The 288,358-nt window shown below is 43.3% G+C and overlaps 3 protein-coding genes across 5 annotated transcripts; 1 reads left to right on the plus strand and 2 right to left on the minus strand.

The window, feature by feature from the left end:
• The first annotated feature begins 85,980 nt into the window (after positions 1-85,980).
• LOC147461949 (uncharacterized) lies at positions 85,981-89,946 on the plus strand. Of its 2 annotated transcripts, XM_086509410.1 has the most exons (5): positions 85,986-86,762; positions 86,917-87,298; positions 87,499-87,591; positions 88,100-88,167; positions 88,240-89,944. In XM_086509410.1, exons 1-5 carry the CDS (start codon positions 86,311-86,313, stop codon positions 88,367-88,369), a joined length of 1,125 nt encoding a protein of 374 aa, XP_086365536.1. In that variant the 5' UTR covers positions 85,986-86,310; the 3' UTR covers positions 88,370-89,944. The 2 variants fall into 2 exon arrangements, with proteins under 2 accessions (XP_086365537.1, XP_086365536.1); XM_086509411.1 differs by lacking the exon at positions 87,499-87,591 and having other exon boundaries at positions 85,981-86,762; positions 88,240-89,946.
• Positions 88,340-91,510, minus strand: LOC147461950 (uncharacterized). Its single transcript, XM_086509412.1, has 2 exons — positions 89,968-91,510; positions 88,340-88,473 (listed from the first exon to the last, which is right to left on the minus strand). The coding sequence occupies exons 1-2, from the start codon at positions 90,174-90,176 to the stop codon at positions 88,449-88,451; spliced, it is 234 nt and encodes a 77-aa protein (XP_086365538.1). The 5' UTR covers positions 90,177-91,510; the 3' UTR covers positions 88,340-88,448.
• A 2,516-nt stretch (positions 91,511-94,026) lies between these two features.
• Positions 94,027-219,596, minus strand: LOC147461951 (exocyst complex component SEC3A-like). 2 transcript variants are annotated; one of them, XM_086509414.1, is made up of 25 exons: positions 219,212-219,596; positions 165,257-165,330; positions 165,038-165,118; positions 164,784-164,851; positions 164,581-164,683; positions 163,626-163,771; positions 131,230-131,347; positions 131,045-131,149; positions 130,852-130,953; positions 130,609-130,746; positions 130,136-130,264; positions 129,961-130,041; positions 129,797-129,871; positions 129,501-129,680; positions 99,720-99,849; positions 99,575-99,646; positions 99,318-99,484; positions 99,110-99,189; positions 98,636-98,717; positions 95,939-96,036; positions 95,736-95,844; positions 95,566-95,634; positions 95,063-95,128; positions 94,497-94,586; positions 94,027-94,405 (listed from the first exon to the last, which is right to left on the minus strand). In XM_086509414.1, the coding sequence occupies exons 1-25, from the start codon at positions 219,375-219,377 to the stop codon at positions 94,289-94,291; spliced, it is 2,646 nt and encodes an 881-aa protein (XP_086365540.1). In that variant the 5' UTR covers positions 219,378-219,596; the 3' UTR covers positions 94,027-94,288. The 2 variants fall into 2 exon arrangements, with proteins under 2 accessions (XP_086365540.1, XP_086365539.1); XM_086509413.1 differs by having other exon boundaries at positions 99,318-99,488; positions 99,579-99,646; positions 219,212-219,594.
• Positions 219,597-288,358: the final 68,762 nt, after the last annotated feature.

The following is a 288,358-nucleotide window of genomic DNA, read 5'->3' on the forward strand; positions in this document are numbered from 1 at the left end:
CATAAACAGTGTTGTAGCCGAGATGTGATGGAGCCTAAGTAATAACATTATTCATCGCAAGCAATATTCATTCCATGATAGTCAAAATTACAACAAGGTCCACGTAACCTGACTGTAGGAATCTTTTTTCTTTGGTAGCAATGCCCACACATCTAGTGGGAGGTGATACAAAGTGTGTCGATAGCCTTTTCTCAGCGTCACATGGCCGCACTCGGGTGAAGGAGGACAAGTACTCAACCAATGAAGCTAACTCCCATCAGCTAACTGCAAAAAAATTAAGACAATACAACAAATGGCCACAAATAATTAAATTATTGGGGTACGATTTTGAAAGCTTTTTTTTTACCCGGGGGGGGGGGGGGGGGGGGGGGGGGGGGGGGGGGGGGGGGGGGGACTATAGCAAATTTCAGCACTCAGAGCGGACAATTAAGGTGGCAAATGGCGCGAACACACATGTGCAAGCTACATCGATGGTGGGTGGTAGGTGATGGAGGCATGTGACAGGCGGGTAACCAATGGTGAGGAATGCCATGGTGGCACCTGCCCCATAAGTTACACATGCGATGCAAGTGCTCAGGCGAGGTTGAAAGATTGGGTAGTGCAGCAGGCATGTGAGCAAGGAAGGCAAGCACACATGATGGCTATTCTTGTACAGTTTATGTCGCGTGAGAGGGTGAATTGGTTGGCGCATGAACCTTTGGCATTCACCCAAGAGTTTGTGTGTTTGAGTCCGATCGTTTTCTCAGTTCCAAGGGGTGAACCAGGAAAGATTTCCCAACAATTCTCCCTAATAGAAATTACGAACGCATTAGGTCTCCCCAATCTCAGAAAAATAAAAATTATTTCAAAACATATTAAGTAGGCACATTAGAAGGTTTTGAGCTTTAGAAAATTGAAATTTGAGTCACCTTCGATGTTAGGGCTTGTTTCCCTTTCAAGAACTCATTCAATAAGCCTTTTCTTATTTTTTTAAAAACAGTAACTGAGTCCAAAGGTTGTGCCTTGTTTCCAACCACTGTCGTGCCCTTAATCGGCATTTTCGAGATTGAAACTGGCACGCTATTAAGACGAGGCACAATTCCCCACAGACGCTGCTTTTTTGGAAACCCTTCTCCTCCAAGTGCTCGGGAAAATTCATCTCCCCGAGCATGCAAACTTCTTTCCACTGAGTTTGCCTAGAGGACATTTTAGGCTCGTCCTTTTGCTGTTTCTATGGTGTTCAACGCATGAGCATGGTGGGAACCCTAGACCACCAACACATACTCTTGGATCTAACTCAACTTGCCACCTCAAATTGCACAGGCTATGGACAAGAAGAGTATGAATGGATAAAGTGGGGGTACCCTTCATGATTAGTGTACCTTTTGAAGGAGTACGAGCGGAAGTGCGACGCGAGAGAGAATGCGAGAAGAAGAGCACGACGATATGGTGAACTCGCTCTACTGTAATGTGTAGAGCATAGTGAGTTCTTATTAGGTTTTTACAAAAGAATATGTGTACATACCTGGCGGCCCGTCCACTTACCTGGGCGACCACATTGGGCTTTATACCCCAACAACCTCCCACTTAAAGTCCAATGTGGTACTTTAAGTGTGAGAGAAGCTACTATACAAGCTAATATACAAGAGATGTAGAGAAGTGATGTACTACCCTACACCTAACTGCTTGCGAAAATGCCCAAAGCTCTCTGAGGGAAGTCCTTTTGTAAGTAGATCAGCAGGATTTTCTGTGGTGTGAACTTTGACAAGCTGAAGTTGCTTATCCTCGAGCATTTCCCTGATGAAATGATACTTTACATCCACATGCTTTGTCTTTGAGTGATAAACTGGATTGCGAGCCAATTGTATAGCACTTTGACTATCACAATATAACACAGGCATCTCTTCTTTGATTCCCAAATCTGTTACTAGTCGATTAAGCCAAATTGATTCTTTGCATGCCTCTGATGCTGCAACATATTCAGCCTCTGTAGTAGACTGAGTAACACAATCTTGTAATCTAGAACGCCATGATACTGCTCCACCAGCCAATGTAAAGACATACCCTGACGTAGACCTTCGGTTGTCTAAGTCACCTGCATAATCTGAGTCTGTAAAACCCTTTACACTTAGCTCCTGACTCCCATAGCATATACGCATACTCTTTGTAGCTTTCAGGTATCTCAATATTCCTTTCACTGCCTCCCAATGTTTCTTGCCTGGGTTTGACATGTATCGACTTACTACTCCCACTGCAAATGCAATGTCTGGGCGAGTAGCAATCATTGCATACATCAAACTACCCACTGCAGACGCATATGGAATCTTATCCATTTCAGCCTGTTCTTCCTCAGACACAGGACAATCTTGTTTGCTAAGTTTCACATATGGTGGCAATGGAACACTCAGTGCCTTTCCCTTCTCCATATTGAAACGTTGCAAAACCTTGTCAATATACTCTGTTTGAGATAACCAAATCAACTTCTTTGATCTGTCTCTCTCAATGCGCATACCAAGTATATGACTTGCCTCACCCATGTCTTTCATGTCAAACGATTTTGCCATCTTTGACTTCAAAGCTGAAATTTCTTCCAAGTGCTTGCCAGCAATCAACATGTCATCCACATACAAAATAAGGATCAGCCAACTACCATCCTTAGCCTTCTTTGTATATAGACAGTGATCGAACTCACTACGTTTGTAGCCTTGAGAAAGCATAAACTTGTGGAATTTATGGTACCATGCCCTCGGTGATTGTTTTAAGCCATAAAGACTCTTTAACAACTGGCATACCCAATCTTCCTTGCCTTTCTCAACAAACCCTTCTGGCTGCTGCATGTAAATTTCCACATCTAAATCACCATGCAAGAACGTTGTCTTGACATCCATTTGATGCAACACCAAATCTAATATGGCAACCAATGCAAGAAAGCATCTCAATGTAGTCATCTTGACCACCCGAGAGAAGACTTCATCAAAGTCAATGCCTTGTTCTTGCTTAAAGCCCTTGGCAACAAGCCTTGCTTTGTACTTTGGCTGACTATCAAGAGCGGTGATCTTATACCTGTAAACCCATTTACAAGGTAGAGCCTTTTTGCCATGTGGTAATTTAACCAGCTTCCATGTCTTGTTTTTATGCAGAGCTGTCATCTCTGACTGCATGGCCAATTGCCAATTCCCGGAGTCCTTCATTTGCACTGCTTCCTTGTAACATTTGCACTGCTTCCTTCATAGATGGAACAAACCTATCAGGAGGTCGCGTGACACGTCCAGATCTACGCACAATAGGTGGCTCAGGCTCAGCCACAACCTGTGGTTCCACTCTATCCTGTCCTTGCTCCTCTTGAGCCCTGACATTTTGTCTTGCACGTGCAGGTCCATCTTCTTGGAAGACAACTCTTCTAATCTCCTCAACCCTCTCTGGTTTAGAATGATATTTGGATTCATTAAAGTAAACATCATTGCTACGGACAACCTTTCTGGATTCGGGATCCCAAAGTCTGTACCCCATCTCACCAGAATTACCATAGCCTAGAAAGATGCACTTTCTACTCTTTGGCTCAAGTTTGTTCCTAAATTCCTTTGGAACGTGAGTATATGCCTCACAGCCAAAGACTCTGAGATGCTTGTATGAGGGCATTTTGCCTGACCATACCATCTCTAGCACTAAATCCTTCTGCAAAACCTTGCTAGGAGATCTATTTACAAGATGAACAGCTGTTGATACAGCTTCAGCCCAAAACCCATTTGGCAGTTGTGCATTAGACAACATACTTCTGACCTTCTCTTGTATGGTCCTATTCATCCTCTCAGCAACACCATTTTGAGGAGGATTGTAAGGAGCAGTAAGTTCACGTTTTATACCTTTTGACTCACAAAAGTCCTGAAAGGCCTTTGAAACATACTCTCCACCATTGTCAGTGCGTAAGCATTTAAGCTTCTTGCCACTCTGATTCTCCACAAGTGTCACAAACGTTTTGAAAACACTAAACGCTTCATCCTTGTGCTTGAGAAAGTAAACCCATACTTTCCTCGAGTAATCATCTATAAATGTCATAAAGTAAGAAGCTCCCCCTAGAGATAGGTTAGGCATAGGTCCACACAAATCACTATGAACAAGTGCCAACTGTGTATCTCTTCTACTGCTTCTATGCTTATGTGGCTGCTGTGTTTGCTTACCATACAGACAATGTTCACAGAATTCAAAATCATTAAATGAAAAGCCAGGCAAATAACCAGAACGAGACAAGATTTCCATTCCCTTCTTGGACATATGTCCTAACCGGCTATGCCACAAAGAAACGTTCGGCTGCTCGGTTACATTGATTACATTTTTAGAGACATTTGATACATAAATCATGTAAAGTCCTCCAGACTTTACTCCATGTGCTACTGTCATAGAACCCTTGGATATCTTCCACATGTTCTGTCCAAAAGTGGTGACGTAGCCAGCATCATCAAGTAAACCTGTGCTGATCAAGCTCTTTGTAATTGCGGGAACATGTCTCACATTCTTCAGCGTGAAAGAAGAGCCATTCTGAAACTTCAATTGAACATCTCCAACACCTAAGATCTCACATGTCTGCCCATTGCCTAGCCGAACATGATCTTTAGTGGTCACATAAGAGGTAAACCACTCCTTGTTTGGAGACACATGAAGTGATGCCCCTGAGTCTATAATCCAGTCACTCAGTGCATTTCCATCAGATGCTGTAAGAAGAGCTGAGTCCATTGTATTCTTCAAGAAGTAGATGTCTCCTGACACTAGACTGTCATCCTCTGCAACAGTGTTTGTCACATTTATTTCTTGAATCTTCACTGAGGACTTGTTCTTCTCACCATGGTCTTCAGCTTTCTCTTTGCCTTTTTCTGCTTTCCATTCTCTGCAGTCTCTTTTCATGTGACCCTTCTTGCCACAATGGTAGCATTCTATGTCACTCTTGCCTTTAGCACTGCGGGACTTGCTACGAGACTGATTCCTCTTTCCACCTTTGTACTTTTCTTTGGTCCTTCCCCTGACAACTAAGGCTGTTCCTTTGCCTTTGTCCATTGTCTTTCTATTGGTTTCTTCAGTAAGCAGACTTCCTTCTACACCTGCTATGTTCAAACCATCTGGAGGTGCAGAATTACTCAAAGCTGTGCGAAAAGTGTCCCAACTTTCCGGCAATGTGATCAACAGGAACATAGCTCTAACAGGTTCATCAAACTTGACACCTTGAGCTGACAACTGACTATAGATTGTGTTGAATTCATTCAGATGATTGGACATAGGTGTCCCTTCTTTCATCTTCAAGTCAACAAGCTTCTTAAGCCAGTATACCTGTGAAGCTGCACTCTGCTTCTCATAAAGATCACTCAGCTTTAACCATGCTTGATAAGCCGACATCTCGTCTGCTACATTGAAGTAAACGCTTTCTGCCAAAGTCAGCATAATGGTAGAAAGTGCCAATTCATCCATTTCGCTCCATTCATCTTCGTCCATATCTTCTGGTTTTATCCCCTTGAGCTTTATAGGTTTTATCTGCTTCTTTTGTACCAACACGTGCCAAATCTGCTTCTTCCACAATGGGAAATTGGTTCCATCCAGCTTCTTGATATTGTAAAGAGCAGTGTCCTGTGATCCAGCCATAGCTACGCTTCACAGTAGTTTACTTTCCTGGGAAAAATTCGGCAGAGTTTCCCCTGTAAACTGACCTCTGAACCAATATCAACCTGTCAAATGAACCAAGAAAGCTTCAGATTCTGCATAAATTTCAGCAGAGTCTCCTTTGTACAATGGCTCTGGTGTACTCAAAAAACAGACCAAAAAACAGCTCAAAAAACACTGTCTCTCTGACACTGTAAGCTGCGGGTAAACCTGTCCTTCACCTGTACTGTCTCTCACTGTCCTGTCATTGTCCTGTAAGCATAGACTGCGACAATGCCTCAACGGCAGTAAAGCAAAGATGCAATCCCAACTGTCTAACTCACAGTCAATACATCCTAGCTGCCTATCTAAGGGTGCTCGAGGGATCGCTCCAAGACCTGTATCACCGAAAGGATCTCAACATTCGAGAATCCCCCAGCTCAATAAAACCTCACTCGACCCTCAACAAAGGCTGTAGTAAATCTGACAGTATATAGACTTCCCACAAAGTCATACATCCACAAATTTCCCACTATATGTTGTAACCGTTGCGGCGGTTGTTTGCTGCGTGACTCACAGCCAGCAAACCCTCAACAAACATATATCATCTCTGACAATACATCCCATGTGGAAGTACCTGCAATGTCAGGATGAAATCTGGAATATCAAGCAGCAAACACAAGCTACCTGATGAACTAGTGGATGTCGCCTACAGTCTGTGTGTAGATGCGTCCGTGTCGTATGTGACACGCCTCCAAGAACTGTGAGCCATCCTTCGATGTGTAGACAGCCACAAATCAACACTCTGGGAGTGTCGATATCCTCAGCACCTACAGTCGTAGGCCGAAAACCCCAAATTTGCAGAGTCGGATCTGCACCCGCCGAGACCACGTAGTCGAAAATGGCCTGCGCAGACCTTTGTCGAAGCCGAACGGTGGCCGAGATGACCTCAGAATGAAATTCTGACAACACTAAGCCCTTCGGGAAATCCCACGAGATTTGGGGCCGTGTCTTCGCCTGTCGAATTTCACTCCAATATGAGGTGACTCTAGCCTCCTGCAATGCAGCCCCGAGCCTCGATCTGAGCTCTGATACCAGTTGAAGGAGTACGAGCGGAAGTGCGACGCAAGAGAGAGTGCGAGAAGAAGAGCACGATGATATGGTGAACTCGCTCTATTGTAATGTGTAGAGCATAGTGAGTTCTTATTAGGTTTTTACAAAAGAATATGTGTACATACCTGGCGGTCCGCCCACTTACCTAGGCGACCACATTGAGCTTTATACCCCAACACCTTTGTTCACTAGTTCATTAATGCCTTTGAATTTGATGCTCTCTTGCATGTGTTGAAATATGTGTCGAATCCATTTATGTGTCAAATCCATTTAATAGATCTCATAGTAGGTTAGCCTTAAGACTTAGTGAACGTTGAGAAAGAGAAGGGAGGATTGTAGTATATAAGTAGTGTTGATTGTAGTATATAATTAGTGTTGCTGCTGCAAAAATTTGTTCAAGACTACCCCTTTTCCTTATTGATCCTAAGATCCCTATGACTGTGTGAAGTATTGTTTCCATGAGCTTCTTTATCCTTTAGCTAAGAATGTTCTTTTCTCTTTGCTTCTTTTGAACACGTCAAGTAATAGTTGCGTGGATATTATTTGCCACCCTCTCTTAATATGACTGTCTCTTCCTCCTAGCGGAATCCACTCGATGGACATTACGTTGACTATGATGACAACGCAGAACCTATGTGCGATGAATCTAGTGATGTTCGCTCGATGAAGTTTAAAGATGGTGACTCAGTAGCTTGATAACTTATAGAAAATGCTTGATGTATGCTTGGCAATAATGCGAATTTGCTTTCTATTTTTTCAAAGTTAAACAAGATAGTGCACAGTGATACGGCTGCGTCATTGTTGGATCCCGATAGTAGCCTCATTCTTGATCATGTGCCTCCACTCCGCACGAGGAGGGCTTCAAGTCTGCCTAAGCTTGATGTTTCTTCTTCTCTTGGCATTGGGCCCAAATCCGTCAAGCGTGTGAATCAAAGTGGTGCGGTGGCACGTACACTTTTCAAGACTTGCGAGGCGACAGCGGCACCAAGTAAGGCTTGCTTGCGCCCCATAGATATTCTATTGTTGTGTCCAAGTTTTTTGTTGTGGTAGCCAAACCTTTTCTGGAGGGTTCATCGCTTGCAACTGCAAAAACTGAGAGCATTACAGAGGGTGCCAACCTAGATGAACATACTACTGAGTGTTACCATGAGGATGTGATTCTCGCCAGTTCATCTTCCCTTGTGCCTTATATTCCCACTAAAATCCCTCTATTGCGCATTGTTGACATCATTGAGAATTACCCTCGTTTTGCATTCGAGGGGTGCATACTGAACCGATATGGGACTTACAAACAAAGCCCAAAAGTCTCTAAGTATATGCACTACCTTAAGGTAGACCTAGTTGACCCACTCAACACTGACACCATCACTTGTGCTATTAGCGATCAATTTATTGCGCAATTCATTGGCACTCTTGTTGTAGGAGACTTTGTGCACATTGAGAATGTGACTGTGAAGAAAAAATAAGTCAGACAGTTGTACATCTACTTATGTACTATTCTTCAACGCTTCCACGGTTGTAGAAAGAAAAAGCCTTTTGAAGTCAACCTTAGTTTCTACCCAGAGAGCAAAGTACGTCAATTTTTGGATGAGGCACAGTCCTTGCATGCACAGGGCACTCGTACGCACTTTGGAATTGTAGCCTTTGTTGTTATACAGGGCCATGCTAGCACTTCAAAAACTGCTCTTTCCCAAGGTGATCTTGTTGTTGCGGATGGGCCAGCAGCTGAGGACCGTGCCACTGTAAGACTTCCTTATCTTTGCCCTTCTATATATTTGTTGCTTTCTAATATTTTCTCTCTCCTGCCATCATAGCTTAGCTTCGTGAATGCACGCAAAGATGATTACCACGCTATCCTTCGTGCTCTTGAGACCGATCTGCATCCTATGTTTCTTGCACGAAACATAGGTTCCTTCACAGGCCGAAGCAATACACTCTCAGTCTTGGATATTACTATCCTAGCACGCGTCAAAAGTTCTCGTCTCAAGCATCGTTTGGAGGAAGCATATAAGGCCCATATTCTTGATGTTCGTCACAATCAAGAAGAAAGTATTGATCTTGCTTTTCCTTTTTCACCGTAATAGCTCAAGAAAGCTCTAACTCGTCAAGTGGCTATACATAGGTGACTGGCACATTGCACTTTGTGAATGTGAACTCAATTTTGGTGGAACGTTTTTGTGGTCAATGCAAATCTACTAAGATTCATCACCAACAAGAGGCAGACTTTTGCTCTATCTGCTCAAAATCTACAACTGTTGTTTTGGTGCCCAAGCTCGAAGGAAAGATTTCAACCAACAAAGCTTCCCCAATTGACGTTTCCTTAGCTGGTGACGTAGTCGACAAAGTATTGCATCTTGACAAAAACTTTGTTGACTTATATGCTTCTGATGTATTGGATGCACGTGAGCTGCTAGCCTCCCTTGTCCGAATTGGCAAATTCACCGTCAACAAGTTAGGCATTGTCACATCTTTTGTCGAAGAGACAAAGTAGCACTCCTCCTCTACAACATTGAAGCTCCATCACCTCCACGCAGAAAAACACTCTTTATATTATATTGCTTTCATCCATTGCTCATGTTGTAAATTCCCATCTCTCTCTCTCTCTCTCTCTCTCTCTCTCTCTCTCTCTCTCTCTCAGTGTGTGTGTGTGTTTCATTTACTTGTCTTCCTCCCTCCCCATAGCCCAAGGGGGGGAAAAACTGCATGTACATGGGTTCCTCAAGCAACCAAAATGCATCTTTTGAACAACTCATTCAGAATGATATTGATAGTGCTTTCCTAGCTACTCACACATGGAATAATAATGTTTTCCTCGTGCTCAATAAAATAATAAAGTGTTGCTCGTCATTGCAAAAAGTTAACAATATCATTATCGTTGGAACAAACGCCAATGGTGACACCTTCTTTGGTGCATTTGGCTTCCAGTAGACATGATTCTTCCATTTTGACCCAAGTATTGAATAGCCACACATCATCTATTGGTATTGCGCTTGATATTATCCATGTATTCTCCTTTAGATTCAATATTGTATGTGATGTCCATATATTTACTGTGTGCCAATAACTTCACCCAAAACAACAACATTTAATAGTGGAACCGAACCAACAACATCATCATTGTTGATAGAAGTGGTTGCTTGTTTTTTTACTTGGGGGGCAACCAATGCTCGCACAAACGCAAGTATCGTACCTGGGACAAAGAAGAGACGGAAACATTGAAAGCTTTGCTTCTCCAGCAACCGAATGAACTCCCTGTCTCCATCGTGAGGCAATTTGCTTGCTTGGGTGATAGGACCATCCTAAAAATAGGTGCAATAATAGCAAAAATTAAAAAACTTAAAAAACAATTACACCCCACAGCTCCCTTGAACATAAACATTGAGCAAGCCTCCCCACCAAACAAAGCTATACAACAATACATAGAAACAACAAATGATGTTCCTATATATCAATGTTGTAAATGTGGCCATTTAATGTTTTTTTCACAATTAACTCAAAAAGGGCGTAGGTCGGCACTTGGGAGGTCTAAGAACAACGAGATACATGAAAACTATGTTTGTGCTTCATGCGGCCATAAAAGGTGAGATCATGGTGCACTACTCACCCGATTGAATTCCGTAGGATTTAACCTCCCCTTGCCTACAGTAGAGAAGTTAAATCATTTAGAAAGCCGCCTTGTTAGTGCCAGGCTACCTTTCGTCAAAATTAGGGAGCTTACATACGATGGTCAGTTTGGATTACGAGGTAGCGTTGTTAATGTTTTGGCATCCTTGGGGAGAACACAACAAATACTATCGAGGTTTATTCATGATGAAGCCTCAATACTAGTGGATATTAAACGTCGTCTACAGTATAATCATTGCTACCTTTCCGAGTTTGTTCGGCCATTGTTTACAATGAAAGCCACTGCTCAGCTATTGCAAACATCTTTATACAAGAATGAAAAAATTACTCTGAACAACGAGTGGCTAAGCCATTTCCATAGTCTGCATTGCCCTTTGCCTGATAATTCTGCCGACAACAATCAACCACCAGAAGAAGATGATCTAGCCACAAATGTCATGCTCCATGGAATTGAGTCATCACAACAAGTAGTCGATCACAATGACAAAATCTTCTTCGTAGCTCCTGCTAAGGGAAATAGTCCATTTATTTTCAAAGATGAATACTCTGAAGAACTTAGTTTCCCTACTATTTTCTACGGTGAGCCCCGTAAATACCATACACTTGCTAAGCATAAATATCAACATGTGGCTCAATGGAAACTTATGCACAATGACAGAAGATTCTCACTCAATATAGAGAATCGTTTTTTCAAAACAGTCAAAGTAATGACTCAAAAAATCCTAGGGTCCATCTGGATCTGTATGCGCAAAGGCAAGCTAAATCACAATACACTAGTGGCCGCACAAGTTGTTGGACATACTAACATTGAGAAGGTCTTGTCTTTCCAAATTTGGATATCGTGACTTTGAGGCATTGCAAACATCACCTGACTACAAGGAAAAATTGAAAAAAAACACCTTTGCTATGATTAGACAGCTCGGATCACCAATATTCTTCGTCACATTTTCTACAGCTGAGAAATGTTGGAAACCTTTGATTAGAGCACTTACTAAGCTCAACCCCGTCAGGCATGCAAGCACACAAACAGAAGCATCATACATACGAGATTTGGTCCAAGCCAACCCTGTAACAACAGCCCGATTTTACTTGAACCGGTTTAATGGGATGAAGAAATTGCTAGCCAAGGATATAACCATATTAGGAAAACTCAAAGATTACTTTTTTGTAACCGAGTTCCATAGCCGAGGTAGCCAGCATGATCATGGGCTACTATGGATAGAAAATGCTTCTATTTATGGGAAAGATCCCAATGAAGATGTTGTGGATTTCATTGATAAGTACATAACAACTGATTCCATGCTTCTTCCTATAGATTTACAAGAAATTCAAGCACACAAGCATAAGAAGTCTTGCTTCAAAAAACGCAACTAGGGATGCCGCTTTGACTTTCCTCACTACCCGATGCCTTTCACTATGATTTTAGAACCTTGTCATTCTCAACATAACAATATCCAATACAAAAGAAAGAAACACAAACAAATCAAAGATAACCTATTGCTACTAGATTATAAAGAAAATATTACATTCAGATAGTGGCTCCTATCTATGGACCTTCGATTTGAGGATCACATCCAAGCTATAGCATCCACAATCTCATGCCCAACACTTTTGTCGAAAAGAAATATCAAATATATCTACACAAATAATTTCAATCCAACCATTTCAAAGCTATGGGATGCGAATTCAGATATACATTACATTTTAAATGCACACGGAGCAGCTACCCATTGCACCTCATATATAACAAAATTTGATAACACACTCATCAAATCAATCAAAGAACAATTTGACTCTTGCATTCAAAACAACATAACTACATTTGATAGACTTCAAAAAATAGGAAACACAATACTAAACACACATCAACTAAGCTCACAACAAGCAATATATATTGCACTTTCTCTACCTCTCTACAGTGCAACTTGAGAATTTGTATTCATAAACACAAGCCCTCCCCATGAGAGAACAATGCTTCTCAAGTGAAAACACCTCCTGCAAAACATAGACCCATCTAGCACAGAAATCTTTTATGAGACAATCATAGACAAATACTGTACACATCCTACCCTGCTTAATGCCATATCATTGGCAGAATTTGCCTCCACATACACTACAACAAGCAACGCATACAAAAAAAGTACCAAACCAAAAATTATATGATATGTCAAATATAATGCCGCAAAGAACCGAGATAATTATTATAGAGAACAATGTCTTCTATTTCTACCATGGATAAATAATGAAACTCAACATCTAACAAATGGACTCACATGGAAAGATGTATACAATCAAAATAAACCTATCATTGATACAAATGAATCTAAATACAACAAAGCCACAACATTGAAAGAAAACCTTAACACCAACTCATTAGGCACCAGTTCACCTTCGACATCTACAATACTATCTAATATTTCCTCCCATATTCATGTTGACATCACACAAGACCTAAATATACAGCACCGCCAATTGCATACACACACTATACCAGCCATAAAAATAATGCTCCAACCAAACCATATATATTACAAGAGCATTCTACTGCTTAACGCCCAACAAAAGCTAGTATTCGATGATATTAAGCTGAAAAAACGTATATTCTCCACAAAACCAATCCACATTTTTCTGACTGGAGGCGCAGGCATAGGAAAATTTTTTACCCTCCAAGGGCTTCTAGGTTTCTATAACCACAGATCACATTCAGCCCAACAACTACAAAAGCTTTGCCAATGGCATACACGGGCAAGGCTGCTTTTAACATTGGTGGAACCACTATCCACTCGGCCCTCCACTTGCCACTACTCACATTATCTAACACTTTCCTATTGCCTCAGAGATTGAATGAACTGCGGCTGCTTTATCGAGACCTACAATTAGCCGTTTTCGATGAAGTCTCCTTGATTGGAACCAACGTCTTCGCTATGGCAAACTCGCAATAAAAAACAACTACGACCTTCCATTCGATGGTCTTGATGTTGTCTTGTGCGTGATCTTTGCCAAGCTAGTCTAGTACGCGACTCCTTGATTTTCTCCAAAAAACCTTAGTTGCTTGAAGCCATCTCACCCTCTTTATGGCATGACCGCATAAGGTGCTATGAGTTAACAAGCACCATGAGATAAACTAATAAGACATTCATCGACATACTCAATAGGATACGCGTTTCAAAACACCCCGACGAAGACATTTTGTTCCTCAATACGCATTACATGCGCACAGTACCTCATCCAACCATGGTGTCCTACCTTTATTATGTGAACAAAGATAAAGACCTACACAACCAACATATTTTCAACACCACCATAGGGACACCACTATTTATTGAAGCACAAGAGACAAGAGCATAAAGCCAGGCCTAGTCGTAGAACTTTGTGCTGGAAACATTGACATTCTAGATGGCCTAGTCAATGGAGCCGATGGTATATTCAAAGCAGTCACACAAAACTCCACAACTCAAACCATCTAGATTCACTTTCAAACCACTAAAGTAAGCCAAAAAACTAGATATAAAAACCAAAAACTATACATTACAACAATAGATAAACAATGGACACCAATCCAAAAAATAACACGTGAGTTTCGAATAGGAAAAAACGTCCTAAACACTATTACTAGAACATAATTCATAATTTAACCTGCAGCTGCTAGGACCATACACCGTGCCTAAGGCTTAACACTAGATACCTTGGCTTTTGATCCAACCAGCATTCGAAGTCACGGTTTTGTGTACACTGCCCTCTCCCGCATAGGAGATCCCAACAACCTTTACCTCCTGACAGAATTAACTTCCACCCATATTAAAGTAGACCAAACAGTTCTAGATGAGCTACACCGCCTCAAAAAACATGCCACTTGGCAACCTTCACAACTTGACCTCCACTCTTTGCCCGACAACCACTTGATAATACAATCTCTTAACATTGTGTCCCTTAAGAAACACTACAACAACCTTATTCATGATAATAACTTAATGGCTTCTGACATTCTTTGTCTCCAAGAAACAAAACTACACCATGCTAGCACAGTGGCCATACACGATCACACTCTCAACAAACTAGCCCCATGAGAGTATCCCTCTTCACATCAAAGAAAAACATACATCTACAACACCACAATATCATTTCCACGAATGAAATAGAATGCATTGCAACACTCCTCGATACACCACATGGTCCACCAATAACCCTGATAACATTATGCCGCAGACCCTTAAGTCCACTTCCCTTGCTCCTACAAACATTGACCACACTACTCACACCTCACTTCCAACACACCCCTACCATTTTACTCGGTCTTCAACATCAATGCTAAATACCAAACCCCTGAATACTTTGTTATTTCTAACCTTCTCTCCACACACAACATATAACCCACAGCACAACAATCTACAATTTAACTTTGGACCACATTTGGACTACAAGTTCCTTCACTAACATAACAACATGCACTAACTTCTCATTTTGATCAGACCACTCCATTATTTACTTATTGCTTCCACTAACTCCAAAAAAACATTTCAATGCCCCCTCTTCCTACTTCCTGAAAACACCTTCACAAATACTTCCATTGGCAGACCCTCATGATTCCTCACCTTGGTTTTCTTTTAGAGGACTAGTGTTAAACAACACCCCCCCCCCCCCCCCCTTTCTTTCCTCTTATTACTTGATTCAATTACAATTAAATTATAGAGTGAAAGTGACTCCAATATATCCATTTACTTTAGCATTTCCTGGCCCATTTGGGTTGGCTAAAACGACTCTTTGGCCATCCCAAAGGGCTAAGGCTATAGTGATGTGTTCCCTTTTTGTTAATGAAAAAGGAACGATTATTTTTTTAACATGTTTAATTTTTTAAAAAATACACAATTTTTGTGTCGGTTGTTCTTTTAATTATTAAATTTGTTAAGTAGATTACGCATACGCATCAAAGATATATGATGATGCAATATGAAGGGGCTCCAGTCATGATGAAAGATGAAATCTAAGGCAGACTAAAAAATGATGCAGTTCATGCGACGTTGACTCTTCAGTTCCTTGCAAGGCACTAATTGTAGGCTTCTTGATAAATTGATGGCTGCTATCTATGATTCATCGCCTAATCCTAGGCCTGTAAATCATTGCTCACGTACCTGTTGTTGCATAGACAAAATTCACAAGAAAACTCCAATAAGCTAATTTTACTCTGTCCAGCCAGCCTCCTAGCCTCTATTTCCCCTTCTGCATCTCCCATGCTACCCGCACCTGTATCTCTATTGCTCTCTTAAAGCATATGTAGCACCTACCTAGTTCTAATTGCATGGGCGATTTTGAAGAAACGTACTCCGTGTAGAGAAGAACCAAGGCGAGGTTGATCACCATCGAGCCATATCTTTCAAAGAAAGCACATAGCTTGTTGGTTATGAACATTGGTCTTCATTGATCAGAAGAAGCCTCTTAAGAGCTAATTTTTACTTGTCTACGTAGATAAGTTTATGGCCATTGAATGGAGGAAGGTGAAGAGCTACAGCCTGCAAGGATGGCTCCTTCCTTGCTCTACACTCATCTACTGCACTCAATTGCCCACGCCTGCCATTGCCTGCCATTGTCACCCTCGGCTGCGCTCCCAGCTCTGTCGGCCCATGACTGATGCAGATCAGCAATCCGCCCTTTGACCTGCACACATCTGCGCCACACCTGTGCCTAAGCCTTGTGCTCGTTGGGTGCCACGCTGCGCTCGCCCCTTGCTGTAGAAAAAAGAAAGTCCGCCATGTCCACAGTGTCAAGATTTTATGCGCCCTGTACGACCCCAAGCACCCCAAAACTGCCCTCAGACCGCCCAGGTCCGCCCTCTGATGCCCATTGCCCACCCTTAACTACACTTGCTTCTCCCCCTCCACAATGCCCATAACCTTCGTCGTCTGCACCTCCTCCCGGTTGATCCATGCTAGTATTGACCTCCCAATCTCGCCTCAAAGATCTGTTGTACGATGGTGGCTCATCCTTTGTTTAGCCCATGCCTCTGCTCGCTGACAAGCCTGCTCCCCCCTTGCAGAGCCCCACCTGCGCACTTCGTCGTGAGCTCCATCAACGTCGATGCCGCCCACTATCATCCTGGCGACCACCATCGTTTTGAGCCACTAGCTGTTGTCGCCACCCCAACCTCTTCCACAAACCCTTGCTAGGTTTCACACCCCAAATCCCACTATCATCCTGGCGACCACCAGCGTTTTGAGCCACTAGCTGCTGTCGCTGCCTCGACCTCCTCCACACTAGTCTACTGTTGATCTGGATTCTAAAGTATTTTGGCCTGCCCAAAGGGCTAAGGCCATAGTGATGTGTTCCCTTTTTGTTAGTGGAGAATCTCGGATGTATTTTAAAAAAATAAATTTTAAATGCACAATTTTTACTATTATTTAATTGGTGGATAGAGGTAATGGACATTTATTAGGTTGAGAGAATATCCAAACCATCATGCACTTAGACAAGAACTTCTCACATCAAAATTGAATCATCAAAAAGAGACTCACGGAGTCATGAGACTAACAGTAGGGTCAGGCCCCAGTTTCGAAACATTTAAAGTTTAGGTCTGTGTGCCCCCAATTTCAAAGTTTAGGTGCGCACTGCTCTCTCTCTCTCTCTCTCTCTCTCTCTGTGGAATTTGGATTTTACCCGGGACTCAGGAGTCTAATAATTAGAACGGGATGGTATGTTATGCTGCAATATTTCTACCAATTGCAGTATTCCCACTAGCTACTCATAGTTGAGCATCACTTAACCGCCAGTCTTGGCCGGCTTACGATAGAGCAGCCAAGACTTACAATAGAGCAGAGGGGAGACAACTCTAGGTTGCTTTTGATCATCCTTGTTGGTGAGAGGTAGGTAGCACGCTAGCCTTGATTTATCTACGCCTGATCTTGAAGCCCCTCACCACACTGGCTTACCCAAGAGCTCTATGGCATGGACATAGGCCTTAGTCTCAGCCCAAGTCTCCAATGCATCTTCGACTACTAGAAGCCCCTCTATCAAGCTTGCTACTAGTGCTATTGATTTCTTCAAAAAGGAGCCATTAGGGTAGGGCATCCCTAGAAGAGTAGGAGTCCCTGCCAGACGTTTGTTCTTCTCTCTCTCTCTCTCTCTCTCTCTCTCTCTCTCTCTCTCTCTCTCTCTCTGTGTGTGTGACCTTGTGGCGGTTGTGTAGAAGGCTCTTCGCCTTGTGTGTGTGTGTGTGTGTGTGTGTGTGTGTGTGTGTGAGAGAGAGAGAGAGAGAGAGAGAGAGAGAGAGAGAGAGACCCATCTGATGCCAGAAGAAGCCCCAGTGATGAGGACAACTCTTCCACGAGCACCTAAAGGGCCTTGTAAAATGCAGGTAGCCCCATGAAATAGGCGACAGAGAGTGAATGCACAGGGCTTGAGTATAAGCAGCAATGCGTTGAGCATCCATCCTACGAGTGTGCCAACCAATGAGCTATCTACCATCATTCTAGAGGTGCAAATTACGAGTAATCAAGACCTCGATAGTAGTAACGACAAATAGATAAGAAGAACTGCCTTTTGCCCTCCCAGCTTCTCTCTCTCTTCTCAAGCACACACACACACACACACACACCTCTTCCATAGCATCTACTCCATCTCTCTCCTGAAGCCCTTGACTAGCGATCTATCTTTGAGTGCCCCCCATGATCACCCGCACACACCTCTCTCCCACTACCAATGTGTTCTGATATCCCTGCATATCTCTCTAGGATTCTACCACGAGCATGGGGGCATTTCTTAGAGAGGGAGCAACAAAAAAAACCTTAAATTTTGTCGCACCAAGACTTTGCGTAGATGACTTCAAGTAAACACACACACACACACACATAGGGACGACAAGGCATCCTGCTCTATCAAGAGGCGCGCACACACTGCAAACGGAGGAGGGTAGTACCCAAGACAAGAGATTAACAGAAATCATGGACTAAAAAGCAAATCGATGCACAACATATCTACAAAAATGATGTGCTAGGAAGAGAAGGAAACGGTGTGTGTGCATATGCAGGAACAGAAATGGGGGAGTTTCCTTAGCGAATCTACTAAGCTAAGCTCTGCAACAGGATAAAAAAAGAAAGAGGATGGAACATGCGTTGGGATGGATAATGGGCGGTTGTTGGGGGAGGAGGGTGGGGCCGCGGCAACGGGGCACGGGCGCACAAACATAGATTGTTAGTAGAGGGCTTCTTGAGAGAGGTGCAAGAGGCTCAACACTTGTCATGTGCGAGCAAGGTAGGAGTAAGCTATGCACCATATATATTCTACTTGCAAAAAAGATTGTAGCTAAGAGTTTTTAATATTACTAATGAGGTGGCAATAGACTATGCACATTCTATAGGAATGTTGCACATGCACAAGTCAAGCGCACCAATCCGTAACAACTTGGAGAGAGAGAGAGAGAGAGAGAGAGAGAGAGAGAGAGAGAGAGAGAAGGGGGGGGGGGGGGATCACACCCGAGAGGGAGATTGGGGTTTGTTTTTGGGCAGCTTTTTATCCCCATTCAATTGTTACATCTCATTGTTGTTGGCAGGTCTCCTGATTTTATCACTTGTTGCTATTTTGAAGAGATGGAAGAAATTGGTTGGAGTCAAAAAGTGTGGTCATTAAAGGTGGAAAAGGGAGTGGTCATTGAAAATGATGGAGAAGATAGGGTTTCTTTTCCAAGGTCCTTAGTAGGCCGTGCCAATTTTGGTTTGAGGTTGATTAAGGGGTATCTAAGGAGATACCCTTTTGAATTGAATAGGAAAATGGAGTGGAAATGTGGAACCAGATGAGTGTTACAAACGTGGCAGGGTGTGAGCCAAGCAGGCCTGATTCGCGAAGTAGGAGATGAGTGTCAAAGATCTCCCTCTCTCTCAAAGTGCACACATGCACATATCTTGGTGGGCAAGGTGCGTAGTAATAAAGACGCAGACGAGATGGTGAGAGAAGAAGATTGTAGGCAAACAAAGAGAGAGACATGGCAGTGCACGCAGGTCTGTTCAATTGTGCTCACAAGTGGGAGGTGGGTGCCTAGAGGGTGTAGGTTGCAGGCATGTCTTTTGGATCGTGCTATCTCTCTGTGTCTGAGATCATGGCCAGAGAGAGGCATTCTCCTATGGGAGGTGATGTTGGTGCAGTGCTCATCTTTTGCATGCCAAAGTACTGTAAGGCATATCTAGAGGCAATCGAGAGAGATCAATAGTGGACACAGAAAGCAGAGGTGGAGAGTGAGCGAGACAGAGGGAAAGAGAGAGAGAAAGAGGAGCCATTGCCATGGCGAGGGAAGGCAAATGGGGGAATCAGAGTGCAGAGGTGAGGGGGCTCCAAAACACATGATGGCGACAGGGACGCAAAGAAGGGCTACGAGTTGAGCTTGCGAGGACTAGGATGCGCAACCAAAAGGGGCCTCGGAGTTGTGGGATGTTTCCCCCCCCCCCCCCCCCCCCTCTCTCTCTCTCTCTCTCTCTCTCTCTCCCCCCCCTTGTGCAATTGCCTTGCTGCGGAGATGGCAATGATGGTGATTGGCCAATGTGACAGAGGTAGAGGGTGCAGAGTACGACCGAGAGCATGGGGTGGATGTTGTGGGGAAGGCACATACATGCCGAGCCTATTGAGGGAGAAAGAGAGACTGGCTCGGTTTAGCAGCTTTGCAGACATGGAAGAGAGGGTGAAGACGCATAGAGAGAGAGAGAGAGAGAGAGAGAGAGAGAGAGAGAGAGATTTGCTTCAACCTCCACCCCCTTTTGCTTCAATTTTAAAGATTCCGAAGGAATCGAATATGAAAAATTAATACGTTTTTGTAGTGTGGAGCCATCAGGCTCTTGGGATATAGTTAATATGTATTCTTTGCTAATTCTTGAACAACTCAAAACCCAAGAGTGAAAGGGCTCTTTGGCCTTTGCCCTTTGGGCAAAGGCCCTATGGTCTGGATTCTTTCCCTCCTCAAGGTCCTCTCGTTTACTAGGAGACCCTCTCTCTCTCTCTCTCTCTCTCTCTCTCTCTCTCTATATATATATATATATATATATATATTATTATTTATTTATTTATATTTTTGTGTGTGCTAGTTGTTAGTTTGCATTCTTGACACTGAGTTACCTCATGGTCTTCGCCTCCACTTCGATTAAGCTTCACCAAGTCGATCAGGTTGTCTGTCTAGCCCTGCCTACTATGAGGTGTCGTTCTACCGATGGGTGTTGCCTCCTCTTCTTCCCCTCGACTGGCATTCCTCTGCAGCAATTTCTCTAGCTTGGCTTTCGCAAGAATGCAAACCCATTGTGTTTTTTGACAGACCAATGGTATCTCCTAAAGTGGGCAGCGATGTGTCGTCGAGAAGGCAAGGAGGAAGAGAATGTGAAGGCCTTATTCCAAAAAAGATGAAGTCTTTATGACTTTAAGCCTCTCTCATGAAATCTCACTCTCCCCTGAGTCCCCCCCAAATTCTCATTTTCCTCTCCCTCTCTTTGACTTTTCTACTCTCTCTCCTTTCTCTTTCTCTCTCTTCCTTCTTTCTGCCGCATGTGAGTCAGTGACCTCCTTTTCTCTCTCTCTCTCTCTCTCTCTCTCTCTCTCACCTGGATTTTCTTCCAAGCTCCACCATAGCCACCTTCTCCTTTGCATTACATCAACCTCCACTCGCTACCCCACAACATGCCCCACCTCCATACACCTGACTGTCTTGAGCTTGCGGTGCTAGACATCGCCCCTTCCCCGATTCTGAGCTTTCCTCAGTTGATGGTGAGTGAAGGGTGTTGCGTTGTAGAGAGAGAGAGAGAGACGCTTCAACTTGTTGATGCTTGAACTCATTATTGATGTAGGGTGTTACATTTATAGGAAGGGGTAGCATCACCCTTTCGATGCTGCATCTTCTCAGTTTTGATAATAAATTATTATTTCCAACATTGCCCATCTCTTGAGGGAAATATTGGTTAAATTTTTTTCACTTAAACAATGCTAAGAATCATAAACTTCTTCTTTTATGATGCCTGTAAGTGGATCTTTGAGATGCTCTTTTTATCCCCTTTCTCCACACTTTTTTGCACACCTCTTAAAAGCACAAAAATTATTTGTATTTCACCAATGAAGACCAAATTTTACATTTTCATTATCAGATTCATCCTCTTCTTCCCCGCCTTCCCCCCCGCCCCTCCTCTTACAAAGTGTGACTAGGCTAAAGCATTTGTGCGAGCTTTTTGTTTATTGAAGGCACGCTTCCAACAATCTTCCATGTAGTGTCCCAACTTAAAGCAATATGTGCATGTGATGTTCCTTGCTCGGGGTGAGGGCGATGGACTTCTTAAAGATCATTGTGATGATGGAGGATGGTTTGTAGATTGGGAAGAGGAAGCATGACCTCTCCAATATACACTTCTTCTTTGTAGGGAAGGTGAAGGTATTCTAGAACTTCCAGCATACATTACAAGCGGGGTAGTATTGCTATTGGTGGCTATAGAAGAGTAATCATTATTTATACGTATCTGGTCTTCTTGCGGGATATGGCCATAAGTACTAGCAATGTAAGGTGGTTAACATCCCTTGAGTTCTCACAAAGGAATTCCAAGAGTTGGGTAAGGCGCTCAAAAACATTGTGACTACTTGGGAGTCGTTAAAATGCAAGACGGCAATAATTGTCTCATTCAAAAGTGCTTGCCACTCTTCCAACAAAAAGGTGGAGATGGAAGTGAATTCTTTGAGGGTTAAATTGACTAGACGACGGTGGATAGACACTTGTGAGGCAATATCAGAGATTTGAATAGCCTTAAATGTAGGTAAGTTCATCCCTTGGAATCTTGGATAGCCTTCAAGCGGGCGTGGCATTTCTAAGTACGTACGTTGTGCAAGTGCAAAATTTAACTTAATAGAAGTAATTGAATTATGGAAGTAAGAGGTGAGAAGTTAGCTTAGGTGATTTGATCTGTAATGGAAATGGCCTATGAGAGTAGCGGAAATTAGAGAAAGTACTTTTGGGTAATTACTTTGAGAGCATAGCAGGTGAACGTAATTGATGGTAGCAACATAAACATAGCATTTAGTTAACTTGGCATGAACAATACTTTTGCAAGAGAGAGAGTTTAGAGAACATGACAACAGTTGAGGACCGGATTTATGTGGAGCCGGTCCCCCCTCCAATAGGCATTAGTATTATAGTTTCTCCCATCAAGAGAGACTTGTTACAATACAGTCTTTGTGTTCCTTGCTACCTAGGTGATGCAATGAAGATGGAAAAATTCATGTATCACGAGCATAACATAAACTTTGTGGAAAGCATTAACTATCCCAAGACTCAGTCCCAGGACCTCAAACACCTTCGAAGGTGGAGAGAGTTAGCAGGGAACGGGGGTAGGGAAGAGGAAGAACAAACATTTCATAGGAGAAATAATTAGCTTCCTGCTTATCATCACTCTTCTTGCTAGCATACATAATAGCATAGTAATGAAGATGGACAAGATGGCAAGCTTAAGCATTGAAGCATGGCTCTTGGTTGGATTTGCATTCCGTAGCCAAGAGTGTTGGTGTAGGGTCTCAACCTCTCTACTTGCTTGGAGAAGTAGAGGGAGCTCTTGCACTTTGCACACTGCACAATGAGAGAGAGAGAGAGAGAGAGAGAGAGAGAGAGTGCGTGTGTGTGTAGGAGAGTGTACCCCCCAAGAATGCCCCCTACTTGCTTTGGTTGATCCCCCCTTGTAGCTCATGCTTGAAGCTCATTGGACCCCTCAGGCCTAGCCAATCACAAGCAAGAGTCATACCAAGCAAGCATACTAGTCTTGGGACAAGTCTCCCATTTCCCCTTTGAGAGAGAGGACTTGATAGATGCAAAAATAACTAATTATATCTACTAATTTATCATTGGACCCCTTGGGTGGCCAACCAATAGGCTCTAGGCACACCATGAGGAAGGCAACATGAGGAGGAACTTGACAAGTGTCCCTTTTGATTTCTTTGTACAGAGCTTGCCTTGTGTGAGTGTGTATGTATTCTCTCTCATCCCCCCTCTTGTAGGGCTTGCCCCCTCCTGGTAGGGATTGATGATTAACTTTTGCACACCTTACCTCAAGCACCTTAGTCAGCAAGCATGACAAAGCACCTCAAGCTTGGGTGGTGTTTCCACTAGCACCTCAGGCTCCCTAGTTGGCAAGCACGACAAGCACCTCAAGCACCTTAGTTAGCAAGCACGTCAAGCACCTCAAGCATCTTAGTCAGCAAGCACCTCAAGCACCTTAGTCATCAAGCATGACAAGCACCTTAAGCTTGGGTCGGGTTCCCACCTCAAGCTCAGCCCTAGCTTACCTAAGGTCAAAGGACTTTTTAACACTAACTTTTGGAGGTGTTCAATGAAGCTTACCCTAAGTTATTTAAGCTCCATTGGTTAGCCTTGCTCTTTGACATACCATCTCTCATTTGGGCCCTTTTACCATTGGCCTCGTGTTCAGATAGATCTATAAGCACATGTCTATATCCTACGCTTGTTCCCGTTTATTCTCCCACATTAAATGATCAGTTTAAAATGAGAAAATCATTTGGGTTGATTAGATATTAGATTTTATGACATTACCTATCATAAAAACTAATATCTAATACTTCGAAATGATTTTCTCATGTTAAACTGATCATTTCATATAGGGAAGTACCAGGAAAGTAAAAGCTAGAATATTGGTAAGGCTGCAGACCGCCGGTCTCTGTAAGGGATCCGAAGGAGGGAAAATAGGGATCCAAAGGGGGATAGCCTGCAAAAGAGCAATGTGCTTCAATGGGGCATAAAGGACCTAAGGTTCAGCTCCATTAAGACTTCCATAGGCTAAGGTTCCAAAAATTAAACATTTTATCCAATGGCCAAAGCATAGGGGGAATGGATGGTCATGGGTAGACTAAAAAGTCTTTCCACATCCCTAGGAAGGAGGGGGAGAGCCCATTTTGTAGGGGATGAGAGAGAAACACACACACACACACTCCAAGGCTTCCTCTTTACACAAAGGGAATACTGGACATATGTTAAGCTCCTAGGCCAGTTGCCCCCAACCTCCCCTCAAATCCTATTGGATGGCCATAGAGGTGGACCAATGAGAATTAAGCTAGAGTAAATTTAGTCAAATCAATTTAAAAATTCTTAATAAAAGAATCAATAGAAATTAAGCTCCCTAGAAGACTATTGGAGAGTCTACCAAGGGGTCCAATGAGCATCCAGCAGCCCATTGGCTTGCCTGATTCCTACTGGCCAGAAGACAAAAAGGTCCAATGAGAATTTATATGAATTAATTAAACACCTAAAGCTCTCACAAAAGGGGAAAGGGGACACTTGTCAAAATGCTATCAACTATGCTTCTAATTTGTGATTGGCTAAGCTTTACATGAGCCAATGGGAGGCTAGCAAGAGCATTTAGCAAGAGGGGTCGACCAAGATGAGAGAAGGGGCTGGATTTTACTCTTACACAATGCTACACACACACACACACACACACACACAACTCATGTGTGCAAGAAGAACTCTATCTCCTTCTCCAAGCATTTAGAAGTAGAGGCTTGCACCAACAACTCTTGGCTATGGAATGCAAATCCGGCCAAGAGCCAAGCTTCAATGGCATGCTCATCTCCTCTACCATGCTAATTACTAAGCTAATCTATGCTATTAGAGTGATTACGTGAGGAGAATACTTCTTTCTCGTAAGATACCTCTTCTTCCTCTCAATCTATCCTCATTCCTTGATAGCTCTCACCATTTTTGAAGGTATGTGAGGTCTTGGACTAAGGCTAGGGACACTAGGTGTGTTTTTCAAGAATAATTTGGTGTATGAAGCTTCCATCTTCATTACGTCAACTAGTTTTATCAAGGAACAAAAGATTGTATTGTACCAAAGTCTTCTTTGATGGGAGAAGCTATAATACAAAGCCTTTATGGAGGGAGCACCGGCTCCATGTAGATCCGGTCCTCAATGTTATCAATTGTTCTATTTCTCTCTCTTTTCAAGTATTGTCAATGCAAAATTAGCTAGGTGTAAATTGCTATGTTGCTTTCTCAATTAAGTACTCTCTCTATGCTCATTAGGAACTTGTTCTTAATGAAATGCTCACTATGTTATCAATTTCCGTACACACAAGTTATTAGTGCATTAAATGTTACATTGGTATCAGAGCTATTGGTTTCTCTTTTCTTGCTCAAGAAGAGAGGTCATCAAGCTTGCTACAAATGGTTGGTGTTATTAATTGCAAAAGAGTAAGTAGAATAGGGATTTTTTATCCTTGAAGCACGCCTGCTTTTTATGCAGTTAACAGGGACACCGTCGAGAGCTATGGTCTTAATAATGGAGTCCTACGGGGCTTGCTTATGGCTTAACCATTATTGAGCTATTAGAAGCTTGACAAGAACCGGTGCCCTTTTGGCTCTGTTGAACCCTCTTTTCTATTCCTTGCAATTAATAATATTCGAGCCACGGGTATAGATGCTTGAGTGCTTATCTTTGAAAATAAAGAGGAGTAGCAACTAGGGCTTGAAGTGCCAAAGTACAAGTAAAAGTTTACACCTAAAATTTTCTAGTATGACTGACAAAGGAAAAGAGATTGAACTGAATGTTGATAGCTTTGATTTTGCTAACCAAAGAGCAACTAATGATGCCCCTATGCTTGTAAACTATCTTGTTTCTAGGCTACAACAACCCCTAGGCAACCCATCTCTCCAAGGTGAAGTGCTACAGTAATTGCGCACCCATGGTATTCTCCAAACTCCCCACCAAGAAGAGAGAGTACCTAGGAAGCCTCCTACTGAGACTTCCAAAGAGGACTCTCTTCGATAAGGGAAGAAGAAGAGGATCCGTACAAAGGGCTCAAATATCTACTACTCGATGACGCATCTCCTTCCCAAAGGAGAACTCAAGTTTCACTGGTAGAGTCCCCCATCAAAAGAACGAGAAAGAAGCGAGTCTCCTGCCACCTCGGTGGAGATGGCTTCACAAAGACGGTGGGAAAAACTCTCTCCAATACCCCCTAAACGGAGAAGACCATCGCACACTTCTCTATATCATAATTCAAAGAGGGACAAGAGAAAACAAGAGAAGAAAAAGGCGAGAAAGAGGTCACCCTCTTCTCCATCTTCTTCATCCTCTTCCTCTTTCTTCACAAGGAGGAACAAGGGAAGAAAAAGGCAAGAAAGAGGTCACCCTCTTCTCCATCGTCCTCGTACTCTTCCTCTTTTGAAGAAAGCGATGGTGCAGCTGTTGAACCACCTAAAAGAAGAGGTCATAGGAAATCCTATGCCGCGTGGAAGAGGTCGTCCAAGCTCAAAAATTTCAAAGAGGGAGGAAAGAACATCTCTTTCCTTACCTACGATGGCACCTTTGGTGATACGGACAAAGTCTTGGCCTTCATCCAACAATTCGATGCGGCGTTTGGAGATGAGGGCTTCACGGAGTCCTCTAAGCTACGTCATGTAGCTATGAACTTTCAAAAGTCCGCCAGGCAATGGTGGTCTAGCCTACGAGCAAACGGTGAAGCTCCACGAATGTGGAAAGCTTTAAGAGCTTCTATCATGAAGCAATTTTTGGCTATCGATGCCAAAGACAAAGTACTCACCAAATGGCGAAGCTTGAAGCTCTCTCCCTAGAATCTATTCATTAATATGTAGAAAAGTTTTGGGGTGTACATCTCAAAGCCACTGTCTTCAAAAAGATGGATTTTGGAGAGCAAAATCAACAGTTTTGTGTGGGTTTAACTGAGGATATGGCGGAGCATGTTAACTCCCAAAGGCCACATACCGTATATGTGGTCATACACCATACCATGGTGGCTTCACAAATCAATTTCCAACAAGGGGCTAAGAGAAATCTTAAGCCCACGGAAAACAAGGACCGTAACAAGCCTAAGGGAAAGTACAATGTCCAAAAGTCTCCCAAAGGCAACGCCAACAACAACAAAGCTAAGGAGAAGGGAGTTTATAAAGGCAAAAATAAACTCTCTCCTGAAGAGCTAGGGCATTATCAAAAAGATAACCGTTGTTTCAAGTGCGGGGAGCAAGGGCATGCCTATTGTGCTTTCCCCACAAGAATATACGTAATGAGCCTCTTAGAGCTACCTTGGTCGAAATTCAAGAAGAGGATGCTCATCACAAAGGATCTCCTGTATGCCATGCTTGGGAAAAGGTAAGAGAACATGATGCTTTTATTCTCTTTGACATTGGTTCGATTCACAATTTCATATCCAGAGAGTTGGCCACCAAGCTAGGCATCCAAGCCTATGAGATGGGAGATGTCATGCTAGATGGATGCAAGGCTTACAATTAAAGGATAACCTAAACCTTTTCAATGGTTACAATGGCTCCTAGGAATAAGCAAATATAAATATGTATAAATGAACAAAATTTTTGTCTTATAAGACTCTCTTTTTCTTTATTGTGCACAAATTTTAATAAGTATGCATGCTTAGGATCATGTTTGTGGAGACAACGTCTTCCGAACACCAAGTAGAGCTTGTCACTCTACTATGGAATATTGTTATGGACTAATGTGCAGACATGCTTGCAGCAACTAACGCTCTCAAGCACCAAATGGACTAGTCATCCATTCTGGGATGACGTCGTAGGGTAAAATAGGGGTCCTCTACCCGCCAGCAAACAGACTAATGACTATGCTTTATCTTCTAACCTCATAGTTGAGGACAACTATGATTTCAAGAGAGAGGTAATGTCATAAAAACTAATATCTATTACTCCCAAATGATTTTCTGATGTTAAATTGATCATTTAATATGGGGAAGTAACAAGAGAGTAAAAGCTAGAATATTGGTAAGGCTGCAGACTGCCGGTCTCTGTCAGGGATCCAAAGGAGGGAAAATAGGGATCCAAAGGGGGATAGCTTGCAAAAGAGCAATGTGCTTCAATGGGGCTTAAAAGATCTAACGCTCATCTTCATTAAGACTTCCATAGGCTAAGGTTCCAAAAATTAAACCTTTTATCCAATGGCCAAAGCATAGGGGGAATGGGTGGTCATGGGAAGACTAAAAAGTCTTCCCACATCCCTAGGAAGGAGGGGGCGAGCCCATTTTGTAGGGGATGAGAGAGAAACACACACAACACTCCAAGGCTTCCCCTTTACACAAAGGGAATACTAGACACATGTCAAGCTCCTAGGCTAGTTGTCCCCAACCTCCCCTAAAATCCTATTGGATGGCCATAGAGGTGGACCAATGAGAATTAGGCTAGAGTAAATTTAGTCTAATCAATTAAAAAATGCTTGATAAAAGAACCAATAGAGATTAAGCTCCCTAGAAGACTATTGGACAGTCTACCAAGGGGTCCAATGAGCATCCAACAGCCCAATGGCTTGCCAGATTCCTCTTGGCCCGAAGACAAAACGGTCCAAAGAGAGTTTAGATGAATTAATTAAATACCTAAAGCTCTCACAAAAGGGGAAAGGGAGACAATTGTTTAAAAGCATATCAACTATGCTTCTAATTTATGATTGGCTAAGCTTTACAGGAGCCAATGGGAGGTCAACAAGAGCATTTAGCAAGAGGGGCCGACCAAGATGAGAGAAGGGGCTGCATATTACTCTTACACAATGCTACACACACACACACACACACACACACACACACACACACACACACACACACACACACACACACACACACACACACACACACACACACACACACACACACACACACACATACACACACAACTCATGTGTGCAAGTAGAACTCCATCTCCTTCTCCAAGCATTGTAGAGGCCTGCACCAACAACTCTTGACTATGGAATGCAAATCCATCCAAGAGCCAAGCTTCACTGGCATGCTCATCTCCTCTACCATGCTAATTACTAAGCTAAGATATGCTATTAGAGTGATTATGCGAGGAGAATACTTCTTTCTCGTAAGATACCTCTTCTTCCTCTCAATCTATCCTCATTCCCTGCTAGCTCTCACCATTTTTGAAGGTGTGTGAGGTCTTGGGACTGAGTCTAGGGACACTAGGTGTGTTTTTCAAGCATAATTTGGTGTATGAAGCTTCCATATTCATTACACCAGCTAGTTTTATGAAGGAACACAAAGATTGTATTGTACAAAAGTCTCCTTTGATGGGAGAAGCTATAATACAAATCCTTTATGGAGGGAGCACCGGCTCCATGTAGATCCGGTCCTCAACTGTTGTCAATTGTTCGATTTCTCTCTCTTTTCAAGTATTGTGAATGGAAAATTAGCTAGGTGTAAATTGCTATGTTGCTTTCTCAATTAAGTACTCTCTCTATGCTCATTAGGAACTTGTTCTTAATGAAATGATCACTATGTTATCAATTTCCACTACACACAAGTTATTAGTGCATTAAATGTTACATTACCTCTCTCTTGAAATCATAGTCATCCTCGACTATGAGGTAGAAGAGATAAAGCCTTAGTCATTAGTCAATCTTGCTTAGAGGGTAGATGATCCCCTTTTACCCTACAACATCTTTCCAAGATGGATGAAAAATCCATTTGGTGCTTGGGAGACATAGCTGTTGCAAGCATGTCTGCTCTTTAGTCCATTTCTTTCTCCCAAAGTAGAGTGACAAATTCTACTTGGTGTTTGAGAGACGTCGTCATTACAAACATGATTCTAAGCATGCATACTATCAAAATTTGTGCACAAGGAAAAGAGAGCTAGTCTTATAAGACAAAATATTGGTCATTTAAAAGAAATTTGTACTTTTGCTTACTCTAATATAACATTGTAATCATTGACAGGGTTCATACTAGCCTTAAGTTGTATTCCTTGCATCCATCTAGCATCTTCAAAAAGATAATTTTGAACTTAATAAGATACCGTCGGATAATCTTACCATGTCGTAGTACCTTGTCTTCATGCCGAAGGACAGCATCGAGTTGTAGCACCTCTTCTTGGTCTTTAACTTTGGGAGGGTCTTCAATAATTGGTTCACTTGGTAGCTCTTCTTTGTAGGGCTTAAGTAGGCTCACATGAAAAGCATTGTGTATGAGCCAATGGTTGGGCAATTTGAGTTGGTAAGCATCTCATTGATGGGCTTTAAGAGTGTGTTACTTAGTGTCCAATGGAAAGATAGATAGCCCTAGAGTGATGGGCATATATACAATGCACGAGGGAAAAAACCTCCTAAAGAGGGAAAAAATGCCCCGGTGGTCCTAGTGTGTTCACACACATTGCTACCACCTGTATATGGTAACAAATCCCCCTTGGAGTGATGCAATGAACAAGAGCTGGCACATGAGTAAAGGGAAGTTCCATGCCATGAGGACATGATCAGTCCACAAACGAGAGTAAGCCCAAAGCTTTGCGGAAAGCTTCAAGATTCTCACAAGACAATGCCTTTGTGAAAAGATCTGCAAGGTTGTCCTATGTTGGCACATAAGCCAAGTTGATCTCTCATGCTGAGAGCCTCTCCCTGACATAGTGGTAATTCACCTCAATGTGCTTTGTGCGAGCATGAAAAACTGTGTTCCTCGCAACTGCCAATGCGCTCTGACTGTCAGTGTAGATAGTGTTGGCAGTGTCCTGTCCAACACCCAAATTAGCCATAAGGTGTCTGAGCCATACACACTCAACCGTAGCTGTGAAGACTGCCCTGTACTCAGCCTCACAACTAGAAGTGGCCACAGTAGGTTGCTTCTTGCTCAGCCATGATATGCATGAACTACCAAGCATGAAACAAAAACCACTTGTGGACACTCTCGTGTCAAAACAACCAACCCAATCTGAGTTCGAAAAAGCATGTAAGTCTGGCGGCAATGATCCCCCCTTGGGATAAAACAAGCCAAGATGTAAAGTGCCACTAAGGTAGCAAAATATCGTCTTGATAGCCTGCCAATGCATAAATCTGCTGACATGTGAGACTGCAAACTGAATATCCGGCCTCGAGTTGCATACGTAAATGAGGTAGCCAACAGTAGTTTGGTAAAGAGTGACATCAGCAGAATCACGAGCATCATGTAGACTCAACTTCAAAATTGTTTCCATGGGAGTGGCAATATGTTTGCAATACTCAAGTCCAAACTTACATAGCAATGTCTCTATGTAACTTTTTTGACACAAGGCAATACCACCATCACACTGCTTAAACTGCATACCCAAGTAATGATGCAACAGTCCCAGATCTTTCATCTTGAAAGTAGCATTCAAACCAGCCTTAAATTCAGCAATATGTCTCTCATTTGGTCCAGTGATCAGCAAATCATCAACATAAAGAACCACAATGGGAAGTACATCACCCTCATGCTTTACATACAATGTGCTTTCTGTTGGACTGTTACGAAAGCCTTGTTTGACCAAATGAGTGTCAGCTTTCTCATACCAAGCACGAGGAGATTGCTTCTACCCATACAAAGCCTTCTTACATCTACACACTTTTTCCTCTTGTCCTTTCTTGACAAAACCGCGAGGCTGCGTTACATAAACTTCCTCAAATATGTCACCATTCAAGAAAGCAGTAACAATGTCTGATTGATGTACATCCCAACCAAAATGAGCTGCCAATGCACATAGAAAACGCACAGTAGTCATACGACAGGTAATCTATGCCTTTTTGCTGTGCATAACCCTTTGCAACAAGTCGAGCCTTATGGCGACCGGTCTCACCATCTGGCTTGCATTTCAACTTGTAAACCCACTTCGTACCAATGGCCTTTTTGCCAGGAGGCAAATCACATGAAGTCCATGTGTCATTTTCTTTAAGTGCATCATATTCTCATGCATGGTAGCCATCCAATTTTTTGAATTATGTGCTTCATCAAAAGATAGAGGTTCCTCAACATCATGTAAGCTCAACACAGCCTAAGCATAACAATCTGATGCATAAGATGCATGGCGAGAGCCTGAACGAGTATGACTAGACAATGGTGCATCCAATTTACTATCACGCAATGTATGCACCAACCATTTTGGCATACCTCTAGCCTACTCATTTCAACCCTTTCCTCATCAAGTACATCTGCATCACTAATAGGTTGATCTGTAACATTTTCAAAAACCCCCATAGGCTGTACATTTGCCTCATTGGAATTTACATTCATATTTCCACCACTGAAAGAGGCAACAAAGTGTCATAAATTTTCTGTGAGCTTACATTACTGTCTCTAGTACATGACAGCAAGGACTGAACAGAATCTTTCACAAACACTACATCCCATGAAACCAGAATACACTTTGTTTGCGGATGATACAACCTATAACCTTTTCTTTCAACACTATAACCAACAAAAATACATTTGACAGCCTTATCGTCCAATTTTTTGCACTGTGTTTGTGGCACCAAAGCATAAGCCAAATAGCAAAAAACATGCATGTGCTCAATAGGCTTTCTATCATGCCATGTTTCATATGGAGTAGTAGACTGCAAAGCTTTCGTAGGACACCTGTTTATACATAAGTGGCACACATGATGGCCTCAAGCCAAAAATAATGCGGCATAGCTTGATTTTTGACCATACATCGTGCCATTTACGTAAGTGACCTGTTTTCCTCTCAGCAACACCATTTTGCTGAGGTGTATAAGGCACTGTACATTGAGGTTTTATCCCATGACTAGCGAGAAATGCATTATATTCATGAGACATATATCCCCCCCCTCGATCGGAATGGAGGGTGCCCATAGTACATTCCGAGACATTTTCAGCCATAGCCAAAAATTGTTTGAAGCACATTAAAACTTTGGACTTCGCTTTAAGTGGAAATACCCATGCATGCGTGGAGTAATCATCAATGAAACTCACAAAATAAAGGTAATTGCCCAAGGACGGAGTTTGATGGGCCCACAAACATCACTATGCACAAGCTGCAACCTGCATGTGGCCCTAACTGAACCATCCTTTGGAAACTTAGAACGTTGCAATTACCCAAAATACAGCCTTCACAAACATGTTTGATAGGTGCTTCAAGAGGCGGGAAAGAAGCAACCATATAAGATTTCTACAAATGCAGCAAACTGGCAAAATTCAGATGACCAAAACATGCATGTCAAAGTTTTGCATCTGAAATAGCCCTTGAATCTGCAACTACATTTGCAAAATTTTGTCCACACTTGTCATACAAAGTGAGCTTATACAACCCACAACACAAAAGGCCAGATGCAACAATTTCATCACCAAAACTGAGGTCATGAACTGTACATTTGTCATCCACAAATTTGACTACAAGTCCAAGTCTAGCAAGTGCGGATACAAACAAGAGATTCTTCTTGATCCCAGGTACATAAAGTGCATCAATAAGTGTGAAGGGACTACCATTTGCAGCACTGAGCACAATCTTTCCAACTCCCTGAACCGAATAAGACGCATTGTTGGCACAAGTGACTGAATTCCCATGAGGGATAGACTCAAGAGAGGTGAAAAATTCACAATGTGAGCTAATGTGCTTTGTAGCACCACTGACAAAATACCACACATGTGAATCTGCAGCAACTGACATGCATGCATCATGGACATCAGGATTGTAAGTGCACTCTACACTAAAAGCCCACTCTGCATCAACATCAGCAACACAGTCTCATTTCTCAGAAGACTCAACAATGGCTGCATTTGTAGTGGAACCTGGATTTGCATTGGAACCACCCTCTTTCTTCTTAGCCTCTTTGGCCTTCAACTTAGGACACTGCTTGATTAAGTGATCATTAGCTTTACAATAATGGTAATGCATCTTCTTTTTTCCCTTATCACCAAAATTTCCAGACGAAGTGTTGCCAGCAGAAGCATTGGGAACAGAAGTTTTACCACTTGCAGTAGAACCATAAGAAGTGGTTGCATTGTTGTTACCACCCTTTCTTTGAGAAGCAATAAAATCCTATTCAACTGCACGGTGTCTAGTCCTGTTTTTTATGGAAAGTGGCTCTTGCAACAACAATGTGCATAATGCATCAAACTTGGCAACTTTAGGATTTCCTTGTGTCATACGTCTCCAAGTACTAGCAAAAGTCTGGTAAGAATCTGGTAAGGCATCAAGAACAGTATGCACAAGGGAACTGTCAAAAATGACTTCACCTGCATAAATAAGCTGCTAATTAATATCCTTGACACTAGGAAGGAAAGTGTCCATATCATCTTCCTCATGCATAATCTTCGACTCCAACTCTTTCTGCAACAAAGCAATTTTAGCCTCATTGCGACTTGCATAAAGACTAGCCAAAATATCCCAAGCTTATTTTGCAGATTTTGCTGAACAAATCTGAGGAACAATGGTGCGCTTCATAGATAACGCAATCAATGCATGAGCCTGTGCATCCTTTACATCCCAATGAGATTGTTCTACCGTAGGCAAAACAACTCTAATAGCAGCAATTCTTGCAGCAAGACCTGCAACATCCTCAACATCGCCTACATCCTCAGAACCAGGACGTACATCAATGCCCTGCACAATATTCCAAACGCCCTTTGACACAAGAACATGTTGCATCATGTAAGCCCACATAGGGTAATTGTCCCCATCCAATCAACAACAAAAACATCTTGAATACATCTGTGTCGTTGTCAACCATGGTAAATGTTACACCTGATGTGAAAACTGCCCGAAAAGAGGAGAAACAAAGTGGGAACAACACGTGCTATATACCACAAGCCGTAGTGGACTGTAAGGCACCTGTTATGCAGAAAATGGCACTGATAGAAATTTTGCACAAAATGACAAAATATCTTGTGCAGTACTACCTGTAGTGGAAACGGAGGCCGAAATGAGCCCGAATAAAAAATCTGAGCAGACTAAGCTCTACGAGTGCTCTCAAAATTTTTGTCGACCTGCGAACGCTCGCCAAAGCTCACTAAAATCGAAGAAAATGAGCAGGCGTGTTCTGGAGCTGCTGGTGACTAAGCCCGAGAGGATGCAACCTACTCTGATACCAATTGTAGGAATTAGGGTTGTAGAGAAACGCACACAGCTTGGAGAAGATGAAGGAAGGTCAAGGCACACAATAGAGAGCATGTTACTTAGTGTGCAATGGAAAGATAGATAGCCCTAGAGTGATGGGTGTACATACAATGCACAGTGGAAAAAACCTCCTAAAGAGGGAAAAATACCCCGGCGGTCCTAGTGTGTTGACACACATCACTACCACATGTCTGGTAATACCTAGATTTTCAAAGAAACCTTTCCAAAAATTACTGGTCATTCTAGGATCTCTATATGACACAATGGATGCTGGTAATCCATGGTGTTTGAAAATCTATGATATGAAGAGAGTTGCCATTTGGTGTGCCTTGATAGTCTTTTTGATAGGAATAAAGTGTGGTCGCTTGCTAAACCTGTCGACTATTGTCCATATTCCCATATTCCCATGGATAGACTTGGGTAATCCAAAGATAAAATCCATGGATATACTCTCCCATGGTGAATTTGGGATAGGCAATGGCTAGAGTAATCCACGTTTCTTTTGTCTATCATACTTGGTCTTTTGGCATACTACACATTTTGAAACATACTCTTGTATTTCCACTTTCATGGTTGGCTAATAGAAGTATATTTCTACTCCTTGGAGAGTAGGTTGAATGCCTCTATGCCCCGCATAGGGAGGAGCATGGGATTCATACATGAATTTCTCACGAAGGGAGTGGGTAACACATAGACTATTACCGTGGAGAGGATAACCATCCTGCAAGGTGAATGGTTCCTCTTTATTCCCCAAAGCAAGGGCTGACATTATGTCTCTAAAATCAGGGTCACTAGAATACTCATCTATCATAGGAGATAGATCATTGCGAGTAGCTATAGACACCACATTGACTTTTGGTCGTCATGAAAGTGCATCGGCCACTTGATTGTGCTTACCAACAATGTGAGCAAGATGGAAATTAAATTGCAAAAGAAAATTTACCCACCTTATCTGTTTGTCGAAAAGATTGGTTTGCATCATGAAGTGCTTGAGACTTTGGTGGTCGATTAGTAGAATAAATGGAGTCCCCAATAAATAATGCTTCCATGTGTCTAGAACATGTAGAACATCTAAAAGCTCTTTCTCATAAATGCCTAAGACGTGTTCATCTGTATCGAACCTTCGGCTCTCATATGCTATGGCATTCCCTTCTTGAAGCAAAATTGCTCCAAGGCAATACCACAAGCATCACATTGGACCTCAAATGGCTTTGAGAGATCCGGAAGCATGAGGACTGGTTGGGAGGTAAGCTTCTCTTTGATCTTGTCAAAAGCATTATGCTCCTTATTAGCAGTCCATAAATACTTAACGTTCTTCTTAGTTAAGTCATGTAGTGGTCCTGCTATTTGAGAAAATTTTGCTATGAAGCGTCTATAGTATGCACACATACCAATAAATCTTCTTAGCTCATGTAGATTCTTGGATTAGGCCATGCTTTTATTACCTCTAACTTTGATGGATCCATACGGATACCATCTTGAGAGATGACCTAGGTATTGAATCTTTTGAAGGAAAAATTTGCTTTTCTTTTGGTTGAGAAAAAGCTTGTTCTCCCTCAATGCTTGAAAAATCACTTGGACATGTTGCTTATGTTCCTCCAAAGACTTGGAGTAGATGATGATATCATCAAAGAACACTCCAGTGAATTTGCGAAAGGGTCTAAAGATTTTCTCCACTAGATGATTGAACGTAACTGGTGCATTAGTCAAGCCAAAGGGCATGACTAAATATTCATAAAGACCAAATGTTGTGCAAAACACGATCTTTAGGATATCTTCATCCACTATCCTTATTTGATGATAGCCACTTTTAAGGTCAATCCTACTGAAGTAGGTGGAATCTTGTAGCTTATCAAACAGATCTTCTACCCGAGGCATGGGAAATCTATTTTTGATAGTGATATAGTTTATTGCTTGATAGTCCACACACATACGGTATGTACCATCTTTCTTTTGCACTAAAAGGACTGGAGAACAAAAGGGAGAGGATCTAGGGCTCACCATCCCCTTTTCAACCAATCCTTGTACTTGCCTCATGATATCCTCTTGTTGAGCTTGAGAAACTTGATAAGGAGGCTTGTTAGGTGGTGAGCTTTTAGGAACGAGCTCAATGTGATGGTCATCATCCCCTCATTTTGGAGGTAAGTCCATAGGGATCTCATTGATAAACACATCTTGGAATCCTTTTAGAAGATTAGACACGCCTAACCCTTCTTGATTCCTACCATTTACATTTGATGAAACATTAGGATCTTTTAGGGACTCTTTGACAAAAATCATGTAGGCAGAAACTGAGCTCTTTATTGATTTATCAAAAGCAGGAGGATTTATAAGTAGTATAGTACGACCACACTCACTAGCATTTATATACATGTTCTTTTCCCTATAGGTGAAGTAGATTCTCCTTTCAGGGAGCTTCATGTTGGTAGCCATGAAATCAAACCATGGCGCCCCTAGGATAGCATCCTCATGTTGGAGAGGAGAGATGAAAAGTCTTCTTTGCTGACATAGCTTTGGACATGAAGCCTCAACTTCCCAATCAAGGGAGTAACGGAGGCTTGCTATCCCTTGAAAGTTGTGTCAACAATTACAATATCTCCCATCTCAAAAGCTTGTATGCTCAACTTGGTGGCCAACTCCATTGATATGAAGTTGTGAGTAGAGCCAAGGTCAAACACGATGAAGGCATCATGCTCCCTTACCTTTCCCCAAGCATAGAAGAGAGATGATCCTTTGCAATGAGCATCCTCTTTTGGAGCTTCAATTGTGGAAGCCCTATGAGTCTCATTTTGAGTATTTTTCTTGGGGCAAGAACGATAGTCATGTCCTTGCTCCCCACAATTAAAACACTTATGGTCCTTGCGAAAAGCTTCAAGCTCTTCAGGAGAGAGGTTGTTTTTGCCTTTGTAAACTCCCTTCTCCTTGGACCGATTGTTGTTGTTGTTGGAAGTTCCTTGGGAAGAATTTTGGGCATTGGTTTTCCCCTTTGCATCATTTCTGTCTTTGTTTTCCATGGGCTTGACATTTTGTCTAGGCCCTTGTTGAACATTGATACGTAAAGCAACCATGGTGTGATGGATTACTTTTGGTGATAGAACCAGACTATTGAGAGTTGACGTATTTGGCCATCTCTCTAGGTAATCCCGCATAGAATTGTTGCTTTTGCTCGACGAAGTCTATCTTTTAGAAGACAGTAGCTTTGAGATGTAAGTCCCAAAACTTGTCTACGTATTTGTGGATAGACTCATGAGAGAGAACCTTCAAGTTGCACCATTCGGTGAGCACTTTGTTCTTTGCTAGCCCACCCTTGATGAGCCAATTTTTGGAAGTGCATAGCTACATGGTGTAGCTTGGAGGACTAGGTGAAGCCCTCATCTATAAAGGCCGCATCAAATTGCAAGGCCAATACTTTGTCGGTGGCACCAAAGGTGCCATCATAGGTGAGAAAAGCGATACTCTTTCCTCCCTCTTTGAACTTCTTGAGCTTTTGTGACCTTCGTCATGCAGGGTATGTTTTGCCATGTCCTCCCCTCTTGTATTCTCTAGGAGAATAGTCATAGCTTTTGTTGGAAGAGGAGGAAGGTGAAGAAGAAGGAGAAGAGGGTGACCTCTTTCTTGCCCTTTTCTTCCTTTTTTTCCTCTCTTCCCTTTTGGAATGAGGAGGAGAAGGACCGTGTGTTGATCTTTTCCTCTTGGGAGGAGTTGGCGATCATCTAGACCGCCATCTTCGTGGAGCCACATCTTCAAAGGAACTTAAAGTTTCATTGCTTTCTTGCTCTTTGGATTCCTCTTCTCGTATGGGAGAGAGGGGGGATATTTCCAGGAGAGCACTTTTTAGCGAGCACTTTTTAGGAATCAGGTGAGCAGATTCTTAAAAAGATTCTCTCTTCCTCCTTGTGGACTATCTCTATCTCAGAGAGAGAGAGAGAGAGAGAGAGAGAGAGAGAGAGAGAGTTGAGACATAGTCAAAGATATGGAAGCTAAAAAAATTGTTTCAAAAACAATAGGACAAGGGTACTTAAAACAAGAACACCCATTAATAATAAAAAAGTTACATTTTATTAAACTTGCATTACATAAGCAAGAAGTGTTCATCTTTTGGAAGGCCCGGTTTTAGGAGTTGATGTGCTCCCTTCGATTGGCATATTAAGATTCACCACGTTGCTTAGCTGCTGCCTCATTTCCTCCTCATCCTCCTCTGTGATGAGCCCAATCTTCTTCTAGCAAGAGAAAGCAAATTGTCCCGTCTCGTTCAAATTGATTAAGCTCCGCATATTGAGTTCCTTGCGACATTGATAGAGGTGATACACGTTGATGGTTGCCTTTAGAGCCTGACGAAAACAGTTGGCTCCATACAATGCCTCTCCGTTTGGAATGGCTTCCATGGCATCCCACGCAGACTTGATTTTACTCTCAAGATCATCGGACATCTGAAAGAAGGAGAGGTGTGCTAGGAAGCTAGTGGACGCTTTCACAAGATAACTCAAGCTATGGCAATTTATAGCCACTGTGGTAATATTATATTATTTTTACACGATTTGACACATAAACAACCAATACTCAAATATGAAAAATAGTTGCAAATGAATGTATCCAAATGTGGCCATCCTAAGATAAAATTAGAAAGTAGTACAGTTGTCTAGGTAAAGCATACTAAAAAAAGTGAGCATTGACAAATGCTATGCATCCATGCCTGGATAAGTCCGGCTTCGACTCAGTGCCCTGAAGATATCAACATCTGCCAGGATTGGCTGATGGATAAACATGTTCTCATTTTGGATTAAACCTAGCACACACAGATAAATAAAATACAAATGTTTACATGCAAGATATGGTTTTTGTTTTGACACCCGTTCCATGAAGTCTGGACATGTGCACGATGGCTGGTTGCTAATACAAACTTTGTACATCCCAACATGACCATCTTCACTTTTCGTCTCTACTTTGAAGACCTCACTAACACCATCTGCTGCACATATCTCTTCTACGACCTTCGCTCTCAGGGCTAGTGCTAGACTGATCTTGCGAGCAGCATCCTCGGAAATGGAAGTCTGATACCGTACACGCAGACCATCTCGCACTGTGGCTCTTGCACTGCGTTCAAGAGTGGATGTATCTTTTGACTTGAAAGGAGAGTTTGTCATATTTTGTTCTTGACCAACTGGCGTTACATTAGATACTCCTTCTTTGCTTAGCTCCACTTGATACCCCCCTTCATGCAATATTTGCACCTCATCTTCCGATAGGTTGGTGCCCACATGCACGGGCCAAGTGTGTGGTGGATGCTGAGACTGCGGCTCAATGTTCTGGTCTACTATATGGCAATGCAAGACATGATCCGGACAAAACCAAAACCATTGATGCACCACACCATTTGGATGTTTTCGATATCCTTCAAACGATGGGGCTGGTATACCACGGCTAGAACCTGCTATACTGCATCCACACCTGCGTCCTCCTCTTGGCGTGCTGCTACATGTGACCCTACTACCTTGTGGAGTTTGGCGTATGGCCCACATTGCCTCATTGACCTTGCGCTCAACTACATACTGCCCACCAGAACCTATACTTCATTTTGGGGTTGGTGATATCCCTTCTTCTGCAAAGTTGATCTTACGTGGTCTTCCACACTTCTTGCGATCTTTGGTGACCGAGTTGGATGCATCATCTTCCACGTTGGTGACCGAGTTGGTGGCCTATGTAATGCATCATCTTCCACGTTGATAACCTCATTTGGCTTCCGTTTTTGCCTTGATGTCTCCTTATCTCTTGTTAATGGAGTTGGTTGTTTATACATTGGAGTGCCCTCACTAGCCGCATTCACTGCTCTTATCACTTGGATAGGACGTTTCTCATGGCGTTCCATAAGCTTTTGTATTGATGGACCCTTCCCAATGTGTTTTCCATGGCTGTATGAAATGGCCTTTGTGCTCTATAAGATGGAATTCGCAAGGTCGGTTGTACATGCATCATATAATGAAATGCGTTTACGGAAACCCTCCCCTGCTAGACAGCTGCCATGCTTGCTCTCTGCAAGGTTAGTGCGTGGAGTGTTTGGTCTATCAGAGCTACTTTCTACGCATGTCAAAATGCCACCCCAATGTGCAATACGAATTTCCCACCAACTAAGCCATGAATCCATGTATGGAATGTTACGCTGTATGCAATGACCGTTACACCACCATTGGCGTATCAAACGAGCCTCTACTGTTGCAGCCTCTTTTGTTGGTGCTTGCCTCCACTTCTCACACATTTCTTTGTGTGTGTTGAGAAGCTTGCACCACATATTTCATTATGTGTTGATTCAAGATTTGCTTCCAATGGAAAAGACAAGAACGCTCGCGACCGCTCATTGTATTGGTCTGGTCACCACCATTGAAAACAATTCGAACTGCATTCCAATTTTCTTGAGCTTCATTAGCCATGTAGCCAAAGAAATTAGCTTTGTCACACCCACATGATATCATTACATCATTGAGGCACTCCCAAAACAAACATAGCGTTTCCATGTCTTGCTGTTTCATTTCACAAGTTGCAATAGTCAAAAGGTCCTGCATGCTGCAAACAAATTGTTTTAGAGAGAGTAAAAGGCAAGCCACAAAGCTCTTAAGATGCACCATGTACCTTGGATCATAGACATGACAGGCCATAGTCACCCAATCGTTAACACGTCTGGTGTGATCAAACTGAATCCACGCACGTCGAAGATCGCCATCCCGATCTTGTCTCATTCGGTTCACTAGGTCCACACCGGATGCTGGACCAATTGTGGACATTTTGAAGACATAACATTTCTCCCCCTCCATACCTTGACCAGGAAACCGGCTTCCATGGAAAAACTCATATGTGCAGTCTCGCTTCAGTTTTGGGAGTGCATCAATGCCAAAAGATTCTTTGTCAACCCCTCTACGTAAAATAGATACTAACCTCCGAAACCTGTCAATGTTAAAAGTGTTTAGATAAAAAAAAAATTTAGCATAGAGTTTTGCATCGAAATAAGAATCTAGGAAATGCTCATACCAGTTATCTTGCACCAATGGCCCCAACTCCTCAGCGATTGCAAATAGCTATTGCTCGCCTAAAATACCTTCGTTGGTGTTGTTGCGAAGAAATGTTGTACTTATAATTTCTTTTGCCAAACGCATTTGAACCTTCCTGGCTCCTGCGTGTGGGTCAACAATCAAAATCCTTTGCACCATCAGCTTGGTGTTGTCCGTTAGTGTTTTGGATGTGCCGCTGTGCACATCGTGTCGATGTGTGCCACGATGAATCATGACTCTAGTGGCAGTCTCATCGGATGGCACGACATAGTATACTACACAATCACATGTTGCAATACAGAAAGCAATTGCCTTACAAAAGTGGCATGTAAGGCTCTTATCTCCAATCTTACAATATTCCCTAGGTCCAGTTGCCTTTTGTATGTACCCGTAGAAATGACTTGTATTGGGAATATGATAATTAACCAAGCGGACACATTGTTCATTCATGCACTTGAGAGATCCTATGCAAGGACTAAGACGCACTACACCTGGAAAAACAATATTGGATGTAGTAGGCTTCGACCACAAATGAGGATCATACTTATGCTCCATCGCATCCATATGGTGCAACTTTCCCATGGTAGGTGGAAATTCTAGAACGAGATCTCCATTGTAAGACCTTGGAATCTCTGTAACTTGTTCCACTTCTTTTATTTGCATTAATAGCTTTGTCAATGTGCCCTTCTTTTCGGCCTGTAAGAGTTTTTGTCTTGTACTCCTTTTGAAGCTGTTTGAGGGCAAAACTTGAGGGGGGGTACATAGATCTATTAACTCCTTTTGACCGAATTGCATCTTTGACGGACTATCCACAATGGCAATGGGAATCATGCTAGGTGAGCCGGCATACTGGGTTTGATGGGATACGTTGACTTTGTATTTACGTGAAAGCTGCTCATCCAGTACATAGATGAATTCACCCAAATTGTTGAGAGTCCTCCCAAGAGACAAATTCATTTCAATATCATCTACTTTGATAACAACATCTAAAGTTGTAAATTGCATTGGAGAAATTAATTCTAAAAGAAATGATTCAGATATTATAAATTTACCATTGTAAAAAGGATAAGAAAACTCTTTACCCATGAAAAATAAAGAGCAAGCCATAATAATATACTAAGCAAATAATTAAGCACAATATCACATTGTATAAACTAAAACAAATTGTTTATATACTCAAGTCTAATAAGTAGCCGTTATAAATTTAAAATTAATATTATTTTACTAATTTGAAAAATTAATGTAAAAAAATAGCAAATATTTTGTTAAAAAAAAATTGTTACAAAATATTTGTTTGTGATTGTGTGATCACGTGAGCTTATTTATTTTTATTTCTTTTGTTAATGTTTGTGTAAAAGGGGATCCTAGAATGACCAGTAATTTCTGGAAGGGTCTCTTTGAGAATTTAGGAACAAGGCTAAACTTCTCTTCGGCCTATCATCCACAAACTGATGGCCAAAGTGAAATAGCTAACCTAACCATTCTTGATCTACTAAAAGCCTATGTAACGGAAGTAGATCAAAGATCCCAATGGGAGAAGTACTTACCCTTAGTAGAGTATGCTTACAATAACACTGTACATACTTCCACAGGAAAAGCACCTTTCGAGGTAATTGAGGGAAGATCAAAAAGTCCCTTGCTACTTAAGGTACATGGGAAGATCTTCGCTGCAGATGAGTATAGCCGAGACCTACAAGAATCTTTCCAAAAGATTAAGGATGCTATCTCTATCTCAGAGCAAAGGCAAAAGGCTGCTGCTGACAAGCACAGAAGAGCCCAAGCCTTTAAAGAAAACGATTGGGTCTTGTTAAAGTTTCCCAAGGCTCGATTAAGGCACACGACGGGCAAGAATCCTACGGGCCACCAAAAGTACTATGCTAAACTAGCAAAAAGGTATTATGGTCCCTTCCAGATTCTTAGGCCAATCAATGAGATGGCCTATCAACTTAAGTTGCCCAATCATTGGCTCATACACAATGCTTTTCATGTGAGCCTATTAAAGCCTTACAAACGAGAGCCACCTCAAGAACCAACTATTGAAGACCCACCGGAGATCGAGGACCACGAGGAGGTGCTGCAGCCCGAGTCCATTCTCCGACATGAAGACAAGGTATTAAGAGGCGGTAAGACTATCCGACGATATCTTATTAAGTTTAAGAATTATCCTTTTGAAGATGCTAGATGGATGCAAGGCATACAATTAAAGGATAACCTAAACCTTGTCAATGCTTACAATGCTTCCCAAGAGTAAGCAAATGTACAAAATGTTAAAAATGAACAAAATTTTTGTCTTATAAGATTCTCTTTTTCTTTATTTGTGCACAAAAATGCAGTAGTATGCATGCTTAGATCAAGTTTGCGGAGACGACGTCTCCCGAACACCAAGTAAAGCTTGTCACTCTACTATGGAAGAATGATAGGACTAATGTGCAGACATGCTTGCGGCAGCCTCAGGCTCTCAAGCGCCAAATGGACTAGTCATCCATTATGGAATGATGTCGTAGGGTAACATAGGGATCCTCTACCCGCTAAAGAAAAGGACTCATGCATATGCTTTATCTTCTCTACACCATAGTCGAGGACGACTATGATTTCAAGAGAGAGGTAATGTCATAATAATCAATATCTAATTCTCCTAAATGATTTTCTCATATTAAACTGATCATTTAATGTGGGGAAGTGCCAAGGGAGAAAAAGCTAGAATATTGGTTAAGCTAGCAGACCGGCCACAGTAGGGATCCAAAGGAGGGAAAATAGGGATCCAAAGGGGGGGCCATCTGCAAAAGAGCCATGTGAAACAATGGGCCAAAAAGACCCTAAGGTTCAGCCCATTAAGACTTCCAAAATGCTAAGGTTCCAAAATTCAAAGGTTGAGTCCAAAGGTCAACCCTAGGGAAAATTGGATGCTTTGTGTGTGCCCTAAAAGTCTTTGCACATCCCTACGTGGGAGGGGGCGAGCCCCAAAGGTAGGGGATGAGAGAGAAAGCCACACACACACACACAGGCTCCCTTTACACAAAGGGAATGAGGGACACATGTCAGCTCCCTAGGCCAGATGCCCACAAGGTGTGCCCAATTCCTATTGGAAGACCCTTGAAGTGGACCAATGAGAATTAAGCTAGAGTAAATGTAGTTTAATTAATTTAAAAACATTTAATAAAAGAAACCAATGAGAAATAAGTCTCCTAGAAGACTATTGGGCAGTCTCCCAAAGGGTCCAATGAGCATTCAGAAGCCTCATGGCTTGCCTGATTCCTATTGGCCAGGAGACAAAGGGGTCCAATGAGAGTTTTGTTTAATTATTTAATTACCTAAAGCTCTCACAAAAGGGGAAAGGGGGACACATGTCTGAAGGCTATCACTTATGCTGTTTAATTCCTATTGGCTTGACCTGGGGAGGTCCAATGAGGCAAAAGCCAGACCTAATTAGCAGCTAGGGCTCGCCCAAGAGAGAGGGAGGGCTGATTTTTGCTTGGCATTGACACACACACACTCACACTTGACCATGTGTGAAGGAAGAATACTCTATCTCCTCCCAAGCTTTAATGGAGAGCTCATCACCTACTCCAAGCTTGTGAGATAGAAGCCTACATCAACACTCTCTTGGCATGTGGATGCAAATCCAACCAAGAGCCAAGCTTCAATGCATGCTCATCTCCTCTACCAAGCTAATTACTAAGCTAAGCTATGCTAATATGAGTGATTATGTGAGGAGATGTACATCTTTCTCGTAAGATACTCCTTTTTCCTCTCAATCTACTCTCATACCCTGCTAGCTCTCACCATCTTCGAAGGTGTGTGAGGTCTTGGGTCTGAGAACGGGGATAATTCAAGTTGTGTTTGATTAAGTGTTTTGCTTGGTGTATGAAGCTTCCATCTTCATTGCACTAGCTAGTCTTGAAGGAACACAAAGAATTGTATTGTACAATGTCTCTCTTGATGGGAGAAACCATAATACAAAGCCTTTTGGAGGGGGGACCGGCTCCATGCAAATCCGGTCCTCAACTGTTGTCAATAGCTTGATTTCTCTCTCTTTTGAAAGTATTGTCGATGCTATCTAACTAGGTGTTATGCTTTTTGTTGCTCTCTCCACCCAAGCACTCTTGTAATTCTCATTAGGAATCTATTCTAATGAAATGCCCACTATGTTCATGCTAATTTCCGCTACACATAAGATTTTAGGCCATTAAATGTTACAAAGCGCCCATGGTCAGTGCGTTGGCCATGGGCGGGCACACGCTCCCACACGAAGGCGTATGCCCACCCATGGCCAACGCGCTGGCAATGGGCGCCTGTGTGTACTCTGCCTCTGGCCACGCGTTGGCCAGAGGCAGAGTACACACATGCACCCATGGCCGTGGCAGTCCACGTGGACACGCCGGCCCGCGTGTCCACGTGGACTCGCCACGTGTATCGTCGCTCGACGACAGTACATGTGGCCGCCCACGTGGCCACGCGCACTGCCACGTAGGCAGCGCGGCGGCCATGTGGCCTGCCACGGGTACTGTCGCCCAGCGTGGTAGGCCACGTGGCCGCCGCGTTGCCTGTGTGGCAGTGCGCGTGGCCACATAGCCGGCCACGTGTACTGTCGATTGACGACAGTAGATGTGGCACATCCACATGGACACGCGACGGCCCCTTGGCTAGCGTGTCCACGTGGACTGCCACGTGTGTGTGTGTGTCCACACACACACACACACACACACACACACAAAAAGCGTGTGTGTGTGGTGAACACACACACACACAAACGCACACACACACGCCTGCGTGCAGCGTGTGTGCACACACACACACACACACACAAATGCAGCACCTGCGTGTGTGTGAGTGTACACACACGCACACGCACATGCGTGCACGCGCACACACACGCGCAGACGCGTACGTGCACACACACACGCCACCACACACACACACACACACACACACACACACACACACACACACACACACGTACATGGCAACACACACACACACACTCCTCTCTCTCTAACACACACACAAGGACAAAATAAAATAATTAAAAAAATAAAATTACTAAAAAAATATGAAAGCTTTATAAAGTGATCTTCTCTTCTTCATTTTCTTCTTCTCTATTTTCTTTTGCTGCACAGATCTCTTTCTTTCTCTCTGTCAAATTTCCTTTTGTTCACATCTCAAACTCTAACCTACAAATTCTCATAAATCATCCTATATCTATTTCTCATAAATTATCCTTCTTTATCGCAAGCATGAGAACAAGAAATCAAACAAAAAATATTGGTGCCGTGGATGAGGTTGATGTTACTACGTCACAAGAAGTACCTCTGTTATGCACACAGAATACCCAAAAATCTCAAGCCTTGAGTTCTTTAGATTGCATTGTGTCCATTGTAACTGGAGTGGATGGAACATCACAATCAAGCACCGGACCCAGTCATCGTGTGGAAACAGGTACCACTATTGAAGATGTAAGAGATGAAGCGTTTGGAAACCTTGTCGACAAGCACATTTCATTGGGTTGGGTGGATTCTCATAGAGTACCATACGATGAAAAACTTCCACGATTGCCTCTATGTCGACTTCTCTCAAACCCCGCCATCCGCATGTATGATGAACATGTGGCCGATTTGCAATTCTCCATTGCAAACAAAAGCTACCAACCAACCATGGCAAGATTTATTGTTAGTGAACGAATTCCTAGGGAGGATCACAAACAATTTACTCATCGTGGTCACGCTGCGAGGGATCTTGCAATGTCATATGATTTGGATGAGGAGCTTCGTCAAATCCCCGAGCTTAGTCACATGGTCGAGAGGTACTTTGTGGTTTGGGATGGTAATCACCGATTGGAGGCATGGATGCGGTGGATGAACGAGAATGACATTCCAATTGAGAAGGCACCAAAGGTGGAGTGCGTTCTAGTTGACTTTCAGTCCCATGAGACATCGGAGTTTCTATTGGTTTTGGGTATTATCAATAGGTGAGCCCCTTTTTTTTTGCGAATGTAAATGCATCTTATTTTTAAACTATATAAATTACAATCGATTGTTAAACACGGCCACGAGGGTTTCAGTGCCTCACACAACTGCTCATGATATTTTCATGATGAGAAAGCTAGGGTTGGCGGACCCTACTTCACTTTTGCAAAAATTCCTCGAAAGAGCGCGTTTGGCAGTAGAAAGGGCTTTGAATTTTAGAGGTCCAAACAAGTCAAAGTGGCTAAAATTGCCAATGGCTGTCCTTGCGCAACTACTTTGGAAGGTATGTTTTAAACCAATTGTAAATGAGAATAGGTTTTGATTGCGAAATCTTATTATGTGTATTTTGATTGAGTCCTTGGAAAATGATAGGAAGAGTTCGATCATATGTTTAGTAATAAAACAGAAGGGCTGCGATCAAAAGAGAGTTTTGACTACGAGTTGGCACTTGACGCATACGAGGAAAGCATCAATTTAGCGCTATCTCAAACAGAGCAATACTTTACGCGCAAAGGGCTTGAGATAGCCACCATTGCAAATCCAGAGAATGGCAGCGATTTTTTCCAGAAATGTATATCATTTACAAGTTGGGACGAGAAGACCACGAAAATGACACCCTCGAGAGTGGCAGAGGTTGCACGTGCACGCATTAGCCCGACAGAGGAAGTAAAAGTCGTTTAAATCATTGGATATATTTCTCTTTTTATTATGTAGCAATAAAAAATAAGTCTCGCTTTTCCTTTGATAGGAAGTGCCGCTTGCTTGATTTGCTCAAAGGCGGTGATGCATCCTTGAAGGAGAAGGGCATCGGTTTGACGGAGAAAGCCTGGATCCAGTGGCTTCGATATCACGTGTACTGGTGGCAATTGGAAAGGTTAGATTTAGTGAACATCTGCACCAGCTAGCAATTTGTTGATAATGTAACTTGTGACTTATTATTTGCTGTTGCAGGAGAGTGCTTGAGATGGCCGAGAAAATGGAGGCCGAGAATCATGATGTTGCTATCCAACATGAGAAGGCTGAAGGTAGGCATGGTTGCACACTTGCCCACACATTATTGACATACAGACGCAAGCACTTTGAGAAGGCCTTCAAGAAGTGGAGTGCTTGGATCAAGTCCACACATGAACCCGAAGAGCAACCCCATTTTGCTTGTACGGCACGACGCTTGTTGTATAGGTTTGACATCTTTAATTGACAAATTAAGAATGTAGTAGGACACACTAATCTTTTTCTATGCAAATGAAAACATTGTGGTCTGTCTTGTAGATGGTGGAGAGATGCTCTTGTCTTTTCCATTCCCGAGCACCCCTGTGATGCATGGTGCAGGTCGGAGAGAGAGGAGACGGGCTTATATCCTGACGAGTGGATAGACGACTTGCGGCCAAAGGGAGCATGGCTCAAGTGTCCTTGGTGGCTGGACTACCCGTACAAGGAGTACCCACCGGAAGAGGAAGAGCTATACATAGGTATACCTCTATATAGTTTTTACCTTTGCCATGAAGCAATAGAATATGGGCTCAATAACTCTTCTTCTTTTAATTAATAGCAGAGCATAGTGCGTCACGGAAGAAAGCGCTTGTGATAGAGGATGCTCTATCTCCAAACACATCAAAGAAACCAGAGAAGAAGAAACAGACCTCAAGGAAAGACTCGCAAGCACAACCGGCTGACAAGCAACGTGGGAAGAGAAAGAAGAGGGTTGTAGTTTCCAGTGACAGTGAGAGTGAGCATGTGGTTGTGGAGTATTTTGTAGAAGTCAGCGATAGTGCTCATAGCCTTGGTGCTATGAGCCACAGTGTACTGACACTATCCTTCACTCCAAGACCAGTGGGGGGCATCCAGGAGTCCCCTCCATGTTCACCATCACATGGTAGGGCTGTAGAGGACCTATAAAACATGGCCAGAGTTGTGGGAGATAACCATCAAGGTACGTGAAAATGCTTAATGTTGTGTTGTTCTCTTTAGCATTGCTTGAAAGATATATTTGATCTTATGTGTTGTGCAATGACAGGTAAGACACGCTTATTTACAATCATAGTTATGTGCACAATTTTAGTGCTAACAAAGATTGCATGCAGTTCTATGCAGTCACTACGTAGATTCTTGGGCTCTCTATCAGGAACAATGCAGATGAACCCCAGCTTGAGATTGGGTGGCGTAAGTTTGGTGTACATGGCCTTTCCCTTATACACTAGGCCACATGCAACTAGCACGGGTGGGGTTCCTTTATGGAACCAATGGGATAGTGACCTTGTGGATGCTGCAGTCCTTCTAGCATCCAAGTTTCTTTTGGTTGATGGCATGATTGTGGTGACATGTCGTGCAGAACATCTTTCCATTGTCACTTCGAAGGCAGAGGGAGCTGGTTTCCAGTTGTTGAGGATATTGTACTTACGGCTACCGGAGGCTAGTTGTACAACTGTTCAGGACTATTTAGAGGGGGTATGTTTTTTTTTTTTTGATAATGAATAGTAAATTTGATGTTTGCGGGTCAAACAATAATGTTTTACTTGCTCCCCGTAGGTTGGTACTTTGTTGCTGGCCATTTTTTCACCCCCTAGAACTGGTGGGTGTCGGCTTCCGAGGTACGATCGAGCGGATGGAGAGATTGCAGTAAATGTACATGGCTTCTCTGCAGATGACGACATGTTGTGGGAGAAGCTACCAGGATCAGATTCCACACAGTGGACGCTTGATCGTATGGGCCGGCCTTATCGTAGAGGTGTTGAGAGGAGTCCAATGTTTGCCAGGTGGTAGAAACTTTTTGGTAGTTTTTTTTATTGTTCCTATAAAATTATAGGTATAATAAATCTAAAGGTTACTTTTTTTTTGTAGATGGCTACTAGGTACCTTCACAGACATGGGAGATGCTGTGTTGGATTGTTTTGCAGGAGTTGGGACATTGGCAGCACAATGTTTACTACTACATAGACATTGCATCAGTTGTGAGAAGGATTGGGCAGTTTTCAGTGCTTGTTTGGAGCCAGCTCAACGCCTACCTTCCAATTTAGGCTCGACATTGATGTTTCATAGGAGTGTCAGAGCTCAGGTAACAAAGCAACCAAAGCAGGTGTCCGAGCAGCTTCATCCGCTTGACCCACCGTTCTTGACACCACTTAGCAGTCAGGGTGGGGCAGTATCAGCACCATATCCCACTTTCACGGCCCCAGTTTTGGCATGGTGTGCAACTCGACTGTCTCCCAGTGCATTCATTGCCTCCACATTTGAGGCCCCACCCGGGGTTGATCCATTGCCTCTTTCACTACCTACAACCCCCCCCACATATAGTTCGTACCCTTTGCCATTTGGAGGAGTTCCCCCACCATTTGATGCACCGCCCCCGTTGGCACGACCTTTGTTTCCTCCCAGAGCATATGGACCCCCACCGCCCTTCTTTCCTCCACGTCACCCATGATGTATCACCCCCCATATGTATTTACTTTTGATGCAATGGAACACATAGATTTGGGGTTTGCTATTTGAAATAGACCGTAATTGTGTGTAAGGAACTTCTATTTCTCTTATTAATAGTGTATTGAATGATTCCATGGTGTTTTTTGTTTGAATGTAAGTTGGCGGTGAAATGACAATCAAATTTTAGGTAGAGAGAGAGAGAGAGAGAGAGAGAGAGAGAGAGAGGAAACAAAAGAGAGAGAGATGGGTAGATTGTCCCTTCTTTTGGAAATCCGCTTGCCCGATTCTTAAAAAGCGCTCGCTAGAAATTGCTCACCCAAAAATCGCGTCTGGGAGAGAGTCTTCTTTTGGGGGGTCTTCAAGAGGCCTCCGAAGCTCTCTCTCCTCTTGGAGAGAAAGAGAAATCCCATAAGTGTGAATTTGTTGAGTAACTTTGGCTTGCAAAGCAGGGTTGCCCATAACTCAACCTAGTAATGACATAATTGACAAACATGGGGGCATCACCATTAGCACCTTCATGTGCAAAATCAAATCTATCAATGTTCATTCTAGTCTCTTGGTTATTGTCAGCCATGTTAACAAAATTTGTGTACTTACTTAGTGTATTCTTTGCCAATTCAAAACCTTAGTTGCTACTCCTCTTAGCCTTTGAAAATTGGCACTTAAGTATCTACACCCACGACTCGAAGTGGTTAATTATAGAGAGTATTGGAGTGGGTCTAATATTGCAGAGTTGCCGAGGGCTAGCTCGTTTTGGACTTCTTATGGCTCACTAATGGTAAAGCCATAGGAAAGTCTAAAAAGACCCCATTATTAAGTCCAAAGCCCCCGAGGTGTGCGCCATATCCCACATAGTAGCCTCAACCAAATCAATAATAGATCCCAATCCCACTTACCCTAATATAAGTAACAAATCAACCATTTATAGGATACTTAAGGACCTCTCTTCTTAAGCACGAAAAGAGAAACCAAATACTATGATACCAATGTAATGGAAATGGCCTATTAACTTTGAAAGTAGCGGAAATTAGAGAAAGTACTTTAGGAAATTACTTTGAGAGCATAGCGGATGAACTTAATTGATGGTAGAAACATAAACATAGCATTTAGTTAACTTCGCATGAACAATACTTTTGCAAGAATGAGAGTTTAGAGAACATGACAACAATTGAGGACCGGATTTTATGTGGAGCCGGTCCGGCATTTGTGTTATAGTTTCTCCCATCAAGAGAGACTTGTTACAATACAATATTTGTGTTTCTTATGACCTAGGTGATGCAATGAAGATGGAAAGCTTCATGCATCACAAATATAACATAAACTTTGTGGAAAGCATTAACTATCCCAAGCCTCAGTCCCAAGAACTCAAACACCTTTGAAGGTGGAGAGAGCTAGTAGGGAATGAGGGTAGGGAAGAGGAAGAAGAAACACTTCATAGGAGAAAGAATTAGCTCCTTACTTATCATCACTCTTCTTGCTAGCATACATAATAGCATAGTAATGAAGATGGAGAAGATGGAAAGCTTAAGCATTGAAGCATGGCTCTTGGTTGGATTTACATTCCATAGCCAAGAATGTTGGTGTAGGCTCTCAACCTCTCTACTTGCTTGGAGAAGGAGAGGGTGCTCTTGCACTTTGCACACTACACAATGAGAGAGAGAGAGAGAGAGAGAGAGAGAGAGAGAGTATACCCCCAAGAATTTCCCCTACTTGCTTTGGTTGACACCCCTTACAGCTCATTCTTGAAGCTCATTGGACCCCTCAGGCCTAGCCAATCACAAGCAAGAGTCATACCAAGCAAGCATACTAGTCTTGGGACAAGTGTCCCCATTTCCCCTTTGAGAGAGAGGACTTGATAAATACAAAAATAATTAATTAAATCTACTAATTTATCATTAGACCTGGACCCCTTGGGTGGCCAACCATTAGGCTTTAGGCACTCCATGAGAGCAACATGAGGAGGAACTTGACAAGTGTCTCTTTTGCTTTCTTTTTACAAAGCTTGCCTTGTGTGAGTGTGTTTGTGTTCTCTTTCATGCCCCCTCTTGTAGGGCTCGCCCCCTCCTTCTAGGGATTGATGATTGACTTTTGCAGACCTTACCTTAAGCACCTTAGTCAGCAAGCATGACAAAGCACCTTGAGCTTGGGTGGTGTTCCCACAAGCACCTTGAGCTCCCTAGTCGGCAAGCACGACAAGCACCTCAAGCACCTTAGTCAACAAGCACGTCAAGCACCTCAAGTACCTTAGTCAGCAAGCACGACAAGCACCTCAAGCACCTTAGTCATCAAGCACGACAAGCACCTTAAGCTTGGGCCGGGTTCCCACCTCAAGCTCAGCCCTAGCTTACCTAAGGTCGAAGGACTTTTTAACACTAACTTTTTGAGGTCTTAAATGAAGCTTACCCTAATTTATTTAAGCTCCATTGGTTAGCCTTGCTCTTTGACAGACCATCTCTCATTTGGGCCCCTTTACCATTGGCCGTGTGTTGAGATAGATCTATAAGCACATGTCTATATCCTACCCTTGTTCCGGTTTATTCTCCCACATTAAATGATTAGTTTAATATGAGAAAATCATTTGGGTTGGTTAGATATTAGATTTTATGGCATGATCACTCCATTGATGATGAGTTTTTGCCGCTTGAAAGGGAAGAATAACAATGCCATAGTGTCTACGGGGATGTTGGCATGGGCAGGAAGTAATCGGTATGGGAACTATCGCCAACAAGGAGCCATAGTAGGGTTAGGTTATTAATAAAGGTTACGTTGAGTTGTTGCATGTACACATAGAAAAAGCGAACAAAAGAAGTAACTATTGTGAGCGGGAGCGAGATGGTGGGCGTGTTAGGCTGCCAAGAAACAGGCAAATGATACCATGTTGATGGTGAGTGAAGGGTGTTATACACACATATATAGAGAGAGATGGTTCCACACACACACACACGCACAGACAATGCTTCAACTCATTGATGTTTGAACTCATTATTGATGTGAGGGTGGTACATTTATAGGAAGGGGTGCTAGCACCCTTTTGGTGCTATGTCTCCTCACTTTAAATAATAAATTATCATTTCCAACATCCTCTACCCTCAATGTACTTTTAGGATCGTCTCTCTTCAAGCCCTTGTGTCTGTGCCATAGAACCTACGACCTTCACTGCTCCTATCTAATGCACATTGGTCACACTTGCCACACATGCTATGACTGCTCCATTGTTGCCCTGAATCTGCCCATTTTCACATTTGCAAGTGGATTCCCTTTGCATTCATAAGGAGCTTGCACCAAGGCCTCCCTCAATGAGTGATGTGTACAAGTTTCTCAAAGGGGCCTTGCCAATGCCTTCTCACCAAAAGGGGGATATGTATACAAGCCAAGGGGACCTACCACCAAGGGATCATCTTCTATATGAGATTCTCTCTCAACAATAACTTCTAGGGCTCAAATTTTGAAGCCGCCAACACCAACAAGAGCAATCTTGTTAGCCAGTTGTACTCGGCTATCGAGAGAGTCGTTGATTTGTACGATTGAGAGAAGATTGCAACAAGCATCTAATGCCTTTGTGATGTTCTCTTTTAGTCTTCGTATGTAGCAAAGACTATAGGAGGAAACCCTTTTATTTTGTATAGCATACTATAAGCAATATGTGTCAGGACATGGGTCCTCAAGCATCTCAACAAAGTCTGATACGATGGCTAGGTGGGTATGATCCCTAGGGCAAGGCAAAACCATGTGTCAATCATGTAGTCAAGGCGTCTCTAGGGCCAAGGGCTATATCTAGAGGATTGTTGGGTGGAGATTAGTATTCTTGACTATCAGAGACCTTTCACTGGTATCAGAGCGCAATTGAGGTCTTGTGGAGGGGAAGAATTAGGGGGTTGTAGAGTTTTGCCTTGCATGAGACTTGCATGTGCATGCTCTCTCTCTCTCTCTCTCTCTCTCTCTCTCTCTCTCTCTCTCTCTCTCTCTCTCTCTCATATGAGGCTATGCCAAGCTTGATGGGGTCATGAGCCGAGTGTGGGAAAGGCCTCTAACACACACAAGGGGGTTGTTTGACCTTGACTTAATGGAGACCAGAGGGGATGAACGGGCTTGCCTTGGCAACGGGAGCAAGATTTTCTTGTGTAGTGTGCTCGATGGAGACTTTAAAGAGGTGCTATTTTCCCATATTTCTCTCATGTGCCATCTTTGCTCACTCCACCAATTCTAAGAGCTTGGGTTCATATTTGGTGAAAGCTAAGGGCGCCCAAGTTGGCCAAAGAGGTCAACAAGGAGCCACTCCCACAACGGAGCAAGCCCCAAAGCATGGGACCTTGGGGAAAAAAAACTAAGGCATGGACGATCATTCAATCATGGAGCTTCGAAGCTCCAATTTGCAGATATAAAGAGTTTCACAATTCCCTCATGGTCTTAAGGACCAAACAAAGTGATCCACTCCTCTAAAAGGAGCCTATGCCCATGTAAACGAGGCTTCAAGCACCCATAACCTCACCGTTTTGGGCAAGCTCATCGAAAACCAATCTAAAAATGCTTTCGGCGGTAGGAGCTACACAAGTACCGAGTGAAACCAACAAGGAGATTTTTGCAACAAGCTCTTGACATGGAGATCTCAACAAGGAAGTTTTGGCATTAAAGAGATGTCGGCAAGAAAAATCATCGAAGGAATACTCTTTGTGAGTTGAACTATACCAATCGAGAAAAAATCAAGGCAATACAACTAAGCTTGGCACTCTTTTTTACTCATGGAAAACATAGTAGCCAAGGGCGAAGAAGTTGAGCTTTTGATTCAAATTCATGGAAAAACCATGGGCAAGAATTATGAGCTTTTGGAACTCTCTTTTGGACTTACCACATTTGATAAAGCGGGCTACATTTAGAGTTTGAAATCTTAAACATGATGAACTTTTTAAATTTTGGAACTCTCTTTTGGACTTACCACATATGGTAAAGCAGGCTACATTTCGAGTTTGAAATCTTAAACATGATGAACTTTTTAAATTTTGTAGAGCTCTCAAAAATTCAAGCGCAACATGCATCAATTTCTTGTGTATAGCAAGGCTTATATCTCCTGAGATTTTTTGGGGCATGTAAAGTTTACAGGCTACAAACCACAATCAATCATGCTGATTAAATTTACTTAGTAATGCTAATAGCATTCAATTTACTTAGTGATGCCTGACCGCACTATCTCCTTAGTGATGCTAATAGCCTATTAAGGCATTTTTTGAGTTCTTATGCAAGCCACTCAGAATGACAAGGTTTGATGTGCTTTGTTGTGCAGTAGCTAGTAGAAGTACTACACAATTGTTGGATTCTTTTAAGAATCTCATTTTGCGATGATTATTGGTCAAACTCAACGAGGCGATATCCACAAGATTTTGCAAATATGATATACATAATTTTTCAAATTTCATTTTTGATTTTTTCAAATTATGCAGTTGTCAGTTGTTTCAATGGAGCAAGGCTCAATGACAGAACATAACAATAGACAAAGGTTTTTATTACCTTGGGTACAAGGTACATTGCAATTTCCACATTCTATTTGCAAATCTGAGTTTACAGTATTTTGCTCTCAATATGGCTCTCACAGCTTGGCCCTTGAGAGTTTTATCATGCATGGCATCTGGAAACTCACAAGGCTCCAACTCGGCTCTGAGCACAGAAGCTCGATACGTGTTCATCTTTGAGATGTCATTATCTAAAGCAACACTTTAGTTTTCTAAATATGGATTTTTCACTTCCAAAGTTTGCAATATCAATAAACAGACTTGGGGAATTTGCAAGTGTTTATGAACAGCCATTCACTGAATGGCCGCAAAACCAAACTAAAGGGCTTACATGGTACAAAGGACCGCTCTAAGTATATTACAAGGATTGAAAAATCATTTTGAAATTCATTCCCAAGCTAGCATATACTTTTGGATTTTGAGACAATTCGTACCAGCGTTTTAATCTTTAATTTAGAAAGTATCATAACGTGCATCGTGAGGTGCTTTGAAGGTCATCATGGGGGGCAATGATTCTGCCCCATGTCCTGCTTGTTCAGTTGGGATCTACAACAAGGCACCTAGGACTGGGGAAATTGGCAAGTGATACAAGCTCACCTTTTACGCATGACAAGGTCAAATTGTAATGGACCGTATCAATGCCAGTTCTCAATAGGGAAAGTCACTTAAGGGTATCAAATAAAACTATTGAGATCCTCATTGTGGCCACTGGATAATCAATTTATTTTGACTAGCATGCAAGGTGTGCCTATATTTTAGACTTACTTCCACACAAGCAATTTTTTCGCTTTTGCTATGATGCAAGATACTTTGTGAAGGACATCGTTTCCACCTAACAGTCTGTTATTTGTTTGGTAATTACCAAGATAGATTCAAAGTAAGGTGGTATCTATTGGGAAGCATGTGCTAAACTGTAAGCACCCATAGTGTGAGTTAGACTATGGAGGATGGAGCCTTATCTTAGCCATGGTGCTAGGGTTAGGGTTAGAGAGATGGAGATTAGGGTTAGGCTATCCCAAGTTCAAGAGCATTAGGGTAGAGTATAGACACAAATGATAGAACTCAAAAGTGCAATTGATTCATTAGAGAATAGCCTCTTAAGTAGGTTTAGTGGTTTACAATTATTGGGTAGAGAGGTTGCATCCTCTTCCTATTGGACCACCTCATCATCCATCCTTTCCTAGGTGGCTAGAGAGCTTTCCCATATGAGCCACAATTTGAGCTTACCCCAAAAATCACCCCCTTAAGCCAAACTTGGGGTTTTACAAAGATTTCATGTCTTTTGGTTCATGTGTTCATGTCATGGTGTACTCCTATGCTATCATGATTCATCTACTTGATACATCATGGCGGTTCAATTTGACCCATCACCATGGTTCAATGTCTCATGATACATCATAGTGGTTCTCATTTGGATTCCTCACTATGGTTCACAAGTGAGACTTAGTAGCTTCACTAGTAGTCCTAGGTAATACAAATAATTCATTCATTCATGTTTGAAGAGGTCTCCATATGTGACCTCTTCAAAAGTTTCTTCATCTTGTTGTCGTTGTCGTCATCTTCATCTTTATGTTGTTGGCTTCATGTGTTGTCCTCATGTCATCATGTTGATCATTTTTCTTTATCATGTCATGATCTTCATTGGTCCAAAATGTCAAATGGTACAATCTTTGTGACCGATGATGCATAGTATACATACATTTCATTGTGTGTGCACATCATGTGTAGGAAGGTCTTACCATATCTTCTGATGGTAGTGTCTAGTCTCATGTGCATTGTGCTTTTGTACACAAGTATCACACACATTTCAAATGTGATTCATACATGGTAGAATGTGCAATCATGTGTGCTAGCTAAAGGTTAATTCTCTGTGAGAAACTAAAAAAGAAATCACCAAACGATGTGACCTTTACAAGCTATGTGTATTCTGCTCTACAATTGTGGGAATAGACCCTTAGGCAAATAGCACTTGTTTGTGAATACCTACATGAACAGAACCATGGCCTTGGAGGCTTGGCACTAGAGTTTCATGATAGCAATAATGCATGAGTGTGAATAGACTCTAGGGCTTTAGGCCTTGGAGGCTTGTGGCTCAAGGGCTTGAAGCTCCTGGAGAAGGGGGTTGTTAAGGATCCGTCGGCACATAGAGCTCATTTATCAAGGTGGCAAGGGGTTTCACTCCACAAGCCACAAGGAGAGAGAGATTGAGCTTTATGTGATCTCAAATAGAGAGATAACTAAGTCACTCTATTCACGGAAGATTGATGGAAGGTCATTGTTTTTATCATAACTTGAGCTAAAATACCCAAATTCAAAACCTTTATTTATCTAAAGGAAGCTCTCTTTGAGCTCTACGACTTTGTTGAAGAGCTCATTGACTAATTTGGAGTGTAGGTATGTCTAAACTCAAAAATATAGAGGCTATTATCTCAGGATAGAATGTGTATTCGAGTTGAATAAGAGAGGAGAGAGAGAAAAGATAGCTTCGTCTCAACTTGAACATCGAAAGCCTCAAGGACACACACAATGGAGTAGTGTGTGTGTGTGTGTGTGTGTGTGTGTGTGTGTGTGTGAGAGAGAGAGAGAGAGAGAGAGAGAGAGAGAGAGAGAGAGAGAGAGAGAGAGAGAGAGAGAGCCTGAAATGCATGAGCGAGAGCGTGTGTGTGTGTGTGTGTGCGTGCATCAATGGAGAAGAGAGAAGAAAGAGTAGCAACACTTCTTGTTCCTCCTTTTTCTCTACAAAAATCAGCAATGACTTGCTACACAAGCTCTATACAAGCTTAATACACATGCCTAAGCTCATATCTACAATTTGGGCTTCTATTGCATTGAAATCTATGTGCACAAAATGCCCATGTAGAAGCTTCCATGTACACGAGAAAAACCGCTCGCAAACTGTGATGCGCACACAATCATAGCCTTGGCCCTGATACCAGTTGAAATGCCCAAGCAAGAGTATGTGTGTGTGTGTGTGTGTGTGTGTGTGTGTGTGTGTGTGTGTGTGTGTGTGTGTGTGTGTGTGTGTGTGTGGAGTAGCAGAGAAGAGAGAAGAAGAGGAGACCTGTGTTTGCAAGGGCAAAAACTCACTATGAATATGTGAGCCCCCTTATTCTATTATGTACATAAAAGGATAAGTGTAGTGGACGAGCGCATGGCCTAACCGGTCACATGGGGCTTTACAAGTTTTTGCTGATTTTTGCAGGTAATTTTCTTATGGGATGCATTTTGAGCTTATTGCTCACTAAGTACTTGCGTATATGGTTATGCAATTTACACTCAATTGAGCTGTTTGTCCCATATTGTATGCCTGCAGATAACAGAGTGTGGATCTGGTTTTATGCATATGTGAGCATTAGTTTTGATGCATTTGATCATGGTTTTCATAATTGTGTAGTGGTCGAGTGATTTCCCACTCTGTTGCCAGTTTGGCATGGTCTATGGTTAACATTTTGCTTGAGTTTTTTGCTCATTTTACATGGAATATTTTGCCAGCTTTCTCCTAGGATTTCTCACCATAGTTTCTTGACATTCACTTATAGTTGTAGATATGTGTGACATTTTAGATTTGACAGTGAGATGACTGGTGAGAAACAAAAGTCTCCTAGTTGCCGACCCTTGCCTTGTTGGCATTGTGGTCACACATGGCACATGAGGTGCCGTTATTTTAGACGTATGAGACATCAACCGAGATCTATGCATGATGCATATTAGGTTTTGACACATGCTATAGCAATGGCTTCATATGCCAATGGCGATGATGCCATGTTTACCTTTAGCATTCCTCCTGCTTACATGTCTTTGAGAGGTGGCACTTCTCCACGTTGGTTGCTAGATGAGGATGCAGGTTTCCATGTCACACCATATCGTGAATGGTTTAGCACCTTCTTTAGTGGGAGCTTTGCTTGTCTACACTTGACTGATGGTTTGACGTTTAACGTTGCAGGTGTAGGAGATGTTTGCTTCTCATTGCCTAGTGGTGCGTGGTATACGCCATGACATGTGTGCTATGTTCCTCAACTGAGACAAAGTTTGATCTCAGTGAGACACTTAGCATATTGTGGGTGTCAGACATTGCTTAGAGACCAGTTTTTCTAAATGCATTACAGATCATTAATGATTGCTAGGGGAGTCTACAAGGGCTTGGTATATCCTATGCATGTATCTGAGGTACGAGATAGCATGGTCTCGGTTTTGTTGCTGGCATGCGTTGAGTGGGAGATCAGACGTGTCTCCTTCACGAGTGAGCTCCATCATGCTCACAAGACAAAGCATTTAGCTATATATAAGACATGCCAGCAGACTCTCTAGGGACACAGGTAGAGCAGTGGTACTCTAGTGAGACACAACAGGTGTTGTCAGATTTGGGGAGCGTCAATAGGTCAACAAATACTTTGGGAATTTTCATTTGGGCGTTTCGATTATAGGCATTTTGCATAGGCTATTTCATCATTTTGTACAGAATTTTTGTCAGTGTCGTTTTTTGCATATCAAGTTCCTTACAGTCTTCTACGGTTTTCTATATAACATATGCTATTACTGCTTTGTTTCTCCTCTTTTTGAGCAGTTTTCACATCAAGTGCAGGAATTTTCCATGGCTGACAACAACACAGATTTGTTCAAGATGTTTGTTGCTGAGAACAGATTGGATGGGGGCAATTACCCTATGTGGGCTTACATGATGCAACATGTCCTTGTGTCAAAGGGCATCTGGAATATTATGTAGGGCATTGATGTACATCCTAGTTCTCTGGATACATACAATATTGAGGATGTTGTAGGTTTTTCTGCAATGATTGCTTCTGTTAGGACTATTTTGCCTACGACTAAGCAAGCTTGTTGGGATATAAGAGATGCACAGGCTCATGCATTGATAGCATTGTCTGTGAATCGCACTATTACTCCTCACATTCGTTCAAAAAAATTTACACAGCAGGCTTGGGATATTATGGCTGGTTTTTATGCAAGTTGCAATGAGGGAAAAATTGCATTGTTGCGTAAAGAGCTGGAGTCGAAGATTATGCATGAGAAAGATGAAATGGACACTTTCCTTCCTAGTGTCAAGGATATAAATGAGCAATTTATTTTTGCAGGCGAAGTTATTTCTGATAGTTCCAGGTGCAGACTGTTCTTGATGTTTTGCCAAATTCGTACCAGACTTTTGCTAGTACTTGGAGACTTATGACCCAAAGAAATCCAAAAGTTGTCAAGTTTGATGCATTATACATATTGTTGTTGCAAGAGTCACTTTCCAAAAAAAAGGCTAAGCAGCGTGCAGTTGAATAGGCTTTTATTGTTGATCAAAGAAAAGGTAGTAACAACAATGTAACCACTTCTCATGGTTCTTTTGCGAGTGGAAAATCTTTTGTTCCTAATACTTCTACTGGCAACACTTCGTCTAGGAATTCTAGAGATAAGGGCAAAAAGAAGATTCGTTGCCATTATTGTAAAGCTAATGATCACTTGATCAAGCAGTGTCCAAATTGAAGGCAAAAGAGGCTAAGAAGAAAGAGGTTGGATCAACTACAGGGTCCATTACAAGTGCAGCTATTGTAGAGTCTTCTATGAAAGGAGATTGTGATGTTGGTGTAGATGCAAAGTGAGTTTTTAGTGTAGAGTGTACTTATGATCCTGATGTCCATGATGCATGCATGTCAATTGCTGCAGATTCACATGTGTGGTATTTTGACAGTGGTACAACAAAGCACATTACCTCACATTGTGATTTGTTTACCTCTCTTGAGTCTGTCCCTCATGGGAATACTGTCACTTGTGCCAACAATGCCTGTTATCAAGTTCAGGGAGTTGGAAAGATTGTGCTTACTGTTGCAAATGGGAGTTCTTTCACGCTTGTTGATGCATTGTATATACGTGGAATCAAGAAGAATCTTTTGTCTGTATCTGCTCTTGTTAGACTTGGTCTTGTAGTCAAATTTGTGATGACACATTATAGTACATGATCTTAGTTTCAATGATGAAATCATTTCATCTGGCATTTTATGTCGTGGGCTGCATAAGCTCACTTTGTATGACAAGTGTGGGCAAAATTTTGCAAATGCAGTTGTGGATTCAAAGACTATTTCAAATGCAAAACTTTGGCATGCACATTTTGGGCATTTGAATTTTGTCAGTTTATTGCGTTTGCAGAAATCTGATATGGTTTCTTCTTTGTCACCTCTTGAAGCACATGTCAAACATGTTTGTGAAGTTGTATTTTGGGTAAGATGCATTGTTCAAAATTTCCATTAAAAAACAAAAAAAAAGACCGGTTCGTAAAAAAGAGCCAAGGATGGTTCGGTTCGGGCCACATGCAGGGCACAAACTGTGCATACTGATGTTTGTGGGCCCATGTCAATTCCATCCTTGGAAAATTACCTTTACTTCGTGACTTTCATTGATGATTTCTCCAGACATGCATGGGTGTATCCGCTTAAAGCAAAGCCCGTAGTGTTTATGTGCTTCAATTTCTTTTTGCCTATGGCTAGAAATGTAAATGTCTCAAAATGTACTATGGCACCCTCCGTTCATATCGAGGTGGGGAGTATATGTCTCATGAATTTAATGCATTTTTGGATAATCGTGGGATAAAACACCAATGTACAGTGCTGTATATGCCTCAGCAAAATGGTGTTGTTGAGAGGAAAAACATGTCACTTACAAAAATGGCACGATGTAGGGTTAAAAGTCAAGATTACCACATTCGTTTTGGCTTGAGACCATCATGTGTGCCACTTATGTGCTTAGCAGGTGTCCTATGAAAGCTTTGTAGTCTATGACTCCTTATAAAGCATGGCATGATAGAAAGCCTTCTATGGAGTACGTGCACGTTTTTTATTGTTTTTTCTTATGCTTTGGTGCCACAAATGCAACACAAAGAATTGGATGATAAGGCTGTCGAATGCAAAAATAAATAAAATTATAGTGCTAAAAGAAAAGGTTACAGGTTGTATCATCCGCAAACAAAGCATATTTTGGTCTCACGGGATGTTGTGTTTGTGGAAGTTTTTGTTCAACCCTTGTTGTCATGTCTAAAGACAATGATGTAAGCTCACAAGACATTTATGACACTTTGTTGCCTCTTTGTAGTGGTGGAAGTTTGAATGTAAATTCCAATGAGGAAAATGTACAACCTATGGGGGTTTTTGAAAATGTTACAGATCAGCCTATTACTGATGCAGATGTACATGATGTACTTGATGAGGAAAGGGCTAAGAATGAGCAAGCTACAGGTATGCCAAAATTGCTGGTGCATACTTTGCGTAACAGTAAATTGGATGCACCCTTGTCTAGTCGTACTTGTTCAGGTTCTTGCTATGCATCTTATGCATTAGATTGGAAGCATAAAATTCAAAAAATCGGATGGCTACCATGCAATTAAAATATAATGCACTTCTAGAAAATGACACATGGACTTTATGTGATTTTCCTCCTGGCAAAAAGTCCATTGCTACGAAGTGGGTTTACAAGTTGAAATGCAAGTCCGATGGTGAGATTGATTGCTATAAGGCTCGACTTGTTGCAAAGGGTTATGCACACAAAAAAAGCATAGATTATGAAGAGACTTTTGCTCCCACTTGTCATATGACTACTATGTGTTTCTATGTGCATTGGCAGCTCATTTTTGTTGGGATGTACATCAGTCAAAAATTGTTGTTGCTTTCTTGAATGGTGACATATTTGAGGAAGTTTATGTAACACAGCCTCGTGGGTTTGTCATTAAAGGGTAGGAAGATAAAGTGTGCAGATGTAAGAAAGATTTTGTATGGGTTGAAGCAATCTCCTCATCCTTGGTAGGAGAAGGCTAACACTCATTTGGTCAAACGAGGCTTTTTGTAATAGTCCAACAGAAAGCACATTGTATTGCTAAATTTAAGGCTAATTTGGATGCTACTTTCAAGATAAAAAATTTGGGGCTAATGCATCATTTGGGCATACAATTTTAAGCAATGCAATGGTGGTATTTCCTTGTGTCAGACAAGTTACATAGAGACATTGCTATGTAAGTTTGGACTTAAGGATTGAAAACCTATTGCCACTCCCATGGAAACACGTTTGAAATTGAGTCTTCATGATGCTGATGATCCTACTGATGTCACTCTTTACCAAACTACTCTTGGCTGCCTTATTTATGTATGCAACACAAGGCCATATATTTAGTTTGTAGTCTCACACGTTAACGGGTTTATGCATAGCCCAGGGTCAAGAGGATTTTTTACTACTTGAGTGGCACTTTACATCTTGACTTATTTTATCCCAAAGGGGGATCATTGCCACCATATTAACATGTTTTTTGGACTCGGATTAGGTTGGTTTTTTTGACACACGAGTGTCTACAAGTGGTTTTTGTTTCATGCTCGGCAATTCATGTATCTCATAGTTGAGCAAGAAGCAAATTGTGGCCACTTCTAGTTGTGAGGCTGAGTACAAGGAAATCTCACAGCTATAGTTGAGTGTGTATGGCATAGACGCCTTATGGATGATATGGGTGTTGGACAGAACACTGCAAACACCATCTACACTGACAGTCCGCATTGGTTGTTGCGAGGAACCCAGTTTTTCATGCTCGCATAAAGAACATTGAAGTGCATTACCACTATGTCAGGGAGAGGCTCTCGGTAGGAGATATCAGCTTGGCTTATGTGCCAACACATGACATCCTTGCAGGTCTTTTCACAAAGGCATTGTCTCGTGAGAAGTTCAAAGCTTTCCGCAAAGGTTTGGGCTTACTCCCCTTTGTGGATTGATCATGTCCTCACAAGGCATGACACTTCCCTATACTCTATGCGCTAGCTCTTGTTCACCGCATCACTCCCAAGGGGGATTTGTTACCATATATACATGTGGTAGTGATGTGTGTGAACACACTTAGGACTATTGGGGCATTTATTCCCTCACTAGGAGGTATTTTCCCTCGTGCATTGTATTTACGCCCATCACTCTAGGGCTATCTTATCTTTCCATTGCACACTAAGTAATACACTCTCTGTTGTGTGCTTTGAGCTTCCTTCATTTTCTCCAAGAAATGTGTTTTTCCCTGTAAACCTAATTCCAACGATAGATAGAGCTAACGGACATGGAGATCTTTGATATGCTCATGCTAGAGGCTGGTGAGTTGATGCCAAGACACACAGTTTTGCCTATGGATGAAAAGGATGTAGCCATCCTAGTGTCGGCGATGACACATCTGTATGAGATGAGTAGTCTTGATGATGCAGTGCATCCAAATAGCACCAAGGAGGCTAGGACAACCAGCTTTGCATAGATTTTATCAGCTTTTGGATGTCTCATGTACAACCTACTAGTGGCGAGGCATGATCTAGCAGCTACAATGGAAGCATTTATTTGCAGCAAGGATTGTCAGTCCTACAGTGATTGACACTAGCATGATGCATTGTGGAGATTTTCAAACCATAAAATGTTGTCTATGGGATTTACATGCAGGCTCTAATGTGGATTTACACGCTCGCCTATCACTAGAGCCGATACGGCTCCATGTAGATTGACTGAGTGAGCCAGTGGGTGTAGGTTGAGAGACTCTCTCATCTGTTTTTTTGTACATACTAGTAGTTTAACTAGTAGCACCCACTTATTGACACATTTGTCTTTAAGTGGGAGATTGTTGGTGTAAAGGCGATGTACCTTTGCCCGGGGCCGGACGTCTGATGTCCGGCTGCCCACTGACCACACTAACCTTATTCATAATATACCAAAGAATAATGAGTTTCTCACATCTTGGATGCTTGCTCCATCCACACAGCACGCTTCTCCTCTCTCGCGCCGCATCGCTCATGCATGCATCCGTGCACAACACTCTTTCAAGAGCATCTCTAAATTGGACTCTCAAATTAGGGAATTTTGGACTCTCAATGGGACCTATAAGGACTTTGACTTTCTCCCTCTTGTTCAAAACATACGCACGGTAAAAATTTTACAAATGAAATCAAAACTTGTCGGACCCTTTGGAGTTATAATGTCTTCATCGAGATCTATCCACTGATATATAACATGCCATCAAATTTCTTATATTCTAGAAGATTCCATTTTTTAATGTAACAACTCCGTCTTATAAATGGAATCTCTTTCCACATTTCAGCTTCAATGGAACGGCCATAATTGCTACAATAACTCCAAATTTGTCGGAGTCTGGGATTTAGAACCTACTTTCTAAGATCTTTCCAATGATATGTTGGTTGATAGAGTTTGACAAAGCGTTTATGTACTTCATCGGGTTGCCTACTTTGGACAAGAGAGGCAAAGTCAAACCTCCTTATAGGGACCCTTTGAGAGTCCAAATTTTCCCTAATGAACACTTTCAACATCGGTGACTTTGACATAGTGAGAATGTAGCTCTCCGGTTGTGACCACACATAGAGAGATCAAGCATACGCCACCGGCCTCATTACAGGTCAGAGATGGAGATAGGGACATAGATAAATAGGCATACATGTTGTGTTTTAGTGGAGCATGATTGTCCCTTGGCTTGACTGAAATTTAACCGCATCTATGCTTGCTATGTTTTATGTATGCTTATTTGTGGTTATCAGGAGTTGATTATCCCTGATTTATACTCATAGTTGTGTTGGCTTACAAACAGGTGGAGTTACGAGTGTTATTTTCAATTAGCAACAATGTTTATGTGCTCACATGTGTTTTGAGCTTTCTATGTGTCTTAAGAGTGATTTGATTGTGCCATATGCATTTTGGGCATTATGTATACACTTGTGGTTTACTTTTGAGATTTTAATCTACATATCTCTAGATTTACAATTCTCTTACACTCACAGGGTCTACAAAAGATTGACATAGGTTTTTTTTTCATCATCTCAGTTTTAATGGGAGTTCCATACGTATGTTTTTTTTTTGTGTGATAGCACATGTTTAGCGTTGTGAGCTCTTTTGAGAGAGTTTTGCTTCCATACCTGTTAGCACTTGTTTATGTACATATCCTACACTTTGCATTGATTTTACAACTCTTCCATGTTGTGCTACAGATACTCCCTCCTATGTATGCCATTGTGGAGCCTATTTTGGATTGATTTGGCGGTTATGTGATCGTTTATGAGATTCAATCCGAAAGAGACCTTTCTTAGACTATGGCTAGTCGCTGAGTCTGCTAAACCTTTGGAGGGACGTGTGTGAGATTTTATTGAGCGGGGGTGTTCTTGGATATATGAGACACCTTCCACGATATAGGTTGCTGGAGACTCCCCTACTCATGGGCCTCACCATAGGACATGTATAGAGGTATGCAGATGCTCTTGATGCCTAGTTGGCAGTCTTTTGACAATGTTTCAAGCATCTAGAGAACCACCACTATTTCGGAGCTGTTGAGAGAGTAAGGGTTTGTGGAAGCTACGCCAAAGGTGGATCAACCCATTGGTCCATTTTCATAGAGGTATAAAACAAATCTTCCACAACTCTGTAGAATGGATGTCGATTCACAAGTGGCAAGGGCAAGAGAAACCATTTAAGAATTGGACTATACAAGACTGCAAGGGAACGTTGTATGAAGTGTGATAGATACACATATAAAGGCTTTGCTATCCCTAGAAGAAGACCTTGGGATAACTTCAATGTGAGGTGTCAAGGCCAAAGGAGGACATTGCGTATGAAGCATGCATGAAACCACGTGAATGTTTGAACTTCTCAAACTATGGCAAGTCTAGCCAATTTGATGATTGATTTGAACTTTCCAACATCCATCAAAATCCTATTTTTTGATACTGTATGTCCAAGAACTTTACCTTCTCAAACCATAAATAGACACTTCTCATCATTTAAATGAATCTTGTACAATTGGCACTTCTCAAAGACCTTCAGTAGATTGTTGAGTTGAGTGGAAAGCATGCCAAGCTGTTCATGTGCTACTCAAGCAAAGCACTATATTGCAGACGCAATGGAGCAAAGACAAAAACAAATATGGAAGACAAAAAAAGGCCCAAGGATCATATATTTATTTCTTTGTGGTCTTTTGAGTATTATTGGACTACTACACCTCATTTTGGGGGGGGGGGGGAGAGAGAGAGAGAGAGAGAGAGAGAGAGAGAGAGAGAGAGAGAGAGAGAGAGAGAGAGACGACTAGAACCTGCATCCAAAATAATAATCCCAATTCTCTTCTGGTGAGTTCAAGACTCTTCAAAATAATCTTTGAAGCCTCATCCACTACAACGCCTTTTGCAAACCACTACAGTTGCAGGTAACAATCTCCCGGATACTCACAATCAGGAAGATGATGACGCCAACGAGGAAATCAACAGCCAAAGCGTCACTGGACAATGGGAAGAAGAAGAAGAGGACAATGGATGCAAAATCCCCAGGAACATCGACACCCCAAATATGAGGGCTAGCAAGGGGGCCTCCTTTGTGGAGAGGGAGAAACCTGTTGTGTCCGTGGAGACTTCATTTAAGCCTGGGCCTCTTTTTGCCGATGATGAGACTCCATGGTCATCTACAACATCTAAAGGTAGGTGCTATGAGAGCTCTGCGTTTTCTGGTGATTTACCATTTTCTTCTCCATGCATGCAAGCTTCTGCATGTCTTTTATCTGATGAGGTTTGCATTTGCTTTTTTTGCATGCATCAAGTACATGTGCATGTTTGGGATTTTCTTAGGAATTTAGGGTTTAGGAAAGTTACAAAGTTACATGGATAAGCTGCTCTTTAGATTGCTAACTTGCATGCATGCAAGTGCAAAAATCAGTATATGTTGTGCATGAGCATAGCACAAAGTTGAAGCTCAGTAGGGCTGTCAGCATAACCAAATTTGGTACTAACCACTACCAAATTTGGCTCTGTACACAACTGAATTTTGCAATTTTCACCTGAATGAGATAAATTCATTTCATTCCATGTGTTTTGTTTTGCACAACTGAAATGAGGCATATAGGGTGAATAATCAGGTATTTGGACTGCTGGAATGAGGGCATGTCTTTACTTGCGTGTTGTTTCCACATCGCAAGAAAAAACAAGATGGAGGAGTACCCTATCTTGACAAAGTTGTGCTATACAGCACAAGAGCTTCATGATGAGTATGGATTGAGCATGGAGGGGGTGCTGCCAAAGGATCTTAGGGAAGATGACATCCCCGATGACTAGTGGCTCACTGTATTCAAGCATTCCAGCCAGAAGAAGACAAAGATTTACTTAAATCACGTGCAGCCACGGCTTCAGGATGAATGCAGGTTCCTGTTCCATAAGGTGCACCAAGCCCCACCATCATGTGGGGAGATCACTACAAAATTTTCCCGATGTTTTGCATATGAGAAGTGTCATGCAACCACGAAGGACCCTGCGGGCCACAGGGTTGCATGGGCCAGGTTTGGTGAGAGTGTACTCAACATGTGTTCCTCCCGACCAAGAGGCTTGGAAAAGAAGGTTGAGAATTGGCGAAAGGCAAACGGTGCGTCCCAAGGAGGCTACCCGTCAAATACCAAGAAGCCCCGACTTATGCCAGTCAGTAGTATGCCCCCTACACAGAAAGTCCCCCCACAGCGTCATGAGGAGAAGACACCTGATTATATTGCGGACCTTGAAGCTATGGTTGGGAGAGTCCCTCGGACATGTGTGGGGGTAGCCGATAGGGTGAAAGAGCTGACAATGTCTCTGAAGCAGAAGAAGGAAACACTCTTGAGGGCGGAGGGTTCCAATAAACTTGTCAAGCAGATTATGGATGACATCAAGGAATATGAGACCCAACTGGAAACACTGAGAGAGGCCAACACTGGCGATGACGTAGAAATCAATGTGATAGAAGTTGATTTGGCTGTCAGTCGAAGGATGCTACGCCGATACGGAATCAGTGAAGATACGTCATTGCTTGACAAGGAGATTCTAGAGCAACAGGTGCTAGTAGTTTTGGGAGTTTTCGGTAGAACTATTTATGCTTGGTTTGGTGGGATTGGTAGTGTTAGGTACTTATGGTAGAACTGTTTTTATTCTAGGTAGTTTATGGTTTCCTTTTGTCTTATGGTTTGGTATTTCTGGTACTATGAAGAAGTTTTGGTACTTTAAGGTACTTTTTGAAAGTGCTGCAAAAGGTGTTATGGTAGTTTTATTCTGATAGCTTTGGTAGTTTTGCTAGTTTTGGTACTTTTAGGTGCTATTTGAAAGTGCTGCAAAAGTGTAATTGGTAGTTTGATTTTGGTAATTTTGGTAGTTTTAGTACTTGAAGGTAGTTTTTGAAGTGCTGCAAAAAGTGTTTCTTTGGTAGTCTTGGTAGTTTTGGTTGTTTTGGATTTTGGTCGTTTTGGTACTTTTGGTACTTTTAGGTACTATTTGAAAGTGCTGCAAAAAGTGGTTTTGGTAGTTTGATTTTGGTAGTTTTGGTACTTTTATGTACTATTTGAAAGTGTTGTAAAAAGTGGCTTCTGTAGTTTGATTTGGTAGTTTTGGTACTTTTAGGTACTATTTGAAAGTGCTGCAAAAAGTGGCTTTGGTAGTTTGATTTTGATAGTTTTGGTACTTTTAGGTACTATTTGAAAGTGCTGCAAAAAGCTTGTTTGGTAGTTTGATTTTGATAGTTTTGGTAGTTTTGGTACTTTTAGGTACTATTTGAGAGTGCTGCAAAAAGTGGCCTTTGGTAGTTTGATTTTGGTAGTTTGGTACTTTTAGGTACTATTTGAAAGTGCTGCAAAAAGTGGCTTTTGGTAGTTTTGATAAGGTTTCGGTAGTTTAGTTCTGCATTGAGGGTATTTATATGGTTTTGGTACTATATGATTCCCGAGTTTGGTAGTTTTGGTGGTTTTGGTAGTTTGGGTTCTGTTTGGTAGTACAGTACTTAGAAGTACCAGTCTCGATATAACTTCGTGGTAGTTTTTGAAACTAATTGGGACCGCTGGTTGTCAACAGGATGAGTATGATACTCTGGAGAAAAAATGGAAGGAAGGTCAAGAGCATACCCTATTTGTGAAGGAGATGTTGTCTGATATCAGGCTTGGGAAGAGGTTCCTGTTATATCCTAGGCCCCAGGTTAATGATTCGGTAAATGTGATCCCGGTGTTTGGTATGTGTGTTGCATGCGGTGAGCCCTTGGAGTGCACACATGTAGTCGGAACCTTCATGCTAGAGTGCCGACACCAGTATCATCCCTTGTGTTTCAGTGCTCTGTTACAAAGCAGGGATCAGTGTGTCAAGCCGGGTTGTAATATGGTAATCTCTGATTTGGCAGAGTCCTGGGCCAGTGGGCTTCAAGTTGTCAAGAGTAAGTATGTGTGCATTTTTTAATACATATACGCACTTGCAACTCAGTGAGGTTTTCATACAAGTTAGTATGTGTTGTCTTTCTTTCTTTGTGTTTGCAGAGGAACAAGATGCTGCAATTGCTGACCAGCACGCCACAAAGTCGGCTGCAAGTCGAATATGGGAGGTGGATGAGGTGACAAGGGAGATATCAGATGTTCTCCATGATCTGAAGCAAGGTAATTCTGTAGCGAAAGACAATGTGATGGGGCAAAGATGTGAGGCAACAAGTGACAACGAAAGTAAAAGTGAGGAGGAGGCCAGAGATGATAAAAAGACAGGTGACAGCGAAAGTAAAAGTGAGGAGGAGGCCAGAGATGGTAAAAAGACTAAGGACAAGGAGGAAGGTAAAGTCCCTATTGTTGTGGAGCTGGATGCGGAGGAAAGCCAGGATGATTCCAACACAAAGCTCGATGATGCAACGGCCAAGAAGGGAGAGGAAGAACCCAAAGGGACGGAGGAAGAAGCCATGAAGGGGGATGTTGGGGAGGGGGTGGAAACCACAAAGGGGAGTGAAGGGGAGGCCAAAGAGGGGTCGGAAGGCAACAAAGATCGGAGGGAGGCCGAGGATGAGCAGGAAGAAGTACTTGCGAACGATATTGTTGTGGATAGCACCGACGGGGGCGTTGACTCTATTGCTGTCGATGCTGTTTCGAAGCGGAGAGATGATTCCCCTGATTCGGTGACCCTATACGAACTTTTCTGTTTGCAGAGAAAGAAGCGCAATCACGCCCGTGATCAATTATCCCGTGCATGCAAACTGTAGTCAGTGAGAATCTGTTGTATTCCGCACTATGTGCTTTTTAGTGACCGTGTCAACTTGATTTTTTGGCCCTGAGCTTTATCTGCTCCCTCTATCTGGTTCTGTGTTGGTATGTTACCTTTCGTTACATTACTGTTTCAGTTGTCCTCGCTATGTGCATTACAGTACAAAATTTGGTACTTTTTGGTACTGTTGAACTTAGGTGTACGTCTGTCCACTATTACAGTACCAATTTGGTAGTTATTGAACTTGCTGTTTCGGATAGTCCTTATCACTTGTGCAATACCGTACCAAATTTGGTAGTTTTTGGACCAGTTTTTTGTTTTAGATATGATGTTTGCACTGTGTATTTTTCCCCACTCATTATGTCTGTTGGTGCTGTAGTAAGTTGGTGGCTAGACGAGACACCGGCAAGCACATTGCTGCATCCTGATGTGGCTGCTAGACGCGGGCAAATGATTGTGCTTGATCTTAATGGCATGCTACTCAGCGAGATCCCTGAGGAACTTGAGTGCCTGCCAAAGGAGCACACGCCACGGGTAGTCTATCTCCAAAAGGATATAATTTGTCTTGTAAGGCTGAATGCGAAGCAGTTCATCCTACGGCTTAAACAGAAAGCCAGCCTAGTGTTGTGGTCCTGTTGTAGAAGGGAAAAACTGTTACACATGGTGAACGCGTGCTTCCCCAACCATAGAAGGCAAAAATATTTTGCAGGTAAAGCATGCCCACTTTGAATGTTGCACGACATAAGTTACGCATACCTCTAACCTCGTTTTTTGGCATTAGCAGATATTCTCTCCCAAGAGGACTGTGAAATATGGTGGCCTCGTATGTCGGAGGTGCCGGTTGTGCCCAAACACATGGGCGATAAGCCTGTTTTCCTGAAGAAGCTACGGATGTTGTGGGCAAGGCACTCAAAGTACGATGCCAGCAACACTATTCTTGTAGATGATTGTAGATACAAGTCTCTTAAAAATGACTATGAAAATTGTATGGCAATCCAATCATACGATCCCATGGTAGTAGGAACCGATTACCCGTTTTACTTGCTGGATTTTGTTTTGCCTTGGTTGCTCGGGTGGATAAGGGATCTGTACCCAACATCGTACACTCATAAAAACCCAGTCTTTGACACTGAAGACGATATTTCTGGGTACATTACTGATTACTTCATACAGATGGAGGGGTACTCCTATAAATTTGATCCCCCGAGGTAGGAGATTGCCATAATCATGTAAATAGTGGAATTTTGTAACCCGATGCTATACATAATGGAAAACCACTTTTGTTGTTCAGACTGTCTTGGTATCTTGATCTCTACTGTTGAAACCTTTGACTAATTCTATTGAAACCTCTTGGAGCTAACCAGGTTGCCCAACATTTTAATTTTTGAGCCAGATAGCATCTATGTTTGGCATACCTTTCATGTTATCAACATAGTTCTAGACATTGCTCAAGGTGGTCGTATCAAATACGAATAGATAAACTGAAAAATACCAAGAAATAAAGTAAACCATAAGTGATACAGCAAGTTCAAGAAGTACCAAATTGGTTTTGTAATAGTGGACAGACGTGCACCCAAGTTCAACAATACCAAAATGTACCAAATTTGGTACTGTAATAGTGGACAGTCGTGCACCCAAGTTCAACACAGTACCAAAAAGTACCAAATTTGGTACTGTAATAGTGGACAAACGTGCACCCAAGTTCAACAGTACCAAAAAGTAGAGATATAGTGAGGACAACTGAAACAGTAATGTAATGAAAGGTAACATACCAACACAGAACCAGATAGAGCAATAAAGTAAACCATAAGTGATACAACAAGTTCAAGCAGTTCCAAATTGGTACTGTTATAGTGGACAGACGTGCACCCAAGTTGAACAGTACCAAAAAGTACCAAATTTGGTACTGTAATAGTGGATAGACGTGCACCCAAGTTCAACAATACCAGAAAGTACCAAATTTGGTACTGTAGTAGTGGACAGAGAAGCACCCAAGTTCAACAGTACCAAAAAGTACCAAATATGGTACTTTAATGCACATTTAGTGAGGACAACTGAAACAGTAATGTAATGAAAGGTAACATACCAACACAGAACTAGATAGAGAGAACAGATAAATCTCAGGGCCAAAAAATCAAGTTGACTCAGTCACTAAAAAGCACATAGTGCGGAATACACTTGGTACTGTTGACTACCAAATTTGGTACTATTGACTATCGGATTCAGTTGTTCAATCAGGGCTTCTCATTGCCCTCAAGTAACATGGACTCACCTTCGTCGCTCTCATCATCATGATATGGCATGCTATTGTATATCCTCTCATATACTTCATTAGACAACTTGTATTGTAAAATTTGACCTAGGGATCCTGCAATAGGCTCCATCGGGAAATGTATGGCCCTAACAAGATGTGAGTAGATCATTACCGGAGATGTGTGATCCAATAGCCGGTATGTATCAGCTTTTCCTTCAACTTGGCCAAAAAAAACCTTCAACAACCTTCCCTCCTCTAACAATTTTGTTATGCCACTTATCCTTTTGTGCTTTCACCGTTTGGTACAACACTTCTATGCATTTGATAATGTAGAAGTCTTCGTTTGCCTCAACTGCTTTCATGCAAAATTATCCCCTATGGACAGCATGCCACTTAAAATTTCAGGGCATCCTTCATATAGTTGCAGGTTGGACACTTGGCTCATCGGAATCGATGTTGAATCTCCACCCTCCTCCTGGTCATCTGATTCGTCATCCCTAATTGTATCCCCGGACGTTGGCAATGGTTTGATGCCAACATATTTCCATTCTTCAATGTGCATTCTATTCCTGCATCTTCTCCACAACCCACACATACACGGATCACAAAATCATGAAAGTGATCGGAAGCATATGGCGGTGCGGTTGTCCTGTGAATAGCCATCAGCACAATGAAATGAGTGGGAGCCAACGTTGCACTCACAGTCCCATTGCAAATTGCGCTACACTTCATCCGTGCCAATAAGCCAAAATACTCTTTGCGTATTACACCTTTGAGACTGTTCTCTTGGCTGAAAAGTTGCTTTCAAAAAGTTGACAACATCGGCTGCACACTTCATACGCCAGCCATCTGGTTTCAATTACTCATGCGTCAAAGTTCTCTTGATGACTGCCCCTGCCCCATCATGCTCACCTTTTCCATGGCTGGATGCAGAGAAGTTATGCATCATGTGCAAGCCTGTCATTTGATAGTACCTGGCCACAAAATAGTAAGGTCTACGGGCCTTGAATTGTGAAGCAGCAGCATCTGACCAAACCCAATATTGTTGCAAAGAATGTCCTCGTTCTTTCAGCCACTTGTCATGCAGCAAGAAACAATGTTGTACAAACAATGTGTCATGTTGCTTGTCATCGATATGTAGAAGTGTAGCATCTTCTGTGTACCACCTGCTGCATTTCTTAAATAAGTGATGTGCACAAGTATTGTGACTTGGGTAGACCACCAATGCATTGACTGAATTTCATTCTGAACTTTAAAGGAATAATTCTTCGCAAAATCGATAACAGATACTACAACGCTGCTAGGAAAATTCTGCAAACAGTCCTTGAATTGTTGGGCTTGCCAGCGGAAGACAAAGTTGTGCCTGATGAAGCCTGTCAGATGGGCTGAAAATAGGCTAAGAAAAGTCCCACTTTTAATCCGTTGCACAATCAAGTCCTTTCTCTTCTTCTCACTCCCACCTTCGTGAACCTGTCCTGTTCCAACCTCCATGAAAACCTTCACAGAAACCTCCTTGCTATCCTCTGCTATCTCATCGGGACAAAATGTCAACCTCCGTACTCCACATTGTGAGCAGTCCCCCATCAAGCATTTCTTTGCATGGTATTCACAATTTGGAGACTTTGGGCACATGATGGGTTCCCACATAACGGTGATGTGCTGACACACTGCTTGGTTTGCAAAACACGTTCCTCTCTCATCACCTCTGCAACAAATGGAGCAAGTGCAAAGGTGACCTTTCCCGTGGTGCCCAAACTTGTTCTGCCGCATTTGATTAAGGGCCTCTTTGAAATAGAGCATCTGCACATGAACCACATAGCAACAAGTATTTCGGTCCTTCAACTTCCGTACAAAGTATGGCTTCAATGCCTCAAAGCATCTAAGAGACACTACCACTGTTGGGTGAGCCTTCTTGAATCTTTGGTACAGCTCAACCTATGGCACAAAAACAAACAAAAACCAACTTCATGGTACTGGTAAAATTCCACTACTACAGTAGTGCCAAAACTAGCTTTAGACAGTTCCAAATATGGTACTGTAATAGTGGATAGACATGCACCCAAGTTCAACAGTACCAAAAAGGACCAAATTTGGTACTGTAATAGTGGACAGACGTGCACCCAAGTTCAACAGTACCAAAAAGTACCAAATTTGGTACTGATAGTGGACAGACGTGCACCCAAGTTCAACAATACCAAAAAGTTCCAAATATGGTACCGTAGATTTGGTACTGTCGATAGGCTTTGGTACTCTATAGATATTATTTGGTACTCTACATATAGGCTTTGGTACTATCAGAAGTGTGGGGTCTGTAAATAGACTTTGGTCCTATATTGGTAGGCTTTGGTACTCTACAGATAGGATCTGGTACTCTTCAGAGAGGATTTGGTACTCTACAGATAGTCTTTGGTGGTATCCAATGAGTTTGGTACTCTACATATAGGCTTTGGTACTATCAGAAGTGTGGGGTACCCTGTTAATAGACTTTGGTCCTATAGTGGTAGGCTTTGGTACTCTACAGATAGGATCTGGTACTCTTCAGAGAGGATTTGGTGGTATCCGATGAGTTTGGTACTCTGTCAATAGACTTTGGTTCTCTATACATAGGCATTGGTACTGGATAAATAGGTTTTGGTACTCTGTCGAGAGGGTTTGAAACTCTATGGATAGGCTTTGGCACTCGATTGCTAGGATTTTGTGCTCGATATACCGGATTTGGTACTCTACAAATCTGAGTTGGTACTCCATGAATAGGCTTTGGTACTCGATATACCGGATTTGGTACTCTACATATGTGCTTTGGTACTTCATAGATAGCCTTTGGTACTCGATAGACAGTATTTGGTACTCTACATATAGGCTTTGGTATTATCAGAAGTGTGGGGTACCCTGTAAATAGACTTTGGTCCTATAGTGATAGGCTTTGGTACTCTACAGAGAATATTTGGTACTCTACAAATAGTCTTTGGTGGTATCCGATGAGTTTGGTACTCTGTAAATAGTTTTTGGTTCTCTATACATAGGCATTGGTACTGGATAAATAGGTATTGGTACTCTATCGAGAGGGTTTGAAACTCTATGGATAGGCTTTGGCACTCGATAGCTAGGATTTGGTACTTTATAGATATTCTTTGGTACTGTAAACACCCTCTGCCATACAGCAGACTACCAAATTTGGTACTGTCTGGACCAAATAAGCCTTAAGTAGAACCAAACAAGATGTACAATTACTAGAAGTTGTTGGTACCTGAGATTCATCAAGTATATGTATAGGATGTTTGACGACACTTTTCCTTCCAATTCTCATCTTGCATATGTCTTTCTTGTTGGGTGAAACTCTGCTCTCTGATGTCCAAAAGGCATATACCAAATCTCTTGTTTCATTGTAATAACGGTTCCTTGTGGCAATTGTCTCTCACAAGCACTCAATGGCAACACTTCATCTTCATCTTTATTCTCTAGGCGTGAGCTTGCTGCAGCTATATTCCTTCGATGGATCCCCAGGATACTAGCCATTCTAGATTGGTTTACTGATTGTGAGTTTGTACTATTGTTCAGAATCATTGCCAAAGAGCTTCTCTTTACAAAAAGTTCACTTGCTGAATGAGGAACCTTGATTTGAGTCAAAGTGTTGCGCACACCCGATACAACAGTGTCTTCGACTTTGCTGAAATTTGATGGTTGCAGCAAGGAAAATGTTTGGTGGTCCAGGAGTTGCCGGAATAATTCCTTCTGCTCATTCTTTGCAATCCCTATTGTTTGCTTGCGCCAACATCGAGCCACCGCTGCAAAAATGTTCTTTCTTGACCTGGCTTCTCGTAATCCAAGAGCAGACGTAGGATGTCTTTCCTTGCTTCTCTGTGCGCGTTTCTTTGCAGCCCAATAATCACGAAGAAAAGTCTGATTACCGGTACATGCAACTGGAATACAGTGCTAATGGAATTGATGTGCATCTGTTGAACAATGCTTGGGCCACCTTGTACCTCGTCAAAAGAGAGGAACTGTGCGTCACCTTCCATCTCGTCGATAGAGAGGAGCTGTGCATCACCTTCTACCTCGTTGAAAGAGAGGTCCTGAGCATCACCTTCTATCTCATCGAAAGAAAGGTCCTGAGCATCACCAAGCCAGTAATCTCCTATGCTACTATCCATTTGCAAAGAGAGAGAGAGAGAGAGAGAGAGAGAGAGAGAGAGAGAGAGAGAGAGAGAGAGATCTTGAACACAACAGCTCGGTGGCTATGGAGGTGGCAAGGAAGGCGAGAAGGTTCAAAACTGAGAGAGACACACAGGGAGAGGGACGTGCGAGGGAGGGAGGGAGGGAGAGAGAGGTGCTGGAGTGAAAGCTCCCAACCGTAACCCCACCCCCCGGCCCGGCCGTCACCCCACACCTCTTCTTAGGATTGCATGCTTCTAAAGTTTTAAAAAAGTCCACTTAAAAAATAAGTTTATTTGCCCTCCCCAATTCCAAAAAAATGCCCATGGTTTTTACACACAAGAATCACCAAGCATATGTTGTGTCAAGGACACTACTTTTTGTACCACCAAACCTTGCTTTGACCCTATTATTCTATATAACCAAAGAATGGAGATAAAGTTAGTAGGACGGTCAGTGATGGGTGTCCATCTAGTTGGCATGAACCCTAATACCTATGCCTTAAAAATTTATCTCCGGTATTGCAACTTTAGAATTTCGTGAGAGCTATCACTAAACGAGCTTGGAACAAGCAAAAAAAGTGAGCGAGGCCAAGAATTCAAGTGAAATGCCAAGTTTTAGGGGCTCAAGCAGCTTGGCTTTTTGGAGTTTGTTGTGCCTCAAAAAGGAAAATTTCCATTTAAATGTTCACATAACCATTGATATATGTATATTTGAAGCTATGAACATGAATGATAAAGTCATTGTCTCATGTGCTCTAAAATAGCTATTCCATCCATTGTAGATGTAGTCAAGTCAATCACTCTCTTCTTTGGCTTGAACCATACAACAACCCATCAACTCATTTGCTAGCTGGTTCAAGTTAGGACAAGTGCCATGTGTCCATCCATAAGAATTGTACTTTGCACTCCTTTAAATGGTTTATAGATCCACTATAGGCTATCAAAGAGATAAATTTAACTCATGTGAGGTGTGAATGTGTGACTAGCTTTCGTTGAAACATTTGGTTTTATATCCAATCCCAAATCAGTAAAGAACTTGTTAGCTCAATGTGATCCATGTGCCTCCTACCATGCTAGCTATATCCAACCCCAAATCAGTAAAGAACTTGTCAGCTCAATGTGATCCATGTGCCTCCTACCATGCTAGTTATCATTACAAACTTTTGCATTTTTCTCTTACCAATAAGGTCCAAAGTCCAATGGGGTTGCATGCTCTGTATGTTGTTCATTCTCCATCTCATTAGTTGCACTTTTGCAGTATCCACACAAATACTTTGTTCTCTGTTTGGGATCTAGGTTTATTGTATTTTTTAGTGCACTTAACCATTTTTTTCCCCATTGAAATTTGCATGGCCTTAAACTGATTATTTGGAGCACAAGTAGAGTATAAAGTATAAAGTATAAAATATTGGGAACACCAACTAGATTGGGCCTCATAACTCATAAACCCTTGAATGTCATCTTTCACCAAGGCGTTAGTAAACAATTTTCAAATTTAGCTTTAATATACTAACACTACATATTATTGCTATTGTTAGTAGCTCATGATATGCATAAATCTTACACATGGGTTTAGAGTGTGCACAATTCCTTCACATGATGAATATGATTAGAATGTATCTATTAACCACATTCATGAATCACATTAAGTAATTTTGAGCATTTTGTTCATGTCTCAAACACCATTGTCTACTTTCCATCACTGATTTGATTAGGGATTCGACTCTAGCATTCATCAAGTCATTACCACCCTCTAGCTATCCTTGATGAGAACTCTGGATAGATCTCCTCACGCAAGTTGAGATGCAAGTGAAACAAGAATTTTCCCAGAGTGATTTATATCCCAAGGTGGCTAGTCCTTGATCAAATCCTTTCAACCAAGACCTCAATTTGGTAGCATAAGGTGGAAGGGTCAACACTTGCTTATAAGGCCTATATGACCTCCTCTTCATTTTTGATAATAACTTTCTAATTAAACATTGGCGAATTGTGAATTCCGATCTAAGCCATGTGAAGGTCTTGTGCAAGGCACCGGCTTTCAAGGTGCAAGCATAGGTGCTTACATTTGGAGAAAGACCTTCTGTTTGCATTTGGTTAAAACATCCCAAAGCTTCCTTGCCATGGTTACGTTGTGCATATCCTACAATCAATGTGCTCCAAGAGATGATCTCTCTGAGAGGATTCCCATCAAGAAATTTTTGTGCTTTTGTGAGGATACCACAATTGGCATACATATCATCCAAAAGCACCTCCACAAATGGCATCATTCTCTAGCAGCCCTTGACTAGCAATCTCATCGTGATTTCTCACACCCTTGTGAGACACCTGTCAACGTCTTGCATAAGGCCACAAACCTTCAAGGTGCAAAGCATAGATGATTGCATCTAAAAATAAGCCTTCCCTTTGCATCTAATGAAAACATCATAGAACTTCCTTGCAACATCCATGTTGGGCATATCCTACAATCAACGCGTTCTAAGAGAAGATGTTTCAAACTGAATTTTCATCTCAATAACTTTTTTTCTTTTGCAAGTGCACCACATTTGACATACACATTGACCAATATAGCACCACCAAGAACAACATGTTCCTCCAACAACCCCTCTCTAGAAATCTCATTGTGAATTTTCTCACAAGCCTTCAAGATGTAAGCAAATGTGAATGCATTTGGAAAAAGGATTTCCCTTCGCATCTGGTTAAAACAACCCATTTGCCATAGCCATGTTGTGTCAAAGTCGATGATGCTGAAGCGTAGAGGACAGGGGGGGGGGGGGGGGGGGGGGGGGGGGGGGGAGAGAGAGAGAAGAGAGAGAGAGATCGAGAGAGATCAAAGAGAGAGAGTCTCATGAACCAATCAACCTTGGCAATGAATAACTGAATGTGTATACAATGGAGGCAAGGGGTTGCTTATATAGCAATCCCTGTAAATTACCCTACCCAAGACTTTGACAAATAAGTAAATTAAATAACTAAAAGCCAAACTAAATAATGAAATCAAGATGCCAAAACTTTAATACCCTCTCTGCAACTCATAGTGGACATCAATAGTGAGACCAAGTTGATGAAGAAGCTACCATGGACACCCCAGTAGTGGTCACCAAGTGGATACACCTCGATGTTGCTCTCCTCAACTTTGTACCTGAAAGTAATGCAATCTTGAGCATCGGTTGCCTTTGTAGAAACTTTGAACTGTAGACCATACTACGTTCAATAATCCCCATTTGTGAACTATGAACACATCATGTCCAAAATATAAAACTCCAAGATAATGAATTGTTGGAACACATCTTGTCCATAATCTGACCAACAACAATGAATTGGCTAGCCCATCCATAGTGTTTTAGACGTATGATTGATTCCTTGCCAGATGCATGTGCATTGAACTCCGACCTACGGGTCCAAACACCAATAACTTGAACTCCAACACAAGGGTCCAAATTAATTATAGGGAGCATTGCTTGCCCCTCTCTGCCACTCACAAGCCTCTCTCTGGCTAAAGCTAGTGGTGACATCTGTCATTTGACTAGAAATCTGACGTCGAGGCCATGTGGCCACCGCCACGTGTGCCATGTCAATCTCTCTGCCAAATCTTTATTACCTAATCTCTGTCCAGCTTGCCTTTATCCTTGTCTTCTTGTAAGTTCTTGCTTTTGCCTTCGCCTTCAAACTCTCGAGCCAAACAAAGCGTCGAGTCACATTCATGACAATTGTGATCGTACCTAGTGGGTACCGAGGCAACTGAGTACTACTACTTCCATCCTTGTCCAACTGACCTTTGCCATTGTCCTCTAGCAAACTCCGCCATTTTCTTTTGACTTCACAAACTCGAGCCAAACAATTTTTTGGGTTCCTTGAGAATTGTGTCAGTACCTAGGCCGCTAACTGGTGGATGGTTGACAATCCGTTATCCATAGCTTTTGGTTGTCTTTGGTCGATATCTTTGCGGGCGCTCAAGCAAGGGGGTGCCTTGTTGAAATTGCAAAACTTGGTATTTCGTACCTTCTCGCACTCCAATAGGCCACCAAAAATCTCCTCGCCGCTCCAAATTCCAAGCCGCAAGAACTCCAAGCTGTTGCCGATCCACAACAAGCTGTCCTTCTCTGCCTAGCGTTTTGAAACACCCTCGCCAATCCCCTTTAGTTGTTGGCATCTCAAGATGCTGCCACCGTCGCTTCTTCCAAGAGTGCTCCAAGAGCGTTTTAAAACGCTAGCAATGGCGGGCACGATGCTGTCAGGAGGCAGTTGGCGTCGGACTGCCATCAACACTTGCACGGTGAGCATGTCAAAATGCTAGCATTTGCAACGCCTAGGTCCGCCAGAAAAGGGCATGAAAAAAAAATGCCAAGAGTTTTGGAACGCAGGGGTCAGGGCTAGTGGAGCACTTGGAGCAGCGTTTCAAAATGCTAATTGCAGAGAGTGATGGCATTGGTAAGGAGCATGCAATGGTAGACGGTTCCCTTCATGGGTTCTCTTCTCCGGGCTGCCCCTCCACGCCAAGGGCTTCTTCGATCACCGAACTACACCAAGCTCTAATACCATGTCAAAGTCGACGACGCGGAAGTGTAGAGACTAAGGGGAGTGAGCACGAGAGAGAGAGAGAGAGAGAGAGAGAGAGAGAGAGAGAGAGAGAGAGAGAGAGAGAGAGAGAGAGAGAGAGAGTCTCCTGAACCAATCAACCTTGGCAATGAATAACTGAGTGTGTATACAATGGAGGGCAAGGGGTTGCTTATATAGCAATCCCAGTAAATTGCGCTACCCAAGACATTGACAAATAAGTAAAATAAATACCTAAAGCCAAACTAAATAATGGGATCACATTGGGCAGTTCACTTGAGATGCCAAAATTTTAACATGTTGGACATACACATCTTCCAAGTGACAATCCTGAGAGGATGCCCATCAAGAACTTTTTGTGCTTCTGTGAGGGTGCAACAGTTGCCATACATGTTGACCAAAGCACCACCTAGCACAACATCTTTCTCAAACAGCCCCTGACAAGCAATCTCATCATGGATTCTCTCACCCATGTCAATGTGTTACACAACGCCACATGCCTTCAAAGTGCCTTCCCTTCGCATCCAATGAAAACAGTGCAATGCTACCTTGCCACAGTCATATTGGGCATGTGCTACAAAAAAACTCGTTGCTTATGACTCTTTATCTTGCTCTTCATGTATGTGCTTGACTTGTGTAGCAAATAGTACTACTTCCTTAAATTTATTAGTGGGTTTGTTGCGAGTCTGTGGACATAAACTAGTGATGCTTACAAGATGTTCATCATCAATGAAAATTGAGAAAGAAAATTGTGTGTGAGTTTGTGCATGATATTGGGCATATCTCCTGCAAAATAACTCGTTGATTTTGACTCCTTATCTTGCTCTTCCTATCTATGCTTGACTTGTGTTGCAAATATTACTTCTTCCTTGAATTTATCAGTGGGTTTTCCGCTAGTGGTGAAGCTTATAAGATATTCATCAACCCTCAAAATTGAGAAAGAAAACCGTGTGTCTATGGGCACATGCGCGCGAGAGAGAGAGAGAGAGAGAGAGAGAGAGAGAGAGAGAGAGAGAGAGAGAGGCATTCCCATAGTCCCTCCAGATTGGAGGGCCCATCGTCACGTGGAGGGTCCTCAAACTCTGAAGCACAGCCTCATTCTTGACGAGCAACACAAGAACGAGGAGCAACACAAAAATTAGACCTCCAAACTGCCCGTTATCTAGCCAAATAAGAGGAAATTAGACACGATCAACTTAATGCAGCTTGTGAAAAGGCAATACTTGATGTAGGGGGTTTCAAGCACCCACTGTCAAAAAATCAAGGGCAGGCCTATCTTCCAAATGCAAATAGGTGTATGGTCATACTCACGAGGGCCCTCCATTTGCACGGTTAGGTTAGCTTAGCGGGAATAAACATACCCTTTTGACCCTTCATTTTTGTACACTTGAGTTTATGTCTTCAATGACCAATACAAGGAACGGTGATACAATGTGCAATCACCAATCGATGGAGCGGTGCAAAGACATCATCCTCGTAAAATTTCCAAAACTAAACTGTGATGAAGATATTGAGAAAGCTCATAACACCATAACTTGCATCTTGGACAGTCGATGAAGAAAAGCAGCCTTGCCCTTGCGTAAACGGGATATCCAAAGTAGAGAAAGAGACAGAGGCTAGAGACATTCACCCCCATGCCCATCATACAAAAGCACCCACAGAAATAGACCAAAGCGCAAGCAAAAGCAACAAGCAGCACAGACAACAAAGCCTCTGATCGATGGTTGTGCAAGAGAATGCTCACTGCTACTCATGGCCATTGGCCTCCCACCCACAAACGCGCGCGCGCGCACACACACACACACTTGATTATTAATTTTTTACAACATGGACGCATTCCTGTAATTGATAGCTGTGAAGCGCAGCTTAAGCTCGCATGATTTCAACTTTTTCAAGCTTTCAGGGAATAGGGAGTAAGGGATGGTAGGCCTAGGTGTCGCATGTGACATGTATGATGTAGCCAAAGTGGGAAACCCCAAAGCTTTGACCTGCACACCAACAACAACCAAAAGTCCAAAAGCCAACCATAGACTCATTGGGCTGCACCAATCAATCTCAAATTTCTTCATGCTTCAAACGTTTGGAATAATCGATTTTAATATTTTCATAAACTCCCCGCCCCTCTCTCTCTCTCTCTCTCTCTCTCTCTCTCTCTCTCTACAAAGACCCACTTCTCTCTGCTGATTAACTCATAACTCTGCGGGTAATCAAGGGGCTAACGATCACAAAAGATCAAATGGGTAGATGAATAAGCATCGACAAACTTGCTGCATGCGCGCATCAACTTATCCATCAACAGGCTTCTATTCAGTTATGGGCGGCTTCAGCTTAGTTGGGCTCAAAATCAAGCACAGCAGATGGATTTTGAGGTCTAATGGGCTGCAACCTCATGTCATAGAGCTTCAGAATGGCTGCAAAATACACTGTTGGGGACCCGCACCCTCATTAAAATCGGTGTTGCCGACGAGGTTGACATCTGGCTATCCATCACCTGCTTCAAAGCCTGCCCTCCTGTTTTTGCATGGCTTTGGAGCAGATGGAACCATTGCGTGGGACTCTCAAGTGCCCGCATTCTCCAAGCATTTCTCCCTCTACCTGCCTGATCTCCTCTTTTTTGGAGGCTCAACCATCAGTTGCGATGATAATTCCAACATTAATGCCTTGCAAAACACAGGCGGAGACCCACAAGCTGAAGAGTAAGTCTCACATGCAAATCCAAGTCTTGCTGCACATTGGGGGTTTACTCTGTTTTCTGCCTTCCTACTCTAGTTATATGCATTAGGTTGGCTTTATATATTCCTTAGTGCATGCCAATTCCATGAGCTGCCTTCACAAGTGACACTTTTCTAGGTCCTCCCCAAGCAAGATGGAGCATCGAGAGAAGATGAAGGTAAGGTTTTCCGAAGTTTTCCAAGCCAAGTGCATGTATGAGGCAATGAGCAAAATGGGAGTGCACGAAGCTGTGGTTGTCGGACATAGCTATGGAGGTTTTGTCGCATATCACATGGCAAATCTTTACCCAAGCTTTGTGAAGAGAGTAGTGATTGTAAGCTCAGGCATTATGATGGACTCACATACTAACGACAATTTGCTGCGCGAATCTGGATCTTCCTGCATCCATGATATGCTAGTGCCTCCAACACTTCCCCTCTTCAAGAAATCTCTCCAGTTCACTTTCAATGGTTACATTCCATCATGGCTACCATCCTTCTTCTACAAAGACATATATGAGGTACACCTTATCTCAGAGACAAAATATATATTGTTGCTATGACTTGTTCACGTGTTCATTGCAACAGCAATATCCTTATATTGAGACGACATGATTTTCGTAATTGTTTGCCATAGGTGCTAGTGTGCGTTGAGCAATAGATCCTGTTGCAAATTTTTTGTAGATTTAGGTTCTTGACATTAAACTGATCTTGACTGTAGAATATGAGTGGGGACAAGGGGAGGCGGTTGCAACTAGTGGATGACATAATTCTTGGCAACGAGGATTCTCCTTCCTTGCCCACCATTGAACAAGTAAGTCTTGGGTAGGCTCTTTCTAATTACCATCAAATAGCTAAGTAGAGTGGGTAAGCCTCGTGTATTTGTAGGAGCAAAGTATGCCATGACTCATGAAAGATCACAGAAAACATCACGGGAAGCATTAATTGGCCTCAATGGACGCTTACTATAATAAGTGGCCTGTCCAAATTAGGATGCCCATGCCATCTGCCCTTCTTAAGGCATTTTTTCCATCGTATGGAACTGTGATTTCCCCACACACAGAAGAATTTGATGAAATGAGGAAAACACTTCAAATTGATGATTTCTCTAGTAAACCACAAAGAGAAGAATTCAACTTTTTCTTGCATCATTTTAGTGGCATACTATCATAGATGAAGGCAGCTCTGACTGGAACTCGCGTACTTCTGCACGGACCATGAGCATTTGGCTAACATTGAGAATTTGTTCAATATAGAGGTAGCAATTACAGTTGTGGTGCTTAAGCCATGTTTTAATGTGCATGCTATTGTGTGAATTTCAGAGTACCCTTATTTTATGGGGTGACAAGGACCAAATCTTCAATATCTCTTTAGCACACAAGCTGAAAGAGTAAGTGTCTATGTACATATCTTTCAAGCACTTCATAAGTTGCATATCTCACTCTTGGCATTGGCAAAGCAGGTTTTTGGGAGCAAAAGCAGAGTTGTGTACAATTCCTGGTGCATGCCATGTGCCCCAACTTGTAAATCCAAAAGAGCTGAACAAGTTATTGCTTTCTTTCCTGACCAATGTCCCAGCTGCTCAAACCTGAAGTAGCAAGATTTGCTTCTTTTTTACTTCAAGCAAGGTGTTGGGGATGTACAAGAAATCGTCAAAATGATTAGGTCTCTCTAAAGATATTGCTCCAATTCATACCTACAAATTGTGAATAACACATCATGTCTTTACTTTCTCAACAAGAAGATATTAAGATGGAGTTCAAACTTTGTTGCAGTGTGACAACCTATCCAGAAAATCTCTCTCTCTCTCTCTCTCTCTCTCTCTCTCTCTCTCTCTCTCTCCGCGACTACAGGAGCCTTGTCCACCGACCCACCCCCATTGAGGATACACAGAGATGGCATGACTATGCATAGATACTGTATCCGGTGCCTGGATAGCCACCAATTCCATAGCCTCCATACACACACCCAACCACATCCACTTTCTTTACAGTCGTGATGGTGGAGAGGGCCATTTGTCACATGAAACATGGACATTCCTCATGTCACACAGGCCTACAGAGTGAGCACCTCATATATGCAGCAAGCAACCTCGGCCCATTAATTGCTTTGCTCTACAAGTGCTTTGCTCTACGACAAAGCACTAGTAGAGGGATTACCAACAGATTCGGCTAGGCACACCGTTATGCCTATCCACAAGTCTGGGGACACTCTTAACCCAGGCACCTACTGGGGTCTGGAACATCATGATTGGCCACACATTGGGATCAGCCAAACTCTACGGAGTAGTGTTGGAGGCAAAGTTGAGCTCATACACAGAGAGCAAGCCACTTGACAGGCTGGTTCCCATGTTTACTCTGCACTGCCTGATTGATTAGCTAAAGACGTGGAAGAGACGACTACACTACTGCTTTGTGGATTCCGCATAGCCTTTGACACAATCCCATGCGACAAACTCTTCCGGTGCCTATAGATATTTGGTGAACCACCAGAGATGGTTTGGTGGATCTACTCTCTCTACAAGTAGGTGTGAAGTAAGGTACCCACACTCATCGACTCTGTTTGGCCTCTACATGGACGAGATATCAGAGTACAGTCTTCATGCAGGAGGCATGGACATGGATCTGGTAGGTATTCTAGTTCACACTATGGTATATGCCGATGATATTGTCTTTGTATCTGAGTCAGAAGAGGGACTATAGCTCCATCTACAAGATTTGGATGATTTTTGCCACAAAGGGGACTCGTCGTGAACCTTGGGCAGACAAAGGTTCTCATGTTTCATGCATCCAAACAGATCAAGAACAGATTCCTATTCACACTAGATCGAGGGCCAGTCAAGATGGTAGACTCACATGTATACCTTGGGATTACTCTCACAGCCACCACAAGCCGCTTTCCCATGGCAAGCGCAGTCAGAGACAGGCTCACAAGAGGTTATGTTGCAGTAGCAATGCTAGAGTGGCGCTGTCACCCTGCGCACTTCCAAGAGCCCTGCACAAAGGAGTGGCTTTTTGACACCCTAGTTACCCGTGCCATGAGCAGTTTGGGCGCCTAGACTTACGGCTTCATGATGGACACCAATTGAGAGACCACAGGTCATGATGATCTCTCGTATCATACACAAAAAACCCTCACATTAGTAGAGCGAAGCATAAACAGGTTCCAAAAAAGTACATATAGTACTGACCTGCTGATTGTGCTCTTATGCTTGTGTCCATTCCTCCTGCTCGGTCCTGACAACATCAGGGAAGGGCCTTGGACTTCTCCCTTGTAGCATCTTTTTGTGCTTTGTATGAAAGAAGCATCTATGCTTCTGAATGCTTGTGGGAAATAGAGCCTCTCTTTCAAAGAGTATGTTTCATCTAGAGATTGAGCTACCGCAGGATAGACTTTCATACAAATCTCTTGCAGTGCGTAGGCAGCTGGCAGAGCATGGTATGCACAGGTGATCACAGGCAACCTCCTCCATTTCCATTGTATGACTACATGATGCCTTCAGCTGTGGCCAGGATATATGGGACACAAATATACAACATAGCTTTAGAGCGGCCATTGGGTAGCTCAAGGTCTCGTCTCACATACTGGATATGGAGGTTGCCCGGGAAGCACATATTGACAAAGACCGAAGCACTATATATGTTTCTATGCTACGCGCACTCTCCTACCTATGCATGCCATCCTACATCCTCAGTTTGGTCCTAGATAGTGTTATGCTATCATTATAGTCCCATTGCACATGGCATCACATCCAATAGAATTGAAGCTCCATCCCTCCTACACATGTACACACACACCCCCTGCATCGTTAGATTTCATTTTGTAGCAGTTTTGTACTTTGTCCTGGATACCCAGAGGCCACACACATGTAGACCATTCTGTCTCATTTGCCAACTTCAACCCGCCTTCATGAAGTCGGAAGACTCCGCAAGGAGAACGATGAGCTGAAACAAAGATTGGTGGTCATCGAGGCTAGGCTCACCGTAATGGAGAACTCCAAGATGGAAGAGACGGAAGTCAAGATCAACAAAACAAAAGTAGAGGTGGAGACCTCTCTCACCAAGACAGTCAAGAATCAAGTGCAAGGTCGACGGTCGTGTGGCGTCCACGCTACTCGAACAACAACGACAAGATGGTATAGCTCTCAATGTTCGCATTGGTGGGCTCCCAAGCAACTGGCAAGGTGAGGGGGATCTCAACCACAAGGCCTTTGCCCGCATCCAATCAACAACCCACATGATACAGTGGGATCCAGCCACAATCAACTCCCTTACACACGAACATCATACTAACCATGCAATCATCACTTTCAAGACCAAGGCGGACCGAATCAAACTCCTCGAGCAATCGAGGCTTCTTAAAGACACCAAAGTCTCGTTTGCAGAAGACCTCACCCCTGCCCAACTCAAGCAGAAAAAGACAAAAGTACAAAAGATGCGAGAAGCACGTATTGCAGGAAAATGGGCATTTTACCCAAGAGGCAAAGCCATTATCCAGGAGTTTCGAACTCCCAAACCGGCTCCCTCCCCATCTACCCCTCCTTAGGCTTTGTTCATTTTACCTTCTCTTTTTGTTCACCCCTTGCCGGATCCTCAGTCCATAACTGAGATGTATCTGACAATGTACTGGTTTTGTGTTCGGTCCCATAGGTCATATCCGACCTCCGTTGGACAATAATTCAATCTCTCTCTCTCTCTCTCTCTCTCTCTCTCTCTCTCTCTCACTCTCTCACACACACACACACACACACACACACACACACATCATGGACTACCATGATAACAAGTGTCTCAAGGAGACTATCCTCAAGAGCAAAGGACGTACACATAGAGGATCCTTAGTACATACAAAGGTAGATCACTACTTTTTACAGAGGGACTACTTGGGATGGCCCACCTTATGTTACCCAGTCACACCCTCATCAAGGCATCATTCTTGAGTGAGCCATCTAGCATGGCCGCGCACGATGCTCGAGGATGCAAGGATCTTCACAATGTAAACAAGGTCTACATCAGAGGCTACGGAACATCGTTGAGCGACATCAAGTAAACCCCCCCCCCCCCCCCCCCCCCCCTCTCCCATTAAGAAAGTTTTGAACTCGTTTTTGGGCCTTTTAAGAGTGCCACATCATCAAAGTTGTACAAAAGAAAGCAACCTGGTAGACCCCTCTAAATATTTCTCAGAACCCCATGATATGATCAATTATTGGAAAGCTTTTAAAAAATGGATTCTAAAGAGATAAGGTCCGAAAAGTTTGGATGACTTCTATGAAAGTTATGCCAATTTTTTCCAATCAACCAAATTTTCAATCACCATTGTATACTTTCTCCGTTGTACACCTCGTTAGCCCACATGTGATTGTACCCCTTCCCATATGTTTTGAGATGATGTATTATGCGATACTAATAATGATGATGATGATGACGATTAGGATAGGCTCACATTCCTATCCACTATAGGCACCCTCATTTATTTTTACTTTGGTGTTCCCTAAACGTTGTACTAGGGTCACACATAGAGGTAACCTTTTGGTCTCATAGGTCATTTTGGCCTATTGAAGACATTAATATAACATTCCATTTGAATTGAGAGAGAGAGAGAGAGAGAGTCTCTCAATAAGTGGAATAATTTTTCTATCACCCAAGTGTAGTTGATTGGATTGTAAATAACAGGTCAACCTGTTTTGGATAGATCTTTAAGGTCTCTTAGGAGTATTCATACGATGTTGAAAACTTCTCTCTCTCAATTTAAAACATAAGTGACAATAAAAGATTGATACAAACCAGGCAAGAATGAATATAGAAGATAGGCATCTAAATAGAGGACCCACCCATAAGAAGTTTTTTAACTTGGATGTCGACACTCCAAACCTATCAGAATACACCTTACAAACTAAAACACACTTCAGAGGAAATCCACTAAGCTATGAAATCCACTTGCCCTTCCAAAGCTACCAAAAAAGAAGCCCAACAAGGAGACCAATAATTGCTAAAGTAATGAGATATAACATTACAAATAAGTTTACCATTCAAATCCAAATTATGACGATGAATTGCTGCCAACACCACCACCTAAATTTTGTTACATTTCATTTTCCCTTTTATTTTTTGTATTTTCTTTTTAAGGCTATTAGTTGACTTTGGTTAACCTGAAAAGTTAAGCCATGAAATTACAAGTGGTTTCCTAAATAACATAATTTTTTGTTGTACTTGTAGAATTCACAAGAGTTGGCTTTTGGAATTGCTTCATGTCACTTATTTGATGCTTTCCTAGTTATCCCAATGTCTACATTTCGTGTCTCCTTTAAGACCTTACCCTACCATGATTGCCCAATCTTTCACATTTTATGTAATAAAGGCTTGAAGATCCTGAAGATGATAATATAACTCGAAGGTATATTGATAGGGTAAAACAGGTTGGCACTGGAAAATCGGAAATTGCATCTATTCTATTCCCAAGTGTGATTCACGCTTTAAAGTAACGTTAACATGGCTTAGCTCCAGGTATTCCCTTGAGCCTACTTCGAAGGCTTTTCAGCCAACATTTGAAAGAGGCATTTGTGAACTTGCAATCGCCACAAAGTTAGCAACCCAATAATTGAGTGCTTTCCTCAACACATGCTTTTATTATCCACATATTGTGAAGCTTTTATGCTCAGATTTCTAGGTGCTCATTTCTGTGTTCCCATTCTCTTATAATTAATCACTTTCTTGTTCTCTTCTTGTTTCTTTGTTTCATACATCTCACAAAAAGTTAAGAGCATAGAAAGCGGTCTGAGATCCTTGCAGAGAAGAAAGCTTTCTGGCGAGTACAAGAGTACTCCAAGCATGTCTAGGAAGAATCAGTTTAAACTTTAAATACGGGCCTGTTAAACAAAATTTGAATATTCATCAATGCGTGAAATCCATCTCTTAAGCACCTAATCTAGTTTTAGCGTTGGTATTCTAAAATTTTTCATTCGGCTTTCATCTACTTGGACTGGATGGAGGTGCCCCCCAAAAACAGTGAGGGATAATTGCCCACAAGCTGTGGCAATGGCACTCAACCAAGCATCCGAGGCAATGGTCAATTGTAACCAGAAACCATCTGATGCAAGGGGGGCGCGATCACATGCACCAAGCAGGATTGAATGGGTCATGCAAACTTCCTCATTCGATGGATGATAAAAACCACGTTTATTACTGCAATAAAACTCCAGATTACTGCAGGGTAAAACATTACAGAAACTACAAAATAAATTGATAGAATGTACTGACAACATTGAGGAGAAATAATAATAAATAAAAAATAATACATTGCACCCTGCCAATGTCTCGCAAGCATACAAGGGGGTCCCCAACTTAAGCCTTCTGTGCTGAATGTTAGGCGCCTATTTCTCTCATTTCATGATTGAGAAAATCATACATACAAGATGGAAGGCTATCACTACTAGAGTCCTACCTAAGCTATTTATTTCTCCAAAAAAATATTAAAATGCACATGGCAAACTCACTCCCAAGTTTTGTTTCACACTAGTACAAATTTTTAAACATATCAGCCATTTCCTTCGAATTTGGAGCAAGAGTTTCACTCGGGTAACATTTGGCAAGCAGAGCTTCCAGACCTTCGTATTTATCAAGAAAATCAACCTATCATCAAATGACAGAACAAAGACCATTGAATTAGAAGGCTAATCGCACAAAAAATTTGTGAAACACAAGCTTCTTGCAAATGGAAAACCTTGCACTTCTCCCACAAAGAAGGGAGCAGCTCTTCCGACGATATTTGTTTCTGCATTCGTTTATACATAGCTGAAACATGCTTTTCTGCCTGAGAAACACAACCAAAACCAAACAACTCAACAAGGAAACATTCATTAAGAAAGCCAAAATTGCAGATTCTGGACTACGCCTAATCATTTTTGCAATTACTATATGGATGCACAATTTGAGTGGCACTGCAATCCTTTGAGAAATACAAGGCAATTCCTTTCATTTGCCAGCAGTGGAATAGAGTCATAAATGCAAAAAACAACATTCAATTTCTGCAAGCAGATGATCTAACAGGATTGCAGGGATCGCATAGCATGCAATTGACCTACCTCTGAAAGGGTGGAAAAGTGCCATTGGCACCACTACCAGGCACATTTAAAAAGGTATGCTGTTATTTCCATCATCCATAACAGAATGATCTTCTCTTAAAAGAGGAAGTTGCCATGCCCAAAGTTGCGTATGGCAGATGTGACGGAGCATTGAAACAAGGAACAAAGACAAATAGGAAGTTCTAAGTTAAGGAGTCGATCATACCCCTGATAAGCACCCCTTCACCAATTTCCGCATTTCTGCCTTGGTCATTCCATAGGTGAAAGGAACCTGAAATAAAGATTAAACTAACTGTAAGAGGAAAAAAAAAAGACACGAGATTCCCAACTTTGCAGGCTCCTTTCACTACCACCGGGTCAAGCCCAAGAATTCCCGCTCAGACAATTATCCTTCATCATTAGCCAGACTTGGTGGTGGTGAGAGCAAGTGTGTGTCAGTATGATACTGAGTCAACCTAGAGCGCTTGAGACTCATGTAAAATAGAAAACACTATGTTGTGTTGGCGTCAAAAAGAATTCAATCTGGTAATAAATAGACGTTTGGTCAACCTAGGTATCAAGATTGGTGTGTGAAACAAAAAATACAGAACATTTCTGTCACCGAAATCAAATATCCACATAAGCTCCAAGAAAGCCCACAGATGTACAGTGCATTCCAACAAATTCCTTAAAGCTTGAGACAAATGAACATTTCAAGGAAGAAACAACCTCTTCTGGTTGTACGGTATACAAAAGATTCTCGACCTTTTGCCCAAATTGAAACAGCTTCTCAAACTCCTGCATGCAGGGGCATTATTGTTTAAAAAAAGAATTAAGTTTATTTCTAATATTGTCAAACTTCTAGACCTATCGTGTACAAACTATGAATATCAACTTACATGGTTGATTACAGAATTGATATATCTAGACCTCGCCTGCTCATATTGGTCACTTGCTGTATGATAAAAACGTCCAAGCGTTGAAACCACATTCGCAAGCTCGTACAGGCTGCACATTCCATCTCACCAACACAAAATCTGTTCGCTTAACATTTTCTTAAGAATATATAAACTATGCCTGAACTGCCCAAAAAGAGACACACCTGTTTTGGAATGCTGCATAATTTTCCAAAAGTACTATATCTGTGTATTTTGGATCCACCTGTGCTACTTTGTCCAAAACACTGAACATTGTCCCTACCTGTACATATACAACCATGTTTCATGATGAACCTTGATATACACATCTTTCGAATGCGCACTTCAAAGCAAGTTTTCATGGGTCATGCTCCCTTTAAAAATTGTGCATTTGTAACTTAATATTGATGATGGTTGTCAAGAACGAAACTGCCAAATAAAAAATAAAAAATTTAATTCGTAAAAATCTGCCAGCTGATCAAACGTAGTTCGCATTGTATCAGAACAAACTGAGATACTTCATTTGAGTTTCTGTCATCGGTCAGAAAGACCTCAATGAGCCTTTTCTTAAATGTACAAGTGAGCTGACATTGCAACTCACTACTTTCAATTCAATTGTCCAAAGAATCAGCTAAGAGATCTCAACTAGAAAGTCCTAAATTACACGCAAGCATGCAACTTGAAAGTTTAAAATCCTCCCATGGCTTTTCTATGCAAGTCTTTTGTCACTACACTAGCTTTTCAGAAGCACTCTCTATGTCATAAGATAGAAGAAACCTAATCCCAAAAAGTGCTTTCTAAAAGCACTTTCCTTGAAGAGGACAATTTCTTAATCATGGATGCATCTTCATATAGACAAACCGGCTGCTATAGATACTTGAAACAAAGACTATAGACTCATTGTAGTCTAGCAGAAGACAACATAACGATTCGCTCCATTATGCATAGTATTGAATAAATACTGCAACATCCCCACTAACAATGTCAGTGCCGGGTCTAGGTCTAGGTACCAATGTCTGATCCGACACATGCATGGGCATACCTCAATACAAAGATCTATGTACTGAGTTTCAGTCATAATTTTAGAGAGACTCGGGCTTCAGCAATAATGAAGCCTAAGAAGCATCAAATATAGGAAGAATTAATACAATAATAAGGTAGTTGATACAACGCACCACAGAAGATAGAAAGAATAAGCACAATATCAATTGGTCGTAACTTGTATGAAACTTCACATTTTGAAGTCTGCATGTCTGCTATGCGCCTAAAAATATACATTGATGCTTAAAGAATTAAGCCAAGATTCACTTTTAAAGGAAAGTGCAAGGTATATGTATGGTGATCATGCACAAGATAATATAAACATTAACTCCATCGTGCACAGTATTGAGTAAAATACTACGGCATCCCTACTATCATCGTCAGTGTCCAATAGTGGGTGTAGAAGTAGGTCTACCAATATATGCTCCCTTACACACACCACACACATGCGCACAGGAGTATATCTTATACAAAGATCTGCATACTTCACAACTCAAGAGATGCAGAGCAGACTCAGACATGATGAGTAGGAAGGCTTGATAAGATATGAAGGTAGTTGATGGAGCATACACACCACTGAAGCTAGACAGAATTACCACAATATCAACTGGCCCTAGCTTCAAACAAAGACTTCCCAATGTGAAGTCTACATGTGTGTTATACAACTAGAACATACACCTAGATAAATTTCCGATGAGCCCAAATTCACCTGTTGAGAAAGTGCAAGGTGGTAGCCGCCCACAAGACACTATAACCATCAACTCCATCATGCGTAGTATTGACTAAATACTATGATATCCCCATTAATGTAGTTACTGCCCAATAGTGGATGTAGAACTAGGTGGCATGATATGCTCTCACACACACACACACACACCACAAACACACATACATACAGACATGCATAAGCATTATCGATACAAAGATTTGTGTGCTGGGTTTCTATCATAACTCTAGAGGTGCAAAGCAGACTAAGTCATAATGAAGCCCAGCACTAAAAGAATCATTGAATGAGAAGAAGCAATAAGATATAATGGTAGCTGATAGTGCATATGCAAAATGTAGCCAGTGCCCATATAGTGTGCACAGAACTAGGTACCAATATATGTTCCCACATACACACCCACCACACACACATGAACACACGAGCAAACATCAATACGAAGGTCTGTGTGCTGAATTTCTGTCATAATTCAGTTTAGCCAAACAAAGATCCTCAATCTCACACACGTGAATGATGAGATCCTACCCCTGATCCCCAAGCTCCATAAACTGGTAAGATAGGTTTAGTGACATCTCAAGTTTGTTTACATGATCAGACAGACAGCTAATCATTATCGCGTAGAGCCTCAACAAACCAGCATTTAATTTTCCAAGAGGAAGTCCTACAAGATCATTTAAACAGTGGATAAAACAGTGAGCAAGACTGAAAGACTTTTTCAAATAAAAAGAAAAGAGACGATGAATGTGCATTAAGTGTAGCAAACATTGAGCACATAGACTGACGTGCCATCTATGTGTTTTCTGAATTAAGGGCAAGGGATGAGGTCGACGACTGCTTGACAAGCCACAATGTTGCAATTAATAGGGTCAAGACCTCAATATACTATGTTTGACATAAAGATTGCTTGGTTCACACTCCAGCCTTTTATCTGGCTTCCAGTAATAAGGCTATGCTTCAAGCAGGCCGAAATAAGAGCCTACAAGACGGACCATACAATTGGTTGGATAGTACTCTCATTTTACTACCATGAAAGAAAGATTGTGGCACCTAAGATTCAGTACATCCAAGACTCACGACACTTTTACAATTTAACTTAGATGCAGAAACGAATACTTACCAACTTTGTGTATGCAGCATCGACCATTTCCCTGGAATTACTCCCCACAAGGTTTTCCATGCGTTGCGCCAGAGCTGCAAACCTGCCCAATTGCACATAATACTTAATTCGTCTGTTCATGCTTTCAACAGAGCTAAAAGAGTGTTTTTCCGCCAAATGTTTATCTCTGTAAACATGAAACAGTTTCTACATTTTTGGGGTAGATGTATTTAAATACTCTGGCCTAGTTAGTTTCCCTTCCTTTGTGAGGATTATAATCCTAAATTGGTGTCCTTTCTGCAGATCTTATACCAATGAGTAATTAGTCACTAATAAAAGTCAAAAAACTTCCGATGTCAAGGGCCTCTCATTATAAACATTCACCAAAACTCAGAACTTTCAAGCAAAAGAGAGTGCCTACTCCATATGAATGAGGTCCAAAACTTGGGATATAGAAAAAAGAAGCTCAAGCTGTTTCATGACACTATGAATTACCTCGGTATATAAGTCAGCACACCAGTCTGCCTGACATTGCGATCATGCTTCTCAGTCTGATGGCATGCCTCATCAACAAACTATATGCAGACACAAGCCATGAAAAATTTTAGAATTATGAACTTCGTAAGTGTGCTGAAGAAACTATCAACACACTTGAACATTGCGAACAGATTCTGCAACAAGCCATATTTCCACTTTCACATACTCTATTGAAACAGGCAGTGATCCTAGACTGCAGATCCACTAAAAGTCGACGAACAAAACCAGCAGCATCAGCTTTTTGACTAGAAAGAAAGCGCTCCGTAGCACCTTGCATGGAGATGCATCGTAACGGGTCTGACTTATATGCCCATTCTACCACAGCATAAAAATCTTCCTGCATTATGCAAAGAAATGTTACCACAAACAAACAGAAAAATGAAATCCAGTAAACAACTTTGTGACCAGTGCAAGTAATCATACTTGCCTGCGTACCATCTAAAAGTTCTTCCAGAGCTTGATTTAGCGCCTCCAATTCTGCAGAGTCCTTTTCAGCTGTAAATGAGAGCCCTAAGAAACTGGCCAAAATATTACTATTTATGGTCACCAAAATTGAAGAACATCTTACAAGGTTTTGGAGATGCGCCTGAACCACTCTCTTCCTCCTCATCTTTATCTTCAGAGTTCCTTCTATCACTAGGTCCAGGCGGAACTAGTGGTAAAACATCAAAGCACATAAAGGATGCAAAGAACGTACTCTGTCACAAAAATAGAAATAACACCTCAGAATCTGGGTCTTGCCAAAACAGAGACCAAAAGCTGCAAAAAGATCCAAATCAACAAGGCATCAACCTGCCTTCCACAAGGTCTCTTTATTTCACAAAACAAAGGTAAAAGACACACAATATTGAACAGCAAAAATTAGCATAGCTTGTGCCGAATATGATTGGTTCTACAGCATTTATGTCTACATGTTCGACCCGATTTAATTACTATGGCAATTGCTGAGAGACATTTCTATCACAGGGAATTGACTGATTTTATGCATGTCCACATGTTCAACCCCATTTAAATAACAGTTTCATTATCCCATTCAGTTTCTATATCAAAATATCTCTGCAAACAGAAAAAAGTTCAACCCACCATAGGGTCAACAAACCAACTATTTACCTGCAAAAGCTTGTTTACGAACAGCTACAATTGCAAAGAAAATCTAAATCCCACATAGAGGTCCTGTGAGGTACTGCCCTGATAGTACTCAGCACTTAGAGGACTTAAATTTATTATCCAAAGCATGGGTGTGAACTCATGGCACTAGGAAGTTTATGAGATTCATTTGAGACATCTGGTGGATTTCAAATTGAGTTTCAATCTGTAATCAATCTGGACTAGTAATTGATAAATCAGCACTGTATGCTACTAGACTCTGCATAGAAATAAACTGAATTGAACAAGAGAGTGAACGGAGACAAAAGAAAAATGGTGAAGGGGGAGGCTCGTAAAAGAGAGATCTGCCCTGAACTGCTACTGTCAGCGGGTATTTGTTTAAAACATGTCGATACAAACTTTGAGCTCAGTGCGAGTCAAGTGCTATAATTCTACCTGTCAAGTGCCTTCTCTAAGAGCACTTATATAGGATCTGTCCTCCAAAAGCTAGCACTAAAAACCTTCTTGTCAGGTGCCAAGGAAGGGTTTAAGAATTTTAACTCGGATCAAGTACTCCGCACAAACACAAGGTTACTTACATCACTTGAGAGAACTAGACTGAACATAATGAAAGAGAGGCAGAGAGAGAGAGAGAGAGAGAGAGAGAGAGAAAAGAGAGACAACACTACGTGTCGGGTCCCAACCACCCTCAAGGGCCCCCTTGCTTGGTTGCCAAAGCAAGTGAATCTGAAGCAAAACGCCAGGGCCCATCTGATGCTGTAGGCTGAAAACGTTGGTGCTGAACCGTTAGTGCTGAAGCCTGAGGGTAATCGTGGCAATTGCTAACCTTAGTTGTTGGTTTCTTTCCAAGATTTTTGTTTAATTTTTGAGACCCTCTTTTTGAAGTTGCAAATGGTCGGACATTGTATAGCCAATGTGAACAGTAGTTTCACCCACAGATGGGAAGTTGGTCGGCACCGGAATTCATATAGTAAGAGGATGTTTAGGCCCAGTCCCAAGCCATGTAGGTCCCCCCGTCGCACTTAGCAAGTTGGTGGATACTAGGAAGTGAACTCAATAAAGGCATAACGTCAAGGTGGGATCACCAACAGAAAGTATCCGATAGTTGGGCCACATTGCACTTTTGGATGCGGTCCCAATGAGGATAGACGGTCAGAAGACCAGTGGGAACCCAACAGAAGCATCTCCTAAAAATTAGGGAACTGCTATTTTGGGCCGTGAAATGTGTTCGGGTCATTACCTTCGGAACGACAAGGGAAACATTTTACAGCTCTGCCGCGAAGTCAACTAGGTAACCGGTCGGGAGATTTTTAGGCGTCGAAACGGGAAAATGCCTGTAATCGTGCCAAGTGGCACATTTTAATGCACTTTCCTCATGCATGAAGAGGTACAGCTGATTTTTAAGCTGGGAGGCTCATTTTGCAAGAACTGTCACAGGTTAAGAGCTATGGAGTGCTTTCTTTCCACTCTATGTACAGTGTGGTGCTAGGAATGATGCCCTGCAAACTACACACTGCTCTCTCTCTCCCCTACGTGCAATTATGTGATGCCCCACAAGAGGGCACTTCATTTGACTAATGTACAGTTGTGTGGGTTCATGCGCGATTGCCGAGGTAAGAGCCTCTTGCACAGGTACTGGATTAGCTATTTGCTAATCCTCCGCAGGTAAAGGTGAATTCGGAGAGATTTTAGATGAGAAATCTCGTCCGATTCAAAGGGCAATAGCCCTGCAGGTGCGGGAGCTCGAGGACTTGCTACGGATGCGACCGGCTCGCGAAACGGAGCCCAAAACAAGGAATTACAGCCTGCAGGGTTTCGGCCCTAAACGGTCCCTAACACCCCCAGGAGGTTCGGGGTCGCGGAGGGACCGCTGTAGAGGTGATCTGGCACATTTTCGGGGCAGAAAACAAAGAATTCAGCGTGCTGCAGATTTTCGCCAGGTTTTGCAAAGTGTCTATATGCGTCGGGAAAGTCATCTATTGCGTGGGGATACTGTTTGTGAAGTGTCCTAGTACAGTTATGTTGCCGAAATCAGGCCAGAACACGTGGATTTTGTAGCGCGGATAATGTGTCGTGCTCTCTACAGTGGGTGCTCCTCAATGCAATGTGCGCGACAATCTCACTCAAAACAGACTGAAAACATAGGAACAATAGATAACAATTGCTCACACAGAGACACAACAGCAGACCAAAACATATGACTCGACTATCTCAAAGAACCGATACAGACTCTGGCGTGGCAGCACACTCAACTCTAGCCCAGGACTCATAGGTACAATGGGGTGTCGAGGCTCAGATGTGCAGGGATGGTGCAGACGTGCTGTGTGTACAGACTCTCTACTCAAGACGACGACGTTGGACCATATAAGAAGAAGATGATACCGATGACCCAACCGCTACTACTCATATGTACCACCATATAGAGCCACCAACGGCTCATAAATGTCAGCCATCTAAGTCTATCCCCAAACTGAGTGGTGGTGGCCTGGCCACGATGTCCACTAGAACACCGCCCGTATCCCTGCCACATGTCACTGTCCAGCCCAGAGAGTCCATCCAGTGTGAACCAGACCAGACCAATTGTACTAACTGTGTGTCCTGTGAAAGTGACACTGTAGCCTGCTATAGGTTGCCCGCCACAAGACCGCTCACCGTCTCGGTGAGAGGAAGACTGAAAAACTATGAAAGAAAACCACTAGGTACTGCATATGTACAATGGTGAGCTCCTGAATCTGTCATCCAAGAGATAAGAGTTGTGGCCACTGCTGCACCTGAAGTATCAGCCTCTGGAGGTGGAGCCATCAGATTGATGGGAAAACTCTGGACTCTATGAGTGCTCTCCACAACCCGACTCTCAACGAAAGGAGCAGCCACCTGTTGCTCGGCGGGTGGGAGTACCTGGCCTGAAGTGTATTGAGGCCGCCGACTCGCACACCCATGTCGATGTGCGCCTGCCAAGCCGTCACAAGGAGCCGTCTGTGAGGATGACATGTGTGGTAAGGAGCCAAAGGTGCCCGGCTATTGAGATCCCTGAGGGTAGTAGTCAAACTGCTACTGTGATGGAGCACCTACCCCAAACTGTCGATGACTGTACTCTCCATATCCCATGGGCGTCTGTATTGATCTAGCTAGACAAACCCACCCATATCCCATGGTAGCAAGTTCAATCATTGCAATAGCATTTCGTGACTCCTACAGGTTCTCTTCAGAGATTTTGAACAACGAAGTAGAGTCACTTCCACTAGAAGAAGCAGCAGTAGCGCCTGGAGGTGTAGAGTGCCCAAGAGGCACTACAGTCGATGTCGAGGTGACGGTAGTAGTAGGGTGCCCAAGAGGCACTGCAATAGTAGTCGGGGTGACACTGGTAGCAGGTTCAGTGGGTGAGCTAGCGATGGGAGAGAATGACGAGGGTATCACAGGTGGTGAGAAAGGTGTGGTAACAGTGGCAAGAGTATAGACGGGAGAATTAGGGAGAGGTACCTGAGGGAGAGAGACAGCCTCAGTAACAGGAGTGGGCATACCAAGATTAGCGGAGCTCCAAACGGCCTCCGACACTGTAGAGACGGGGACAGAGGTAGAAGAAGGACGTCATGGAGGATGCGTCACCTGAGTCTAGCTCTCTGAAAATGGCAGAGGTCGTAGTGTCTCTACCGTATCTTTGACCACTTTGACTCTTTTCTTTTGCTTCTTCTTTGATCATCTGTGCCAAGAGACTTCCTTTTTGCTTGCAGTGTTAATGTTGCATCCTCATCCACTTCGAGAGGGTTGATACGGATGTTGATCACCCAAGCCAACAGTGGCTCGGCAAAACATTGGAAGCTCGATTGAGGTGACTGCACTTGTGCTCTAAACCTTTTCTCCCTTGTTTGCAATGATCTAAAGAGGATCTAATGAAACCCACAAGGTATGTTCTTTATTAAGCAGTAAAGACCATCACATAGTGAGAACGTGGTAGGTACTTCTAATTTCCCCTTTGGTCCTTGAGCATCTCTCACTAAAAAGTAATATCTGAATACTGCTAAGAGAGCTTTGTGATGCTGCAGATCCGGATGATCGGGTTCGAACAATGCCTTGGATGCCTGTATGGTATCAACTTTGGAGAGTTTTGAGTAAGACCTAGTACTCGGCTGCATGGAGGGAAAGTGGGTCATCCCCATGGCATGTCCTAGACGCGTAGCTGTCAAAGTGTGTCCTCTGACTTTTGAAAAAAATTTCAACATTTGATGAATCATGCCAACAGGTATGTCATTAGGAAGGATAGCTTCAGCTAGCGATTTGATACCCAAGTTATCCAATTGGTCCTGTGAGAGGATATCTATAAGAGATGGCTTGGGCTGCTGCATGTGAAAATTTAGTGAAAACTTTGTTTTGTGTTTTGTTTTTTCAAGCCTTGCAACTTCATGACTGATCATATGACTCATGACTTTCCTTTTTCCTTTCGGATCTTTCTCTTTATCACTTGAGCTACCACTGTCCGAGTTGGAATCTGCATCTGATGCCGATGTAACTTACGTCAGATGGAGCATTGGACGTCATATCCGTGACCCCATGGCTGCTAGGTTCTGATTCCGCTTCAGTTTCATAATTAGCCTCTGTGTGGTTGAGGCCTTTTTCTCGGCAACAATTTTTTGCCTCCTGCCATAGTCACTCATTGACTACTATCTGTAAACATGTAAGCCTGTAGCAGTATGTTTCCAAAAACCGCAAAAGCTTATAGCAATGAACTTACTGCTGAGCATATTCTGTTAGACCCACAAGAGCATACATAGAAATCATACATCCATCAGCACAATCACCTTGTGTCTCTAACACAATCGCAATTCTATAAACAACATATGCATAATCCTGATCTGTGCTGCTGAAAGGTGGTAGCTTGAAAATCTGAGAGCAGGCCAAGGATGTAATCTCGCGGAAGTCAAAGGACAGTGCACGTAGGCCTGCAGTGACAAAACGTCAAACACACCATCATCCAGAGTCGATAGGGACGCTGAGTACGTAGGCCTTCACTGGCAAGACGACAGTGTACGTAGGCCTACAGAGAGGAAGGTGGTTAGGGGCCGAAGGAAGGCGCTGAGTAGACAGGCTAGGGGACGAGGGCGAGAGGTTCGATAGAGGCGAACAGGATCGAGGGTGGGTCAGGGGGCGAGGGATAGATAGACTGCATAGGTTAGGGCGACGGGTAGATAGTAGGGCCGAGAGGTAGATGGGGGGGGCGAGGGCTAGATTGGGGGGGGGGGGGGGGGGAGAGGGGGGGGTAGGGTAGGGGCAAGGGGTGGGTAGGGTAGGGGCGAGGGCTAGATAGGGGGGGGCGGGGGGGGACGAGGAGTGGATAGGGGCGAGGGTTGGGCAAGGGGGGATGAGGGCTAGATAGGGGGCGAGGGGTGGGTAGTAGGGGACGAGGGCTAGGTAGGGCCCGAGGTGGGTAGGGTGAGCAGACAGGGAGGGTAGGGATCGAGAGAGAGGTGGTTTTTAAAGAGGCGATGGGACACATTAGGGGGCAAGGGGCACAGTGAGCGAGAGAGTGAAAGGAAAATGGCAGAGATAGAGAGATAAAAGTTGCATTCTCAGGATAAAAAATTTACCTGCTTCTATTAACTAAGATGTGGGCGATCCGAAAGGTTAGAACAAACTCGCACAGTTAGAGCAAACTTGTGTGTATGTGTGAGAAAGAGGGAACAGAGGAATCAAATGAAAGGAGGAAGGCATCAAGACTGAAGCATATTGAAGGAGTGTTACGAAAGAGATTGCACCAGAAAGGCAAAGAGATAGATGTGTGTGTGAGAGCGCACCATAAGATAGAGAGGGAAAGGGAGATGCAGCAGAGCAGGTTTTAACACCCTAGGCACAATATCAAAAAAAAATCAAAGATCTATCCGACGAGAGTTGAACCTCCTACATTTTAACAAACTCACAAGGACAGAGAGGCAGTAGAGACAGAGTAGTAAAGTTGGATTATAGTAGGACTCCAAAAACCCACTTATATCAATGAGATGAGAGCAAAATGGATGCACGCAGTGAAACAAGGGAAATTTTAAAGATAACACTGACTACAACTGAGATGAGAACTGTCATGAGGAATATTTGAGAAGAGGGAAAAATGGAAAGCCAGAGAGAGTTGAGGAGGGGACAAACATACGGTGGTGGGATGGATAACATCGTCAGATTTCTAGATAGTCAGGGCGAGTGATAGCACTTGATTCTTGATCCATTTACCAGTGGCAAGGGAACACCTTCAAGAGTGACTAACTGGACAGCCCCTTGTGGAAAAATCTCATGTACCATGAATGGTCCTTGCCAGGCTGGGACCAGCTTCTTAGCTTTTTTCAGATATTTCGCTTGATAGAGTAGCACCAAGTGTTCCCTGCGTTATTTTCGGCTTTCTGAGATGACGATCATGCCACGCTTTGCGACGAAGTTGCTCGGCTTGCAAAGCATGTGAAGCTAACATCCTGCTTTCTTCTAACTTTGAGAGACGAGAGAGGTTTGCGGAAGCAATCCCCGCTGTGACGCGAACGCTTCCCACTCTTGTTGAACCTGAGTTGAACTCATATGGTGCAAGTTCTTCTAAACCGAAAGCTAGCTGGAATGGGGTGTGGTTAGTGGTTGCCTTGAAGGAGGTGCGATAAGCCCAAACTGTGCCGAGGATAGCCTGAGCCCAAGAAGTCTGATGTAGGTGACAAGATTTCCTGAGAAGCGCGATTAGCACTTTGTTAGTGCTCTCAACTTGCCCATTTGCTCTAGGATAGCAAGATTTGTGATGAAAAATCATGTAGTTCGTGAGGAGTGTGGAGATCGGGTCATTGACGAAATGACTACCTCGATCACTGGTGATTTCCAAAGGGCATCCAAACCTGCAAAAAATATTTTCATACAAAAATTTTGCGACAGTGGCGGCTGTACAGTCGATGGTAGCCACCACTTCGGCCCACTTTGTTGCATAATCCATCGCTACCAGGAGATACTTACAATTGGCGGTTGAGCAGGTGGAGTAATTGGACCAACAAAGTCCAAGCCCCATCGCTCAAAGGGCAACCACGCCATAGATACCTGCAGAGGACGATTGGATTGCTTGCTAGGCTTGGGCGCACATCGCTGACAAACATCACAAATCTTAACATGAGCAATAGCATTCGTGAATAGATAGGGCCACCATAAGCCTATTTGTAAGATTTTTTGCGCCGTGATGTGACCAGGGTAATGGCCGCCTGTAGGACCACAGTGTGCATCTTCCAGAATGTGGTCTAGTTCATGAGGAGAGACGCACCTGTGCAGCACACCATCTAGCCCAGATTTGTAGAGCTATCCGCCAATCAAAGAGAAGGGTCTAGACTTCTTCTTTTTTGCAAGGGAGAAGCATTCTCAGGATATAGGCCAGTAGAGAGCAGATGTAACACATCTCCATACCATTCTGGGGTCGTGTCGACCTTAAAGAGATGACCATCCGGAAAGTCATCATCAACCCCAGTACCGGGCTCACCTGTATGTATGCAAGAGAGAGATGGTCGGCCATGACATGTCGCTTGCCTGGACTAAGAACTACTTCGAAATCGAATTCCTCGAATATTAGTAGCCACCTCCAGACTCTTCCTGCAACTTGGGGTTTATTCAGAAGATAGTGTAGCGCATGATGATCCGTGATGATAGTGAAGTGAACCCCTAACAAGTAATGACGAAACTTTTGTAAAGAATACACCATAGCCAAACCTTCCCTTTTTGTGGTGCTGTAGTTGCGCTCCGCTTTGGTGAGCAGGCAACTTGTGTAGTGAACAGTGCGATCCAGGTTGTACTCCTTACTAGGTTGAGTCAGCACAGCACCCACAGCCAGTTGACTGGCATCAGTATGCACATGAAAAGGGAGAGACCAATCTGGAGCCACTAGAATAAATGCTTCAGTGAGGCGTGTTTTGAGGTATGCAAATGCTTCAGCCTCAAGTTGACCATTGGAAGGGTATAGTAGCGCTAGTGAGCCGGGTCAATGGTCTAGCCACCTTTGCATACATTCGTATAAACCTGCGATGATAGCCTGCGTGGCCTACAAAGCTCTGAACACCTTTCGGGTTGATGGGAGGTGGTAACTTCAAGATGGCCACGATCTTCTCTGGGTTAGGTGCTAAACCTTTAGCAGACACCACATGGCCTAGAAGTGTGCCCTCAGTGACCAAAAAATGACATTTGTTAGGATTGAGCTTTAGGCGTGCCTCTCTGCACTTGAGGAAGACAGCAGAGAGTTAAGCGAGGTGCTCTTTTCCACTGGGGCTGAACATTGAGCACCTGAGAAGGTCAAAAAGTCGTCCATGAAGATGCGAAGATGATCCGTAAGTAAAGGACAGAATATGAGATATATTGCTCGATTGAAGGAAGGTGGAGCTTTCAACCCAAACATTCTAGTGTAGATAAAAATACCTCAGGGAGTCACGAAGGCCGTTTTAATCTGATCACCTGGATGGATGCCTAACTGATTGTATCCACTGAACCCATCCATGAAACTGTCTAATACATGCCCTGCTACATCTTTTAGCACACCCTCAGTGAAAGGTGTGGGAAAACCATATGGGATAGTTACCTTGTTCAGAGCGCGGTAATCTACGCACACACAAATTTTATTGGACTGCTTCTTAGGCACTATCACCATAGGTGATAACCACTCAGAGTGCTCCACACGTACAATGATCCCTACCTCTTGCATTTTTTTCAAGCTCTGACTTGACAACCTCTGCATACTTTGGGTTGAGCTTGTAAGCTTGGCCTCTGACAGGCTTAGCCCCTTCAACCAGAGGGATAGTGTGGACACCCAATTCTGGTGGGATCCCTTCCAAATCCTTGTAGGACCAAGCAAAAACATCTTTAAAAGAGTACCAAGTAATGCAGGATACTCCCATAACCAAGCTGCTAAAAGGACGTGCTGAGGGTTGTCAGGGTCGTCCAGGTTGACTTCTTTGACCGGATCAAGTGTAACTGGGGAGGGTGCTTCGAAAGATGAAAAGTGAGCTGCCTCTTGGAGCTTCGAGATATCATGGGCTAGTGTTTGATCGATTGGAAACTCTGCATACTCCTCCTGTAACCATCCTGGTGGAAGCTCCTCGAAGGGTAAGTCTTCAGACACATATAGCAGAGTGCTTTTGAGTGGACGGAGTGTCACACCTGGGAGATGTTAGAGGAAGAGGTGAAACATTGGCGAGCTCATGCAGAGGAGATTTCTTCCCCCTTCGCTGATGTGTTATAGGTTCACCAAGGCCGACGGCTTCTGTAACAAACTTGGACACTCCAAGTCAAGAATCAACCGCGACAGCACCAAATAACCACTTCAAAACAATTCACAGATCACAATAGATTTGCACTGGCCCGGCGGAGTTCCGTGCCTAGAGATATTGGCCCCAAAGACTGGCGCCCCTTTCGGTATTTCTTTTTGTATTAATCAATCATCAAAGTACAAGAGAGCGGTTAGGGTTTCACTCTCAGACTCTGCGTCCAGATGCTCTGAGAAGTGAGGCCCTCACCACTAATTTAAAGGTTACAAGGGATGCCCAAAAGCAGAGCCCCAAAAGCTTTTAAAATCAAAAGCATCAGTTCTCTCTCTCTCTTAGAGAGTCTTTTCTCTTTTTTTTTTATTAAAAAAAAAGCAAAAGCAAAATTCGCGTCGCTCATCATTTTCCACAAAAAAAAAATAAAAAAAAAAAAAAATAATAATAATAATCCGCCTCCACGATTTCCGGAATTTAGGGTTTTTGGCAAAAATTAGGGTTTGCAAGAATTTTAGGGTTTCTGGCAGAAATTAGGGTTTTTGCTGTCCGCCACGTCATCACTTTGTGACATACCCCCCTCTTGAAAGCATTGTAATCGACCGCGATTACGCCTGCAAAACCGACAAAAGCCATAAACCGTCTTAGCAGACACTGACTGTTAGTACCTACGTACTAGGAACACACATCTAGCACATGTACAAAATCGACAGTCACATCACATGACATCACAGGACATCACCAGACATCACAGGACATCACATGACATTCAACATTCATTCGGATCTTAGACCATGATTTATCGGCAATGTAGCTAGCAATCACATCTAGGTCCAATCGGGACCGCATCGATGTCCGATTGACTAACCCCTATTGCAACCATGTCTATTCGAGATCAATCAGACCAAAATGCTGCAGTCATTTCGGCTATCAGTTCCTGCACTCACAAGAAGTCCAGAACAAATCAGTATCATAATCAGGAATTCCATTTCATAAAGTCATCCAGCAGAATACTGTCAGCTCTCAGTATCCCTGAAGCTCAAAGAGACATCAGTGACTTTAGTATCAAAATCGAGGCATCTGTTGACAAAGGAGTGGAGCGACTCCCCTCTTGTGCATCCCACTGCACCAGATCTTCGGCCAAGCTGAGTTTCTGGGTTCCGTTTGGAGTAGACTATGCTAAACCAAAACATCGAGGTAAAGTTTCACAATCCGAGGAGTATCTGCTAGGTCCTCCTCCTCCATCCACTTCGCATCAAATGCAGGAAAGTTCTTGAACTTAACCAAGAACCGCCTTCGGACTTTACCTTTCTTCGTATCCTTATGTGCCAAAATCTGTTCAGGAACAAGGATCTCCTCGTTTTCTTCCACTTCGGGTTGCTCATCAGGCTCCCCATCATCAGGCACATCACCTTTAAAAGGTTTCAAGAGATTCACATGAAATGCATTGTGAATCCTCCAAGTATCTGGCAGTTTCAATCGGAAGGAGACTTCATTTATCTTTTCAGTAATCTGGAAAGGGCCGTAGGATCGCATACTAAGCTTTGGAAAAAGCCTCTCCTTTCCCTTGTTCTTTCGTAGGCATGCCTTCTCAAAACGTAAGAGCACCCAATCATCCTCCTTCAGTTTCCAGTCGCGACGATGGCGATCCGCTGCCTTTTTCTGTCGTTCTTGAGACTTCTGTAAAGTCTCGTGAACCTTGGCAAAAGCCGTATCCAAATCTCGCGAATATTCATCCGCTTCAAATTTCTAATCTTTCGTGCTCAGGAAGGATGGAACCTTCGCAGCAGTTTCAACAATCTCTCATGGCGTCTTCCCCGTCGAAGAGTGTATCGTGTTATTGTAGGCAAATTCCACCAAAGGTAAGTTCTTTTCCCATTGAGTCTTCTGATGCGAGATACAAGACTTCAATAAATCTAAAATCACTGAATTGGCAATCTCAAATTGCCCGTCAGTCTGCAAGTGGAACGATGACGAGAACTGCAACCGCGTCCCAATGTTCTCCCAAATTGCCTTCCAAAACAAACTCATAAATCTGGGGTCTCTGTCGGAGACAATCGTCTCAGGCGTGCCATGTAATCGGAAAATCATCGTGATCATTCTGTATTCTCGGGAGATTAAAAAAAATGAAATCCATTTCAATATTTTCCCAGGGGTGGGTGGGTGGGTATGGGTAAAGGCTGTAACAATCCCTGTGCCTTATGCCTGTCAAACTTGACCTTCTAGCATACCAAGCAACTGCGCACAAACTCTTCCACATCCTTCTTCAGTCTCCGCCAAAAGAAATCTCTCTCTACCCCTTTCATGGTGGTAGCAATGCTGCGGTGACCCGTAAAAGATGGACAGTGGCAATTAGTCATAACCTTTTCCCTCAACGGCTGTGTAACGCACAACATAGTCTTTTTCATCAAGTAGCCTTCCCGAAGGGAGTATCCAGCTACTGTCTCCCCATCCCGTATCCGTGTGAAAATATCTGCAAAATCTGTATCTGTGGCACACTGATCGACCATATCCTCGAAGCTCCTATGATGTATCGCGGAAATAGCCAGAACCAACGGCTTCCGAGACAAAGCATTTGCCACCACATTCTTCTGTCCCTGCACATGGACAATCTGGAAGTGGAACTGTGACAAGATGTTCACCCACCGCATGTGCTTTTCCGAAAGCTGCTTCTGTGACAAGAAGTAGCGCAAACTCTGATGGTCTGTAAAGACAATAAAATCCGCTCCGAGTAGGTAATGCCGCCACTGAGTAAGAGCATGGATAACCGCCAAAAGCTCTTTCTCATAAATCTGTGCTGTCATCTCCGGCCTAGAGAACAAACGGCTCTCGTAAGCTATGACATGGCCTTCTTGCATCAAGACCGCACCCAGACTACGACCACAAGCATCACAAAATACTTCAAATGACTTCTGCAAGTCCGGCAAAGTCAAATCTGGTCCTGTAGTGAATTTCTCTTTCAATGTCTGAAAGGCAGTCGCCTTTTCTGCCACATTCCTCAGCTGCTCTCGAACTCTCAGACCTGTCGTCGTCTTTATCATTCTGTTCTTTCTGTGCCTTATCAGGGCACTTCGCGGAAATATGTCCATGTTCCCCACATCCAAAGCACTTCCCCTCTCTGATGAAGCGAGCTCTCTCCTCAGGAGTAAGCTTGGGTCGTGCATCCTTTTTTTTCTCTGGGTTGCTCTTTTTCATTCTACTTTCATTCCCAGAAGTCTGTTCGGCTCGTTGTGTCATGGCCTCATCTGTGGGGTAGGTCAGACTGCCAGAGTGAATGGCAAAGCCCCGCTTCGCATGACTCATCAACTCCTGAATACAAGCTGACTTCTGATCCAAGCAGTGATCTCGGATCTCTGTAGGTAGACCCAAGGTAAACCGCTCAATCTGTTCTCTGAATGAGATCTTCTTGAATGAAGAGGCGGGTAGAAAAGAGCTCCAGAATCTTTCACAATAAGAATTCATTGTATCGCTCTTGGTCATCCGGAGATGGTTCCAAGCAGCTCGTATATCTCGCTCAAACTCTTGAGTCAACCAAGAAGAAATAAAAAGCCTCTTGAATTTCAGCCATGTAACTAGCACAGTCTTGCTTAATAGAAGCGTGGACCACCAAGTACGAGCATTCCCCTTAAAGTAAGAGACAGCTCTCCGAATCTTGGAGTGCTCTGAATAGCGTCCTCCCGCGAAAGCGATGTCAAAGACACAGCCTTCGAAGCATCTGAGTCTCCTGAAAAGTATCAAACTTGATCGAGTGGCCACCTTCCTTAAACTCTCGGACTTTCTTGCTTTTATCTTCGAGTAAGTCATACTGGTTGGCTTTGTAAAAATTCTTCTAGTTCGCATAAAACTTTCCGTCATCGGAATCTGAGCTGTCTGTAGACGAGTCCTCAGTAGAACTGTCAGTCTCTGGGCGAGATGTAGCCTTCTTTGCCTTTTTCTTGCCCGTTCCGAAGCTTTGTGTCTTGCTTCGCTTTTTGCTTTTTTTCTGTCTTCTTCGCTCTAATCCGAGGAGCTAGAAGAACTGTCAGAAGAAGAAGGAGAAGAACTGGGTACTCCTTCAAATCGAACACGCTTCTTCCGTTTCTTTGCTTTGTCGAATGTCGACTGACGACCCAAATATCCCGGGAAGTCAGTACCTTTGTTCTGCTTTTTGCCGTGCTTTTTGCCTTTCTTTTGCACGTCGAAAAGCTGAGCAATCCGTGCATCAACCACGTTCTCCAGTTCCTTCTCCGTATATTTCTTGGAGGTAGAAGGTTTCTTGAGAGCGGGTTTCGGGAGTGGTGTTGTGGTTCTCTGCCACTCCATCTGTACCTCTTTCAAAGAGGTCTGGTTCATATATTTTACCATCTTCGGGTCCTTGGCAAAATTGAGCATCATCTTTGTTGCATCGCCAATCAATTGACGACGCTCCATCTCTGTTTGCTCCGCCTGAGTAGGCCGAGGCGGGCCATACTCTGTCTGAATCTTCGTTGTGATCCCAGCCCGCATCTCCAGATGCAGAGGGAGTCGACTGATCATTGCCTGAAGCCATAGGTGCCGCGGAAAAAAAAATTCTGGGATCGGATTTCCCGTAGAAGAGAAATCGGCCGTGCTCTGATACCACTGTAACAAACTTGGACACTCCAAGTCAAGAATCAACCGCGACAGCACCAAATAACCACTTCAAAACAATTCACAGATCACAATAGATTTGCACTGGCCCGGCGGAGTTCCGTGCCTAGAGATATTGGCCCCAGAGACTGGCGCCCCTTTCAGTATTTCTTTTTGTATTAATCAATCATCAAAGTACAAGAGAGCGGTTAGGGTTTCACTCTCAGACTCTGCGTCCAGATGCTCTGAGAAGTGAGGCCCTCACCACTAATTTAAAGGTTACAAGGGATGCCCAAAAGCAGAGCCCCAAAAGCTTTTAAAATCAAAAGCATCAGTTCTCTCTCTCTCTTAGAGAGTCTTTTCTCTTTTTTTTTTATAAAAAAAAAAAGCAAAAGCAAAATTCGCGTCGCTCATCATTTTCCACCAAAATAAAAAAAATAAAAAAAAATTATAATAATCCGCCTCCGCGATTTCCGGAATTTAGGGTTTTTGGCAAAAATTAGGGTTTGCAGGAATTTTAGGGTTTCTGGCAGAAATTAGGGTTTCTGCTGTCCGCCACGTCATCACTTTGTGACCCTTCCATCAAAGGAACACTTGAATCATGGTCATCAGAGACTAACACACTTACTTCTTTGACTTGCACTCTTTCTGTTGTAGGGCTTGGGACACTGGTGTCGGCCTGAGGAGCCGAGAGAGAGAGTGTTACAGGCACAGGTGAGGCTTGAATAGAGACCACATAGCACGGCATCGATGTGGTAGCTTCCAACCACTGGAGTAGGTCTTCGTCAGACTCGTCAGGTGAGATGGGCGGCTCAGGGTCGGGGTTGGACTGTACTGACAATGAGCTGTGATGAACAATTGGATCCATACCTCTTTCGAGTCGAATTGGTAACATGGGAGAGCTAGGAGTATGTATCCACATGGCATCGTTTCCCCAAAATGAAGTGCCTTAGTATGCCGCAACCATGGTCTACCAATAAGCAAAGAAAATCCTCTCCACCTGGGGAAGACTGACCACCACAAAATCCAAGCTAAATGTGAAGTCTTGTACCTTCAGAGGCACCTTATCTACTATGCCCACCGGATAGACTATCCTGTGGTCTGCCAATGTAACAGTGAATGGAGCAGGGCGGGTAGGCTGCAGACCTAAAGCCAACATAGTAAACTCTGGCATCAGATTGATCCCAAATCCACCATCCACTATGACGCCTGAGAATTGATGCCCAAGAATAGACACAGTGAGACGAGGACTTTTGTAGTCGGTGACGGGAGCAGCTTCATAAGAAATCATGTAGGACTCCAAGGGCTGCACAGGTAGGTGCCCGCCACTAGACCCTGCACCAAGATACAGAGACTGGACGACGGAAAGGGTGTCATTTCGAAAATTTGCATCAAGTCGAAGCATGTCGTACAGTGACACTTGTTGAAAGGTGTTTTTCAAGATAGTCTCTGATGTAGGCTTCTCTCGTTTGATCAGTGCTTGCTCTGGTATCTTAAGCTCCTGCAAGTCCTCTACTGCTTCCATGAAAGCACCATCAATATCTGATAGAAGAGAGGTAGGTTGGCTCTTGGGACTACCTGCTGGTTTGTCAGCTACTAGGGGAGTTTGACTCATTTGGGTGAGTGGAGACGAAAAAGTTGGACCGCCAGGGAGGCTGAGACCAAGAGCATCTCTCTGTGCCCATGTGCTCCGGCTCTTCCACCTGCTTCAACTCATCTCGAGAGGCAACTACAAGAGTGGAAGGCGGGGCCTAGGGAATGGTGCTTATTGTGATTAGGTTAACCTTTGCGATTGTAAACTCTTACTCGTTCTCGCTTGTGGTTGCAGATGTGGATGCACATTGTTTTGGGCAGTCCTTACTATAGTGATCCTTAGCTTCAGGGGTCCGCAAGGGGGGAGGACCCTTCTGGCAAAGGAATTTGCTTTGATAATGTCCATACACCCCGCACCTGTAGCATAAAATTGGCCTATTGGAGGGGCGAGGTGGTCTCGGCCCTTGCTGCATGAAGACGGATGCTGACGTGTAGAGGCTTTGGGGAGATGAAGGAGCATTAGCATGATAAAAGCTGGGGGATGCAAAGTTGTTGTGCATACCTTGCATAGGAGGTGTTGTCAGCAGAGGTAGCATCGGGTTTTGATGGCCATAGGGTGAAACCATGTTGGATGCAGGTGCTAGCCCTTGTTTGAGAGAAGGACCTAGAATTTGTTGTATTTTCCGTAATCCCTTGATATAGTAGCAATCCTTGTCTTCATGCCCAGACTTTTTGCAGAAGTGGCAATAAGCCCGCAGGGGATAGTCCTGTGGAGGGTGTCTTAGAGAGCGACATGAGCTGCACCATACCATAGCCTTAGTCTCCTGCTGAGACCGAAGCGCTTCTAGCTCTCTCTTGATTTGATCCAAAGCCTCGAGATGTGGGGGTTTCTCCTGTCTAAGAGAGATTGATTTCTCCTGTTGAAGAGCGCGTTGTAGTTTTAGGGCTTCAAGTTCCCTACGTAAAGAAGTCAATGGATCAGAAGGACTTACAGAGGGGGTCTCTATCTGAGGGGAGTTGGTGAACAGCTTCCTAGCCCCCTCTATCCTAGTAGCAGCCGGCACAAACTCCTCCAGAGTAGCGTCGGGTCGGAGACTCTCTCGGAGTTTTTGCTGAGAAGTTTTGGGAAGAGCCTTCTCCACCCACTTCTTAACCATAAATTCACCGGGTTGTTGGGGAAGCTTGACAACCAGAGACTTGGTTTTAGTCATGAGTTCTGCAAAAGTCTCCTCTGGCTGGGGCACCATGTTGGCCAACTCATCCAACGCCTTTTCCTGGTAGTCACCTGGCTGAATGCTGCATAGAACTGTTGTCTTAGAGCTGCCCAAGTTGCAAAATGGTTGTCTCCAAACGGACTATACCATTTATCTGCTAAGCAATCTAAGGTAGATGGAAAGAGTACCAAATAAGCATCTTCCCTGTTAAGACCACGCCCTCTACAAAAAGATACAAACCTCCTTGCATGGTCATCTGCATCTTCTGAGGAGAGTCCCTTGAAGGTAGGAAACTTGGCCAACACACTGGTCAACGCCTCCATGGCCTATTGCTTAGGAGCATGTTGCTCAATAGCTTGTTGTAACAAAATGGGGAAGAGCTTCACTAGGGAAGGTGACCTGGAAGATGTAGAACCTGATGAAGGAATGGATGAGGCTGTATGTGGAGGTATGGGTGATGAGGTTGGTGGACTTCTACCAGATACCAAGGGTTGACGCCTTCTGTTGTAGAACTTCAAAGGACTTAGTAGTGCGCTTTGACGCTCAAATGACCGCCTTGTATGTGTCATGCAGTGACCACAAACCCAACCAAACTTTGGGCAAGAAGACCCTAACTGGATGAACACAGGTTTAGACTCTACTAGACCAGGGCGAGTGACTAGACCACCTGGCTGGCCCAGGGACGAGGAGGTACTAGACCAGGGACGATAAAGGACTAGACCAGGGACGAGGAAGCCCTAGACCAGGACAAGAGCTTGTTGGACCGGGCGAGAGAGGACCAAACCAGCAGGCTGCACAGTGCAACGCAAAGTCAACGAAGCTAGGTAAAAACCAGCTAGCTCCTCGATTTGTACCTCACCAGAGAGTGAGACTTCAATTGAGGTCCCACCGGCCGTGCCAAAAATGAGAGCACCTGTAGCGCAAATAATGTGTCATGCTCTCTACAGTGGGTGCTCCTCAGTGCAATGTGCACGACAATCTCACTCAAAACAGACTGAAAACATAGGAACAATAGATAACAACTGATCACACAGAGACAACAACAACAGACCAAAACATATGACTCGACTATCTCAAAGAACCGATAAAGACTCTGGCGTGGCAGCACACTCAACTCCAGCCCAGGACTCACAAGTACAATGGGGTGTCGAGGCTCAGATGTGCAAGGATGGTGCAGACGTGATGTGTATAGACTCTCTACTCAAGACGACGACGCTCGACCATATAAGAAGAAGATGATACCGATGACCCAACCGCTACTACTCGTATGTACCACCATAAAGAGCCACCAATGGCTCATAAACGTCAGCCATCTGAGTCTATCCCCAATCTGAGTGGTGGTGATCTGGCCACGATGTCCACTAGACCACCGCCCGTATCCCTGCCACGTGTCACTATCCAGCCCAGAGAGTCCGTCCAGTGTGAACCAGGCCAGACCAACTGTCTAACTGTGTGTCCTATGAAAGTGACATTGTAGCCTGCTACAGATTTCAGCCGAGATTATGCGGGACAGCTCATATGAAACCACAGGTTTTATTCCCTCTGTTAAAGTATAAAGAGATACCGAAAGGGCCACCAATTTTGGGGCCTACACGTTGTCAACGTCTGCTCGGAGCATTCTAGCTTTCGAACGGAGTGTGTGCATAAGTGTTAATTCCCGTTGCAAGTTCCCTTTGCAAAGTGCTCTGTGTGTGTGTCTAAAGTAAAGAATTTCGGGCGAAAGCCAAAGCTTACCGCCCCACGGGCCGGTTTCAATGTTCCGTTGCCGGGACATCGATCACTTTTTCCTCAAAGAGTGAGCCTCGATTGTTTTGGGTAAAGACACAGAGTACAAGAACGCGGGATTACACAATGGCCGACAAAGGGAAGGGCATTATAGAAGAGGGTTCCTCTTCAAAGGACAGGCATGAAACTCCTACGGTCTTCAAGATTGGCGAGAGCTCACGGCCACCTCAAATTGTACCTCCTGTTGATGTGAATCTCCCTCCAGTAGTACAGGGCTTTATGACTGGGCAACTTGAGGATGATGCGTTCAGAACTCAGTTAGTTGCCGTGGTGAATGTATTTTCGCAACTGGTGCAAAATCCAAGGTTTATGGAGTTCTTGCAAGCGCCACCAGTGCAACAGCAAAATAGGCAACTTACACCGCGAGCGGAGCTTGTTGAGGCTCAAGCCCAAGTACTTCATGCGACTCAGCAGGATAGGGAACACTCACATGTTGCGGAGTCAGAGGATCCAAAACAGGTTCCTCCCGTCCTTGAACAGGTGGTTAGGATGCGTATTCCATAGGTTATGCCAGTTCAGCCCGCCACCTTTCAGAGCCCGCATGCTGTCTTGAATGGACAGGGAACTAGTTACCAGGCAATGCACCCAATTTTTCCACCACCCACGGTACATCCTGGGTATTTCAGGGGTGGATCAATGTTCCAAAGTATGGCTGGTTTATGCGCCTAGAAGTCAGCCGTACATGCCAGGAACAATGTTTCGGGGTATGCAAGGCATGACGCCAAACCCCATGTATGGTAGCATCAGCACGCAGCAAGGTTTTCAGTGCAACCAAGGCCAGTTTGGGGTGCCACAAGGTCATTTTGGCATGGCTGGTTTTTCTGGCCAGCAGCCAGATATCGCACCCCTGACGCAAAATGTTCAAGATGTGCCGATGATGCCTACTACAATGCCCATGTAACAAACTGCTGACGTGTCAAAGCCCTAAAGAATGGAGCGAACTTACAAATGCCGGCCGAGGGGCCTAAACCCTAAGTAGAACAAGTAACAGAAGAAGAAGTCCTACCAACTTATGGGGACCCCGTCCGATGGGGCCCCAAGTGACATAAAGAAATAAAATAAAGCACGACTCACACACACACACACACAAGAAATTGCGAAGCTCGCTGATGACGCGGCAGATTTCCAAAAAGCACGATGGCTGATGGCGTGGCATGTTGTACGGATTTCTGCGTTTTGTGCTGACTGCTGATGTGACAGCTGTACGGATCTCCGTAAATTACGCTGGCAGCTTTTGGCATTGCTTTTGGGACCAGAAGCTTTTGAGGTTTGAAGGCTTTTCACTGTAACTGCTTTTCAGGTCAAGGGCCTTCAAATATGTGCTAAGGGCTCATTCTCTGGCATGCTTCCTAAAGAAGGTGCAGAGTCTGGAGTACCGGCTTGTACTCAGTTGATGCAATATAAAGAAATACCGAAAGGGGCGCCAAGGTTTGGGGCCAATACTCTCTGGGGTGGAATTCCACCACTCCGTGTCGCGTGTTGTCTCTCTCTCTCTCTCAGTTCAATTGTTAATGAAGTGCTAAAAGTCTGTTCACTCTGTTCTTTTCTATTGGCACGTGGTGCCCGTCTTGTGACAGCCCATGTTGCAGACAATTCCTTATGACAATTTGGGGACACTGGAGAAGCCGAAAGCTTACAAAGAAGGTGGTGTAGCTGTAAAGTTCAGCACTTTCAAAGGCTTCGAGGATAAAGCAAAGGCTCTCACTTTCCTCCAGCAGTTTCATACAGCTTATGAGGGAGGGAATTTTACAGAGGCCTCTAAGGTCCGGAAAGCTGCCACTTTCTTAAAGGACAATGCGCTTACATGGTGGACGACATTGTTAATATGCAAGGACAGGCACCCGCCACTTGGGTTTACTTCAAGCAAATGTTTGCATCTGCTTGGCTGTCAAATGAATTTGAAGCCGACGTTATGATAGATTGGCACCAGCTTACTTCGGCTACATGCAAGAGCTTGTTGGAGTACAATCGGAGGTTTTGTAAAGCGTTACTCTCAGTGACCTCCTACAGATTTATGCCATTCACAGAGCAGATAGAGAAGTATTGTTGTGAGCTGCCTAAAGGGCTTCGCGATTTCTGTACCAAGAACAGAGTGACTACCCTCACTCAGCTTATGGAAGTTGCTAACACTGGTCTTGCCTTGTTGAAGTGAACTCAATAAAGGCATAAAGTCAAGGTGGGATCACCAACAAAAAGTATCCAACAGTTGGGCCACATTGCACTTTTGGACAATGAGGATAGATGGTCAGAAGACCAGTGGGAGCCCAACAGAAGCATCTCCTAAAAATTAGGGAACTGCTATTTTGGGTTGTGAAATATGTTCGCGTCGTTACCTTCGGAATGACAAGGGGAACATTCTACAGCTCTACTGCGAAGTCAACTGGGCAACCGATCGGGAGATTTTAAGGCTGCAACCCCGAAACGGGAAAATGCGCATAATCGTGCTAAGTGGCGCATTTTAATGCACTTTCCTCATGCATGAAGAGGTAGCGCTGATTTTAAAGCTGGGAGGCTCGTTTTGCAAGAACTGTCATAGGTTAAGAGCTATGGAGTGCTTTCTTTCCACTCTATGTACAGTGTGGTGCTAGGAGTGATGCCCTGCACACTACACACTGCTCTCTCTCTCCCCTACGTGCAGTTATGTGATGCCCCACAAGAGGGCTCTTCATTTGACTTATGTACAGTTGTGTGGGTTCATGTGCGATTGCTGAGGCAAGAGCCTCTTGCACAGATACTAGATTAGCTAGTTGCTAATCCTCCGCAGGTACAGATGAATTCGGAGAGATTTCACATGAGAAATCTCGTCAGATTCAAGGACAAATAGCCCTACAAGTGCGGGAGCTCGAGGACTTGCTACGGATGCCACCGGCTTGCGAAACGGAGCCCAAAACAGGGAATTACAGCCTGCTGTGTAATTTTGCAAGTTTAGGGTTTCGGCCCTAAACGAGGGGACCGCTATAGAGGTGATCTAGTGCATTTTCGAGGAAGAAAACAGAGAATTCACCGTGATGCAGATTCTCGCCAAGTTTTGCAAAGTGTCCATATGTGTCGGGAAAGTCATCTATTGCGTGCGGATATTGTTTGTGAAGCGTCCTAGTACAGTTATGCTGCCGAAATAGGGCCAGATCAGGTGAATTTCAACCCGGATTATGCGGGACGGCTCGTACAAAACCACAAGTTTTATTCCCTCTATTAAAGTATAAAGAAATACCGAAAGGGGCGCCAATTTTGGGGCCTACAAGTTGTCGGCGTCTGCTCGGAGCATTCTAGCTTCCGAGCCGTGTGTGGGCATAAGTGTTGAATCCCGTGGCAGGTTCCCTTTGCAAAGTGCTCTGTGTGTGTGTCTAAAGTAAAGAATTTCGGGTGAAAGCCAAAGCTTACTGCCCCACCGGTCGGTTTCAATATCTCCCCGATTTCCTCCACTTCGGGCTGCTCATCTGGCTCCCCATCATCGGGCACATCGCCTTTATAAGACTTCAAGAGGCTCACATGAAAAGCATCGTGAATTCAAGTATCGGGCAGCTTCAGTCTAAAAAAGACATCATTTATCTTTTCTTTTATTTGGAAAGGTCCATAGTATCTCATGCTAAGCTTTGGAAAAAGCCGCTCCTTTCCCTTTTTCTTTCTCAGGCATGCCTTCTCAAAACGTAAGAGCACCCAATCGTCTTCCTTTAATTTCAAGTCGTGACAGTGTCGATTTGCTGCCTTCTTGTGTCTTTCCTGAGATTTCTCTGAAGCCTCCCGAACCTTGGCAAAAGCAATGTCCAAGTCCCTCGTGTACTGGTTGGCTTCAAAAATCTTATCTTTCGTGGTTAGGAAGGGTGGAACCTTCGGAGCACCTTCAATAATCTCAAATGGCGCCTTCCTTGTCGAAGAGTGATTCGTGTTATTGTAGGCAAATTCAACCAAAGGCAAAAACTTTTCTCATTGAGTCTTCTCATCCGAAATGTAAGACTTCAATAAATCCAGTACGACTGAATTTGCAATCTCAGATTGCCCATCTGTTTGCGGGTGGAAAGATGACGAGAACTGCAACCGTGTGCCAATGTTCTCCCACATAGCCTTCAAAAACAAGCTCGTGAATCGGGGACCTCTCTTAGAGACTATTGTCTCAAGCATGCCATCATGTAATCTGAATATCTGGGCAATGAACAGTCTCGCTAAATGATCCGGCTTGACTGTTTTCTTCACTGGAATTTAATGGGCGAGTGGGAATGGGTAAAGGTTGTAACAATCCCTCTGCTTTATGCAAGTCAAACTTGACCTTCTGGCATACCAAGCAATTGCGTACAGAATCGTCAACATCCTTCTTGAGTCTCGGCCAAAAGGAGTATCGCTCGACACCTTTCAAGGTGGTATCAATGCCGTGGTGACCCATAAATGGTGGACAGTGGCATTCGGTTAGAACCTTTTCCCTCAACGGTTCGTAACGCACAGCATCATTTTCTTCATCAAGTAGCCATCCCGAATGGAATATCCCGCTACTACCTCCCCATTTTGTATTCGACTGAATACATCTGAAAAATATGGATCTGTGGCGTACTGATCGACCATGTCCTCGAAGCTTCTATTATGAATCGCGGAAATAGCCAAGACCAACAGCTTCCGAGACAAAGCATCTGCCACCAAGTTCTTCTATCCCTGCACATAGACAATCTAGAAGTGAAACTGCGCATCTGCTTTTCCGATAGCTGCTTCTGTGACAAGAAGTAGCGTAAACTCTGATGATCAGTAAAGACCGTAAAATCGGCTCCGAGTAGGTAATATTGCCACTGAGTAAGAGGATGGATAACCGCAAAAAGCTCTTTCTCATAAATCTGTGCTGTCAATTCTGGCCTTGAAAACAATTGGCTCTACTTCGAAAGACTTTTGCATATCCAGCAAAGTCAAAACTGGTCCCGTAGTCAATTTCTCTTTCTTAGTCTGAAAGACAGTCACCTTTGTGGGCCGTACTCCGCCTGAGTAGGCCGAGGTGGACCATACTCTTCATGAGAATCTTCTTCGTGATCTCCTCCCCATTCCCAATTGCAGAAGAAGTCGATTGATTTCAGTTGGAATCCATAAGTGTCATGAGAAAAGAATCGGATTTCCCGGTAGAAGAGAAATCGGCCGCGCTCTAATACCACTGTAACAAACTTGGGCACCCCAAGTCAAGATTCTACCGCGACACAACAAAGATTCACTTCAAAAACCGTTCACAATTGACACTTGAGTCGACACAGCCCGGCGTAGTTTCGTGCCTAGAGATATTAGCCCCAAAGACTGGAGCCACTTTCAATATTTCTTTTTGTATTAATCTGTGTTCAAAGTACAAGATTTCTTTTTGTATTAATCTGTGTTCAAAGTACAAGAGAGTGGCTAGGTGCTCATTCTCACACTCTGCGTCCAGATGCTCTGAGAAGTGAGGCACTGCCCACTTATATATTGTTACAAGGGATGCCCAAAAGCAGAGCCCCAAAAATCAAAAGCTTCTTACTCAAAAGCATTGGACCCAAAAGCTTTAGAAAATTAAAGCATTCAAGCCCAAAAAGCATCTCAGCATAAATCCAAGAATTCCGTACAGCTGTGTCAACGTAAAAAGCGAAAATCCGTACTGATGTCCGTACGCCTGCCACGTCAACATGTCAGCGGATTTTGCGTCATAAAATGCGGAGATCCGTATTGTGGCCACATCAGCCTGCCACGTGTCAGTGTATGTGTGTGTCCCGGGGTCTACTGCCACTCTGTGAGTGTGCCCAAGAATATGCCACGTCACCCATTTGTGACATCTACTCTCAAATTGGGCGCCCCTCTTCAGGCTTGACTGGTAAATTTATCTGGAGCCGCCAAGTGTGCCTTATGCCTCTTTTAGTACCCACCAACTTATAAAGTGTAGCGAGGGGCCTAAGTGACTATGAATTGAGCCTAGACACCCTTTTACTACTCGAATTTCAGTGCCGACTGGCCCGACCATCTCATGGCGACCTGCCCTTCCCGACTGCGGGGTGAAACTCTCGGCCATCGACTGTTTCACACTAGCCAGACAATGCCTGGCCATTTGTGAGTTCAAAAAGAGGGTCCCAAAAATTAATATAATTCAAGGGAAAGAAATCAACAACTAAGGTTAGTGGTTTCCATAGCCTCGTGACATAGGGTGACCCCTTGTTGTATCTGTGAATGATGGGTGACAAACCTCTTCCTTCATATTCCACTGCACTACCTCCACCCATTCTCCTTTGGTGGCCTCCATCTTTCCCTCACTGCCCTCCGTGGTTGCTTCTTTAAGCTCTTCTTTGATGGCTTCTTTGTTCGCCTCTACAATCTCCCCTTCTTCACATGATGGGCGGTCTTAGAGCAAGGCGATCTCCGACTTGAGTACGTCCATCTCTTCCTTCATTGTGTCTCTCTCTCTCTCTAAAAAAAAAGGGAGTGGATGAAGGATAGAGAGAAATGGAATAAGACACACACAGAGAACCGTCTACAGAGAAAAAATCGAAGTTATAGACAAAGTCAACGATCTACAGAGACCAAAGAGAACTGTAAGGTGCAGCGGATGTGAATGTTGAACTTTGCTCAAGATGAGTGCTTTGAACTGTGCTCAAGGGTTCCTTTTACTTACGGAAGGGAGAGCCTTCTATTCCTTTAGTGAGAGAGTGCAAATGATCACAAACAAAGTGGTAAACACTGTAAATGAAGGTGCTGAGACTGAGAGATAGAGAGAGAAGAATACGACACCAGAAAGTTGTCAAACCCTCCTCCAAGGGCCCCTCTCTCGATGGCGAGAGAAGTCAATTGCTATTGATTGCACAAATCTGATACAAGGTGCTCATGCTCGAGTCCTAAATGATGTTATGTCGATGTCAACGGTGAGGACAATGATGACGATGCTAAGGCTGAAAACTGAATGCTGCGAATCGGTAACTGTTGCACCAAGTCGGGGTTGATCTGCTAACTTGATGGCTGAAAAAACACTGCTTCTTATGGCTGAAAACGCTGTTTCTTATGGCTTGAAAACGTTGGACAGCAGGCTCCAAAAACGCTAGGAGTGCTGAGGTTTTCTTCGCTACGACACCGTTGCGGTAGGGATCTGCAATAAGGGTTATCGCTAGCTAATCTTGGGGCTGAATCTGCAGCGATCTGAAAACAAAACGCTGGCTGAATCTTGCTGTTTTGCTAGCGTTAGTTGAAGGATCCCAAAACGCTGGAGCAGGGTACTTGCTTGAGTTTGTTGGCTGAAGTGGGAGGTTCCAAAAACGCTAGGCTGACGGCTGTTTGTAGAAAATGCCAAGTCTTTGTGGAAGGTACTTGCTTGAGAAGTCGCGCTAGAGGGCCTGCTGCAAGAGGTTACCTGTGATCTCCTTGCTTCTTCTGATCTACTGAGTGACTGCCAGTTTTCTTTTATATTAACTTAGCAAATTCGCCCTACCCAGTTTCCCAACAAAGTTTGTAATGGAATTAGCCTTTTAACTTGAGTTGGAGCGGAAAGTAAATAACATATTGAGCATTGTCTTGAGTATTCTTTAGTGTGTAGATGTATAGTGAGAAAGAAAGTGCTTGGATATAGAGAGAGAGCAACACTTAACACATTACTTCATTAACAAGACATGATCAATACTTGTAAAAGAGAGTGAGAGTTTAGAGAAATTGACACAAATAGAGGACCGGATTAGTTGGAGCCGGTCCCCCCTCCAATAGGCATTTGTATTATAGATTCTTCCATGACGGAAGACTTGTTTACAATACAACTGTTTGTGTTCCTTGAGACCTTCTTGATGAGATGAAGATGGTAAGCTTCACTCAGCAAGCATTAGCATAACTACAACAATAAACATGATTAGCATGAATTTGAAAAATGCCCAGCCTCAATCCCAAGACCTCAAACACCATGAAAGGTGAGGAGAGCTAGCAGGGAGTGAGGAAGAAGAGAGAAGTAGAAGTAGCTCTACTAGAAAGAAATAACCCCTTGCACATAATCACTCATAGCTCTTGTAGCATAGCTTAGCATAGAGTTAATGGATTATTAGAGGGATTGATAAGCAAGCATAAACATTCTCTTGTGTGGATTTGCATCCATAGCCAAGAGCTTGTGGTAGTAGGCACTCAACTTCTCAAGCTTGGAGGAGGAGGTGGAATCCTTGCTTCACAAGAGTGTGTGAAGGGAAGAATGAAGGAGAGAGAGCTCGTGGGAGGCTCAAATGAGAGAGAGAGAGAGAGAGAGAGAGAGAGAGAGCTAGCTAGGTCAACCCCCTTTCCTAGAGTTCCTTTGAAGTTGATTGGCCCATGTAGCCCTCTAGCCAATGAGAGATGGGCTCCCTTTGGGGCAAGGTGTGTAGCCTCTTGACAAGTGTCCTTCTTTCCCTTTGTGAGGCTAAGCTAGCACCCCCCTTGCTTAAGCACAGCCCTTGCTTAAGCACAACCCCTACTTGCTTGAGTAGTGTGTCTCTACACTTGACAAGTGGCCCCTTTCCTTTCATAAGGGTATGGGTCCTTGGTGAGGTGATCACTTACTATCTACCTCCCCCCTTTGTAGGGCTCGCCCCCTCTTTAGTAGCAAGTACTTTGAACTTGGTAAGCAGGCAGCCCCCCTGCTTAAGCACAGCCCTAGCTTAAGCAAGCTACCCCCTTGCCTACTTGGACTTTAGTGACTAAAGAATAAAATTTTAAAGACTATGTCTTAAAGCTTTTAACACTTACCTTTGGAGGCTTTAATGAAGACAACCCTAAGGTCTTTTGCTCCATTAGTTAACCTTTCTCTTTGATAGACCTTTTCTCATATGGGCCCCTTTACCATTGGCCCCGTGCTTAAATAGATCTATAAGAACATCTATATCTTAACCCTTGTTTCCGTTTATTCTCCCACATTAAACGATCAGTTTAATATGAGAAAATCATTTGGGTTGGTCAGATATTAGATTATATGACAAAGTCACTTATTAATAATAAGTGAAAAAATGGCTAAAATAGGTTTTGTGCATTGTAAAATGCTCCTGATGGATTCTGATGGTAATGCTGATGATCATGTTGTGTACAACCAGAGGATATGCATCTACTCTAAGTGCCTGGACATGCACGGTCTGCGAACAAACTCACAAAAGTGCCAGAACACTTCCTAAGCTAACTAAACTGAACCCTAGTCATGAAGTAGCTTGTCCACTTACACATAGGATTAGATATGCACGTGACAAGAACCTAGTGAGAGAAAGTCAGTGTGCGGCATAGGAAGACTTTGTCTCTTACTTAGAGTTTGGCATGGACTAGCTTTCTAGAGAGAAGCGGTGACGGGCCAAATGGATTCCATGACCAATTGCATCTTTGACCTACCCTAGCCCTAAAACCCATCACAAATTGCCCTCTAAAATCAAAGCAATCGTCCTTGATTGTAGATACAGAGCAGAATAAATAAAGAATTTAAAGAGAAGAAACACGACCTACACAATCAAAACAGGTACTTCGTATGCTCACAAGCAATCATACACTCCTATGCTGTGATGGCAGTGTAAATCCATGGAATTAAGCTCCGTCTGAAAATTTATCCTTGCCTAAATCGTACTTCCAAAATTCTTATATCAAATCATGTACACATTTTCAATGCATATAAACCAATATTGGATCTCAGCAAGGCATTGTTCCATATGATGTCTTCTTGTTCGTGGGGAGCCACTGACCTCATTGTATTACAGACAAAAGCCATAAGCCATACCATGTCAAAAAAGCGTATCTAAGCCCAAAAGCATCGTAATACAATTGAATCACGTCCTCATGATCTTTCAATTCTTTTGAACTGATAAAGTGAGCATTTATAGCTGGACAATTATTGGACTCAACCAAATCTTTGTGTAGCCTTTCCTCAAGTAGCTTGATCCTTAAGAACAAAGAACTGTAAGATCCACCTTTGTTGCCCAGTCAACGACCAAGCCCTTACTTGAAAGTTTCATGTCTGTATTTCTTTGCAAGCCAAGCAGTTAAAAAGGTTTTCTGTCATAGATGCAATGCTCTTGGAAGGATTCCACATCGGTAATGTGTGAGAGAGAGGAGTGAACCAAGTTTCTTAATTTCTTCAAAGCGTCATCTGAAGGCTAAGCATTGTCGCCAAAATATTTCTTCAGCTCACAAAACTTTCAAAACCCTTCTTGGGTGTTCTGAAGTAAAGAAGGTTTTCTAAACTTTAATGGGTATATGATCTTGTATAGACGTTAAATAAGTTGAAGTTTTCAACTTTCAAGTGGCCCTTTAAATCTTCTTATATGACAATTTGTGCACAATGAGTCCAATGCATAATCTCTATGAAGAAACAACCTACAATTTGACGCAGCTTTCTTTGATGACATCACGTGATTGTTTTCTAGGTCTAAAGAGGAGCATAGAGGACAATTGCAGATAGTCTTCTTGACCTTAAGAAAAGAGAGCACACAAATCAACGGCAAGAAGAGTGAGTTCTTCATGGGGGAGATTCAATTCTTAAGACACGGTCTCAAAGGACCGATTGTGGATGGATACTGATAAGGTGAAGGCAATACAAGATCCGCCCAAGCCGTGGAACCTTTATGAAGCTCATAGCTTCTAAGGACTATGTTCTTACAACAGGAGATTAATCAAAGTTTTTGCAAAAATTCCTTAACATTTGGATGTGACAAAGACAGGAGTCACTTTCCACTTCAAGAAGCACAAAAGAAAGCTTTTGTGCTTTGCCTTAATCCTGTAGCACCGCAAACGCATTACAAAAAGACAGTTACAGTCAAGTGGGCTTAAGCCTTATAGAAGTTTCCCTACTGAAAACTTAACATTATTCTAATATGCTTTAAATATCTTTTATGCTCAATCCAATGCTGAGTTCCCAAATTGTGGACAGAACTAGGCCATAATTGTATTTTGAAAACAAAGAAAGTTAAAATTATATAGACAAACCTCATCAACCAGCAGAGGTATGAATATGCGAAGCATTTTGGCATAAGCATCCGAAACTGTCGAGGTATCTATGCCCCCACCAGATTGACCCCCAGAAGAGCCCTCCAGCCAAGCCCCACCTGAATTGTTGTTTCTTGTGACTTTGGTGCTTGCTCTAAGCTCATTACCAAATTCTCTTGCCTACACAAGCAAACACTCAATACAAGCGCGCACAGAAATGTGAGAGCAAGCAAAACAATTGGCAACATCCTAGTTATGGCCCCATTCAAAAACTTGCAAAGATCGTTTCTACGTACTTCTCGGCGTAGAAGGAAGTTTAGCGAATGGCAGTAAGCTTTCCTCAGTGGGATCAGAGAGCTCTTGTCAAGATTCTGTAAACAGTAGAGAGTAGAATAAGATCAGAAAGCTAATGCTTACTTTCTGCTATTTGCACCTAACAAGTTAGTGGTGCATCAATAACCTTCAGATGTTGTAGCAACCGTGCGTAAGTGCGGCACTTAAACCTTAAGTCCGCATGATCTGGTCTTTTCAGTTGCCCTCTCTAAAACAAAGCATCAAGTGCAATGTTATACAAATGCCAGATGATAAAGCGGACAGCTTCAAAAACCTCAATAAAGATGTAAAAACGACAATACCTGAGAAAAATAAGTTTTATCATTAACCATAAAATCTACTAAACTAGAAAAGTAGTTCCGAAGGAATTCAGATGCTCTCTTTACGAATGTTGCTTTAAGCTTTTCCAACTCCGCACGCTTCTCCTTGACCTTGAAGCAAAAAAAAAAATCGCCATTTAGATCACAAAAACGGGATACAAAGCATGAAATGATGCTTCACTGTCAAGTAATCAAAACAAAAGCCAGCAAGGACATATAAACACCATCACCAACAAAGCTTTATGGCATCAACAGACGCTGGAGACAGATTAAGACTGTTAACATGCAAACGTCAGAGATGACATGAAGAACAGGCAGGGGAAAGACAATCTAAAAACATATCACGGAACTTCATTTCATCAAAAACACAATTTAACTATTCTCAAAGCACCTCTACATTTGTACTCAGACATACCTCTGAGGGAAAAACAAAACGTTCAGATCAGAATACTTACAGCACGCATATTCAAGTAGCATGCATCCAAATATGGAGGTTCAAGAGCATGCAACGATTGTGACAACCATTCACAGGCCTCCACAGTTTGTGGCATTCGAGCCTCGTCAAATGACCCGACCGTGAGCGAAGAAACATACTGGAAAGGTCAAAATGTTCAACGGACAATGTTAGCAACTCTGCAAGCCTTATACACCACTTCATGATACCAAATTCCACCACAAGAGACACAACTGTGCACAACCTCATCCGGTACTCTCAATCTATCCAATAACTTGTTCAATTCTTCAACCAGAGCAGAGTTGTTCTGTGCTTGCATATCCAATTTGTTGTTTCTCACTTCAATCTAAAGCAAGACTTAAGTACGTCAGTTTAAATCATTTAAAAACAGCAAATCATACAAAGGTTCAGAAGTGAGAGGGGTTCCTTGGACTCACTGATTCAATATCTTCACGCATATGCCTTAACTTCACGTTAAAGATACGAAGCCATTCGTCTAGATCATCAACACTAGAAGCAGCCACATTTAATTGGTATAAGACCTGCACATTTCAAAATTTAACACATGAGCAAGTAAAGCTTAAATTGGCAGGGAAGGACATTCAACTTCTTCAAGAAATACCTCTTCCACCAATGGCTCACTTTCTAATATTGCATGTACATTAGCTGCCTCTAACGCCAAAAGCTCACGCTTCAATCGCTCAGAAAATGCTTCTGCTTCATCAATGCCCATAACATACCTGTAACCCAACAGTCTAGTTCTTGTCTAAAGGTTTATACACCAGGATGCCTTTTCATACCAAACAGCACACCAACAGTGTGAATGCATTTTTGCTTAAATTGGTAAAATATTTTCTAGCACATGTTTCAAAGATGTCCGAGAGATGGGTGTAAAAAACACTGGTGAAGCTTATCTGTTGCACTTGAGATGGGTTGTGACAGGTTGTAGGGTTAGGTTTTTTACATCGAGGCCAAAGACTAAACTTCATTGCGTCCATCTCGCCAGCCACACTCTCTCTCTTCATCCAGAGTGAGGATGAGGATGGATTCTAGTAGTAGTATCTTTGTTCTAGTTCTTTTTCACCCAGACATGGTATTAGATTCACCATTCAGATATCCCAACAAGCCGCCCATTTTTTGGCTTAGTTTTTTGCTTGGCTCACATCGACCAACTTAGGACCCCATAGTATATATCTTTGTTTTGTACTGTTGTTAGGTTATTTTGTTACTCTGACTTTGTATCAGATCCACCACTTTGTAACTTTCGGGTCTCATAGGTCATTATGGCCTTTTGAAGACGTTAATATAACATTTCATTTCATTTCATCTCTCTCTCTCTCTCTCTCTCTCTCTCTCTCTCTCTCTCTCTCTCTCTCTCTCTCTCTCTCTCTCTCTCTCTCTCGGAAAAAGTCAGGGCTGTATATTACTGGGTACAATATAATCCCCAGCGGATGCCAAAATAGCCTATCACGTGGGGTGTACAAGCTGAATGTAAGGAGGAGAGCCACTATAGTGACAACTCTCTCTCTCTCTCTCTCTCTCTCTCTCTCTCTCTCTCTCTCAAGGTGGTCCATTCCTAACTCTTAGGAAAGCCAGTCCTAGCCGTACGGACTGCCACATGGTGTCCGTAATTTACGGCACGTTTTACGGCAAACTGCCGCCAGCTTTGCTCTGTAAATCTTTGCCCTTGCTTTATTTTGTGTTTTGTGGAGGCCTCTAATGGCCCTTGTCCACTCGGCAGTGCCACATCATCATACTTGTGACAAGTCTAATGTGAGGTTGGACCAGGATGTGATGGATAGTCATGTGGTTGCATGCATTGTTGCAAGTAATTTGAATACCAAATGTGTACAATCTTGCCTAGCAAGGTTCACGATAGAACTCTAGACAATTTGTACATGTTGATAATATCTCTGTTGATGAAAGCTTTATAGGGCGTATGGCATGTTGTACAGTAATGCACTAACACGATGATTTGCATACATGTTTGTAAGCCACGGTTACTAAAATTCTATGTTGTCTGTAGGTGTAATCGGGGATGATTACTCTTCTCAAGGGGAGGAATGTCACCAATTTGGCCCATAGCCATGGACAAGGCTGAATATCTGCAAGTGTTGAATGCATTTGATATGCTTGTTGAAATTTTTCAAGAGCCGCTTTAGAAGCTGTAGGAGATTGTGAAGCTCCAGGTGCTTGACCTAAGCAAGGCACCCAAGAGAAGGGAAAGTGGCATAGCATGCAGGGCGATCCCAAAACTAGCAAAGAATTGAATGCATTTGATATGCTTGTTGAAATTTTTCAAGAGCCGCTTTAGAAGCTGTAGGAGATTGTGAAGCTCCAGGTGCTTGACCTAAGCAAGGCACCCAAGAGAAGGGAAAGTGGCAGAGCATGCAGGGCGATCCCAAAACTAGCAAAGAATGCAACGAAAGGGACAAGACTACTAGCGCCTAGCAACTGGCAGAGCACGCACTGTAGTTGGACACTTGGAAGGCCCATGGGTGGCACATGCAAGGAAGGTGGACCCTTGGATGGCGCATGCATGGCACATGCAAGCCAAGTGGGAGTCCATGCAAGTCAATTGGAATCCATGCATGGCAGGTAGCAGTCCATGCAAGTCAATTGAAGTCCATGCATGGCAGATGGCAGTCCATGCACAATAACTAGATTCCTCTCATGAGAGGTGGCAGTTCAAGCACAACAGGTAACACGCAACCCCAGTGAAGGGCATGTCAAGCCTGGCAGGAAGCAAGCGACCCTAGTGAGGGGCAGTGATTGCATGGCAGGTACATGGTAGCCACAAAACTGCCATTTTCAGCAAAGGCGACCACACACAAAATTGGGGAGCTGACCACTTGTCCAAAACAGCCCATTAGAGCCTCAACTAGAAGAAGTAAGCGCAGACATTTGGTAAGCACGGATATTTGGCACATCCACTATATGTAAACACACATATCTCTATTTAAAAGGCTGATTTAGCCAATTGTTAAGGGTTCTAGTCTCCGGGCACACTCTCCCTCGTCTTCTTACTTTGTCTCACAACTCCATTATCTAAGTGCTGAATTTCTGGTTTTCAAAGCTGAAAATTACTGTTTGTGTTGTCCCTCACCGCCTAGGTAGTAGGCCAGCCAGTTTCATATAAACAGATGAAAAACAAGACCCAATGTCGAGCACTCCATACTAGCAGCCCCCAAGGAGAACGTTGTTAAGGTTTTCAAGGTCATCTCCTAGGTTTCCCCGTCTAGATCTTGTGAGTGAGGGCTTCTTTGTGGCCTTGCCCAGCCTTGTGAGGTGTTTCTAGATTCTAGGAATGTGCAAGGGATGTTCAAGATTTTGTCTAGCCAGCCACTTGTAAACCTTTTATGTTGGGTGCCCTATTTTTAGTCCTATTTCCATTTTTTCCCAAATTTTGGTTCGTGGGTCTTTTATGGATGTGGATCAGGCAGTTTTCGTCCCCTTGTATAAGAGCACGGGTGCTCCTATTCAAAATATTGCAGCGTAGCCTTGTACTCTCTTGTTTTGCAGAGTTTGTGCCCCACAGGGATTCTCTCTCTCTCTCTCTCTCTCTCTCTCTCTCTCTCTCTCTCTCTCTCTCTCTCTCTCTCTCTCTCTCTCTCTCTCTCTCTCTCTCTCTCTCTCTCTGTGTGCGCTGCCTCATTGATGGGGCAAAGGCGCGGAAGAAGAGGCTTTACTGCTGCTTTGTGGATTTCCGCAAGGCCTTTGACACAGTCCCACGCGAGAGACTCTTCCAGCGCCTTCACAGCATTGGGGTACCAACAGAGATGATTTGGGCCATATATGCTCTCTACGAGAGGGTGACGGGTCGAGTTCGTTGCCCAGGCGGTTTTTCAGAGACCATTGCTAGCACCATTGGTGTTAAGCAAGGATGCCCACTCTCCCCGACACTCTTTGGGCTCTACATCGACGAGATCTCCGACTACATACTGCGAGCAGGAGGAGAGGGGAGCGACTTGGCAGGTACTCCGGTCCACATCATGTTATATGCTGATGATATTGTGTTGATTTCAGAGTCACCCGAGGGCTTGCAACGCCATCTTGAGGCCTTGGACGAATTCAGCACACACAGGGGGTTGACTGTGAACCTTGGCAAAACCAAGGTTATGATCTTTCACACATCCAGTGCAGTGAGGAGCGTTGCCACCTTCACAGCAGCAGGAGGACAGGTTGATGTAGTCACCTCCTATGTCTACCTTGGCATCACATTCACCAGCCTACCAGGACCCTTCACTATGAGGCAGGCTGCTGCTGACAGGCTCACCCGAGGATATGCAGCTCTGGCCATGCTAGAGCGGAGATGCCACCAGGCACACTTTCAGGAGCCCCGCACGAAGGGGTGGCTTTTCGACACCTTAGTCACCCCGGCCTTGATGTAGTCGGCGGCAGTATGGGCACCAGGATTGATAGCTGACCAGTGGACACAGCTTGAGAGGCCACAGGTATGTATGATCTCACGCTTGCTACGCAGCAAGAAGACAGTGCCACATGACATTATTAGAGCCGAGCTCGCCACACCACCTATGGTTGTAGAGGCACTATTCCAGACAGTCTACTTCATCCAGAGGATGAGAGAGCTACCTCCTGACAGACTTACTCGTAGAGCATTTGAGGCAGCTATACAGCTATCAGAGAGTGGGCATGAGAGAGCATGGTACTCACAGGTCAGAGCATGGTTTGAGGGACACGGTCTTGACATGGAGAGCCTACCACCATTCCAGTACGACCCCCACTCACCATATGTTCACCTCTCTCGCAGTGAGAGGAACTTGGTATTGAGACAGGATCTGTGGCAGCTATACACTAGGAGAGTCTGGGAGTCACTTGGCTTGGGGACGAGGATGTCAGATTACAGAGACCAGTTTCTCACCATATTGTCTGGGGGGTTCATACAGAGACCACGCTACATGGACACATATATGCCACATAGCTCACGGGTGGCGATTGGTCAGCTGAGAGTGGCTTCACACAGGTTAGAGATTGAGATCGGGAGACATACTGGTGTTCCCAGGGAGGAGCGAGTCTGCAGAGCCTGCACAGAGGAGGTGGAGAGTGAGGAGCACTTTGTATGTAGATGCAGAGCATACACTGAGATCAGAGGCAGGTATGAGGCCTTATTCAGAGGACAGCCCACTCTCCGAGAGATCATGGACTCTCGAGATCAGAGACAGCTCGGACGTTTCTTACTAGAGATACAGAGCCATCGGGACACACTACTACAGCCACACACAGCTACACAGACAGAGGGGAGACAGTCGCAGCTCACAGACTTCTTTCAGAGGATTGCCGCCCCTCCCTCACCAGACACTCAGAGGGGAGTGACACTCCCACAGGCGGAGGTGAGCCGAGCTAGACGACGACCACGAGTCACAGGCTATAGGGGCGTGAGCTCCCACCACCGACAGATCGAGGAGATCCGAGCCCGGGAGCGCCGTGCCACTGAGGAGCGAGTGGCTCAGATGAGGGCCGACCCGACAGCTTTCATCCGGGTAGCCTTGGCACCAAACCCGCCCATGTACAACATCTTACATCCCCCCATTAGTACAGGATGGAGATAGATAGCTTGATGCATTCTCATGATTGTACTACCTTGAGCATATAGACATGCATATACCCCTAGAGATAGAGCTCCATCCCTCCTCAGATACTCCACTACCTACATTCAGTTCAGTTTTGTTTCATTTGTCTTTTCGATAGACGGATGACATACACACCATGTACATTTGATTTGTCTCATAGGCCGATTTTGGCCTGACATAGACGTTAAAAATCTTTCTTTCTTTCTTTCTTCTCTCTCTCTCTCTCTCTCTCTCTCTCTCTCTCTCTCTCTCTCTCTCTCTCTCTCTCTCTCTCTCTCTCTCTCTCTCTCTCTCTCTGTGTGTGTGTGTGTGTGTGTGTGTGTGTGTGTGTGTGTGTGTGTGTGTGCGCGCGCGCGCGCAGAGGATGTCACAATCTTGGTCACCTCCAAGACAAGAATCCAACACGACACACGAGAGAATCACTTAAAATACTTCACAACTTTAAAATCACTATTCAATTTCGTCAACACGGCCCAATGTAGGTCCGTGCCCAAAGAGATTGACCCCAAAGACTAGCGCCCCTTTTGGTATTTCTTTGATATTAATGTTTGATCAAAGTACAACTCCCGCAGATCCTCGCCTCTCAGACTCTACGTCCAAATGCTCTGAAGAGTGAGGCCCTTCGGCCCTTTTTATTCTTACAAGGGATGCCAAAAGCAGAGCCCCAAAATTAGTTAAACTCAAAAGCAAACTGTCCCAAAAGCAACTGGTCCTCAAAAACTGCCAAAAAGCATCAGCGCAAATTGCGGAAATTCTCCCTCGTCAACAGCCAGCGTGAAAAGCAGAAATCCATACAATCTGTGTAACAAACTTGGCCACCCCAAGTCTAGAATATGTCGCGACATAAGAGAGAGATTCAATTAAAACACTTCACAGACAAATCACATTTCAATTGAGTCGACACGGCCCGGCGTAGTTCTATGCCAAGAGAGATTGGCCCCAAAGACTGGCACCCCTTTTGGTATTTCTTTTTGTATTAATCTTTGAGCAAAGTACAACTTTCACGGATCCTCAACTCTCAATCTCTGCTTCCAAATGCCCTGCACAGTGAGGCCCTTGGGTTCCTTTTATTCTTATAAAGGGATGCCAAAAGCAGAGCCCCAAAAGCAATTAAACTCAAAAGCAATGAGTCCCAAAAGCAAATTGGCTCCAAAAACTGCCAAAAAGCAGCCAGCGCAAAATACGGAATTCCGTATGTAACAGACTTGGAGACTCCAAGTCAAGAATCAACCGCGACAGCACCAAATAACCACTTCAAAACAATTCACAGATCACAATGCTCTGCTTTTGGGCATCCCTTGTAACCTTTAAATTAGTGGTGAGGGCCTCACTTCTCAGAGCATCTGGACGCAGAGTCTGAGAGTGAAACTCTAACCGCTCTCTCGTACTTTGATGATTGATTAATACAAAAAGAAATACCGAAAGGGGCGCCAGTCTTTGGGGCCAATATCTCTAGGTCGGAACTCCGCCGGGCCAGTGCAAATCTATTGTGATCTGTGAATTGTTTTGAAGTGGTTATTTGGTGCTGTCGCGGTTGATTCTTGACTTGGAGTGTCCAAGTTTGTTACACCGTACAACCTTGCCACGTCAACAGCCAACGTGAAACGCGGAAATCCGTACAATCTGCCACGTCAGCCTGCCAGCACGTTTGGCGGGATTCTGTATTGCTGCCACGTTGCCCGTTGTCCGTACAAGCTGCCAAGTCATCAGTCTACCCACGGGTGGTCATGCCACATCATCAGTTTGTGACAATCTGTCGCGCCAGCCTGCCAACGCGTTTTGCGGGATTCCGTACTGCTGCCACCTTTCATGATGTCCGTACAGGCTGCCAAGTCGTTAGTCTATCCACCGGTGGTCATGCCACGTCATCAGTTAGTGACAATCTGCCACATCAGCCTACCAACGCGTTTTGCGGGATTCCGTACTGCTGCCACGTTTTATGATGTCCGTACAGCCAGTCAGCCATGTGTGTGTCTGGACAGTTTTTCCACGTCATCGTTCCCCCCCCCCCCCCCCCCCCGATTACGCCTGCAAAATCAGACACAAGCCATAAACTAGTTCAGTAGACACTCACGCACTAGACGACACAAATCCAGCACTTGTACAAAGAGGACAGTCACGTCACATCACATCACATGATAGATCAAATCAATCACAGAAGAATTCATTCCAAATCTCTGACCATGATTGCAAGCAACGTATTTAGTAATCGCCTCTAGATCCATCTTGGACCTCACTAATGTCGAATTAACTAATCCTTATTGCGATCATGTCTATAGAGATTTTCCACTCACGCATTGTCGTGTGCAAGTAATCATTCGCCTCAAGCAATGTCGTGTGCGAGTAATCATTCCCTTTAAGCGCTGGCCTGTGCGAGTAATCATTTCCGGGGATCCCAATCCATCACTAAGTTCATACTGAACACAGTGGTTCAATCATTCAGTTCTAGCTGTGTGGCCATCTCTTCCCGTAGGAACTCTAGATGCGCTCACGATAGTTCCATTGAATTAGTCGTAATTCAACATCCATGATTCGTTATCAGGTTCATTCGGAAGCTATCTCTGCTCCAAAATCATCATCATCTCATTCTTAATCCTGTTATCTGCTCACAAATAGCAGGTTCTTTCATAAAACATTAGTATCATTCGGAATTCAAAATCATCTTCCAAAAAGTCTTCTTTCATAAATTCATAAAGCAAAAATAATGCTAATTCATCCATAATCATTTTTTATTTATCTAAAATCTATTCTGGAACGAGTATCGCCTTGTCCTGCTGTCCTTTCAATCAGTCAATCGTCCTAATTCTTGTGCCTTTTTGGGGCACTATGTAGCGATATGTCCTTGTTCTCCACATTCAAAACACTTTCCTGCTTTGAAATATTCATCTCTCTGGTCTTCTGTCAGTGGAGGTCGTCCATCTCTCTGTCGTATGTTTCTCTTCTGACTTATCCAAGGTTCATATGGTGGGTAAGTCAAGTTATCGGAATGTATACAAACCCCGCTTCGCATGTCCCATCAATTGTTGTATAGACTCGGACTTCTTTTCAAGACAGTAGTCTCGGATCTCTTTAGGAAGTCCATAGTAGAACCATTCAATCTATTCCTTCAAACTGACCTTCTTAAAGGATGAAGCAGATAGAAAGACATCCCAAAACCTCTCACCATTAGGAATCCAAAGACTCTGTCTTGACCATCCGAATATTGGTTCCATTCAGTAATCACATCTCGTTCGTATTCTTGTGTGAGCCATGAAGAAATAAAGAGTTTCTTGAATTTCAAACACTTTGTCGATGCTTGTTTCCTTAACAAAAGAGTGGACCACCATGTTCGTGCATTGCCTTTGAAAAAGGATGTTGCCCATCTGATCTTGGAGTGCTCTGTATAGTGGCCTCCAAAAAACACTATCAAATTGTTGGATAAAGACTACAGCTTTGGGAGCATCTCGAAACCCTAAAAAGTACTCAAACTTTATTGCATGTCCTCCCTCTTTGAATTATTTGGCCTTTTAGCCCTTGTCGTTGAGGGGGGAAATCATACTAATTGGCTCTGTAAAAGTGCTTTCTCTTTTCATATAACATATGTTCTTTCCGTCATTTCTTGCCCTTTCTGTCCTCATCACTCGAGTCAGAAGAAGATGAGCTATCCAAGCTGTCAGAAGAAGATGAGGACGAACTGGGCAATCCTTCGAAGTGTACACGCTTCTTCTGTTTTCTGGCGCTTTCAAAAAAGTATTTTTGGCCAAGTAACCAGGGAAATCAATTCCCTAGAGACAACACGGCCCGGCGTAGTTCCGTGCCCAGAGATATTGGCCCCAAAGTCTGGCGCCCCTTTCGGTATTTCTTTTTATATTAATTCTTGGCAAAGTACAATGTCCAAGGGTCCTCTCTCTGCTCAGTGCTCCCAAGCCAATCTAGGAGAGAATGGGGACCTGGCAATCCTTATAAAGGCTCTTTGCCTTCCAAAAGCAATTACGTGAAAAGCTTCAGGTCCAAAAGCATCTGGAACTCCCTAGCGCCAAAAGCTGCCAACGCAAATCACGGAGCTGTCCGTACAACACTGCCACATCAGTAGATCCACGCGATTGCTTTATTTTAAATTTTCTCGTGTCCTTTGGGCCCCATCGGACGGGACCCCATAAGTTGGAACAACTAATGACATTTAAATCTGTCATTCACTAGGGTTTGTCCGATAGGACATGCCACGTCATCACTTTGTGACACATGGATAGAGCCTACACAAGAGTTGGCTACGACGATGGCTTTCTATAAAGAGCATCTTCTCCAACTCACTGGGGATGGGTTCGTAATTCGACCGAGCTATATGGATACACATCTATCTCATGGGTTACGGTGTGTCATTGGTCAAATACGGACATCTTCCCACAAGCTTGAAATTGAGACTGGTAGATTTAGATGGATACCACCAGAAATCAAGATATGCCACCTATGCCATATAGAGCCAGAGATGGAGATGCATTATATATATCAGTGCACAGTGTAATATAAGATGCGGGGTCGCTCCACTATCTATTCACATGCGGCTTCGAACCCTTCTCCAAAGTCATGAGCTATCAGAGCCAGAGATTCCTTGGACTCTATCTACGTGAGTTACACAGACAGAGAAGATTTGTTGAGGACATCTGAAGAGCGACAATCTAGAGACTAATTTCTTCACACCAGGCACAAAACAGATAGAGAAGTAGCCACCACTGCAAAGCTCAGCTCATATGACTCCCGCGGTACTCTAATTGACTGTGCATTGGACATAGGGAGATCAAGACGCCCGCGATTAAGGAGAGGAGCTTCACAGCATTGATGGAGACTGCAATAGAGGATTCGAGCCATACTATCTCGACATCCAGAGTACAGACGAGGATAGACTCATGACCCATTATATCACCCTCTTGTATTGGGCACCCATTGTATCAGTGATCACACATACCCCACAGAGTTCCAGCTAGTAGCACTCCTAGATTCATTTTAGCATCGCTTTTTGTACCCAGACATGGTATCAAATTCACCACTTTGTAATGATTTGGTCTCATAGGTCATTTTGGCCTCATGAAGACATTAATATAACATTTCATTTCATTTCCTCCCTCTCCCTCCCTCCCTCTCTCTCTCTCTCTCTCTCTCTCTCTCTCTCTCTCTCTCTCTCTCTCTCTCTCTCTCTCTCTCTCTCTCTCTCTCTCTCGTGGAAAAAGTTAGGGTTGTATATTACTGAGTACAAGATAATCCCCAGCGGATGCCAAAATAGCCTATCACGTGGGGTGTACAAGCTGAATGTAAGGAGGAGAGCCACTATAGTGACAACTCGACTAAAACAATCTCATGGTGGTCGGTGTGACGAGTGCAGGAGAAACCACCGAGGAGGGGCATAATGCCACGTAATCTGTCCACCTATAAGTGTGAAAGAGAGTGGTTCGTGCCCAACGCCGAAGGAAGGCAAACGGCGAGCCTCAGCTGCTCGAGATGCACCTAAGGAAGAATCCCACTGCCAAATCAGGGTGTGAATGATATCCAGCCAAATGGTAGTGAGGGTATCCTGAAGGAGCTCTGGAGCCGCACTCAGAATGTGGAGACAACGAGCTCTCCAAACATTCCAAAGTGTAATACTAGTGATGACTGAAAAAACCTCATCACGTGTCTGAGAATCCCCCTGCCAAGCAATCTATGGTAGCATAGCCAAAGTCCCTCGCTGATAACCAACCGAGGTAAGCATAAAGGCTGGACCTGTGTCTGAGCCCTCGTAAAAAATATGGGGGCCAGGCATCGGCATCAACCATGAGACAGATCCCCAAGTAAGAAATCCATGTTGAACACCTGCTCTGCTAAGTAGAAAGCAAACTGCAAGACACACTACATGGGAAGCTGAGCATGACCAAAGACAGTGTGCAGGTGACTCAGGGAGTCGTAAAGGACAGTGAGTACATAACGGATCATGACCCATAGTAGCTAGCCAAGTCCCAACTGGAAGTCCCGCATGCGCAATCATCCACATGAAAAAAGAAATACGACGAGCTGCATGTAAATCCCAGATGGCGGACCAAAACTCCTACCGATAGGCATGAGAGAGACCTGAATGTAACCAGAAACGCATACGAGTGGGCTGCTCTGGCTGCTGTCTCATCAATGCTAACCGTCCAATCCTGACAGTGTACTCAAAGAAGGATACAGGTGCACCTTTAGGGTCAGAGTGAGGCCAATGCCACTCTCTTGGGTCCCAATATAGCTGAGATAGGGCACGACCATCCCACACCCAAAGCCTCCAAAGTGCAGCATCAGCGGAAGCGAAACGAGGGTCAACACAACGACGCTTCCCGCGGGAGCCAACTACTCTGATTGCCTCCCAACGAGCTCCGGGAAGGATAGGATGTGAAAAGGTGGCATCATATGTCAATCTAGCATGAATCCCCTCAGACTGGGCAGTATCAACTGTGAACAGCATGGTGTCTAAACGAACTAATAAGAGAGTGCTCTGAGCAAAGAGGCCTTCCCAGCCGCAATGGGGAGGCATCTGAACCGTGCCTCTCATGACTGCATCCCACTGTGAAGGAAGGGCGGTATCAATCTCAAGCAATCTGTCTGCCACCCCGCGACCAATGTCATACTGCTCTGCCACAAAATCAGCATCTAGCATCTGTGTCTCATGAAACAACCGCATAGAGGCAGCGGGGCCAGCGTCCCAGGCAGCCCAATCAATGTGAGTCCGCTCTCCAAGCTGACGGGGCAGATCAACCGAAGAATCAAGAACTGCAGCATTCCAAATGAGAGGCTGGCGCTCAATCTCCTCACGACATGAGGGAGGTGAGCGTATGATAGCCCGTCGCATGGAAACCCAAATCTGAAGGAGTGATCGGATAAAGGGGGAGAGAGAGATGGTGGACAAGGGGGCATCAGTAAAGAGAAAACGATACCCTGTCTGCCAAGTATGACCATCTCTAGTGCCGAGTCGTGGAGTGACTATGCAAAGAGCGGCCTGAAGAAGCATCTTCCAAGGTTCTTGTCCGGAAAAAAGACCCCGAACGAAAAGAAAGCGGAAGGGCCGCTACTGCTGCTTGCCCCCCCCCCCCCCTTTGCTGTTGCGCCATCGCTCTCCTCCCCCCCCCTCCCTCCCCCCGCTGCCCCTTCGCTGCCCCCCCCACCCCCTTCAGCCCCTGCGCACTGCGAGAGATGGTGGACAAGGGGGCATCAGTAAAGAGAAAACGATACCCTGTCTGCCAAGTATGACCATCTCTAGTGCCGAGTCGTGGAGTGACTATGCAAAGAGCGGCCTGAAGAAGCATCTTCCAAGGTTCTTGTCCGGAAAAAAGACCCCGAACGAAAAGAAAGCGGAAGGGCCGCTACTGCTGCTTGCCCCCCCCCCCCCCCCTTTGCTGTTGCGCCATCGCTCTCCTCCCCCCCCCTCCCTCCCCCCGCTGCCCCTTCGCTGCCCCCCCCACCCCCTTCAGCCCCTGCGCACTGCCTCTCAACCCACCCGCTGCCCCCCCCTATCTGCGCGCGCTGCCCCATTAGCTGCCGCAGCCCGCTGCCCACCCCTGTCTGCACACTGCCCCTTAGCTGTCGCAGCCCGTTGCCCTCCTCTCGCTCTGCCTTCCCCGCTCCATCCCCCCCCGCTCGCTGCTGCTTGTGCACCCGCACATTGCACGGCTGCCCTCTTCGCCCTCGCTGTCTCCTCATCACCCCCCCCCCCCCCCCTCCTCTTCGCTCCCGAAGGCCCTCTGCACCTGGCTCGGCAGCACTTTCTCTTCGGAAAAGTGCCTGGCTGACTTGTTTGCAGGTTTCTTCTTCGCCGCCCGCTTCTTCGACTCAGCAGTAGACACAGATGGAGGCTCCAGCTTCACCTCAGAGGGACTCGCCTGAAGCCCCCTCGCCCGACCCCGCTCAGCCCACCATTCGACTTGCTCTTACGCCGGTAGAGCAAGCGAGCCTTGCCACAGAGGTAGAACGCTTGCAGGCGACTTCTGTCATCTGCAAGGTTCTCGGCACTCGTCCCAGCAGAGGAGAGCTGCGAGACCTACTCCAAGCCCGCCTCCTCGCAGAGGTGGGCAAGATCTTGGATGTCCAGATTCTCGGACGGGGGTACTACCAGATTGAGTTCGAGACTTCCGAGATGGCCTCCAAGGTCATAGCTATGAGTCCATTGGCCATCCGAGCATCACGCGCCCACTTTCGACAATGGCGACATGGTTTTGACCCGTCTTCGGATGTGCTAGTAGACGAGGCGGACATCCCCATCTCAGTCTGCTTTCCGGGTTTACGGAGGGAGTACCTTCCACTTCTCTCCAGGATTGGCTCCGCCATCGATGTCCTGGAGACACCTCGTACAGCAGCATCAGTAGCTGCCAAGGCGGCTGGCATCCCTTCAGTTCGAGTTTTGGTCAGAGATACCCACACGTTCCCGAAGGTCATCCTTCTGCCTCGGGTGAGTGGGGGTTGGTTTAGACAGAGTGTGGAGTACTCGGGTCTCCCGAACCAGTGCTTCATTTGCAGACAGATGGGCCACCTAGCGAAGGCCTGTCCACGGAGGAGACCACGACCCGCACCCCAGCCTCAGCCCCAGCCTGCCAAGGCTGGGCCGCAGCCACAGCCAGCGACACAGAGCACAGATTCAGCGCCACCCTCCGAGCCTGGGGCTCCAGCGGAGGAGGGGTGGCAACAGGCCCGTGGCCGTCGACGCCAGGGGCCACAGCGACAGCCTGGCACTCAGAGTGGCCCCCAGGTGCCTACTCAGCAGCAGTGGGTTCCCACGGGGAACCGCTTTGGTCCTCTTGAGCAGGAGGAGCCCCCTACGCCAACCACCACCTCCGCTTCACCCTCGCCAGCCACTCCGCCTTCCGATCTCCCCTCCTCCTCCTCATGCCCTCCCCCGCCCTCTGCTACCGCTCACTCCCCACCTCGCCCCCCCCCATGTCTCTGCCGCCCCACCCCGCTTCCCCTCTCCCCCGCCCCCCCCAGCCCCTTCTCCCCCTCCTTCTGCTTCAGTACCACAGTCGGCTCAGGAGACTGGACCCTCGTCGGCGGCTAGGAGATCTCTTGGCAACGCCTTCGCCACGAGTCGCCTAGCGAGAGAGGGTCAGCCTTTCATGCGGCCCCCACTGCAGATTCAGACATCTCCTCTTGCAGCTATCCCTCGTGGTTTGACGAGCTTTGACCTCCGACGCCGCTGGGATTTCTTCGATTACGGGTTTACTCGTTTTCTTGGCGATTCCGCAGCAGACCACGAGGCAGCCTGCCTCAGAATCCACGCTTTGTTCCTCGCCGCTAGGGGGACAGAGGCCTTGGACTCAGCAGTTGGTTTCTCCTTCCCCCTCTGTGGCAGGACTGAGACAGAGTGGTCCCTCGACTCAGTGGTGTGATGGTTGCATACACAGGTTCTCGAGTTCTCTCACCACATGGGAGAACTGGGCGTTACAGATTTGCTGCAGACTTTGTGGCCACTGGCCAAGTTTGCGGTGACACCCCCAGATTCAGCAGGATGTAGACACATTGTGGTGTACTTTTTTGCTGATACGCAGTGTTTGCCTTGCTATGTATTCATTCATGAGGACTCCTGGACAGAGGAGGTTGCTTTACGCACGGCTCGCTCTACTTGGGCTTGGACCAGGCACTCACTGCAGTCTCGCCTATCTAGAGGACGCTCGGATGCGGATTACTCCCCATCCAAGCCTGCTTCGAAGATAGCTCGTCTGGCTGCAGCGGCAGCATCTGTTCTCTCTCGCTCCCCATGAGGATGGTCTCGTGGAACGTGCAGGGACTAGGTGGGCCCCAGTTTCAGCGACAGCGGGGCCGATTGCGTCAGGAGCTTCAGCGTTGCCTTGTGGGAGGAGAGATTGATCTCCTTATGCTTCAGGAGCACCATTTGTCTGAGAGCCGCATTCGGCGATGTGGTCAGATTTTGCGTGGACGCTATGATACCTTTTGGTCAGTTGCTTTTGGACCTGGAGGCATCCAGGGTGGGGTATGTATGACTATTGCGGACTCATTACAGCAGGCCATTGTGGGCAGAGGGATTATTGTACCAGGCAGGGCTCAGTGGATTACTATGCAGGTTCAGGGTAGCCTTGTGGGTTTCTTGAACATCTATGCGCCCAATGTGGCGAGTGCTCGTGCAGAGTTTTGGTCACAGATTGTTGAGTCTTTGCCACAGGTTGACCAGTGGTGTGTAGGAGGGGACTTCAACATGTTGGAGGACCCTTCGACAGGATCGGAGGCAGCCATGCTACTTTGCATGGAGTCGAGTTAGCAGCTTGGGAGAGGTTTTGTATGACGTTGAGGGTCTCAGATACATGGCAGCATTCTGGCTTTGTGAGGCCTCCAGAGAGTCTTGCCTTCTCTAGATCGGACCGCAGAGTGGGAGGAGTGAATCTATCGCGCATCGATCGCTTCTACACTAGTGACCACTTCAGTGACTTGGGGGGATCAGTGGGCATCCTGGCAGGGACATCCTTCTCGGACCATGCACCAGTGATCCTCACAGTGGCAGACAGGCAGAGGAGTGGGAGCACGATGCTTCGCATCCCAGAGCGGGTCTTGTTGGACTCAGCACTCAGAGAGAGGGTCGAGGCTCTATGGACAGAGGGCATGGACAGCCAGGCTCCACCTGCAGACAGAGTGGCCTCAGGCCTAGTTCAGCTTAGCCACTTCTTTCTCCAGGAGTCTTTGGCTCGATGGGCTGCAGCGAGAGAGGAGGAGCAGCGTCTCAGACGAGGCATTGCTTCACTACAGAGGATGCGGGAGCAGCATCCAGACAATCCATGGTTGGAGGAGCAGTTACAGCAGGCTCGACAGGAGCTTGCTTGCACAGAGGAGAGGCGCCATGAGTTTGCCTTTCACCGACAGGCATCTCAGTGGACTCAGGTGGGTGACAGAGTGACAGGTGCTTTTTTTGAGACAGTGGGACCTCGGCACTCGCATGCCAAGGTCAATCAGTTGAGGAGACCCGATGGGTCAGTTGTTTGTGAGCCAGAGGATATGCGTGCAGTTGCTACTGACTTTTACCGTGAGCTACTGTCGGCTGAGCCCGAGTCAGAGAGACAGGATGCATGCAGGGAGCAGGTTTGGGCACAGATGCCTTGTCTTGTGACTGAGGAGATGCGGCAGAGGCTTGAGTTACCTCTTCAGCTTGAGGAGCTGCACACGGCTCTTAGGGCCCTCCCTCGTGGTAGCTGTCCAGGTGGGGATGGGCTGACTTTCAGCTTCTTCTTGGAGTACTGGGACCTGCTTGGCCCAGATCTTTGTAGTGCCTTTCAGTACATTCTGCACACAGGAGTGATGCCGGATAGCATGAGTGTGGGCCTGATTTACCTCATTCCAAAGGAGGGTGGCTCCTTGGATGAGATTCGACAGTGGCGCCCCATCACCATTCTCAACTCAGCCTACAAAATTCTTGCCAAGGCTCTGAGTTTGAGGATTCAGCCACTTTTGGAGAGCCTTATACATGGGACTCAGACAGGTTTTGTCAAGGAACGCAGTATCCTTGACAACATCTTCACTTTTTGGGAGGCTTCTGCTCTTGCACGGCTCCGTGGGGAGGACCTTGTGATTCTTCTTCTCGATTTTGAGAAGGCATACGACAGAGTTGACTGGGTCTTTCTAGAGGGCACGCTACGCAGGATGGGCTTCTCAGAGGCTTGGATCAGAGGGGTGTCAGCTTTGTACAGATAGGCCCACAGTCAGGTGCTTTTGGCAGGAGGTAGAGGTGAGCGCTTCATGCTCACACGATCGGTCAGACAGGGTTGTCCTCTTGCCCCCTTTCTCTTTCTGTTCTATGCGGAGGCGATGAGCAGATTTTTGGTGTCACAGCAGGTTGGTTTGAGGGGCTTAGCACTCCCTATACGGGGAGATGAGCTTCTAGACGCTGAGTTTGCCGACGACTCAGCCTTGTACTTGAAGGGCCAGGAGGCCAATTTACACAGATGTGGGCAGGCTTTGGAGACCTTCTGCTGTGCATCGGGCGCACTGATCAACTGGAGAAAGACAGTGGCTTTCTCAGTTGGTAGTGCTCCTGTGCCAGATTGGATGCCAGGAGAGGGTTTTAGGTGGATTCCTTCAGGGACTGCAGTTCGGTACTTGGGTTGTCAGGTTGGATTGGATTTGTCCCCCGAGCAACAGATTGCTCCTCTTCTCCTGTCCATCAGGAGAAAGCTGTTACATTGGAGCTCAGCACGACTTTCGCTGGCTGGTAGAGTAGTAGTTGCCAACCAGGTGTTGTTGGCGACTATGTGGTACATCACTTCTTGCTGGATCTTCTCGAGTTCTTGCATCAGCCAGGTAGAGAGGCTGATCAGGAACTTCCTTTGGTCAGGTCACGACACTCAGAGGCTGTGGGACTCCAGACAGCCGAGGCGCGTCACCTTGTTCCAGTGGTTGGTTGCACACAGAGCCACAGCAGTAGGGAGCAGGCTTGTACATAGTGGTCTCTCGGCCGCATGTACAGCCTGTGACCAGTTGGTGGAGAGTCAGCGACACTGTCTTTGGGACTGCCCTCGGCCCAGCAGGTGTGGCTACGAGTTCTTCGGTTGATGCCTTCCCTCTCCACGGCTCGACAGTACACTTGGGGGGCGGCGGCTTGGTCCACCCTCACGGGCCCGGCACTTCATTTTGAGCTATCTTCCACCAGCAGGATGATAGTGATACAGGGGGGTCGACCTACACTCCAGCCTGCTACAGACCTTACTCCACAGGAGTGGAGCAGTGAGAGAGCGGAGTGTTGGGAGCTCATCAGCGGCCTAGCTCTCTGGTTCATCTGGCGGGCCCGTTGTTTCCGCATCTTTGAGGCTCGCCTTGTACCACCAGCAGAGACTGTTCGTGACTTTTGGCTAGAGCTGATCCATACTCTCAGAGGACAGCTTGAGGGACTACAGGGCAGCTCCGACCGCATGCGGGAGCGCCGCGAGGCTTTCCTTCGTCTCTGGCGCCCTGGGCCGTTTTACTCCATGGTCCAGGGGGTGCTCAGATGGCACTACTGTCCACCTGTGTGGCTTTTCCCTCCTCCCATCTCTTGATTTAGCCCCATTGTATATATGCTGTTTTTTCATTGGGAGAGTCTCCCCATCATGTTTGTTGTAGCCCTCTCTTGCAGAGGTGGATGTAGCCCTATGGGCAGCTTTCATTAACTAATAGAAGGATCTTTTTCTCGAAAAAAAAAAAAAAAAAAGACCCCGAACAATAAGCTTGGTAAGAAGGTCGCGGCTCTGTAACTCTGGATCAATAATGCCAAGGCCTCCCTCTGACCTAGGACGAATGATCGTGGGCCAGCAGACTCGAGCACGGGTATCAATAGTACCGTCCGTGTCACTCCATAAAAAGTTCCGCACTAGGCGGCGGAGCGGGGCCATCACACCAGAATGTAACATCCAGCAAGAAGCCGTATACCATACTGTAGCCAGAATGACCTTGTTGGCGACCAATGCACAACCAGCCAACGACAGATGGCGTGAAGACCAATGGCATAGCTTCCTGCGAATAGACTATAGCACGGGTGCAAACTGCTGCTGTGAGGAAACATGTAATCCAACCTGAAAGCCCAGCTATCTGCATGTATGACCCGTTCGCAGCCATGTGAAACCATCAGCAACCCCCCAAGTAGGTATGTCATCACTGCCAACCAGTAACCCATAGGATTTATGCCAGTTAATGCAAGCACCACTGGCAATGCAAAAAACCTCTAGGCCCTCCCGCATGGCATCAAGAGCAGCTAGCAGATAGCGTAACATGAGCATAGTATCATCAGCAAACTCCTGATCGATAAGGTCTGGAGCTGTAGGTACTGGCATGGTCAAGCCACAAAATGCATGACTCTGAGCACGAAGAAAGTCGGACATAGTCTCTCCTACAAACAGATACAGATATGCTGCTAGAGGACATCCCTGACGGACAGATCGAGAAAGCTCAAAACTGTGACTGACTCGACCACCAATAGTAATAGCACTACTGGCAGTCCTGAAGAGAGCAAAAATGCATGAGATCCATCTCGAAGTGAAACCCATCCTGGCTAACGTTCCTTCGATAAAGTCCCACTCAACACGATCGTAGGCTTTCTCGAAGTCAAGGATGAAAAAAGCAAGAGGCTCAGAAGATGATCTGGCCCACTCCACTACCTCATAAAATGTGAAGATATTATCCAGGATGCATCAATCCATGACAAAGCCTGTCTGAGAGGTTTGAATAATATCGGGTAAGAACGGCCGCAAGCGATGGCTGATCATCAACGCTAATATCTTAAAGACCGAAGGGAGTAGGGTAATAGGTCTCCATTGTTTGAGCTGAGTGGTGTCACCCCCCTTCGGAATAAGAGATATGAGACCTGAACAAAGATCCGGATGCATATATCCTGATGCAAAGATGTCCTGACAACCGCGAAGCAGTGATATATGCAATACATCCCAATATGTCAAAAAGAAAGCTCTAGTGAGGCCATCCTCTCCTGGACAGGAGGATGGATCAAGACTCTCTATAGCAGCATGGAGCTCTGCAAGTGTGAAGGGTGCCAACAAGATCTCTGCCATAGTGTCTGTACAACGGTGTCGCGTGTGATGCCAGATCTGCTCACGTGCATGTAAAACCTCAGTAGTGCATACATCAGCAGTGAACAATGTCTCAAAATAATCTGCAGTCATATCAAGTATAACATCAGGATGCATATGTAGTGTCCCCTGAGCATCGCACAAAGTCCGAAGGGTGGTGCCAGGAGGGCGCTCTTTATGCGCAACAAAAAAGTCTTTATTCATCCGATCAGCTTTAGCTATCCAATGAGATACTGAAGCATGATGAGTGAACTCAGACCTAGCCTCCTGTATGCGACGAATCTCCTCTGTGAGCTCTGTCTGTCTACCAGAAAGATAAGCATCCTGAGGCCACTCCTCGAGTAAGCACTGAGTGGAACTAAGAGGGATGTGAAGATTAGACTCGCGTACCCTCAACTGACGATGAATAAGAGCGGTCTGAGCACGGCAGTAAATACTAGACTGAGTAATGCAATGAGCAAGAAACTCTCCAGGGGGTCCACAATAAGAAGCATTCATGGACCATAAGTCATGAATCTGCTGCTGTAAAACCGGAGTGGTGAGAACACTGTCAGGGATGCGGCAGCCTCTCCTCTGTGCAGAGGATCTAGTGAAGGAGATAAACAATGAGATGGGTAAATGATCTAAGAGGTTGGTCCCTCTCCATATAGTAGTGAATCCGCCTAGAGCTACTGCCCAAGGGCCAATGTAAAAACGATCAAGACGCTCTAATAATCTCCCCTGCTGTCTCTGAAACCCCCAAGAGTAATGAAGTGTAGCAGGGTGGTGACCAAAAGAGGGTATATGCCAAGCGTCAACGCGCTGAATAGCTAGAAGAAATCGATCCCAAGATGGCTACTCATCGGGAGAGATGGATGATACAACTGGAGGTGTGGTGGCTCGCCAATCAGAATCGCTCTCAATGTTGTTGAAGTCACCTCCAACAACCCAACAGTCTACAGCGGGTAGAACAGCAGCCAAAGAGAACCAAAATGTAGCCCTCTCCCGAGGAGTAGTGGGTGTGTAGACTGACATAAAACCAATGATAGATTCCTGAATCCGAATAGAAACATAAATTGCTCTGCCAGCGACGAGAGTGCCATGCTGCTGAACTGAGGCCAAGTAACGTGGTCCCACTAAGATGCATACACCGCAACTCTGTCCATGAAGGCCCAGAGCAGGCTCCCAAAAAGTGCGGGCGCCCGAGGGCATGAGATTGCCAAAGGGAGTGGCAATCTTATGCTCCTGTACTAGCAATATATCCACAATGCCCACTACATGAGAGTGTAAATCTCTGTGAAGTAAAAGCTTACGGGAACCTTTTACCCGAGAAGTCTGTAAACCATTAGCATTCCAAGAAACTACAAGTAAATCCATAGACTGCATGAAAGAGTATGAATAGCATCTGACTAATTGCGCATCTTCTTGGAGGCAACTGGGCATCCAAGGGGTGGGCTTCAAGCGGTAGAAAAGCTACCCGCCAGCCCTCTCTAAAATATGTTGTCTCATTGCACCAACTGCGGACCACAGCTTGTTTACATTGCATTACCGATGCTGCAGCTTTGACACCCCAAATGCGCATAGACATAGGAAACACCACATCTGAGGATACATGAATGACCATAGGCAGTGAATAGCAAGCATAAACATCACTCCACTCCATAGCACCGGAAGGAGACAACCATGAATGAAGCTGAGCCATAGTCTGAGTGCACAAAATGTAGAACCCGATCCTTGGACCATTCCTGAGCAGCGTGGAATGGAAGGAAAAAGGAATGGGTAGGCTGAGAGCGACTGCCTACTAAAGAGGGAACACCACCTGTCTTGTGATGCAGAAGATAGAGCTGCACCCGCAATGGTCCTTCCGAGTCACCGCACATCTTAGCCCGATGAGTGCCCCAGGAAAGAGGGCAACAGCTGAGAAAACTGCATGAGACGTATGTATGATCTGCTGAGGGAGAAGGAGGACCAGGAGGCGGAGGGGGGGGAGTAAGGGCGAGAGGAAGAGGAGGAGGAGGGAGAGGAAGTAGCGGTGGAAGATCCATCTGCATAGGAACAGGGACCTCGGGAAGAGGGGAAGGAGCGGGCGGAGGAACTGCAGGTGCAGGAAGAGCTGCTAGCAGAGGCAAGTGGTCCTGCCGCAAAGAAGAAGAATGGTGAGGAGATGCAGGGGGTAAGGGGGTGGTGGAAACCTGAGAGGGAGCTGGAGAGGTAACACTGGCAGCTAGCTGTGCTGCTGGTTGCTGACGAGAACGAAAGAAATGATTACGACCCACTGCCTGCCATGCTGCCTCAGTGTGAGCTGAAGCGGAGGGAGGAACAGGAGGGGCTGGAGCTCGAGGAGCGCCTGTAGACTGCTGAGGTACTTGAGTAGTAGATGGGTGAGAAGGAGGAACCGGCTGTTGACGCTGACCACGTGGCTGAGGATGACTGCCGCGGGCCGGCTGTTGGTGCCGCCATTGTCGTGGCTGGGTGGGGCAATCTCGCGCCAAGTGTCCCATCTCGTGACAGCGTAAGCACTGTCCTGGGCGGCCAGTGAATACCATCCGGAGAGAGTAGTCTCGATCGCGCACAGCCACAGTAACTCTATCTGGTAATGAAGTATCCCCAAACACCAAGACCTGAATGCGAGGTGGGCAAGACGAGAAGATGCAAGATCCTGGAACTACCATGCCAAAATGAGCAGCAATCATCTGGAGGAGATGATCATCGATAAACTGGAGAGGCATATCCGGGAAGGAGAGCATCAGAGGGAATCTGGGAATAAGGTGTCGACTGTCAAACTCCTCGGTGGAAAATTCAGGGTACCACCTCGTCAAGTATAACATCCTGCGATCAGAGAGTATCAGAGAGCGAGCCAGGGGAGCTGAGGCGGTGGCGGGATCTGAAAGACGTACTATGAATATGCCTCTGCCAAGAAGTGTAAGCTCCGAGATCCGTCCCTGAGTAGTGCCCAATGCAGTCTGACACCAATCACGTATAGAAGATCAAGGTGGAGACTATCCAATCATCCGGCCAACTAAGGCATGCTGAGCCAAGTGTTGTACTTTGGAGTCAATGCGTGTCAATAGGTCGCCAGTGCAGTCCACGCGACAGGCAAGTGGTGATGGAGCGCCGTGAGGAGCACTCGAGACCGGCATAGCCGCCATGAAGAATGGGCGAGACTGGCAAATGCTAAAAAACAAGACCCAAAGTGTAGCTTGGACTGACAATGGGAAGATGGAGGCCGAGATTGAAGGGTAGGAGGGAGGCACGTCGAGGAAGAAGGGTCGATGAAGTAATTGCAAGGTGCTGAGAAAATAGGGCAGCGGGACTGGCTTCTCTCTCTCTCTCTCTCTCTCTCTCTCTCTCTCTCTCGCAAATGTGGTTTCGTGCAGGTTCAGCAGCACAAGTTAAGGTTTCGTGCAGATTCTACAGGCCCAGCAGCGTGCGAATTTAGAGTTTCGTGCAGGTGCAACAACGCACGCAGTTAAGGTTCACGCAATCTCAGCAGCGCACACGCAATTAGGGTTCGCGCAGTTAGGGTTCGTGCAGGCACGCAATTAGGGTTCGCGCAGGCACGCAATTAGGGTTCCCGCAGTTAGGGTTCTGAGGAGCGTGCATTACGCAGTTAGGGCTACACGCATTTAGGGTTCGCGCAGTTAGGGTTCTCTCTCTCTCTCTCTCTCTCTCTCTCTCTCTCTCTCTCTCTCTCTCTCTCTCTCTCTCTCTCTCTCTCTCAGATGGTGAGCCTACGCGAGCAGCCTATGAACAAGGCAGCGTGCAGCTCTCTCTCTCTGTGAGCCTACGCGAGCTGCTGCTGGCAGAAGCTTGGAGCTGAGCAGGAGCAGGGGCTGCCTTGCTGTCCCACCTTCCCCCCCCTCCCACCTCCTCCCCTCGCACTCCCCTGCTGCTCCCGCTCCCTCTGTTGCTCTCTCTCTGTGCGAGCAGCGTAGATGCCCACGCGAGCAGGTTCTGTGCGAGTAGAAGAGTTCTCTACAGAGGGGGGCCCCGAAGGACATCCTACGTGCTGGTGACCCTACGCTGGACATCCTACGCGTTTTTCACTTTTTTTTCACTTACATCCTACGCGTTTTTTCTCACTTACATCCTACGCAATTTTTTCATTTCATCCTAAGCGAGACATCCTACGCACTGGTGTCCTACGTGGGCTACTGCCCCATGAGACCTACACGAGCTGCTATCCTACGCGAGCTGTCCTACTCCGCTGCTGTCCTACGCGAGCAGGTCTCTCTCCCTCTACAGCGGGACGCAGTCTCTCTCTCTCTCTCGCACCAACTCGCAGACAGAGGCAGAGACAAATATCTCCTACGTTAAAGTTTAAAGTCCCTCACCCTAGTACCCTACACCACATTTGTGGCTCGGGTTCGATGGATCCGCCTACCGAAGGGGAAGGGCCGGGTGTAGATAGTTACACCACCCCAAAAAAAACGACGGCTACTTTCAAACGGAGAAACAGAGATACTGTACTATCACCAGGATCCTTACGAGTTGGGAAAACCTCAAGGATACATGATGAGCTACTGATGGAGAAGGTCCAAGTGATGCTCAAATCAGAGCTAAACTATATGAGGGATGACATCAGGAAGGAAATGCACGCGAACGTTGAGAGCTACACGAACTCCATGTATGGAGACATGATGAGAGAACTAAGGAGAGAGATCCGGGGGATACAGAATGAGGAAATTCAGATCGTGAAAACGGAATTACGAAACCTAATCAAGGCCGAAGTAAATGTAACAGAATGCGTTATGCAAAAGAAACTCGATGAGGCAGTAGCAAGCTTTGAAGCATGGAGAACAAATATGGAAAAGCACATGGGGGAAAAAGATGCAATAATCGAGGAGCTAAAAGGAGAACTTGCAGCTTGCAAATCTGCAACTAAGGAGAAGGGAGACGACCAACCCTCGGTGCTGAAGGAGCTCGAGGACATGAAGGATCAGATGAAAGCTCTACGGGAAGGAGATGAACAGAAATCGAAAACGGCATCTTCATGGGCGGAACGTCTTGTTAAGACACAAGAAAAGGTTGACGAAGCAGAGAAATGGATTGAAGATGCGAAGAAAGGAAAGGCCCAAATGCCTGAGACCAGACTTACCTCCACCATTATTAATATGACCATTGAGGAAGAGCAGAAAAGGAAGAATCGGGCTCTGCATGTGCGGGTCACAGGAGTCAAAGACAAAGAGAATGTAGATGAAGAAGTGAGGGAACTGCTACAACGCATGGGCATCACAGAGCCTACTCACACAAGTGCATGGAGAGTGGGAAAGAAAGGAATCGACGAGAAGGGAAACGTAAAGGATAGGGAACTTATTCTCCGCTTCCCGAATATAGAAATAAGGAAAGAATTTCTAAAGAAGAGGCCAACTCTTAAGAAAACCGGTTACATTGGCACGAGTGGCACACATGCAAGAGTTGATGCCAGAGATCAGGGCAGCAAGAGAAAAGGGGAAAATCGCCTTTTATAGAGGAGGGAAAGTAGTGGTTCTGGAAAAGCGCTCATCATGACAGTGCGAGACCTATGGGGCGACGCTCCGGATAGCGGCGTGGAATTGTAATGGATCATATAGGCTAGATGTAGGTGCCTTTGAAGACAGCTTTAGGGACAAAGACATAGTTTTCTACTCAGAGACACACCAGATACTGGGACAGCTTATGCCACATGTGAAGGGGTATTTATGGGAAACAGCTGGTCGACCAGACAAGAGATCTCTGCGAGGTAGCCGGGGTTCAGGAGGAGTAGCAGTCTTATTTAAAGAGGAGCTGAAACCACTACTACAGATTATCAGGAAAGATGAACAAGCAAGGTATATGTGGGTGAGAATGAGAGCCGAGACAGGTAGATTTCTATATATCGCTATATGCTACTTCCCTCCAAGTACATCAGTCTACTCCTCACCTAAAGGACAGTCCCCTTTCTCCATATTGAATAATGACATATGGGAGTTCTCTAGAGATGGAGACATCGTTCTCTTAGGAGACTTTAATGCCAGAACGGCCAACTCTCGAGCAGTATTCTATGACACTTCTGAGGAAATGCTCAGAGAAGTGGATTTGTCACAAGGGGGGCTTACTAGAAACTCACAGGATAAAGAACACACTGAATATGGGAGACATCTCATGGAAATGGCAACCACACATGGTTTGGCCATACTTAATGGTCTAGAGAATTTCCCTTTATCTGGGGGCTTCACATGCTTCCCGCACAGGCATGGGGCCAGTACAGTGGATTATGTCATGACTTCACCAAGCTTTATTTCTAGTATCGAGGACTTTAAGGTGGGACCCAGACCGGTTGGGATTGCAGTGGATCATGCTCTCTTGACCTTATCAATCTCCTTCCAATACAATGCCTCTCAAGTACAAAGGAAGAAGACACACACAAGATATACTTTCACGCCAGAGACCGATTCAGTCTATGTGAAAAAGATCTATAATAGGATGTGGTCAGCCGAGCCAGTATATACTGTAGAGGAGATTACTTCTCAGCTAACAGAGATACTACATGGAGCAGCACAAGAGGCATACCCACATACTCAGCCTGACCAGAAGAGAGGATTTGGGAACATGCCTCAAAACAGTTGGTACGACGAGGAATGCAGAGAGACGAGAACCCAGGTCCAGAAAGAGCTTACACTTGGGATCATCACATATAAGCAGTCTCGGATTGCTCTTCGGCGTATAGTACGTCGCAAGAAAAGGGCATTTTTAGCCAAACTGGAGAAGGATTTATATCAGCTCTTCTTGAGTCAGGACTCACATGAGGCCTGGCGTTTATTTCACGAGCAGTCATCGCCTCCGACAATTACTTCTCCTGAGATTTGGGGTCAATATGTAACATCATTATATACGGTATCTGGACAGCCTCCATTACCAGATCCGCTAGAGCCATGCCCTGCTACTAGTACTTTCTTTACTACGGAAATGGTGGAAAAAGCCATTGATAAGATGAAGACAAGAAGAGCATATGATCATGAGGGTCTAGTAGCAGAACATCTGACCCATGCAAGGGATCTACTTTCAGAAGTCCTTGCTCATCTTTTTAATCGGGTCATGCGTGAAGGACTACCTGAATCTTGGAAATTATCTACTATCATACCTATTTTCAAGTCAGGGGATCCTATGATACCCGGAAACTACCGTACCATTATGGTGGGACACACATTGACCCGACTGTACGCATCCATTCTGGAACAAAAATTGAGTAGATGGGTAGAGAATGAGGGCATAAGGGCAACAGGACAAGTTGGATTCAGGAGGGGTTATTCCACTTTAGATCATATTCTTACGCTCGGAACCATTATTGAGGAAGGAAGAGCAAGCGGGAGAAGGATGTATTGTTGCTTTGTGGATTTTCGGAAAGCTTTTGATACAGTACCAAGGGCCAGATTGATGCGCAGAATGCAAGAGTTAGGGGTCCCCAAAGAGATTATCTGGGGGAATGGCCTTATACGGGTCAGTAACTGGCTATGTACGTACTCCATAAGGGGACTCCGACATTGTTCATTACACCGTTGGAGTAAAGCAGGGATGCCCACTGTCCCCTACTTTATTTGGTATGTATATAGATGAGGCATCAGATTACATTGATAGAGAGGGTGACAGAGGTGCTCAACTTGTAGGGTCATGGATCCCTTTGTTGTTATATGCAGATGATATTGTATTGATAGTAGAATCACCAGATGGAATGCAAAGGCAGTTAGATGCATTACATAAATTCGCGGAGGACAGCAGACTGTCGGTAAATTTGGGTAAAACCAAAGTTATGGTGTTTAACACCACACCGTAGTGGGTTAGGAGATCCGCACCTACATTTGCATATGGCCAGGCTACAGTAGAGTACACAGATGCATACACATACCTTGGTGTGGTATTTACAGGACCGAAGTTTACTCTTAAGAAAGCAACGGATGCTAGATTGTCCAGAGCCTCTGCGGCCTTGGGAGGGTTGGAGAGGATGTGTTCACAAGTGCAGTTTCAGGAACCACGAGCAAAACTTTGGCACTCTAGGATTAGAAGCATTCTAGCCAGACACCCAGAATGCTCCTAAGAAGTTTATCTAATACTTTGTATTTAGTTTTTCGCATTTATTTTCACACTTTCAAACTTTTCAGACATTGTAACAGATTCACCACTTTTGTATCAGTTTGGTCTCATAGGTCACACTGGCCTTTTTGAAGACATTAATATAACATTTCATTTCTCTCTCTCTCTCTCTCTCTCTCTCTCTCTCTCTCTCTCTCTCTCTCTCTCTCTCTCTCTCTCTCTCTCTCTCTCTCTCTCTCTCTCTCTCTCTCTCTCTCTCTCTCTCTCTTTTTATATTTTGTTATCCTAGTTTAATTTATCTTGTTAATCTGACTTTGTATCAGATACACCGCATTGTAACTTTCTGGTCTCATAGGTCACTTTGGCCTTTTGAAGACGTTAATATAACATTTCATTTCTCTCTCTCTCTCAGACAGGAGACGCTATCAAAGCACAGAGGACGGGGCTCAGGGGGAGTGGCAGTGTTATTTAGAGGATTTACAGCCATTGATACATATAGCCCGCAGGGATGAGCAGGCTAGGTACATGTGGGTGAGATTGAAAGCAGAGACGCGCAGATATCTTTACATTGCTATTTGCTACTTTCCCCCGAGTACGTCAGTCTATGCATCACCCACAGGACAGTCCCCCTTTTCTATTTTGGATGATGACATATGGGAGTTCTCTAGAGATGGTGACATTATCATTCTAGGGGACTTCAATGCTAGGACTGCCCATCACCAGACAATGTTTTATGATACTTCAGAGGAGCTGCTGAGAGAGCTAGATGTTGTACAGACGGGCCTGTCCAGACTATCACACGATGTGGAATATACTGAGTATGGGCGACACCTGATAGACATGGGCACTGCACATGGACTGGCCATCTTGAATGGCCTACAAAGGTTTCCTGCTGCGGGAGGTTTCACATGCTTCCCACACAGACATGGAGCCTGCACAGTGGATTATGTCATGGCACGGCCAAATCTCATCTCTAGTATCCAGGATCTCACAGTTGGGCCCAGACCGGGGTTGGGGTGGCAGTGGATCATGCTCTTGTGTCAATGACCATCTCCTTCCAGTTCAGTGTAGCACACAGGCCACGGGTAGCAGCCCCTACTCGTTACACCTTCACGCGGGAGACGAATTCTGTATACATAGACGGGATCTACAGAAGCCTATGCATTGAGGAACATGGGCGACCTCTAGAGGAGCTTACTACTATACTGACACAAACATTACATGATGCAGCAGCAGAGGCATACCCACACACCCAGCCTGAGCAGAGACGCCATTCAGGGAGCATGCCTCAGAACAGCTGGTATGATGAGGAGTGCCGCCAGACTAGAGCTAGACTTCAGAGGGAGGTGCATTTGGGGGACATCACTCACAAACAGTCACAGTTTGAAGACGTTAATATAACATTTCATTTCATCATCATCATCATCATCTCTCTCTCTCTCTCTCTCTCTCTCTCTCTCTCTCTCTCTCTCTCTCTCTCTCTCTCTCTCTCTCTCTCTCTCTCTCTCTCTCTCTCTCTCTCTCTCTCTCTCTCTCTCTCTCTCTCTCTCTCTCTCTCTCTCTCTCTCTCTCTCTCTCTCTCTCTCTCTCTCTCTCTCTCTCTCTCTCTCTCTCTCTCTCTCTCTCTCTTTTCATATGTATACTTGGGTATCACATTTGCTAGCACAGCGGGACGCTTCTCGATGACAAGAGCAGACAGGGATAGATTGACACGAGGATATGCTGCTCTGGCCATGCTTGAGCGACAGTGTCATCAGGCACACTTTCAAGAACCTCGCACAAAGGGGTGGCTTTTTGATACTTTGGTCACACCAGCATTGATGTATGCAACGGCAGTTTGGGCACCTGGGCTCTCTACTTCCTTTTGGACACATATTGAGAGACCACAGATCTTGATGTTCTCACGGGTGATTCGCAGTAAACCTTCAGTACCACATGACATTATCAGAGCAGAGTTTGCTGCCCCGTCCATGCTAGTAGAGGCTCTCTTCCAAGTGGTCTGCTTTATTCACCGAGTACGAGAAATGGACCCTGATAGACTATCTCACAGAGCTTTTGAGGCATCTAGACAGCTAGCGAAGGATGGTGACACAAGATCATGGTATGCACAGATGATACAGTTATTGACTCGATGTGGGTGGGACATAGACCACTTACCACCTCTTCAGTACGATCCAAATGCCCCACATATACAGCTCTCACATAGTGAGAGGAACAGAGTTATGAGACAGGACCTATTACGGCGATACACGACATGGACCTAGATCACACCCCACCAGCCTCTGCCCACGAAGATGCTATACTACAGAGACTCCTTTTTGAGCATCTCCGAGGATGGGTTTATCCACAGGCCCAGATATATGGATGTATACATGCCCCACAGTGCCCGAGTGGCGATTGGCCAGTTCAGAGTATCATCACACCAGCTTGAGATTGAGGCAGGCAGAGCGGCACAGGTCATTAGAGCAGAGAGGATCTGCAAACTATGTCAGGAGAAAGTTGAGAGCGAGAAGCATTACGTATGTAGGTGCAGAGCATACAGTGACATCAGAGACAGATACACTTCCTTGTTTAGTGGACACCCCACACTACGCCAGATCATGGAGTCTACAGACCAGCGCCGATTTGGCCAGTTCTTGACGGAGATACAGCATCATAGGGAGATGCTACTACAGGATCCTATTACAAGGAGGGAGAGACGGCAGCTCCAGCTCACTGACTTCTTTCAGAGATCTACTACAGTGCATATGCCGACACTGGAGGGGGTTACCCTTCAGCGAGCTGAGGACCTCCGAGCCAGACGGAGACCGAGAGCATCTGGTTACCAGACACCTGTACTACATGAGAGGGAGATTACAGAGATTCGGGCTCGTCATCAGCGCCGTATCCAGGAGCAGATCGCTCATTCACATCTACATCCGGAGATCATGCTACAGGGGATTTTTACTTCACCATCGCCTATGTATCACATATTACATCCTCATTATGGGACTGGATGGAGCTAGCTAGTTTGCATTGCATTCTTGTACACCCATACGCATATATTTCACATACCCTTAGTGTTAGTGCTCCATCTCCCACCCCACTCAACTCATCACTCCTATCCTACTAGTTCAGTCCTATTTTATTTTATTTCGTGTTATATTTTGTCCTTTTTCTGGTCACCCAGAGGGCATTGACAGTTGTACATCGATTTTGTCTCATAGGTCGAGTTCGGCCTCTAGTAGACGTTAATAAAGCTCTCTCTCTCTCTCTCTCTCTCTCTCTCTCTCTCTCTCTCTCTCATGATTGTACTACCTTGAGCATATAGACATGCATATACCCCTAGAGATAGAGCTCCATCCCTCCTCAGATACTCCACTACCTACATTCAGTTCAGTTTTGTATCAGTTTTGTTTCATTTGTCTTTCCGATAGACGGATGACATACACACCATGTACATTTGATTTGTCTCATAGGCCGATTTCGGCCTGACATAGACGTTAAAAATCTTTCTTTCTTTCTTTCTTTCTCTCTCTCTCTCTCTCTCTCTCTCTCTCTCTCTCTCTCTCTCTCTCTCTCTCTCTCTCTCTCTCTCTCTCTCTCTCTCTCTCTCTCTCTCTCTCTCTCTCTCTCTCTCTCTCTCTCTTCCTACATGGTCCCTTGTCACCACACCTTTTGCTGCACTGATATGGTGTCAAAGCCTAGGCCTGACGGCACCTACTGCACGGAAGAGCCTGATTTGAGGCTGTGTTTTTCAGACGGAAGGAGCGCAACTTGTGGCCGCGTTTTCGTCGCGGAAAGCTTCCTTGGACCAGCGTTTTTGCATCAAGAGGGGGCTGATCACCTATCGGAGTCTACGAATTGGTTGCAAAGAACCCTTGCATACCTGCATCTTTCATCCAGTAGACGTCCCAGTAGAAGTCCACAGAGTGTTGCTTTCAGTGTGGAGTTGGATGAGAAGCACAAAAAAAGTAACTGTCCATACGGTATCTATCACTACAAATGGATCTGTACCATCTGGATGTACCATATTGTACGCATCCATATACAAATGCAGACGTAGCCATGCTGAAAATTGTGCCATAACAAGCATAGAAAGGAAAAAACTAAAATGAAACTGGCTCTAGGGAGAGAGGAGAGAGTTTATATGAATGTCTATTGGAGGCCAACATGACTTATGGGACCACATAATAAAACCATCACCGATGTCCAATAAGTTTTACAAAGAGTTTCACTGTTCAGGCAGCTTTAAGCAATTATTAGTGCAGCTCTCATGTGCATGTTGAGAACGGAACGACGCATCATTCGCTTTTCTAGAGACATGACATTACAATGTTCCACAAAGAAAACCAAAAGTTGTTTTGGACATTGAAGTTGTTTGAAACCTTGCTTTGTCGTTATTAGATACATCCCACATGTTTCACGTTTGGTTTCATTTCAAGAGGGTGAATAGGATCTGTAAAAGAGGTTACAACTTGTCAAAATTGATAAGATGGGATATGGAAAAAACGCACATATGTTCCTTTACACCACAACACCCAAACAACATGGAGTTCTCCTAGAATGGTGGTTGTTTCCTTCTCAGCACATCCTATTGACAACACACAGAAAAAGAACAGCCTATGCAGTAACAACACTGTAATTATTTCGTATTAAGCATACATCAATTTCAAAAAAACTACTTTAGAATTCTACAGAAACTTTGAGCACTGCTAAATTTAGTTATTTTAGTATGACAAGCATCTTCAACCAATAATAAGTTTAGCCATTTTCTAAAGCAAGTTTGAGGACTGTCAAGCTACTAGGACAGTACATGGCACAGGGCCAAGCAAGATCCCACTTCCCAGCACTCAGGCAGGACCCTGGGAGATAAAAGAAAAGGTACGTACGTATCAAGAAGAGCCTCCATGTCATCTTCCTCTGCCTTTGAAACAAGATCTCTCTCCACCGTTACAATCCCTTCCATCGGACCATCAACTACTTCAACTGCTTCAATGTCAACAGGCCCTCGAATTGGAAGAGCCTTGGCGTTTGCCTGTCAAGGGCCAACAAGACAAATAAAACTAGGAATAAAACCAATCTTTTTTGTACTTGTACTGAAGGTTCATGGTCAACAACCATGCAAAGTAGGAAAATACCTTAAAAATTATGGCTCTCTAGGCCCGCTAAACAGCAGAGCTAAAAAAAACTTCGCAAAGAGTGTGTAGCTGCAAAGTCGACTATACTTGGTTGACGAAAACATTTGCAAATTACAAACATCATACGCCAGCTAGTATAAAAGTTATAACTTTGCCCAAAATGCCTATGTCATGAATGGAAATAGGAAAACTGACCCTCTACACACCAAACGGTCAAGCGAAAAACCTTGGGAAAGATTATACTAGTGCAAACCTGTCTGATTTGGTTAAAGAAAACATTTCAAAATTGTTTGTACAAGCATGATATTGCGCAAGGCCAGCTAGTAGAAAAGTAATATACCAAAAATGCCTACAATTTGGTTAAAAGGAAAGCCCCATAAGCTAAGCATGAGATAGAAACTGGTAAAGTATCTGAGCTAAGAAACTAGTAAGTACATAAGCTAAGCATGTGATAGGATCCAAGTAAGGTCAGAAACTCACACGGTCCTGTAGGAAACAAACGAACCACAATGTGAGCAGTAACCACTAACCAACTGAAAAGCCTATTAACCTCAAATCAGTGGAGAGTCAGTAGAAATGATGGAAGAGGATTAGTTAAATTAAAAACACACACAAAAAAATATCATGACATTGCAATGCATAATAGCTTTTGCTGTAGATTATGCCCAGTTCAGATGAAAGACTGCCTCAGGAAGTAGAAGCGAACCTGAGCCCAAAGAGCCATCTCCACGACATCCATGCCAATAATCTTTGGCAGCCGGCCAAGGTTCTCCTTGCAAAGCTTCATGATGCACGTCAAAAAACGATTCCTGCCATTCAGCTAATCTTCATGAGTGAAAAGACACTGACTATTACAGTGGCATACTTGAGGGTGAAGAATGTATGCATGTAGAGAAACAACATTTTCACCTGTCATCAATGCTTCGCATAGTCCATTGAGCAGGAGCTACACTTTGGCTTGTCAAGTTATCAAAACCCTAGATGTAACAGAAAATATTTTCAGATTATGCGATTGGAAGTACAAATTCACCATTCAATGCCAACCATCATACAGCCCTACAGCAAACATTGATGTAATTGCCTGCACTTTTGCTTTTGATATAATTCAGCAACTTAATATTCAGTATGCCGACACAAAAGCCATAAAGTAGGAGTAAAATTACCAAGACAAAGGTACAACCAGTATTATCACTTTGAACTGCTTCAATCTTGGTGAGATGCTTAAGCTTGTAAACTTTTGCTGGCTAATCACAGCTCCATCATTTTTTTGTTGTCAAAACAACCACAAACAAGCAAACAAACAAAAACTCAATCCCACATAACCTAAATGATAAAACACAAGTACAAAAGAAACTTATCCGAAAATTTTAAGCTTTCCATACCTGGAATCCATGAGAAGAAACCTTGAGTACTTGAAGATTTGCCCTGAGGTTCTTACTAGCAACTGACTTGTTAGCTGGATCAAACGAGACCAAATTGCATCGTACATCAGAACAGCTGGCATTTTGCTATACAGACACACACTGCTATAACTATGTGAGTATTTATTTTTAGAAAGGCAAACACCACCAATTTACCAAAGCTTGGGAGTAGAAAACTTCCACAAGACTACACGATTTGTATAATTCGTAATCTGACAATTGTAAGGATGCCAATTCCTTTTGGCACCACAGCAGTTGCAGCGACAGCAATTTTCCAACAAGCATATGGCCGGGAATATGCCCACTTACCCTGAACATATGGGGAAAGTTCCCCTAGGCCCAAGTCTATGGATGCATGATAGAGGCTGTGAGGCTTTTGAAGCTTCCATGCCTCAAAATTCGGGAGGCCCGGCATGCAGGAATCTTTCTTTGAGACTCAGTATGCAGGTATGTATTGAGGGCTTTCGCTTCTTACCTTTATGCTTAACTTGTCATCCTTATCTTGTGACTTCTTTGTGGGCATTCATTCGCAAAATGTCCCTCCTCTTCACAAATGCAGTGTGACAAGATGGGCACCATGTGCCAGTAGAAAAAGAACAGACTGAACAGACTTTTAGCACTTCAACGACTACTGAAACAGAAAGAGAGCGAGAGCACACGCAACACGGAGTGGCGAATTCCATCCCAGAGAGTATTGGCCCCATGCAGGTATGTATTGAGGGCTTTCGCTTCTTACCTTTATGCTTAACTTGTCATCCTTATCTTGTGACTTCTTTGTGGGCATTCATTCGCAAAATGTCCCTCCTCTTCACAAATGCAGTGTGACAAGATGGGCACCATGTGCCAGTAGAAAAAGAACAGACTGAACAGACTTTTAGCACTTCAACGACTACTGAAACAGAAAGAGAGCGAGAGCACACGCAACACGGAGTGGCGAATTCCATCCCAGAGAGTATTGGCCCCAAACCTTGGCGCCCCTTTCGGTATTTCTTTATATTGCATCATTAAAGTACAAACCGGTACTCCATCCTCTGCACCTTCGTCCAGTAGCATGCCCAAGAATGAGCACATGGCCTCATATTTAAGGGCCCTAGGCCCAAAAGCAGTTTACATGAAAAGCCTTAAACTCAAAAGCATCTCGTACAAAAACATCTTGTCCAAAAGCTGCCAAGCAAATTACAGAAATCCATACAGTGCCACGTCAGCACCTGTCAGCACAAATCACGGAAATCCGTACAGTCTGTCACGTCAGCAGTCAACGTGAAACGTGGAATTCCACACAGTCTGCCACGTCAGCAAGCCAGCACGAAATCCGGAGTCCCGTACAGTTTGCCACGTCATCTTCTTCTAATCCTTCTGCTTCTTAGCGTTTAGGCCCCTCGGTCGATGATCTGCATAGTGGCTCCGTTCTTCAGTGGCTTGACACGTCAGCAATTTGTGACATGCAGCATTTCTTAGCCTCTCTTAGAGCTTTCCTTTCTTCAAAAGATTTGCCAGAAAAATGTCTTTTCTGTCCTTTTCCTCGCCCATAAGAAGATTTTGACTGCTTGTTGGATGTGTCAGTTTCATCAGTGGAGGGTTTCTTTGTGGGAGGCACAAAAGGCTTTGCTGCAGCATTGCCCTTGGTTGAAAACTGTTTGCCTTAGTACCCTCTCTTGTTGCTATTAAATCCATCGGAATCTCCCTTCGATGGGCAGTATTCCTTGATTTTCTTGGGCAATCCACGACAGTACATCTCAATCTGTTCTAACAATGGCACAAACCTACAAGAGGTTACTTGCAACAGTGCTGCCCAGAACTGTTTATTGTACTCTTCAAGATTCTCACACTGCTTAGCATTCAACTCGTGCCATTCTGTCATCACATCCACTGCAAAAGTGTTTGTAAGCCATGAAGGTGCAAAAAGCTTTAAGAATTGGACCCATGTTGCAGGAGCTTGACCCTAATTCAACAATATGGTCCACCATTGAAGCGCATTCCCTTTCAAGAAAGTGGCAACCTTGCGTATCTTTGAAGACTCTGCGAAGTTTCCTCCAGCATAAGCTGCATCAAACTGTTGTATGAAGGTCAAAGCTTTCAATTGATCCTTAGTTCCCCTCAAAGTTTCAAACGTCACTCCCTGCCTTCCTTCCTTGTTATCCTTAGGTTGACTCAAAGGAGTCAAATTGTCATAAACACGTGCCTGCAAAAGTGGTGCTCCACGATTGTCCATTCCAGCACTTGTATCACCTGTTTTACTTGTCATATCTACATTTTGGGAATATGGTTGCGAAAAACCAGCCATACCATGTGTTCAAGGCACTCAGAATTGACCATTGGGGGTTGTTAGTGAAACCGGCCCGTGGGGCGGTAGGCTTTGGCTTGCACCCGAAATTCTTTACTTTAGACACACACATAGAGAGAACGTGCAAAGGGAACCTGCGACGGGAATTAACACTTATGCACCCACACGGCTCGGAACCTAGAATGCTCCGAGCAGACGTCGACAACCTGTAGGCCCCAAAATTGGCATCCCTTTCGGTATTTCTTTATTCTTTGAGAGGGTAAATTTACAAAGTAGAGTCCTGGGAATCCTTTGTCTATATCCAACTAGATACCACTTGATTTGGCCAAATTTCGGCAACATAACAACCCCAAAACTTGCGCGAAACCAATTCCCTTGCTAGAACTCACTTCCACTCGCATAAACCCTCTGATTCCTGCCCAAAAACAGAACATTCAGCACGCTGTATTTACTGGTTTTTGCCCTGTTTTCAGCCCTAAACAGTCCCCTAACTGTCGTCTGCCAGTGGGGCACTATTCCCAATGGTTCAGGCATCCGTATGGCTGAAAACCAGTCAATTTACAACGCATACACAGCGCTGAAAACGCACCTGTACGGTGAGGTTATGACCCTCACCGGTGCCTGCTTTGGAGTAGCAGTTAGCTACCCCTGTTCCTGCTCAAGGAGGCTCTTGCCTCGGCACAACAGCATGAAACCACACAGCTATACATCAGTCAAATGAAGAGCCCTCTTGTGGGGCATCACATAACTGCACGTAAGGGGGAGAGAGAGCAGTGTGTAGTGTGCAGGTCATCACTCCTACCACCACACTGTACATAGAGAGGAAAGCAAGCACTCCATAGCTCTTAACTTGTGACTGAAGCATCCCCCTAGCATAAATCGAGCACCCCCTCTTTTGCGCTTGACCTGTAATGCATCTGTGAACAAATAGATGCAAAAAGGGAAAGTTTTTTATGGCTGCCAAAACCTTCGTATCGCTGAAAACGCAGCAAAATAGCCCTGTAAACACGCATCTAATGCCTTCCAATGCTGAAAATGAGCTCCTTGGTCCTAGGTAAAGTCATGACAAGCTCAAAATGGGAAAGAAATGGCTGAAAATAAGAGTTATCAGCCTCCAAAACTGCTCCAGAAAGTCAATTACGAGTTCTGTTCTCCCAGACTTGGTAAATTGCCCAAAAAGTACCACTTGGCACTCATGCATGCAATTTTCCCGCATTGGGCTTCCTGCTTAAAAATCTCTCAACTGGTGCATCAGTTGACTTTACAGCAGAGTAATAAAATGTTTCCCTGGTCATACCGAAGGTAATGACGCGAACACATTTCACGGCCCAAAATAGCAGTTCCCTAAAGTTTAGGAGATGCTTCCGTTGGGCTCCCACTGGTCATCTGACCATCTATCCTCATTAGGACCGCATCCAAAAGTGCAATGTGGCCCAACTATCGGATACTTTCTGTTGGTGATCCCACCATGACTTTATGCCTTTATTTAGTTCACTTCCTAGTACCCACCAACTTGCTAAGTGCAACGGGGGGACCTACATGATCTTGAACTGAGCCTAGACATCCTTTTACTTTACGAGTTCCAGTGCCAACCAACTTCCCATCTGCGGGTGAAACTATCGTTCACATTGGCCATACAATGTCCGACCATTTGCAACTTCAAAAACCGGAAACCGGCCCGTGGGGCAGTAGGCTTTGGCTTTCACCCGAAATTCTGTACTTTAGACACACACACAGAGAGAACGTGCAAAGGGAACCTGCGACGGGAATTAACACTTATGCACACACACGGCTCGGAACCTAGAATGCTCCGAGCAGACGTCGACAACCTATAGGCCCCAAAATTGGCATCCCTTTCCGTATTTCTTTATTCTTTGAGAGGGTAAATTTACAAAGTAGAGTCCTGGGAATCCTTTGTCTATATCCAACTAGATACCACTTGATTTGGCCAAATTTCGGCAACATAACAGCCCAAAACTTGCGCGAAACCAATTCCCTTGCTAGAACTCACTTCCACTCGCATAAACCCTCTGATTCCTGCCCAAAAACAGAACATTCAGCACGCTGTATTTACTGGTTTTTGCCCTGTTTTCAACCCTAAACAGTCCCCTAACTGTCGTCTGCCAGTGGGGCACTATTCCCAATGGTTCAGGCATCCGTATGGCTGAAAACCAGTCAATTTACAGCGCATACACAGCGCTGAAAACGCACCTGTACGGTGAGGTTATGACCCTCACCGGTGCTTGCTTTGGAGTAGCAGTTAGCTACCCCTGTTCCTGCTCAAGGAGGCTCTTGCCTCGGCACAACAGCATGAAACCACACAGCTATACATCAGTCAAATGAAGAGCCCTCTTGTGGGGCATCACATAACTGCGCGTAAGGGGGAGAGAGAGCAGTGTGTAGTGTGCAGGTCATCACTCCTACCACCACACTGTACATAGAGAGGAAAGCAAGCACTCCATAGCTCTTAACTTGTGACTGAAGCATCCCCCTAGCATAAATCGAGCACCCCCTCTTTTGCGCTTGACCTGTAATGCATCTGTGAACAAATAGATGCAAAAAGGGAAAGTTTTTTATGGCTGCCAAAACCTTCGTATCGCTGAAAACGCAGCAAAATAGCCCTGTAAACACGCATCTAATGCCTTCCAATGCTGAAAATGAGCTCCTTGGTCCTAGGTAAAGTCATGAGAAGCTCAAAATGGGAAAGAAATGGCTGAAAATAAGAGTTATCAGCCTCCAAAACTGCTCCAGAAAGTCAATTACGAGTTCTGTTCTCCCAGACTTGGTAAATTGCCCAAAAAGTACCACTTGGCACTCATGCATGCAATTTTCCCGCATTGGGCTTCCTGCTTAAAAATCTCTCAACTGGTGCATCAGTTGACTTTGCAGCAGAGTAATAAAATGTTCCACTGGTCATACCGAAGGTAATGACGCGAACACATTTCACGGCCCAAAATAGCAGTTCCCTAAATTTTAGGAGATGCTGCCGTTGGGCTCCCACTGGTCATCTGACCATCTATCCTCATTGGGACCGCATCCAAAAGTGCAATGTGGCCCAACTGTCGGATACTTTCTGTTGGTGATCCCACCTTGACTTTATGCCTTTATTGAGTTCACTTCCTAGTATGCACCAACTTGCTAAGTGCGATGGAGGGACCTACATGATCTTGAACTGAGCCTAGACATCCTTTTACTTTACGAGTTCCGGTGCCGACCAACTTCCCGTCTGCGGGTGAAACTACCGTTCACATTGGCCATACAATGTCCGACCATTTGCAACTTTAAAAAGAGGGTCTCAAAAATTAAACAAAAATCATTGGAAAGAAACCAACAACTAAGGTTAGCAGTTGCCACGTCCTCGTGACATACCCCCCTCTTGAAATCGCAACCGTCCTCGATTGCATACTATAAATACATGCCATAGATGATCTTGTGTGGTAAGCACCCTTTTATCATCGCATGTATCCGCAAGAAAGACTGCCAAACATATGTACAAATGACTCAATGAGACCTTTATACTTTTGTCAAACTGTACACTGCTGTTGCACTGATTCCTTGAGTACATTTGATGTGCTAGCTCTATCATTACCCCTCCTTTGTAGAGATTGGGTTGGGGCATACGTAGGCTGTAACCCAAAGGCCTCAAGGTAAAGCTGCAATACATTTGGTGACTCTGACAGTTCATGCTCTTCCATCCACTTTGCATCCATAGGTGGATAGTTCTTCAACTTCACCAGATAGCATCTTGCAAACTGTCCCTTAACTTTTACATGTGCAAAAGGCTCTTGCCTTTGCAAACGAGCATAATTCCACAATCAAGATGATTTACCAATTCATCATAGAATCCAAGCAATCGCCTCAGAGAATCGGCAAGCAACGTGTCACCTGGCAGACCCACATCACTCCCGCAGGAGATCTAGTGGCCAATCTACCACCGTGAGACCTCTCCCTATCTCATCTTGGTTCATACTTGCAAACCCTAAAAATGTAGCAGAAAATCAACCCTAGTTTGACCACTTTTTAGCAGGGTGTACATGCAGAATTTCATGTCTGTCCTGTGAAGAGGAACCCTCTTCCATAATGCTCTTCCCTTTGTCGGCCATAGTGTGATCCCGCGTTCCTGTACTCTGTGTCTTTACCCAAAACAACCGAGGCTCACTCTTTGAGGAAAAAGTGATTGATATCCCGGCGATGGAACCATGAAACCGGCCCGTGGGGCGGTAGGCTTTGGCTTTCACCCGAAATTCTTTACTTTAGACACACACAGAGAGAGAACGTGCAAAGGGAACCTGCGACGGGAATTAACACTTATGCACACACACGGCTCGGAACCTAGAATGCTCCGAGCAGACGTCGACAACCTGTAGGCCCCAAAATTGGCATCCCTTTCGGTATTTCTTTATTCTTTGAGAGGGTAAATTTACAAAGTAGAGTCCTGGGAATCCTTTGTCTATATCCAACTAGATACCACTTGATTTGGCCAAATTTCGGCAACATAACAGCCCCAAAACTTGCGCGAAACCAATTCCCTTGCTAGAACTCACTTCCACTCGCATAAACCCTCTGATTCCTGCCCAAAAACAGAACATTCAGCACGCTGTATTTACTGGTTTTGCCCTGTTTTCAGCCCTAAACAGTCCCCTAACTGTCGTCTGCCAGTGGGGCACTATTCCCAATGGTTCTGGCATCCGTATGGCTGAAAACCAGTCAATTTACAACGCATACACAGCGCTGAAAACGCACCTGTACGGTGAGGTTATGACCCTCACCGGTGCCTGCTTTGGAGTAGCAGTTAGCTACCCCTGTTCCTGCTCAAGGAGGCTCTTGCCTCGGCACAACAGCATGAAACCACACAGCTATACATCAGTCAAATGAAGAGCCCTCTTGTGGGGCATCACATAACTGCACGTAGGGGGGAGAGAGAGCAGTGTGTAGTGTGCAGGTCATCACTCCTACCACCACACTGTACATAGAGAGGAAAGCAAGCACTCCATAGCTCTTAACTTGTGACTGAAGCATCCCCCTAGCATAAATCGAGCACCCCCTCTTTTGCGCTTGACCTGTAATGCATCTGTGAACAAATAGATGCAAAAAGGGAAAGTTTTTTATGGCTGCCAAAACCTTCGTATCGCTGAAAACGCAGCAAAATAGCCCTGTAAACACGCATCTAATGCCTTCCAATGCTGAAAATGAGCTCCTTGGTCCTAGGTAAAGTCATGAGAAGCTCAAAAATGGAAAGAAATGGCTGAAAATAAGAGTTATCAGCCTCCAAAACTGCTCTAGAAAGTCAATTACGAGTTCTGTTCTCCCAGACTTGGTAAATTGGCCAAAAAGTGCCACTTGGCACTCATGCATGCAATTTTCCCACATTGGGCTTCCTGCTTAAAAATCTCTCAACTAGTGCATCAGTTGACTTTACAGCAGAGTAATAAAATGTTTCCCTGGTCATACCGAAGGTAATGACGCGAACACATTTCACGGCCCAAAATAGCAGTTCCCTAAAGTTTAGGAGATGCTTCCGTTGGGCTCCCACTGGTCATCTGACCATCTATCCTCATTGGGACCGCATCCAAAAGTGCAATGTGGCCCAACTATCGGATACTTTCTGTTGGTGATCCCACCATGACTTTATGCCTTTATTTAGTTCACTTCCTAGTACCCACCAACTTGCTAAGTGCAACGGGGGGACCTACATGATCTTGAATTGAGCCTAGACATCCTTTTACTTTACGAGTTCCAGTGCCGACCAACTTCCCGTCTGCGGGTGAAACTATCGTTCACATTGGCCATACAATGTCCGACGATTTGCAACTTCAAAAAGAGGGTCTCAAAAATTAAACAAAAATCATTGGAAAGAAACCAACAACTAAGGTTAGCAGTTGCCACGTGCTTGTGACAGTTAGCCAACTGCTGGAACATTTCCATGCAGCTACGCAGTTGAGCTTTGAACAACCTGTCCTCTTCTTGAAGAGTTGAAGGAACTTTCTCTGTGCCATGTGACGAAGATCCCTCTTCACGTACTTGGTCTCTCTTCTCTGCCTTACACCAAGCTCTGTGTTGCTTTCACCCACAACAATCCACATTGCACTTTTTGATGAAAAAGTGGCTATCTCATCGATGGAACCATATAACCGGCATGTACACAGTAAAGGGCGGTACTAATTCAATTACACACAAAGCACTAATGGGACAGTTCCGTTGTAAATTGGACGATTTCTCATGTGAGAAAACTCTCCCAATTTGCAATCTTTCACGATGGAATTGTGTGTACCTGTGGGGGATTAGCAACTAGCTAATCCGGTTCTTGTTCAGAAGGCTCTTGCCTTGGCAAACGCGCATAAAACCCCTAGAATTGTACATAGTCAATTGAGAAGCCCAACTAGTGGGGCATTGTCACAAATGGGTGACGTGGCATGGCATGGCCCTGGACACAATTACAGTGAGGCAGCAGAGCACACACACACACTCCCCGGTTGGCAGAGATTCCTGGAAAAAGCACTGACACGCTCACGTGACATACCGTACAGCCTTCCGTGAATTGCGGCGCAAAACGCTGTAGCAGGCTGACGTGGCAGGATTGTACAGAAAGTTGCTTTTTACGCTACTCAATTCTACGCAAGAAGATTGAGAAGCTTTTGGGATTGGTTGCTTTATTTTAAGTGGCTTTTAAATTGACAGCTTTTGGAGCTCTGCTTTTGGCATTCCTTGTACCAATAAAGAAGTGGGCTAGGCCTCACTTCTTAGAGCATCTGGATGCAGAGTCTGAGAGTGAGCACCTGCCTACTCTCTTGTACTTTGACACAGATTAATACAAAAAGAAATATCGAAAGGGGCGCCAGTCTTTGGGGCCAATATCTCTAGGCACGGAACTCCGCGAGGTCATGTCAAATCAATTGTGAATTGTGAACTGGTTTTGAAGTGAATCTCTTTTTTGTCACGGTAGAATCTTACCTTGGAGTGTCCAAGTTTGTTACAGTGGTATCAGAGCGCGGCCGATTTCTCTTCTATTGGGAAATCCGATTCTTTTCTCGCCGCACTTATGGATTCCAACAATGAACAATCGACTTCCTTTGCATCTGGGGATGCGGGAAGAGATCACGTAGAAGATTCTCACGAAGAGTACGGCCCGCCTCGGCCTACTCAGGCGGAGATTGAAGAGATGGAACGTCGACAATTGGTTGACGATGCGACAAAGATGATGATCAACCTTGCGAAGGATCCGAAATTTGCTAAATTTTTTACTCAGACATCCTTCAACGAAGTGCACTCCCAGTGGGAGAAGGCCACAGAACCACCCCTCAAACCGGCACTCAAGAAACCTCCTACTCCGAGGATGTTTACAGAACAAGAATTGGATTACTCAGCTTTTGACGCGAACAACAAAGCCAAAAAGCACGGCAAAAAGTAGAAGAAAGGAAGTTCCCGGGTTATTTGGGTCGTCAATCTACTTTTGCCTCGACAAGAAAGCAAAAGAAGCATGTGCGATTTAAAGGAGTATCCAGTTCTTCTTCTTCTTCTGACAATTCTTCTAGCTCTACTAACTCAAGCAAAGACGACAAGAAAGGCAAAAAGCAAAGCAAAAAGCGAAGCTTCCGAAAGGGCAAGAAAAAGGCAAAGAAGCCTAAGTTTCAGTTTCTGACAGTTCTACAAAGGACTCGTCTTCAGATAGTTCGGACTCTCACGATCACAGATTTTACGCAAAGAAGAAGCATTTTTATAAAGCCAACCAATATGACTCTATCGAGGATAAAAGCAAGAAAGCTCGAGAATTTAAAGAAGGTGAACAGTCAATTAAATTTGACACTTTTTCTGGATTCCGAGATGCGTCGAGGGCTTTGGCCTTCATACAGCAGTTTGATATAGCTTTCTTTGGAGGGCATTACTCAGAGCACTCCAAGATTCAGAGGGCTACCTCTTACTTCAAGGGAAATGCTCGAACATGGTGGTCCACTCTTCTATTGAACAAGAAGGCGCCAGTTAAATGACTGAAATTTAGAAGGCTTTTCATTTCTTCTTGGCTGACTCGGGAGTACGAACGAGACATACGAACTGCTTGGAATCATCTTCGGATGACCAAGAAAGATACTTTGGACACATATTTGCGAGAGATTTTCAGAAGATCTCGTCTAAAGAACAAATTGAGCGGTTCAGCTACGGACTTCCTATAGAGATCCGAGATCACTGCTTAGAACAAAAGTTAGATTCTATTCAAGAACTGATGAGTCATGCGAAACGGGGTTTTGCCGTACATTCAGGCAATTTGACTTACCTCATAGATTAGATCATGACGCAGAGAACCGAACAGACTTCTAAAAATGAAAGTAGAAATAAGAAGAGCCCCCAAGAACAGAAAGATAAGGATGCACGACCTCGGCTCACTCTTCGGGAGAGAGCCAACTACATCAAAGAGGGGAAGTGTTTTGGATGCGGGGAGCATGGGCACATCTCCGCAGAGTGCCCTAAAAAACTGACCCAAGCACGATTGATGAAAGTACAGAACTTTGCCGAGCTTGGGGCAAAGTGAAAGACCAAGAAGCCCTGATTTTCTTTGATGGAGGAGGCAAGGCCAACTTCATTTCACCTGAATTGGCAGCGCGGCTCGAGATTACACCCAATCGGATGGGACCACAAGCAAAGGCAGTTCTAGCGGCACCTGGCAGGGACGTGGCCATTACACCTGTCATTGGCAAACTTCGGTTGCATTGTCAGGGGTATTTGGGGCATGAGGACTTCTACATAATGCCCTTGGAAGGTTGTGATGTCCTCCTGAGAGTCCCTTGGTACCATAAGAACAACGCCGTGGTCGATTATCGGGCAAAGAAAGCGGCATTGACTACTGAAAAGGGCCGAACCATTGTACTTGATGTGAAACTTAACGACGAGTCTGTCCCTATTGTATCGGCTTCGGCCGTTTCGAAATTAATGAAATCCAGTATGTTTGTTTACTCGATCTTTTTGAAAGAATTGAATGATGAACATAGAACACATATGTTTGACCTTGATATAGAACGCCAAGATTTTCTCCAGACTCATGCCGATTGCTTTTTTGAGGGCCTGCCAGGCGAGTTGCCACCTACTCGTCTTGAGGATCATACCATTGAACCGGCACCTTACCGAGTGAGCCGAGCCCAAAATGAGGAAATTATGAACCAAGTGAAAGACAAAAGGGTCTTATCCAGCCGAGTACTTCACCTTACTGCTCTCCGGTGTTGTTGATTTTGAAGAAAGACGGATCTTGGAGAATGTACATTGATTATAGAGCTCTCAACAAAATCACCATCAAGAACAGATTTTCGATTCCTAGGATCGATGATATTCTTGACCAACTACAGGAATCCTCTTGTTTCAGTAGGATCGATTTGAAGAGCGGATATCATCAGATCCGAATCGCACCGGGAGATGTCTACAAGACAGTTTTTCAGACGACCTTCGGTTTATTTGAATTTTTGGTGATGCCTTTTGGACTTACCAATGCTCGAGCGACTTTTAACCGAATGATGGACAGGATTTTCAGAGAGTACAGACCTTTTGTTGGCACTTTCTTTGATAACATTATTGTCTTCTCCAAGGATGAGGCAGAACATACAGAACATACAGGTCTTTCAGGCATTGCAAGATCACAAGTTGGTGATCAATGCAAAGAAGAATGAATTTTTCCTACCAGAGATACACTTTTTCGGACACATTGCATTGATCACAAGTTGGTGATCAATGCAAAGAAGAATGAATTTTTCCTACCAGAGATACACTTTTTCGGACACATTGTCTTAGCAGCAAGAGTGCAAATGGACCCGGCCAAGATTGAGACTATACGTGATTGGCCCAACTTGAAGAATGTCCATGAAGTTAGAAGCTTCTTGGGCTTATGTTCTTACTACCGGCGGTTCATTCGAAAGTTTGCAGAGGTTGCTTCCCCTTCGCATATCTTGACACAGAAAGGAGTCCCTTTCTCGTGGGGACCCACAGAGGTGACTGCCTTTCAGACTTTGAAAGAGAAATTGACTTCAAGACCAGTTTTGACTTTGCCGCATTTGTAGAAGTCATTCAAAGTATATTGTGATGCTTGTGGTCGTAGTCTGGGTGCGGTCTTAATGCAAGAAGGCCATGTCATTGCCTATGAGAGCTGATTGTTTTCAAGGCTGGAATTGAGAGCACAGATTTATAAAAAAGAGCTTTTGGTGGTTATCCATGCTCTTACTCACTGGTGACATTACCTACTCGGAGCCGATTTTACGGTCTTCACAGATCACCATAGTTTACGCTACTTCTTGTCAGAGAAGCAGCTATCGGAAAAGCAGATGCGGTGAGGGAACATCTTGTCACAATTTCATTTCTAGATTGTCCATGTGCAAGGACAAAAGAACTTGGTGGCAGATGCTTTGTCCCAGAAGCCGTTAACCTTAGCTATTTCCGCGATACACCATAGAAGCTTCAAGGATATGGTCAATCAGTATGCCACGGATACAGATTTTGTAGATATTTTCAGTCAAATATAGAATGGGGAGGTAGTAGAGGGATATTCCGTTCGGGATGGCTACTTGATGAAGAAAACGATGTTGTCCGTTACACAGCCCTTGAGTGAAAAGGTTCTAACCGAATACCATTGTCCGCCATTTACGAGTCACCGCGGCATTGATACCACCTTGAAAGGTGTGGAGAGATACTTCTTTTGGCCGAGACTGAAGAAGGATGTGCACGATTTTGTACGCAGTTGCTTGGTATGCCAGAAGGTCAAGTTTGACAGGCATAAAGCACACGGATTGTTACAGCCTTTACCCATACCCGCCCGCCCCTAGGAAAGCATTGCAATGGATTTCATTTTTGATATCCCGAAAACACAGAGTGGGCACGATGGTATCTGGACTGTTATTGACAGATATAGCAAGCAAGCTCATTTCATTCCAGTGAAAAAGACAGTCAAGCCGGATCACTTAGCGAGACTGTTCATTGCCCAAATATTCAGATTACATGGCATGCCTGAGACCATTGTCTCTGACAGCGATCCCCGATTCACGAGTTTATTTGGGAAGGCGATTTGGGAGAACATTTGTACATGGTTGCAGTTCTCGTCAGACAGATGGGCAATCTGAGATTGCAAATTCAATCGTACTGGATTTATTGAAGTCTTACATTTTGGATTAGCAGACTCAATGGGAAAAGTATTTGCCCTTGGTGGAATTTGCCTACAATAACACAATACACTCTTCGACAGGGAAGGCGCCGTTTGAGATTATTGAAGGTGCTCCGAAGGTTCCACCCTTCTTAAGCACGAAAGATAAGATTTTTGAAGCCAACCAGTATACGAGGAACTTGGACACAGCTTTTGCCAAGGTCCAGGAGGCTTTACAGAAATCTCAGGAAAGACTCAAAAAGGCAGTAGATCAACATCGTCGCAATTTGAAATTAAAGGAGAATGATTGGGTGCTTTTACGTTTTGAGAAGGCACGCCTGAGAAAGAAAAAGAGAAAGGAGCGGCTTTTTCCAAAGCTTAGCATGAGATACTATGGACCTTTCCAAATAAAGAAAAGATAAATGATGTCTCCTTTAGACTGAAGCTGCCCAATACTTGGAGGATTCACGATGCTTTTCATGTGAGTCTCTTGAAGCCTTCTAAAGGCGATGTGCCCGATGATGGGGAGCAAGATGAGCAACCCGAAGTGGAGGAAAGCGAGGAGATACTCGTTCCAGAACAGATACTGGCACATAAAGATAGAAAGATAAAAGGTAAAGTGATAAGGCGGTTCTTGGTTAAATTCAAGAACTATCCCGCATTGGATGCGAAGTGGATGGAGGAGGAGGACGTGGCAGATACTCCTCAGATTGTGAACCTTTACCTTGCAGCATTCGGTTTAGCATTGTCTACTCCGATAGAACCCCGACTTCAGCATGGGCGAATCTAGAGCAGTGGTTTTGCACAAGAGGGGAGTCACTCCACTTCTTTGTCGACAGATTGCCCCGATACCTTGATTTGATATAGAGTCACTGATATCCCTTTGGGTTTCAAGGATACTGTTGAGCTGACAGTATTCTACTGTATGATTTTATGATTTGGAATTCCTGAAAATGAAAATGATACTGATTGATTTGTACTTGATTTGAAAATTCCTGAGAGAAAGAGAGAGAGAGAGAGAGAGAGAGAGAGAGAGAGAGAGAGAGAGAGAGAATCATCGCGCTACATGAGACAAAGAAGAAGACAAGCTTTCCATTAAAGTTGTGAACCTACACCCACTACTCACACACACTATAAATGCACCATGGGTAATTTCGGCCTCCTCTCTCATTTTTGGGCGCCCCCTCTTGGGATGAGAGTCTGGAGTGTGTGTTAACCTACAGGTTGCTCTCCTATTGCCATGTGTCCAGTTTGACCCTTTAGTTTGAATTCCTAGTTCCCACCAACTTATAAAGTTGTAAGTGACTTGCCGAGTGGCCCAAATTCCATTTGGCACACACAAGCTTCAATACTCATTAGAATTCAATGCTAACTGGCCCGAACAGTCCAAGACTGGCCGATCTAGACTCCCGGTGTGAGAAACATGTTTTGGCCGCAACCGTTTCACACTGACCATGCAAAGTCCACTTGCACCTTTTCAAGGGTTTCAAGGAAAACAAGTACAAATAAAATAAATAAAAATATGTAGTACATATTTAAATAAGGCAACGCCTCCTCGTGATACACCCCACCCTCGAAATACTGCAAACGACCTCACTTGCATGCCAATAATACATGTTGATATCTCCTTATATCACATATATTCTATGATGGGAATCAAGGATGTACATGCTTCCAAAAATGTTAGGGTTGGACGATTAGACAATCCCACCAACCTGGCTACCACACATATATCAAGCATAGAAGTCTTCCGGTATACTCTCAAGCACAAACTTCTCTAGCAAAATTCTGTATGGAAAGAGTAGGTACAATTGCTTAACTACTCCTTTGAGCATCATGAACCTCTTACCTTGCTCCAAAGGGCTAGATCAAGTCACCGTGGGTTCCATCTGAAAGGCTTCAAGATATAGTTGCAATAGCTAAGGTGAATCAACCAGTTCACACTCGTCCATCCATTTAGCATCCAAAGATGGATAGTTCTTGAACTTCACCAAATAGCGTCTTGCAACCCTTCCCCTAACCATCCTTTCCTTATGTGCCAATATTTGTTCAGGAACAAGAATCTCATCAAATTCTTCCACTCTGAGGGCTTACCAGGCGAGTTGCCTCCTTCTCGTCCTGAAGATCACACAATTGATTTGATTCCCGATAGTACACCACCGAACCGGCCATCTTATCGACCTAGCCCAGCCCAAAAGGAAGAAATAATGAACCAGGACAGATTTCCCCATCCCGAGGATGGATGATATACTCAACACCCTTCAAGGTTCTACTTGCCGAATTGATTTGAAGAGTGGTTATCATCAGATTATGATTGCTCTTGGAGACGTCTACAAGACAGCTTTCAGGACAACTTTTGGTTTGCATGAATATTTGGTGATGCCTTTTGGTCTTACGAAAGCTCCGGCTATATTCAACCGCATGATGGATAGGATTTTCAGAGAGTACCAATCATTTGTGGGCACTTTCTTTGAAAACATTATCATCTTCTCTAAGAATGAAGCACAACACAGACACCACATGTTGCAGGTTTTTCAGGCACTGCGGAAGCATAAATTGGTTATAAGTGCGAAAAAGAGCGAATTTTTCTTCCCTGAGATACACTTCTTGGGACACATTGTCTCAGCAAAAGGGGTAAAGATGGACTCGGCCAAAATTGAGACGAGTCCAAAACTGAGACTATTCGTTTTTGGCCTAATTTGAAGAATGGTCATGAAGTTCGAAGCTTTCTTGGTATCAGCAGTTCATTCGGAATTTTGCAGAGATAGCTTCTCCTTTGCATGTGTTGATTTAGAAAGAGTTCATTCTACTTGGGGACAGTCAAAGATTGCAACCTTTCAGACTCTCAAGGAAAAGTTGACAATCGGAACAGTATTGACTTTACCAGACTTGCAAAAGCCCTTTGACATTTACAGTGATGCATGTGGTCGCAGTTTGGGAGCACTCTTGATGTAAGAAGGTCATGTCATAAATACGAAAGCAGGATGTTTTTACATCCTCAGTTGGTTGCACCCATTTATGAGAGAGAGCTTTTGACAGTTATCCATGCTCTTACACAATGGCAACATTATCTTCTCGGACCCGACTTTACACTCTTGACAGTTCACCACATCACCAAAGTTTATGCTACTTCTTGTCACACAAGGAGCTTTCGGAAAAGCATATGCGGAGGGCTAACATCTTCTCACAGTTCCACTTCCAGATAGTCTTTGTTTAGGGACAGAAAAACTTAGTGGTAGATGAATTGTCTTGGAAGCCCTTGGTTCTGGCTATTTCTGCGATACATCATCAAAGCTTCGAGGAGATGGCAGATCAGTACGCCATCGATCCTGACTTTGCAGACACCTTTCACTGGATACAGAATGGGGAGCTAGTTGTAGGCTATTCCATACGGGACGGCTATTTGATGCGGAAAACGATGTTGCGTGTTACACAGCCTTTGAGGGACAAGGTTTTAACAGTGCCATTGTCTACCTTTTTCCGGCCACCGCGGCATAGATACCACCTTGAAGGGTGTTGATCGTTACTTTTACTGGTCGAAGCTCTAAAAGGATGTGGACGCGTTTGTTGACAGTTGCTTAGTATGCCAAAAGGTCAAGTTTAACAGGCATAAGGCACCAAGATTTCTACAGCCTTTACCCACACCCTCCCGTCCTTGGGAAAGCATTGCCATGGATTTTATTTTTGATCTTCCCAAGACACAAAGTGGGCATGATAGTATTTGGACAATCATCAACAGATTCAGTAAGCTTCTTTACGGTAAAGAAGACAGTTAAGCCCTACCATTTTCCGAATATATGGCATGCATGAGCCCATTGCTTTGGAGAGAGATCCCCGGTTAACTAGTTTGTTTTAAAGGGCAATCTAGGAGAACATTGCCACGCGGTTGCAGTTCTCGTCCTCGTTCCATCCGAAGACCAATGGGCAATTTGAGATAGCCAATTCAATGGTTTTGGATTTGTTGACGTCCTATCAAAAGACTAAATGGGAAAAGCATTTGCCCTTGGTGAAGTTTGCCTATAACAACACACAGGGAAGGCGCCATTTGAAGTACTCGAGGGTGCTAAGAAGGTTCCTCAATTTCTAAGCACCTAAGACAAGATTCTTTTGAAGTAGATTTTTGAAAAAAAAAGTCTTGAAGGACGTGATTGAAATTCAAGACAATTTTCAAGTCAACTTGGATATCAGATGAATATGCACGAGATGTCAGGCATCCACTTGAAAATGACAGAGAAAAATATATTGTATGACTACTGCCAGAGGTTTTGGGATACTTATTTGCCACTGTCTACGTTTCAGAAGATTACTTTGAAAGACTAGATTGAGCGGTTTTGCTATGGTTTGCTAAAAGAGATTCGAGACTGTTGTCTGACTAGAAGTCTGACTCTATTCAAAAACTTATGCAACATGCTAAGGAACAATTTGGAACGCATGCCTGCTCATTGACTTATCCTACGAACAGGATAGTATCTACCTCAACAGGGCAAGAGTCTCCCAGTGAACAGAATGAATCGAGGGAACCGGATGATAGCTCACCGCAGGATTCTGGGAAATTAGATGGTAGCACATCCGAAGGTTCCGACGAACTAAGGGAACCAGATGCAAGTTCATTAAAGGATTCCAAAGAAAGGGGATCAGATGGTAGTGCTTCGGGAGTCTAGTGGTCGGGCCAGTTAGCACTCAATTCTGATGAGTATGGAAGTTTGTGTGCGCCAAATGAAATTTGGGCCACTCGTCGGCAAGTCACTTACAACTTTATGAGTTGGTGGGAACTAGGGAATTTAACCAAAGGGGCAAACTGGACACTTAGCAGTAGGAGAGCCACCTGCAGGACACCTTAGCAAGAGGGGGCGCCCAATTGAGAGAGAAGGCTGATTTGAACTTCATTGTCAATTACAGAGTGTGTGTGAGTAGTGGGTGCAGGTTCACAGCTTTAATGAAAAGCTTGCCTTCTCCTTTGTCTCATGTAGCGCGATGATTTGCTCTCGTGAATCTCTCTCTCCCCTTTGCACATATGGTAATGCCCCACTAGTTAGGCCACTCAGATGATCATGAACAATTCTGAGGGTTTTATGCACGTTTGCCAAGGCAAGAGCCTTCTGAACTAGAACCGGAGGGTGTCGATCTCATGGGCGCACTGACATTCTAGTCGCTGGACGCGTCTGTGTTCTCTTTTCTTCACAGTGCTCAACGTAAAGTTAACTAGGTAATTGAAATAGTACCACCCTCTACTGTGTACATGCCGATTATATGGTTCCATCAACGAGATAGTCACTTTTTCTTCAAAATGTGCAGCGTGGATTTTTGTGGATGAAAGCAACACAAAGCTTGTCACTATGGCAGAGAAAAGAGACCAAGTACCTGAAGAAGGATCTTCCTCACGTGGCACAGAAAAAATTCCTACTCTTCAAGAAGAGGACAGGTTGTTTAGAGCTCAACTGCGTAGCTGCATGGAAATGTTTCAACAGTTGGCTAGCAACCCAAGGATGCAGGAGTTCTTACAGGCTCCTACACAAGAATTTCATGCTCCAACACAGGGTTTTTCACCTCCGACACACGGCATGACATAGCCATTGCAGGAAAAAAAGATTTCCAATGCACAGAGAACTCCTGATGCTCGAGGGAAAGCCCATGTGGTTGAGTAATAGCGGTGTCCAATTGTCCAATGCAATTTGCTTTAGCTGGACAGGAACCGTTTTTAAGAATGCTCAAGGGAGTAATGAACAGGCTATACATCAGACCTTTCCCTTACCTACTTCATACCCTGGTTATTTTGGAGGTGGTTTAGTATTTCAAGCTATGGGTGGACCTTCCACAGGTTATATGCCAGGGAATGTGTTCGGGACAATGCAAACAGGCATGGTTAACCCTATGTATGGGAACATAGGTGTCCAACCAGGTTTTCAGGGTGCCTAGGGTCAATTTCCAATGCCTGGAACATAGTTTGGTATGGCTGGTTTTTCGCAGCCATATGCCCAAAGTGCAAATATGACAGGTAAAACATGTGATGCAAGTGCTGGAATGGTCAATCCTGGAGCACCACTTTTGCGGGCACCTGTTTATGACAATGTGACTCCTTTAAGTCAGCCAAAGGATTACAAGGAAGGTGGGCAGGCGGTGAAGTTTGAGACTTTCAGGGGAATTGAGAATCAACTGAAGGCTTTGACCTTCATACAACAGTTCGATGCCGCTTATGCAGGAGGAAACTTCACAGAGTCTTCGAAGATACGCAAGGTTGCCACTTTCATGAAAGGGAATGCGCTTCAATGGTGGACCGCATTGTTGAATCAAGGTCAAGCCCCAACAACGTGGGTCCAATTCTAACAGCTTTTTGCACATGCATGGCTAAGTAACACTTTTGAAGTGGATGTGATGATGGAATGGCACGAGTTGAATGCTAAACAGTGTGCAAATCTGGAAGAGTACAATAAACAGTTTTGGGCAGCACTGTTGCCAGTAACCTCCTATAGGTTTGTGCCATTGTCAGAACAAATTGAGAAGTATTGTGTGGATTGCCCAAGAAAATCAGGGACTATTGCACAAAGACTATTGTCATGAATATGGCGCAGTTGATTGAGAATGCAAGAGTGGCCAGTAATCTGTCTAAGGGACATTCCGATGGATTTAATAGCCACAAGAAAGGGTCCAAGGGTGAACAGTTTTCAGCCAAGGGCAATGTTGCAAGAAAGCCTTATGTGCCTCCCACAAAGAAACCCTCCACTGATGAAGCTGACACGTCCAAGAAGTAGTCTAAATCTTCTTCTGGGCAAGGACAAGGACAGAAAAGGTATTTTTCTGGTAAATCTTTCGTGAAGAAAAGAAAGCTCTAACAGAGACCAAGAAATGCTACATTTGTGAAGAGGAGAGACATTTTGCTAATGAATGCCCATTGAAGACGTCACAGGATAAGGATGACAAGTCAGAGCATATAGGAAAGAAGCCAAAGCCCAATGCAGGACTTGTCCCAGATTTGGTTGGTGGCCAGCCAAACATAGATGCCACGAAATTGTGCATAGCTTGGGGCAAAGTTAGAGACCAGACAGTGCTGGTTTTCTTTGATCCATGAGGCCGTGCAAATTTCATATCACCAGAATTGCATCAAAGGTGGGCATTCGTGCACAGGAAATGGGTATGACTATAACAAACTTGGTCACCCCAAGTCAAGATTCTACCACGACACAGCAGAGATTCACTTCAAAACAGTTCATACTTCACAATTTAGTCGACATGGCCCGGCGTAGTTCCGTGCCTAGAGATATTGGCCCCAAAGACTGGGCCCCTTTCGGTATTTCTTTTGGTATTAATCTGTGTTCAAAGTACAAGAGAGTGGGTAGGTGCTGACTCTCAGACTCTGCGTCCAGATGCTCTGAGAAGTGAGGCCCTGCCCACTTATTTATTGATACAAGGGATGCCCAAAAGCAGAGCCCCAAAAGCATGTAACTTAAAAGCTTCTTAAAATAAAGCAATTATCCCCAAAAGCTGTCCAAAATTCAGCAATGCTTTTTTTGCAAAATCCATACGCAGTGCCACGTCAACAGCTCCGTAATTTGCATCGTAAAATCAGAAATTCTGTACGGCAGTCCGTAAAAACTGCCATGTCAACCTGTTGGCGCGTTTTACGGGGGTTCCGTACAGTCTGCTACATGTCACTGTCAGGGGAGTCTGCTGCCACGTCACCCATTTGTGACATACCCCCTCTTCAAAGCATTGTAATCGCCCTCGATTACGCCTACAAAATAGACAGAGGCCATAAACAGTCTTAGCAGACACTGACTGTTATTACCAACGCACTAGGAATGACACATCTAGCACATGTACCAATCGACAATCACATCAAAGGACATCACTTGACATCAGAGGATATCACATGACAAATCACATTCAAAAATCATTCCAAATCTCAGACCATGATTAATCGGCAACATATTTAGCAATCGCATCTAGATCCAGTCGGGACCTCACAAATGCACGATTAACTAATCCATATTGCAAACATGTCTATAGAGATTTATGAGATCGAAATGCTGTAATCATTTCGTCTATCAGTTCCTGCACTCCAACAAGTCAAGTACAAATCAATGAGTATCATTTTCATTATCGGGAATTCTAGTTCATAAAGTCATACAGCGGAATACTGTCAGCTCAGTAGTATTCCTGAAACCCAAAGGACATCAATGACTCTATATCAAAAATCGGGGCAATCTGTTGACAAAGTAGTGTAGTGACTCTCCTCTTGTGCAAATCCGTTGCACTAGATTCGCCCATGCTGAAATCAGGGTTCTATCGAAGTAGGCTATGCTAAACCGATGCTTCAAGGTAAAGTTCCACAATCTGAGGAGTATCCGCTAGGTCCTCCTCCTCCATCCACTTCGCATCCAATGCGAGATAGTTCTTGAATTTAACCAAGAACCGCCTTATCACTTTACCTTTTATCTTTCTATCTTTATGTGCCAGTATCTGTTCTGCAACGAGTATCTCCTCGCTTTCCTCCACTTCGGGTTGCTCATCTGGCTCCCCATTATCGGGCACATCGCCTTTAGAAGGTTTCAAGAGACTCACATGGAAAGCATCGTGAATCCTCCAAGTATTGGGCACCTTCAGTCTAAAGGAGACATCATTTATCTTTTCTTTTATCTGGAAAGGTCCATAGTATCTCATGCTAAGCTTTGGAAAAAGCCGCTCCTTTCCCTTTTTCTTTCTCAGGCGTGCCTTCTCAAAACGAAGAGCACCCAATCGTCTTCCTTTAATTTCAAATCGCAATAGTGTCGATCTACTGCCTTCTTGTGTCTTTCTTGAGATTTCTCTAAAGCCTCCCGAACCTTGGCAAAAGCAATGTCCAAGTCCCTCGTGTACTGGTCGGCTTCAAAAATCTTATCTTTCGTGCTTAGGAAGGGTGGAACCTTCAGAGCACCTTCAATAATCTCAAATGGCGCCTTCCCTGTCGAAGAGTGAATCGTGTTATTGTAGGCAAATTCCACCAAAGGCAAAAACTTTTCCCATTAAGTCTTCTAATCCGAAATGTAAGACTTCATGTTAGGTGCAGCGGAAGTGAATGTTTAACTTTGCTCAAGATGAGTGCTCCGAACTGTGCTCAAGGTTCCTTTTACTTACGGAAGGGAGAGCCTTCCGTTCCTTTAGTGAGAGAGTGCAATGTGAACACTGTGAATGAAAGTGTTGAGACTGAGAGATAGAGAGAGAAGAGAATACGACACCGGAAAGTTGTCAAACCCTCCTCCGAGGGCCCCTCTCTCGATGGCGAGAGAGGTCTATGCTATTGATTGCACAATCTAGTACAAGATGCTGATGCAAAGTGTGGCTAGGATGAAGTCGATAGCGACGACGGGGCTGAATTTGCTAACTGCTGGAGGGCGAGATCTCCTGATGTTCATGCTGCTGAAAACGCTGATTTTCATGCTGCTGAAATCGCTGGTTCTTGCTGTCCAAAACGCTGAACTGATGACTTTAACCGCTGGTTTTCATGGCTGAAAAAAGCAGGTCTGCTTGTCTATGAAAAACGTTGGCTGCTGGTGTCAGAAATGCTGATCTAGGGCTGCTGAAATTGCCAAGTGCAGGGGCTGAAAAACGCTGATCTGCCTTGCTTGGAAACGCTAGATTCTGTTGTCTTTAGTCGCTGAATTGTGTCCCTAAAAACGCTGGGCTGGCTGGGTCTTAAAGCTGAAAACGCTGATGGGTTAAAGCTGAAAAACGCCACGTCTTTGGGTTGGTTCTTGCTTGAGAAGTTACCTGTTGAGCAATGCTCCTGCTGCCTCTTCCACCAAAAAGTGCTAGCTCTGGTTTCCTTATATATTATCTTATGCAAATTGCCCTACCCAGTTCTCAACAAAAGTCACTTAAAAATAATAAGTGAAAAATGTCAAAACTAGGGAAAATAGGTTTTATGCACTGGAAACTGCTCCGGATGGATTCTGATGGATTCTGATGGTAATGTTGATGATCATATCATGTGCAACCAGAGGATATGCATCTACTCTAAATGTCTGGACATGCACGGTCTGCGGACAGACTCACAAAAGTGCTAGATCACTTCCTATTCTAGATTGACTTGACTGAACTGAATCCTGGTCATGTTGTAGCTTGTCCACGGACACATAGGGTTGGATGTGTCACGTGACATCCCCTCCTTTTCAAAGTGAGATACTGGTACCGAACTGTATGGCGTCGAGGGAGATTGCCAACAACATCCGGAATCCTCGAAAGGACTCTTCGCTCGCCCACTCTGATATGTGGGTCGTGCAATACTTGAACTTCATAAAGATATGCAAAGTCTTCTGCTTTGGGCCGAGCCGAAAGCGACACAAAGTCATCTTCAATGCTTCCACTTCGTCTAGAGTCATGCGTCTATCTTCTTCAAGAATCTCCATGGCTGAAAATTCCTGAAACCACTTTCAACACAAAAACATGAACATACCCATTCCATGTAAAGTGAGTGGAGAAAATCTCGTCTTCCTCAAAGACTGTGCATGCAATGTAGATGAACAAATAGACGGAGTGTCAAACGGTTCACCACACACACACACACAAACAATGAGATCGAATCTTGTCTTTCTAATCTAAATCAATCAACTGTGGCTAACACAATGGAAATGCCGATGCTTGATGCTCAATCCTTCTTGTGCTCTTTCGATACTGTGTCATGCCAAGGAAGAGACATGGAAGGTGAATTCTTTGAATGCAAACATGTCATCTTTCATGAATCATCCACATACATCCGTACTCATTCATGAGTGAATCGTGCTCAACGTACAATAAGTCATGCTTGGGAAAAGGAATCACATAAGGACGCTGACTAAAATACAGAAAACGATCATGAATAAAACACTCGATCAATGCGTGCTGACTAATCATTCGAACACATAGTACTTCCTATGAGGGTTCTTTGGACCTAGGCTCGAGAGCCAAGATTGGTTCTTCCTGAGGGGGTTCTTTGGACCTTGACTCGAGAGCCAAGATCGATTCTTTGTGATTGATCGAATCTGCAATGAGGTTAGCTTCACTAGAGAAAGTATCAACTAACACATCATCCTTGTGAACAATCACATCTTTGTCTTGCAAATCATCATGCTCATCATTATCATGCAATTCATCGTGCTTATCATCATGCAAATCCTGTGTGTCATGCTTTGGAGAAGAAGAGATTGAGAGAGTCTCCTTCTCCCAAATCTCTTGCATCCGTGCCTGAACTTGAGAAAAGAGTCGCGACAAGGCGGCTTTCCTTTCGTTGTGCTGACGCTCTATGGCTGCCATTCTTTCTTCGTTTTCACGGGCTATGGCTACCATTCTTTCTTCGTGTTCGCGGGCTATTTTTGCACTTCTTTCTTGATGTTCGCGCTCCATTTCGGCTCTTCTTTGTTTGTGCTTGCGATCCATTTCTGCTTTGCTTTCTTCGCGTTCTAACTTCCTGTTCATAAACAACTGCTTCAACTCCTCCATAGGAGTTAGTGCAATCCTTGGCATAGATCGGGAAGAGGGAGGGTCAGAAAAACCTCCTGCCTGCTAGGGAAAATTCGTCTTCGCCTCTCTCATGCTCATCACCTCCAAGCGAAGTAGCCATTCCGCTTCGAGTGATGACCATCCACTGAAGTCGTGGGTTCTTGTGGATTCTTGTGGTCTTGGGTTCCTAAGTTCACAAGGAACTTGGGTTCTTGGGGGTCTTGGGTTCTGGGGTTCTTGAGGTTCTCGAGTTCTTGAGGTTCTTCTTTAGCTTGTAATCTATGTTAGAGAAGGATCTTCTCTTCACCCGAGTTCTGCTCTTTTCTGCGGGCGCACCCCTTGGCGGCCTTGCGCTCACACCAAGGTTGCTTTTTCTCACCTCACGTCAATTGGCCGGCCGTTAAGTGCACGGTCCGCTCTCAATGAGTGAGAAGAGGCACAAGGGGAGGTTGGACAAGCCCTTCTTTCTTGGGTTTTCTGTCACTCTTCAAAAACACGATTAGCAATCGACACGCCCAAGTAAGAGAAGAAGTCCTACCAACTTATGTGGACCCCATCCGAAGCGGCCCCAAGTGACATAAAGATTAAAGAAAGGCAAGACCCGCAATTGATGACGTGGCAGTTTTCGAAAATTGCGCTGGCATGTTGACGTGGCAGGCTGTACGGATTTTCGCGTTTTGTGTTGGCTGATGACGTGGCAGCTGTACGGATCTCCATGATTTACGATGGCAGCATTTTGGCTTTGCTTTTGGACCAGATACTTCTGAGTTAAAAGGCTTTTCATGAAAAACTGCTTTTTAGGCCAAGGCCTTTAAATATGAGGTTAGGGCTCATTCTCTCGCATGCTTCTTGGAGAAGGTGTAGAGTCTGGAGTTCCGGCTTGTACTATGTTGATGCAATATAAAGAAATACCGAAAGGGACGCCAAGGTTTGGGGCCAATACTCTCTGGGGTGGAATTCCTCCACTCCGTGCAACAAACTGCTGACATGTCAAAGCCTAAAGAATGGAGCCAACTTGCAGATGTGGGCCGAGGGGCTAAACCCTAAGAAGAACAAGTAACAGAAGCAAAAGTCCTACCAACTTATGGGGACCCCGTCCAATGGGGCCCCAAGTGACAAAGGATTAAAATAAAGCAGGACCTGCACACACACACAAACTGATGACGTAGCAGATTGCTGAAAATTGCACTGACATGATGACGTGGCAGGCTGTACGGATTTCCGCGTTTTGCTATGGCTGATGATGTGGCAGGCTGTACGGATTTCCGTGATTTACGCTGGCAGCTTTTTGGCTTTGCTTTTGGACCAGATGCTTTTAAGTTTGAAGGCTTTTTACTATAAACTGCTTTTGGGGCCTAGGGCCTCTAAATATGAGGTTAGAGCTCATTCTCTGGCATGCTTCCTGGAGAAGGTGTAGAGTCTGGAGTACCGGCTTGTACTGCGTTGATGCAATATAAAGAAATACCGAAAGGGGCGCCAAGGTTTGGGGCCAATACTCTCTGGGGTGGAATTCCGCCACTCCGTGTCGCGTGTGGTCTCTCTCTTTCAATTCAGTCGGTTATTGAAGTGTTAAAGGTCTGTTCAGTCTGCTCTTTTCTATTGGCACGTGGTGCTCGTCCTCTGACAGTGGTATCAAAGCATCAGCTGTGTCAAAGCCTAAAGAATGGAGCCAACTTGCAGATGTGGGCCGAGGGGCCTAAACCCTAAGAAGAATAAGTAACAGAAGAAGAAGTCCTACCAACTTATGGGGACGCCGTTCAATGGGGCCCCAAGTGACAAAGGATTAAAATAAAGCAGGACCTGCACACACACACACACACACAAACTGATGACGTGGCAGATTTTTGAAAATTGCGCTGACATGATGATGTGGCAGGCTGTACGGATTTTCGCGTTTTGCGTTGGCTGATGACGTGGCAGGTTGTAAGGATTTCCGTGATTTACGCTGGCAACTTTTTAGCTTTGCTTTTGGACCATATGCTTTTCAGTTTAAAGGCTTTTTACTATAAACTGCTTTTAATGCCTAGGGCCTTTAAATATGAGGTTAGGGCTCATTCTCTGGCATGCTTCCTGGAGACGGTGCAGAGTCTGGAGTACCGGCTTGTACTGTGTTGATGCAAATATAAAGAAATACAGAAAGGGGGGCCAAGGTTTGGGGCCAATACTCTCCGGGGTGGAATTCCGTCACTCCGTGTCGCGTGTCGTCTCTCTCTTTCAATTCAGCTGTTATTGAAGTGTTAAAAGTCTATTCAGTCTGCTCTTTTCTATTGGCACGTGGTGCCCGTCCTGTGACACTCCGTGTCACGTGTCGTCTCTCTTTCAATTCAATTGTTATTAAAGTGCTAAAAGTCTGCTCAGTCTATTCTTTTCTATTGGCACGTGGTGCCCGTCTTGTGACAGAATAGGGGCTGGTCGGGCAATAATCCTCAATATAGCCCAATGACCTAAAAATATGACCCTCCAATATAAATGGGGGAATATGTGTCCAAAACAGGTCTAAAGTGGAAAATGTGATGAACAACCCTAAGTATGCTTGAGATCCCTGTCCAGCAGGTGTACGGGTGGCAAGGGCCAGTGCACGTGAGTGGTGAGGAGCCTGTAGACAGTGTGCGAAGCATCTCGAGATGAAGAAAGTATAACACCCCCCCTCAACAATAGATGCGGAGAAGCTGTCGAGGAGAATGCAACATGCCTGGTACATCTGGAGAAGATGTAAATCCCGAGAGAAAAGGATGAGGAGCGCCAGCCAAACAACATGACAATCCGTACAGCACCAATGTGATGGTGACCGAGGGTGAGGAAACTCCGATCAAGTCACACAAAGAAGCTGATGGAGTGGCAAGCTACAGAATAAGTCACTGAAGAGGATTTATATGAGGAAGAAACCTAAGATGAGCGTCCAATAGCCCATCAGTGATGATCACCATTGAGATGGAGGAACCCAGTGTGGCAGCATGAGACAAGACATGGGGACCCCCCCTGAAGAGAAACACTCTGACCACGAGGAGAGGAAAACCGCCGAGGTGGGAAACCAGTAGTATATCCAAGTCAAAGAAGCTCGAGCAAAAGAGGAGGAAGAGCGGGAAGAAGAGGCTCAATAGGGAAGGCATCGTCCACCATAGTAGACAAGATGGCAGGATAAGCAATCCATCCATGTAGAGACCACAGTATCTGCAATCTTCCGAGAGAGGAGTCGTCTCAAGGGTATATATAAGCTGCAATATGATCCGTTGTTCCATGACAGACACACAATATCGGACAAAAGAGTCGGAGGAGATCCTAGGGAAAGTCAACCTGTGGGAGCACATCCACCATCGGGGTCTGGAAAAAAAAATCCAAGAGAGTCTGCAAGTGCAAGTCGTGAAGACACGCGACATAGGAGAACTTACCCCCAAGAAGGCAATGGAATGTGGTGAGGTAAAGGACGGTTGAGAGGATGCATCGGGAAGAATGACCGGTGACGTAGAATTCATAACCTCGGAGTAGACCAGCAAAGCAAGGAACATCCATGAGGTCTTCACCGTGTAGGTAGTGCATAGGTACATCCAAACTGCAAGTGGAGGAGCCACAGAACCAAGCAAAAGCAAGGAAGAGGCTCTGCCATGGTGAGGCAAGGCAAAAGAGCCACCATGGAGCAGTGTGCCGGAAGAGACCCTGCACACATCCAAATGCCAAAGGATACTCACATCTAGGAGAACATGTCCAAAAGAAGTGTCTGACGTGCCAAGAGGCACGGGTCTATCGTACAGAGAACCAATGAAGGAGGTGGATAGGGCAATCCCAAATAGAGAGACAACGGTCGAGGGAGAGGGAGGGAGGGTTACTGAGGGAGAAGTAGCAGTGGAAAACACAAGCCACGTCCACATTAAGTACCTGTGCCAATCCAACCCCCTGCATCTTCCCGAGGGTAAGAGAGCCTCGAGGAGGGAAGATTTGCAATGTCGAGGGAGATCCGTCTGTTGTGCCAGAACCTATATCTGAGTCCACGTCTCAATGTTGGAGAAGGAGAAAAGCTGAAATGCGATCTGAAAACACGCCGTGTAAGCGCCACACTCGTGCGGGTAAGGGGTAAAGACCTGTGAATCAGGAAGGGTAACTGAAGGGAACCTGACGAGGCAAAGGGGAAGGTACTGTCCATGCCGGAAAACGCAACGAAGGGGGCTGGAATGCTGCTGTAAACAGAGCATTGAGCCATCCTCAGAGTGTCGGGGGACACTAGATGCTGAAGGTTGGGGCACGAGGACGGGTGGGGCACAAACTCCCATCTGAAAAACTCCCATCTGAAAATCAAGGGAAATAGTCCCGAATCTGGATGTGGAAGGTCCAAGGAGAGCGGTACCGTGCAACAATGGATGATCTTCAAGTGGCAAAGGAGACAGAACTCCGGCTGGGATGAAGAAGGCCAAAAAGCTAAGCATGTACCAAATCTGAAAACACTAGGTGTAGAAAATCTCCCTCTGCTGCAAAAAACGCTAGCTGTATCAAAAGTGCAAATCAGCCAAAAATGCTAGGCAGCCAGAGAAGTGGTGTAACAGGCTTGGACACTCCAAGTCAAGAACCAATCACAACAGCACCATATAACCACTTCAAAACAGTTCACAATTCACAATAGATTTGCACTGGCCCGGCGGAGTTCCGTGCCTAGAGATATTGGCCCCAAAGACTGGCGCCCCTTTCGGTATTTTAATGATTACAAGGGATGCCAAAAGCAGAGCCCCAAAAGCTTAAAATAAAGCAAAACTCTTTTATCTCTCAAGCTCTCTCTAAGCAAAACTCTTTTATTTCTCAAGCTCTCTCTAGAGCTCAAAAAAAAAAGTAAAGCAAACGATTTTCTCTCTCTTTCTCATGAAATTGCGTAGAGCAAACGTTGATGCTGCAAAAACAATCTTCATGCAAAAAGCTGGCCTTTTCCATATTTACGCCGCAAACAGCGGGTTCTTCAGGTTTGCGCATTTCCGGGATTTATCCCCTGCTGCCCTAGGATTAGGGTTAGGGTTTCTGGCAGGTTTTAGGGTTTGCAGGTTTTAGGGTTAGGGTTAGGGTTAGGGTTTCTAACAGATTTTAGGGTTTACAGGTTTTCGGGTTAGGATTAGGGTTTTTGGCAGATTTTAGGGTTTCCTCTTAGGCAGCCACGTCATCACCTTGTGACATACCCCCTTCTTGAAAGTATTGTAATTGCCCTCGATTACGCCTACAAAACAGACAGAGGCCATAAACCGTCTTAGCAGACACTGACTGTTAGTACCTACGTACTAGGAACACACATCTAGCACATGTACCATCGACAATCACATCACACGACATCACATGACATTCAACATTCATTCAGATCTTAGACCATGATTTATCGGCAATGTAGCTAGCAATTGCATCTAGATCCAATCGGGACCTCATCGATGTCCGATTGACTAACCCCTATTCGAGATCAATCAGACCAAAATGCTGCAGTCATTTCGTCTATCAGTTCCTGCACTTAAAAGAAGTCAAGAACAAATCAGTATCATAATCAGGAATTCCATTTCATAAAGTCATCCAGCAGAATACTGTCAGCTCTCAGTATCCCTGAAGCTCAAAGAGACATCAATGACTTTAGTATCAAATCGAGGCATCTGTTGACAAAGGAGCGGAGTAACTCCCCTCTTGTGCATCCCACTGCACCAGATCTCCAGCCAAGCTGAATTATGGGTTCCATTTGGAGTAGACTATGCTAAACCAAAAGCTTCAAGGTAAAGTTTCACAATCTGAGGAGTATCTGCTAGGTCCTCCTCCTCCATCCACTTCACATCCAATGCAGGATAGTTCTTGAACTTAACCAAGAACCGCCTTCGGACTTTACCTTTATTCTTCGTATCCTTATGTGCCAAAATCTGTTTAGGAACAAGGATCTCCTCGTTTTCTTCCACTTCGGGTTGCTCATCAGGCACATCACCTTGAAAAGGTTTCAAGAGACTCACATGGAATGCATTGTGAATCCTCCAAGTGTCAGGCAGTTTCAGTCGGAAGGAGACATCATTGATCTTTTTAGAGATCTGGAAAGGTCCGTAGTATCGCATACTAAGCTTTGGAAAAAGCCTCTCCTTTCCCTTTTCTTTCTCAGGCGTGCCTTCTCAAAACGTAAGAGCACCCAATCATCCTCCTTCAATTTCAAGTCGCGACGATGGCGATCCGCTGCCTTTTTCTGTCGTTCTTGAGATTTATGCAAAGTCTCGTGAACCTTGGCAAAAGCCGTATCTAAGTCTCGCGTATATTCATCCGCTTCAAAAATCTTACCTTTCGTGCTTAGGAAGGGTCCAACCTTCGCAGCACCTTCAACAATCTCAAATGGCGCCTTCCCCGTCGAAGAGTGTAATCGTGTTATTGTAGGCAAATTCCACCAAAGGTAAGTACTTTTCCCATTGAGTCTTCTGATCTGAGATATAAGACTTCAATAAATCTAGAATTACTGAGTTGGCAATCTCAGATTGCCCATCAGTTTGCGAGTGGAACGATGGCGAGAACTGCAACCGCATGCCAATGTTCTCCCAAAGTGCCTTCCAAAACAAACTGATAAATCTGGGGTCTCTGTCGGAGACAATCGTCTCAAGCATGCCATGTAATCTGAAAATCTGGGCCACAAACTCGCTAAGTGATCCGGCTTGACTGTTTTCTTCACTGGAATGAAATGAGCATGTTTGCTAAATCTGTCAATAACAATCTAGATACCATCGTGACCACTCTGTGTTCTCGGGAGATCAAAAATGAAATCTATTGCAATACTTTCCCAAGGGCGGGTGGGTATGGGTAAAGGCTGTAACAATCCCTGTGCTTTATGACTGTCAAACTTGACCTTCTGGTATACTAAGCAACTACGCACAAACTCTTCCACATCCTTTTTGAGTCTCGGCCAAAAGAAGTATCTCTCTACCCCTTTCATGGTGGTAGCAATGCCGTGGTGACCCGTAAAAAGTGGACAGTGGCATTCAGTCATAACCTTTTCCGTCAATGACACTGTAACACACAACATGGTTTTTTTTTTCATCAAGTAGCCATCCCGAATGGAATATCCCGTTACTGTCTCCTCATCCCATATTCGTGTGAAAACGTCTGCAAAATCTGTATTTGTGGCATATTGGTCGACCATATCCTCGAAGCTCCTATGATGTATCGCGGAAATAGCCAGAACCAACGGCTTTCGAGACAAAGCATCTGCCACCACATTCTTCTGTCCCTAAACATGGACAATCTGGAAGTGAAACTGTGACAAGATGTTCGCCCACCGCATCTGCTTTTCCGAAAGCTGCTTTTGTGACAAGAAGTAGCGCAAACTCTAATGGTCTATAAAGACAGTAAAATCCGCTCCGAGTAGGTAATGCTGCCACTGAGTAAGAGCATGGATAACCGCCAAAAGCTCTTTCTCTTAAATATGTGTTGTCATCTCCGGTCTTGAGAACAATCGGCTCTCGTAAGCAATGACATGGCCTTCTTGCATTAAGACCACACCCAGACTACGACCACAAGCATCATAATATACTTCAAATGACTTTTGCAAGTCCGGCAAAGTCAAACCTGGTCTCGTAGTCAATTTCTCTTTCAATGTCTGAAAGGCAGTCACCTCTGTGGGTCCCCACGAGAAAGGGTGTCACAAGGCGCGCACCACGTGCCAATAGAAAAGAACATACTGAACAACTTTAAGCACTTCATATAACAACTGAACTGAAATGGAGAGAGAGACGACACGCGACACGGAGTGGCAGAATTCCACCGCAGAGAGTATTGGCGCCCCTTTCGGTATTTCTTTATATTGCATCAACACAGTACAAGCCGGTACTCGAGACTCTGCACTTTCGTACTGAAGCATGCCAGAGAATGAGCCCTAGCCTCATATTTAAAGGCCCTTGGCCTGAAAAGCAGTTATAGTAAAAAGCCTTTAAAACTCAAAAGCTTTTGGTTCAAAAGCAAAGCCAAAAAGCTGCCAGCGTAATTTACGAAAATCCGTACAGCCTGCCACGGGCCACCACGTGCCAATAGAAAAGAACAGACTGAACAACTTTAAGCAATTCAAATAACAACTGAACTGAAATGGAGAGACACGACACGCGACACGGAGTGGCAGAATTCCACCCCAGAGAGTATTGGCCCCAAACCTAGGCGCCCCTTTCGGTATTTCTTTATATTGCATCAACACAGTACAAGCCGGTACTCGAGACTCTGCACCTTCGTACTGAAGCATGCCAGAGAATGAGCCCTAGCCTCATATTTAAAGGCCCTTGGCCTGAAAAGCAGTTATAGTAAAAAGCCTTTAAAACTCAAAAGCTTCTGGTTCAAAAGCAAAGCCAAAAAGCTGCCAGCGCAATTTACGGAAATCCGTACAGCCTGCCACATCATCAGCCAGCGCAATTTTTCGGAATTTGTCTGCTGCCTTAGAGTTAGGGTTAGGGTTTCTACAGTTTTAGGGTTAGGGTTTCCAAAATTAGGGTTTGCAGGTTTTAGGGTTAGGGTTTTCAGAATTAGGGTTTGCAGGTTTTAGGGTTAGGGTTTCCAGCATTAGGGTTTTAGCAAAAATTAGGGTTTAGGCCCCTCGGCCACATCTGTACGTTGACTCCATTCTTTAGGCTTTGACACGTCAGCAGTTTGTTACAAAGGGACTCCTTTCTGTGTCAAGATATGCAAAGGGGAAGCAACCTCTGCAAACTTTCGAATGAACCGCCTGTAGTACGAACACACTCCCAAGAAGCTTCTAACTTCATGGACATTCTTCAAATCGGGCCAATCACAATTAGTCTCTATCTTGGCCGGATCCATTTGCACTCCTGTTGTGATCTCGTAATGCTTGAAAGACTTGAAGCAGATGATCTCTGTGTTCTGCCTCGTTCTTGGAGAAAACAATGATATCGTCAAAGAAAGTGCCAACAAATAGCCTGTACTCTCGAAAAATCATGTCCATCATCCAGGTATATGTCGCAGGAGCATTGGTTAAGCCAAAAGGCATCACCAAAAACTCAAATAACCCAAAAGTCGTCCGAAAAATTGTCTTGTAGACGTCTCCCAGCGCGATTCTGATCTGATGATATCCACTCTTTAAATCAATCCTGCTAAAGCACGAGGATCCCTGTAATCTGTCGAGTATATCATCGATCCTAGGAATCGGAAATCTGTTCTTGATGGTGATTTTGTTGAGAGCTCTATAATCGATGCACATTCTCCAAGATCCGTCTTTCTTCAAAACCAACAACACTGGAGAGCAATACGGTGAAGTACTAGGCTAGACAAGACCTTTTTCCAAGAGGTCTTTCACTTGGTTCATAATCTCTTCATTTTGTGCTCGGCTCACACGGTAAGGTGGCCGGTTCGGTAGTGTGCTTCCAGGTATCAGATCAATGGTATGATCTTCAGGCCCTCGAAAAAGCAATCGGCATGAGTGTGGAGAAAAATCTTGGCATTCTTTTGTTCAGGTCAAAACATATTCAACCTTTATCCATCGTTCAGTTCTCTCCCAAAAGAATGAGTAAAGAAACTGAAGTTCATCAAGTACAATCTCTGAGCCCTTCACTTGTCAAAGTCGCTTTCTCGGCCCAGTAGTCAACCACGGCGTAGTACTTGTGGTACCAAGGGATTCCGAGTAGAACGTCACTCGCGTGCCCTGAACACCCTGTCATTGCAAACAAAGTTTGCCAATGCTCGGTGTAATGGCAACATCCCGTCCGGGTGCCAGTCGAACTACCTCCGCCTGTGGCCTCAGCCTGTCGGGCGTAATTCCAAATCGAGCAGCCAATTCCAAGTGAAAAGAAGTTTGCCTTGGCTCCTTCAGAAGAGCTTCCTGATCCTTCACTTTGCCCTAAAAGCGGCAAAGTTTGTACTTTCATTCATTTGATTCGGTTCAGGTCCCACGTCTGCCTTTTCTGCCACGTCTCTCAGCTGCTTTAGAACTTTCTGGCCTTTCTTCATCTTGTTCATTCAGTGCCTTGTTAGGGCACTTCGCGGAAATATGTCCATGTTCCCCGCATCCAAAGCACTTCCCCTCCCTGATGAAGCGAGCTCTCTCCTCAGGAGTAGGCTTGGGTCGTGCATCCTTCTTTTCTGGGTTGCTCTTTCTCTTTCTACTTTCATTCGCTGAAGTCTGTTCAGCTCGTTGTGTCATGACCTCATCGGTGGGGTAGGTCAGATTGCCAGAGTGAATGGCAAAGCCCCGTTTCGCATGACTCATCAACTCCTGAATAGAAGATGACTTCTGTTCCAAGTAGTAATCTCGGATCTCTGTAGGTAGACCCAAGGTAAACCGCCCAATCTGTTCTCTGAACGAGTTCTTCTTGAATGAAGAGGCGGGTAGAAAAGTGTTGCAGAATCTCTCGCAATAAGTATCCACTGTATCTCTCTTGGTCATCCGAAGATGGTTCTAAGCAGCTCGTATATCGCGTTCATACTCTTGAGTCAACCAAGAAGAAATAAAAAGCTTCTTAAATTTCAGCCATTTAACTGGCGCAGTCTTGTTTAATAGAAGCGTGGACCACCAAGTTCGAGCATTCCCCTGAAAATAAGAGGCAGCTCTCCAAATCTTGGAGTGCTCTGAAAAGCGTCCTCCCGCGAAAGCGACGTCAAACTGCTGTATAAAAGACAAAGCCTTCGAAGCATCTTTGTATCCTGAAAAAATGTCAAATTTGATCGACTGTCCACCTTCCTTAAACTCTTGGACTTTCTTGTTTTTATCTTCCAAAAAGTCGTACTGGTTGGCTTTATAAAAATTCTCCTTGTTCGCATAAAAGTTGACGTCATCAGAGTCTGAACTATCTGTAGACGAGTCCTCTGTAGAACTGTCACTCACTGGGCGAGATTTAGACTTCTTTGCCTTTTTCTTGCCCTTTTTGAAGCGTTGTTTCTTGCTTCGCTTTTTGCCTTTTCTGTCTTCTTCGCTCGAATCTGAAGAGCTAGAAGAACTGTCAGAAGAAGAAGAAGAAGAACTGGGTACTTCTTCAAATCGAACACGCTTCTTCTGTTTCTTTGCTTTGTCAAATGTTGACTGACGACCCGAATATCCCGGGAAGTCAGTGCCTTTCTGCTTTTTGCCGTGCTTTTTAGCTTTCTTCTGCGCGTCAAAAAGCTGAGCAATCCGTGCATCAACCACCTCTTCTAATTCCTTCTCTGAATATTGTTTGTGATAGAAGGTTTCTTGAGAGCGGGTTTCGGGGGTGGTGTTGTGGTTTTCTGCCACTGCGCATGCACTTCCTGAAAAGAAGTCTCGCTCATATATTTTGCCAATTTCGGGTCCTTCGCAAAACTGAGCATCATCTTTGTTGCATCGCCGATCAATCGACAACGCTTCATCTCTCGTTGCTCCGCCTGAGTAGGCCGAGGCGGGCCATACTCTCTGCCGGAATCTTCGTTGTGATCCCTGCCCGCATCTTCGGAGGCAGAGGGAGTCGACTGATCCTTGCGTAAAGCCATAGGTGCCGCGGAAAAAAAATTGGGATCGGATTTCTCATAGAAGAGAAATCGGCCGTGCTCTAATACCACCGTAACAGACTTGGACAATCCAAGTCAAGAATCAATCACAACAGCACCAAATAACCACTTCAAAACAGTTCACAATTCACAATAGATTTGCACTGGCCCGGCGGAGTTCCGTGCCTAGAGATATTGGCCCCAAAGACTGGCGCCCCTTTCAGTATTTCTTTATGTATTAATCAGTGTTCAAAGTACAAGAGTGGATCAGGTTCTCACTCGCAGACTCTACGTCCAGATGCTCTGCAGAGTGGGAGCCCAAGTTTTAATGATTACAAGGGATGCCAAAAGCAGAGCCCCAAAAGCTTAAAATAAAGCAAAACTCTTTTACCTCTCAAGCTCTCTCTAGAGCTTCAAAAAAAAAGTAGAGCAAAAGATTTTCTCTCTCTCTCTTTCTCATGAAATTGCGTAGAGCAAAAGCTGATGCTGCAAAAGCAATTTTCACGCAAAAAGCTGGCTTTTCCATATTTTACGCCACAAAAAGCGGGTTCTTCAGTTTTGCGCATTTCCGGGATTTATCCCCTGCTGCCCTAGGGTTAGGGTTAGGGTTTTCTGGCAGGTTTTAGGGTTTGCAGTTTTTAGGGTTAGGGTTAGGGTTAGGGTTAGGGTTTTTGGCAGATTTTAGGGTTTACAGGTTTTAGGGTTAGGGTTAGGGTTTCTGGCAGATTTTAGGGTTTCCTCTCGGGAAGCCATGTCATCACTTTGTGACAAGTGGAGGAGGCGGCGCTACGAGGTGGAGGAGGATGGCGATGAAAGTCGCAAAAACAGCAACAAGCCACAAAAACGCAGCCCTCGCTGAAAAAAACACAGGTAGGCTGAAAACGCTGGTGGCATGAAGAATTTCTTCGCGATGAAACTCTCCGAAATGGCCTCCTTGCTGATGGCGATGGCAGAACTAGCACCCTTGTGCTTTGATACCATGTCAGAGTGTGCAGCAGAAGGTGACAGAGAGAAAGAGACAATGGCGAGAGAGAGAGAGAGAGAGAGAGAGAGAGAGAGAGAGAGAGAGAGAGAGAGAGAGAGAGAGAGAGAGAGATGACGTGAGACAGATGGTGGAAAGGCTGGCAGCCCAATAACTCCAAATGGCAATTTCTACATGATGATGAGATAATACAATGAGGGTGCCCCCCCTCCTATATATAGGAGAATAGGGGCTGGTTGGGCAATAATCCTCAATATAGCTCAATGACCTAAAAATATGACCCTCCAATATAAATGGGGGAATATGTGACCAAAACAGGTCTAAAGTGGGAAATGTGTTGAACAACCCTAAGTATGCCTGAGATCCCTATCCAGCAAGTGTACGGGTGGCCAACCCACAACCAAGGGCCAGTACACATGAGTGGTGAGGAGCCTGTAGACATTGTGCGAAGCATCTGGAGATGAAGAAAATCTAACAGTATAGCATCTTTTGAGACAAAATCGCAATGCCCTTCGCGGATCTGCGACTGACAAAAATGAATCATGCGCCAGCTCTGCACAGACTTGGCCCCACCAATTATAACCATATACACAATTACGGTTGTGTGTACTTAGCACGGGGCGCGGAAACAAGCATAGGCTTTTGCACTGGCTTGGTTATGTTTCTATAAAAAAGAAAATAATGATTAGTTTCCGATTAGCGTTTTGCCGTTTCCTAACCAACATAAATAGAGCTTGATGGGTCCTTGGCCCACTCTAAAAGGAACTGCTAAGGTAGGCAAGAAGGTAATCTCGTCTATGTAATCGTTTGAGCCGAGCCCCTCATCTCAAGAATGTTCGTTATCAACTTGACTGCGTCGGTATTTAGTAAGTCTAATGGGGTACTAGTTGGTTTAAAGTCCTTAGGCAGGGAAAAGTCAATCCAACGAAAAAGGTGGATGGAGTAAGGGGAAGCAAAACTGTCTAGTCATTGCTGACGGTGTGGGTAAAAGAGAGATTTTGTGCACGCAGTTAAGGCCATTGTATAGTTATGTTGGGTTTTTTTAGCCTAGGCAAAGCCTTAAATATATGTTTCGCTATCTATAAAGGCTAACATCTTTTTTGAACTACCACTTATTGGGATGGGAGAGGCAGGATTCGAACCTACGTAGAAAACCTTCAACAGATTTACAGTCTGTCGCTTTTAACCACTCGACCACTCTCCCTGTTTTTTCTCTTGCGTCACTTAATTGACCACTGGAGCACTAGGCATTGTTAATGGCGGGTGGGATATGAGGTAAGCAGATCTTTTTTCAATACTCTTACACATGCATGCCCTTTGATATGCTTTTAAATTACACGGCTGACTTAGATTTGGTACTCTTGCTTAAGCTTTTGCTAATGGCTTTTTTTGTGGTTTTTTTTTCATAGGTTTTTTTTTCCCTTAAACTTACGTCTAACTCCTTAAGAAAAAGAAACAAATTCGCCTACTACTTCATCCGAGTCAGCCATCTCAGACGACATTAAAGAACTTAGTCTTTATCTATTAATTCATTTACGTTACCTCCACTTTAAGTACCTAAGGCTACTTTATCTTCAACCCTTGCTAAAGGCTGGCTTGTTGAATACCCGAAGAAGTTAAGGTCAAAAAGGAAGACAACACTACGTAATAAACAGTGTTATGGCTTTTTGGCCTTGGATTGGGTTAAAGGCAATTATTATGGCCCTTTATGTCGAAAAGAGCTTCTAGCAAATACAACGATTCTGAATCTAAAGGCAAAACGGAATCCTACGGGCCTAACATAGACCCTGAAGACTTTATTTTCATAAAGTTAATAGAAAATAGTAAAGAAATTTGAAAAGAAAGCCAACCTATAGTTTACATGCTATCATTGAGATCACCCAGAGCGTCGGGATTGCCTTTTGGGACTACATTTCAGGGCTCAACCAACTAAGCTCTCGGTGTCTACAGCTAACGAATGAACTTCATGCCCAAACGAGCACGCAGGCACGAGGCATACCCTGATTAAATAGGGTGTTGTTTGTGTTGGTTGGAAACATGGTCAACGTGCTATTATATGCAATGCAGGGATTTTATCAACGTTCATTTCATAGGGAATTGGTCGTGGGTTAAAGTGCCCCGCTCACCGGCAAGCGGATCAAGCTTCTTCCATAGTTCTTCCATACTAGTGTGTATTGTGCGATTCTATTGACTTAGATCATAGGTTTGAGATAAATAAACTTGAACCGCTGGCATTTGCTATAAGGTAAGCTGCTGTTTCTTAGTCCTATCTAAAAGATTTTACCATACACGCAATAGACAATGACTCCTCTCTAAAAAATGATCCAAAACAGAGAATTACAGCCTGCTCTGTTTTTCTACAGGTTTAGGGTTTCACACCTAAACTGCAAGAGAATGCCAAGGGAGCCCCAAGAAAGCCTTGAGATGCATGTACAAGGTTTTGGGCACCCGACAGTGGCAAAACAGGGGGATTCAAGCATGCTAAAATTCAGTTACAGCTCACCAGAAAGCTCCTACAGTGGGAGGGAATCCGTCCTAGATAAGTACTTTTGACCTACAGGGGTTCTGGCGTCATTATGCTGTCGAAATCAGGTCCGAAACCTGCGTTTTCAGCCCTCGCCAGGTTTGGACAGCTTTGTGAGAGTTTGATCCAAGTGTTTGGATCGTCTACTTTCAATTGAATGAAGAAATATCGAAAGGGGCGCCAGTCTTTGGGGCCTGTAGGGTGTCGATCTCGTGTGCACAGTGACATTCTTTTTTTCACAATGCTCTGTGTAAAGTTAACAAGTAATTGAAATAGTACCGCCCTCTACTGTGTACAAGCCGGTTATACTTGCAGTCTTTGGACAGGTGTCTCTTAAGGAGGAGGAAGCAGGAAAGAGACTCACCATGCGTCCCAAGATGATAACCTCGGAGGTCTAGTGTGATTGCTATGTCTTGGGGCTACTGGAACTCTTTCTGTCGAGGCCTATTTCGACTATTCAAGAGCTTATGGACCATGTTGCGGTCGGCTACAACCTTATCGAAGAAATCTAGCCCTAATTTTGGTGCAGGTTTCAAGACAGAATCCGTGTCGACTTTCGAGCTCAAATGATGTCGAGAATGCTTTTTCATATAATTTTGTTTGAGAATTTGTTTGATGATCCTGTTTGGAGTCTGTTTGAAATGGATGGTATCTATTTTAAGCCTATCTTGGTGCAGATTTGAATTGTTTAACACTGGTTTTAATGCTAGTTTCAATGCTTAGTGATTTACTCCCGAGTGGAGTGGTAAAAATGTTGTCTTGGTATTGTCTGAACCTCGGAACGGCACACACGGGATCTCTAGGGAGCGTTTCGTTGTACATTGAAAAACCTTTGATTTTGTAACTACATCCTAATATATGCTCCGAAGTCGAGCCCTTCAAATAGAAAAAACCGACTACCCTTAGTGGAACATAATGGCTAGAAATCTCGTTGTACCCAAATCTTTCATTACATCAGCGGTTAGTAGTGAAGCTTTAGTTAAAGCAAGCTCAAAAAGATCCATTTTTTCACCATATGTCAAGGAAGATCTAGCCCAGATCAAGTAAATCTTGTAAAAAAACCTTTTTATCCGATACAACCAGCAGACGGAGTTCTCTTAAATTTGACTTCCTCACCATCAAACCCTACCCAAACACAGCCAGACGCAGACAGGATGTTTGGGAGCGTTTGGTTGTATGCTTCAAACCTCCAAGCGACGCGGGATGTGGTCTGGGGAGCGTTTGGTTGTATCAATCCTCTAAGCTCATGGCCAAGACCTTTTTAAGTTTTTTGCGGGGGGAGTGACGAGGTAGTCGTTAGAGTAGCTTCATACCGCAGACCGTCTGTCCCGGGAAAGTGCTCAGCGGCGTTGTTCGTTGTGTCTTGTAACATGCATATCTGAGCATTTGTGTTGCATTGTGATGTGCCAATCACTAAATATTCCTAATTAGAATATCCAGAGCTCCGATCTAGAATGAGAATATACTTATTGGATGAGATTTTTGGGAAGCCAACGACCAAGGATACCGGAATGACCCTCGAAAACTTTTGAGCTGACTTGGGTTGTTTTGCAGATACACTGCAATAGCGGACGATTACTCTTCTTTCAAGAAGGGGTGATGTCACAAACTGTTGACGTGTCAAGAGACTGAAGAACGGAGCGAATTTGTAGATTTCGGCCGAGGGGCCTAAACCCTAGAGGTAAGAAGCAGCACAAGGAGTTTTAGCAACTTGCAAAGTATTGCCAAGAGGCCTATTGTTAAAGAAGAATTCCCACCACTTATGGGACCCCATCTGATGGGGCCCAAGGGACCTAAAGGTATTAAAATAAAGCACGACCACACACATACACAATCTCTTGAGAAATTGTTGATGACATCGCAACTGTACGAATGCTCGGGTTTTATGTTGATGATGACCATGGTAGGCTGTACAAACTTCTGCGAATTGTGCTGGCAGGTGCTGACGTGGCAGACCGCAGAACTGTAAGGAATGGCCAAATTTGGCGTTGGCTGCTTTTGGAAGGCCAAATGCTTTTAGAATTGAATGCTTTTCATATAAACTGCTTTTAGAGGCCAAGGGCCTTTAAATATGACCCATGGGCTCTGACTCTAGCAGTCTACGCAAGGGAGATGCAAAGCAGAGCCAAGGGAGTTGTACCATGTTGAAGCAATATAAAGAAATATTGAAAGGGGCGCCATGATTTGGGGCCAGTGCTGTAAGAATTCTAGGTGCTAATCCTTAATTGAGTACTTAAACTCATGATTAAGACTTAAGAAACTTGAACTGAACTCAGAAACAAGACTCAGAAGACTTTGTGTTTGATTGATTGATGACTGCTTGAAACTGAATACAATAGGCTCCTTATATAGGAGACGAAGAGACACAAATGAAAAGACATGTCTCTTGGTGAAGAGACATGACTTAAGACGTAAAGACAAATCCTTTCGGCGAAGAGCTGCAACCATTGGGCGAAGAGTCGCACTCGTAAAGCGAAGGGGTGTGACTAGTAGTCAAAGGAGTGTGGCTTTTGGCGAAGAGACACATCTCTTGAGCAAAAGGTCGTGACCATCCAAGCATAGGGGTTCTCCTTGGCATGGCACTTTGCATATCTGCAACTAAGAGTGTGTGTAATACTGCAACATTGTCACAATCGTGACATTCCCTCCCTTTTAAAATAAGAGCCCGTGTCAAAGAAATGACTTCTGATATTGATAGAACTCTGGAAAAGCATTGAATCTTTGAAAATCTTCAATCTTTGAGTTATCGGAAACCTTTGTCTTGAACCTTTGCTTCTTGCGAGACCTTTTTGCTTTGACTGCTAAATCCCATGTCATTGCATTATTCAAAGACTTTTTAGAGGAATCTGGCTTAATTAGGTTGACTGCAACAAGAGTTTGATCTTCAAAATTCTTCATGCCATGTAAGATTTCTAGTTCAAAATCTTCTAGTAACTGCGAAATATTTGGGGAAGAGGAAATCTTCTCAAGGTACTCTTCAGATGGGGTAACTTTAACTTTATGAATCACTGGAGAGGATTTTGGCTTAAGAGTGTAATCATCGTCCAATAATGAATCCCATATTCTTCAGAATCATCTTTAGGAACTGTCACTTCATGACTTGCAATTGGCATATCATCATCCAGCAAAGAATCAAAGAAAGCATAGTCGTCTTCAAACTCAGAATCTGCGACTATCTCCTTATCTTTGTCTGGTAACGAAGTATCACTTGTAAAAACTTCTTGCTTGAAATCATCTTTGTCTTCAGCAATTGATTCAGGAGAATTTAATGAATTCAAAAATTCATCAATAATAATATCTGCATCTGCACCGGAAATCATATTCTCTTCATAATCCACTGTATCATGTTGTTTGACTAGTACACTTTAGGCTTGAATCACTCTTTCCGCATGAGAAAGCCCGTGTAAAGTCAATTCACGTCCATCTTTGAACAAGTTGATAGTATGTCCTCGAAAGCTAATTGTTGGATCATATTGGAATAACCAATGCTGACCAAGAATCATGTCGTAGTAAGATAAAAGCATGACTTCGAAATCCAAATGATCTGGATAAGTTTGAATCTCAAACTGCAATTGTTGAACTGTCTGATCACAAGTCAAAATTGATCCATCTGCTAATTCCACATCATATAAGTGAGATGTCTTCTGAGTTGGTAAGCCAAGCTGTTGAACTATCTAAGTGCTGACGAAATTAATAGAACATCCCGTTGTCCACCAAAACATTGATGAAACGACCATTGATAGTTCCAAGAAGACTCAAAACTTGCTTTAAGAGAGGCTCCAAAACTGAAGAATTGCATTGAGCATGCTTCATAAGAATAGTCGTATCCTCTGAGACACGAATCGTATTGACCACAGATTTTCCTTTATCCTTAGCAGAATCTGGTTGTTCAGAATTCGATGATGTTTCCGTGTTTGGAATTTCTTTTCGAACTAGACGGATTTGGTTTCTTTGGACATTGATACCATCTATGGTCACCACCGCAAATTGTACATAATCCTTCCTTCTTTGAAGTTGAAGATCCATTTGACGAAGAGCCTTGCTAAGTATTGGAATGCCGATCTTAAGAAAAATCGCGTCCTTTACCACGATCAAGTGGAGGAACATGTGAAGAAGATCTGCTTTGAGATTGTCAATCTTGAGAATAGAACCTTGAAGCTGAATAAGGTTGCGTTGCTTGCTGTCTGAACTGAGACTCATGTTGCTGACTTTGGCTATAGCTGTCTCTGCGATCGCGCTGTGAAAAGCGAGCGTTGTTTGAAGATCTGTCACCAAGGAGAAAATTCCGTGTAGGGCGCCGATTATCGCCAAGAAGCTCTACATAGGCAATTGCAGCATCCAAGGTGGTAGGGTTGTATTTGTGCACATCGTCCTTCAAGTTGGATTCGAGTCCGTCGATAAAGCTGTGAAGTTTATCAGAGAGACTAAAGGTCTCTATCTCCAGAGTTAGCCTTTGGAACTCTATGATGTACGCGGCCAAGGAACCTGTCTGGCTCAAGCAGCGAAGAGAGGACCGGGCATGAAAATTTGCATTGGCAGGTTCGAACGCCTTGCGAATAGCACGCCTGAATTATCCCAAGAAGGTGTGTATTTACCATCAGCAACCCGTCATTGCCACCAAAGAAATGTTGTGTCCTTGAGCAAAGAACTAGCAAGTGCAACTTTTTTACTCTCGACCAAGTCCGTGTTGGACAAGTAGACCTCCATTTTGAATAGCCATTGGTCCAGCACGACTTGTCGCGGCGACCAGTGTATGGTTTCGGCAGTTTAACATCAAGCTTCTTCTTCTCTGCAGCATTAAAAATTTTGTAAATTAAATTAAGTTCGCGATTGTCTACCTCTTCAGTTGGATCTAATTTGTTTGGTTCGTCCACTGAAGCTTCAGAAGAAGGTGTTGAAGATGCTGCATTAGTAGTCCGAGAAACAACAGGACGACTTCGAGAAGTGTTTTGCGTCTGCATCTCATCCAAGCGAGTGTGAAGTGATGCGAGACTTATGGAAAGTGTGGCCATCTGCTCCTTGATAAGAGTAAGGGCATCTTCAGATTGACCACCTCCGTCCTGAGAATTCGGCATGGTTACGCCTCAAAGGGAACTCTCGAACAGGTGCAAGTTCTGGGACGGGTACTCCGAGAGCGGAAATTATGTTTAGACGGGGTTCCGGCGCTGAAAAAGGCTTCGGAAAAAACAAGAGCACTTTGTGTGCAGAGGGGTACACTCGTAATTCTTCATTGGTATCTCGTCTATGTACGAGAAGTAGAGGGTAGGTGTAGGAAGTCCATTGTCAGCCATCGTGTGCACACAATGAGGCTGCCTGAAGCTTTGGGGCTGGAGAAATGCAGGACATTCGAATTGACTGGCGGAGAGCACCCACGCTGCAAATAGGCCATCGCTGGAGTGTTTGGGTAATTTTTTAACGGTTTTGGGATTTTAAAGGTGTTCACATAGGCTTAAAACAATTGGGTCTTGGGCGGCCACTTAATTCAAGTGCATGGCCGGGTGGTTTTAATAAAAAACCTTGCGCTGAATTTGACTAGCTGCCAGCGTAAAAAACTGCCCAGCGTGAAATAAAAGACAAGCGTAAGAAGTTCAACGTGGCTGAAATTTGCTGCCGCTTGGTGAATTGCTTGCGCTTGGAAATATGCTGCCACTTGAAGATTGCAACGCTTGGGAGAAGATGCAAAAGGGTGCACTTCAGCCACCCTGGGTCAACACCAAAGGGCACGGGAGCATGCAAGGGGAAATTTGTGGCCACCACTCCATCTCAGCCCGGGTAAGCAATTGCTTGCAAATCAGCCACCAAAGGGTGCGTGCATGTTTGGATGAGGTTGCAGGAGAGGTTTACATCAGGGGGTTAAACATCGGCATCGCAATCTGCAATCCATTTTTCTTCTGCTTCCATGCAACTCCGGGAAGGAGGGGAGAGGGTAGCGCGTCTCACAGGCTTCGGGTCCTGGGAAAACTGTAAGGATTCTAGGTGCTAATCCTTAATTAAGTACTTAAACTCATGATTAAGACTTAAGAAACTTGAACTGAAATCAGAAACAAGACTCAGAAGACTCTGTGTTTGATTGATTGATGACTGCTTGAAACTGAGTACAATAGGCTCCTTATATAGGAGACGAAGAGACACAAATTAAAAGACATGTCTCTTGGTGAAGAGACATGACTTGAGACGTAAAGACACATCCTTTCGGCGAAGAGCTGCAACCATTGGGCAAAGAGTCGCATTCGTAGAGCGAAGGGGTGTGACCAGTCGTCGAAGGAGTGTGGCTTTTGGCAAAGAGGCACGTCTCTTTAGCGAAAGGTTGTGACCATCCAAGCGTAGGGGTTCTCCTTGGCATGGCACTTTGCATATCTGCAACTAGGAGTGTATGTAATACTGCAATATTGTCACAATCGTGACAAGTGCTCTCTTGGGGTGGACTCCGCCACTACCCGTCTTGTAGGTCGGGCATCTCTTTCAATTCAGTGTTATTTGAAGTGCTTAAAGTTGTTCAGTTTGTTTTTTTCCGTTGGCATGTGGTGCTTGTCTCGTTACAAGTTACCTCTTTTGTAATAGACTTGACACTCCAACCCAAAGATCTACAACAACACACGTGAGGGAAATTGGAAACAATTGAACAAAGTTGAAAATAGAGGGAGAGAGAAGAGAAGAGACGACATGGCACGACGGAGTTCCGCAACCAGATGCACTGGCTTTGCTAAATTTCTCTTTGACTGGCCCCCTTTTACGTTGCCCTAGAATCCACTGTCTTCTCCCTTCAACAAGGCATGACCAATGTTGGCAACTTCCATAAGTTGAGTAAGGGTGGCCACTTTATTCTTTATACAGTAATTCATGAGCCCTTTAGGCAGCCCACAACAATACTTCTCTATCAACTTTGTCAATGGCACAAACTTGTAGGAAGTTACTGAGATCAACGCTTTACAGAACCTCCAATTGTACTCCTCTAGGCTCTTGCAAGTAGCCACAGTGAGTTGGTGCCAATCTGTCATGACATCCGCCTCAAATTCATTTGACAGCCACGCAGATGCAAACATTTGCTTGAAGTAAACCCATGTGGCGGGTGCCAGTCCTTGCATCAACAACGTCGTCCACCATGAACGCGCATTTCCTTTCAAGATAGTGGCAACTTTCCTGACCTTGAAGGCCTATGTAATATTCCCCCCTGCATATGCTGTATCAAACTGTTGGAGGAAAGTAAGAGCCTTCGTCTTATCCGTTGAAAGTATCAAACTTCGCAGCTGCACTACCTTCTTTTTATGGTTTTGGCTTTTCCAATGCTCCCAAATTATCATAGGGAAGTGTCTGCAACATAAGCACTATAATAGGGACCATCGGCAACTCCTTGGCCATTGGCATTCTAAGCCATATTTGCTTGCTGGTCGGAAAAACCAGCCATGCCAAAATTGCCCAGTGGCACCCCAAACTGGCTCTGATTGCACTGAAACCCTTGTTGCATGCCAATATTACCATACATGGGGTTTGGCATCATGCCTTGCATACCCCCAAAGACTGTTCCTGGCATATATTGATGGTTTCTAGGTGCATAACTAGCCATGCTTTGAAACACAGATCCACCCCCAAAATACCCAGCATGTACCGTGGGTGGTGGAAAAACCTGTTGCATAGCCTGGAAATTGGTTCCCTGTCCACTTAATGCAACATTTGGACTCCGAAAGGTGGTTGCCTAAACTGGTAAAGCCTGTGGAATACCCGTCCTAGCCACGTGTTCGTGGACAAAAGGAATTTGCCTTGGAGCCCCAATTGACTCCACAACATGCGAGTGCTCCCTGCCCTACTAGGACGCATAAGGGACCTGGGCTTGAGCCTCAACGGGCTCTCCTGTTTGAGAAAGTTGCCTTGTCTGCTGTGACACTCGTGACGCTTGCAAAAATTCCATAAACCTAGGATTTCGCACCAACTGAAAAAACACATTCACAGCAGCAACCAACTGTGTCTTGAACGCATTCTCGTCTAGTTGCCCAGTCATAAACCCTTGAACTTGTGGAGCATTCATATCAACAAAAGGCACAGACAGTGGTGGCTGTGAACTCTCGCCAACCTCGAGCATTGGAGGAACTTCTTGTCTGTCCTGCAAAGAGGAACCCTCTTCCCTTACGTCATTTGTCATGTCAGCCATAGTGTAATTCCAAGTTCTTGTGCTTTGTGTCTTCGCCGAAACCAACCAAGGCTCACTTCTTGAGGAAAAAGTGATTCTCTCCCGACGACAAGACCATGAAACCGGCGCGTAGGGCGGTAGACTTTAGCTTTCACCCGAATCATTACTTGAACTCTACTTGACTTTACGGCACAAAGAAACTTCACGAATAAGCCTGTGATTGGAAGTCAACACTTCAAAACGAAACACGACTTGGCGGCTAGAGTGCTTCCAAGCAGACAATGACACCTTGTTGGCCCCAAAGACTGGCGCCCCATACATTGGCTACATTAATTGATTGAAACACAGTGTTCAGTATGAACTTAGTGCACCTAGATATCTGTTAGAGATCAACGAGATCTAGATGTGATGGCTAAGTGAACTAAATGTGGTTTGAATGAGATTCTAGTGCATCAAGATGTCTATCTAAATGAGATTGATGGATTGTCATGAGTGCATCAAGAGTTCCGGAAGGATGAGATGGCTGCACAGTGATGTATGTGCATCAAGAGTTCTAGACGGAATGAGATGGCTACATTAATTGATTGAAACACAGTGTTCAGTATGAATCAAGTGTCTGATTTTGTGAATTGCATGCTATGTGAATGTATTGTCTTCTAGGGATGGTCATGGGCATGGTCTGCTTGGTTGCATAGTTGACACGTACGGTCACGTACGACGGGTACACGTACGAAGACGTGCGGTACTAATCGAACTAAAAAAAATTAGACGTACGGTGACGTAACGTACGATGCAAAAAAAAATCATGCGTCTTACACATGAAAGATCATATGAGTCATGACATCGACCTTAGTACTTAGTACCAGGGCTAGAAACAAACATATTTCCTAACCGATCAAAATAAGGGAAAACTTGAGTTTTCAGGTCAAAATTTGAAGCTTTTGTCGGTAATTACACTAAAACTTGTGTAAATTTGCCGGTTTTCTTAGAGGCAAGCTCAAAATCTAACCGGGATTTTATAATTTCAACTGGTTAAAATACACTAGACCCCGGCTTTTTTCTAACACTGCTTAGTACTAAATACTTGTAACTTAAGTCTTACAAGTTAGAACATGAAAGATCTGTCCATGGACATTGAAAACGGCAATCTCCGAAGAAAGAAGAATCATGATCTCCAAAGTGGTGGCGGCCATAGTAGATCCGCTACCCAAGCCTCGTCGCACATAGGTCATGGTGGTTTGAGCCAATGCAGCCATTGGGCTCTTGTTCAAATGCAGTCGAGATGCAAAACATTCCCACACCAAAAAAAAAAAAAGGACGACTCATGTACGGAACGTACAAGTCGTACGGTACGGTATGGAACGTACGGAACGTCCCGTACGTCGAACGTGGACAACCCTGCTTGGTTGAAATGTGAAATGAAAGGATATGAATCTAATAGTAACAAGATTTAGTAGATCAAGACATCCGTGAAAGATCAACACGATTTGGATGTGATTGCTAAATGGTTATAATAATCAGGATTTGTATCTCAGACCCTTGACAGAAATGTGATTGATCAGTGACTGATGTCTTTGTAGACGTATTGGATTGGTGGAGTCTGGTGCATGAGTACATAAAGTCAGTGTCTCTACAGAAGAAAGTTTCTTTTGTAGTTGTAATCAAGTATTGTACTGTCTTGTGGGGATGGTCATGGGCATGGTTTGCTTGGTTGAAATGTGAAATGAAAGGATATGAATCTGATAGTAACAAGATTTAGTAGATCAAGACATCCGTGAAAGATCAACACGATTTGGATGTGATCGCTAAATGGTTACAATAATCAGGATTTGTATCTCAGACCCTTGACAAAAATGTGATTAATCAGTGACTGATATCTCTGTAGACGTGTTGGATTGGTGGAGTCTGGTGCATGAGTACATAAAGTCAGTGTCTATTGAAGAAAGTTTCTTTTGTAGTTGTAATCAAGGGCGATTACAATTTCTTCAAGAGGGGGGGAATGTCACAAAGTGATAACGTGGCATACCCACCTGGAAGAGAAGAGACTGAAGAACTGAACCTTAAGGGACTTATGAGCACCGACTGTGGGGCCTAAAACCCTAAAAACCCAAAGCTTGAACTGTTACAAGCTTGGACACTCCAAGCAAGAAATCAATAGCAAAACACGAACTGAAACTTCAAAATCATTGAACTTTAATAGAGAGAAAGAGAGTCGATACGGCACGGCGGAGTTCTGCGCCCAGAAGCACTGGCCCCAAAGCGTCCCTTTTGGTAATTCTTTATTATTGATCACAACAAGGTACAGGTCCCGAGGGTACTCTGCGTCTAGACGCTCTGCAAAGCGAGGCCCCAAGGGTCCTTATAAACATTACAAGGCATGCCCAAAAGCAGAGCCCCAAAATCAATCAATTCCAAAGCATTAAACCCCAAAAGCATCTACTTCCAAAAGCTAGCGAAAATTGTGGAAATCCGTACAGCTTGCCACGTGGCACAGCCAGTGCAAAACGCGAAAAATCCGTACAGCCCCGCCACGTCAGCATGTCAGTGTGATTTACGAAAATCTCTTTCAAAGTGCAAGCTTCTGCCATTTAGGGTTCCGGGCCCCACAATCAGTGCTCGTAAGTTCTTCAAGTTGGTCAGTTCAGTTTCTCTTGTCCACTCGGCCATCTCTCTTCAATTGGACATGCCACGTCATCACTTTGTGACATGAACTCTGAGGAGGTTTTCTGTAAAATATGTTGCATGCTAACGTGGCCCACTGTATAAATCCTGATGTGACAGCTATTGTACGGATTTTCCGTGATTTACGCTGCTAGTGCCACGTGGCAAGCTATACGGATTCTCACAAATCACGCTAGCACCTTTTGGCAGTTTCCAGCGCTAGCTTTAGAGAGTAGATGCTTTTGGGGCTCTGCTTTTAGGCAACCCTTGTACTGTTTATGAAGAACCCAAGGGCCTCACTCTGCAAAACATCGCGACGTAGAGTCTAAGAGTAGAGGACCCTCAGGAGTTGTACTCTTGCCGTGGCTCTGATACCATGTCAAAGGTGCAACGGAAAAGGGTGAATCGGGTGATGAACTCGTCTGCAAGTGCAAGCAAACCTCCTAGCGGGACCGGGCAGCCAAGGTATCTCAGACCTATCGCGATAGATCTCCTCGTATACAAGCTCCTTACGCGAACCGCCCACCGTATGGACACCGCAATCACCTACAAGCACAAAAAAACTGTGTAGGTTAGGTTGTCTACACGCTAAGGAGAGGGAACGCTAGAGAGAGAAGCTAAGATCGTTAGGAAAAACGCCAGAGAGAGAGAGAGAGAGAGAGAGAGAGAGAGGGAGAGAGTGGTCGCACACACTGCAAAACGCTACAAGCTGAAAAACACTAGAGAGAGAGAGAGAGAGAGAGAGAGCCAAACGTTGGATCTCTGCACAACAAGATGCCAAAAGTACAAGGGGGTGTTTGCATATATAAAAAAATCATAGAATTTCCCTAATTGCCTGGAAAACCCACGATCCTAAAAATGGCTAAAAATGCTAATATATGTGTAAACTCACTGAAAGTGACCTAACGCACATATTTAGTATCAAAAATGCAAAAGCCTCGAGACTCTGACCCCGGGAAATCCTACAAATGGGAATCCCACCTCATGCAAGCCTACCAGGTGAGCAACACCATGGAGTGCATCGCCGAGAAAGGTGCGTCTACCTCACATATGGCCAGCCAAGAATGGTCCTTCTCCCCACAATAATTGCAATTCGTTCCGCCTTCAAGGCTTCCTTTTCAACGTCACTCTTCTTTCCTTTCTTGTTGTTGCTTTTCTTCTTACCCTCCTGCTTCTTCTTCTTGTTGTCGGAAGAACCGGTCAAGGCTTCGGGGCCTAACTTCTTCCCCGTATTAAACCGCTCCTCTTGGTCTAATACATTGGAACAATCTCGTCCCAAGAAATGGTATACGACCAGCCACTCATAATCAACGAAGAATAGAAATTGGTATACCGAGGAGGTAATTGAGCCAAAAGCTAGATGGTCATGTCCTTTGAATTGATTAACTTTTAGTTATCTCTTGTTGAAGCTCTTGCGTCTTGTTGATGCGATCCCTCATGGATGAGGTCTTCGCATTCAAGGTCCTCAACTACACCTCGAAGGCTATCCGCTTCATTGGAGAAACTTGATCATCCCAAATCAACTTCTCGTCCTTTATCAATCCGATGTAACTAATGATTGATAGTGTACTGTTGAGGATAATAAAAAACTGGATCCGAACATTGACACGCTCCTATAGCTTCGCTCTCGCCGGGTTTTTTGGCTTTTGAAAGTTGCTTGATACAAAGCCTCCAAGCTCGTAAGAGTCGAAGACCGCCATCATGGTTACTTTCCAAATGGCATAGTTCTTGCCATTGAATTGTCGATCCAAGGGGAAGGTAGGAAGGGTTGGTATCTTGATTGGTCGATCACCTACACCAGAGTAGAACTGGGACTAATCTCCCCACTCCTTGTTGACGGGTGGTTCGCCACCACTGCAGGTCACAACCTTACGTTGTACTCATTCATGTCAAAATCATCATCACTCCTCTCTAGGCATATGAGTCATGACGAGGCTAGGTCGAGGTAGAAGAGAGAAAAACTTCAAATCTACCCACTGCAACCAAAATAAGTCCCAAATGAGTGAAAAACACAAAAAATACAGCAAACCGTCTCTTTTCGTCGTGGAAATTTAGCACCAAAAACACGCACACCAATCCGATTCGAGAGCATGCCGTGGCTCTAATACTATGTCAAAGGTGTAGCGGAAAGAGTGAATCGAGTGATGAACTCGTCTACAAGTGCGAGCAAACCTCCTCTCGAGACCGGGCAGCCAATGGATCTCGGATCTATCGCGATAGACCGCCCCGTATACAAGCTTCTAGCGCGAACCGCCCACCGTACGAGCACTGCAATCACATGCAAGCACAAAACACTACGTTAGGCTGTCCACACGCTGAGGAGAGGGAGCACGAGAGAGAGAAGATGAGATCGATGGAAATAACGCCAGAGAGAGATCGTTGGTGGCGAAAGAAAATGCGAGAGAAGTGGCTGCACACACACTGCAAAACGCTAGCAAGCTGAAAAACGCTAGAGAGAGAGAGAGAGAGAGAGAGTGCCCCAAACACGGGATCTATGCACTGAACAACATGCCAAAGGTGCAAGGGGGTGTTTGCATATATAGGCAATTCGTGGAATTGCCCTACATGCCTAAAAGACCCAACGATACTGAAAATGGTTAAAAATGCTAATAAATATGTAAACTCACTAAAAGCAACCTGACACATATGTAGTAGCAGAAATGCAGAAGTCTCGAGACTCTGACCCCGGAGAACCCTAGGAACGAGGGTCCCACCTCATACCAACCTATTAGGTGGGCAACATCGTGGAGTTCATTGTGGAGAAAGATACGTCAACCTCAAATATGGCCGGGCACAACCACAAAACAACCCTCACTCCCTAATCTGCTCCTGGGAGATAGTGGAGTCACCACCAGACAAGAATGTGAACTCTAACGATTATTACTCATGATGGAATTCGCGGTGACCTTGATAAGCTGGATAAAGTGCGAAGTTGGCCCGTTCTAAAGAATGTACGCCAAGTGAAATCGTTTCTAGGCTTTACAGGATTTTTTTGCAAAAATATCAAGGATTACTCTAAAGTTGTTGCTCCGCTTACGCAACTTTTGAAAGGATGGGTGAAAGGACCGAAGATTTCAGGACCTCATCGTAAAGGTAATCCTCTTGTTGTCTGGAATGAGCGTCTCAATGAAAGCTTTAAGACACTATAACACTTGGTGAATACTACACCAATATTGCATATTGTGGATCCTAGCAAGCCATTAGTCGAAAAATCGTAGGCTTGTGATGCTGAATTTGCAGCACAGTCTAACAAATGGGACCACGTATAACTCCTTACAGAAAAAAGCTGCCAAGTTTGATTGTGAATTACAACAATATAGAATTTAAAAATTTTAAAACAGCTAATTACAAAGTGTACACTCACATGTGAGAGCCAAGACTCTCTGCTTGGAGGCCAAGCTGCTTCTGCGTCCAGCAGAAACACCCCACCTGCCATGGCTCTTTGACACACGGAAAGCCATCATCACGCTAATGTCTGAGTCATGGAAGGCTGCCTGCGTGAGCTTATGAACCTCTGCATCATCTGCCATAGCTGACCTTATTCACGTGCAATCTAATCGCTTAGGATATTCTGAGAGGGACGCAAATGAGTTGCTGAACGTGCATCAAGATCCCGATCATGCACACGCAAGAGAACGCGAGAGCCCTTTCTTCAGCAGAGAATGGTGCATCGTATGATACGTCCGCGATACCATCATGAAGAAGAAGAGAATTTTAGCGTCGTAGGAAACTATTGAGAGAGAGAGAGAGGGAGGGAGAGAGAGAGAGAGAGAGAGAGAGAGACCTTGGACTGAAAAATAGGAATTTATTTTTAGCCTTTGATTAAAATTATTTTTTGTCACAGAAAATTGTCGTTGGTTGAGGTTACCAATTACACAGACAAGGTGTATAATTAGTGATTATAATTCATGAGTGTAATATTACTTTTTCTTAGCAAATAATATGATTGGTTGATAGAGGTAGTGGCTTGCAAGTAGTGATGGATTTTTATGGATGAGTATTTTCATTTCTTGTCATGAGGGTCTATCACAAGTAACTTAAAACTCACTCACTCACTCTCTCTCTCTCTCTCTCTCTCTCTCTCTCTCTCTCTCTCTCTCTCTCTCTCTCTCTCACACACACACACACACACACACACACACCCACATGCATGCACGCACGCACACACAAGGAATTTCTATATGTACTCCATCCCTGTAGCTTTGTGTGGCTTCTATGGAGCAATGAATTGGAGTCGTTGAATGCTACATACAATGAATTTCATGTGTTGTCCATCCTTCTAACAAATTATGTCAGCCACATGAAGAACCTTTGAAGTAAAAAATGTATAGGAACCATATATAAATGTGAAGTGTGCAACTTTGATATTCTCATTGATGGAATTTATGTTTAAATTCTTTCTTTTGTTGTAGCTTGGTGAAGATACCCAATTTACAGTCTTGATGAGAGTGTACTGGGTTTTGTCAAATAGTAAATGGAGAAAGGAAGAGAGCATGAATGAGGTCTCATCTCTTTGTTAGACATTAATTTGATACCTTTATGGTTCATAATATTACACAACAACAATTCATTTCCAAGAATAAGTGACACAAGATGTGCCCTTTACTTCTATTTGAAGTTTTAAATGGATTTTTTGTATAGGTTACGTGCGGGCTTTACCATTGCCATTATGGTTTTGTTGGCCTAATTGACAGTGATTGACTATTGTGTCAAGGATAGAGGTGGTGGGGGTCTTTGTTGAAGCAACAAGCACTACTCCCCTTGGTCAATGTCTCTCTCTTTGACATCATTCACTACTTGGGATCTAACACTATTACAAGGTTTTTAGTTGGGCTACTTGATACATAATTGATTTTTGAGTAAACGGTAAAGGTACGGGGTGGGCTTCTTTTGTCAAGAAGCAACAACCACTCCCCTAAGCCTTGCCGTCTTTAATTCCCACTCCTCCGTAGTCATTGCTCATTTGCATTTCTTACAATGCCCTATTAAACTCCATTTAGGATCTTATGCTACATGTTGCAACTTCCAAGCACAAAAAGAGGCCTTAGAAATTAGAATAGTTGCACCATTAGCATAATAGAGATAGAATTAAGCAAATAGGTTAGTAGACAAGGACAGATTTAAAGAAAAAGGTGTGGTAAGTACTCTTAGGGACATATTCAGTTGAAACAATGTGAAAAGTGATGTGAGATTATAATAGTTGCAGCATTAGCATAATAGAGATGTAATTAAGCAAGCAGATTAGTAGACAAGGACAGGTTTAAAGAAAAAGGTGTGGCAATTACTCTTAGGAACATATTCATTTGAACCAATGTGAAAAGTGATATGAGAGCAAGAGACAAACCAAGGTCACATAGTGCTAATTAACTTTAGGATACAACAAATAATAGCGTCGTATGGGTAGCATGCCTTTCGAGTCGAGCGTATATGGTATCAATCTACTTGACCAAGCCAAGCTTGCTACACATAATTTAAGAAAAAATGATCTCATGCTAAACAAGTTAGCAACATGGATAGATTTTAGAGGTCTCATCCTCATCGTGCTTGGCAGACCTTGTGATTTCATGACTTGTTTTGATGTTGTAGAACAATCCTAAGAGACAAAGATCTATGTGACAAGTCTTGAACTAAAGACCCGATACTCAAGAGATAAAGTCTCTTGAATAGGAGGATCTAGAAATTACAATATTATAACAAAGTGAAAAGTAATAATACCCTACACAAGATGATGAGAAAGGGAATGTGTGATGTCCACTATCTCTAACCATGGCCTACATTTACATGAGACGATGCTTAGTTAATGCCCCCTGCAAGAAAAAGGTTTTCATCTTTAACTTGCCATGTGGTACTCATTGTGAAGAGGATTATTTAAATGTTGCTTGAGAACGCGTTATATAAAGGTTTTTCTAATAGTGGAGGCTCCGCGTGTACAGGAAAGTGTCATTCCCTATATGATCAGTCCACAAAGGGAAGTAAGCCCAAAGTTTTACATAAAGCTTTAAACTTCTCACAAGCTAGTGCCTTTGTGAAAAGATTAGCACGGTTGTTTTGTGTAGGCACCCTCCTTGAAATAATGATAAATCACATCAATGTGCTTTGTGTGAGCATGAAACATTGAGTTCCTCGCAATTACAAAAAAAGTTTGACTATCAATGAAGATCTTGGTGGTAGATTGTTGTCCCATTTTTGTCCAACACCCCAGTTAGTCAAAAGGTGTCTAAGTTGAATGCACGCAACATTAGTTGTGAGTGATGCCATGTAGTCAACCTTACAACTACAAGTGGCCACTATAGGCTACTTCTTGCTACAACCATGATATGCATGAGCTACCAAGCATGAAACAAAACCACTAGTGGCCACTTGTATGTCATAATACTAGCCCAATTTGAGTATAAAAAGGCATGTAAATTAGGCGCCAATGATTCCCCCATGCGGTAAAACAACCCAACATGTACATTGTCACTCAAGTAGCAAAAGATCCGCTTAACTGGCTTCCAATGCATAGACCTTGGACTTAGCGATGGGTGTCCGTAAGGGGATGGGCAATCAACCAAAAATAGTGGCCTCAATCCCAATAACCTCCCACTTAAAGGCCAATGTGGTATGAGTGTCCAAAAACCAGTAATATGTACAAAACTTGTACAAGTGTGATACTTGTCAATGGCTTCAACCTTACACCCATCAAGTCAATGCAATGTGCAAACTAATATTAGGGTCTCTGCAAGAGCATTTGCAGGATTGTCATTGATATGAACTTTGATAAGTTCAATCTGCTTGTTTGCGAGAGATCTCGAATGAATTAATACCTCACATCAATGTGTTTTGTTTTTACATGAAACACCAAATTATTTGCCAAAGCAATGGCACTATGAATATCACAATGTAGCAATGGAGGTTGACCTCTAATGTCCAAATCTCCCTCCAAGCGTACCAACCATATTGCTTCCTTGCTGGCATCCGATGCTACAACATACTCAGACTTTGTAGTGGAAGAGGACGTGCAATCTTAAAGACGTGACCTCCAAGGAATAGCTCTTCTAGAAAATATGAAAACATAGTTAAATCTAGACCTCTTGTTTTATACATTCCCTGCATAATCTACATCCGTGTATCAACAATAGATGCATCATTGTTCCTGAAGTGTAAGCACTTGCTTGTTGTACCTTTCAAGTATCTAAGGATATACTTCACTGCTTCCCAATGTTCCCTGCCAAGGTTTTCCATAGAGCAACTCACCACTCCCATTGTAAATGCTATATTTAGCCGTGTTACCACCATTGCATAATAAGACTGCTAACCACTAAGGAATTTGGCACCTTTTTCATCTCTTCCTTCTCTACATCCCAACTTAGGAGAATCTTCTTTGCTAAGTTTCACATATGCTGACAATGAAGTATGCAATCTCCCCCCCCCCCCACATATTGAAACGCTGCAAAACCTTCACCTACGTGATTTTGGCACATGAGCATATGAGGACACGTATGTGATCATGATGTGGCTTCTTTCAAGACCACATCTCTTTAGGAATAATCCAATAGCATGCTAGGAGATCTATTAACAATATGCACTACAATCAAATTGGCCTCTTTCCAAAAGCCTTGTGTAAGGTTCACCATAGGAAGCATAGAAAAAACACGTTCTTGTATAGTACAACTCATCCAATCTGCAACTCCATTTTGGGCGGTGGTATGGCATAGTATGCTATCGCATAAATCTCTCTTTGCGTATAAGTCAATCATCTCTCTTTAGAGATACTCCTCACTATTACAAGTCCTTAATCCTTTAACATTGTCTTTTACACACGAAACATGCATGGAATATAGTGAACCATGCTTGTGACCCTTGAGAATGACACAAGACAACCTTGCAGACCTTCTCACAAAGGCATTGCATCGTGAGAAGTTCAAAGCTTTCTACAAAGCTTTGGGCTTGCTTCCCTTTATGGATTGATCATGTCCTTAGGGCATGGCACTTCTGTATACACTATGTGCTAGCTCTTATTCATTGCATCAATCCTAGAGGGGGATTTTATGAGAGACTGGAGACTAGCACATGTACATCTCCACCCAATCATGCCTCATATAGGCCCGTTGCCTACTAGATATAGGCCCCCTGTATAGCATGTGTGTCTACGTCCTTGGTCCTGGCCCATCTTACCCCAGGCCTGACATTACTCCCCCCTTGGAGAAGCATTTTCATCCTTGAAAACAAAAGTGGTAATATCTTTGTAAGAACACTAATGCTTTCTATAGTGGCATCCCTCACGGATCCAGCTGTCCATTTGATCAAAACAGGGTTCAGTAGGAGGTTCAATGAAATCATGAAGAACATCTTGATTGTCCACATTGTTGTCTCTTTGCAATTGTTTTGTGTAATTGACATATATCCAACATAGTGTGAAAACTATATTTATAACTCATTAGAGTATTTTAAATGAGTTTCCACAGCTAATAGGTGTTTTAAAAAATCCCTCTTCTCACTTTCCATGGAAGTAGCATGTTGACATAACTCATCAACAAAGATTAAGTCCTCGACTTGTCAAGGACTTGTGCCAAACAAAACCCTACCATGTAGGTCTATAATTGCAGGGTACATAAATGTATCTGAGACACTACTGCCCCAGAATTTGTTGCTCCTACATGGCCTTGTCATGTGTTTGAACAGCAATAACATGAATGAAAGCATGCAGGCAAATACATCCTAATTGGAAAACTTAATCATGAAGCAAAACCAAATCATATGCTTACTTGGAGATTCAAAATAGCTTGCACTTATCCAAAGTCCAGTGCATTATCCAAACCTGAAAGTTACATTACCAAAAAGCGAGCCTCCAAATACCTAGTGTGTCTCTAACTTGTGAAACACTAAATAAAGATTGGTGAAAATAAACGATTATTTAATTGGTAATCCTGGGTGCTGCCTTGGTAATCCAAACCCTTTGGTGAGATTCTGCAATTTCAACCCTTGGTAAGATTTGTATCACCAATAGTAGTGAGTGTAAGCAACTTGGTAAGTTGAACTTATCTACTACCCCTTGGCAGAGTGAAAACTACTTTTCATGGAAGTACAAGTGTGAAAATGTCAATCAATGACCATCAACACTTTGCATTAGTTGGGTCATACCCCTATAAATACTACTCCTATAGTCACAATCAATGATATAGACTAAACATGAGATCCTCTCAAGTTAGAATCTTATTCACAATTGGATCAATCAAAGCATTAGATCCTCTCAAGGTGGAATTGTATTCACACAGAATCTTAAAACAATCTTATCTCAAAAAAGATGTCCCACTCCAAAGTTAGTCGTACTAGACTTCCTTTTGTTTGTTTTTTTAAACAAGAGATTACATGTCGTGAGGGTCTCTTACCCGATTCCCGTCCCATAATTATTAATTGCTTGATAGCTAGGCCATGCCTACTTGCCACCCACATAAAACATCATCAGTAGTGGCAGCATCTTGTGCATAGAGCCAATGATATAAAGTTCCCACCGTTGTAGTCCTACAACGATCATAAGCAAATATACTAGCCTCAACTATTATTGAGAAAATTCATGCGACTCCAGTGCATGTGAACATCACAACGAGTGGAATCACTATGACTATGAGGTGGATAAGGATGTCCTTGAGAAAGTTGTTAGTGTTATAGCAGAAGCGTAAACAATGATGGAGTGGAAGTTATTTCACCTTACTAGAACGACATGCATGCATATCAAAAAAATAGAGCGATAAGACATTGGCTTCAATATTTTGAGTCAATATCATATGTGCCTTGCACAATCTATATTAACATGGGTAGACCACAAGTCAACGTTGCCAAATGCAATAACCCAAACCTATCTACCATTGCTTTTGAGCCCAAGTCAATGAGCGATACCTCGGTATGGGGCTAGAAGCTTTGCTTCTCATATGGTTGCAGATCACTTTGCTTTGCAAAGCATAAGATCTTGTCCAATTAAAACACAAAATAACTAGAGGAACTTGAAATTTTCTAACCTTGTCACCCCTCTAGCTCATAGCCATGTATGTTGATAAATTTAGAGTTGTAAGAGATAACATGCATGCCCTTGTTGCTTGGTTCATATCATCCTTTTGTGAAAAATCATGCAAACATGTTGCAAAATTTCCCCAAGTTCGTATGTTGATAGCATATTCCAAACTTTGGGAACTTCTATGAAATTCGCCCTAAATTAAAGCCTCGCTTCAGATAAGTACATGGGAAGGATAAAACATGATGGAGCATGTGCACTCATAGCTAGCAGGTGCTCTTTCTTACATATTTATGTCAAGGTAAAAGAACCTTGTCGAGCATTCCTAGAGAGTCGACCGTGTCAAATCATTCATGTTATTGAGAATCATAAAAGTAACATAGATTATCCAATATTAAAAGGAGATAGCTAAGGAAACTTAGCTATCAATTTTCCTTTGACTGCACAACTTGTCTTGATTGAAGCAATGTTTGCTTGCCAAGCTAGCTGGGAGAAAAGTTGGGAAAATTTAATCGGTGCAAATTTCTAAAGTGTAAATTGAACTTGCTTGCCAATTGCGTGGTATCCACTGTGAATATGAGGCAGATAAGGATGTCATTGACAGAGTCATTGATGTTATAGTAGAAGCATAGACAATGATGGGGTGGAAGTTATTCCACCTTACTAGGACGGCATGCATGCATACCAAAAAAATAAAGTGACCCTTGGCTTCAATGATGGCCTCAACATTTTGAGGTGATAACATGTGTGCTTTGCACAATCTATACTAACATGGGTAGATCACAATTTGACGTTGCCAAACGTAAACTGTGAGCTTATATCCTTTTATTGGCAATGCCTATGGGAGGAATAGCATCAAGTGTGCACTTTTTTAGTGACAAAGTCCCGAATCTCTATGTTTTTTAGAGAGAGAAAGCAAAACAATGCATATTTTAGGAGGTTCTCTAAAAGACATTGAGAATTTTGTGATGCCTAAATCTTGAAGATTTGGTTCATGTTCCTCCTTAACCTCCTTTTCTAAGAACTACTCATTTTATCGAGGTTTAAAGGTACCACAGGTACCATTGAGCATTAAATAACATAATGTAGAATGAATAACAAAAATGAGAACATACAACACTTACTGGAACAACCCAAAATAGCTTGAATGCTTCAAATGACTTGCTTTGCATTGAATTGGGCCTTATATATAGGCCAAATGCTTAGATGCTTTACATTTGGGCTATATGCCCCTTGATATCCTCCTTTAGAGGTTTTTCCCTATAGGAATCACTTACTTCGACATCTTTTCTTGATGCCTATTCCACCTTTATCTTGAGTAGTAAACAAGGATGTAGGTTTGTCTACTTCTAGGGACTTGCTATATGCCGTGTGCAAGTCACATGGCTACAATCACACAACTTGACACATGCAAACAAGCTCTATGTCTACAGGGCGATGTGTCACTCACCTCCTACAGTGCTACCATCGAGGGACTCCATGTGCGTGCAGAGAAGAAGAAGTCGCCGCGTTGTCGCTAGTCTTTCTCCGTGTTGCCATGCTCATCAATGCTCCATCACTCTCTCTCTCTCTCTCTCTCTCTCTCTCTCTCACACACACACACACACACACACACGTTAACGACATGCAAGAAGAGGTGAATCCAGAGCAAAGCTTGCGCGTTCAAAATCCCTTGAAAACCCTAGTACTTTACAGCCTTATCTAGGGCTTGCCATCCTTTTCACATACGGGCGCCCATATTTTGTTAGTCAGTGCTAAATGGGTATGGTGCATCTTTCATCGGCGATTACCAGCCTTTTATTATAAACCTCTTGGATCGACAAGCCCGGCCCATGACTAAACATATGCACAAAAGAATAATGGAGGCATCATGGGTTAACATGCCCCCTTCCTGATGTAGATTTCGTCCTCGCAAGCTAGTGAGGCGAATCTCGTTCTTCGAGGTGGTAGAGCAGCTTGGATAGATTGTTTGCACAAAAAATTCGCCATGAGAGTATGCAAGCGGAACTATATGACAATAAAGCATGGGCGAAATATAAAGTACATGAGGACATGAGTAATTGCAAAGAATTATGAAATACTACACTGCCATTAAGGACGAATAAATTGCACTTTAATGGAATTAATCAATCAAGAGTTATGGGCTTATGGATGAATCTATTAATTAGGTAGGTATGGCTAAGGTTAAAACAACTACTCTAGTAGTAGCAAAGTTAGGAAGATTATCTGAATGCATGATTTCCCAATTGTGCCTTTTAGCTTTGATTAGCCAACTAACTCTCACAACTCCAAACAAAAGCTTGAATTTTTCACTTAAGCTTAATGGAAGTCTTTTTCATGTCTTTTTTTTCTTTTTTATTCAAAATTATTTTTGGTGTGTGCTTATTTTGTATGTTTGGAGCTTTTTTCTTTTCAAAGAAAAGCACCCACACTAGGAACCTCGAGGGCTCTAGTACCATAGACAATACATGTGAGTGAGGTACCAAATCAAGCCAAGATTTCTCTTCCAGCTTATGACTTTACCTTGTGGTACTTTTTCTTTTTGCTTCCATGTCCTTTGTTTTCTCACTAGTGCCTTTCGTTGTTGAAGTGAGCAAGCTTCTCTATGCCTAAAACACTCCTAAGGTCTCAAACACCCAGATAATTTTACCAACTAGGACTAGTGGTCAAGTAAATGAGTTAACCTAAAGTCACAGCCTCCTAACCTCAAGGCTCATCCATAAGACTAAACTCTAGTTTATCAACCTACGCAAAGATAAATTTATATAGCTATAATGGCAAATAACAAAACATAACTAAATGAACTTAATCAAACCATGGAAAACCGCAATCAACAATTATAAATATCCACCACTATGAATCATGGAAAGTAATACACCTGGAGATATGCAGTTGCTCATTTTGTTGAAGCAGATATCCTCAGCCATGTGGATGGAGATCCATATAAGTTCTACACAACAATATCAAGCAACAAAGCACTATACCTCTAGGAGGCATGTCAGTGTGAAAAGACCAACTCCTAGAAAACAAGCTGAAACAAAATCTAGACCCCTAATCGACCTATCTGTTATCACTTATGGAATCAAGGGAAGAGGATATACCGAGTGACATCCCTAAGGCTAGGCCTCTATCCTCATCATCTAGATAAACAAATTCATTGTTAGTGAGGCCATAGTCTTCCTCAGATTCTTCATCATCTTCATGTGCACATATTTTAATCAAGAACCTCGCTATGCGTGGATACTCATCTTGGGAAAAATAATAGGCATGTGCCACTGGAGAAACATTTGTTACTGGGTACGGGTCACTAGTAGTCCATAAACATATTAGCCATTCTAACTTCTCAAAATTTTTCTCACACGCGAGTCCCTCTATCAAATCCCAATCACAAGAAAGAACATGGTAGCATATGTGAAACATGTTGGAATTAGGGTTGTAGAGAAACGCACACAGCTTGGAGAAGATGAAGGAAGATCAAGGCACACAATAGAGAGTGTGTTACTTAGTGTGCAATGGAAAGATAGATAGCCCTAGAGTGATGGGCGTATATACAATGCACAGGGGAAAAAACCTCCTAAAGAGGGAAAAAATGCCCCAACGGTCCTAGTGTGTTCACACACACCACTACCACATGTATATGGTAACAAATCCCCCCTGGAGTGATGCGGTGAACGAGAGCTGGCACATGAGTAAAGGGAAGTGCCATGCCCTGAGGACATGATCAGTCCACAAAGGGGAGCAAGCCCAAAGCTTTGCGAAAGGCTTCAAGCTTCTCACGAGACAATGCCTTTGTAAAAAGATCTGCAAGGTTGTCCTGTGTTGGCACATAAGCCAAGCTGATCTCTCATGCTGAGAGCCTCTTCTTGACATAGTGGTAATGCACCTCAATGTGCTTTGTGTGAGCATGAAAAACTGGGTTCCTCACAACTGCCAGTGCGCTCTGATTGTCAGTGTAGATAGTGTTGGCAGTGTCCTGTCGTCCAACACCCAAATCAGCCATAAGGCGTCCTAGCCATACACACTCAACCGTAGCTGTGAAGACTACCCTGTACTTAGCCTCACAACTCGAAGTGGCCACAGTAGGTTACTTCTTGTTCAACATGATATACATGAACTGCCAAGCATGAAACAAAAACCACTTGTGGACACTCTCGTGTCAAAACAACCAGCCCAATTTGAGTCCGAAAAAGCATGTAAGTCTGGCGGCAATGATCCCCCCCTTGGGATAAAACAAGCCAACATGTAAAGTGCCACTAAGGTAGCAGAAAATCCTCTTGACAGCCTGCCAATGCTTAGACCCTAGGCTATGCATAAATCTGCTGACCTATGAGACTGCAAACTGAATATCCAGCCTCGTGTTGCATACATAAATAAGGCAGCCAATAGTAGTTTGATAAAGAGTGACATCAGCAAGATCGCCAGCATCATGTAGACTCAACTTCAAACCTATTTCCATGGGAGTGGCAATAGGTTTTCCATCCTCAAGTCCAAACTTACATAGCAATGTCTCTATGTAACTTTTCTGACACAAGGCAATACCACCATCACACTGCTTAAACTTTATACCCAAGTAATGATGCAACAACCCTAAATCTTTTATCTTGAAAGTAGCATTCAAATCAGCCTTAAATTCAACAATATGTTTCTCATTTGGTCCAGTGATCAGCAAATCATCGACATAAAGAACCACAATGAGAAGTACATCACCCTCACGCTTTACATACAATGTGCTTTCTGTTGGATTGTTTTACGAAAGCCTCATTTGACCAAATGAGTGTCAGCTTTCTCATACTAAGCACGAGGAGATTGCTTCAACCCATATAAAGCCTTCTTACATCTGCACTCTTTGTCCTCTTGTCCTTTTATGACAAAACCGCCAGGCTGTGTTACATAAACTTCCTCAAATATGTCACCATTCAAGCTAGCAGCAACAATGTGTGATTGATGTACATCCCAACCAAAATAAGCTGCCAATGCACGTGGAAAATGCACAGTAGTCACACGACAAGTGGGAGCAAAAGTCTCTTCATAATCTATGCCTTTTTGTTGTGCATAACCCTTTGCAACAAGTCGAGCCTTATGGCGATCGATCTCACCATCTGGCTTGCGTTTCAACTTGTAAACCCACTTTGTACCAATGGACTTTTTGCGAAGAGGCAAATCACATAAAGTCCATGTGTCATTTTCTATAAGTGCATTATATTCTGATTGCATGGTAGCCATCCAATTTTTTGAATTTTGTGCTTCATCAAAAGACAGAGGCTCCTATACATCATGTAAGCTAGACATAGCCAAAGCATAACAATCTGATGCATAAGATCCATGGAGAGAGCCTGAACGAGTATGACTAGACAAAGGTGCATCCAATTTACTGTCATGCAAAGTGTGCACCACCCATTTTGGAATACCTCTAGCCTGCTTATTTTCAGCCCTTTCCTCATCAAGTACATCATGTACATCTGCATCAGTAATAGGCTGATCTATAACATTTTTAGAAACCCCCATAGGCTGTACATTTGCTTCATTGGAACTTACATTCGTATTTCCACCACTGAAAAGAGGCAACAAAGTGTCATAAATGTCCTTTGAGCTTACATTACTGTCTCTAGTACATGACAGCAAGGGCTCAACAGAATCTTCCACAAACACTACATCCTGTGAAACCAAAATACGTTTTGTTTGTGGATGATACAACCTATAACCTTTGCTTTCAGGACTATAACCAACAAAAATACATTTGACAGCCTTATCATCCATTTTTTTTTGCGCTGTGTTTGTGGCACCAAAGCATATGCCAAACAACCAAAAACACGCATGTGCTCAATAGAAGGCTTTCTATCATGGCATGCTTCATATGGAGTAATAGACTGCAAAGCTTTTGTAGGATACCTGTTTAGTATATAAGTGGCACACATGATGGCCTCAAGCCAAAAAGAATGCGGCAAAGCTCGACTTTTGACCATACATCGTGCCATTTCTGTAAGTGACCTATTTTTCCTCTCAGCAACACCATTTTGTTGAGGTGTATAAAGCATTGTATATTGGTGTTTTATCCCACGACTAGCCAAAAATGCATTGAATTCATGAGACATATACTCCCCCCCTCGATCGGAACGGAGGTGCCCATAGTACATTTCAAGACATTTTTAGCCATAGCCAGAAATTGTTTGAAGCACATAAAAACTTCGAACTTCGCTTTAAGAAGAAATACCCATGCATGCCTGGAGTAATCATCAATAAAAGTCACGAAGTAAAGGTAATTGCCCAAGGACGAAGTTTGCATGGGCCCACAAACATCACTATGCACAAGCTGCAACCTGCATGTGGCCCGAATTGAACCATCCTTTGGAAACATAGAACGCTGCATCTTACCAAAAAAACAGCCTTCACAAACATGTTTAACAGGTGCTTCAAGGGGCGGCAAAGAAGAAACCATATCAGATTTTTGCAAACGCAGCAAACTGACAAAATTCAGATGACCAAAACGTGCATGCCAAAGTTTTGCATCTGAAATAGCCCTTGAATCTACAACAACATTTGCAAAATTTTGTCCACACTTGTTATACATGTTAAGTATGGAGCCTGATTTATCCCTTGTAATTTTTTGTGGTAAAAATGCACATTTGTAAGGCCCCCACTATGAGGAGAAGCCATCGTGCGCGAAGGAAAATCACTCACTGGAAACCAAAATTTTCATAGCCAAAATTCAGGGGCAATTTTAGGGGCCTTTTTTTTTCCTTCATCGGAATATTATGGCCGGAGGGCGGCCGAAAAGTGGTCGGAAAACGATCGGTACGTTGGCCGGTGGCCGATAGTCAATGGCCGTTGGCCGGTGGTCGGAAGTCAATGGCCGGTGGTCGAAAGTCAATGGGCGGATTGGAGGGTCCGATTTGGACTTATCTACACAAGGGCGGCTACACATGGCTGCCTCTCATGAGAGAGGGCAACCCTTTTGGCTTATAAAAAGAGGCCATTTTTAGACACATTATACAGTGTGAAGTTGATGCAACAAGGTGAGTGTGAGGTGGTGAGAGTGAAGCAAGGCGGGAGCTCTATTAAGGGTATAATCCCTTTGTAAACTACTTCTTGTTTTGAAGTACTAAAGCCATTGAGTGGCTGCTTTCTCGTGGACGTAGCCACACTGGGTGAACCACGTATATCGTGTGTTCTCTCTCTCTCTCTCTCTCTCTCTCTCTACTCTATAATCTCTTCTGTGTGAAATCTATCTCTCTCCATTAAGTAATCTACTCAAATATCTATTTAGCTACGTCATAGTTCCTAACAACTGGTATCAGAACAAGGTTTGCTCGTAGCTAAATTATCTCAAGGAAAGGATTCCTTGAATTGAGTGGGAGTTATGGCGGAGGAAGGGAAGCTCAAGATTGAGAAGTTCAACGGCAAAGATTACCAACATTGGAAGATGCAGATTGAAGACTATCTCTACCAGAAGGACCTATATTTTCCACTAGGCGGTCTTGCGAAGAAGCCCGCAACAATGGCAGATGAAGCATGGATTGTCCTTGATCGAAAGGCACTGGGAACAATCCAGTTAAGCTTGGCGTTAACGGTGGCCTTCAATGTTTCGGAGATGAAGACCACGGAGGACTTGTGGAGTCACTTGCGACTTCTACGAAAAACCATCGGCATCCAATAAGGAATTTTTTATGAAGCGCTTGTTCAATCTAAAGATAGCAGAGAATGGTAGTTGCAGAACACCTAAATGACTTTAACACAAACATAAGTCAACTTCGATCGGTGAAAATCAATTTTGATGACAAAGTGCGAGCTCTCCTTATACTATCATCTCTATCGAATAGTTGGGACAGCCTTGTGATGGCTGTAAGTAATTCTATTTTTGGCAGAAATACTCTTAAGTTTGATGATGTTGTGGGTGTTCTCCTAAGCGAGGAAATATGAAGGAGAAGCACAGGAGAATCATCAAGTGCTGCACTGTCAGTGGAAACAAGAGGAAGGCCTAAGGAGAGGTTCAAAAGCCAAAAGGGCCGTGATCGCTCAAGGCGGAGCAAGTCACACACAAAGTCAGTTCTTGAATGTTGGAATTGCGGCAAGAAGGGCCACGTCAAGAAGGATTGCTGGTCCAAAAAGAAGGTGGAGATAGAGTCTCAAGACAACAAGCCAACATCGGAGACCAATGTGGTAGGTAAAGTAGAGCAAGATGCTCTAATTCTCTCATTAGACATTGTCACATTAGACAATGTCACTCCAGCTCTTTACGCAGCAAAGCAATTTTAGCCTCATTGCGACTTGCATAAAGACCAGCCAAAATATCCCAAGCCTGTTTTGCAGAGTTTGCTGAACAGATGTGAGGAACGATGGTGCGCTTCACAGACAACACAATCAATGCATGAGCTTGCGCATCCTTTATATCCCAACGAGCTTGTTCTTTTGTAGGCAAAACAACTCTAATAGCAGCAATCCTTGCAGCAAGACCTGCAACATCCTCAACATAGCCTACATCCTCAGAACCAGGACATACATCAATGCCGTGCACAATATTCCAGAAGCCCTTTGACACAAGAACGTGTTGCATCATATAAGCCCACATAGGGTAATTGTAGCCATCCAACCTTTCCTTAGCAGCAAACATCTTGAAGACATCTGTGTTGTTGGCAGCCATGTTAAATGCTGCACTTGATGTGAAAACTACCCGAAAATAGGAGAAACAGAGCAAGAACAACACGTGCTATATAGCACAAACCGTAGAAGATTGTAAGGCACCTGTTATGCAGAAAACGGCACTGACAAAAATTCTGCTTAAAGTGACAAAATAGCCTATGCAGTACTGCATGTAGTGGAAACGGAGGCCGAAATGAGCCCGAATAAAAAATTTGAGCAGACTGAGCTCTACGAGCTCACCCGAAAATTTTGTCGACCTGCAAACGCTTGCCAAAGCTCACTGAAATTGAAGAAAGTGAGCAAGCGTGTGCTGGAGTAGCTGGCAACTAAGCCCGGGAGGATGCAACCTGCTCTGATACCAATTGGTTGAATTAGGGTTGCAAAGAAGCGCACACAGCTTGGAGAAGACGAAGGAAGGTCAAGACACACAATAGAGAGGGTGTTACTTAGTGTGCAATGGAAAGATAGATAGCCCTAGAGTGATGGGCGTATATACAATGCACGAGGGAAAAAACCTCCTAAAGAGGGAAAAAATGCCCTGACGGTCCTTGAGTAATCCAATGTTTTCCACTCCATCAAGATTTTCTAGACGAATGGTACCTTGTGGGGTGATTTCACATACTCTACATGGTCACTTTCACATATTTCAGCTTTTTCTTCTCGTTACGTACTCCATACATAAGAACTTTATCCCCAACCTTGATATCCTTATTCTTTAAATGACAATCAAAGCATTCTTTCTCCTATTTTTCTCCACAAGTGCATTTTGCAAAGCCAATTGCCTCTCTTCATCTAATCGCTCAAGGATATATAAACGCTCAACTAAAGGGTTACCATCCCAACCTTCATGTGAAGCTACTTGAAGACTAGGAACGACAAACTCCCAGGGCATAACTGCTTCTTGACCATATACCATCTTGAATGGTGTACAATTAATAGCCACTTTGTATGCAGTACGATAATCTCATAGAGCTGATGTTAGCTTCAAATCTCAATCTGTGCGATGAGCCTCTACCGTCTTGGTCAAGATAGAAATTAAAGTCTTGTTAGTACTCTCAGCTTGGCCATTTGCTTGTGGATAATAAGGCGTCGACTTATGGTGGGATGTCATGAAGCTTGTCGTGAGTTACTTTATCACTTAATTTATAAAATGAGTGCTATTATCACTTAGAATTTCAAAGGGACAACCAAATCGCGTAATAATGTTCTCAAAGAAAAACTTGGCGGTTGACATTGCATCAGCCTTGCGTGTTGCCTTAGCTTCTGCCCACTTTGTCACATAGTGAGTCGTCGCAACAATAATATATCGGGATTGGGTGTTACGGGCTGCCAAAAAAATTGGCCCTACAAAGTCTAAACCCCATTTTTCAAATGGTTGGGTCACTTTCATAGGATGTAAGGGCATCCGATTCTTCCGTTGTGTGGTCTTGTAACGTTGGAATTCATCACATCCCTTTGCAAAAAGTGATGCATCCTTGAATAAGGTGGGCCACCAATAGCCTGATTGCAACACCTTCTTAGCAGTTAGTTGTCCTAAAAAATGTCCTCCGGCTATGTCCATGTGTGCTTCTTGTAGTATGTACAAATACTTATCCTCACGAGCACATCGTCTAAGAATATTGTCCTTCCCTAGCTTTTAGAGAGTACGTGCAATTAGAGAATAAGGTTCACATTCCTTTAGTAGCTTTTAAGTTATATCCTTTCAAAGCTCCTTGGATGAAAAACCATTAATTAAAAAGTTTACAATCTTCTACCTTGTGTCCAAGGACCTTGATCTTGAGATCTTCTAGCATCCCAATAGGTTTAACGATGGTCCCATTGGCCATCTTTACCACTATGTTTGTAGTCCCAAGGTGAGGTCTCCTTATAGATTCCCATCAATTTTTAGTTACAATGCTAACCCCAACGCCACCATCAAGGATTCCCTTCACAATTAATTCTTTGGTAGTGATTTGTAGGGTCGCTTTGGATTCATTGCCTTCAAAGTATTGTCCTAACTTGTTGACAAGTATTTCAACAATAGAGTTCTCATCCAGGTTGGGTTGTGGATCTAAGGTTTCCTCATCTACTGGCACTTCATTAGAGCTATCTATCGGTGCAAATTGTGGTAACCCGACATTTACTTCTCCATTGAGGAAAGCTCGAAGAGCTAGGAATAGCTCACGGTCTTCATATAGTTTAGACATGATGGTGGTTCTAACTTCTGAAGCCATGATATCCATCAATTTGGCAATATTTAATGGAACTTTTTGGGCTTCAGTCCCTTGACATGGGGAAGATGGGATCTCCATTTCTTCAATAGGTTCAAGTAATCCATATGTAAACATTCTCTCCAACAAGAAGGGAGTACGTCCACTTTCCAATGACTTAAAGTCACTTTCTTCTTGGATGACACTAGGTATGGCTAGTGTTCTATGGTCTTTGTGAGGTTGATTTTGTGTAGGAAACATTGTGTTTGAAATTTGAATCTTCCTGTGTGTTGGTTCTCGCTCCCTTTGGGTCTCATCTACCAAAATCCTTAATTGCTTAACTCACTTGATCTCCTCTATAGGGTTTGGGTAAGTTCCAACCTTCTTCCTATGTTCCATGTGTTGTGTCCATTGTGGCTCATCATGATCCTCCTTGTTTTTTTCTTTTCTAATGGTTCCTTTAGTCTCCATGGTCTCACTTGAATCAAAATCATTTTCAGTGTTGTTCATATATACACGGGGTCATCACCAGTCCCTATGTTAGTCTTTGAATTGGGGTTTGACTTTGTTACCTTTTGTGATCTCTTCTTTCGTGTTTTCTTCTTCTTCTTGGATTGGGTGATTGATGCCATGTGTCTTTCTTCAAGAGGATAATTTTGGTTTTGGAGCATCGATCATGTGAATACATTTACTGGTACCACTTGTGTACTTTGTGATGGTGCCTTAGTAATCTCAATTAAATTCAATGGCGTGATCCTTGGTGCATTCAAATTATTAGGACATTGGGAAATCAAATGATCTATGCCACATCAATTACACATGAGTATCGGCATTGTAGATGTGCTCCCTTGATTAGTATGCACTAGTGTGGCATTCTTTTGTAGTCTAATAGGACAGGCATTCACTAGTGCTATGTGGACCAACGAAAATTGAGAACCATTGTTGTTTCCTTCTTGGATACATATGACTGTTTTGTGAGGCACGATTATCTCTAAGATTTTCTTGAATGGCCTTGGTGAATCTGCTAAAGTCATCTTAGATATCTTTGGCTCTTTAACAATAGGCTTTATGGTCATTGGCTCATGCCCTGATGCTTACGAGCTAGTAGATTTAGGCTCAACAGACACTCTTCTCCTTGAATCAGTAAATTTCCCTTCAAAGGATTGCATTGGTGGTGACTGATTCCCAAGTGGTGATACCTATAATGACTAGGCCATTATAGATATCCTCATGTCGTAGTCCCCTAATGAATCTATCAAGAAATTGATTATTATTGAAGCATTCATTTGAAAGTACAACGAGAATTCAAATGCTTCAAGCGACTAATAAAGTCTCTCACTGACTCCCCTTCCTCTTGTTGGGCTTTTTGGACCTGAGATGCTACACCCCAAAGCACTCTCTCTTGTATGTACTCTTTCAAGAACAGTCTCCTAAGAGTAGGATAGTTTGTGCGCTCTTCATTTTGTAGGGTTCTATACCACTCCCTTGCCTTTCCACTTAGAGTTAAGCTCAAAGATTTTCATTTATATAGTTCATTGTGCTCTTTGAGGGAATCACATACATGCTCAAATACCTCAATATGCTTTCTAACATCCCTGTCCCCATTGTATTTGTGTGTGAGCTTGGCCACTTGTACTGCCTTACTTCTAGCCTCTCTATCAGGCGTGTTACACATATTTTCAGCAATAGATCGATTGATAGCTAGAGAAAATGTTGCCAAGTCACCCAAGTGAGCATGTATAGTGGGGAAAATGCTCTCGAGATTGCATGTGAAATGGGGGTTGGCATTGGCTTAGGCATATGGGTGATCCTTGGGTCCCAAGATGGGTACGATGTTGTTCCATGTGGTGGCCCAAAGTTCATATGTGTGGCCCTAGGCATATCAAACATAGGATATGACATGTTAATACTACCTTGTATGGCCCCACTAGAACGAGTACTTGGATAGGGTGGTTGTGGAGTGTAGGTCGTCAAAACAATCAGGGGTGTGAGAGCTACATGGGTATGCGGGCCCATAGGTATTTGATTGATGTACACTTCTAGGTATTGTTGTGGGCATTGTGCTACTACATAGCGGTGCTATACTCACGAATGAGGTCCCAGGTGTACTTTTTGGCGGGACAGGCATAGTAGCCGTAGATTCTTCGAGGGAAAGATTAGGTCAATTTGGGAATGTGAAACTATGCTTGTGGGTTCAGAGGGTATTGAGACTCTAGGCAAAACAACATATGAAGGATCAATGGGACTCACTGAGGGAGTCTGCATTTGTAATAGGGTTGGTCATTTGGCCTTTTCCGTATCCAAGAATCTCATAGGACCCGTCAAAGGAATGTTAATTTCTTGGTCTTGCCTCCCTAATTAGACGACACCATGGATGACATCACAGATCATTCGTTTGGATGCTCCTCTAAACTTGTGGCCCCAAATGTGGATTGTGCCACCTCTAAGCACCCCAAAGGGTATGTGTAGCCTGTGTAATGTCGATCAACGTCTCAGTTTGTAGTCATACTCCCAATTTTTTGGGAGAAATATTCCCTCTAAGCTTGGCACTCTGGAGGTTCCACTTGAAGTGGAAGCATTATGGCTCCCCAACGCTTGACCCTCCGTGATTGCTATCTTGGGAGCACTCGATTACTGAAGTGACATGGCTGTTGTCATAGGGGTCTTTGCTTTCATGGCTCGACTTTGTTCTAGCATTCATAGGTTCTCAATTTTCCTCTCCCTCGTTGCTTGCATATATCGTTCGATCTCTTGCACTTTGGCAAGACTCCTACCATGGGGTAGTAGAACCTTAGAGGATGATGGCTTGGTAGGGTCTTTAATGAATGGAGTAGGTAGGATGTCAACATTGGCACCCTTGGCAAGTGCAGGGTCTACATGAGAAGTGAAAGGAAAATCTACCTCCCCATTGCCCTCGTTCACTTCACTAGTTGTGGGCTCCGAACAGGTGGCTCGATTAAAGGTCTCTTTTAAGCGGCTAAACACGCAGACCCGTGCTGTGGGGCAAAGGCATACATGTCTTGACTTGACATTTTAGAGTTTTGTCCCTCCATGATGTCATAGTCAGAGGAAGAGTCATTAGATGCAATATGAAGGTCTTGAGTTGCACTACCTTGGGTTCCAACCGAAGGCCCAAAACCTAATGTGGGTGGATAATGGGTTCCCTTGCAATTCGAGGCACTCTGTAATGGATCGGACTCTATCACTCGTCTAGAGCATATATACATGTGAGGCGCATATCCCAAAAATATTGAGTGACGAGTACTCTAAGAGGTCTCGCCAACACTAGAGATTTTGGTCGTTTTATTTGTTTTGTATTAAAAGAAAAATCCCCCTTTTTATGTGTGTGAGACGGAATAGGTCCTGTGATAGCTCGAAACAAGTGTATTGTTTAGATGAATTTGGCATGCTTTACAACACATGATTTGGCTACCAAAAACTCTCGTGACTCCCAAAATAGTCAAATTCTAGTTGGGAGTGTAGGCGAAAAGGGGGAAGTCCAAGGAAGCTAGTGCAAGGAAAGGGTGAAGCTTAAATCCCACCTCCTTCCTTTTGACCTCTAGACTTGGGGTATATATAGAGCATGAGGTACTCTATTTCTTCACTTGAAAGGAAGCTATGGAGGTCTCCTCTTCCTCTCTCTCTCTCTCTCTCTCTCTCTCTCTCTCTCTCTCTCTATATATATATATATATATATATATATATATATATATATATATATATATATATATATATATATATATATATATATATATATATATATATATATATATATATATATATATCAAAGATCGAGACTGAGGCCAGGGCTGGGGCTGGGGCTAATGGGGTCTTTTCTTTTTCAAATGCTCAAGGGCTAGCCATAGTCATTTTTTTTTGTCAATTCAAAAATTGTCTAGGTGTTTTGGTTTTTTCTACTTTATTTCTTTGTTCTTTTTCTGTTTTGTTGAAATTGTGGAATTTCAAAATTACTGAAATGCCACATTATAGAAACACATATTTACACAATTGCAATAGAAATTCAGATTTGCAAAAATACAATACCTATGCACATAGACCGAAAGCAAAAATAACTTTGATAAAAAATTATAAAAGACAGTGCCAGCTTCACTAGATCTACTTTCAAGTCTGCAAAAACAACCACACACACACACACACACTCTTCCCAACCTTTCTTTGTAAACAAAAGGTAATATCAACCTCAGCAATGGAGTATGTAGGCTACAAGTGAAGCTTGGCACAGAGCATTTCCCCGGCGAAGGTGCCAAAAATGTCTACGTCGTGTGCGAGCCGTAGGGCTACAAGCATACAACTTGAGAGATGCAAATAAGCTCTACGATAGTGCTGTCGTCGAGGTACTTCGTGCGCACACATAGAAGAGGAAGCCGCCGCATCTCCGCTCATCCTTCTTTGTGAAGGAGAGGAGCTGAGAGCACAACGGAAGAGGAAGATGAATACGCACACACACACTCACACACACACCACCATAGTTACACACACAGGTTGCAGGGGGAGAGCTGACACACACTGTGTGCCCCCTTTCTTTCTTCTCTATCTTATGCACTTAGGCACAATACACACTCTACTCCTTGTTAGTGGCTCACACAAGTGTATAGCTGTACACTTAGGGTTAGTAGCAGTTAGTGATGGGCGGTCGACCACATGGCCATTAACCCTAACATTCTCCCACTTGATGGCCAATGTGGGAGACCATAATAATGGAAGAGAACCATGCTTCACCCAATGCCCATCAACTCACGAAGATAGTGTTGAAACTAATGACTGGAGAAACTTATAGTGAGTGCATCCGCTGTGTTCTTTGACGTAGGAATCTTCACTAAATCAAGGCTCTTGTTTGCCAAACATTCACGACTAAAGTGATAACACACATCAATGTGTTTTTTTTTGGAATGAAACACTCCAAGGGAATAGCACTCTGACTATCACAATGAAGAAGTGGTGTATACTGCTCCAATCCAAGATCTTTCACTAAGCAAGCAAGCCAAATAGCTTCTTTGCATGCCTCACTCAATGCAACATACTCTGCCTCTGTGGTAGAAATGGATGTGCAATCTTGAGAATGGATCTCCAAGAAATAGCAAAACCAACAAATGTGTAAATCCAACCTATTGTTGATTTACGACTATCAATACAACGTGCATAATCAGTGTCTACAAATCCTTGAATGGATGACTCTCTAGGGCCATTGCATAATCAATGTCTACAAATCCTTGAATGGATGACTCTCCACGACCATAGCATAGTCTATCTATAGTGCCACTCAAGTATCCGAGAATCGACTTGAAAACATCCCAATGCTTTTTACCAAGGTTAGACATAAATTTGCTGACAACTCCCACTGCATGTGCAATGTCAGATCTTGTAGCCACCATTGCATACATGAGACTACCACAAGCTGCAGCATAAGGAACCTTAGCCATCTCAGCTGATTCCTCAACAGATTTGGGACAATCGTTCTTGCTAAGTTTCAAATATGTAGGCAATGGAGTACTCAAAGCCTTCCCCTTCTGCATGTTGAAACGATCAAGAACCTTGTGCACATACTCTTTTTGAGAAAAGTACATACTCTTTTTGAGAAAGGTACAACAACCTCTTCTTGCGGTCACGAGTAATGCAAATACCCATGATGTGATTGGCTTCACCCAAATCTTTCATATCAAATTGACTTTTCAGCTTGGTTTTCAAGTCAGCATGTTCTTCTTGGAATGACCAGCAATAAGCATGTCATCTACATAAAGGACAAGCATAATAAGCTGTCCATTGGGTTGTCTTTTCACGTAAAGACATGGATCCTCATTACTACACTTATAGCCTAGGGAACACATAAATGCATCAAAACTTATGATACCATTGTCTCGATGATTGCTTCAAGCCATAGAGACTTTTTAAAAGCTCACAGACCAAATGTTCCTTGCCCTTTAGCACAAACCCTTTAGGTTGTTGTTGGGATTTAGGCCAACTGGCTGGACATCCCACTTACTACTAACCCATCTACTAATTTAACTATTATACACTTATTCTTTAATACAACAGAATAAGGAGCTGCAACAATAGGATAACATTGCTGTGCGCTCCACCCAAAGTACGTCTCTCTCTCTCTCTCTCTCTCTCTCTCTCTCTCTCTCTCTCTCTCTCTCTCTCTCTCTCTCTCTCTCTCTGCTCTCTGCTCTCGTACTTGCACTCGCACACGCTTCCCGCGGCACCTTCAACTGGTATTAGAGCAGGGTTTGTGCTTGCCGTTTTCGCGTCTACATGCGCACTTTCAAAAGTGCAAACAGATTTCCGATTTTGACAGCGGCAAATTCAACGTTCCGAGAGCGTTTCCATCAAGTGTCCTAGGGTTTTACCCCCCTTTCAAAGTTGTTCGTGCAGTCGAAAGCTTCATCCGAGCTACGCTTCAGGAGTTGTATTTTTCAACTCCACTTTTGCTACAGGTACAGGTACAAGTACAGGACACATGTACAAGTTGTTCAGAGACTATTTTGGGATGGTATATAGCCATTTTATGGCTATTATGTGTTATTGAGATGGTGTTTATGGGCTGATTAGGAGCACTTTTCGGCATCACATTGTCTCGGGTTTTTCAGGCATCCATCTCCTCACAGGTTCTTGCATACATACAGGACATCCAGGTTTCTTACAGGTTGCAGTGTTTAGCATCAACACAAATTTCAGTGGGAGTACTTGATGCGGATATGCATTGTTTTGGCACTTTTGATAGTGCTTGAGCTCTTTTGAGAGCGGTTTTACTCCCTGCAGGGATTTGTTTACTGCTTGCACATTTTGTTTGGTGCCTGTATGAGAGCGTATACTGCACCTTGCAATATTGTTGACAGTGGATGTACGTTGAGTTGTAAAAACTATCATATGTACCTTTTGTGGAGCCGATTTGGCTTGTTTCTGGCAGTTCCGACCGTTTCTGAGACTCGGTTCGGAGGCCCTTTCTGAGACTGGGCTTGTTTCTTGTCTGCATAACCTTTTGTGAGGGTTGATAGTGTGAGATTTTCTTGAGTTATGGGATTCTCGAATGTTGAGATCCTTTCGGTGATACAGGTTGCTGGAGGTACCCCTTTTTCGTGGCCTCGCCATAGGACATGTATAGAGAAGACTAGGTGCATTTGACACCGTGTTGGCAGTCTTGGGTCAGATTTTGACTTTTTATGCACAGTTAGTGGTCAATACGCCTGTCTTATGCTTTGAGAGCATTACTTTTGATGTGTTACTCATCTCTTATGATAGTTTTGGATTGAGATTCTGTCAGTTTTTTTGGGGAAACTCTGTCAAATTTTTCTCAAAATTACCAGTGTTTATCGCCATATTATCTTTAGCTTGTAGCCATGTCATCTAGTGGTGAAAAGGATATTTACAATATTCGGAAATTTGATGGGACAAATTTTGCTATTTGGAAAGAGCAGATTCAAGATGTTCTTATACAAAAAGGCCAACTGGATCCTATCATGGAGTGCCCAGAGGGCGAGTATAAAGATGTTGAGTGGGAGAAACTTGATGCTAAGGCCAAATCTACCCTCCGTTTGCATTTGGCTGAATCTGTGTACTTTACTATAGTTGAAGAAAGGACTACTAGAGATGTATGGGATAAGTTGTGTTCCAGTTATGAGAACAAAAGTGCCACTAATAAGGTTTTCTTGATTAGCAAGCTGTTTGACCTTGGTATGAAGTAAGAGGGCACTATTTCTACTCACATTAATGAGTTCAATATCATTTTCACTCAGTTGACTACTCAGGATTTGGTCTTCGATGAGGAAATCAAATGTATATTCTTGCTATGCAATTTACCCTCGTCTTGGGATACGTTTTGTACTGCGATTAGCAACTTAGCACTTGGTACCGGTCTAGTGTACAAATGACATCCTTGGGAGTCTGTTTACCACGGAGATTCGCAGGAAATCTCTTGAAGGCAAGAAGGATGGTGATGCGTATGTTGCTAGTGATAGACAGAGGGGTCGCACTTAAAGTCGTGCCAAAATCAAGGAACACGGGGGCTCACACAGTAAGTCTCGACGTTCTATGCGTTATGTCAAGTCCTATCTCTGCCATAAAAAAGGGCATGTGAAGAAGGATTGCAAGAAATGGATAAACAATTCGGTGAAACTTCTAAGTCTGATGATTCAAACAAGGGCAAAGCAAAGTTAGAGGAGATCAATGTGCTAGAGTCTTCAAATGCTCCTATTATAGAGACTCTTCCAGCGGTTGTTATGCCACTTACCTCTGATGTATTGTTCTTCACAGTAGCTCTACCTGTCAAGGCTCTTGTTACAGAAGATGCGTACTCTTGTTACAGAAGATGCGTAGTATGCACATAATTGGATAGTAGATTCTAGTGCGAGTTTCAATGTGACACCACATAGAGAGTGGTTCTCTTGTGACAAAGTGAGACTTGGTGATGCTTAGGAACTAGACATTTGGGGTGTCAGAAACGTCAAATTGCATCTAAGGAATGGCAGGCACTTTACTTTATGTAATGTCAGACATGTGCCCAAGTTGACTAAAAGCTTGATTTCTGTTGGTCAACTTGATGATTGGCAATGGTTCGTGGATAGTACGCAAAGGTGATCTTGTTGTACTCAGAGGTCAGAAGCATGGTACCTTGTATTCCATGCATGTGTTAGATGTTGGTCATGATTACATATCTATAGCCGAGCTGCCGTCTACTAAGTTGTGGCATTGCCAGCTAGGTCGTATTAGCCAAAAAGGAATGAGAACTCTCACTCGTTTTGGCTACTTACCTGTCTTGTCTTACGTTGACTTTCCTGTTTGTGAGCACTGTATCTATGGCAAATAGACTAGGTCCGTGCACTTACCATCGGGTCAAAAGCGAGCTGAACCTCTAGATTTAGTACATAGTGATGTTTGCGGTCCTATGTCAACCAAATCTCTAGGGGGGCCAGGTATTTTGTGACATGCATAGATGACTCTACTTGAAAGGTGTGGGCATATCCTTTGAAACATAATGATCAAGTTCTTCCCGTGTTCCAAATTTTTTTGGCACTCGTTGAAAGTCAGTCTGGCAAGAAACTCAAGAGGTTGAGGATTGACAATGGTGGAGAGTATGTCTCCAAGGAGTTTGACAATTTTTGTGCTAAAAGGGAGGTTAAAAGGCAGTTTACTACGCCATACACACCATCTCAGAATGGCGTTGCTGAGTGCATGAATCATACGATTGAGGAAAGAGTCACAACCATGCTTTCTAGAGCAAATCTCACACAAGGCTTTTGGGCAGAAGCCGTCTTGACTATAGTGCACATTATAAATCGTTAGCCTAGTACGCCATTGAATTATGAGATTCCAGAAGAGTTATGGTCTAAACATAAGCCCTACTATGAAAATCTACGTTTTTTTGGCTGTGAAGCTTATGCTCACGTGCCTAAACAACTTTGATAGAAGTTAGAGCCATAGTCACATAAATGTATTTTCATTGGATATGGTGCAGATGGAGAGATGGGATATCGTCTCTGGCATCCGGAATCTCGTCGAGTCATCCGTAGTTCAAATGTGATCTTCAATGAGTCGAAGATGCATAAACAACCTATGAAGGAAATAGAGATTCAGAGAGTCACTTTTGAGGATATTGCCTCAGAGACAGTGAAATAAACTCAGCAGGCTAGTGATGTACCTTCCACTAGCAATGCTCCAGAGGGAGCGGATAGCAATGGTCAAGGAGTGAGATGGTCTACTAGAGTCTCTCGTCCACCTACACGTTTCGAGCTAGGTCTTGATTACATCATGTTGACCGATTGCGGTGAGCCAAGCTGCTACCAAGAAGCCATGATGACGGATGATGTGGTGAAGTGGGAGCAGGCTATGGAATCTGAGTATAACTCGATTATGGCTAATGACACTTGGGACTTGGTGGAATTGCCAAATGATGCGAAAGTTTTACCTTGCAAATGGGTTTACAAGAAGAAATTTACCTCAAGTGATCCAAATCCAAAGTACAAGGCTAGACTTGTAGCCAAAGGGGTCAAATAGCAAAAGGGAGTCAATTTTGATGAAATATTTTTCCTGTGGTTAAGATGACAACGCTTAGAACCGTACTTGGTCTTGTAGCGATTGAGGACATGGAACTTGTCCAAATGGATGCGAAGACAACATTTCTTCTTGGGGATCTCGATGAGAATGTTTACATGCAGCAGCTTGAAGGGTTTGTTCAGGAGAACGCATCTCGTGAGGAGCTAGTATGTAAGCTCAAAAAGGCACTTTATGGCTTAAAGCAGGGCTCAAGGCACTGATATCATAACTTTGATGCATGTATGAGGTCTCAAGGATATAAAAGGAGCAAAGAGGATCACTACTTGTACATAAGAAAGCTAGATGATGGCTCGATGATCATTCTAGTTTTTATGTTGATGACATGCTTATAGATGGGAAATCCATTGCGGAAATTTCCAACTTGAAGAAAACACTTAGCAATAATTTTGCAATGAAAGATTTGGGGGATGCTGCACACTTTCTTGGCATGCGAATCAAAAGAGATCGCAAACATCGTATTCTTGAGTTATCTCAGGAAACATACATTGAGAAAGTTTTGCAGTGTTTCAATATGCAGGGGGGAAAGCATTGAGTACCCCAATGCAGGCATTCTTAAAACTCAGCAAGGAATATGCACCCAAATCTAATGTTGAGCGAGATGAAATGGCTAAGGTACCATATTCTTTGGCAGTGGGCAGTCTCATGTATGCTATGGTGGCCACAAGACCAGACATTGCTTTTGCAGTGGGAGTGGTGAGCCGATATATGGCAAATCATGGCATTAAGCATTGGGAAGTAGTGAAGCATATTCTTAGGTACCTCAAAGGTACGTTCGACAGGTGTTTATGCCTTGGGAACAATGATGCATCCATCATGGGTGCGGATGCAAACTATGCGGGTTGTGTTGACAATAGGAGATCGACATCTGGCTATGTCTTCATGTTTGCTGGAGCAACATATCTTGGAGGTCATGTCTTCAAGATTGTACGTCGTCTCCCACTACAAAAGCAGAGTACATTGCATTGTCGGATGCAAGTAAAGAGGCTGTATGGTTATCTCGCTTGGCCAGAAATCTTGGCATTGATGAGACTCCAATGATATATTGTGATAGTCAGAGTGCTCTTGCATTGGCAAGGAATCCCGTGTTTCACTCCAAATCGAAACACATTGAAGTTAGATATCATCTCGTGAGAGATTTCTTGGCCAAAAAGCTCATTGATTTGGTCAAGGTACACACTGACGACAACCCAACAGATTCTTTGACGAGAGGCTTAGCTTTGGAGCGGTTTACACATTGCAATGAATTGATGGGTATATGTTGAAGCCACTAGATTGCTTCACGGTTGTACATACCAGGTCACTTGGGTTGCGTTGGCCTTCAAGTGGGAGTTTGTTGGGATTTAGGTCAACTGGCCGGACATCCCACTTACTACTAACCCATCTACTAACTTAACTATTATACACTTATTCTTTAATACAACAGAATAAGGAGCTACAACAGGATAACGTTACTGTGCGCTCCACCCAAAGCAGCTCTCTCTCTCTCTCTCTCTCTCCCTCTCTCTCTCTCTCTCTTCTCTCGCACTTGCACTCGCACACGCTTACCGCGGCACCTTCAGTTGCTGCATATAAATCTCTCCTCGAGATCACCATGTTTGAAAGCTGTAATGGCATCCATTTGATCAAGCTCCATATCTTCAGTGGCAACCAAAGCAAGAAATATTCTCAGTGTGCTCATCTTGACCACTAGAGAAAAGATTTCCTACAAATTGATACCATATTCTTGCTTGTAACCTTTGGCCACTAAACGAGATTTGTAATTGTCAATCTTCTTCTTATAAACCCATTTACAAGGAAATGCTTTCCTACCTTTTGGCAATGAAACAAGTTCCCATGTTTTGTTCTTTGTAATACTAGACAGCTCCCTCTTCATAGCATGTTCCCATTGAACCTTATCATTGGCTGGCATGGCCTCTTTGTAACAAGAAGTCTCACCAATATCTGTCAGCAAAACAAAATCCACACCTGGAACAAAACCTTATGGCGGATGTGAGACTCTTTGAGATCTCAACGGCTAATCAGCACTCGTACTAGCCTGTGTACTAAGTGGCTCGAGAGCTATCTAGACAGGAGGTGATACATCGAAAAAGGTCACTTTCTGGAATTCAACCTCTTTCATTGGCTGTCTATGCATCTTAGTCTCATTAAAGAAAACTTCACTACTACAGATCACTGATCAACTTTTTGGATCCCATAAACAATAGCCAAATTGACCATCTACACCATAGCCAATGAAGATGCATTTCCTAGACTTAGGATCTAGCTTAGCACGCAATTGTACCTACAATCAAAGAAGACAATGCCATCAAACTCCCACTCTATATGTGTGTATGAGGCCACTTCGAAAGAGGCTACACACTCTTGAATGAGCCATGGGCTCTTGTAGATGGAAGAAACAGCAACAATGGTACCTGTAATGGCTGTGAAAGCTCTGCAACACAAACTACCAAAAGAGAGCTGAAAAATGCAATTGCTAAACTGTAGCTGGAATGAGGTTTTGTATGGCATGAACAGCTTCAAAAGGGGGGTAAAACCCTAGGACACTTGATGGAAACCGCTCTTGGAATGGTGAATTTGCTAATGCCGAAGTCGGAACCTTGTTTGCACTCTTGAAAGTGGGCATGCGTGGAAGCGATTTTGAGAATGAAACAACTCTGATACGAGATAAAGGAGAGGAGCCGAGAGCAGAACGAAAGAGGAAGATGAATACGCACACACACTCACACACACACCACCATAGCCACACACACAGGTTGGAGGGGGAGAGACGACACACACTGTGTGCCCCCTTTCTTTCTCCTCTATCTTAGGCACAATACACACTCTACTCCATTTTAGTGGGTCACACAAGTGTATAGCTGTACACTTAGGGTAAGTAGCAGCTAGTGATGGACGATCGGCCACATGGCCATTAAACCTAACACTCCGTATTGTCGTGCTAGCCGATGCTCTCTCTCTCTCTCTCTCTCTCTCTCTCTCTCTCTCTCTCTCTCTCTCTCTCTCTCTCTCATATAGACAGGCAAGAAGAGGTGAATCCAGAGCAAAGCTTGCATGTTTAGAATCCCTTGAAAACCCTAGTTTACAGCCTTATATAGGGCTTAGTGTCCTTTTCACATACGAACGCCCATATTTTGTCAGTCAATGCTAAATGGGTGTGGTGCCTCTTTCATCGGCGATCACTAGCCTTTTACTGTAAACCTCTTGGACTGACAAGCCTGGCCCATGACTAAACATATGAACAAAAGAATAATGGAGGCATCATGGGTTAACAAGGTTTACTAGTTGAATCATGGTGATAAATTTGTTGCAATCACAGATCCATAGTCCGTCTCTTTGAGCATTGCCCTTGGTTTGTTTCTTACAACTTGACAATGACTATGCATGTGTGCACATTTGTGGACATACGTAGTATGAGAAGCATACAAACATACATCAACTCACTATTTTGTGCTTGGGTTATCTTACCACTCATGCGACTTTTGATATGAGGGCAGTGCCTAATGCCCATACAAGGATGTGTGAACAATTTAAACCTACACCTTTTTTGAGTATATTTGTTAGGGTGTGCCTTAATACACATATTGTAACTAACAAAATATTGTTTCAATTTTTGATTGATATTTTCCAGACTAAGATTTCAAGTTGTCTTTATGTAAGATGCTGCTTCCAATTTTTGTGAGCAATGAGGAGGTGTGCGTACAACCCTCTTGAAGATAAATTTGGATGCCACCATGCTTGGTGAGAGTTGGATGAGAGAGAGAGAGAGAGAGAGAGAGAGAGAGAGAGAGAGAGAGAGAGAGAGAGAGAGAGCCATTGTGCTGAATTTATATATTTTTTTATCTCATTCTTTCTAGAAATGCATTTCTTAGTAGTAATAGATGCCTCTAGTTCACTTCAAATGAAAAATTCTAGAGATACTCAAATTGAAAGCTTTGAGCCTTAAGAATTCCTAATAGAATTAAAGATTCATGATAGGCAAAGGGTGGTGAAAAGAGTTAGAGAGAGAGAGAATTAGAGAGTAAAGGTGGATCCAGATTGGAGTGGTGGAAGTTCCACCAATTTCTAGTGCAACACAAGGGAGGAGGATTGTTCTTTCGACGTGGTATTCACACCATATGGAAGTGCAGAGCCTTTTTGTTGCTTGCATGGCAAACCTCCAGAGGCTAGAGCCAAGAGATGTCAGGGTGGAAGAGCCTTTATGAGAGGGGGGTGGGGGGGGGGGGGGGGGGGGGGGGGGGGGGGGGGGGGGGGCGAGGGTGGAAAGAGAAACAAGGCTGGGTGAAAAAAAAAGGCTCAAACCTTTGGGGACGTGGAGCAGAAAGGAAGATGTTTTGCCACCTTATGTGAATGTAGATGTTCAAATGACAGCTTTAGATGCATTGCCTAACTTAGTGGCCTTCTTTCACTGCTCACTACTATGAATAAGGATGTTTGCGGATATAATGAATGGGCGCCCAATTGGTCGAACACCTAGCCGGACACCACATTTTTTTAATGAATTTGTACTATGTTATTTTTTTGAGCTAGCATAGCTACACTGTGTGTAAATCACAATTCCAGAGTAGCAGGTCAATTTCTTGAGTTGTAATTCTATTGTTATATCTCTAAAGGTCCATGTGAGCTAGACACTGGCCATTTAGAAAGCCCTAGGTATAAACGATAATAACATTAATGTGAAAGGAGGCTTATCTTTTGGAGGAGAAAGGAGCTCTAGTACAAGCGACCAAATGGCTACAACCTGTACAATCGACTTTTCCAATGATTGAGTAATCCATTTTCAATTCTTAAGCATGCATTGTGTTCCTCTTTCTTCACTCTTTCATTCAAGTGTAAGCATTGTTAGTTTTGTTGTGGTTCTCACGGTTACGCGCTAGCAAGCCTAATCTTCATATTTGAGTGCTTAATCACTATTTTTTGACGTTTTGATTGTAGGAGAGTGTTCCTAGACCATAGGGTGACCTTTCTGGATAGTTATGTTGCAATTTTTAGGACCATAGGGAGACCTTTCTAAATAGTTATGTTGCAATTTTTAGGACCATAGGGAGACCTTTTTGGATAGTTCTGTTGCAGTTTTCAGGACCTTGATAATGATGGATCATGATTTTGGTACTGTGCCGAATTGCAACCATACTTGGTAGGATAGTGCCCCTAGGCCTTGTAGACCTCCTCAAGTTTAATCTGGGAAAAAATTGAGCAAAATTGGGTCAAAAGACATCAAAATAGGTGAAAGACTAAAAACCTTAGAGCAGACCTAGGGTTGGGCTTTTGACTTATCAAAACAAGTCCAAATTCAAAAAGATTTGAGATTTAGCTTGTGGACAAGAGATTAAGTCTAGATGTGGTTGAACATGGATCGCTATCCAGGTACCTCCACCTCAGAATTTGCTGAAAATTGGTAGAGAGCCTGTTCATGACCTTGTCTAGCTATTGTCAAAATTTGGAGCAAAAATTTGAGAGAGGGACATAGATCGTGACCCATGTACCTCTTCATAGTGGGAGTATCCGAGTTGATGAGCTTATAGTTATACTTTGTGTACATGTCAAACCTCAAGTTTGAGCTAAAAATACCTTATGGAGACCAAGATACAAGCCAAAATTTTTGCATCCTAGTCCTGAGACTGTTTTGAGTGTTGTTTCAAGTGCAGTTCACCAAAACTTCTCTATCTTTTGATACATAAATCCAAATTGAGTCAGGTATAGCTAGGAAGAAAGCTTGCAAGAAATAGGATCAATTTCAAACTTTTACGATATCCCTTGTATGTATATCTCTCTATGTAAATTGGATCAACAAGTCTATACTCTCATCCATACATATATACCATCAAAGCTTGCACTTCTTGGGCATCTGTATACGTGAATGCATAGATGTTCTTATGGAATGTCAACTCTCCAGCATAGCATTCTACACACTTGTAGAAGGTATGTTGATCCTCCTTTGTGAATCTATACAAGCCCTCATGAGTGTAATCCGTTAGAACTCTCATGGATTGGTTTTGATGAATCTCATGTTCAATTTGTTGATCAACAAATGCCTCTCCTCTAGGTATTCTCCCAATTTCATTGTCTAAGAGATCGGAGTATCCTTGTATGTATATCTCTCTATGTAAATTGGATCAACAAGTCTATACTCTCATCCATACATATATACCATCAAAGCTTGCATTACTTGGTCATCTGTATACGTGACTGCATAGATGTTCTTATGGAATGTCAACTCTTCAACATAGCGTTCTACACACTTGTAGAAGGTATGTTGATCCTCCTTTGTGAATCTATACAAGCCCTCATGAGTGTAATTCGTTAGAACTCTCATGGATTGGTTTTGATGAATCTCATGTTCGATTTGTTGATCAACAAATGCCTCTCCTTGAGGTATTCTTTCAATCCCATTGTCGAAGGTATTGCAACGTTTCTTACTGTTCTATATCTCTGAGCTAAGTAGAAAATCCTGGTGGTCGATGAATTTTCATCATTAAGGTTCACTCAAAACCTATCAAGATAGTCTTAGACAAGCTCAACCTAGCTCACTGCAACCTATCCCTTTTGGTATGTGGTCAGGTTTCTAAAAAGTCAGGTCTTTGTGGTCCTTTGGTCTCTAGAAGCTAGTTTTGGGATACCGTAAAAGTTTAACATGAGAAAATCATTTGGGAAATTAGATATTAGTTTTTATGACATTACTTCTCTCTTGAAATCATAGTCGTCCTCGACTATGAGAGGTAGAGAAGATAAAAACAACCAGCCCCTCTTGAAACTGGGCCCGCCATTACGGCTGTGAAGGACGGTGACTATCTGCTCCAAACCCTATAGTTTTACATGCTCACTTAGCATTGGTTGTGTGTGTTCTTGGGAGTTGTTGTCTATACATTAGAACTACGAAGGTTTTACTTGCAAGAGGTAATGTTAAGTGTCAGATCTATGACAAAGGGAATGGATAAGCAAGCTATTGTGGAGCTGGCTACTCCGTCTGAATCTCAGGTGATATTTTGGCATGAAATGGACTGCTATCTAGACTAATTGATGGGTTGTGATTCATGTGTTGGTATGGGAAAACTCTCATGCATATATGATGGTAGAGGTACTTTAATGGCAGCTTCTGTTGAGATGTTTTTGTATTTACAACATTGGTTTTTTACTCACCTTGTGAGTTAGAAATTGCTTTTTCCTATCATATGCATGTATATGAACACTCTTTTGGTATATATGACTTTGGTTTAAAATTCACTTTTGAGTTTAGGGATATTTGTCAATGCATTTCTACGGTTTTTTATAAGCATGTAAAGAAGCATCGATAGGTTGTATCTTCTTAAATGTGACCTTGAGAGGCGGTTTTACCTAAATATATGGTGTATGACCCTATATACTGGGGTTGACACACTTGTGGGGCTTAAAACAGCGGCTTGTATGGTCCGACCTTATCTCATGAGAGCTTGCAAAGCTAAAGGGGCTTGTATATAAAAAAATCTCTCAATATATGAGTAGCTTCACATTCCTTATTATTTATCTTTGAAAACAATTTAGTTGGGTGACATCTATAACATGTCGAATACCCATGCATCACCAGCATATGATACCAATGCGAACTGAAGGTTGTGTTGTTTCCATGGGTGCAGTTGAAGGTTACCTTCTCAACTATGGTTTTCAAAGTTCCATGGCTCGAAGATGACGGACTATTATACCTTTTGGCCCTTGATTTTAGCACTTGTGTATAAAGTCTATTATGTACTATGAATGGGAATTATACCACCTTTTCATTGACATAGTTTCTAGTGTCTTTGTAATTCAAAAGCATTCTTTGGTGTATATGTTATATTGTTATTGGAACACACACACACACACACACACACACACACACACACACACAAGCACATAGGTCCCTTTGGGTTTTCTGAGTGATATTTAAAATTCTCTCTCTCTCTCTAAATAAAAACTAGAATAGGAGGGATCATTTTGGCCTTTTGATGATTGTTAATGTTTCATTTCATTTCATTTCTTAGTCTCTCTCTCTCTCTCTCTCTCTCTCTCTCACACACACACACACACACACACACACACACACACACACACACACACACACACACACACACACACACACACACACATTTCACCACCTGTTGGTAGCCTTTTTTAAGTATCAAATTAAACTTTCCAAGCTTAGTTCACACTTGCTGGTACACACACACACACACACACACACACACACACACACACACACACACACACACACACACACATACATTTTACCACTTGCAGGTAGCCTTTTAAGCATCAAATTGAGGCGTGTCATGCCATAGGTTGTCGACACTCTGGGTTCTATTAAAGGGGACCCACAACTTTTTGTTGCTAGACATGGGATAGGACCCTTAAAAGGGTATGATGGTTACAAGGTGTGGGTAAAATAATTACTTACTACTTTCATTTACCATGTCGTCAGGCACTTGGGTTAATCTACTATGCCAGATGACATCGCGGGAGGATACTCTTCCACATTTCCCCAGTGGGAGCTTGATCTACTCAATATACGCTGCAAGCAATTATCCATGAGTGATGGCGGCCTTCCTTCTTCTATTTAAAGAGGTGAGGGCGCATTCTGCCCTTCACTTAGCTCTGCGTGTGTTTTACTTGCGTTAAGAGTAGGACTATGTGTTTTTTTACCTCTGTTGCACCAAGCATGGAGCTTACAACTCAGCCACCTCAGGTTGGTCACTAAGCTTAGCATCAATGATCTCCTTTTTGTCATTTTTTAAAATTAAATGGTAAGCGCTACTGCATAAAAATGCCTGTACTTAGCAATGATGTACTTAAATTGTCGGGATGGCTATACTTAACATTACATGGTATAAATGGTTGGACCTCTATTTGGTTGGCTCGGTTTGACAACAAAAAGCATTACTAAGGGGTTGTTCCTCGTTCTTCAGCCTGGTAAGGACCACTATAGTGGTCGGCTATGACTAGCATCACATGGTAAAGGTGGTTTTTGGGGGGGCATTACTATGGTATTTCTACTATTTTTTTCGTCGCTGTTCATTATTCAACTGCAGGTACATGAAGTTTTTTAAAAAGGGGGTTTTCTTTACCCGATATTCACAGTTTTTTCATTTTACTGTTGATGACGACAATTAAGCAAAAATCCAGAATCTTTTTTTGACCGCATAATCGGCCGCTTAGCCTGATGAAATAAAACCACCATGTGGTTGGCCTTGACAAAATATGGCACTTTTGAGGATTAATGTTCCTTGCTGCTTAACGAGGTAAAATCCATCATATGGGTTGGCTAAGTTTATATGGTAAGGGCTCGATGGGCTAAGCAAGCATAAGGTAATGATGTCGCTATTGCTTACGGTGGCTCTGCATTGTACATTGGTTGGGGGTTAGCTGATTGGCTTGTGGCATACTAGCTGTACCTTATTGTTTACTGGTCTTTTTTGGACTTGGCAAAGATACCAATTGTTCTCTTTTACTTAGCGCATGAATTACTGTCAAAAACCGGGGGTGTTTCCCAATTACGTAACTGAATTTTTGATAAAAGTGGGATCGAGGGATTGATTTGGGTGAGATCTTCACCGAATGCGTACTACCGCTATACTTGGTAGTTTATTGGTTTTTTGGTAATGCTATATTGTTTCAGAACTCCTATAAACATGCTAAAATTTTAAAAAAACCGTATAGAAAACATACGCACTTAATTTTTTGATACACTTGGTCTAGCTAGATATCGTGTTTATATCTAAAGATCTCTGCTAATTGGCTTACTCATTAGAGAATGAAGGTAAGTAACATTTGAGGAAGGAAAAGGGCATAAACCCTAATTAGGGTTAAACTTTGTTTGTCAAACTTGTTGGTTATTCTTAAAGGAGATGTCATTTTGCTTTATAGCAAAGTAAGTATGAAGCTTTATCAATGGAGCTCGTTCTAAAGGTAGTATGACCCTCTAAAAAACCTTACTCTTTGGGTATAAAATAAATACTGTGGACTAAGGCTTGAAAGTTTTTAAAAAAACTTGTTAAAGATGGACATGGATAACAACTGGTATAGTCCACTTAATACCTGTAAAACACATTCAAGGCTAACATATCTGTTGTCTTGTTTGGATGGATGCAGGTAAGGACTCTATCTTATTTTTAGAGTTTTTTTTGGCTTTAAGCAGTTGTCCTTACATGATTACACATACACCTATGGCAAGGGAAGTACGTCTTATATCTGTATATTGGAATGAAGCTTCATTCATATAAACATTGTACAAAGATGATTCTAAGACTGAGTTATTTTTGTACTATTCATTCCTTCTCTCTCGAGCCAGCTGTCTTTTGAATGTAAAAAGTTCAATTATGTCTTTTTGTTTATGGTAAAATAGTTACACAGACACACGTCCTAAACATAAGGTTTTTCCATTTTATGGGAAAATTGGGACGTTGGCTTTAGTGAATATTTTGGAAGCTTAGTTCTAAGTGGGACCCACAGTCTATAAACCCTTGACCGGTTGACTGGTGTTGGGTGGCCCTTCATAGACTATGTTTTCTGGTCTACTGCTCACAGCTATCATAGTCTCTGACTTTGCTGGTTTAAGGATTGCAAGGCCAAATCCACAGGACTAATTCTATGTTTATATATTTCCTTTCAAGATCACAAACACTTTAGAATGACAACCCGCATGAAAGTAAAACACAACCCGGAGAATCATACGAGGATTCTAGAGCAGATTAAGTTTTACCTAAAAGACCATGCTCCTAAAAAAGCCTTAGCAGTTAGAACCCGACCTTTTTTACCAAGAAAGGCCAAATATTGTATTACTTACTACACTAAGTAGTCACAACCTCATTAACTTTTTTGTATATGGCAGACCCTTGCTCTCTTGCAAGGTTTGGAATTATCCTCTGAACCCCTCTCTGTGGCTACATCTCTTGTCCTTAGATGTATTAGCAGCCTGGATGCTTCTCAACTAATTTGTGACTCGGCTCTTACCTCAGACAAAAAGATGTCTACCTTACACATGTTATCCTTTAATGATTGGGTCAAAATTTTGGCTACCTTGGATAAGAATGCAAAAGAGGGTGCTACTTTGATTTCCCAATACACAACACAACTTCTTATACTCTCTTTACATTATCAGCAAGAGGTTGCCTTGTTCTTGTCTGCTGGGGCTGATCTGTCCAACTTTTTGAAAAAACTATGTGGCCTCAATCCTACCTTTATAAGTACCCCAGCTACCCCGACTATCCCTCAAATAGGTGGCATCTTTTGTAGGGATACTATTACTCTAGAAGCCATCAAAGAATTTTAGAGCAATCTTTGCTCCCTCAATGACTCTAACCTCTTAGAAATGGTACCAAAAATCTCTAAAGTCTTTCCTATCCTACCTGTTAGGCAGATTGTAATTGAATCCTTTGGGGTAGACCATCAGCTCTGGGTCTTACCTAACAAAGTTTTTTTAGCACCTATTCTAAGTGAAACTTGGGTTTACCTTGTTAACCTCCCTGCCTCTACCATTGAAGACTGTAGACTCAAAATTTTTAAAGGTGGACAGCTCCTTGATAAGGGGAACTCATAAAATCCCTCTTCAATCTCAACCTCCTCGATCATTCCAAGTGCCCTTGCAATACATGCCTCTACATCCGAACAAAGGGAAACATGGAGTTTGCCAAAAGCAACCTTGACGTCTACACAGAATCCATTTGAAATGTTTTTTGTTCCTATATTAAATGTGCCTACAAGTTTCTTGACCCTAAAGCTTCATGTGAATCCAACATCATGTGGTTTGATCATGCCATATGGTTTATTCTCAACCATCTAGACCTACTCTTCCTGGAGAAACCGGTGGACTTTCATCCCTCCGTTATTTGCTCTTGGTTAGGTGGCCAAGCAAAACAGACAGTAATCACTCATATTGCTTTTAACATCTTTCGTGGGCTAATGCTGGATATTCTAAAGGAGCTAAAGTCTGATGAACCTGCGATCTATCTAACCACTTATGCCAATTACAAAGGTGTAAAGACTATCACTAGCTTACTCAAACCTTGTATTGATGAAGATGACTCCCCTTCTTTAAAAAGACTCAATTCTCTTGCTACCCCCAACTCTTTTACTTCTTTTCTGACACCTAGCTCGTCTTCTAATCAAGGGAAATCTCGTAGCTACGCTAGGGGAAGAGGCAAAAACACACCAATCAGGAACCTTCTTGAAATGTAATCATTGATGAAACTGCAGGTCGTTGTGTGCCCATGTGGAAGGAAGTTTCTTAACAAAAAAGTTCCAAGCCAAGACTTTATTTACGTGCACTGTCTCTTTGAAAATGAGCTTCTCGACTGGGTACATTCTAAAACACTTTTTATGAGTGCTTAGACCTACTTTTTGGCAATCACAAACTACTAGACAATGTACTTATCGGCTGGAAATATAAAAAACCCGTTAAAAATTTGGTCTACGATAATGGTTTTCTTCGACATAACTCAGTCCCTGAATGCATTTGCAATTAGTTTATCACATTTTGCAAAGACTTTGATACATATGGTATGCATGTTTGTACTTGTGATCTTACCTTTATTGAAAATATCAAAGTCCGGAAAATCTTGGCTAAAGGGCTTAGCCACATTCCTAACTTTCCAAAAAACCCTTATCTTGTTGTATCATCTTTACTTAGCTGCTTAACTGACCTTGTCAGTTCTCTTCGACTGGAGAAGACAGTCCTACTGGACTTAATCAAAGTAGTGGAAGAATGCTTTTTTCAAAAAATCTCACAAATACCTAGGAAGTGCTTATCTACAAAACTCCTGGCTAACACCACAACCAGCATATGAGTTTCAAAAAGTATCAAAGATATGGTTTATTGTTGGTATAGATAAAAGCTCTAGTTGTACCACTCTTATTTGTAAAAACTTAGCCTGGAAAGCTGCTCATTCTCGAGTATTTGGTAAGGAGTTCACAAGAATCAATACATCTCTACAAACAGTTACCAATAACATCTCAAAACACTTAGAGAATTTGGGATATTCTCTTCAGGATACTAAATTGCCAGTACTTTTCCCTACCTATAAGATTTATAAACATAAGTTCGGATGGATATCAGACGCTTCAAATGACATCTTCATAGATATCACCAAAGATATCACTCTTTGTCTTGACCTTATATTAGCAGAGTTTGAACTTATCTTTGCAACTAAACAAAAAGTCTGCCATAACTTTCTACAAATACAATACAACCCCTTTTGGATAACAAAAAACTCTACTGAGGTTTCTCTTAACCTCCCTAAACATAATTTTCATCTTTTCTCAGTAGATATTACTCAGTGTTGTGAGAATTTTCCTTAGAAGGTGATCTTGGGCTTAAAGATGTACTATCATAGGTTATCAAACTAACTTTTGTTAATGCTTGCAACAGAGGTTGTTTCTGCATATCTCTTTCTAAAATACCTAGATGGATTAAAAAGACACACTCTTCCCACCCCTTACACTTCCATGAAGAGAAGTTATGTCTCTTTATATCTTGGTTACTTGAAAACTGTACCATTCTCTCTGGGGACATTGTTTTAACCAAAGCCTTGGCCTCCCCATGGGATTTTCCTACTTCCCACTTATGTGTAATATATTCCTTGCTTTCTTCGAGTACAAGTGGTTTCTCAGGACTATGGGAGATAAAAGTGGTAAGCTTTTACTTTTCAAACACACTTACATATATATGGATGACTTACTGAGCATCAACAATAATTGTTTTTTTGAGGAAACCTGTCATATATTTCAGTACATTTCCTTAACTTCAGTACATTTCCTTAACTTTTCTATCTTGATTCATATACCTTGTGTTGGAGGGTATGACTAGAAATTTATATGGAAGAGAGATCTTCTAAAATTTCCTCCTTTTGAGTTCATAAAAAGGAATAGTAATAGGCCCCACAAAACAGCTTAGCACTTGTATAAGCCTGATCTTATCTAACTATCTACTCCTCTTCTAACTACCTCCTTGCTTGGGAAGATATTAAGATACTTGTAAAAAAGTACTACCTTAATGGCTTCAATAGATAAGACATTATTGATAAAATTCTACTATCACTTACTCGACATGACTGGCCTGAATTACATTTTAACCTTGACAACCTCATCTCGTTAATAAGGTAGTAGGCCCATTCACAATGGGCCTACTATCGACCCATTGTGTATGGTGCCTAGGACAGGGTGGGTACACACACACACACACACACACACACACACACACACACACACACACACACACACACACACACACACACACACACACACACACATTTTACCACTTGCTGGTAGCCTTTTTAAGCATCCAATTGAGGTGTATCATGCCATAAGTTGTTGACACTGTGGGTTCTATTAAAGGGGACCCGCACCTTTTTGTTGCTAGACAAGGGATAGGACCCTTACAGGGGTATGATGGTTACAAGGTGTGGGTAAAATAATTACTTACTACTTTCATTTACCATGCCGTGAGGCGCTTGGGCTAACCTACTATGCTAGACAACATCACGGGCGGCTACTCTTCCACATTTCCCCAGGGGGAGCTCGATCTACTCAGCATACATTGCAAGCAATTAGCCATGAGTGATGTCGGCCTTCCTTCTTCTATTTAAAGAGGGGAGGGTGCATTCTGCCCCTCACTTAGCTCTGCGTGTGGTATACTTCCATTAAGAGTGAGGACTGTGTGTTTTTTACCTTTGTTGCACAAAGCATGGAGCTTACAACTCAGCCAACTCAAGTTGGTCACTAAAGCTTAGCATCAATGATCTCGTTTTTGTCATTTTTTTGATTAAATGGTAAGCACTATTGCATAAAAATGCCTGTACCTAGCAATGATGTACTTAAATAGTCAGGATGGCTATACTTAGCATTACATGGTATAAATGGTTGGACCTCTATTTGGCTGGCTTGGTTTGACAACAAAAAGCATTACTAAGGGGTTGTTCCTCCTTCTTCATCCTAGTAAGGACCACTATAGTGGTCGGCTATGACTGGCATCACATGGTATTGCTACTGGGTTTTCTGCCACTGTTCATTATCAACTGCAAGTACATGAAGTTTTTTAAAAAGGGATTTTTCTTTACCGGATATTCACAATTTTTTCATTTTACTGTTGATGATGACACTTAAGCAAAAATCTAGAATTTTTTTTTGACGTTATAATCGGCCGCTTAGCCTGATGAAATAAAACCACCGTGTGGTTGGCCTTGACAAAATATGGCACTTCTGAGGATTGATGTTCTTTGTTGTTTAGCCAGGTAAAATCCATCATATGGGTTGGCTAAGTTTATATGGTAAGGACTGGATGGGCTAAGCAACCATAAGGTAATGATACCGCTACTGCTTACGGTGGCTCTGCATTGTACATTGGTTGGGGGTTAGCCGATTGGCTTGTGGCATACTAGCTGTACCTTATTGTTTACTGGTCTCTTTTGGACTTGGAAAAGATACCAGTTGTTCTTTTTTACTTTGCACCTAAATTAGTGTCAAAAACCGGGGGTGTTTCCCAATTACGTAACTGACTTTCTGATAAAAGTGGGATCGGAGGATTGATTTGGGTGATATCCTCACCGGATGCGTACTACCGCTAGACTTGGTGGTTTATTGTTTTTTTGGTAATGATATATTGTTTCAACAGTCCTATAAACAGGCTAAATTTTAGAAAAAGCGCATAGAAAACATACACACTTAATTTTTTGATACACTTGGTCTAGCTAGATATTGTGTTTATATCTAAAGATCTCTACTAATTGGCTTACTCATCAGAGAATGAAGGTAAGTAACATTTGAGGAAGGAAAAGGGCATAAACCCTAATTAGGGTTAAACTTTATCTATAAAATTGTTGGTTATTCTTAAAGGAAATGTCATTTTGCTTTATAGCAAAGTAAGTATGAAGCTTCATCAATGGAGCTAGTTCTAAAGGTAGTATGACCTTCTAAAAAACCTTACACTTTGGGTGATAAAATAAATACTTTGGACTAAGGCTTGAAAGTTAAAAAAAAAACCTTGTTAAAGATGGACATGGATAACAACTGGCATAGTCCACTTGATACCTATAAAGCACATTCAAGGCTAACATATCTGTTGTCTTATTTAAATGGATGTAGGTAAGGACTCTATCTTATCTTTGGAGGTTTTTTTTTTTGGCTTTAAACAGTCGTCCTTACATGATTACACATACACCTATAGCAAGGGAAATACTTATGATATCTGTGTAAATGAAGCTTCATTCATATAAAAAATGTACAAAGATGATTCTAAGACTGAGTTATTTTTGTACTTATCATTCCTTCTCTCTCGAGCTAGCTGTCTTTTGAATGTAAAAAATTCAATTATGTCTTATTATTTATGGTAAAACAGCCACACACACACACACACACACACACACACACACACACACACACACACACACACACACACACACACACACACACACGTGTGTGTGTACTTATTTATCCAACAGTTAAATGATATGAATATAACAATTTTGTTTTTCACAAGGATTCCTATTTACCTTGATCAAAACTCCTAGGTTCTACCCTAGACCATTGTATGGGTCGGTTTTTATAAAAAACAGGTGGGGGGGGGGGGGGGCAACCTTCTTCCTTTTGTCTTCTCATGGGTACCCACCCCTAAGATATTATGTGTCAATCGTGGAATTCATTTCTACCCTATCCTTCACGCATCCCCCTTGTCTGTACTATAGTACACCGCAGCCTAGTGCTAACTCCTATACACACTCTCTGTCCCTCTTAACTCCTAGTACCTGAGCAGGGGTGGCCATAGCGGTGGCTTGGGAACCTGTAGCCACTGAATACTCTAATCATGGGGCATCTTCTCACCTTGAGCAAACTGGATGAGCTATCAAAGGTGAGGGTGCTTTGGCCCCTCACTTAGTCTGTGGGTATATCTCTCTTTGCGTGTGTTTTTCAAAGTAAGGTGTGAGGGCTTTGACACTCTTCATCTATGGAGGTGGTGTAATTACCATCTCAGGTCGATGTTCTCCTTGTTAATGATACCTTGATAACATACAATAATGATTTTGTACATAATGCATCCTGTTATTGTGACGAGTTTACTTTGTTTTTTGCTGTTACATTTTGGAAAATTATTGGGCAGTCTTTTTGGGTGGGTATTTTGCCGCGACTGCATACTGTGCATAATCTGGTTGTTTGAAGGATGGATGGTAAAACACCATGGTTTGCAAAACCGGTTTGTTTTTGAGAAAACTGGAGATGGGTATTGAGGGGATTGATGGTTTTTTTAAACCCATACTGATCACGATGATGATTCTTGTTTGTTTTTCTGGCTTTTTAAAGGTAGTTGGTTTTTCATACAGTGGGTTATGACTCAAAAAAAAAATCAATTGTGGACTTGTATATTCTCGTAATACATTATGGTTTGGGTTTATGGAAACCCATGCTTAAACAAAGTCCTGGTGCTAGATAATGCCGCATTCTGACAACAAAAAAAAGGGGATCATTGGGTACTTATTACTGTCGTAAGTCTGGTCTATCATGATACTGTGCAGCCTAATGTTTTGGTTTTTTTTAAAGAAGAGGTGGTATGATTTTCCCTTGACACTCACTAAAATGATAATGGTGAAGCTCGCCCCGAAGGACGAGTACTACTTGAACCCCATTGTGGGGACTGTGGTTTGCTTACTTTGGGATAAAACCATTGATTCCTTTTGATACCAGGTTCATAGCAGGCTACCAACATATTAAAATATACCATTGCTAATGTTGTTTACTAACGTGTAATAAGTTTTAACTAGACTAAAGCTAGGTGGACTGCATTTAGCTGATTTTTTTCTTATGTATCACAAATACAGATTGAGGTAAGTCAGATACTGTATGCACATGTGGGCATGCGAGATTTGGTCTTTGCTTGATGACATAGCCAAGATTGATGCCTTAAACCCAACAATAGAATTTTTATGGTACATATCTCAAGATGTTGATTACGTTACGTTATGCTTTATGGTACTTCTGAAAAGAGGAGTTAGGACCTAACAGTATGGCAAAGTAATATTTCAAAAACTAACCTATGGGCTAATGTGGGTATTAAGACAGTTGGATCAAAAGGTGTGATGGCCTTTTGATTAGAATGATATGTATGTTAAATATCTATTTAAGGTCTTATAAAAATTGGGCCATATAGAAACCATACATATAATTACTTCCAATCATTGGAATAATAAAAATTTTAATAAAAAAACTAAAGAACTTGATGACATGAACACTTTGGACAATGGTTTTAAGTTAAAAGAGTTGTAAGTTGGAGATGGATACTGATATAGTCCGTTGTCTTAAAATCTAATATCTAACCAGTCCAAATGATTTTCTTATATTAAACTGATCATTTAATGTGGGAGAATAAATGGGAACAAGGGTTAGGATATAGACATGTGCTTATAGATCTATCTCAGCATGGGGCCAATGGTAAAGGGTCTCAAATGAGAGATGATCCATCAAAGAGCCAAGCTAACCAATGCAGCATAAAGACCTTAGGGTTAGCTTCATTGAAGACCTCCAATAGTTAGTGTTAAAATTCCTTTGACCTTAGGTAAGCTAGGGCTGTGCTTGAGGTGAAACCTAGCCCAAGATTGAGGTGCTTGACATGCCTGAGGACTGAGATGCTTGAAGTTCTTGATGATTGAGATGCTTGAGGTGCTTGTCATGCTTGAGATGCTAGGGCTATTCTTGAGGTGAGAACCTAGTCCAAGCTTGAGGGGCTTAAGGGCCAAGCTTGTGGAAGAACTAGGACCAAGGTTGAGGGGCTTAAGGTGGCACACAAGTCAAAGTAAATCCCTACAAGGAGGGGGCGAGCCATGCAAGAAGGGGGGTGGTTTCTTGACCACTCTCTCTCCCAAAGGGCACCCCTTGCCCAAGAGGCAAGTAGGACACATGTCAAGCCCCAGCTAGGTTACCCTCATGGTGTGCCTAAAACCTATTGGTTGGCCTTCCAAGGGGTCCAATGATAATTTAGTGGATTTAATTAATTGTTCTAGCATTTATCAAGCCCTCTCTCTTGAAGGGTAAAGGGGTACACTTGTCCCAAGGCTACCCTTGTTGCTTGGTATGACTCTTGCTAGGCCTGGAGGGGTCCAATGAGCTTCAAGCATGAGCTACAAGGGGGGGTCAACCAAAGCAAGTAGGGGGATTGCTTGGGGGGTTATACTCTCCCACACACACTCACACACACACACACACACACACACACACACACACACACACACACACACACACACACACACACACACACACACACTCATTGTGTGAAGTGTAAAGTGCAAGAGCTCCCTCTCCTTCTTCAAGCAAGTATAGAGGTTGAGAGCCTACACCAACACTGTTGGCTATGGAATGAAAATCCAACCAAGAGTCATGCTTCAATACTTAAGCTTGCCATCTTCTCCATCTTCATTACTATGCTATTATGTATGCTACCAAGAAGAGTGATGATAAGTGAGGAGCTATTCTTTCTTCTATGAAATGTTTCTTCTTCCTCTTCCCTACCCTCATTCCCTGCTAGCTCTCTCCACCTTTGAAGGTGTTTGAGGTCTTGGGACTGAGGCTTGGGATAGTTAATGCTTTCCACAAAGTTTATGTTATGCTTGTGATGCATGAATCTTTCCATCTTCATTGCATCACCTAGGTCACAAGGAACACAAAGATTGTATTGTAACAAGTCTCTCTTGATGGGAGAAACTATAATACAAATACCTATTGGAGGGGGGACCGGATCCACATAAATCCGGTCCTCAACTGTTGTCATGTTCTCTAAAATCTCTCTCTTGCAAAAGTATTGTTCATGCCAAGTTAACTAAATACTATGTTTATGTTACTACCTTCAATTATGTCTATGCTCACAAAATAATTTCACAAAAGTACTCCCTCTAATTTTCGCTACTCTAAAGTTAATAGGCCAATTCCATTACATCCATTGACGCCTGTAATACACATCCAAGGCTAATGAATCTGTTTTCTTGTTTGGATGAATGCAGGTGAGAATTCTATCCTTTCTTGGATTTTTTTTTTGGCGTAAAGCTATTGTCTGTCCGAGAGTACACTTGTTCCTACCACTTGGGAAGTAATTCTTTATTTGGTCACTATCATGGTATACTAGAATGAGGCTTCATTCTCATATGCCATGTACAAAGATAATTCTAAGACTGAGTTGTTTTTGTACTAATTTTTACCTTTTCTCTAAAGCCAACTGTCTTTTGAATGTAAAAGTTCATTAATGTCCTATTATATAAGTTAAAACAACCATACACACGTCCTATACATAAGGTTTTTTCAATGCTTTTTGAAAAAACTAGGACGCTGATTTATAAATCCTTGATTGGTCGACTAGTGTTAGGTGGTCCTTCATAGGCTAAGGTTCTGGTTTCTTGCTCACGGCTATCATAGTCTTTGACTTTGCCAGTTTAAGGATTACACGCCCAACCTACTGGACTAATTATATATATACTTTATTTCAAGATCACAAACATTTTAAGTTGACAACTCGCATGAGGGTAAACCACGACCCGGAGAAACATACAAGGATTTTAGAACAAATTAGATTTTACCTAAAGGACCAGCCTTCAAAAAATGCCCTAGTTGTTAGAGCTAGACCTTTTTTGGCTAGACGGGTCAAATATTGTTCTACATATTACCACAAGTAATCCATGACTTACTAACAGATTTTGTCTATTATTGCAGACCCTTGCTCTCTCGCAAGGCCTAGAACTATCTTCTGAGCCCCTCTCTATGACTACCTCTCTTGTCCTCAAACGTATTGGCAGTTTGGATGCTCTACTTCAGATAAAAAGCTATATATCTTACACATGCTGTCCTTTAATGATTGGGTCAAGATTTTGGCTATCTTGGACAAGGACTCCAAAGATGGGGTGAATATGATTTCCCATTACATAGCCAAATTGCCTATACTTTCTATACAATATCAACAAAAGCTAATCTTATTTTCTTCTTCTAGACTTGGATTATCTAACTTTTGAAAAAAACTATGTGGGCTCAATCCATCTTTTATCAGTACCCTTGCTGCCCCAACTGTTCCTCAAATAGGTGGAATATTTTGCAGTGATCGTGCAGCACTTGAGTTTGTCAAGGAATTCCAAAACAATCTTTGCTCCCTAAGTGACTCTAACCTTTTAGAAATGGTACCCAAAGTGTCCAAGGTTTTTCCTTTCCTACCTGTTAGACATATTTAAATTGAATCCTTTGGTGTGGACCATCAGCTTTGGGTTCTACCTAACAAAGCTTTTCTGGCACCTATTCTTAGTGAAACCTGGGTGTATCTTGCTAATCTCCCTGCTGCCACAATTGAGGATTGTAGACCCAAAATTTTGAAAGGAGGTCAGTTCTTAGACAAAGGAGAACTCATTAAAGCCCCCTTCAACCTTAACCTGATAGACAACTCCAAGTGCTCTTCTAATACAGGTCTATACATACAAACAAAAGGGAACATGGAGTTTGCTAAAAGTAATCTAGATTTCTACACAGAATTCGTTTGGAATGTTCTTTGACTATATGTGAAATGTGCTTGTAAATTTCTTGACCCTAAAGCTTCATGCGAATCCAACATTATGTGGTTTGACCATGCTATCTGGTTTATCCTCAATCATTTGGACCAGCTCTTTCCTGAAAAACCGGTGGACTTTCATCTGACCCTCATTTGCTCTTGGCTAGGTGGCCAGGCTAAACAATTAGTAATTGCTCAAATTGCTTTCAACATTTTTTGTGGGCTTATGGTAGATATCCTCAAAGAATTGAAAGCCGATGAACCAGGGACATATCTAACTACCTATGCAAATTACAAAGGTGTTAAGAATATCACCAGTCTTCTCAAGCCTTGTATTGATGATGATGACTCCCCCTCACTAAAAAGACCCAACTCTCTTGCCACCCCCAATTCTTTCACCTCATTCCTGACACGCAGCTCCTCCTCTAATTTTACTAGAGGAAAATCTCGTAGCTTCACTAGGGGAAGAGGAAGGAGTACCCCTATCAAGCACCTTCTTAACTTATGATCACTTATGATTGTGCAGGTTGCGGTTGGCCCTTGTGGAAGATTGTTTCTCACCAAAAAGACATCTTGCAAAGATTATATTTACAAACATTGTCTTTTTCAAAATGTACTTTTGGATTGGGTACACCCTAAAACACTTTTTTGTGAATGTTTTGACTTACTGTTTGAAAACCATGAGTTACTTGATAATTTTCTTATTGGTTGGAAGTATCAACAACCTATTAAGAATGTGGTCTACAATAATGAATTTTTACGACACAGCATTGTGCCTGATTGTGCTTGTGATAAATTTATCCCATACTGCAAAGATTTTGATACTTATGGCTTGCATGTCTGCACTTGTAATCTGGATATTATTGAAAATGCACAATCCAAAAAATTCTTGCTAAGGGACTTAATCGCATACCCACTTTTCCTAAAAACCCACATTATCTAGCTTTAACAATTTTACTTAATGTTTAACTGACCTTATCGGTACTCTCCGAGTGGAGAAGACAATCCTATTGGACTTAGTTAAATTGGTTGAAAAATGCTTCTTTCAAAAGATCTCACTTATACCTTTTCAATGGCCGTCAACTGAAAGCTCTTGGATCACACCACAACTAGTTATTGATTTTCAAAAACTTTCACATGACTGGTTTATTGTAGGACTTGATAAAAGCTCCAATTGTCCCACTCTTATATGCAAAAACTTGGCTTGGAATGCAGCTCACTCTCAAATTTTTGGAAAGGAATTCACACCACTTAATACATCTCCTTATGAGGTCACTTATAATATTTCAAAACATCTAGAAAATATGGGGTATTTTAATCAAGATACCAAACTGCCAGTACTTTTTCCCACTTATAAGGTACACAAGCATAAGTTAAGTTTAGATGGATATCTGATGCCTTGAAAAGTGTTTTTTTTAACATTACCAAAGATATCACCCTCTACCTTGACCTTGTTCTTTCAAAATTTGAAAATATCTGTGCCTCTAAACAAAAAATATGCTCTAACTTTCTCCAAATACACTACAATCCCTTCTGGTTGGTAGAAAACACCACAGAGGTTACTCTAGACCTCCCTAAACAAAAATTTTCATCTCTTCACAGTAGATATTACTCAGTGCTATGAGAATATACCTTTGGAAGGAGGATGAGGACTAAAAGATGTTCTATCTCAGATGATTAAGCTTGCCTTTAAGAATGCTAGGAATAATGGTTTCTTCTACATTCACTCTCCAAGAAACCTAGATGGATTAAAAAAACACAATCTTCTCATCCCCTACATTTCAATGATGAAAAACTATTTAAAAACATATCTTGGGTACTTCATAACTGCACTATTCTCTTCGGAGGACATTGCTTTGATAAAAGCCAAGGCATTCCCTTGGGATTTTCCTGCTCACCTCTAATGTGTAATATATACTTAGCCTTCTTTGAATACAAATGGATTCTCAAAACCATGAGTGACAAAAGTAACTATCGTAAACTTTCACTTTTTAATCATACTTACAGATATATGAATGGATTATTAAGCCTCAACAATAGATATTCTCAGAAGAAATTAATCATGTATATCCCAGTTGCTTAAAAATTGAACCAACCTTTAAACATGGGTTCACTTCATCAACCGGCTTCTTCGCCACTACTATCCAATTCCTTAACTTTACAATTAGACTACATAACCCTTGTGTGGGAGACTATGACTATAAGTTTACTTGGAAGAGAGACCTTTTAGATATCCCACCTATTGAATTATTAAAAAAGAACAGTAATCAACCACATAAAGATGCTCGTAGTACTTGTATAAGCCTCCTATTATTGATAGTATACTCCTCTTCCAACTGCTTCTTTGCATGGGAAGATATTCAGATACTTATACACAAATTTTGCCTTGATGGATTCAAAAGAAAGGACATAATTAACAGAATCACATAGCCCTTTTCTCAAAACGATTGACTGGCTTCCATTTCAACCATAATAACTTCATTTCTCTGATTAGGTAGTAGGACCATTCACAATGGGCTACTATCGACCCATTGTGTATGTGGGACAAAGGGGATACACACACACACACACACACACACACACACACACACACACACACACACACACACACACACACACACACACACACACACACACACACACACACACACACACACACACATTAGTATATTGGTCATAAGTTGTATTTTTTAAGAAAAACTTCCCAAAAGAAACCTCCCCCCCCCCCCCCCCCCCCCCCCCCCCCCCCCCCATGGTTGCATAATAAAGATGAATGGGGACTTGGCCCCCGCTTAGACCAACACACATACCTATCAACCTCTTACAATCTCTCCCAAAACAAAAGTATACACCCCTAGACTAAGACATCACACACACACACACACACACACACACACACACACACACACACACACACACACACACACACACACACACACACACGCACGCACGCACGCACGCACGCACGCACGCACGCACGCACGCACTTGTACTGTTATAACTCACAAACTAAGGAATTTTTTTTTTTCACACCCACCCACCCACCCACCCACACACTTGTACTGTTATAACTCACAAACTAAGGAATTTTTTTTTTTCACACCCACCCACCCACAACTACACCAATCAACCCCCCCCCCCCCCCCCCCCCCCCCCCCCCTTCCCCCCTTTGTTGCTCTTTTGCCTGGACCAGACTAGGTCAACTTAAGAGATTGCATTTAAAAATGGACCACTAAGTTTACTACTACCGGGGGGCTTAGCCCTTGAATGTATTATGATGCTCTATACTTCTGGAGAGTCGAGCGTGTTCAATGGTGTCTGCTCTCATGACGTAGTGAAGGCGGCCTCTTCCCCCCCCTGACTATCGATCTCCATTGATGGCCATAGGCGTGCAGCTCTATGCTATCACACACTCAGGAGTGTGACCTGACTCTCTCGCTACCTTGGCACAGCATACGGACAGACCGGCCTCCTCCTACTATAAAAACAGGTGAGGGCACATCTCTGCCCCTCACTTAGCCATTGTGGTTGTGTTGAGTTATTTTGAGATCACCTACTGCCTACTTTACTGCCAAGGAGAATGGAGCTCACCACGCAGGTGACTCAGGTTTTTTTCTTACCCTTGCTGGGTTAGTTGGTTTACTGCACGATTTATGCATGTCTGACATGATTAAACACTAAAAGGCTTTAATTTAGGAAAGGTGGTCCTACCTTATGCTTGTTTCAAGCACGCATACTGTGCAATTAAACCAACGGCTATGTTGTTCTTATAAACTGTTTGCAAATGGATTTTTTTGTTGTTGTTATATCAAGGAGCTTGATATGGTAACCTTGGGCATGATACACCCCTGCCTGTTATTATAAGCTGACAAAGTATGGTATAAACATCATATAGGAGTTGCTCCTGGTTAGGTCGCCTCTGTGGTTTATTGTCGGGGGCTGTCTGGCTCTACATATTGGGATTGGTTGGCACCTCTTGGGCTGGTCAATGTAAGGACCGGATGTAATACTGTGGCATATACTGGTGGTTAGTGGTTGTTGTGCTGCTTTGTTTGGAAAGGAACTATGAGTCATTGAGCTCGTTACTGCATATGATCTTATGAATGGGTTTCTTATAAATCCGTTGCAGGAAAATACCGTATGCAGGCTCTACCTAATCTCTGCGTAACTGGTTTGTGAAAAAAAAGGGTTTTTCTTGTTATTTCAATAAAAGCGATGCTGATTACTTTTTGCATTAACTGTGCGTTCGCGCTTTTTCTAATCTTGGCATAACTGATTCTTCTCAAATAAATGGGGTTACTCCTAGCCTTTGTAGCAACTAAGGCTTTAGGTACTCTATTTCAATGTAGGTGCTCACATTCTGAGGAAAGAATCATCATCTTGAGATTAAAGCTGAATGTAACACAACGTTTTAGGTTTTGCTTATGGTCTATTGAAATGGTTCTATGCACAGACTATGTATGAAGGTAAGTATATGGCAGTTTTTGCTTCAACAGAAGCTTGGAATGGGTTATACCTCGGGTAAAGATGGAATACTGCTTCTAATGTAGTGGCTGATTGTAATGGATGGCTTATTGACTACTCATTGTGAATTGGAAGAACCTTCCATGTGAAGAAGGTGATAAACGGTTATATTACAGTTTTTTGGACCCATGTTCTAGTTTATAATTGTGTTTATGGGATGGATTTTTGATCTGTTGCACTCTATGAAGGACCAGTCCATTTTTTGGATTGACATTCACAGTTAGTGGTTTTTTTCGGGCTATGCTTCTACTACTTGGCTAGCTATAAGGTTGTAACTTATAGATTACATTGGATCCCATTTATATGATAAGTACACCATCGATTCTATAACTAAAAGGTTATATATATACTTACTGACTGATAGAACTTATAAGGTTGTAACTTATAGATTACATTGGATCCCATTTATATGATAAGTACACCATCGATTCTATAACTAAAAGGTTATATCTATACTTACTGACTGATAGAACCTCACTAAAATGACTGTAGGATAACACATATTCTCTTTGGGGAATATGCCGTTCTGATTAAAAGGAATACTCTGTCACTTAGGTAAAAAGTAATAATTCGACTTATATAAGAAAAGGATGTATTGTGAACCTAGCTTGTTTAAAGTTAAAAAAGTTTTGTAAGATGGACATGGATAACAACTGGTATGGTCCATTGATACCTGTTAAACACATCCAAGGCTAACTGAATTGTTGTCTTGTTTGGATGGATGCAGGTAAGGACTCTATCTTATCTTGGATGGCTTTCTTTTCTTTGGCAAGCAACCTTTCTGTAATGAAATACTCACTGAGGAACGAGGAAGTTCTTTTACTACTAGTCTTACTGAAAGAGGATCTCTTTCCTACAATCATTGTACCTAAATAATTCTAATACTGAGTTATTTTTGTACATATCAATTCATTATTCCTTGGCCAGCTATCTTTTAATGTAAAAATTCAATTATGTCTTATTAGTTAAGATTTAAATAGCTACACACACATCCTATACATAAGGTTTCTTCTTTTCGGGGGAAACCGGGATGCTGCCCTAGGAAATTATCTTAGGAATGGAGCTCTAAATTGGACCCATAGTCTGTAAATCCTTCATTGGTAGAATGGTGTTAGGTGGCCCCTTTTAGACTCTTTTTCTGGTTCCCTGCTCACGACTACCATAGTCTCTGACTTTGCCGGTTGAAGGTTTGCAGGACCAAGTATACTTTACAATATAGACACTTTGCTAATCTTTATGTCACCTCTGTTTCAGGACTGCTCATGTTATAGAATGACAGCTCGCATGAGTACTAATCACAACCCTGAGAATCATGCAAAGATTCTTGATCAGATTAAGCTTTACCTTAAAGACCATACACCAAAGAATGCCTTGGCTACTAGAACTAGACCTCTCCTTGCTAGGAAAGCCAAATTATGTATTTCATACTATGGCAAGAAAAAGTAAACCTGTGTGAGTGCTTTGACTTATTTTTTTGGTAATCATAAACTGCTTGACAATATTCTCATAAGATGGAAATACCATCATCCTATAAAAGGATTAGTTTTAAATAATGACTTTCTTAGACAAGAAACAATCCCTTACTGTACATGCATTCAATTTACCTCATTCTGCAGGAATTTTGAAGGATTTGGTAACCATGTCTGTACTCAGGACCTTAGCATTATCGATAATGTCACAATACATAAGTTACTGGCCAAAGGGCTCAATCACATACCTAACTATCCAAAAAACCCTTACCTTGCCCAATCAGCTTTACTTAGCTGCCTCACTGACCTTGTCAGTGCTCTCCGACTGGAGATGACAGTCCTACCGGACTTAAAGGAATTAGTGAAGGAAGGCTTCCTTCATAAAATTTCTCTACTTCCTAGGAAGTGGCTTTCTTCTGATAGCTCTTGGCTTACACCTCAACTAGCTCTTGATTTTCAACTAATCTCAAATAAATGGCTTGTGGTCGGGCTTGACAAAAGCTCCAACTGTCCTACTATTATGTGCAAATACTTTGCTTGGAAAGCAGCTCGGGATCGAGTATCAGGTAAAGAATTCTGTCATACTAACAATACGCCGCAAGATATCTCTAACAAGATCTCTAAACATCTAGGACAGCTTGGTTATTCTCTTAGTAACACCAGGTTACCAGTACTATTTCCTACATATAGATTCCACAAACATAAATTCAGATGGATATCTGATGCCTCTAACTGTATCTTCACAGATATCATCAAAGATATTACTCTTTGCCTTGATATTATTCTCATAGAATTTGAACTCATTTGTGCAGAGAAGCAGAGAATCTGCAAGGATTTCCTAAATATCCAATACAATCCCTTCTGGTTAACAAAAAATGCTACAGAAGTCACACTTAACCTTCCTCAACATATCTTCCACATCTTTACAGCCGATATTACACAATGCTATGAAAACATTCCACTTAGTAGAGATCTCGGCCTTAAGACTGTTTTAGCTAAGGTTATTAATTTAGCCTTTACCAATGCTAAAAAGAGAAAGTATCGTTTATCTCCCTATCCAAGAAACCCAGATGCATTCAAGCATCTCACTCCATACACCCTCTACACTTCAATGAAACAAAGCTTTGCTCCTATATTTTTTGGCTGTTGAATAACTGCCAAAAAATAACACCCTCTACACTTCAATGAAACAAAGCTCTGCTCCTATATTTTTTGGCTGTTGAATAACTGCAATAACTGCACTGTTATTGCAGGCGGCTGCTGCTTTAACCAATGCCTTGGCATCCCTATGGGCTTCTCTTGCTCACCACTTATGTGTAACATTTACCTAGCTTTTTTTGAATACAAATGGTGTCTTAAGAACATGGAAACTAACCATAAAATACTTCCATTATTCAATCATACTTTTAGATATATGGATGACCTGCTTAGTGTTAACAACAGAATGTTCTCTAAAGAGATTGATCTAACCCCCACTGCCTAAAAATTGAGCCTACTTCCCTCCCAGATAATTCGACTGTTGTTGGGAACTTTTGGAAATCAACCCAATTTCTTAACCTTTCAATATCCCTTCACTCCCCATCTACAGGCGGATATGACCTTAGATTTATCTGGAGAAAGGATCTTCTTAAGCTTCCTCACATAGAATTCATTAAAAGAAATAGCAATAGGCCATACAAAGCCTCTATTTGCTCTTATATTGGCCTTCTTTACTTAATTTGCTACTCTTCATCTACCTCCTCTTTGGCCTGGGAAGAGATATCTATACTAGTTAAAAAATACTGCCAGAACGGATTTAACCATAATCAGATCCGGAACACCATCATACAAGCCCTCATTCGGCATAACTGTCCTGGACTATTGTTTCAAAAAGAGAGTCTCATCTCTCTCATAAGGTAGTAGGCCCATACACAATGGGCCTACTACCGACCCATTGTGTGTGGTGCTTGGGTTAGGGCGGGTACACACACACACACACACACACACACACACACACACACACACACACACACACACACACACACACACACACACACACACACACACACACACACACACACACACACAGGTATACTTGGTCATAAGTTGTATTTTTTAAGAAAAACATCCCAAAAGGAAACCCCATCCCCCCCCCCAGGTTACCAGTACTATTTCCTACATATAAATTCCACAAACATAAATTCATATGGATATCTGATGCCTCTAACTGTATCTTCACAGATATCACCAAAGATATTACTCTTTGCTTTGATATTATTCTCATAGAATTTGAACTCATTTGTGCAGAGAAGCAGAGAATCTGCAAGGATTTCCTAAATATCCAATACAATCCCTTCTGGTTAACAAAAAACGCTACATAAGTCACACTTATTGACACTAGCGCCCCCATACAATATCACACCTGATAGAGGTTCCCGCTGCTTGAATTACTTGAACCTCATCATCTCTAATGGCCACTAGGTCTACTAATCTTGCTTCAACCTCTTCTTTTCTCTTCTGTTTGATAAACTTCACAGCCTCTAGTAACGTGCATTTGATGTCATCCAGCTCCATCGTCAACTTCTAGATGCGTTCATAAACCTTCACATAGATTTCATCTTGCTCATTCCTAGAGTTGTAGCCTGAACTATAAGTTTTCTCTTATTAGCTATCTTCATAGTTCCATTTAACTATCTTCCCTTGTCTGGTTGCTGGCTGAACTTGAGATGGATCCCCTGATTGGTCCTTCATCAGTTCGGTGGCTCCAGCCTTGGCCAAGTCATCATGGACTCATTCGGTCTAGATGCTACCTTCTCACTCTGGTGCTCCTTCACCTTTGAAGACTAGGGTGGTAGCTTCTAAATCATGTGTGACTCAGCACATTTTGATTGTTTTGACAGTTTCTTGGCTAGATTTTTAGTGATATTAGCTCCAAGCTCACGTTGTTCCTACCACTTATCTACTGTCTTCTCCTTGCGCTTTGACTTCCATACTTCTCTCTATTGTTACCACTTCTTGGTTTCATGAATTTTCTTTTCCTCTTTTTCATATGGAATCTCTTTGATGATGACACCCTTTCTTCTGGTCACCACCGTGATTGGCAAGGGTTCCGATGCCTTCTGGTCAGGTGTTTCTGGCTTCCCAGCATTTGGGCACTGGACTGGAAAGTGACCATACTTCTTGCATGTGTAGTAGTTCAAGATTTTTTTTTCAAAATCTCCTCTTCTCCTGCCCTTGGCAGTATTTCCTTGGTACCTACCTCTGCCAGTACCAATACCTATGCTGGTCTCATTGTTTTTGGGCCCACTAGCCCCATATGCTTTTTCTACCTCAGGGTTAGTCAGTGCAATCATTAATAGATCATTTCCTTTCTTAAAGTGATGAATGATAATGCCACGATTGTTCCAAACATGACCATAGGCTTTACAGTAGGTACATTCTGAACACTCATCATACCTATGATCTCTTGACCTGCACTTTGAGCATCAAATCTCCATCTTCTTGATCGAAGGTCTTGTCTTGGATATATCAACAATTTGTTTTGACATTTCCTCCAACTTCTTGGCCCATGATCCATTTTCTTTACTTTGACTTTGTTATCTAAATCACTTTCAGATGAGCTGGAATTGGTATTGGATTCTTACTCTTCAGTTGAGGAATCACTATCACTCGACTATCTCTTCTTGTGACCTTTCTCTTTCTTGGCTTGCTATTCTAGTTTTAGTGCCTTTTGCACCAAATCATTGAACTTCTTGGTAGGTGCTTCCTGTTCTCGTAATTTTTTCTTCTAAAACCATTCAGAAACCAGGCTCTCATTTGTTTCTCTAAAGGAGGTTCTTGTAGTTGTTTGGTTAATTCTTTTATCTTTTCTACATAGCTCCTTATTAACAACTTGCCTGTTTGATCTTGTCTAGCTTGCACAAGATGTCATCATTTCCCTAGTTATCTGAATATTCTAATGGAAAAGCCTGAATGAGCTTGTTATATGATTTGAGCTAGCAAGCTGGGTAATGGTAATACCATTTCTTGGCTACTTTTTTGAGTGTATGGGTAAAGTATTCCTATCAATCATCCTTGCCAATATATCTTTGAGTTATGCTTGAATGTGGACATCAAGATCATCCTTGTTACCTCCTTTGAAAATTGTAAACGAAATGTTTAGATTATGGAGTGCTTAGTGTGATTGGTTCTGGTTTTGTGAATTGGTTTCTTGTCTTTCGATATTCTTTCATTGTAATGGTTTGTGTCAACTTCCCAGTCATTGTCTTTTTTTAGCCCTAGAAAATGTGTCCTCTGCTCTCTTCTTTGCTGGTTTGTGTTGTGACTTATGACTCCTCTTGTTGTCCTCACTCTCCGCAGTATGTTTCTGGCTATGCTGAGATCCATGAGACCGTTCCTTCATTCTCTCTCTCTCTCTCTCTCTCTCTCAGTATTTTCATGTTTGTCTCTGTATCCCTCTCTCTCCATTTTTCTCTCTCTAACCCTATCTGTTGGGATTCACGCCAACTGGCCGGACATCCCACTTACTACTAACCCATCTACTAACTTAACCATTATACACTTATTCTTTAATACAATAGAATAAGGAGTTGCAATAGGATTACGTTGCTCTGTGCGCTCCACCCAAAGCAGGTCTCTCTTTCTCTGTGCTCTTGCACTTGCACTCGCACACGCTTCCCGCGGCACCTTCAACTGGTATCAGAGCGAGGTTTGTGGTTGCCATTTTCACGTCAGAGCGCGTGCACTTTCAAAAGTGCAAACAGGTTTGCGATTTCGGCATCGGCAAATTCAGCATTCCGAGAGCGTTTCCAGCAGGTCTCCTGCAGTTTACCCCCCTTTTGAAGCTGTTCATGCAGTCAAAAGCTTCTTTCGAGCTATGCTTCAGGAGTTGTATTTTTTACCTCCACTTTTGCTACAGCTACAGGTACAAGACACAGATGCAGGTTGTTCAAAGACTATTTTGGGATGGTATATAGCCGTTTTATGGCTATTATGTGTTATTGAGATGGTGTTTATGGGCTGATTAGGAGCACTTTTCAGCATCGACATTGTCTCGGGTTTTTCAGGCACCCATCTTCTCACAGGTTCTTGCATACATATAGGACATCTAGGTTTCTTACAAATTGCAGTGTTTAGCATCAACACAGACTTCAGTGGGAGTACTTGATGCGCATATGCATTGGTTTGGCACTTTTGATAGTGCTTGAGCTCTTTTGAGAGTGGTTTTACTCCCCGCAGGGATTTGTTTACTGCTTGCACATTTTGTTTGGCGCCTGTTTGAGCGCGTATACTGCACCTTGAAGTATTGTTGACAGTAAATGTACGTTGAGTTGCGAAAACTGCCATATGTACCTTTTGTGGAGACGATTTGGCTTGTTTATGGCAGTCCCTACCGTTTGCATTGTTTTGGCACTTTTGATGGTGCTTGAGCTCTTTTGAGAGCTGTTTTACTCCCTGTAGGGATTTGTTTACTGCTTGCACATTTTGTCTGGCGCCTATTTGAGTGCGTATACTGCACCTTGCAGTATTGTTGAGAGTGGATGTACATTGAGTTGCGTAAATTGCCATGTGTACCTTTTGTGGACCCGATTTGGCTTGTTTCTGGCAGTCCTGACCGTTTCTAAGACTCGGTAGAGGCCCTTTCTGAGATTGGGTTGGTTTCTTGTCTGCATAACCTTTTGTGAGGGTCGATAGCGTGAGGTTTTCTTGAGTTGGGGGATTCTCGAATTTTGAGATCCTTTCGGTGATACAGGTTGTTGGAGTACCCCTTTTTTGTGGCCTCACCATAGGATATGTATAGAGAGGGCTAGGTGCATTTGACGCCGTGCTGGCAGTCTTGGGTCAGCTTTTAGTTAGTGGCGATGCACCTATCTTATGCTCTGAGAGCATTAATTTTGATGCATACTGATCTCTTGTGACAGTTTTGGATTGAGATTCTGTAACTTTTTCTAGGGAAACTTTGCTGAATTTTTCCCAGGGTACCAGTGTTTTGCCATATTATGTTTAGTTTGCAACCATGTTATCTAGTGGTGAAAAGGATATTTACAATATTCAAAAATTTGATGGGATGAATTTTTCTATTTGGAAAGAGCAGATTCAAGATGTTCTTATACAAAAAGGCCAGCTGGATCCTATCATGGAGCACCCAGAGGGCGAGTGTACAGATATTGGACCTTTGTATGAAGGAAGAGGGCACTATTTCTACTCATATTAATGAGTAGAAATATCATATTAATGAGTTCAATATTGAACTCATATTAATGAGTTCAATATCATTTTCACTCAGTTGACCACTCAGGGTTTGGTCTTCGATGAGGAAATCAAATGTATCTTCTTGCTATGCAGTTTACCGTCGTCCTGGGATACGTTCTGTACTCTGATTAGCAACTCAGTACTTGGTACCAGTCTAGTGTACAATGACGTCCTTGGGAGTCTGTTTATCGAGGAGATTCACAGGAAATCTCTCGAAGGCAAGAAGGATGATGATGCATATGTTTCTAGTGATAGACAGAGGGGTCGCACTCAAAGTCGTGCCAAAAGCAAGGAATGTGGGGGCTCATGCAGTAAGTCTCAGGGTTCTATGTCTAATGTCGAGTGCTATCACTGCCATAAAAAAGGGCATGTCAAGAAGGATTGTAGGAAATGGCAACAAAGCAAGAAGGATAAACAATCCGGTGAAACTTCTAAGTCTGATGATTCAAACAAGGGCTAAGCAAAGTTAGAGGAGATCAACGTGCTAGAGTCTTCAAATGCTCCTATTGTAGAGAATCTTCCAGCGGTTGTTATGCCACTTACCTTTGGCATATTGGTCTTCACATCAGATTTACCTGTCGAGGCTCTTGTTACAGAAGATGCGCAGTATGCACAGAATTGGATAGTAGATTCTAGTGTGAGTTTCCATGTGACACCACATAGAGAGTGGTTCTCTGCTTATTCTCACTCTTGTCGCAAAGTGAGACTTGGTGATGCTTATGAACTAGACATTGAGGGTGTTGGAAACGTCAAATTCCATCTAAGGAATGGCACGCACTTTACTTTATGTAATGTCAAACATGTGCCCAAGTTTACTAAAAGCTTGATTTCTGTTGGTCAGCTTGATGATTAGGGGCTACAACACCACATTTGGCAATGGTTCGTGGATAGTACGCAAAGGTAATCTTGTTGTACTCAGAGGTCAGAAGCATGGTACCTTGTATTCCATGCATGTGTCAGATGTTGGACATGATTACATATCTATAGCCGAGCTGCCGTCTACTGAGTTGTGGCATTGCCGGCTAGGTCATATTAGCCAAAAAGGAATAAGAACTCAGACTCGTTTTGGCTACTTACCGCTCTTATCTTATGTTGATTTTCATGTCTGTGAGCACTGTATCTATGGAAAATAGACTAGGTCCGTGCACTTACCATTAGGTCAAAAGCGAGTTGAACCTCTAGATTTAGTACATAGTGATGTTTGTGGTTCTATGTCAACCAAATTTCTAGGGGGGGTAGCTATTTTGTGACGTTCATAGATGAATCTACTCAAAAGGTGTGGGCATATCCTTTGAAACATAAGGATCAAGTTCTTTCTGTGTTCCAAAAATTCTTAGCACTTGTTGTTGACAAGTCAACCTTTCAACAACACTTCCACAAAGATTCCTAAAAAAATCTCTAAAGATTCCATATGAAGATGCTGATGAAGTGATGAAGATGAAGATGGATGCTGTAATGTGAAGATACAAGCTCATGGACATCATCGAATATCCTGTTATTATCATTTTGAGCCATTACGGCCACTTTTGTAATGTTTACAGGAACTTCATATTTTAAGTCGGAAATTGCATTTTGGCTGCAGATGCTTGTTGGATGAGCAAAGCCAGCTCACGGTGTTGTAATTAAGCTCTATAGAAGCCTAGGGACAAATCAGGTCATTTTGGCTGGACATTAGGTTTTCTAAGGTTTAGTATATAAACCAAAACCTAAAGCTTTGTAAAGGAGACTTCTAATAATCTTATCTTCTGTGTCGATTGGGAGACTGTGAGAGAGTGAGAGAGAGTGTGTGTGTGTGCTACAAGAGCTACGGTGGTCGGAATGGCAAACGGAGAGCAGCAGCGTGTTGCCCACGAGGAGAGCTACGCGTTGATGCTTACATCACGCACATTCGTATGTGTTTTGGCAGATTCACCCGCGAGCTACTTTTGGAGTTTTGGTGAGTAAACGTTGTCCGTTTTTGCATTTCAGCATATCCACGCGATCAGAGCGAGTAGAGCTATGCATTAGGCATCTTAGTGGAAATGTCGACCTTCAAAAACCTGTCAGACATCCTACGCGATTCTGTACTGGGTGTTTTTGGGTAGGGTTTTGGGTCACGGACCTTAGGGAAAGTGGCCTATTGGTGTTGATAGGATATCCCTCAAGTTTTGTAACGTTTCGAGAACGTCTAATGGGCTTTTGGCTTGCGGTAGCATCATAAGAGACTCTCACATTCACAGAACTGATGGCTTGTAGATTTGATATCTCTGTAGGAAGTAGTCATTAGTCGGTCGAGTAGAGGTTGACACCCTTTGCTTGCTTCCATGCGCTTGCGGGTCGAATTCCATCCAGAGTTGACATTATATGTTAGGTGAGTTCTCGCTATGCTGACGTCCGTCGCGGCGTATCCGCCAACATTGGCGCCGCTGTCGGGGACGAGGGCCCTAAGTAGGTGACCGAGACTAGTCCTTGAGGATAGAGGTCCCTCTGGCTTGCCAGAGTATATTCATTATTTCAGATAGGATCGGAGAGTGGTGGAATCTTTTGGTCTTAGAGGGAGTCTAGGGAGCGTGTGTGTGGCCTAGATCCTTCGTCTTAGGTAGTAGTAGGTTGTGGTGTACATAGTAGGAGTTGGAGTGGTAGATGTGGTGGTAGGTTGGCTTGAGAGTCCGTGTGAGGCCAGGAAGCAACCAAGACATCAAAATCACCATCTCACATGATGAGTAGGAGTAGGGTAAGTAGGATATCTTGATTGCTGATCTAGAGTACTTTATGCATGTCTTATTTGCTCTTAGGCTCATCAGAGAAGTGGAAAATGCTAAGTAGGAAAGACGGTAAATTATTGTGTTTGGAAGCTGATTTGAAGTCCAAAAGTTTCTGTGATTATTGCTGAGAGCTCTACAGAGCATAGGGAGTACTACTGCCAAAAAAAATTTGCATTTTAAGACAGTAGACATCCTACGCGTAGGATGTCTCTAGGGCACTTTTGGCAGGGAATTTGGGGAAACTGAGGTTACCAATGTGTTCAGAGGGTAGGTTTTACCCTAGTAACATATTGACTTGAGTGTTTTTCCCTATTTTTGTTGACCAAAAGCCAAAAGGCGGAGTCAGAAAATGTAAAATTTCAGAAAAGGCTTAAATTGAGTTGTTTTTGCATGTTTTTGCAATTGTGAAGTATACTTGCACTTGCTGAGAGCATAAGGAAGCTTCAGGGACACTTCAGTCTGAAAAAATAAGCAGTAGACATCCTACACGTAGGATGTCTACAGGGTGATCTGGGCACTTTGAAAATCTGAGGTTACCAGTGTGTTCAGAAGGTAGGTTCTACCCTATTTTCACCCGGAAAATGGAAATTTGACCAAATTTTGACAAAAGACGAGAATTGCCAGACATCCTACCCAAATTGTGTCCAAGGCCTAACTTTGAGACCAAACCATAGGATGATTCCATAGGCATGTTCTAAATGTTGTATTGAGTGCATGTGATAAATTTCATCTCATTTGGGTCTGTGAAAGTGAAGATTGAACAGACTTTAGCGTTTTTGGACAGACAAAAGGCAAGAATAGCTAGTTTTGGGGTCTTTTGACATCCAAACTCAAATCTAAGCATACCAGTGGGTTGCTGAAGACTAGGGGAATCTTTGGTCCAAGTTTGGGTTCATTCTGAGCAAAAAGACATCCTACGTGTAGGATGTCTACTGCATGATTCTGAGACCAAAATTCTAATGCGACCATACCATGCTGTCATATAGCCTTAGAGAAGCCTCCTAGGCAAATTTGGTCCAATTTGGAGTTGATTTGACTTGGAAATTCACCAAATCGGACATCTGGATTCTAAAACAGAGTCTTGATCATTTGACCAGCCTACAAGTGTCAGAATCAAAAAGTAAAAATAGCTGTGAGTTTAGCACATCAAGGGGAAGCTACAATGCAAGTTTGAGCTGAAACAGAGCAAAAAGGCATCCTACCTGTAGGATGTCTCCAGCTTGATTTAGGAATCCAAACCAACATGTGAGGACACCACTGTGATCAGCACAACAAGGAGAAGCTGGGGTGAAAATTTCAAGTCATTCTGAGCAAAAATACATCCTAGCCGTAGGATGTCTCAAGGTGATTTTTAGGTCCAAATGAAAATCTGAGCATACCATTGGGTTGCTGGACACAAGGAGAGTCTTAGGTTCAAATTTGGGCCACTTATGAGCAAATAGACATCCTACGCGTAGGATGTCTCTTGCATGATTTTGAGGCCAAAACCCTACTATGACCATACCATAGTGTTGTATAGCCTTATATAAGCCTGCTAGTCAAGTTTGGTCCAATTTGGAGCTGATTTGACTTGAAAATTCACCAGATCGGACATCTAGCTTCTGAAACAAATACTTGATCATTTGACCAGCTTACAAGTGTCAGAATAAAAAAGTGAGAATAGATGTGTGTTTAGCACATCAAGCGAACCTTGATGTGCTAAACACATCAAGGTTCAATTTTGGGCTAAATCTGAGTAAAAAGACATCCTACCCGTAGGATGTCTCAAGGTCATTTTTAGGTCCAATTGAAATTTTGAGCATACCAGTGTGTTGTTAGACTCTAGGGGAACCTGTGGTTCAAATTTTGGCCAAATCTAAGCAAAAAGACATCCTACCCGTAGGATGTCTCCAGGTGCTAAATGAACTTCTAGGGAGATTTTGACCTCATACAATTGTTTATCATGTCCTATCAAGTTTCAAGTCATTTGGACATCATTTGCTCCTGATATAAGACATCCTACCCTCTGAGTGCACCAGAAGCTTATGCAGCCCAAATCTTGCCCTTTTGGCATCCAAATTCAAATCTGAGCATAGCATTGGGTTGCTTGACTCAAGGGGAATCTAGGGTTCAAATTTTCTTCAATTTTGAGCAAAAAGACATCCTACCCGTAGGATGTCTCCTGTATGATTTTGGACCCTAGACCAACATTTGACAATACCAAAGTGTTTCATAGCATCTTATAAGCCTGCCAGTCAATTTTGGTCCAATTTGGAGCTCATTTGACTTGAAAAATCAGCTGATAGAGTACCCAGCTTCTGAAACAGATTCTTGAGCATTTGACCAGCCTAGAGGTGTCAGAAACAAAAAGTGAGGATACCTAGGGATTCAACACACCAAGGGGAGTCTCTGGACCAAATTTTATTCAATTCTGAGCAACAATACATCCTACCCGTAGGATGTCTAGGAGCTTATTTTGAAATTCTGACCATACCACTGTGTTGCTAGACCCAAGGGGAACCTTTGAACCAAATCTTGCTTCATTCTGAGCAGAAAAAATTTTGGGCGTAGGATGTCTCTAGGGGGTTTTTGGGCAGGAATTTGGGAATTCTGACACCACTAGTGTGTTCAGAGGCTAGGTTTTACCCTAGGAACATGTTGACTTGAGTGTTTTCCCATGTTTTTGATGTCCAAAAGTCAAAAGGCGAAGTCAGAAAGCGAAAAATTCATAAATTGCTTGTTTGGAGTGATTTTGACATTCAATTGAAATTCTGAGCATACCACTGTGTTGCTAGACCCAAGGGGAACCTTTGAACCAAATCTTGCTTCATTCGGAGCAAAAAAAAAATGGGCGTAGGATGTCTCCTGGCCAGTTTTAGGGTCCAACTGTAATTTTGACCATGTAGGAGTGTTCACAGTGTCACATAGATCCCAAATCTTCTTTTAAAATTGAATTTTGACTCATTTTGACCATTCTAAATTGCATTTCACTACTTTGGCCATAACTTTCACAAACGGTATTGGATTGGAAAAGTTTTTATATCAAAACATAGCCTGAGAGCGACACTATAGAGCTTAGAGCAAAACTTGAACTAGATGTATGACTTTGGAAACTATTTAGGTCAACTTTGAAAAAAAAAACGTCGTTTAAGGCCTCAAAATGCATCCGGAAATCAGGAGTGTCTAAAATCGACAGTTCGAAAGAATTGTGAGAAAACGGTCACGGTTTTGAACATAGTTTTGACTTTTCCCTAGGAGAGGGGCTAGTGAGCCATAAGCGAGGTCATCGGCTAGAGTCAACCCAGGCTGTGGAACAGACCGCTCAAATCGACCTAGAGCGGACACGAGTGCATGTGAGATTTTCATCATCGGGAAGCTGAAATTTGAAACCAGATTTGGTCTCTAGGCCTTCTAATTGACCATTAAAGACTGCTAAGTTAGCAGATTGAAATTATCTTTTGGGAAAACCATTGGTCACCCGCAGGAAGGTGTAAAAGCAAACCGCGGCCTAGTGTAAAATTGAAAGTCACTTCCGAGCCCACGGAACAAGTGTGGCCGTCAAAGGCACATCAAGAATTTTTTCATTCATTGTGAAAAAGTTTGCCAGCTAAATAGAATTTTGCAGATTGTGTGCTAAAGTGAACACAGGTTAGCTCGACTCAAGAATCGCTACGAAGGGAGCAGTCGTTGCAGTATAGTGGTAAGTTGCATAACTTATCACAGTGCTTCCAATAGATCAAGGCATGCTAAAAAGCTCTAGGCAAAGCAAGTAGCCAGACAAGTCAGTATCAGCCTTGGCAAGCAAGGGAGCTAAGAAGTTCAAGCAGTGCAAGCAAAGCCCAGTTGAGAAAACTCAGAGATTAAGGCATCCACAAAATCTGAAGGACCTCAAGCGAAAAAGATCGACAAAGAAAGCTACAGAGGAAACTCGGACATCTCAACATGTGGAAGTTGAAACAGTGAAGAATGTACTACACCCACATCCAGATTTCATGGAAGACTGTCCGAGATCAATTTACATGAGGCACGGAAAATACATCGACAATGAGATAGAAATGTTGTACAAGGATCAACTTACAGAACTCTACGCATATCCTCCAAGTATTTTTTTGTACAACGCACAAGATGGGAAACAGCAAATTGGTACCCTCTATGTAGATGAGGACGGTCGCTACTACAAATCTGCCACAAATCATGAAGTTCTTGCAGAGAGTAACCAATATTTTGCAGCTGAAATATTTGGATTAGGAGGCGAAGACTACAAATCTGAAGGTGGTAATGTCTATCATCTAGTCATGGCTTTACCTCTTGATACGCAGCTAGAAGAGTTAACAACTACAACTGTCAATGCACAAATGAGTGGCACCGCACCAGCACAAGAAAAAACACAAACACACCAAGTTGCACAAACAGGGAATACGCCGGAAGTATCAGCTATGAAGATAGCACAACTTCAAAAGGAACTAGCTCGGTCTCAAGAGCTACTTAACAAAGCACAAGAAGTCATATCATCAAGCATTAAACAGATGCCAACATCAGATATGGAACCCTCTCGGATGGGGGAGTTCAAACTCAACAAAGAGACCCTATCTCTTCAAGAGTGGGACTAAGAAGTCCAGTTTTACAAGAAGCAGTGTCCTTTTCAGGAGCCCAAGTGGAATTTCAAGAAGCATTGGAAGATGCCGAGCCGGAGGAGGAGAGACCACCGGAAATTCACAATGCCAAATGTAGAAGGTCGGGTCAAGATGTCATTGTGGTCGACAAATACAATAAGCACTATGAAATAGCCGATGTGAAAAATGTGGATGAGTTTAGCATTTGTGGGCAACCTGTAAGTCACATACTTGGACCCCGTCCAAAAGCACCATCCAGGGAAACGAAAAACAAAGATTCGGTTCGATCTTCACCCTCGGTGCAAACCTCCTCAAAATCAACTCGAAAACATAGCCCTAAAGCTATGCAGAAGCCCCACGTCAAAGACCATATGCCGATGGAAGAATTAGCATTAAGACTGCTAGAAAGCATGAATAGTGATTTGATCTTGTATGCAAGCAATAATGGAAGCTATGTTCAGCTTCTCAAGGACAAGACGATGGAGGATAAAGAGACGAAGACAGTGGATACACCTAAGTCAATCGTAATCTACAGGTTCATGCATGCAAAGAAGAGGT

This window comes from Adiantum capillus-veneris, chromosome 3 (assembly GCF_014529385.1).
Source record: "Adiantum capillus-veneris isolate H3 chromosome 3, ASM1452938v2, whole genome shotgun sequence".
Lineage (NCBI taxonomy): Eukaryota > Viridiplantae > Streptophyta > Polypodiopsida > Polypodiales > Pteridaceae > Adiantum > Adiantum capillus-veneris.

What these genes read in the sequence shown, in the direction of transcription:
- LOC147461950 (XM_086509412.1), bottom strand. Translation starts at nt 90,176, where the DNA reads ATGAAAGTCTATCCTGCGGTAGCTCAATCTCTAGATGAAACATACTCT. An exon ending in CATAAGAGCACAATCAGCAG is followed by an intron (nt 88,474 to 89,967) that starts GTCAGTACTATA and finishes CACAATTTGTAG; the next exon opens with GTATGAATTGGAGCAATATC.
- LOC147461951 (XM_086509414.1), bottom strand. Translation starts at nt 219,377, where the DNA reads ATGGCAGATGATGCAGAGGTTCATAAGCTCACGCAGGCAGCCTTCCAT. An exon ending in AGGCGCATCTCCAAAACCTT is followed by an intron (nt 99,647 to 99,719) that starts GTAAGATGTTCT and finishes TCTCATTTACAG; the next exon opens with CTGAAAAGGACTCTGCAGAA. An exon ending in TATGCAGCATTCCAAAACAG is followed by an intron (nt 95,845 to 95,938) that starts GTGTGTCTCTTT and finishes TGGAATGTGCAG; the next exon opens with CCTGTACGAGCTTGCGAATG.
- LOC147461949 (XM_086509410.1), top strand. Translation starts at nt 86,311, where the DNA reads ATGAATAAGCATCGACAAACTTGCTGCATGCGCGCATCAACTTATCCA. An exon ending in GGAGACCCACAAGCTGAAGA is followed by an intron (nt 86,763 to 86,916) that starts GTAAGTCTCACA and finishes ACACTTTTCTAG; the next exon opens with GTCCTCCCCAAGCAAGATGG. An exon ending in CCTTGCCCACCATTGAACAA is followed by an intron (nt 87,592 to 88,099) that starts GTAAGTCTTGGG and finishes TGTGAATTTCAG; the next exon opens with AGTACCCTTATTTTATGGGG.